Raw genomic sequence first — 288358 nt, 5'->3', positions numbered from 1 at the left:
ATACTGAGAATGAACTTCAGGTCAATGACTCACATGAGCGTTGTGGTTTACCTGCTGTGAAATTTTGGGCAGCCATTGTACAGCTAATTCCTGGATAGCTTAGTCAGTTGAGCATCGGACTTTTAATCTGAGGGTCCAGGATTCAAATCCCTGTTTGGGCAGTAGCCAATCAGTTTGTTGAGGCACCTTGCTCACTGTTGAGCTGCTGTCAGCCTGTCCTTTTTTTTTTGGCAGGTGTGTTGCAAGGCACAGGAAAAAAATGTATATTGTGCCTGACTTATGTAGTCATGGCCGAGTGGTTAAGGCAATGGACAAGACATCCATTAGGGAGTCCTTGTAGAGGTTTGAATTCAGTCAACTTTGTAAACCATAAACCATGTGCTTCTACCTTGGGTCATTGGCTTTCCTTGTTAAAGAGTAGAGATCACTGAAAGGCATGTATTTTTCCTTTCAAAGCCTTCTGACATCTCTTTGTGCAAGCTAACTTTTACTTCAACTCAAGTTGCCACACGAGTGTTGCTTCCATGGCATACATGAGAAAACAAGACACCCCAATTTAATTTCTTCTGTTTTATTATGCTGTGCAGTCAAACTTCCTTATCAAAGACTTAAAATGCTACCTCTCTGCTGCCATTTTAAAGGAAGACTGCTTTATTTTTCTCAAGGAAAAAGAGTCTCATGCTGAAGCAAGGTTCCTCCATTTGAAGAGCAGTCCGTCTTTCTGTCCTTGTTGTTTGTAGACTTAATCCTGTTGGAGGTGTGGTCAACGGAAGGCTTGTGTCAACGGATTACATGATCGTTGTGGTTTTATCGGCTATGAATTTTCATGTGGCCGCCCCAAAACTAGGGCCCAGACAGCTCAGTCGGTAGAGCATCAGACTTTTAATCAGAGGCTCAAAGATTCAATTCCCTGTACAGGTGGCAGCCATTCAGTTTGTTGAGACCCCTCACTTACTGTTCAGTTGCTGTTGGTCTGTCTGTCCTTTGGGCAGGAGTTTTGCAAGGCACCGGAAAAAAAGGATATTCTGCCTGACTCTTAAACTGATGGACTAAAAATCCTTAAGGGTCTCCCAGGAGTCGTGACAAGCTCATTTCTCCAATGACGCATCGTACTATAGTGGTTAAGCAGTGAGTTAAATCATTGTATGGGAAACACACCCCAGGTCAGGTGTCCTGGAGCAAGGACTAGGGAAATGCATGCTTCTACCTTGGGTATTCTGGCAACCCACCAGTGCTTAGGTTCAGGGAAAATGCAAGTCTGGTCAAAGGGTCCAGGTTGACCACTTCTGAGTGTGCTTCACAGGGGAAGATCAAGTGGGTCACTGCAATCATATAGTGTTTAGTACTCTGCATTGTAGCTACAGAAACCCTGGTTTGCATCCAGGTCATGGCAGCCTTTTCTGGGTGGCAAAGCAACTGAGCACTTTGTTGCCACCTCCGCTCAGTACTTGTGCGGCATACAATGCAAGCTTGGTGTAGTCGTCACTGAGTTTTTAAGGCAATGGACTAAAAATCCATTGGGGTTTTAAAAATTCCCAGCAGGTTATAATCCTGTTGACTACATAAACTGTGTGCTTCTACCTAAGATCTTCTGGCAACTCACCAGTGCTTGGGGTTTGGAAAGACATAAGTCTTGTGGGGGGCATCCTGGCCTATATGAAATGTCACGATGATGAAATGCCTTTGAAAAGAATTGTATACCATGTACTGTATGCCTCTGACCAACCTTTCAATTTAAGCTCTGTGCTAAAAAATCTAAGGTCCTTATGTATTCAGGCAGGCCTGAATGTGCTTCACTGGGGGAGCTCAAGTGGGTCGCTGTGATTGTAAAGTGGTTAGTAATCTTCCTTGTGGCCACAGCAACCCTGGTTGGAATCCGTGTCATAGCAGCCTTTTCTGGGTGGCAAAGAAACTGAGTTAATTGTTGCCACCTCTGCGCAGTCCTTGAGCTGATTTTTTGTGCCAAGTTTTGCTCTGTATTGTATATTGCCTACTACATAGGCCAATTACTTTTACTTTGGGTCTTTATGTAACATCCATGTGCTTGGGGAGATAGGGTAATATAATAATTACCAGAGCTTCTCTATGATTTTAATCCCATTTTAATCAGATATACCAGTAATTTTTATGGACTTTGTATTCATGTGTTGGTAAAGATTACACAGCAGCAGAATACGGTTCTCAGTCCTGTTTTTGAGTGCTTAATAATGTTATGTTCACACACAAGTCGGTTATTTATGAGATTGACAACCACTTTCTATAACTGAACTGACACTTGTACATTTTAAAGGACTCAAAACTGCATTTTCTGCAAACCCGTGCTATGTGAATGGAACAGCACTGGACAGCTAGTTGTCTGTCAAGTCATGTAATGTAAGAGGCATGGTGCTCTGTAAATTTTCGAGTCTCTTGTGTTTCATGTGGGGTTTCATTAATTCACAAAGACAGAGATATGAGCTGTGTGTCATCCGAAGATCCAAACATTGTCTTCCACTGGAGCTGCTCCTGTGTGCTAGCCACGCAACACAAATGCTGTACTCTGCACTTAGTTAAAATGCATTCAACGCAGCTCTCGATTAATTATGATCTGATGGGTGAACTTGCACCTCGATTGCCCTTATTTATTTACTGATGTGCCATTAATTGTGAGAAAACTTTCTGGAGTTATGTACGTCACCATCTTTACTGTAATATTTTCTTCAGTCTGTCACTTTGGTTACAGGTGTTACTCAAGGCCATCAGGCGAATAAGATGCAGTTGTGACTTCAGTTATTCATTCATACAGACCAGGGTGTCTTTAGGATTTGAAAACATGAGGGGCTGAGGCCAAAACATAAGGGGTTAAGAATATCCAACCAATACATACTATATTTTACAATATACAGTGCATCCGGAAAGTATTCACAGCGCTTCACTTTTTCCACATTTTGTTATGTTACAGCCTTATTCCAAAATGGATTAAATTCATTATTTTCCTCAAAATTCTACAAACAATTCCCCATAATGACAATGTGAAAGAAGTTTGTTTGAAATCTTTGCAAATTAATTAAAAATAAAAAACGAGAAAAAAAAAAATCACATGTACATAAGTATTCACAGCCTTTGCTCAATATTTTGTTGAAGCACCTTTGGCACCAATTACAGCCTCAAGTCTTTTTGAGTATGATGCTACAAGCTTGGCACACCTATTTTTGGGCAGTTTCTCCCATTCTTCTTTGCAGGACCTCTCAAGTTCCATCAGGTTGGATGGGGAGTGTCGGTGCACAGCCATTTTCAGATCTCTCCAGAGATGTTCAATCGGGTTCAAGTCTGGGCTCTGGCTGGGCCACTCAAGGACATTCACAGAGTTGTCCTGTAGCCACTCCTTTGTTATCTTGGCTGTGTGCTTAGGGTCGTTGTCCTGTTGGAAGATGAACCTTTGCCCCAGTCTGAGGTCCAGAGTGCTCTGGAGCAGGTTTTCATCAAGGATGTCTCTGTACACTGCTGCATTCATCTTTCCCTCGATCCTGACTAGTCTACCAGTTCCTGCCGCTGAAAAACATCCCCACAGCATGATGCTGCCACCACCATGCCTCACTGTAGGGATGGTAATGGCCAGGTGATGAGCGGTGCCTGGTTTCCTCCAGACATGACGCTTGCCATTCAGGCCAAAGAGTTCAATCTTAGTTTCTCATGGTCTGAGAGTCCTTCAGGTGCCTTTTGGCAAACTCCAGGCGGGCTGTCATGTGCCTTTTACTGAGGAGTGGCTTCCGTCTGGCCACTCTACCATACAGGCCTGATTGGTGGAGTGCTGCAGAGATGGTTGTTCTTCTGGAAGGTTCTCCTCTCTCCACAGAGAAACACTGGAGCTCTGTCAGAGTGACCATCGGGTTCTTGGTCACCTCCCTGACTAAAGCCCTTCTCCCACAATTGCTCAGTTTGGCCGGACGGCCAGCTCTAGGAAGAGTCCTGGTGGTTCCAAACTACTTCCATTTACAGATGATGGAGGCCACTGTGCTCATTGGGACCTTCAATGCTCAGAAATGTTTCTGTACCCTTCCCCAGATCTGTGCCTCGATACAATCCTGTCTCGGCGGTCTACATACAATTCCTTGGACTTCATGGCTTGGTTTGTGCTCTGACATGCACTGTTAACTGTGGGACCTTATATAGACAGGTGTGTGCCTTTCCAAATCATGTCCAATCAACTGAATTTACCACAGGTGAACTCCAATCAAGTTGTAGAAACATCTCAAGGCTGATCAGTGGAAACAGGATGCACCTGAGCTCAATTTTGAGTGTCATGGTAAAGGCTGTGAATACTTATGTACATGTGATTTTATTTTTTTCATTTTTTTTAATTTTTTTTTTATAAATTTGCAAAGATTTTAATCAAACTTCTTTCACGTTGACATTATGGGGTATTGTTTGTAGAATTCTGAGGAAAATAATGAATTTAATCCATTTTGGAATAAGGTTGTAACATAACAAAATGTGGAAAAAGTGAAGTGCTGTGAATACATTCCGGATGCACTGTATATATATATATAGAGAGAGAGAGAGAGAGCCATCACTGTCTGGACAAAAATGGACATAGTGACGCCCCTGATATAGACAATATTTAAGCTGCTACTGTAAGCTGTATGAACATGACAATTTTAGACTCGCACCTTTTAATAAATATGGTTGTCAATTCCAAATATTGACTGTGTGAATGTGACCACTATATTTTACCTTATATACCTATATAATTCCCAGAAAAATAACCCCAGGACCTGTCCAGCCTGTAAGCCCTTTAATTTAAGGTATTTCTTAAAGCTGCCCTATGTAAGATTTTTTGGTTAAAAATGAACAAATTGCCATTATTGATTGAGTACATCAACAAACAGTGTTCAAAACAATGTCCTTACCTTTCCCCGATTCACTACTGTAAGCCTATAAAAATTATTTGTATTTTGACCTGTCGCTGGTTTATGACGTTCATCCTTGCATCATTACGTCATGTCCGCACACACAGGAAGTGCCAGCTGTCTCATGTTCCAGTTGGAGAAACTAACTACGCTGTTCAGCTCAGTTCAATAACACTCACACAGTTCAAGACAGTATCGTTGCAGTCTAGATGGATGTTTATCTGTTATCCATTTGGCGAAGTTGTTTACCTGCTATAATGCTTGGATATGTTTTCTGGTAGGGTTGTTGAAGCATATATTGCTGGTCATGCTTTTATGAATCGAACATTACTTGTGTGTTAACAGATCGTGATGTATCTACGTCGTCCAGTTAAGTTACTGTGACGTTTTATTTGTATGACTTCTGAAATTTATTTCTTTTAATTGTTATATTGTAATAATGTATATTTAAGCATATTTAAATTTAACGAAGTATATTTTATCCCCATCATTACTGAATCCTCATTTTATGTTCGTGTTATTGTGTGCATTGCATAGACATGCTTTTGTAGTAACTGAGGCTGGACAATAAAGTATAAAAATAATAAAGTCTTCTATTGAACACGTATCAGTCATATCACGAGTTTAAACTCTAAAATTGAAAATTGCAATACAATTCAAACATTAATAGTAGATAAAACACTTGAATAATCACAATAAGATATACTGGTGGTGGCTGAGGAGAGTCCCCTGTTCCCTTTTTAAAAGTGCTTTGAGTGTAGTTTCAGAAAAGCGATTTAAGTGTAAAATTAATTAAAATATGTAAATTAGAGTGTTGTTTATCTTCATCAAAGCAAGTAATATTCAAATGTTTAATCGTATAACATAATATCAACATGAAAATAGCACGTTATGACTCCGGTTTCAGTCATGATCACACACGAGCGATGTCAAGGTAAGCTCAAACTGGGAGATTCATCCAACAGAAGAGCAGTGCCAGAACACAACTTGAGGTAATGTATTCTTTCGCAAATTGCTTGCAAGTTTAAGTTTCAACCACAGATGTCACTAGAGAGCACAAAGTAACATAGTGCAGCTTTAAGTTCCTCAAGTGAGAAATGGACATTTGTCAGTGACATTAGCAGCCATATCACCCTGTAGCTCTAGACAGGTTGCACACTGAAGTTAAGCAGGGTTGAACCTGGTCAGTACCTGGATGGGTGACCTCCTGGGGAAAACTAAGGTTGCTGCTGGAAGCGGTATTTGTGAGGCCAGCATGGGGTGCTCACCATGTGGGTCCTAAGCCCCAGTATAGTGATGGGGACACTTCAGATGAGATGTTAAACCAAGGTCCTGGCTCTTTTAATCTGCAAGAGAGTAGGGGTGTAACCCTGGTGTCCTGGCCATATTTCTCCCATTGTCCCTTATCAGTCATGGCCTCCTATTAATCCCCATCCATTAATTGGCTGCATCTCTCTACTCTCCATCAACAGCTCGTGTGTGGTAAGCGTAATGGTGCACTACGGCTGCGTCGCATCTTTCAGGTGGATGCTGCACACTGGTGGTGGTTGAGGAGATTCCCCTGTTCACTACGTAAAGTGCTTTGAATGTAGCGTCAGAAAAGCGCTATATAAATGTAATGTTTGTCCATTCATAATATTCATAAGACAACAGAAAATGAAAAGATGCACTTCACAACTTATTTAGAGAAATAACACTAGCTGTTGTATTTATTATTTTTTTTAAGTAATTGTTACAAACATTGCTAACAGTAGACTAAAACAGGTAAACAATTCTATTCAGCCAACCTGCCTTTCGTTGGTCTAGGGGTCCATAGACTACCGCTAATCCTATTTGTAAGTGAGTGTGTGCTTTTTAACATGGTTGTCAATATGTTATTTGTGTGTGACACAGAGGGATAGTGAGCTTACCTCGCTGCGGGACACCTGACCTGGGGTGTGTTTCCCGTACAATGAAGAAACTCACTGCTTAACCACCATAGTATGATGCGTCATTGGAGAAATGAGCTTGTCACGACTGTTTCTTGAAACCATAGTGACCTAGTTTCCATCTTCTTTTTGCGCTGTTTTGTTATCGACAAAGTGAAAATGCATAAAAAAAATGTTTGCGAAATTTGCCGTCTTCTGCCTTTTTCCATTCAAATGGCCTTCTATCGATAAAAATGGTGTGCGTGATGACTTCGTGCTTAAAAAAACACTTTGTTGCATAAGTTTTGGTTTATCATACAAATTAAACATATTATTATATTATTATTATTATTATTATTTAATTCAAATTAGCCAGCTTACTGTCATTTTAATTTCACAAATAAATGCAATCAGAAGACGAGGAATTGCAATCAAAAGGGAACAGTTGCCCTTCTGATAGGACTGTAATATTGGTCCTCCTGATGTTGCGCCTATCGCAGGTTGCCACCGGTTCCGACCTGAAAGCAAATTGTCATGACCCTGTTCAAGCTGGCAACCTGCACCAAGTAGTGGGGGAAACTTTCGGTCTTAGTATAAGGATCATCCATCGATGTGTATATGCTGTGTGAACCGCTATTAAAGAAAAATTGATGCGGTGTAATATCAGGGTTACATATGATACATTCCCGATATTCAATAGGCTATTTTGAACAATCATCTAATCTAAAGCATTGCCATCACAACTGTATTATGTCCTGCATATTTGTCCAGCAACTTTTAATGACCAACTGAACTTGATTGTCATCTAAAATTACTTTTAACATCATAATGCAATTTCAGTTTTCTGAAGAAGCTCAGCAAATGCGATCCGATGTAAAGAGGGTTAAAATATATAAAAGTTTTAAAATGTTCAAAAGCTTGTTTTCTGAAAGTGAACACAGCGCTGGACAAATAGTTCAGATAGTTTATAGTCTTGAAAAAAGTGTAGAACATTCTGAGAAAGTCATTCAGCCGACTTTTTTCATTTACAGAATAGGGTGAAGCTAATTTAAGTTTGTGTAAAGAAAAGGCAAGTATATAGGCCTAACAACAGAATTTTTTCGTATGGTAATTAATTGTTTTAATTTAATGCTTTATTTGTTTGGTAATATATTTAATTTAACACACGGAATTTTGCCGACATTTTTTCAAAATTAAGCTAAACAATAATTTTATAGAATTGGGCTATGTTAGTGTTTCAAAAAGCATTTAAAACATCTTTGTGCACAGAAATTATATGTTTGTTTTTTTTTTTTTTGTCTTTTTTTTTTTTGTATTGTGGGCCAATTCCATGACTGCCGTCTATTATTTTGAATGGTGTGGAAAAGCAACTTTAATAAATAAACGGATGGCTACCACAATTAAATTAATAGCAAAGAGTGGCCATTAATTTGTTCTCTGTGCACTTGTCAATGACAGGTGCATGATACAAGATACATTTACATTTATGCATTTGGCAGACACTTTTACACAAAACAACTTACAGTGCCCTGATTACAGAGACAGTCCTCCTGGAGCAACCTGGAGTTAAGTGCCTTGCTCAAGGACACAATGGTGGTGGCTGTGGGGATTGAACCAACAACCTTCTGCTTACCAGTTCAGTGCTTTAGTCCACTGCACCACCATATTTGTGTTGGCAATCATGGAAGTGTCATGATGCAGATATGTTTGCAGCATCGGATCTGTGCAGGTATGCCATTAAGACCAATCCATAACAGTACGAGTAATGCTTCACATATAATAAATTAGCTTTCAAGGATGTATACCTTGTCGTCATGATTAACACAGGCTAACAATTGGGTAAACTCTGTCATATGACACTACATATTTGCGTTAATGGCAATTTTCTCATCAAAAAGAGTTTCCAAACCAGTTTTTCGCGACATTTGAAATATCGGCATAGAGTTTATGCGCTAGAGTTAAACGGAAATATACTATGTCAACACTTGTGAAATTTTAGTGCTAATTTGCATTTCCATCAGCTATAGTGGTAAACTTTTTGATGCGCTACATCTTTTGTCGAACCCCGCCAATCCCTGGATGGCAACGTCGCATATCCATCATTCAAACCATGTTGGTTCAACAACACAGAACTGTTGTTAATGATGTTAAGCAGGGGGTGGAGTAATAACTTCCACAAATATTAAATTATAAAAGCTAATTTACACATTCACCAGAAACCCGTTTAATGTTAGAAAGCTGCTGAAGACAGGACAGCAGCATGCACTGATTAATGCAACAGATCCATATGCTGCAATAGATGGGTTTCCTTCTACATCAGACATCGGCGTTCCCAAGATGCACTTGAGCACATACGCAGTCTTCAAAAACATATAAACACCACTTACGCATTAACATAAACTCCATGTTCTCCATGTTCTCAGACAGAAGCCATATGTGATAAAGCACTTTCTCTGAACAGCCTTTAATCCCTTAAATGGCTGCATTCGTGTTTACATGTTTCAGAAAGCTGCTTTCTGCAAAACCCTGGAATAAGCAATTTTCTTAAATGTACATAAACGTGGTCAAAGTGTTGACAGATGAAAAGATAGATATATATATATGGAATTAAATATATAGAAGCCTCAGCAAAGTCAAATGAACTAACAAGAAACTATGCTTATAGAGCTGTAGTTCCAACCACACAACTGTGCGATGCTGTCTGTGAATGTTCGTTGCAACTACAGTTTCGTGATACACAAAATCTTTTTGTTTAAAAAGTCATACACAGTCCAGACACAATCCAAAAAAAAAACCCCCAAAACAATCACTTGATGCGCAGTTAGAGCTCCATCTGGTGTGTTCCACCGACAAACATGTCTGAACTTTCCTGTGTCTCTTCACAAGGTTGGCTTCTTTCTACACTGGCATGCTCTCTTGGTTGGGCCTCGATCAATGGCATGATGGGGAGAGAAAGCCTCTGACACCACTCCTTTTACCTGTGTCCGGGCAGGTAAACTACACACTGCCCCCCAGTGTATGGGATGTGTAATATGGAAGTGTGGTGTCTAAACTAAAGTGTGCCCTGTCCATAACATTATTATAGTTCTTTAGTTATTACAGATGTCTGCAGTAACAATTACAGACATATGTCCTGAAAACTAATCCTGTCTGGTAAGGGCTTAACTCTTTAAACCCCTCCATTCTGTATTATAATTTTTCTAGGGCTATTACATGAAGAGAGAATATTATCTGCTTCTGGAATAGGCCTTATATTCTCTATTTTGGCATTTGGTTTTTATAATGCCTAAATTATAGGTATTTTAGGTAAGTTATTGTAAGGTAATTCGAATGAGTAACAGCAATTCATACAGTTTAGGAAATGTAATGTTATTTATTAACAATTTAAACTCAAATTGAATCTATCTATCTATCTATCTATCTATCTGTCTGTCTGTCTGTCTGTCTGACTGACTGTCTAGCCACCATGTATCACCACTTGTATGGAAATCCACATGTGTCATTTTGCTGTCAAGCACAGCGAGTTCTGGTAACTCATACCGCTGTTCAGAAGCTCACAGATGTAAAATCAAGTTACAGTAAGAGCATCTCACATCCTCTCACTGTCCTTGTCACTGTGGTGTCCTTATGTTCCAGAAAGACAGAGACCCCAGCAAATCAATATCAGAACGCTGTATAAACCCATTTTCGATTCAAACATCTCTCCTGCAGAGCTGCTATTGAGCGAGTTGGTGTAATTCAAGGTGTTGAACATGAAAATCCACTTAGATAGTGAATCCAGACACAATCTAATCATTCCATATAGGCGTCACTCTCTCCCTCTTTACTCTTTTTCTCTCTAAAAAAATTTTTTTTTTAAAAAAACCTGTGGGCCGCAGGAGTATTACAGGGGGGCCTTATTAATATTTAGTTAATACACATTTAAATATATAAGTAAAAATTAAATATCATAACTAAGTACATAAATAAATATCACAAAATAAATATTAGTTAATAGCTATTATAGTGCATTCACTTCACGGGTTCACAGATTGGTTTCAAGTACAAGTTTCCTTACAAGTAAGGAACTATAAGTGTTTAATCTATGTATACTTTTCATTTGCAGTATTTCATAATGCTATTGCCCTCTAACTTTTAGTTTGAATCTGTTCTCATCCAGTTTAATACATGGTTTAATAACTGATCTTAATGGTTAATCAAATAATCATTTGGCTTATCTATAGAGTTTCAACTGGTCTGGTTATTGTGTGTTGGTAATTTATCAACTACAGTATATGATGTAAGAGCTTTCAATCAGGATAAATCAAACATAAATCACAATTATTACTCATTTCTTTCATCTGTTATTGTTATTAACTGGTTACCATATACAGTACACAGTACGTAAGTAGAACTGTGTGAGCATTTGCAATGAGCAAACATGGATCATGATAGATTGCAAGAGAGAGGAAACCTGCAGAGGAGTCAAAACAGGTTGACGTGGACCCTTCAAAGTGGTGGGCATGGTTCTCGACAAAGAGGTGGGTATGGACCTCCTCAAAGAGGTGGACATCAGAGGGATGGAGGCAGAAGGCAACGTACTGTCATTTCTAATATGTTCCGAGCCATCATTGTTGACCATGTGGTTACAATGACAGAGGCCTTACAATGGCAGAGGCTGACAGATTACTGTAATGTATTGTGTTTTTGAGATTATTACCATTTAGAGTAAGTTTACTGTAAATTTATTTCTTTTGTTTCACAATGCAATCACAGTATTCCCTTACAAAAAATCTAGAGTTGCCGCAAACATGCCGCTAATTCAGCACTCATTAATTTTCACATGTAAATGAGCTTTGCTGTAGGTCCACCAATACAGATGAAGAGCTGGAAACTTCTGGAAAACATTTGCGCTGAATGACAAGCTAATTTTTATGTCAAAATAATGAGTGGTGAATTTGCAGCAAGTTTATTTTACGGCAACTCTAGATTGTTATACAAATACAATGATCATATATTTAACTTGTTGAATAAATATGTTAGGCATTATGGATTTTGTCAGTTTGGTTAGATAATGTAAGTGTAATGTCCATTGTGATGACTGTGTATATTACAGCCATGTAACTTCTTTTATTATTGATATAATTTATTGTTAAAAGTACTAAATTGAAAGAACAATTGAAAGGTATTGAGCATGGAGAACTGAGGAAGGCCTCCCGCCAGTGCAAGCTTTGCAGGCTCCCTGCTCTCCATCTACTGTGTTTTCGCTGGTGGAATATGCCAGTGAAGTTCTCATCCCTATGTTAGGAAGGATGGGCTGATGTCACTTGGCATATCCCCAGACGATATGTGGTGTCTATTGTAGTGTGGAAGGCGCTCCAAAATATGGTATGTGAGTCGAGCAGGGCGTTTCAGGAGTGAACGCCTCTACCGCGCCCCGGAGTATTGTCCCAGTTTCACCGAGAATGTAGGCCAACTCTCCAAAACGTGCCATGTGCCCTACTCGGCCCGCACTCACGTTTTAGGAGTGAATGCCTCAACTGCACTGAAACACATGGAGCAGAAGGGCTTTACCACCCTCCCGAAGGTGGGAGAAGTGTTTGCGGCACACTTATGCCCGCTTCTACACCTTGCTGAAGGTAACGCCCTTCACTCCAGTCCAAACCGTGCAGACTTATGTCCGAGTTGTGCGCCACTGAGTTAACTGCACTGGCCATCGGAATATCGCTGGTAAACCTTTCAGAGATGCACGAGGCAAACAAGGTAAGGCTTCTTGACACTCTGGAGTGTCTTTTTCGGAGACATGAATACGTATTCTCCGAAAAACTCTTAGCTGCAAAGATGCACTCGCAGGCTATGAAACATTTCCTGCCTATTTGTGCTGTAGCCACTGAAAAGCTGCTTCACTCACAATATTCGTCAGGGTCACACCCTGCCAAAACTAATGCTCCTCCAGCTTCAGCCTTGTCAAGCGGCACCGAGCTGGTAAGTAAGAATACAGCACCCATGACCGAGATGCAAACCCTCGGGCCAGCAGAAGCACTACTGACTGTGTCAGATCGGCAAAAGAGGAAGCCAGAGTCCTAAACCATTGTTTGACTGGCCCAGAAAAAGGCTTGGTTCATGTCTCTTCTTCCCACAAAATTGGGAAGTGCAGGACACGTTTACACTGTGTTCAGAGGTGAAGGACCACTTCATGGGCTTTTGCAGTCATTACTTATTCCAAAGAAAGATGTCAGCTGTTTGCCAATTGCAGGCTTTAGTTGACTGAAGACATTACAGAGAGCACTTGGGATGATGGCCGCCTCAGCTGCTGCCACAAAGCTGGGCTCACTGCATATGAGACACTGCAAGAGTGCTATGAATGTGGGTCACTGCAAGAGTGCTATGGAATGCATGATGTCACAAAATGATGTCAGCATCTTCTAATGACATGCCGCAATTCAGCCACACTGTCTACTTGAAAAGAAGCATTCGTTTGAGCAATATGATTGCTATGAACATGTCCAATAGGGCTAAAATGGCATATAAAGTGCCTAAATAATTGGCAGTATTTCTGGCTATGAAATCATTCTGACCAGAACTCCATTATAAAGAAGTGTGATTCAAACAAACAACATGTCAGTGGTGACATATATAAGTTACACAAGAAATGAGGTTGGTGGCTTCCAATGTTGAATTTGACGCATCATCTTCCCTTGCGGTGTCAAAACACCTTAAATCAGTCCAGGTAGTTCCCAGCCGAGGAATTTGCTGATACACTCTCAATGGTCCTGTCATAAAACTAAACAGGTAGCGAGACGCTCTGGCTTTCTCATCCTATCAATGTGGGATCTGTCCTTCGTGCTGAAAGCCTCCTCAGGCCTCAATACCCCATGGGAACTGTCCATGGTGCTGGAAGCACTATGACTAATTTCAGCTGAACGCCACCCTGCTACTGATTACTTGTAGCATGAATCTTTTTGTATACTACCCCATATGGGCTAGTTACATGAAGAAGTCACTCAGGGAGGTTAACCCCTTCCTTACCTGCACAAAAGAGTGTTCCCTCTTGGCAAATACCTCTTGTTATGCAGTTGACGCAGATGGCTAATAAACATGAAAATCTACTTCATGACACAAATTTTGTATACTCCCCCGTCGGGCTAGGTACAATATGAATGTCTCTTAAGGCTCTACTCTTAAACCACATCAAAGGTTGTTTCCCAATTTGTAAAACAACTCTTCCTGGGTTCCTGAGCACAGTTAAACCCTTCCCTACCTGCAAGAAAAAGTGTTCCCTCCCTTTTCAGACTGGTGTTCATTACAGTATGAAAACCCAAAATTGCTTGGTAAAAGTGATGCTTCACTTTCTGCAAGAGCACTTGAATGCAGGTTTCTTTCCTCCATCCACACTGAAAGTATATGCTGCAGCTATTCCGGCATACCATGCCCCTGTCAGCGGCATTTCGATAAACAAGCACGATCTTGTTATGAAATGTTTACATGGTACAAGACGTCTCAGACCTTCTTGCCCCATAACAGTCCCAGTGTGGGGCTGGTACTTAGTGCTGAAAGCACTACACAGCTCTCTATTCGAGCTGCTGGAAACAGTAGAATTGCACACTCTCTTGTTGAAAGACCACATTACTACTGGCCCTCGCTTTGATGAAGCATTTAAAGCCTAAAATAGGCTACATTCCTAAGCTTTTATCCACCTCCTTCAGAGTGCAGGTGATAACCTTACAGGTTTTCTCTCCCCCTCCTTAAAAAAAATTTAGGTCAGAGGAAGAAAGTTTATTGCACACACTCTGCCCAGTGTGAGCATTGCGCATTTGCATTGAGCATACATGCCAGTTTAGGGTGTCAAGTCAGCTCTTTGTATGCAGTCAAATGGCAGAGCAGTCTCTAAACAGAGGCTGCCTCACTGGATCGTAGGTGTTATTACATTAGCATACACAAATGCCTTGTGACACAAATGTTGTTTACACCCTATTGCGATTAGTTGCAACTTGAATGTCTGTTAAGGCTTTGCTCTTAAATCACATAGAAGGTTGTTTCCCGATTGGTAAATCACCTCTCCCTGGGTTGTTAAGCACAATAGCAGTGCTAATACTGCTTGATGGGCATCAGTCTTTTTGTATAGTACCCACATGGCTAGTTAAAATAAGAAGTCATTTCTGAAGGTTAACCTCTTCTTTGCCTGCATAAAAGAGTGTTTCTGCTTGGCTAACACCTCTTGTTATGCAATTAGCTTAAATTCGGGTTGGCTGGGAGAAATCATCTCAAATCACGCAGCACTCTTGTGTCTGCAGGACGGTTGGTCCCTAAAAATATGTTTTAACTGCCTCCCAGAAAGGTAAGGCAGTTATCTCATTGGTTTTTATCCTTTATCACTTTAACAGCTTCCCCACATGGCAAAGCAAGTTACTGGGATCATTTAATCTAGCGATTTTATTCCTAGATTCCATATGGGAATATTTAACTCTTCCTTCAGTCGGTTTAAGTTGCCCCCTCTGGCAGCCCCTTTTATAACCATGATCAAAGGACTATGAATTCAATCCTCCCTCCAGTCCTGTGGAGAAAATTAGCTACCCTTGGACTATGGCAGTGTCACTGTGGAGTCACTATTTCCTGGACTCATCCTCACTCATGTATGGAAGTGGTCTTTCTGCTAAATTTCTACCACATTTTTTGATAGCAAGCACAGCTAAATCAGTATTGCAGCACTGTGGTATATGGACCCCTACCGTCAATCATCGACATAACGTTAAGTGAATGACTTGAAAGGGTACATCTACAGTGGGTTACTATTGTAACCCCGGTTCCCTGAAAGGAGGGGACGAGATGTTACGTAGATTTGCCACAATATTGATTGCGCTGAAAAGGTTTTAGAGATCCTCTAACCTCTTCAGTTAAATGTCCTAAGGAGGCTGTCTTCTGATCCCCTTTAATATGCTCTTCGGAAGACATCTGCCAATGAAATTGGCATGATGGAAAACCATTCAGAGAGATTGGGGCTCTCAGGAGCAAAACCTATCGTCAATCATCGACATAACGTCTCGTTCCCTTCTTTCAGGGAACTGGGGTTACAGTAGTAATCTGGATGTTTTGGTGATTAAACCAAATATTCTCATTACATGTTACAATAATACTGTGTTTTGAAACAATGATAATGTGGAAAGAAAACACGTCTAACCGTAATGAAAGCATGAGAGCAGGTTTTGAAAGAATGCCGAGCTGTGTTACATGTGTGATCAGTTCAGAGCTTTGTACTAAGAGTTTTTTAAATTTACATCTAACTTGTGAAAAAAAAAACTGTAACAACATGAGGCACACCAATATCAATTTGGACACCTTTGTTGAAGAACCAAATCATAATTTAGTACCTTTTGTATGGATTTAATCTATGTTCACAAATGCTGGATGACTAGCTTTCAGACCAGTTTGTTATCTTCTTTGTCATAGTTTTAAACACTACAAATGCATCTAAGGCCACATCCACAGTAATACATCTTTGTTTGAAAACACATCTTTTTCTCTACTTTTTGGCCTTCCGTCCACACTGAGATGTGTTTTTGTCCAGCGAAAACTGAGCTTTTCTAAAACACTCTCCCAAATGAATTAATTTGAAAACGCCGTCTTCGCATTGTAGTATAAACTGGGAAAATGGAGATAACTGAAACAGTGATGTATTTGTTGTCATGTGATCCATTCAAACAATCAAGATGGTGGTCCATTTTGTAGCGGCGTTGTTGTGCCTGATATCCACTTTGATAGCATTGTTAAAGATAAATGTTACTTTGTACACCTTCCCGTTGTGTTCCTTCAAAAGCGACGGGAAGTTTACTCGGAATTGTTGTCCGGGGGCAGAACACAAGGACAATTGCGACTCTGTACGTACATGGAACTGCTATTTTTCATATGTACAGTAAGGAGATTTAAGCGTTTTCATACATTTCAGTGTGGACCAGCAACTTTTGGAAAAAAATTTAAAACAGCAGTGTGGACAGAGCATTTCGAAAACGAAAGCGCATTTTTTAATTTATCTGGATTAGTGTGGACGTAACCTAAATTTATTTAAAACTAACTATGCTTGACTATTTCCTTTGGCTCATGGCAGTCTGGAATCTCCTGTATTTTACTTTGTACTCTTTTTGATGATATTATATGCATGTTGACTTGAGACTGGTTTATCATTACATGATGAATTTTTGAAGTCAGCAAAGCCCTCCAGCTTCATTACAGTCCTTCTGTCCCCATCATCGACTCCCTCTCTTCTTCTCTTTCTCTGAGCCTGCTGCCATGAATCCAACATTCTAAAGGTAGACACACACACAGACCTCCTGTGTCTATATTTTCTCTTAACCCGAGTGTGACTGCAGTGTACATTTTCCATTTGTTTTGTTTTTTATTTGTAACAATTTTTTTAGAGCAATTTTCCTAAAAATGTATGCCTTCATATTGGGACAGCAGAACTTAGTTGTGAAAGCTTGAATAATACCAAGCTATAGAAAGTCCGATTTTTTTTTCATCAAATTGTTTAATGTTTCCAGAAGTATTGGTTATTCATATTTTTAAGATGTTACAGACATTACAGCTGATTTTCTCTAAAGCTACTTTGGAACATTGTGTATTGGGAAAAGCAATAGGGAGGGAGAGAAATCAAACAGGTTAACTAAAATAGGGAGAGAAATCAAACAGGTTAACAGACAGGGCAGGTGTGACTTATTCATTCTTTCTTTCCTTTTTTAATGCCATGCCAGCTTCTGTGGCTATATTCATGGCAAGAGCCAGTTTAGTTATTCAAGAGTAAAACTAAAAAAGGTGTTTAAGATTCATTTTTTCTAAAAACCTTAATACTAATTTGGATTTACTTGATTAAAAACCTTTTCAAAAGTTTCAACAGAATAATACAGGTTCCTCAAGTGTGTAGAAGCATTACAGTCCAGTAAGACGTGTTTAATGAATAGTGGGCTCTGACAGGATAGGCACTTTGGTGAATTTTCTCCAGATAGTACAAATTGGTGTTTGAGCCTTGCGTGTCCTATCTGGCATCGAGTGTAAGTGACTTAATCCCAACGATTATTAAAAGGGAATACGTGTCTTGTCCCAACAACAGGATTTATTTCCCGTAATTTGTTGGTTAAACATTGATCCCATTCTGACTGCCATTTGTTTTTAGTGAATACGTTTAAAGTTGGTTTTAGGTCTGTGAATGGAATAGAGCATTTTACTGGTTCTGAGGATAATGCTTCTTTGGCAGCTCTTTCTGCTTGTTCATTTCCAGAGATTCCTGAGTGGCCAGGTACCCAGCAGAAAATAATACTAAAATTCTTTGATTCCAGAGATGACACTTTGTTTAAAATATTCACGATTGTTGGGTGATTGGTTCTTATAGACTCCAATGCTTCCAGACATGATTTAGAATCAGTTATCATTAAAAAGGGTTTCTGTGGAACAGTCTCAATGAACTTCAGTGCTAGTAATAAAGCATTTGCCTCTGCAGTAAAAACTGAACTTTGGTCAGGGATGCGGATGCCTTGACACAGCTGACTTGTTGTAAAGGCTGCTGCCACTTGATTTCCAGATTTGGATCCATCTGTGTATACTGGGAATTGTTGGTAAAATTCATTCGGATGAGTTTTTGATTTTTGTTTTCTTGTTAAATCCAGATGGATTTTGGGCTTTTTGAGATCCCATGGGGGGATTTCACAAAAAGTGCCTGCTCCAGAATGTTTAGATCCACTTTCAGATTCTCCAGATGGGTTTTTACACGTAGGCCAAATGGACGAATGTGACTTGGTTTTCTTTCATATAGTATTGAATTTTGAATTGAAAAAACTGCTGGATAGGCTGGATTTTCTTTATTTGTTTTCTGTTTGATTGCATATTGTAGGGTCAGCTTTAGGCATCTGATTTCCAAGGAAGGTTCATTGGCTTCCACATATAAACTTTGAATTGGTGATGTTCTGTATGCTCCTAAGGCCAGTCGAATACCTTGGTGATGAACAGTGTCTAGAAGTCATATACATGATCTCCTAACTGATACATAAATGATACTTCCATAGTCCAGCTTTGAGCAAATCAAGGTTCTGTACAGATTCATAAGAGTTGAACTGTCTGCTCCCCATTTGGTTTTGGATAAAACCTTTAAAACGATCATAACTTTAAAACATTTCTTTTTTAAAAATGTAATATGAGGGATAAAAGACAGCTTGCTATCAAAGTTGATACCAAGGAACCTGTACTCTTTAACGACTTTGATGGGGACTCCGTCCATAAACAGCTCTGGTTCATTGTGCAACGAACAGAGCTGACAGAAATGCATACAGACAGTTTTTGTTTGTGAGAACCTGAAACCATTCTAAGTTGACAGGAGTGCATTTTGTTTATCTTCAGTTGGATTTTTCACTCGATAGTATGCATGTACTTGCTTCTGTAGCAAATGCAGATGTCATCTACATATAAACTACAATGAACATCAGAAACAATGACTTTCGCAATGCTGTCTATTTTAATACTAAAGAGAGTTACTGATAGAATACTACCTTGAGGTACTCCAAGTTCTTGTTTATGTAGATTGGACAAGGTGTTTGCTATCTTTACTCTAAAAAGTCTGTTCAATAAAAAATTTTCTATGAAGGTTGACAAGTGACCTCTAAAATTCATTCAATACAGATCCTTTAAAATGCCATGTTGGTGTGACTAATAAACTAATAATAGGCAAACAAAGAGGCGGGGTATGACGCAAGACTGAGAGACACACGGCAACACAGAAACAAAACAAAGCCAGGTGCTCTCACAAGACACAAACCCCCGAATGACATGAGTGCACATTGCTAAGACAATAAGGCAATATACGCTCATGTCAACCAACAGACAAGACAAGAGAATGCGTAGCAACGCCAAACAAAGCGATGCCACGCATTCCCACACTAGACAAAGCCTGAGCATACATCGTCTTGATGTACGAAACAGGCAACAAAACGAGACAGGACACCTGTGTGAGAGTTTGGCCACATACAAGTCCGACACCTCAGATGAAGTGACCGAACATCAGCACAATGTGACCCAGGCGTGCAGCACAATGCGAGGTGCACCTGTGTTCATGAGAGACAGACATAAACTATTGACGTGAGTGCATGCCGCCAAGATGACATAAGCGCAATGCATTCACGTCAATAACAGACAGAACATGGAGCATGAGTGTCCAGATCCCGACACCAAACGAACCAGACAGGGAAGTCAGGATCCAGACACCTTGCTCCGAACATGAATCATGAGACCAACAGAGGAGCGCACAGCAGGGAAATAACAACCAAAACCGTGCGCTCACACAGAGACAGAAAACAAAACACAAGACAGACATAGGATGATGATGTCATGGTCCTGTCACACAAAAACCCAGACTGACAGAGTGACAGGACCGTGACATTAGCTGCATAGGAAAGCTATAAGATGCTTCCTTCCTCCCTATTTAGTGAATGACTTAACTTCCAGTGTTTGCACAGGTCTCAGAACAGTTCAAAATGCACCTTATTTTCATCCTCTAAAAGCAGCAATTTTCGGCTTTTTGATGAACCCACTGATTCTCACTGTGATAATGCACAGTAAATATAGGATTTCTCAGGAAAAAATAGCCATGTATTCCATGTCAGTGGTCATTGTGTTTAACAGCGTGCCGTTTCATGATAAATCGCTCATTTTTAAAATGGCATATCAGATAAAACTACAGACTCTAATCTATCAACTCAAACAGGTTTCAATGTAAAAACGTAATTAGATTTCTTACCAGATGTAGTTTTGTTGGCATTTCTCCCAAAGACAAACTCCACTACGATTGGCGCCATATTGTTTTGTCACATGACTCCGTGCATGTAATGGACTCGACATGGAGGCGAAGGTAGAATCCATATGCAAGAAGTTTATTACAATCAGCAGACAAATCCAGGACACAAGACAGAGATGTAATTGTTGAAGCAGGCAAAGTAATCGTTACACAGGTAATCAGTCCAACCAGGCAAACAGAGCAAAACAGTAATCCAAAATCGGTAATCCAGTAAAGCAGGCACATTGGTCATAATAAGTAGGCAATAAACAAGCAATGAGAATAATGCTTGGTAAGGCAGTGAAACTGGCAATACTTCGCAAAGTAACAATGGAAAAGCATGGCTATTTATATGACGCAAACAGGAAGTCACCATAGAAGAAACGGTACAGTGTCAGTATTCAGGAGAGGGCTCCCTCTGGTGCTCGGCTGAAGGGATACCAGCCTCATTCGTTACAGACCCCCCCCCCAACGAACAACTCCTGGTGTTCTTCTTTTGGGTTGTCCCCTTGGTCGTGGTGCAGGACGATTCGGGTGCACTCGGTGGAAGTCATGGATCAACGATGGGTCCAGAATGTCCTTGGCAGCTACCCAAGATCTCTCCTCTGGTCCATAACCTTCCCAGTCCACCAGGTACTGCATCTGGCCCCCTCGACGACGTGAGTCTATGATCTCTCTGACCATGTAAGCAGGTGATCTGTCGATCTCCAATGGAGGAGGAGGCTCAGGATCCGTGGTTCCGGGGCCAGATGTCGGGTGGACAGGTTTCAACAATGACATGAAAGGAAGGAGAGATGCAGTAGTTAGCAGGAAGCTCCAGTCGATAAGTTACAGGATTGATCTGTCTGATAATTCTGAACGGACCAACATACCTGGGGCTGAGCTTCTAGCAGGGTAGCTGCAACTTGAGGTCATGTGTAGATAGCCAGACTCTCTGACCAGGCTGGTAGTCGGGGTGGGGACGCCTCCATCGATCAGCTTGGATCCATTGGATGGCCTGCTGCAATCTGACGTGCACACTGTCCCACACCTGCTCGCTCCGTCTGATCCAATCATCCACCGCTGGCACCGTAGAGGGTTCACCTGACCAAGGGAACATTGGAGGTTGGTAGCCCAGCACACATTGGAAAGGAGTGAGTCCAGTAGAGGAGTGAGTGTGGGAGTTCTGGGCATATACCGCCCATGGGAGGAAGTCGCTCCACGTCTGTTGTTCATGACTGCACCAAGACCTGAGGTATCTGCCTATCTCCTGGTTTAGCATCGCCACCTGTCCGTTTGCCTGAGGATGAGAACCAGACGTGAGGCTGACGTTGATGTCTAGTTGTTTGCAGAAAGCCTGCCAGACTCTGGAGGTAAACTGTGGTCCCCAGTCAGATTCTATGGTCTGCCAGAAGACATAGATCCTGAAAACTTGGTGGAAAAAAGCGGTAGCGGTCTCCATGGCAGTGGGTAGACCTTTCATGGGGATTAGTCTGCATGACTTAGAGAAATGATCAATGATAACAAAAATGGTGGTATACCCATTGGAGTTTGGCAGATCTGTGATGAAGTCAATGGACAGGTGGGACCAGAGTCTCTGAGGGATAGGCAGTGGTTGTAGAAGGCCGGCTGGCAGTTGTCTGGGGATCTTTGACTGTGCACAAACTTGACATGACTTAATATATGTAGTGACATCATTAATGATTGAAGGCCACCAAAATGAGTTACGAACCAGGCTTATAGTTTTCTGGATGCCAGGGTGTCCAGTGCTGATGGGGGTCTGGATCCACTGGATTGTTCTTTGGCGTAGTGTGCGTGGTACATACTGTTTGTTGGAGGGCATTCAGGTGGTGCAGGGTCTGCTTGTTGGTCTCTTTGGATCTTTTCCATGATGTCCCAGCTTATGGGTGCGATGATGACAGAAGGTGGGTGTATCGTTTTGAGGTGTGTTGTGAAGGGGATCATGACGACGGGAGAGAGCATCAGCTTTGCAGTTCTTCCAGGGCGGTAGGTGAATGTGAATTGGAACCTTGTGAAGAAGAGTGACCATCGGGCTTGTCGTGGATTAAGACGTTTTGCTCCCTTGATGTATTTGAGGTTCTTATGGTCGGTGATTACTTGGAATGGATGGACAGAACCTTCAAGCCAGAGGCGCCACTCTTCTAGTGCGGCCTTCATGGAGAGTAGTTCTTTGTTTCCAACATCATAGTTCCTTTCAACTGAGATCAGTTTACGGGAAAAGAAAGCACAAGGATAAAGTTTTCCAGGGTTACCGTGGCATTGAGAGAGAACCGCCCATATGCCGCAGTCTGAAGCATCCACTTCCACAATAAACGGTTGGTTAGGATCTGGGTGCTTGTGAATGGGGGCGGTCATGAAACTTGTCTTGAGGGTGTCGAAGGCTTTTTGAGCAGAGTCACTCCATGGTAGTTTGGATGGTTTTCCTTTAAGCAAAGACATTACACACCGTAAACCAGACTTCAAATTCCTCAATGCCGACCCGCTGTTTACAAACACGCCGGAGCCCTTTGTCTGGGCAGCCCGGCCATGGAAACGCAAAAGGAAAAGGGGAAACAGAGCTGGCGTTCTCAGAGTAAGACGTCGCGCAAATCGACCCCCGCTACCCAGTATTCTACTGGCAAATGTTCAGCCTCTGGACAACAAGCTCTGTGAGCGGATCTCTTTGGATGACTGTGGAGATTCCAGACTCAGCCATTGAACCCGAGGGGTTCTCCATGCACCGAGCGGACAGAGCGAAAGACCTCTCAGGTAAAAGCAGAGGTGGTGGTGTATGTTTTATGATCAACAAATCCTGGTGTGATCAGAGGAACGTACATTCTATCAAGTCTTTCTGCTCTCCTGATCTGGAATTTCTCATGCTTCTGTGTCGACCATTCTGGCTACCGAGGGAATTCACAGCGGTCATTATCACTGCTGTGTACATCCCCCCACAAGCCGACACAGACCGGGCACTCAAGGGACTGTATGGGATTATAAGCAAGCAGGAAACCGCACACCCTGAGGCCGCTTTCATTGTGACCGGGGACTTTAACAAAGCCAATCTCAAATCAATGACATCAAAATACCACCAACACATTAGTTATAACACACGAGGGGACCGGGTTTTGGACCATTGCTACTCTCCCTTCCGGGATGGCTACAAATCCCTCCCCCGCCCACCATTTGGCAAATCGGACCACTCTTCCATTCTGCTTCTGCCCGCTTACAGGCAGAAACTGAAACAGGAAGCACCCACCCTCAGAATGATCCAGTGCTGGTCGGACCAGTCAGACTCTATGCTATAAGACTGTTTTGATCACGTGGACTGGGAGATGTTCCGGTCTGCCTCTGATGATGACATCAAGCTTTACACTGATAGCGTACCGTGTTTCATTAGAAAGTGCGTAGAGGACGTTGTTCTGACCAGAATAATACGGATCTACCCGAACCAGAAACCTTGGATTAATAGCGATGTTCACGCGGCACTAGATGCGCGGACCTCCGCTTTTAATTCCGGGAACGCGGAGAAGCATAAACAAGCCAGTTATGCCCTCTGAAAAACTATCAGAACAGCAAAACCTCAGTACAGGAACAAGATTGAAGGACAGTTCAACACCACCAACTCTAGAAGCATGTGGCAGGGAATTAACATCATCATGGACTTTAAAGGTAATAAAAACTCTCTCCCGGATGAGCTAAATACTTCTTATGCTCATTTCGATGGAAATAACACCGCCCTCGCAGAGAGAGCTCTCGTGCCCGAAGCTACAGAGGTTAGTTCACTCTCCGTCTCTGTAGCGGATGTAACCCGATCCTTCTGACGGGTGAATATCCGCAAAGCCGCGGGTCCAGACGGCATTCCGGGCCGCATCAGAGCGTGTGCAAACCAACTGGCTGGTGTTTTTACAGACATTTTCAACCTTTCCCTCTCATTGTCTGTGGTCCCCACATGCTTTAAAACGTACACCATTGTGCCTGTTCCAAAGCAATCCAAAATCTCTTGCTTAAATAATTGCCGTCCTGTTGCTCTGACCCCCGTCATCAGCAAATGCTATGAAAGACTAATCAGAGATTACATCTGCTCTGTGCTGTCTCTCTCTCTTGACCCATTGCAGTTTGCTTACCGCAACAACTGCTCCACTGATGATGCCATTGCATCCACAATACACACTGCTCTCTCCCACCTGGAAAAAAGAACACTTATGTGAGAATGTTGTTTGTAGACTACAGCTCAGCAATCAACACCATAGTGCCCTCCAAGCTTTATGTGAAACTCCGGGCTCTGGGCTTAAACAGCTCGCTGTGCAGCTGGATCCTGGACTTCCTGTCAAGCAGATGCCAGGTGATTAGAATGGGCAGCAACATCTCCTCATCACTGACCCTCAACACTGGAGCCCCGCAGGGCTGTGTTCTCAGCCCACTCCTGTATTCTCTGTACACACATGACTGTGTGGCAACACACAGCTCTTATGCCATCAAGTTTGCTGATGATACGACGGTGGTAGGTATGATCACTGACAATGATGAAACAGCCTACAGCGAGGAGGTGCACACTCTGACACGCTGGTGTCAGGAGCACAACCTCTCCATCAATGTCAGTAAGACAAAGGAGCTTGTGGTGGACTTCAGGAGAAGAGAAAGAGAACACAGCCCCATTACCATCAATGGAGCACCGGTGGAGAGAGTCAGCAGCTTCAAGTTCCTGGGTGTCCACATCACTGAGGAACTCACATGGTCCGTCCACACTGAGGCCGTTGTGAAGAAGGCTCATCAGCGCCTGTTCTTCCTGAGACGGCTGAGGAAGTTTGGAATGAACCACCACATCCTCACATGGTTCTACACCTGCACTGTAGAGAGCATCCTGACTGGCTGCATCTCCGCCTGGTACGGGAATAGCACCGCCCACAACTGCAAAGCCCTGCAAAGGGTGGTGCGAACTGCCAGACACATCATCGGAGTTGAGCTTCCCTCCCTCCAGGACATATATACCAGGCGGTGTGTGAAAAAAGCTTGGAGGATCATCAGAGACTCCAGCCACCCGAGCCATGGGCTGTTCTCAATGCTACCATCAGGCAGGCGGTATCGCAGCATCAGGACCCGCACCAGCCGACTTCATGAAAGCTTCTTCCCCCAAGCAATAAGACTTTTGAACTCTTGATCTCTCACGATCAAATTCATCAGCACTGCACTTTATTACTCTTATTATCTCACACTGGACTGTCATAAATTATATTCTCTCTTAACAACATACTGGCAACTTACTATCAACCAACAGCCTGAATGTCAATACAGTACAATACAACCTACTGTATATTTTATATTTTATATATACTATATATACATTTTTTATTGTATAATGTGTATTCTATATTGTGTGTATTGTATACTGTACATTGTATGTTATTATTTGTATATTGTGTTGTGTGTAATATGTGTATATTAAATTTTAAATTGTGTTGTGTAAATCTGATGTTTATTGTAAATTGGTATATGTCTCATCACTGTCATGACTACCATGTTGCTCGGAACTTTTTATTGTGTGACAATAAAAGTGATTTGATTTGATTTAAGGGGGCAGAGATGAGACTGTAGTTGTGGATAAACCTCCTGTAGAAGTTCGCAAAACCCAGGAAACGTAGCTCCTTAACAGTGTTGGGTCTTGGCCACTCCGTGAAGGCCTTGATCTTGGAGTCATCCATCTCGACACCTCTGTGGCTAATGATATACCCTAAGAACGTCGTATGGGTTACTTGGAACTCACATTTCTCTGCTTTCACGTAGAGTTGGTGTTTCAGCAGAAGGGAGAGGACCATTTTAATGTCTTTGATGTGTTGTGCTTTATCTTGAGAGTAAATGAGTATGTCGTCAATGTAGGTGATGACACATCTGTTGAGGAGGTCTCTGAAGATCTCATTGATGAATGACTGGAACACAGCTGGTGCATTGGCCAGGCCATAAGGCATCACCTGGTATTCTTAGTGCCCCCTAGTGGTGATAAATGCGGTTTTCCACTCGTCTCCCTCTCTGATACGAATCAGGTTGTATGCACTTCTCAAAATCAGTTTTGTGTAAATGCGTGCTTCACATAGTTGTTCCAGGGCAGATGGAAAAAATAGGGAGTGGGTACCTGTACTTGATTGTAACTGTGTTCAATCCACGGTCATCAATGCATGGATGGAGCCCTCCATCTTTCTTCTCAACGAAGAAGCCTGCTGCAGCTGGTGAGGTGGAAGGAAGAATGAACCCCGAAGCTAAAGCCTCTTTGACATAAGTCTCCATGACCAAGGTTTCAGGTCTTGACAATGGATAGGCTTTGCTTCTAGAAGGTACCATGTTGGGTAGTTACTCAACAGCGCAGTCCCATGGACGATGAGGGGGTAATTGTGTAGCCTTGATTTTGCTGAATACCTCGGAGAATTCAGAATATTCCCTCAGGACCTGGACTTGAGCTTGGTTCTCAGGACTTTCGACGCTGGTAAGGTACATGGCATGGTAACTGTGACATGAAGACAATTAGACTGACAATAATCTGACCATTGTTTTAACTCACCCTGGTTCCAGGAGATGATGGGATCATGGATAGCCAGCCATGGATGACGCAGGATGAGAGGATACTTGGGTGAGTTGATGATATGAAGAGATGTGAAGTCTGTATGAAACAATCCAATCCGTAGTGTCACTGGAACTGTTGAGTGAGTGAGTTATGCCTGTGCCTATAGGTGCATTATTCACAGCAGTAATATTAATGGTGGGTATACAAGGTACTATAGGGATATGGAGTTCCCGTACTAGACCTTGGTGAATTAAATTCACAGCAGCCCCTGAGTCGACAAGTGCAGAAACACATTTCAGTGTATCACCAAAGGAGAGCTCAATGGGAAGAGTGAAACTGTGTTGTGTGGGAGATTAAATATTCATGGTACTCACAATAATCCTGGACTCTTGATATTTCTTGCCTTTGTGAGGGCATGTGGAGTTTCAATGATTCCTTTTACCACAGTAATAACACAGTCGCTCCTTATTATGACGATCGCATTCTTCATCAGAAACTCTGGTATAGGTGATCTTCGTCAGTTCAGGAGCTTTGGGGCATGCCTGGACTTGACTTTGGACTGATGGTTGTGATGGAGCTAATCCTTGAGCGTGGTAAATTACGCAGTAAGTTATCAATCCTTACTGCCAATGAAATGAATTCAGTGAGTGTTGAATCCTCACCCTTACATGAGATTTCGGCCTGCAGATTGTAGTTCAGTCCCTCTCTGAACACAGTCTTGAGTGCAATCTCATTCCATCCACTTTGGGCTGCTAATGTCCTGAAGTGTATGGCAAAGTCAGCTGCAGAACGTGAACCCTGGCATACATGAAGCAGCTGAACAGAGACATCTTTACCTCCATCTGAGTATTCAAACACTTCATGGATCTGGAAAACGAAGTAAGCAAATGACGTTTGAAGCCGATTATCACTCTCCCAAAGAGCTGAGGCCCAGTCTAGTGCTTTACCGGTAAGTAATGTCATCATAAATGCACATTTCTTGGACTCCTGACTGAATGACTCTTGTTGATTGGAGAAATATATTTTACATTGACGTAAAAATCCCTTACATTTCTCTGGCGAGCCATCAAACTTATCAGGAAGAGCGAATCTTACCGGTGTAGCTTGTGGAGATGGAAGAGAACAGATATAGCGGGTGAGGTTCTCATTTTCAGCTCTTAGGTGGTTCAGTTGTTCCTGGAAACTTTTGAGCAGTTCCCTCTGGTGAGCGAATGCAGCCTGGAGCTGAGAAATTTCCGCTGGATTCATTGGTGGCGAAGTATTCCGTAATGGACTCGACATGGAGGCGAAGGTAGAATCCATATTCAAGAAGTTTATTACAATCAGCAGACAAATCCAAGACACAAGACAAAGACGTAATCATTGAAGCAGGCAAAGTAGTCGTTACACAGGTAATCAGTCCAACCAGGCAAATAGAGCAAAACAGTAATCCAAAATCGGTAATCCAGTAAAACAGGAACAATGGTCATAACAAGTGGGCAATAAACAGGCAATGAGAATAACGCTTGGTAAGACAGTGAATCTGGCAATATTTCACAAAGTTACAATGGAAAAGCATGGTTATTTATATGATGCAAACAGGAAGTCACCATAGAAGAAACGGTACAGTGTCAGTATTCAGGAGAGGGCTCCCTCTGGTGGTCGGCTGAATGGATACCAGCCTCATTCATTACAGTGCATCTAAAGTTTAACTTTTTACTGACAGCCCAGAGTGTCCTGAACTGAGATCAATTGGTTTAAATTAAATTAAATTATGCATAGCGTACAATGAAGACAAAATACACAGTCCACGCAGAAGGACACGGGGTCGCACTAGGTTATGGAATAAACTAACATTGTATTTATCTCTTAAATACTTCTCTAGAGAGATGGCAAAAGAAAGAGAGAGAGAGAGGCCATTCATGCATTGTCAACAGACTGAAACATTTTTAAAGCTGCTGCGCCTCTTATTTATTCAGTAGCATTGTGGTTGTGTCTATTTCTTTCTTTTCTGCTTTCTCTGTGTTTGAAAATTATTCATTTAATAGAGGACATAAACATGCAGAACACAACCTGCCATTAATCATAGAGGGCTAAACTAGACCTAAATTAAACTTACACAATGCAGCAAAGGTCAGCGTAAACACACATACACAGGCAGATGATCCTCATTGTTTAGCTGAGTATAGTAAATCTTACAGATGGACTTAATTTAGTGACTAACTAAACTAAACTAGAACAAAGGATTTACTCTTGATTTATTATTTTTGTAATAATTATGAAGACTAAATACAGTATTGCATCATGAGAATGTACTTTATATCGGTCTCCTTTTTTTCTGTTGTAGTCCCTCTGTTGAAAAGGACTGCACTGTGTTCACATTTCATCAAAGGGGTAAACCATCTATCAGTGTAATCTTTGGAAATGCCTCTCAATGTTTAATTATCATAGCCACAGGAAATAGCATCACAACTCCCTCTGCAGATGTTTTGTGTGAGTATGGGTGTACGTCACTCGCCATATGTCTATAAAATATTTTCTCTCAGATGTCAAAAAGACATTAAGCTGCTGTCTTTAGACATTTACAAATTACGGAACCTTTCAAAAGAAGGCCTACAGTAAAACAGGGATGTATCACCAGCCCAATAGAGCACTTTTTCAGCTGCCTGGGTTCATTTCTTCCATAGACTTTTCATGAAATCCTTCATAAAAGAGTTCTAAGCCATGAATTAAACCAGCCAGCTCTGAATTGAATTACAACATTTCAAACTTTGTCTTTTTGTCCAATTTTCAAATGTTCTTTTGCTTCAAAACAAAGGTTCAACACTGTGTACTTACTATCTTTCATGAGGACATATTTATTAAATAGCGTTGTTTGGTTGTGTCTGTTTCTTTCTTTTCTGCCTTCTCTGTGTTTGAATATAATATAATCCCATGAAGCATTGTGAATGAAGTAATCGAATATAAAACTATGGAAATATATAAAACTATGATTTTAGATTGTTGATTATAAGTATAGAAACAATATAGTTAACATTTATTGCTAAATATTCTGATATAGACAAATATATAAGTAGTTTGAGGGAAAAAGGAGACAGACTCATTTGCATCATTCACAGTATGTCATGAGGGTGGGTGGTCACTTCTGGGCTTGTTTGGCAGGGTTTCTAGGCCGAGGTTTTCTGATTGGTGGATCTTTCTCTGCTGGATCATGGGTGGAGTAGTTGTTCACCAGGAACTCCGCTATTAAACACAATTTTTAAACAATAAAGTTGAAATAACGGCGACTGATGGCTTCAACGGAAGCATATACCATCGAGGACCAACCTCAGAGCTCATGGTAGGTCTGTCATGAAAGGTTTGTAAGTTATCTGTAAAAATAATTTTTTGACTTCCGGAAGCAGACTGTTGCGCTCTAAAATTGTCCTGGTCTTCATTGCTGGAATGCTTTATCTGACACAGAGCCCACTAGTGCTGCAGACAGCCTACCAGTGTCACACACGTTCAACAGAGACTTCACCTTTCCATTCGGGAATGAGATCGCACTTTCAGATACAACTTAAAATGCAGAATCTGGTAGGTAAAACAGATTGGAAAAGTAAACTGATATTGTGAAAACAATTATTCTCCCCATAGCTGACAGTTTATCACCTCTTTTTCAAATACTACTAATACTACTAATATTAATAATAAATAAAATACCTTGTTTGTACTTTGACATCTACATCTCCTGGATTGGCCTGAAGTCATGGTGGGCAGCAAACTCCAGTCCAGCAGTTTGGGGCTAGTAGAAGTGTAAATCAAAGAACAACTATGAAGAAACAAGGTAAATCTGTCCTTCATCCATAATCTGCCTTGCTTTGGAAGGTCTTTGTTGTGTCTGCAGAGGTTTTATTCTGCCTCTAGATGGCAGAAGTATGTTGGTTGTATGGTGTTAAAGAAAAAGGGAGGAAGATGAAGAGATGTGAAAGGAATAACACGCCTGTGTCTGTGTCTGCTTATTTTATTTTACACGAGGTACAAACACCACATTTGGTGACAAGGATGTCGATTATGGTTCCTTTACCTGCTCTGTTCCTGCCATGCCCAGGTGTGCCTTTACTTACTTTTACAGTCTGGCTCAAAATGTTTGAAAATTACCTTCTAGTAATCGATGCTACTGGTGATGCATGGCCAGAGGAAAGAAAACATGCTGTTTTGCTACATGCCTTGGGCACGGAAGGACAAAGACTGTTTTTATACCTTATCAGACACAGGCAATACTTACACTATGGCTGTTGCTGCTCCTAAAAAAACACTTAATTCCTGCAGTTAATGTTGTTGCAGAGCAGCACATTTTTAGACAAAAGACACAGCGGGCTGATGAAACTATTAATCAGTACCTAGCTGCTTTACGAGAACTTTCGGCTGCTTGCGAGTTCGGTGACATGGATTCTTTCAGATACTTCACATGGCCATACAGTCATCAGAGTGTAAAACACCCATAACGGGACAAAAAGACACCTGCACGTACCTCTCATTCTATGTCAGATCAGGCTGTTGCAAACTTAGGACATCGGCGATCATGTTCCCATTGCGGATCCAACAGCCACCTGGCCAGTGAGCCTTATGTCCAGCGACTAAAGCTGTATGCAATTCCTGTGGGAAAACAGGACATATTGCTAAAGTTTGCTCTTCATTATCACAGAAACAGGTACATGAGATTGTCATACCAGAGCTCACTGTATTATACATGAATGAGCCAAAAGCGTGAAAGACAAAATTCTCTGCTGTGTGCGAATTAAATCAGATGATGGACGTTGTCATACATTGGAATTAATTGTGGACATGGGCTCATCAGTGTCCACACTGCCTGAAAGTACTTACCGTACACATTTTGCTTCATGCACCCTACATGCTGCAAAAGTAAATCTAGTTTCTTATTCAAAAGAGACTATTCCGGTGCTTGGCTGTTTCTCCACAGACGTTTCTCATGACTGTAAAACAGCAGTGGGTACATTTTACGTGGTGAAGTCAGGCTCACCTTTGCTAGGAATGGATCTGATTAAAGCACTCCACTGCCATATTGAAGGTGATACGGTGATCAAAAATAAGAACCCTGTAATAATACCAGTGCGAACTGTAGGCTGTGCAAACGGATCCATGCACAAAGTTAAATTGAGAGTGGATGTTGTACCTGTCCAGCAAAAATTACGGAGACTGAATTTGTTAGTTAGACAGGCTGTTTCAGATGAACTTAAAACCCTGTTGGAAAATGAAATCATTGAACGTGTGGATGCATCTCCATGGGTATCACCAATTGTAGTGACACAGAAAAAAGGAGGTGGAATTCGCATGCTCCTAAGGGAGCCTAACAAAGCTATAGTTGTAGAAAGCTGCCCCTTGCCCCATATAGAGAAAATGTTGGCAGAACTGCATGGGGCGACAGTGTTTTCAACTATAGACCTAGCCTCAGCATACCACCAGGTTCCACTACACCCTGAAAGTCGGGATTTAACAGCATTTATCACCTAAGGGGTATTGTTCCATTAAAAACATGTCACATATGGACTGGCTTCAGCCATGCCAGCTTTTCAGAAGATGATGGTGACCATACTGCATGGGTTGCCAGGTGTTCAAGCCTAATGGATGACTTAATTATTTATGGAGACACAGAGAACACCCATGCCACTCATTTAAGATAGGCACTTCACCATCTGAATGAGGCTGGTCTCAGACAAAACATGCAGAAATGTAATTTCAACCAGCGTACCCTGAAATTTTAGAGCACACAATTTCTAAAGACGGACTGCAACCTGATCCTGATAACTTAGCTGCTATCATACATGCACCTGCTCCCCATGACACAGCCTCAGTGCGCTCATTTCTGGGTCTTACCTCCAGGTATAGTAAATTCCTGCCAGATTACACAACTGTGGTTGAACCACTGCATAAAGTTCTCAGAAAGCCTTGCCAAGCCTACTCCTGCACCTCTCATGCCTGTGGAATTACCTAGTGGTCCATGGGAAAAGATAGCCATCGACATTGTAGGATCATTTGAGTCAGCCACTTGGGATTGCTGCTATGCCATAACCCTGGTAGACTACTAAAGTAATTGGCCGGAGTTAGCTTTTGCGTCGCAGGTGACATCAGATACCATCATAAACTTTCTCAACACGATCTTCAGTAGAGAATGCAATCCACACAGATAATGGTTCACAATTGACTTCCACTGCATTTGCCGACTTCCTGAAGGAGCGTGACTTCCAACATGTGCACTCCAGTGTATACTACCCACAACCAAAGAGACAATAAAACGTTTTAATAGAGTGTTGAAACGGTGCATCCAGTCTGCAATTCAAGAAAAGAAACCCTGGAAATCGACCGTTACAAAGTTCCAGCATAATTTTCATGCAACACAACATGCTACCACTGGGGCCTCACCATTTGAACTCTTGCATGGTCGTAAAATGCGTAATAAATTGAACATACTGCCGGTCAGCACAGAGATAAAGAACTATATTGAGGTTAAAGACACGTTAACATGTTAACAGCAGAAAAGTAAAGAGTATATTGACAAAAAGAGAGGAGCAAAAATATCCAAATTCAAGGAGAAGGACATGGTGCATATCAAGAAACCAGAGCATGTTCATTAAGGCTCACCCAAGTACACGGATCCAGTGTTGGTGAAGAGGAGAGTTGGTCCAAATAATTTCCTGTTAGATGACGGGAAGAAATGGAATGCATTCCGCCTCACTGGGATTCCAAATGAGGTGTCGGTCAATCTAGGTAAAAGGCTACAAGCTGGACCAAACTCACAGCTTCAGGCCCAAAAGCATGAACAGCAAACAAGTCTTAGAAGGAGTGTAAGGGATCCTAAACAACCTACTTGGTTAAAGGATTTTGTTTTGAGGAAATAGAAGCGAGGGTGCTGGGTCAGTTCATAATTTGAAACAAGCTAGTTATTGTTGTTTTGGTTTGTTCCCTGATATTAGTTTAAATACACTAAAGCCACTATCTAATGAAATATTCCTTAGTGCAAGGAACGAAATAGGAGAATGGTTCCACCATTTATTTTGTTAATGTTATCTGTAATTTCTTATTACACATGGTGTTCAGAAGGTTGTAAGGTCTGAATTGTGTTTCTGTGTTTCTATGATTGCATACTAATGATTATGCTTCAAAGAAAAGGGGAAATGTTGTGTCTGCAGAGGTATTATTCTGCCTCTAGATGGCAGAAGTATGTTGGTTGTATGGTGTTAAGGAAAAAGGGAGGAAGACAAAGAAAGGGGAAAGGAACCACACGTCTCTGTCTGTGTCTACTGCTTTATTTTATTTTGCAAAAACATGGATGTGGATGGATCATCCTTCAATTCAAGGAATCCAGAGGAAATGTGTGTGCAGAAAATATGATTAGCTCAGTATAAAACTATAGAAGTCAATGTAAAGTCCCCACCATGACAGACAAACCTCCATGCTCTATGATCCCTTTAACACGTGATTGTCAGGTTTCAGGGTGTGAGCCTTGTTTTTTAATTTCAATTTAGCATGAATTACAGAACTCCTGCCCTTCTGACAATGATATATCAGGTCTTTATAATGTAATAATAAAAACAGCAAATGGTTTTCATGTGGGTGGAGGTGTATATGGTAAGTGAATGGCTAGCATGGTAGGGTTGACCTTGCTTTACTTTAGAGGTGCTTCTCTCTCTCTCTCTCTCTCTCTCTCTCTCTCTCTCTCTCTCTCTCTATCTCCTTCAATTTGCCCAATGCATCTATTACAGTGATGTGATGGCAAATAGCCAGCCAATCAACCTAAATCACTAAACATGTCATTAATGTCTTGCATTATCACAGCACTGATTCTGATTCAAGGAAGAATTTATGAAGTTATGATTAGTCATACTCATTTAAGAAATAAATGATAATATATTATTGTATATATATTAAAATGATGTCCTATATTGCCAAAAACATTGTTATTTAACTGAGTGGTATTTTATTATAAATCCTGTATATGTTCAGTCTTAAAAAAAAAGAAAAAAAAAAAAGAAAGAAAACTACAATTTCACGGGTCTGGCTATTTCAGCTACACCCATTATTACAGTAATAGGTGCATCAAAATCAAGCATACAGCCATGCAATCACATTTAAAAAGAACTGAGCATACCTTTCCTATTCCAGCATGATAATGCCCCTGTATGTGCACAAAGTGAGGTCCATAAAGAGATAGTTTACTGAGTCTGGTGTGAAACAACTTGACTGGCCTGAACAAAGCCCAGACCTGAACCACATTAAACACCTTTGGAATAAATGTTAATGATGAGTGCGAGCCAGACCTCACTGGCCAACTTACCTCACTGATGGTCTTGTGTTTGAATGAGAGCAAATCACTAAAAAATCATATTCCAACCTCTACTGGAAAACAGTGGGGCAGAGGATGAATCCCAGTTGCCTCCACGTCTGAGACCATCAACCTGCGCATCTTATCATGTGGATTGTTGAGCGCGTTGCCACGGAGGCATAGCGTGTGTGGAGGTGCTCACCACTCACCACGTGCCCCACTGAGAATGAACCACATTATAGCGACCATGAGGAGGTTACCCCATGTGACTCTACCCTCCCTAGCAACCAGGCCAATTTGGTTGCTTAGGAGACCTGGCTGGAGTCACTCAGCATGCCCTGGGATTCAAACTAGCGAACTAGTGAACTCCAGGGGTGGTAGCCAGCATATTTTACCACTGAGCTACCCAGGCCCCCCTATTATTTTAATGTTAATAGTTTTGCAATAAAATGCTAAACAAGCACACATGGGTGTGGTGTTCAGGTTTCCACACACATTTGGCCATAGTTTAGCTCTGAAGGCACTGATGAAACATCCATGTCATGTGTGTTGTATACAATTTATCACATCCATGACACCAGTTTTACAGTGGAGTGGTTAGAATTGAATGAATAGTTTAATGCAATTTTCAGTCAAGTCAGTGTATGTTGAGTAAGCGGTTGTGTAATGAATAAACGAAATGAGCATACTGTATGTCAGTGGCGTGTGGAGCACTTTTAAGAATTTTTATTGATTCCATACACAAATTTAACAAACAGCACATGAATACACAGAAACAACTTTTAACAGTTATATGTAGGTGTGTCTTTAAGGCCAAGCCTATACAATCTAGAGGGAGTCCAATAAAAACGATGCAGAATCTTAAATTAAATGAGGTGCACCCTTGCATCCCTAGACATAGACTTGACAATTTTTTAAATCCTACCCCATTCTCCATCTTCCAGTACTAAATTCAAGTCTCTCTCCCATAACTTCTTAAGAGATGTTAAAACCTCGTCATGACCTTTCCTAAAAGCAGCAAGCACCATCTCAAGAGCGTCTGCCACTGTAGGGGGCTGTGTACTACATCCAAAGGTGGTACAGAGTAGATGGCACAGCTGTAAGTACCTGAAGAATTGAGATTTGGGAATCCCAAACTGCTGTATTATGTTTTCAAAGGATCTCAACGTTCCATTTTCATGCAGGTCACCCAGCATAGTGACACCCTTCTCAATCCATTCTGTCCAGCAGAAAGGGGACTTGTTAATGCACAATTTAGGGTTCAACCAAATACTTGCGGCAATGTTCAGATAAATGTCCGAATTGAACATGCTGGAAACTTTTGTCCACACTAAATGCATGTGCGAGATAACGGGATGTGTCTTTACGTCTCCAGGCAGCTTGGTAGAAAGACTTTGCAATGGCAAGATAGGGGCAAGGACCTCCTGTTCAATAAAGAGCCAGGGAGGGGCTCTCTCAGGTGGAAGTGACCAATGCGCCAAATGTCTTAGACCAAAAGCATAATAGTAAAACAAAATCTTGGGGAGACCTAACCCACCTTTGTCAATTGGCCTATGCAACTTACTGGAATGCAACCGAGGGCGTTTACCATTCCAAATAAAGGATTTAGTTATACTATCAAATTGTTTAAAATAAAAGAGGGGAACTTCAATGGGGGTAGTTGAATTTTTGAATTCAATTAAATTTAATAACATTAACCTTCCCAATCATCCATAAATGTTATGAAGCCCACCTGCCCGCATCACTCGAAAACCTTTTTATTAAGGGGTCAAAATTAACTCACACAAATTTTCTGGGAATAAAATGCCCAAATACTTAATGCCCTGTTGGGGCCACTGGAAGGCACCTGGCTGAAAAGCCGTTACTGGGCAGTACACTGTCAAAGCCAAAGCTTCAGATTTAGATCAATTGACTCTGTATCCTAAGAACTTAGAAAAGGAATGAATAATTCTGTGGAGTCAAGGCATAGATCTAGAAGGTTTGGAGACGAATAATAAAATATCATCTGCGTAAAGCAAAAGCTTATGCGCCACACCTCCCGCCACCACCCCTGGAAAATCATCCTCCTTTCTTATCACAGCTACTAATGGTTCCAGGGCAAGACAGAACAATAATGGGGAAAGAGGGCAACCCTGCCGGGTGACCCTATCCAGAGTGAAATAATCTGAAATTAATCCATTTGTTTGTACCGCCGCTAACAGGTGTCTATAAAGTAAATTAATCCATCCAATAAAAGTATTCCTGAACACATACATTTCCAAAATCTTAAAAACATAATCCCATTCTACCATATCAAATGCCTTTTTGGCATCAAGTGAGATGGCAGTGACCAGAGTCTGATCGTTCGCCACTGATCACACGATATTGATGAAATGCCTAATGTTATCAGAAGAGCTGTAGCCCTGAATAAACCCCACCTGATCTATATGTATAAGAGATGTCATAACTTTACTTAATCGATTAGCCAACATTTTTTACAATATTTTAATGTCTAGCTGGATCAGGGAAATTGGATGGTAACTCTTACACTTGCTTGATTCTTTGTCCTTTTTAAGAATCAGACTGATCCGGCTCGTGTCATGGTTGGCAGAAGCTTTCCGTTCTTTAATGATTCCCTATAAACTTCTAGCAAAAGTGGAGCCAGTTCTGTAGCATAAGATCTAAAAAAACTCAGCGGCAAAGCCATCTGGCCCTGGAGCCTTGCCTGTAGGCAAGGCCTTAATTACCTCACCAAGCTCCTCCAAGGTTATCTCAGAATCAAGAGAATTCTTTTGCTCAGTCATCAGTTTAGGGAGTTCTAAAAGTTCCACAAAACGTCTAATATCTTCATCAGTAGACGAAGATGTGGAATTATAGAGATCAAGACAGAATTTTTTAAAAGTATTATTAACATCAATGGCCGAGGTAAAAATTTCACCACCAGCAGATTTCACTGAGGGAATGGTATAAAAAGACTCTCTCTGCTTTATATATCTAGCCAAAAGCTTCCCTGCTTTGTCCCATGACTCAAAGTATGACTGTCTTGCCCTGAATAGCCAAAACTCCACCTTCCGTGACAAAATAGTATTATATCTGTATTTCAATCGGGTCAATTCTCTGAGGCCATCAGACAACATTCGGTGCTTCAGCTCTGTTAATATTCCGTTCCAACTCCACGAGTTCTCGTGCTTTGGATTTTTTGATGAATGAGGCATATTGTATGATCCGGCCCCTGAGAATCGCCTTAAATGCTTCCCAAGCCATGCCCACAGAGGATACTGAGGACCAGTTGGTCTCCATATAGACACTGATTTCAGCCTTGAACATTTGTTGGAATTCAGGATTTTGCAAAAGGGATACATTAAAGCGGCAATTATATGATTTCCTTTTCTCCATATATGGCAACACCTCTAAACACACCAGGGCATGATCTAAGACTAAAATGTTCCCAATTGAGCAATCAGCAACAGATGATATGAGGGACTTTGATATATAAAAAAAAAAAATCTATTCTAGAGTAAATCTTATGGACTGATGAAAAAAATGTATAGTCCCTCCCAGATGGGTTCAAAAGTCTCCAAATATCTGTAAGAGCAAGATTTTTACACATCTTGTGAAGCATCAATGTTGCTATTAGGGGCTTGAACACTTTTGCTTCACTATGATCAAGGACTGAGTCCATCAAAGATTAAAGTCTCCTCCCAATATTATATCTTGAGGGGTGCCAGTGGCTTGCAACATCCCTTCAAGATCTATAATAATGCCCTGATCATCAACGTTAGGTGTATAAATATTAGCCAAAATAAGACTTTGCCCCCGAATTTCAGCTAAAACTATAATGACTCTTCCTAATTTATCTTTAATCTGTTTGAGACATTTGAATTGTAGTTATTTACTTATCAGTGTAATGACTCCCTTGCTCTTACTTGAGCCAGCACTATAGAAAACATGCCCACCCCATATCTTCCCAAATTTTTCAGCTTCCTGCGGAGAAAGATGCGTTTCTTAAAGAAACACTATATCATATTTCTTACGCTTAAGAAGAGAAATAACCTTCCTTCTTTTTATAGGGTGCCCCAACCCATTCACATTCCACTTGGTGAGAGACAATCCACTCATATTAACATCTGACATTTTGACATATAAGAAAAAATAAATCGTGTGTCAAAAACAAGATTATAAAGACCACATTCCAACATTAGTGCAACAATCAAAACCCGAGCATCCCCCAGAAAACCCCCGTGACAAACTTGCCATCGGATTGCTCAAGTCTGCTGTTTCTATACAAATTTTTTTGTGACAAAATTACACAGCAAAAGATAATCTATAAAACAAACTCCAGCCAATAGGTTGAATAAGCACAAAAAGCATGCAAATACATCCATAGAACTGTGTGTTACTAGAAGGTGTGTTAATCTACAAAATAAACTCCAGCCGATAGGCGAACCAGCACAAAAAGAGTGCGCAGATTCCTCAAACAGTCAAACGAATGTTCAGTGAACCGGTACACTTGGCTGCAACATGAGTACAAACAAATGATTTACTCCAATGACTTTGCAAGAAATACTCCATGAAACAAACTCCAGCCAATAGATCGGAATAAGCACAAAGAGCGTGTAGATTCATCCATAAAACTGTCCTGAAGGTGTGATACTCTACAAAATAAACTCCAGCTGCTAGGCGGAACCAGCACAAAAAGAGCGCGCAGATTCCTCAAACAGTCAAGTTCAGTGAGCCGACCCACTTGGCAGCACATGAGTACAACAAGATGACTAACTCACTCCATTGACTTTATGAAGGACATCGCTTGCTGTGGGCATGTGAATGTTTTACGGCCATCCTTAGCATCTATTCTCAATTTGGTTGGGAATATCAATGCAAAAGTGACCTTCTATTGATGTAAAAGTTTCTTGCATTCCTTGAATCGATCACGTTTCACTCTTGTCGAATTCGCAAAGTCTGGGATCAAGAAAATGCAGTGGTTCTTCCAAGAAAACCTTCCTTTACTCCTCGCCTCACGAAACACAAGATCTTTATCGGATGATCTCAGAAATTTGGCCAGAATCGGGGGCTGTCTCCCTCCATTGGTCACCGAGCAGGAACCCTATGAGCTCGCTCGATTTCCAACTTATGACCTGCTATGTCAAGCAGATTCGGAAAGAGCCAAGAACTTCACCGTATCCTGCCCCTCCTCTGCCTCAGGAACTCCAATGCTACGGACGTTATTCTGCTGGCTACGGTTCTGCATGATCTCCAACTTCTCCCATACACGCTCCAAATCCACCTTGGTCGCTAGCAGATTAGCAGATAAATCCCTCTCCAATGACTCCTGGTAATCGATGTGTTTCTCGACATCCCCCACTCTTGTAACCACATCAGAGAAGTTTGCCTCCATGGCAGAGATCGATCGACATATCACAACAAAATCCTCCAAGTCAGCAACGACCTTGCATTGCCGACATGTTCAGCATCTCTCGCCACATTTCCCACACCTCCCCAACTAAGTCGACTCCCAGGCTTGCGGCCTGCTTGGGAGCATCAGCTTGAGCATGTAAGTGTCCTTTAATGTCTCCAGAGCCCAAGGATTTTGAATTCTTTGACATTGTCCTCCTAGAACAGTTATGGAATAGAGTGTATCGAATCTCACAGGTTTATGTCATTAAAAGTATTAAACAAGCAAAGTGCGCAGAGCTTGCCGTTCACACGTCCAATCCTCGCATGGCGTCATGTGATCCCCCCCGCCCCATGTGGTGCACTTTTGAAATAAGGAGGCAGAGTACCATCTCAGCGTTCATTTATTTATTTTTTTTTACAAGTCCAATATGAAATCCTATTTCAGTTCAAGTTGACATTTAAATAGCTTTCAGGGTAAACCCATACAAATCTGAAATCTGATTTATCACAACATATGACAAAAAAGTAGGCCTGCATAAAAATATATAATATAAAAAGTCACATATTTTGCTTATAAATGCAATAACATAACAAAATACTAAAAAAGGCTGTTGGTCTATATGTAACATATACAGTTTTTTCCTTAAATTAGTTTATTATCATCAAATTTGTATAGGGTGTTAATTTCCATATATCAGATTTGTGTATGGGAAGGCATATGAAATACCTTTTAACTTACACTGTAAATAAGCATGAAATACTTATTTTTGTAAGCTGACTTTAACATTATTTATTAAATCAAGTCAAAGGGCATTTTCACACCTGGTTCATTTGGAGCGTTTGTTTCGGAACCTGGCACATTTTCTCCCTTGGTTCAGTTTGTTTAGGCATATATGAACATGGCAATCACACTCAGATCTGCACCAAAACAATCTCAGACCAACTGCAAATGAACTCTATTTTCTCACCCAATTTGGAATGCCCAATTCCCAATGCGCTTTTAAGTCCTCATGGTTGTGTAGTGATTTGCCTCAATCTGGGTGGTGGAGGACAAATCCCAGCTGCCTCTGCATCTGAGACCAGCAACCCACACATCTTATCACATGGCTTGTTGAGTGCGTTGCCACGGAGACATAGCACGTGTGGAGGCTTCATGTGGCTTCACGTGGCTTGTTGAGTGTGTTGCCATGGAGACATAGCGCGTGTGGAGGCTTCAAACCGCCCACCGCGGCATCCATGCTCAACTCACCACGCAGCCCACTGAGAATGAACCACATTATAGCGAGGTTATAGTTTACCCCATGTGACTCTACCCTCCCTAGCAACCAGGCCAATTTGTTTGCTTTGGAGACCTGGCTGGAGTTACTCACTCAGCACACCCTGGGATTCGAACTAGCGAACTCCATGGGTTGTAGCCAGCGTCTTTTACCACTGAGCTACCCAGGGCCCCTATGTAAACTAACTCTTGAGCGGTTCACTTGTGGTGAGAATGCAAACCGACCCAACAGACCAACGAACCAAACAATATCCCTATAAAAACCATGAACATAACTTAGGGATCTTTGTAGAAGACATCTGTAGATCAGCACTTCTCTGTAATTCATCATCATAAAAATTATTTCTATATTCATCTTATTTTTGGATCATCGGTCATCTCGTCCTTGGTAAACAACACAGGGTTTGTGATGGCACGTATCTGTACCTTTAAGAGCGAATACTAACTAAAAAGCGTGTCATTCAAATACCATTTCAGATTTCAAGTAATATAATTTTGATTTAGATGTGACCAAAAAAGCGGTTGTCTGTGACGGTTAGTTGTTTTCTGTGCAAATAGTTTCTACACTTCCATCAGTTTGTCCCATTCATAGTGATCTGCAGAGACAAGCTGTGAAGACGAGGCATGAGAGGTGGGCATTGATTAATTGACAGCATATTGAAAATCAGCACTAATCAGGGCCAATGTCTCCCCTCACGTGACTTTTCGCTGTATTCGGCAAAATAGGTTCTGAATGAAATTGCAGTGAGCTGAAGGGAGGCTTGAGAGATGCTGCCTCCCTCTGAAACTTCATCCACTGGGTGTCGCTGTTTGACAGAATGACTGCAGAAAGTTGACTGCTACACATTATGTTTAAGTTCACATTTTGTAATAGTTTATCTGTTTTATTTATGTACAGTCGTTTATTTTGCTCACTTGAATTTTTTAGGAAACATTGCCTCCCTTGCCTGTTCTGGGAAATTTCCACTGCTGTATGTGTGAATAAAATAATTAGTGAATGAGTGCATCACTTTTTACCCTACGATCTTAAGCTAAACATGTGGCAAATGGAAAAAAAGATACAGTAAATGTGTTAACATTGTATACCCCACACCCCTTCACTCCCCCAAATGCATGCTGGGACTGAAGAGACCCACACATTAGTCTGTGTCAACACCAAATTTCGCTCCCAAACATTCTGCCCTGCACATCACTTCCTGTCTGTCGCCATATGAAGCAGAATCAATAAAACTCACCACACAGGGGAGAGTGAAAAAGCAGAGTGAACACAGGCTCTGTGTGTGAGGGCGTGCATGCATGCATGTGCGCGCGTGTGTGTGAGAAAGAGTGAAAGGGTTGGAGGTGAGGGTTGTCATGGTGGCAGTAGAAAATAGGACAGTGGGGTTGTATAAAGATGGAGGTTTGGCAAAAAAAAGATATCAGTTAGACAGATGGACATTTTAAGATTTTGGGACACTATATGAAGAATTTCACATTTTGAATTTATTGTTATGTCACCTAAGCAATATCACAAAAGCAAGAGTGCTGTTGTTCTGAATATCAGCATGGCTGTGATTCGGCCATGAAACAGCAGAACATCCCAGTGCTGTTATACTTCATATCACCACTCAGCCAACTGAATTTGCAAACAAGAATTAACTGTTGTATAAAGAGGTATAAAAATGACTTGTGTATCTGTGTCTGTGCTTTTCAGATTGAATAGTTGCTTTTACTATACAATTAAGAAACAATTTCCAATATACAGTATAGCTATGGTATGCCATTGCAAGTAAGCATTTTTTACTGCCTTTCGAGTTTATACTGTCTTTCAAAGGGTGACAGAATATGCATTCAGTGTGGTATCTGACATATGGATGGTGTGGTGAGGGCAATTTTCTGGGCATTTTTTGGATATATTTTCAACTTATGAGATGTTTGTTGCTTTATGACTTGTTATATTTTATGAAATACACAGACTGTTATTTCAAGGTTAACAACATTCCTGTGTAACGATGTAGGCAGGCTGAAGACAGGAGCAGGCACAGGAACAGACGAAGATGATGATGATGTGAACCCAAGTGCAGTTTATTTACATGACTCTCTCTGCTTTATATATCTAGCCAAAAGCTTCCCTGCTTTGTCCCATGACTTAAAGTATGACTGTCTTGCCCTGAATAGCCAAAACTCCACCTTCCGCGACACAATAGTATTATATCTGTATTTCAATCGGGTCAATTCTCTGAGGCCATCAGACAACATTCGGTGCTTCAGCTCTGTTAATATTCCGTTCCAACTCCACGAGTTCTCGTGCTTTGGATTTTTTGATGAATGAGGCATATTGTATGATCCGGCCCCTGAGAACCGCCTTAAATGCTTCCCAAGCCATGCCCACAGAGGATACTGAGGACCAGTTGGTCTCCATATAGACACTGATTTCAGCCTTGAACATTTGTTGGAATTCAGGATTTTGCAAAAGGGATACATTAAAGCGGCAATTATATGATTTCCTTTTCTCCATATATGGCAACACCTCTAAACACACCAGGGCATGATCTAAGACTAAAATGTTCCCAATTGAGCAATCAGCAACAGATGAAATGAGGGACTTTGATATATATAAAAAAAAATCTATTCTAGAGTAAATCTTATGGACTGATGAAAAAAATGTATAGTCCCTCCCAGATGGGTTCAAAAGTCTCCAATTATCTGTAAGAGCAAGATTTTTACACATCTTTTGAAGCATCAATGTTGCTATTAGGGGCTTGAACACTTTTGCTTCACTATGATCAAGGATTGAGTCCATCAAAGATTAAAGTCTCCTCCCAATATTATATCTTGAGGGGTGCCAGTGGCTTGCAACATCCCTTCAAGATCTATAATAATGCCCTGATCATCAACGTTAGGTGCATAAATATTAGCCAAAATAAGACTTTGCCCCCGAATTTCAGCTAAAACTATAATGACTCTTCCTAATTTATCTTTAATCTGTTTGAGACATTTGAATTGTAGTTATTTACTTATCAGTGTAATGACTCCCTTGCTCTTACTCGAGCCAGCACTATAGAAAACATGCCCACCCCATATCTTCCCAAATTTTTCAGCTTCCTGCGGAGAAAGATGCGTTTCTTAAAGAAACACTATATCATATTTCTTATGCTTAAGAAGAGAAATTACCTTCCTTCTTTTTATAGAGTGCCCCAACCCATTCACATTCCACTTGGTGAGAGACAATCCACTCATATTAACATCTGACATTTTGACATATAAGAAAAAATAAATCGTGTGTCAAAAACAAGATTATAAAGACCACATTCCAACATTAGTGCAACAATCAAAACCCAAGCATCCCCCAGAAAACCCCCCGTGACAAACTTGCCATCGGATTGCTCAAGTCTGCTGTTTCTATACAAATTTTTTTGTGACAAAATTACACAGCAAAAGATAATCTATAAAACAAACTCCAGCCAATAGGTGGAATAAGCACAAAAAGCATGCAGATACATCCATAGAACTGTGTGTTACTAGAAGGTGTGTTAATTTACAAAATAAACTCCAGCCGATAGGCGAACCAGCACAAAAAGTGTGCGCAGATTCCTCAAACAGTCAAACGAATGTTCAGTGAGCCGGTACACTTGGCTTCAACATGAGTACAAACAAATGACTTACTCCAATGACTTTGCAAGAAACACTCCATGAAACAAACTCCAGCCAATAGGCGGAATATGCACAAAGAGCGTGTAGATTCATCCATAAAACTGTCCTGAAGGTGTGATACTCTACAAAATAAATTCCAGCTGCTAGGCGGAACCAGCACAAAAAGAGCGTGCAGATTCCTCAAACAGTCAAGTTCACGAAGATGATGATGTGAACCCAAGTGCAGTTTATTTACATGACGTGCGATCCAAGACGTGAAACTATCCAAAACATGAAATATACAAAACGTGAAATGCAATCATAAACAAGAACTAGACTGGAATTGAAACTTGACTAGACTATGACAATGAACTAGACTAGAAAACAAAGACCATGAACACAATGTTACCACAAAACAATACCTGACAAAGGACAATGGCAAATATAAGGGCTTCAATACACAGACATGGGTAAACAAGTTAACAAGACAACCAATGAAAATACGAGACTAACAAGATAACAGGACAATGAAACATGAACCAATAACAAGACAAGACTTTTCAGAGTTTTCAAAGAGTTTTCACTGAAATCTAGTTTAAAAGGCATACAATTTTTTTTAGAAAACAGACATTATAAGGATGTTCCATTATATAACGTCTCGGTTACGGACGTAACCGTGGTTCCCTGAAGGCAACGAGATACTGCGTATGAACGCTATGGGACACCGTCTGAGTGTCATGTGGTCTGAAGCCCTTATACAATCATGCCAATTTATTGGCTGATGGCCTTAAGTGAAGCTCCTTAGGCAGCTACGTCACGTGCTCCATAAAGGCACTCACTTTCATGCTACTGATTCAGATTTTCTGCAAAAAAGGCACAAGCCTATGCAGCTGCTATAGAGTATGGCCAGCTATGTGGCGTCTCGTTCCCCTCAGTGAAACAAGGTTACGTACGTAACCGAGATGTTCCCTTTCCTGGAACTCGAGATGCGTATGAATGCTATGGGAAGGATATACATTCATTCCATGCGAACAGTAGCTGCAAACTGTCTAAGCCCATGTGGCAAGCATACAGCGGCACACAAGCGAGCTAAAGCATCTGAATAAAATAAATTATGGATTCACTCCTGTTCCAACAGAGAAGAAGCAGGAGTCAAACCCTCGTCCAGATTATAAAATCTAACAAATGTATGCAGAGAGGACCACCTTGCCACCATACAAATGTCCTCCAAGGATGCACCTCTAGCCAAAGCCCATGAGAATGCCATGCTCCTCGAGAGTGGGCTCGATTACCTGAAGACAAAGGTAAACCGCGCGCTTCATAAACACTCGAAATTGAATCAATAGCCAATGAGACAGTCTTTGCTTTGACACTGAAACATCTCTGTTGTGGCCATCAAAGCACACAAACAACTGCTCTGACTTATGCCTTTGGCTAGTACGGTCAACATAAACTTGCAGCACCCGAACTGGGCATAGCATATGTAACCTTTCATGCTCCTCCGACTCAAAAGGGGAGGAGAGAAGAACTGTGAATTAATGGTCTTCGAATGAAATGAGGTAGAAATAACTTTGGGCAAATAGCCCAAACAAGGTCTTAACACAACCTTTGAACACTCTGGTGCAAAATCCATCCACAAGGGATTGATCGACAGGGCATGCAAACCATCGACTCTCTTAAACTATGCCAATGTCACTAGCAGGGCCATTTTAAGGGTCAAAAACGTAACAATGACTGTTGTCAAGGGCTCGAACAGGACACCCGAGAGCACCTCTAATACAACAGATTAATCCCATGAAGGGATGCAGATGGGATGAAAGGCCTAAGCCTGCATACCCCGCGCATAAAACGAGAGACAAGAGAATGTCTACCAACAGAGACTCCATTGATAAGTGCATGTTCAGCCGCTATTGCGCCAACATCGATTTTAAGCATTGCCGGGGTAACCCAGGCCCGGAAACGCTCCTGCAAAAATTCTAGCACTGTACCGATAGGGCGGTGAACTAAATTTTCAATTTGCACTGTATACCAAGAAGCGAAAATACGGCACTTAAATGTCTATAGCCTCCTTGTTGATGGAGCTCTAGCATTTAAAATGGTACCAACCACAGGTGGAGGTGAGGGCGTGGTTGAGCGCCCGTCTGGGGAGAACTAAAGCGGTAAGTACATCTACCTGAGATGAGTTGTTACTAATTATTGTTTCTATGTGCACAGTGAGATTTGGGGGAGATAAAAGATGGCCCAGTCTGCAGAGAGAGAGACAATCCAGAGACTACGTGTCTGCTACTAGAGAGTTTCATATAAAGTGTTGTGCAGAAAAGTGGACCTGTCTTATCCTTTATGCTGCAAAGCAGACTTTTGATTTCTGAGTGTGAAGCTGCAATGCATTTTTCTATTATTTTGTTTATAAAACTCTGACTCACATTGACTGTGAAAACCGGCTCCCACTTCCTCCGTTGATTCAAATATGAACCTTTATTACACTGGTGCCAAAACACGGTATAAGGAGGAAGGTACGCTGCTATGGAGTCATCTTCACGCTGGAGGAAGTCTTCCAAACCATTGCCAGCATCCACCAGGCTCAACACCAGGCCCTCATGGATCTGCGGGGGGAGCAGCAACAGCATTGCGAGGTGCTTCTTCGAGGCCAGGAGGGGGACAGATGGGTGTTGCGGAGCTTGATGCCTCGGGAGGGGGCGCACGGTGCGACCCCGGCAGCAGCGAACACCCATGTGTTGCTCGTGAAGATGGGGGTGCAAGAAGATCCAGAGGCCTTTCTGGAGTTCTTCGAGCACATGGCCCAAGCTCTGGAATGGCCACGGGCGCAATGGGCAGTCCACCTCTTTCCGCTGCTGACCGGGGCAGCCCAACTCGCGGCCCAACAGCTCCCAGTCGACAACTTCCTGAGGTACCCTGAACTGAAGAAAGCCATCCTGCAGCGGGTCAGCCACAGTCCAGAGAGCACCACCAGTGGTTCCGTTCCCTGACGCTGAGCGAAGTCGGCCGCCCGTTTGCCTTCGCTTAACAGCTCCGTGACACCTTCCAGCAGTGGGTGCTGGCTGAGGAGCCCAGTGGTGTCGGGCATGTCAACGAGCTTGTGGTGCTGGAGCAATTCATCTCCCGACTACCGAAAGGATCGGCGGAGTGGGTCCAGTGCCACCGTCCGGCGTCGCTGGGTGAAGCAGTACAGTTGGCAGAGGACCATTTAGCAGTGTACCCGGGGGCCGGCGTGCCCCGGTCTTTCTCTCTCTGTGATCCCCCCTCTCATTTACCCCTTCCCCTCCTTCGGGATCAGTTTCCAGTGCCCTGGCCTCAGGGGTGTATTAACCCTCCTCTTTCTCTCTCTCCTGGCTCTACTCATTCTTCCTCTTAGGTGGGGGAAGCTGCCACCACTAGTGTCGGTGTGAGGTCCGGACTGGTCCGTTGGAGTTGCGGGGAGCGGGTCACGTCCACGAACAATGCCCGGTAATTGAGGTGGGGACATTGATCCGGGTCCCTGACACTCCACAGGCCGCCCCTGATTGAGCTGGGACATACCAAATACCCGTGAGTATTGGGGGGGTACATACCAAGCCTTGGTGGATTCAGCTTTTAACCAAACCTCTATTCATCAATGCTTGGCTCAAAATGGGGCATTGAATACAAATAATCGGGTGAAGGTAAGGTGTGTGCATGGGGATATTTACGATTATCCTGCAGTGACCATTACTATTCTCTTTCAGGATCAAAAGCATAACATTGAGGCTGTGGTTAGTTCCCGCCTCACCCATCCACTAATTTTGGGTACTAATTGGCCAGCTTTTCCCTAATTGTTAAAAGGGTTGTGTGTGGATGGGTCCTGTAATACAGTGGGATGGTGTGGGGTTTGCAATGCGCTGACGGGGGAGGCAGAGCCGGGGCTATCTATGTCAGCTCCATGTCAGGATGACGTAAGGGAGGGGGAAGCCTTGGTTTCCCCAGCCCTTAGGGGAATTCCCATTGGGGATTTTCCTCTGGAGCAAACGCGAGACAAGACTCTGAAGCACACGTTTGACCAAGTGAAATTAATTGATGGTCAGCACCTCCAGCTGTGCATTGCTCTCACATATCAGTATTTCCAATTTATAAACGATCGGGTGTATCGAGTGACAAAGGATGCTCAGACAAAAGAAGATACAACCCAGTTGTTAGTACCAAGGAGCCGTTGGGAAATGTTGTTCCAGGCAGCTCATCATAGTTCAATAGCAGGTCACTTGGGACAGCGGAAAACACTAAGCCATCTCATGGCCCATTTCTATTGGCCGGGCATTCACAGGGATGTTAGCCAAAATAAAGCCTCACTGATCAGGGCACTACCTTCATGTCACGTACACTACGTGAGCTGAACAAATTATTAGGTATTAAATCGATTCGGACAAGCGTGTACCATCCACAAACGGATGGCTTGGTTGAGCGATTTAACCTTAAAAAAATATGATTCATAAGTTTGTGCACGAAGATGCTCCAAACTGGGATAGGTGGCTCAAACCCCTGTTATTTGCAGTATGAGAGGTCCCTCAAGCCTCCACAGGGTTTTCCCCATTTGAATTATTATATGGGCATAAGCCCCATGGCATGTTAGACGTCATGAAGGAAAATTGGGAGGAGGGACCTTCACAAAGCAAAAATGAAATTCAATTCTTTCTTGACCTGAGAGCAAATCTCCACACACTGGGGGCATCTATCACAGGAGAATTTGTTACAGGCTCAAGAACGTCAGTCCTGGCTGTATAACGGGGAGCTCGGCTACAGGAGTTTGCACAGGGAGATAAAGTACTTGTGTTACTTCCCACATCGAGTTCTAAATTACTTGCGAAGTGGCAAGGGCCCTTTGAGGTCACACGGCAAGTTGGGGAAGTCAACTATGAGGTAGTGTGCACAGATAGTGGGGGGGGCTCGTCAAATTTACCACCTCAACCTACTGAAACCATGGAGAGAGGCAGTCCCTGTATCTTTGGCAACAATAGTTCCAGAGAGGGAGGAGCTTGGTCTGGAGGGGAGTCTAAAAGCCAATCAGTTCACTCCGGTCCCGTGCGGAGACCACTTCTCGCCGTCACAACGTACAGAGTATGCCAGATTGCAAAAAAGTTTCTCTGACGTGTTCTCACCTCTCCCCAGCCACACTAACCTCATAGAACACCACATCGAGACAACCCCCAGGGTAGTGGTATGTAGTCGTACCTACTGCTTACCCGAACACAAGAAACAGGTGGTATGGAAAGAATTAAAGGCCATGCTCGATATGGGGGTAAAAGAAGAATCCCACAGTGATTGGGCCAGCCCGGTGGTTCTGGTACCTAAGAGCAATGGCTCGGTCCGGTTCTGTGTGGATTATAGAAAAGTCAGCGTGGTGTCGAAATTTGATGCATATCCAATGCCTCGTATTGATGAACTGCTCGATTGGTTGGGCATGGCTCGGTTTTACTCGACACTGGACTTAACAAAGGGTTACTGGCAGATCCCCTTAATGTTCCGTGAGAAAACACCCTTCTCCACACCATTTGGATTACACCAATTTGTGACTTTTCCGTTTGGTTTGTTTGGGGCCCCGGCTATGTTTCAGCATCTTATGGACCGAGTCCTCAGACCGCATGCTGCGTATGCCGCTGCTTATTTGGATGATATCATTATTTACAGTAATGATTGGCAGCGACACATGCAGCATCTGGGGGCCGTTCTGAGGTCGCTGTGACGAGTGGGGCTCACAGAAAACCCGAAGAAGTGTGCAACTGGACGGGTGGAGGTACGGTTGCGACCAAAAAGGAGATGAGACAGTTCTTGGGGCTGGCTGACTTTTATCGAAGGTTTGTGCTTAATTATTCGGACATCACCAGCCCACTGACTGATCTAACTAAAAAGGGAGCTCCAGACCCTGTCCAGTGGACAGAGCTGTGCCAACAGGCTTTCACACAAGTAAAAGCTGCACTTTGTGGTGGGCCGCTTCTGCATTCCCCTGATTTATCTCTCCCTTTTGTTTTACAGACGGATGCACTGGACAGGGAGCTGGGGGAGGATTGCCTAGTGTTACACATTAGTCGAAAGCTCACTATGAGAGAGATAAAGTACAGCACCATAGAGAAGAAGTGTTTGGCCATCAAGTGGATGGTCCTCACTCTCCGCTACTATTTGTTGGGATGAGCATTCACCCTCTGTTCAGACCACGCCCCGCTCCAATGGCTCCACCGCATGAAGGATGCCAATGCCCGGATCACCCGTTGGTATCTGGCACTCCAGCCATTTAAGTTCGAGGTGGTCCACAGACCAGGGACACAGATGGCTGTCACAGACTTCCTCTCCAGAAAAGGGGGGGGTAGGCAGTGCGGACGGTTCTCCCGGCCTGAGTCAAGTGGTGGGTGCATGTGGAGGTGATCATTCAAAAGAGCGCCCCGTTGAGGGGCCACAACCATAACTTCCATAAAAGCACATCGATGCCCAGCGATGCCAGGGGCAAGAGAGAAATCAAGAGGGGCCAGTGCGATGTCTCGCTCAAAGCGAACAGGTCCACTTCTGCTCTGTTGAACCTCCTCCAGATTTCTCCTACAATCTGAGGATGTGATGTCCATTCTCTGGGTATCAGGCCCTGTCTGGACAGGAGATTTGCACCTAAATTCAGCTGGCCCAGAACATGTATGGCTCGTAGAGAAAGTCCATTATTCTGTGCCCACAGAATGATGTGATGTGTCAGTTTCAGCATGGCATGAGCAGCACCGTGAACATCTCCAGACAGTATATGTATCAATCACGCCGCTGGCGTATACAGCGTCCCAATCCACGGAGGAGGCGTCTGTCGTTACCACTTAGCAGTGACACACCTGTCCCTACAGAATGCCTGATATCATAAAGCGGGTCCATGGCAACAAAGCTTGGTAGCACCCACGTATCACTCTGAAGGGACAAAGCGCATGCCTCAGCGCATGCCTAACCCTAACCATACACCACAGGTAAAACTCAAATTGAAAATATTCAACACCCGTTAGCCAGTGCAAATTATGGGGGAAACTGAGCTAAATTGGTGTACTGAAAAACAGGTTAGACACTAAACCGGTCCCAGCATATACAATGGGGGAACAACATGCAGTGCTCAAGACAAAGTGCTTTTACACACTGGATAAAGAAATTAGTTGAGAATGCTCAACATTAATTCACAACGTTATTCATGGTAGGAGACAGACACATTTTTCACGTGAACTCTGCTTTATCAATAAATACTTTAATGGACTTTGGCTGCTCAGAAGACTGCGGTCCTCTGAACGGTGCCGATCTGGCCCCAAGCACTCATCTGTGCGCGATACATGTGGGGCGGAGCATTTGCTAACCTCGATTCATAGAAGGAGGCACAAAATCCATTGTCTACACTCTCGCAAACAAAAGCATCACCCTGACCAGCTCATTCCCCAGTGTGAGCCGCTTGGCGAAACCGAGTGCCTCAAAAGGGCACTCCTTAACATGATGCGCTTGGTTGGACTGCAAAACCATCGTGTGTAGATCCAACATCTCTCTGAAAAGAGCGACATCCATGCAAGCACCAAATAATTGAGCAGCGATAGTAATAAATTGCTGTGATTGTGTAAGGGCTTCAGACCACGTGACACTCAGACGGTGTCCCATAGCGTTCATACGCAGCTCTGGTTCCACGAAAGGGAACATTATTTTAACAATGTTTGTTCCTAACCTTTACAAAACAACCTTTAAAAAAATTTGTATATCTGTGAATTTGTAGATTCTGTAGATCCTGCCATGACAAGAACTTCAAACGACTTTTCAGTGCTTATGTTTTGCAGCATGCAGAGTCCATTCAAACAAATGAAAAATGAGGGGTGGCCAACTGGAAGGACATCATTCTTGTATTTTAGGAGATGAGTGTGACATGTGGAAGTGTTTTCTTGGCTGGCTGATGATGGTCTCTGCTGTCTGTGAGCAATGTTTGATAGACTTGGACCTCTGCGACAATGTCAATGAGCTCTTGGCATGCGGACTGAGGGTGTGGTATATCACAGCAAGTCATTGGGGACTCACTTTGGCGTTTGTTCAGGTACTTTATTTTAAGTAATACTTACTGTTGAACAACATCTGGCCCAAAATTCATTCTGCTGGAGTGCCACAGACCATCAATGCAACGTAGAGCCATGCAGTACACTCTCACACAGCATGAATATGAGGTTTTCACTGAATAAAGCTCCCAACCTTTTAACCTTCCTGGGCTGTTAGGTCATGTTTTTTTACTGATTTCAATTTTGATTTGTTTTTAATAAAAATGGTTTCTTCAGCCTAAGTGGTACAAGACTTTGTGACTTTTCCTAGACTTGCAATCTGAATATATATAAAAAATTAGACTGGATTCGATGAGTCTAAGTGGTCATAAAAAAGCGACACCCTTGCTGTTCGTGGTCAAAATTGTCCGACCATAGGAAATGAATGGGAGAGACCCTGACGCAGAGCTTTTTTTTTTAAATTGTCGAATACAATCAATAAATCAGCCACAATGCAAAACACACACAAATGAATGGGTGAGACCATCACAGCCAGAAGACAGAACGCAGAACACACACAGATACACAAACACAGGTTTGTTTCACTATATAAATGATTTCATAGCAGGCTTATGATATTTTCTATTCCTAATCCTAACCCTACCTCTAAACCTAACAGAAACCTCTGCACAAAAGTAGATTTAAAGCTAAACAATATTTGGCCGATTTATGGGCCTTCTTTTACTAGTGAGGACCACCTAAAATGTCCTCACTAATGGGTTTTTCAACAAGTTTCTCTATGTTAGTGCAGACATTTTCAAAAATGTGGCACTCACAAACATAGTGAAACCTGTACACACACAGAGAGAGAGAGAGAGAGAGAGAGAGAGAGAGAGAGAGATCAAAGAACAAAAATAAGTAAGTCTATAAGTAAATAAGTCTGAATCTAAATAAATAAGTCTGAATCTGAATCCAGTGTATATAGGTATGGGAGACGCACCTTCCAGACAAAACACTGCATCTTTCTGTTATGGAAACAAAGAAACAAATTAACTTTATTCAGTTATTGAATTTATATATTTGAAATAAATTATTGGTAACAAAATGCTTATTTTTGTGTTCTCTTTGTAACACCATGGTCAGGTTTGATTGTAAACATAATGTGACATTATTGCCATCCACTGGTTATTATTGTTATAACATTATTTTCAAGTCATGAAATTGTTCTTTGTTTTCCCATCAGATATCAGCAATCTGCCCCCAAGACATGGCACATTCTCATATTTTCTTCATGTTTGAACTTTTAGAAGTGTAGGTTTTTACTGAAGTAAAGTTTATTTACTTCAATAAGTTTGCTTATTTGCATTTGCAAATTAATGGTGCAAATGAGAAATTTACTGGTCAATAAGAATCTAAATAGCATAAAATGACAAAAGAAGTGCATAATTTTATTATTATTACTTCAGAGAAGAGGACACGTTATCATTTCTTTAAAAAAGTTACACCTATACTCTTTCCAGTTAAAAATGACCATGAATAGCCAAGGTGTTGACCATTATTAAACAGCCTATGAGGGTTAATTAAATAGGATTGTAACAGAACTGCCATTTTACAGTAAAATGTCATTTATACACCCTTGAAGGGCACAATGCGACAGAATGCTCTTTGTACAACTGTTCCAAACAAAAGTGAGTGAAATCGTTCCATAAAGGTCCTTTCTACAAGGCAGTTGGGGAAGTTTACAGATGAATGTCACTTTAATTTTGTCATTTATTATCATGTGATCCTGAGGTTTGATTCCTTGCCTTAGGCCTTTCCTGAGATTTCAAAACCCACAATTGCTGTTGTGTATCAACAAGGCTCTATTTGGCACAAAAAAGCAATTGAACCTATACAAGCATTTGAAGTCTCCAAATTAAATGAACTTTTGAGTCATTACTCTTTTATGACATTAACAGACTGGCGAATAAAGACTGGTTTTCGAAAACAGCCAAAGCCAATGAACTCACTCCATTGAAAATTGTCCAACACCATTTAAATGTGCTTGTTTCTACTGCTGTTTATGGAGTAAATGCTGTTCCACCTATGTTTCAGTCCTGTTTGGAGAAGCAGTAAATCTAGAAAGAAATTTGCATACTTCTACAACTACTAATAATAACAATGATAACTTGTTATCACTTTACAATTAGGTTCCATTAGTTAACAGTATTTAATGCATTAGTTATCATGAATAAACAATGAACAACATACAACCCCAATTCCAAAAAAGTTGAGACAGTATAACAAATGCTATAAAAACAAAAAGGAGTGATTTGTAAATTATATTCTCCTTTTGCTACATTGAAAGCACTACAACTACACATTATAAGATGATTTAGCTTGCAAATTTCATATATATATTTTTTAAAATGTACAGTAATTTCAAATTAGATGATTGCAACATGCTCCAAAAAAGTTGAGACAGGGGCAATTTAAGACTAATAAAAATTTGACTGTGGCAAGGGCGTGGTTGAGTGTCCGTCCAGGGGGAGGGGAAGCGGTAAGGATTCATCCCAGGGTGAAAATTAGGTCTAACAGCAGTTTCTTGTTGCATTAATTCGGAAAGAGCGATAAGAGGAGCCCACACCAGAGCCCAGGGGAGAGATAGAGTGCCACACAGCAGTGCAAATGCGTTAGTGTTAAACCCATACCATTGAGTGTTTATTGCGAATAAAGAGTGTGAAAATACCTGAACCATGCTTCCTCATTCCCTCAACGACCAGTCCTGTTACAGTGGTGCCGAAACCCAAGAACATTGAGGAAGGTAATACGCCATCATGGAGTTCTCACCACTGGCCAAAATCATCAAGACCCTCGCCAGCAAAACCAGGCGCAACACCAGACCCTGCTTGAGCTGCATGGAGATGAAGACCAGAGCTTCCAGGCGATTCTCTGGGCTCAAGCAGAGGACTGGCAGGCCCTCTGGAGCTTCATACACCAGGAGCAAAGCTCGGTCGCAACCCCGAACCAACACCTTCCATGCCCCTGCTCACCCTGATGAAAATTGGCCCACACGATGAACCAGAGGCTTTCCTCGACTTATTTGAGTGAATGGTGGAGCTCTGGAAATGGCCAAAATCACAGTGGGTGGCCCGCCTCCTGCCGCTGTTGTCCAGGGAAGTCCAGCTTGCAGCCCAACACCTGCCTACAGCCAACTTCCTGGTGTATGAGGACTTGAAGAAAGCCATCTTGCAATGGGAAGGCCACAGCCCTGAGCAACAACAACAGCACTTCTGCTCATTGATGCTGGCTGCTGGCGTAGGAGCGTGACGCCGAGGGAGTTGTCAATCTGGTGGTGCTGGAGCAGTTCATCCATCATCTGGCGACCGGAACAGCAGAATGGGTCCAGTGCCACCGCCCGGCGTCACTGGAAGAGGCCATCCAGCTGGCTGAGGACCATATGGCAGCGTACCCGGGGCAGAGCAGCCCTCGGTTTCTCTCTCTCCTCACTCTCTCTTCACTCTCCCTCTCTCTCTTGCTTCCTCTCTACCCCCCCCCCCAACCCCCCGTGTCTGGTCTCTGCCCCACCCCATTTCCCAGTCACGGGGGTTTGTCCAACCGGTGGTTCCCCCTGTCTCTTCTCACTCTTCCACCCAGGTTGGTGAATCTGCTGCTGCGAGTGCGGGCACAATGTCTGGGCCGGCTTGTTTGAGTTGCGGGGAGCCAGGGCACTACCAGTGCCCCATGATGGAACTGGGAGTATTGGTCCGGGTCCCCGATACCCCATGGGCTGCCCCCAATCGAGCTGGAACATACCGCATACCTATGAGTATCAGGGGAAGTACATATCAAGCCTTGGTGGATACCAGTTGTAATCAAACCACTATCCACCAATATTTGGGATGAGGCTTTGGGCACAGAGTGGAAGGTGAGGTGTGTGCACAGAGATATTCAAAGTTACCCTATAGTGATATTCACTATTCAATTTTGGGGACAAAATCATAGTGTCGAGGCTGCGGTTAATTCCCACCTCACCCATCCACTAATTTTGGGAATTAATTGGCCGGCATTTACTTCTTTATTGAGGGGAATGTGTGTGGATGGGTCCTGTGACAAAGTATATCGGTGTGTGGTGTGTGACTCGTTGGCCTGGGAGGTGGAGCCAGGGCCATCTACGTCAGCTCCATGTCAGGATGACGTAAGGGAAGGGGAAGTCTCGGCTTCTCCAGCCTTTGGAGGTTTCCCTGCTGGGGATTTCCCTCTGGAGCAGTCGCGAGACGAGACCTTAGGCACGCCTTTGATTAAGTGGAAGTGATTGATGGTCAATGTCTCCAGCCAGATGTTGCACTCACTTATCCGTACATTTCAATTATTAAAGATAGGTTGTATCGAGTGATGCAGGATGCTCAGACAAAAGAATATACAACCCAATTGTTGATACCGAAGAGCCGTCAGGAAATGCTGTTCCAGGCGGCTAATCATAATCCAATGGTTGGTCACTTAGGGCGAGAAAAAACACTAAACTGTCTAATGGCCCGTTTCTATTGGCCAGGCATTCACAAGGATGTTCGCTGGTGGTGTGCGGCATGCCATGCATGTCAGGTGGTGAATCCACTGGCCACCTCAAGAGCACCATTGCACCCTCTGCCATTAATCGACGTCCCCTTTGAGAGAATTGGCATGGACCTCGTCGGGCCTTTAGAAAGGATGGCACACGGACATCGCTTTGTGTTAGCCTTTGCGCAACATCTCAGCACGCAGTGTTGCGGAGGCACTCTTCAGAATTATTTCTGAAAATTATCTCTGGAAAAAATCCTCACTGATTAAGGCACTACTTTCATGTCACGTACACAACTCAAGCTATACGAATTGTTGGGTATTAACCCTCAGGGGTCGAAGGACGCACCGACGCGTCCTGCTGGATTTTTTCCTCATAACAGCGGAAACAACTTCAAATACTCCATCATTTTTGGGCATACAGATAAGTGTAAGACATCATTAGAGACTATAAAGGGTCTACTTTTATTTGTGTACACTCACAATAACAACAAAACCTTGTGCTTTTGTAAAATAAAGAAAATAAACAGGGTGCGCTTTCAGCCGTCTCTGTCTCCACAAGCATCTTTCTGAAACACATCACAAAAATGAACTGAAACTCAGCGAATACTTATCAGACAAACATGAAACATATGTCTAAAGAAAGCTTAAAATGTCTACTTTTAAATAAAACAATTTAAAACAAACATTCTCCTGCAATGTAATCTGTATGAAACTAAAGAGATGTACAGTTCTCCTGGCTCAGCTAATTATCGCTAATGTGATCCCACCCACGCGCAGAGGGCGCTATTCATACAGTAATGTGCTGAGACGATCAATGCAAATGGTAAACGCCCCCAACAATGCCTTAAAAAGCATCAAGTTCATCATCAGATTCATTTACGTTCTTGTGCGTTTGGAAGATGGTACATTACACAGGTGAGGAAGCTCTACAGATGGTCCTGGATAGTGATGAAGAGTTCACATTTTTCTCAGAAGAAGAGCGGGACTCCGACGATGAACGTTTGCATTTTGAAGAGCCCCAGCTCGCTGACTGATCTTACTAAAAAGGCAGCACCAGATCCAGTCCCCTGGACGGAGCAGTGTCAGCAGGTGTTTATGCAGGTGAAAGCTGTACTTTGTGGCGGGCCACTTTTACATACACCTGACTTTCATTTTTACAGACGGATGCTTCAGACGGTGCTCTCGCAGGTGGTGAAGGGGTAGGAACGGCCAGTGCTGTATATTATTCGGAAGCTCTCTTTGAGAGAGACTAAGTACAGCACTGTGGAGAAGGAATGCTTGGCCATTAAGTGGGCTGTCCTCAGTCTCTGTTACTACCTGCTGGGGTGGGCCTTCACATTCTGTTCAGATCACACCCCGCTCCAGTGGCTCCACCGCATGATGGATACTAACGCATCTGATCACCTATTGGTATCTGGCATTACAGCCTTTTAAGTTCGAGGTGGTGGGCAGGGCGGATGGCTCCCTAGCCTAAGTCAGCCAGTGGGGGTGCGTGGCAAGGGCGTGGTTGAGTGTCTGTCCAGGGGGAGGGGAAGTGGTAAGGATTCATCCCTGGGTGAAAATTAGGTCTAACAGCTGCTTCTTGTTGCAGTAATTCAGGAAGAGTGATAAGAGGAGCCCACACCAGAGCCCAAGGGAGAGAGAGAGTGCCACACAGCAGTGAAAACGCGTTAGAGTGTTAAACCCATACCATTGAGTGTTTATTGTGAATAAACAGTGTGAAAATACCTGAACCATGCTTCCTCATTCCCTCAACGACCAGTCCTGTTACACTAACTAATTGAAACAACAAGGTGATGTGAAACAGGAGATGTTAAATAGGTTATGCAATCATGTCATAGTATATAAGGAGCCTCTGACAACAGCCTAGACCTTCAAGAGCAAGGATCGGTTGAGACTTTTCAATTTGCCAACAGATTCTTCAGCAAATAATCCAGCACTTTGAGAACAATGTTTTCCAAAGACAAATTGGAAGGATTTTGGCCATTTCACCCTCTACAGTGCACAATATAGTTAAAAGATTCAAGGAATCTGGTCAAATCTCAGTGCGTAAAGGGCAAGACGAAAACCACTTCTGAATGCGCGTGATCTCCTATCCCTCAGACATCACTGTCTTAAAAACCATCATTCATTTGTAATGGATATCATGAACATGGGCTTGGGATTACTTTAGTAAACATTTGTTAGTCAACACCAACACTGTCCAGAAGTGCTGCTGACTTCTCTGGGTTTGGTCATATTAGATGGAGAGTAGAACAGTGGAACCGTGTTTTTTGTCCGACGAGTCCACATTTCAAATAGTTTTTGAAAAACACAGTTGTCATGTTCTCGGGCCAAAGAGGAAATGGACCATCCAAGCTGTTATCAGCGTCAGGTCCAAAAGCCAATGCCTGTATGGGCCAGGGGTGTGTCATGGCATGGGTAACTCGCACATCTGTGAGGGCACCATTAATGCAGACAGATATGTAAAAATTTTGGAGCAACATATACTGTCATCCAACACCGTCTTTTCCAGGGACGTCCCTGCATTTTCCAGCAAGACAACTTCAAACCACATACTGGCAGGATTACAAGTGCATGGCTGTGTAAGCAGAGAGTGTGGGTGCTAGATTGGCCTGCCTGCAGTCCTGACCTGTAGAAGTATTCATTGCTAGTTCATGTTAACTAATGTTGTTCACTAATGGTAACAAATGGAACCTTATTTTAAAGTGTTACCAGTAACTTATGATAACTGTCTTCATTCACTTCCCTTGTCACACTAACTGGACAATCTAGAGTGTAGTTTAATCCATTATGTATGTCATATAATACACATAAAATATGCAAATGCATAATATATTTAAATTATTTATCCTTCAGTTACGTTGGGATAATGCCACTTGCAGCTTGATTAGCTTACAAAGTACTGATTATTTATGTATTATACATTACACTTACAGTACGTATTTTTGTCAAATTAATTTTGGTCTGTAGACTTTGCTATATTTCTGAAATAAACATTCTCTTATTTACACAGTCAGTAAATTAATCTCTAAGAAAATCTCTATTCAGATCTAAAATTAATTTAAAGAAAATTAACAATTGTGACTATGCAGCTAATAGTCACATTCTTTATTCTGGCTCAAAGTAGTCTTATGTCACTGTTGCAATGTTGCACTGTTTGTTCCTATCTTGTGAAATTGAGCAGGTTGGTCTAACATCTAGAGTGACTCATTCACTATTTAAACTGGTCATACAGGCTGCAATGGCACCTGTTTCCATACCTGTCAGTCACTCATGCTCAGTTTATTTATTCCTTAATAGCAGCTGCACTTAAATGTCCAGTGCATACATTTTCAACATAAAACTGTGAAAATCCTGTCACAGTCCACAGTTTCACAGTGCCAGCATGAGCTGTGCATGCACAAAGTCACTATAAACCCACATGTTGTTGCTGACATAAATACAAGCCAACAAACAAATGCAGATATGCCTTCACAGACTTTGACAGAGTTTGTATGAGGTCATAAAACAAGGTATTAGTCAGATGGTTCAGAATATAAATTTGATTTAGCTAATGTAGTTTGTATAGAGAAAACACTCAGTGATAACTGTATGTTTCTTTCTCTTGGGAAAAATGTTAAGCTGGCTCATTTCATCCTAAAAAAGCATCTCAAGTTTGCTTGCCAGAACTTCTGCTTAGCTCATCTGCAGTTAAGTTGAGTTTGTAAGCAGTAGTATTTTTTTTTTTTTTTTTTTTTTTTTTTTTTTTTTTTAGAAGTAGTTTGCATCATCTTAAGAGGTGACATCAGCCTCAAAGAAGTCCTCCAGTTTCCACTGCAGAGTTTCAAAAGTGGGTCTGTCTGCAGGGAACTCCCTCCAGCAATCACACATGATCTCATACACATATTTCGGGCAGGTAAGGGGGCATGGCATCCTGTAGCCGGTGGGCAACTTTTGTACCACTTGATTGTTTGTCATAGCTGGAGAAAGAAAAATGAAAATCAGTATCAAAACTCTTTAATGCTGTGATGAGGTTGAAAATCTTTAAATTACCAGTGCTTGAAGTGGGGGAAAAAAATAAGAGGCAGAACTTGCTAGTGTGTATATATGCAGCTCCAAATATGCAGGGCAGACTGTTATGTGAAGAAGGAACAGAAGAGAGTGCCGCCAGTTTATGCAAGCTGTTGGTACGCAAGAATAATTCTTATGCAAGAAAAAGTCTTTCATACTTTACTTGCGTGGTTGTTTTGTTTTTTTTTGGGGGGGGGGGGTTGTTTCCCAATTTGGAATGCCCAATTCCCAATGCGCTCTAAGTTCTCATGGTGGCATAGTGACTCACCTCAATCTGGGTGGTGGAGGACGAATCTCAGTTGCCTCCGCATCTGAGACCGTCAATCCGCACATCTTATCACGTGGCTTGTTGAGCGCATTACCGTGGAGACATAGCACGTGTGGAGGCCCACGCTATTCTCCGTGGCATCCACGCACAATTCACCACGCACCCCACCGAGAGCGAGAACCACACATTATAGCAAGTACTAGGAGGTTACCACATGTGACTCTACCCACCCTAGCAACTGGGCCAATTTGGTTGCTTAGGAGACCTGGCTGGAGTCACTCAGCACGCCCTGGATTCGAACTCGTGACTCCAGGGGTAGTAGTCAGCGTCTTTACTTGCTGAGCTACCCAGGCCCCGCATGGTTGTTTTTTACGGTTGTCACATAGTCCGGATGACTGGTGAAGGTTGTCAAGCTTGGACTCTGTTTTATGTTTGTGTTATATTTTGTTACTCTGTTCTGTATTTGTTCTGCGTATCTGTGTAATGATCTGGACGACCGCTAGAGGTCATCATCCCTGTTTTCTGTTCCTTGTTCCCCTTTCCTGTTTGTATTCTGTTATCAGAACTGAAAACAGGTCACTTAAATACAAAACAGGATAACACGCAAACAATAAACACAAGGAACAGATAATCAAACAGACCAATGACAAAACAGAACTACAACGGACTACAAACCCTATAAAAGAATACAAACAGGAACAAGGAAAAGAATCCAAGCTTGACGACATAAAACAGAATCCAAGCTTGACGACCTTCTCCTGTCATCCGGAATATGTGACAATGGTACTGTAAAAAGCAGAGCGCATCATTGAAGGTGCAGCAAAAAAGTATTAAGTCGTATGAAATGTTACTATTTTGGGATTATGTGAAAGCCACTTATCTTTACACTAATTACGTGCTACCTCTAATATCGACAGTTATCTCATCTATCAAAAACAAACTGACAGATTTGCAGTTACTGAAGATTATGCAAATATTAATTAATTTAATTGTAGAAATTCTGCACCACTTGAGAGATTTGGCTTAAAGGTAAACTATAATTTGGGTTCAATACAAGTTAAGCTCAATCGACAGCATGTTGATTACCACAAAATAAATAAATAAATAAACTTGTGCCTCTTTTGCTTTAAAAAATAAATTAAAAATCAAGGTTACAGTGAGTCACTTACAATGGAAGTGAATGGGGACAATTTTTGGAGGGTTTAAAGGCAGAAATTTGAAGCTTATAATATTATAAAATAAAAAAACAATTCTTCTGTTAAAACTGGTGTATTATTTGAGCTGTAAAGTTGTTTAAATCATCATTTTAGGGTAAAGTGTTATGTCGTCATGGCAACGAAGTTGTCAAATTTTATATAACTTTAGACAGAAAATGTTAGAAAGTGATTTTTGTTTTCCACACTAAAATCATGTTTATAAAATTACATTTTTTACATCTTGTGGCTATACTTTTGAAACGGTGAGTATTTTAACATTTAGGGATTGGCCCCATTTACTTCCATTGTAAGTGCCTCAATATAACCCAGATTTGTACTATTTGTATTTTTAAAGAAAAAGAAGTCCATGTCAAACTTGTGGTAATCAATATTATGCCACAAATGCAGTCGATTGAGCTTAACTTGTATTGAACCTGGTATTTTCATTTAAATGGGGCCTTAAGCCGAAACTACTAACATAAAATTATAGTGTAAAAGGGCATAGCATATACAGCATATTTACTTTTGTTCAGTTTTTCTTCCCTGAATTGTGTTTACATTTCTGTAGTCAGAAACTCAAAGATTTCAGAACAAGTGTTTTTTTCTCTCTCTCTCTCTCTTTTCTTTTGAGATAAAAAAAGAGTTCCAAAAAGATCATTGATTAAAGCTAAACAGAGTTTCTGACTAGCTTAGATTGATCTCTCTAAACTTTATGCAAATGAGAGTCAAATGAAGCCATCACATTTAAGAGATGAATCAGAGACATCAAAGTAAGTGACTCATCAGTGTCGTTTTGTCTGCTTTTTTCTAGACTATAGTACTCAAACTAAAACTCCACCCCAACATTCCCAATAAGTGCAGTGATACATCAGAATGACATACTTGGGTAAGGCATCGTTCCAAAAGTCATAATTTCATACAGCAGGATGCCGAAAGACCAGACGTCAGATTTTATGGTAAATTTGTTCTCATGGATGGCCTCGGGTGCAGTCCATTTTACTGGAAATTTGCTTCCTTCTTTGGCCTCATAAACATTCTCACCACTGTTGTCGTTGTCCATCTGAAGAGCAAAAAAAGAAAGAAAAGGGAATTTAATAGTTTTTTTTGTATTCTTTTATAAGCATCTGTGCATAACCTATACCAGTGGTTCTCAACTGGATTTAGGACACAGGTTTCATCGTGTGCGACCAAACACAGTACCAAAACTGTTTATTGTACAAAAGTAAACAAAAATGAACTGCATTGGCCAAACAAGATGCAAAATTAATATTGACAATTTTATCACTGGGTCAAGTATTGTATTAGTATTAGCTATATTACCAACTGACAGGTACGTCAATAACGTTAGAGCGACAGCAGTAGAAACTCCCACTAATGACTTCACAGTACAGACACTAAAGTCGTTGTATGTGTGTACGGTACTTAAAAGTTGATGAGCCTATTGATTTATTTATTTTTATGATTGGTTGCATTTTATTATTTTGTGTTTAGCATTGTTTTTTTCCCCCTTTTTGACAGACCTGCGACCCACCAGTTGATAAGCACTCTCCTAAAGGCTATCTGAGGGGTTGTGGTTAAACTTTTCATAAAACTAGAGGATATTTCTCACCAGAAATACTCGTGCTAGACCAAAGTCGGCCACTTTACACACATTGTGATCTCCCACCAGAACATTTCGGGCTGCAAGGTCTCTGTGGATGTAGTTCTGCAACTCGAGATATGCCATGCCAGCTGCCACCTGTGCTCCCATTTCTACCTGATCAGACAGACACAGATGAGCACCTCTATCTTCTGTATAAAAGAGAGAGATTGTGGGACAGAGAGGAGAGAGAGACATATAGACAGGGAATAAATAACATTTATGCACCATTGTGGCGTACAATTAACACAAGGCAGACTTTAATCAACACTGAGTGGGCTGCTAACCCTCCCTCTGCTTCAGGTTTGGCTTGAATATGTGTGAACCAGTTTGGGGAAAGGTCTCCATGACATTGGCTCTGAACCTTAGCCCCAATGTCAGATAGAATAGAGACACCATGAAAAAGCACAGTCTGATTGAAGAATTGGGTGGACTGTAGTACATGTGAAAACACATTTTAAAGATTAATAGAATTACAAAAAGGATAAGAAGCACGTTAACAGAAAACTTGCAGGTCACACTGTCAGTACTAAATCATCCTTCACACACTGTGAAAACCAATTACGGCTGATATGGAACTGTATCATGCTAACCCCTCACTACAAGCCTGTGTACAAGACTCCCAAAGATAAATATTAAGAGCTGACACTTATAGCTAAGGTTGTTCATACAATGAACAAGAGGTTTTTTAGATATACATTAAAACATTATTAAGTATATCTGAAGAATATGTTTAAGATGCTACTTGCTGAAAGGTCCTCGTTCTGTAGTAAAGATAAAATCTCAAAAGATGCTCTTTGGTAGGGTGTCGTCATTGCATTTGTAGAAATAGTCCAAGGCATTTCTTCTGGTACAAAAATTAAGAAGCCTTTATTTTAGTTTGAATTCATACCCTGACACTCTGGAGAACACTGTGCGTGCCGAAATGCATCCATGCACAGTTATTGTTTTTTTCATTCCCATGTGCGACTAGCCAAAGAAAACATTTGTTTCTCTTTTTTTAACTAAAAGGGTCAAATGGGCAGATAAAATTAATATCAAACTTTATTGGCAAGTGAAACTTAAGTGTACATTTCCAATTCATTATAAGACACTATACATACAGATATACAAAATGCTGAATGCTGATATTGAAGTTTAATTTACGTAAGTTTAAAATCTCAAAACTAATATTTTCTTTGGCTGCCGTTCAGTCTCTACAAGTAAGTATACCTGGCTTGCTAAACGCCCAGGTCCTTATCAGTTTCTCCTAAACACACACTGGGTTTCTCGCACATGGTTTTCGTTTTTGACAGCGGTTCAGACGAAAGTGAATGAGCGTTTTCAGGCAATGCGAAGAGATAAGGCAGCTTGCCCGTATCTCTCCCACGCCTGGTTCACCGCTTGTGGGTGAAGTCTCCATTCTCCACTCAGTAAATCCGCTCTCATGTTTTTTTTTTTAATGTCCGGGACATGCGTTGCACTTTCTGAATAAGTGTGCACTGCTCCACACAAGTTTCTGGGCTAGGATATGCAGTCGAGCCGAGGGTATACCTCTTGGAAATTTATATATGCCAATTTTACCCACAGAAAGTGGGGAAAAACATTAGTGAAGTTTCGCCAATTGTACAAAGTTGCCTGGGTTTGTTCCTGGCATGCAGTTTTGGTGACTCTAGATAACCTCGGGCTGATCACGCACCTCCTGTGCCGACAATTACTCATTTTCTTTTTGATGGTACTTTAGGCACCTGCCATGGTGAACACAAATAATGGAGAATCAGGGTTTGATTCGGTGAGGGAGCCTGAATAACGGCTACCATATCCAAGGAAGGCAGCAGGTGCCCAAATGATTTCTTTCCACTTCGAGCACTGGACCACACGCACAGCTTGAACCTGTAGACGATGAGACAGATAAATGCTCCTACACAAGCAGCGCTCCAACACGCCTTCAGTTCATCCAATGTCTACAGTAGTACTCTACATATTATAAAATCATTCAAAATTGTTTTGCTGAACTGCGCTGTTTTATGTTTTTTAGGGGGCATCTTTTCCTACACATATGCAACTGAACAGGTGCGGTGGTGATGAAAGCCCTTATATGTAGATTGTTTAAGGTGTGTTTTATGCAAATTACCTACTGTGTGCACATGCTCCTTAATTGAGAATAAAGTGGCGGTCACACTAGGCTTTCAGCATGCTAATTTTTTTTCAGACCAAAGGACCAGTATGTGATGCGGGCCATTTCTGAGCATATGAGGGCCCTAAGTGAAATCCTACTCGGAGGACCCCCATCCCCACGAAGATAGCATTGAGTCTGTGAGCTAATCTTGGCAAGCTACTGTACACTACACCGATCAGCCACAACATTAAAGCCACCTGCCTAAAATTGTGTAGGTCCCCCTCATGCCGCCAAAATAGCACCAACCCGCATCTCAGAATAGCATTCTAAGATGAAATTCTTCTCACCACAATTGTACAGAGCTGTTATCTGAGTTACCGTTGACTTTGTCAGTTCAAACCAGTCTGGCCATTCTCTGCTGACCTCTCTCATCACAAGGCGTTTCCATCCACAGAACTGCCACTCACTGGATGTTTTTTGTTTTTGGCACCATTCTGAGAAAACCCTAGTGACTGTTGTGTGTGAAAATCCCAGGAGATCTGCAGTTACAGAAATACTCAAACCAGCCCATCTAGCACCAACAACCATGCCATGGTCTAAATCACTGATCACATTCTGATGGTTGATGTGAACATTAACTGAAGCTCATGACCCGTATCTGAATGATTTTATGCACTGCACTGCTGCCACATGATTGGCTGATTAGATAATCACATGGATGATTGTTGGTGCCAGACGGGCTGGTTTGAGTATTTCTGTAACTGCTGATGTCCTGGGATTTTCACACACAACAGTCTCTAGAATGTACTCAGAATGTTGCCAAAAACAAAAAACATCCAGTTGATGAGAGAGGTCAACAGAGAATGGCCAGACTAGTTCGAACTGACAAAGTGTACGGTATCTCCGATAACTCATACAATTGTGGTGAGAAGAATAGCATCTCAGAATGCGGGTTGGTGCTGTTTTGGTGGCACGAGGGGGACCGACACAATATTAGGCAGGTGGTTTTAATGTTGTGGCTGATCGGTATATGTCTATTGTGACAACAGTATTGTCTACACCTGTAGTTATTACATGGTTCTCTGGAATAATCGAGTCTGATTGGTCAATGGCGCCATCCAGAGGTCAGATATTGCTCTGTTACTACCGCACATCTGGGGATTTAGACATCTCACCTGCTTCTCAGCTCACTGTGCGATTCTACAAGTAAGCTAATAAAATAATTTAAACTCAAATCAATGTTTCATGTGCATTTATTTATTTATTTGGCAAGTGATCTTGTAATAGGCTGAATATTGAGGAGTCAGACGGTCATTTTTACAAAGTAAACACCAACAGAACTCCGACGCAAACTGGAGGTTGATTTCAGCTGTTCAGCTATTTATTTCTTCTCACATAATTACATAATTTCAGCAAAAATCAGTGTTTCATGTCTATTTATTTATTTATTTGGCAAGTAGTCTTGTAATAGGCTGATTGAGGAGTCAGACAGTCATTTTCACAAACTAAACATCAACAGAACTCCGATGCAATCCGGAAGATGATTCCAGCTCTTCAGCGATTTCTTTCTTCTCAAATTCCATATATATAAATATATATGTGTGTGTGTGTGTGTGTGTGTGTGTGTGTGTGTGTTCCCCCCCCAAAAAAATGACCATGCTTTGTGGGGGCCCCTGGTGGCTCAGGGGCCTTAAGCAGCTGCTTATACAGTTTATAGCTTGATAGGATGTCAGGCAGGAGAGCTTTGGTTTAAGTAAAAAACACTTCACAAAAAATCAAAACATACTATATTAAAACTGCTAAAATATACTGTCTACTCACTTTCCAGCAACAATAAAAACACACAGCTTTGAAATGTGTATCCTTTGTATTGAGCCAAGAGGTCAGTGTGTGTCATTCCCATCTTCTATTGGTCACGCGTCGTCTCGTCATGCAGATTCGCAGTTCAGAGTTCACCAAACTTGAACTTTGATACGCAGCATCGTACAAAATGTCTTCACATGAACATGCATTTTCGGTCTTCCACGTTCAGGTGCATTTGTATAGGAGTGAATGGAGAACGAAGTGTAGTGTGACCACCCCATAATCCAGATTCATTAACATTAGAACGAGGTTAAGAACAAATTAATGTGCATACGCATCTGTTGTGAATCTGGCGGGAATTTTCTCTGAGAAGTTTTCCTGTGCATAGAAGTATGCAAAGTCCACACAATTATTAGTGAATTAGGCCCAATGGTTTGGAGAACTTGTTCTCATTTTACTCGTATCATTAGTTCTCTGTTGTTTAGGATGGTCATGTATTGATTCATTCATCTGTGGCGTGACAAATTCAGAATGCATCACTGTTTATGCAGTTATGTTTCAAAAATGGTCTTTTGGACTGGGGAGGAAATTTGTAGTTCTGTAGGTTGCAGTGCATTTTCATAGTACATCAAGGACAATTTGATTTCTCATGATATGACCCCTTCAAGGCAATGTTTTCCATTTCATTTCAATTCCATACCCCCTATACAAACTGTGGAACATTTAAGTCTATTAAAAATCTTATAATAAGTTATTAAACTCACAATAATATTGCTAAACATAGTGCTTCTTCCCCTGCCCCAATGCTTAAACAGACTTATTATACCAATTGCTGACTTACTGTAAGCCATTCACAATGGAAGCTTCACAGCATGGGTAAACAAGGCTACGATTGCCTCTCTCTCTTTTCTTTGCTTTCATCTCTGTTTTTCCTTGTGCCTAAATTACTACCTTGTTTCAAATCAATCTTCAGTTAGTTCTCAACTCTTTGCAACAAACTCCAACAAAAACATGATTACCACCCTATAAAACAATAAGCCCTGAAAGGCAGTACTCTATAATATTTTACCACAGTCAAAGGTAAAATGTCTAATCTTTCGATTTTAAAATGCAATATTCTGTCCCAGTTTAATATACAGAAACCACTATAAGTAAGCCATCCATAGTTTGATTTCCCCAAAATCAGAGACACTGTGGCACAATCAAAACATTGTTATGTTTGTTTGAGTGCCCGACCACCGTGACTTAGTAACTCAAATAATGGCATGAGTTTAGGGCAGGACTACAGTATATATTTGCTCAACCAAAGGCGTGAGTGTTCGGAAAGTCAGTTCTATCAGGAAGACTCGCAGACTTGAGTGAAATTTAAGATGACATTTATTTGATGAATATAAAACAGAAATGTAATGTTTCTCTTTGGCGTAAGCCCCGTCTGGCGGTCCGAAGAAGTTGTACTCGGAACCGTCATATCCTGCCGGAGATAGGAGGCAGGGGCGAGGAGCCTACCCCCGTGCAGGACGGGACTCAACTGGTGGTGGTGGGGTGGCGGAGGTTGCCGTGTTAGCACACTGAAACGCAATGTGATAGATTGTGAGCAGACTTATAAAGCACTGGCTTACATGTGATTGGCTAGGAGCAACCTAGCTAATGGTGCAATGATGTACAGCTGCTAGTCTTCCCACTAGAACTACGCTCCGCTTACATTTCCATTTGGAGACACTAGTGATGCAGGTGTTAACCATATTAAAATCAGTTTAACGCAAGGCCTTGATTTGCTTGTTGGTTTTATAAAATGGCGGCAACAACAATATGATAAAAGACACCAATGATAAATAAAAAATGAAATGTATTAATAATAACAATCACAACAAACAATTCTAATGCCATAAAATACAGTTTAGACAACCAATCAGCTTTGTGCATTTACTGTAATTCACATGTGTATATCAGCTATTTTGCAATGGCTTCGCACGTGGCATATAATAATTTAGATCTCTGAACTCTGAAATCTGTAATAAATCCTTAAATTATGTGCATACCATTGAGACCTGTAGCATGTGTGTGTATGCCATATACAGTATTTGTGCATGTGTCTTACTCTGCAGGTATTCAAGAAGGCTTCCGTTGCTCATGAGCTCTGTGATGATATAGATTGGTTCCTCCATAGTGCAGACAGCATACAGCTGGATCAGTCTGGAGTGACGGAGTCTCTTCATGATCTGAGCTTCTCGCAGGAAGTCATTCACATCCATAGTTCCTGTCACACACAGAAGTACAGCTTTTGAACCAAAGCATGAGATCTCAGATGTGCATGTACACTATGTTTGTGTCTAGGAGACATTTGGAGTTTATGTCTTTCAGTGTGTACCCGTATTGTCCATTTTGTCTATGTGTATTGGTGTTTGTACCTGGTTTGAGTGTTTTGACAGCGACAGGTGTTGTGCCATTCCATATGCCTTCAAACACCTCCCCAAACTGCCCAGCTCCCAGCTTCTTCAGGAGTTTCACAGAGGTACGTGGAATCTCCCATTGATCCACTGTGTTATAAGATAGACCATAGGTCTCTGGAGCTATCGTCTAATACACACACAAACAATAATAAACAAAAATTTTTGACAATTCAGTAGATGGGTCCCTAATCCTTCAGTTCACTTTTCTTTACTCTCCTTTGCAAAACCCATCTATTCACAATAGCAACCTTTGTTCTATGACAATTAATATTAAATACAATCGTAAATGTTTCACACTTTTTTGCAGGGTTCTCTGAGACGGATACAGAGGCCATCATCGTTTTTGGAGTAGTGCTCCACTAGTTCTCTCAGTGTCGTAAAAGTCAGACTCCTTGACATGAAGTAGCCACCATTATCCAACTTCCTGATTATATAATGCTTCACCTGTGTGTTGTCCAGCACTGCAAGATAGAAAGTAAATGGAAGCATTCAATGCAAGCAGTCACAATGAAAGATGGACTAATACTATAAGAATAATTATAACACGCCCCTCTGGAATATTAGATTCTGATTCAGACCATTAAAGGAGTATGCATCGTCTTCAATATTCAGATTAGTATACAAACAGTTAGGGTGTTTTAATGGTTGATTCTTAACCCAACTCTAATTATGTGGTAACAGCCTTGCACAGCACAAATGGTAATTTATTGTTAACCTTAAGCCTACCACTGATAGAGCTACATTATTTTAACCCTGACACAGTAAGTTTGGAATTTATTTATTTAAACAGCTAACAGTAAATTCAATTCAACAGAAAGTCAATATTGCTCACTTTCTTTGAGCCTTGTAATAAATCACACAATAAAAAGTCTAATAAGAGAAAGTGAGAGAATATTATATTAATTTAAATAAAAGTAATAGAAAGACTTACATACATTTTTTTTATTTTTTTTATATTTAAACCATTAAAATGTAATGGTTATAAATGGGCACTTAAAAATATATACAAAAAAAATATAAAATATAATTTTATATAGAAAAATATAATACAAAAAATACAGTGAATGTGTTATTTTTAAAGTTTATTTTATTATTTATTTATTTATTTGCATTACACAATAAATAGAGTTAAATTTATCAAATAAAGGGATTTCAGTATCCTGTTAAATATCAGAAGTCATGGGGACACACAAAGCAGACAAATGGCACCATATCAGTAGAATGACCCACAACATAACATTGAATTACACTTTTATTACACTGCTACTCTAAAGAATGAGCGCTTGCTCAGCCCTTGATGCATGACAGAGTGGCCTTTGGAGGGTGAGTTGTTGGCAATTCTAAGCACACGAATTTAAACTTTCAGACATGCTGTAATTCAAATGAATATGCCAGTTTGTTTTTAAAAATGTGTAAGAATTACATGTGTATGAATATTAAGCTGCCCATTTTCATTACGGTAGTAATTCTGACTCGCTGCATAGTGAGCAGGAAGAGGATATAGAGGTTGCTAACGGGTATAAAAACGAATTTAACAACAAATAAACATGCAAATACATGATACATGACGTGAGTTGTGACAACCAGACGTGTTGAGCTATAGAGACTGTTTGAGCAATCATGATCGCTTCTAGCTTCACTCCCTTCAACAGTAAACAATCATAGATATTAATGATTTCTCACTGGAGCAGTTTTAGAGCTTGAAAGTATCTCTGCTGTGTGTGATGCTCTCATGGTTTTTACTGGTTGCCAGTATGTCACAATGACCTTTTGATATTGACAACAGAACTATTAATAACTGTTTTCAATACAAATAAATGTTAGCAATTCACAATTAATGTAATTTTAATGTAATTTTGGTAAACTTAATAAAAAAGGTTTCCTTTCTTTAACATTAGTTAATGCAATAGGTATCATGAACAAACAATGAACAACATATTTTTAAAGCATTTATTAATCAATGTTAGTTAATAAAAATACAATTGTTCATTGTTAGTTCATGTTAGTTCATAGTGCATTAATGTTACTAGTACAACTTTTAATTTTAAATATGTATTAGTATATGTTGTAACTAACATTAAGTTCTTAGTTCATGTTAACTACAGTAATGTTGTTAAATAATATTGATAAATTGAACCTTTTTGTAAAGTGTTACTGTAATTTTACTGTGTGGGGCATAAACATAACTGCAGCATATAACTTGCAAAAGTGTGGCAAAGGGCACTTTAAAAAAAAATCGGTATCGGACGATCTTAGTGTTAAAAAAATAGGAAATCGTACTGGCCTCAAATTTCCTGATCGGTGCACCACTAGTGCTTAATATACAGTTGTTGCCTCTAGTTTCACATAGCTACAGATATTTTTTCATTAAGGTCAGTTTGGCCTGTAAAAGAGCAAATAAACATCTTTTTGATTAACTCTTTCATTCTTTCTTGTCTGTTGCTTAAACAAAGAAAAAAATCGGCAATCGGTATCGGAATCGGCCCATTTGCTTGTAAAAAATCAGCAATCGGAATCAGCCATGAAAAATCATGATCGGTGCATCCCTAATATTCTAGATAGCATGATACCTCAGCTTGAGCTTCGCTCTTGCTTGTGAAATGGATGGGGTGTGTGACGGCACCAGGGAGGCGTATTAAGGATGGGTTTTAGCTGCGGGGCTTTTGGCTTGATGGTGAGAACACAGATTGATTTTGGTCTCACGACTCGAGGTCCGAGGCTACTGGCCCCGGCTGGCCTGTTGATAGCCCTGGCTCACACTAGCCTGATAGTGGAAAAGCGGCTATTTTGTGCTTATGCCTTTTTAAAATCTACACTTGATATCCTTCTTTTTCATGTATTGTTTTAAAGCTTTTCTCCTCTACATCCTCAACTAAAATATCTTGTTTTATCATATGTAGCTATTTAACACTATTAATAAAGTTATTATTCCAGTCACCACCTACTGGTTGGGGCTGGTCAAAGGTGGAGATTTATAGTCAGAAAAAGGACTTAAAATTTGATCTGTTTCTCACCCACACCTATCATTTCACTTCTGAAGACATGGATTAAACTACTGGAGTTGTATGGATTTCTTTTATTCTGCCTTAATATGCTGAATAAAGTGTTTGTTCACATTGTAAACAGTGTTTTGTGAAATTGTTTCAACACATATTTTAACACACATACAGAAAATAAAATCACATAAACATTATATTGAAAAACAAGGAGAAAAAAACAACAAAACAAAAAAACATTAAGCACACACACACACACACACACAAAAACTGCAAACAAGAAACATGTTCTTAATGATGACTTACAAAATAAATACTATTAGCACTACCAATTGATACTGAATAATCAAAGGAGCCAAATTAAACAGAAAGAGCAATAAAGATAAAAAAAAAAATAATAATAATAACCAGCAGCCAGCATCACTGAGGTACACTCTGGAACTATAACGTATTTATATGATGAAAGTGGGGTTGCCATGTTTTAAAAAATGTAACCGTACACTGTAAAAAATGTCTGTAATTTTAACAGTAAAAGAGATTGTAAAAATGCTACAGAAATAAAACGTTAACTGATTAACGAGTATTAACTGTAAAATATGCAATAAAAATGTTTAATATATTTTAAAAGACATTACAGTAGTTTTTACAATAAAATGTTGTAAAAATATTTTTTTTTAGATTGAAAAAGTATGATTTTCCTGTATAATTAATGGTAAAAAAAATTACATGTTTAGCAAGAGAGTACATTTACTTTTTATAGCAAATTATTGTTAAAATTACAGTATAAAGCAGTAATCGGGCGTTCCCACAATTCCCTGCATGACCCATTACATTTCATTATATTTTATGGGAATAGTTAAGTTTCTTCTTATTTTTAATATCAGTTACATACATCGGGATGTACTGTTTTATATTTGATGTAGTTTAGTTAATGTTTATTACATTATTTTAATTTCACATGTGTTACCCTGATGGTGTTTAGTGTTTGTGTGAGTGACATGTTTATTGGTCATTGCTCCTGGAAAAGCCACTATTGGTGAACTTCATGTCATCATGTGCTCTTCTGTAGTTACAACAAATACCTTATAAAGTAAAAAGCAGATTTTTACAGTTTCAGAAGGCTAATATAAAGTTTATGACTTTTTTTTTTTACTGTAAATTTAACAGATTTTTTTTTTTTTTTTTTTACAGTGCCATCGTGGTCATGTAAATTACAACAGTTTTAAACTGTAAAATTTACAGGTTGTTCTGTAAAGTTGTTTACATTTTTACTGTATTTTTTACATAATTATTCTGGCAACTACAGCTGCGAAATTATTTTTGTAAAAACAACAGGATTTTTTTTACAGTGTAGATCCACTGTGCTTAATCTTTTCTAATTTACTGAAATAAAGAACATCTCTAATCCAGGCCTCATGGAATGGAGGAGAAGATGATTTCCAACTAAGTAATATCAGTCGTCTAGCCAATAGGGTCAAGAAAGCCACAAGGTCTGCATTAAATTTAGGCAGGACAACTGTATCCAGTAACACCCCAAAGAGTGCTGTGAATGCAACTGAATCTAAGGGCACCTGAAGTACCCTTGATAATGTTTTAAAGATACTGGACCAATATTTATGGAGAGATGGGCAAGACCACAACATATGTATTAGAGCGGCAGGAGCTAGTCGACACCTGTCACAAGTGGGATTAATATCAGGATAGATTTGAGAAAGCCTGAGTTTTGTCCAGTGAGTACAGTGTACAATATTGCATTGGATTAGATCCTGTTTGGCACATATAGATGAAGGGTGGATCTGGAGGAGAATATCATCCCATAGGTCGTCGTTAATTTCTTCGCCTATATCCTGCTTCCATAATGTTTTGACCGCTAACAATGATAAGGAACTCTGAAGAGAGAAAATTCTCTCATATCCACAGGAGATGATGCCTTTTGCCATAGGGGGTGGTAATAAAAAGGCATCAATACGGGGGTTTACAGGCTGGGAAGGAAATTGGGAGCTTGTACCCTGGACAAAGCTACGAACTTATAAAAAAATTTAGATATACTTTTTGGGATGTTAAATTTAGCTGAAATCTGTTGGAAGGATGCAAAGGTGTCCTCCATATACAAATCATTGAATGATTTTATGTCCAGGTTCGACCATATAGAAAAAGCCCCATCTGCAAGAGAGGGATAGAAGGCATGATTTTTAGATTCAGGAGCCTGTAGTGAGAAAGTTTGCAGTCTAAAGTGGCGACTAAATTGGTTCCAGATTTTGAAAGTCGTCTTAACTAAAATGTTTTTGAGGTATTCTGAGCAGTTCGGGCCATCGGGGGTATAAACCAAAGCAGCCAACGAAAATGGCCTTCAGGAAGACGCTTCCAGCCTCAACCAAACTGAGTCATTATGCGGACTATCTGCACGTAACCAATATTGAAGGGTACGGAAATTAGCCGCCCAGTAATAGAAGATAAAATTTGGTAGGGCCATGCCCCCCAACCTCTTTGGTCCCTGCAGGTACACTTTGCAGATTCTTGGATTCTTTTTACTCCAGATAAATCCTGAAATAATCCCGTCAAGTTTTTGAAAGAATGATTTTAGGATAAAAATCGGAAGGCATTGAAATTAAAAGGAAAATTTGGGCAGGATATTCATTTTAACTGAATTAATTTGACCAGCTAGAGATAAAGGGAGTAATGACCACCTCTTAAAGTCCTGCTGTACTCAAATGAGGAGAGGGGTAAAATTATACTTGAAAAGATTCTTGAAGTTGGCAGTGACTTGAACCCCCAAGTACGTGAAATTGTCCCGAACAATTCTGAAGGGTATTATGTGAAGTGGATATTTGCGAGCTGCAGCATTTAGAGGGAAGAGTTCACTCTTATAAAAATTCAGCCTGTAGCCTGAGTTGAGACTGAAATAGTTAAGAACAGAAAGCATGCTAGGTATTGATGTTTCAGGCCCAGAGACATAGAGAAGAAGGTCATCCGTGCAAAGCGATACTCTCTGCTCCTCGCCGTACCTGGTCACACCAGTGAAATGAGGGTTAGATCGGAGCACAATAGCATGGGGCTCAATGGCAATGGCAAAGAGGACATCAGGCAAACCTATCTTGTGCCCCTAAAAAGAGGGAAATAATTTGAGTGGTTGTTATTCGTTCTGACAGACGCAAGTGGGGAAATGCTCGACATAACAGGCCATGCTTGACCCAAGCAATTAATCTCTTGCTAAAGCCAAATTTCTCCAACGTACAGAAGAGATATCCCCACTCCACTCTGTCAAAAGCCTTCTAGGCGTCCAATGAGATTACCAATTCGGGGTTCTTTGAGCTTGAGGGGTTATACATAACATTAAATAAGCATCTAATATTCGAAAAAATGTGTCTGTTCTTAATAAAGGCTGACTGGTCAGGGGAAGTTATAGATGGCAGGACCGTTTCAAGACACATAGCTAATAACTTAGCTAATATTTTGTAGTCCATGTTAAGAAATGAAATTGGGCGGTAGGAGCAGCAGGAAAGGGGGTCCTTGTTCTTTTTTTAAATTAATGAAATAGAGGCCTGTGTTAAGGATTGAGATAGAGAGGTGGTGTCCAATGAATAGGTAAACATGTTGATCAGGAGGGGGCTATCTTAACCATGAACTTCTTGTAAAACTCGACAGGAAACCCATCTGGTCCGGGACACTTGGAACGCTGCATTGTCTCTGCTGCTCATGAAATCTCCTCAATTGTTATGGGCTCTTCTAATCGGAGCTTGAAAGGTGTTTCAATGGCGGGGACCGCAAGCGCGCTGAAAAGTCGAGGATTGCAGGGTCAGCTGACTGTTCGGAAGTGTAGAGATTGGCATAGAAGTCCCTAGATTGATTATTAATTAGCTGAGGATCAGTCGTTACACCCGTGGGAGTCAGGATTTGAGGAATTTGATGGGTCAGGGATGTCTGACGAAGTTGGTGGGAGAGTAATTTATTTGCCTTATCCCCATACTTATGATGAGTATATTGTAATTTGAGTAGCATGTCTTCAACTTGAGCTGTTGACAAAATATCAAATTCCGCTTGTAGTGAGAGGCGATCCTTGTATACCATCGGGGAAGGTGAAACTGCATATATATTGTCTAGCTGTGATATCTGAATCATCAGCTTGGACAGTCTCTTTTCCTCTGTTTCCTATAAAAACTAGTATATGACATAACTTGTCCCCTAATTTAGGCCTTAAAATCTCCCAGAGAAGAGATGGTGAGACACCAGGTGTCTCATTTGTGGCACTAAAGAGATCAATCTGAACAGTCAGGAATGAGACAAATTTGTCATCAGACAGGAAGCGCGGGTTGAAACACCAAAGTATGCAGGACTCAGGTCTTCCATTTACTGCTAAATCTAAGGTCAGAGGTGCTTGACAATGGAGTTGTGTGAACAAGAGCGAACAGAGGATATGAGTAAAAAAAGTAATCAGTGCAGGTGTAAGTATGATGCACAGGGGAGAAATATGAATGCTCTCTACCTGTGGGGTTGAAAAAACTCCAGGAGTCCGTAACAGTGAATCTTTGGGAGCCTAGAGAAAAAAGTGCGAAAAAAGGTATCATCGTCCCAGTTTGGTGTATATATATTAGCAAGAATCAACTTAGTGTTATAGATACTTCCAGTGACGATAATATATCTACCATTGGTGTCTGAGATGACGTTGGAGGGGAAAAGGTACAGATTTGTGAATTAGAATAGCAGCGCCTCTAGCCTTACTTTGGTAAGCTGAATGGTATAGTTGGCCAACCCAGCTCTTCCACAACCTAGAGTGATCTGAGACCTTCAAGTGAGTCTTCTGCAAGAATACAATCTGAGCTCCCAAATGCCGGAGATGCTGAAGCACTCTACTATGCTTAATTGGTTCGTTTAATCCTTTACAGTTCCAGCTACAAAACTTTAGACCTTCTGAGTTCTGGCCACCATTCACTTGTTTTGGATGGACCAACAGAGCTAAGATATTCTTCTAAAAATCTTCATTTGTGTTTTGCAGAAGAAAGAAAGTCATATATGATGAAAGAATTTTCATTTTTGGGTGAACTATACCTTTAAGATTGGAAAGTGAAAGAAAAGGGGCTGTGGGGTTGCTGGGAACATAGAGAAATGAACAGCACAATGTAAGTGTGGCCCTTTATGATTCCTACATGTGTTTATGCTACAGGCACAGCATATATCATACAAATACCATACAAGCTAACACTAGGCACATAAATGCACTAATATTCGTCATGTTAAACAAGCAATATTCATCTAATAATTGGTATACAAAGATGTGATAGGCAGTAATAAGTGGTTTTAAATGTAATCTTTAAACAAATTAAAATGAGTCCTTGGCCAAGTAGCAGCATGACATCAACTGGCAAATGAATACTTGTGCTGAAGAGCTCTCTTTTCTGGTAAGACTTTAAGACATACTATGGTTTCTGTTTTAACCCTTGTACTCTCTTCCTTTATGCTTTACCTTAAAGTAATTGTGGGTCAATTTTGACTTGGTTGTGGTATTTATTTACAATATATAACCAGCAGGTGGCAGCAGAGGTCCATTCATATGTCTGGTTGTGGCAAACTGGTTTATTTTTCATTCTTTTTTTTTTAATCCCATTTTCTCCCAATTTGGAATTTCCAATTCCCATTACTTAGTAGGTCCTCGTGGTGGCACGGTTACTCACCTCAATCCGAGTGGCAGAGGACAAGTCTCAGTTGCCTCCGCTTCTTAGACCGTCAATCCACCCATCTTATCACGTGGCTCATTGTTCATGACACCGCGGAGACTCTGCATGTGGAGACCCATGCTACTCTCCGTGATCCACGCACAATTTACCACGTGCCCCACTGAGAGCGAGAACCACTAATCGCAACCATGAAGAGGTTACCCCATGTGACTCTACCCTCCCTTGCAACTGGTTGCTTAGGAGACCTGGCTGGAGTCACTCAGCACACCCTGGATTTGAACTCGCGACTCCAGGGGTGGTAGTCAGTGTCAGTACTCGCTGAGCTACCCAGGTCCCTACTGTTTTCAGTTCTTAAACAAGTTATGCATTTGGATATACACATAGACATTATCAAAGACATTAAAGATAGTATTTTTGTCAAATTTTAGCTTTTTTTTTTCATTTTTATTTTTGTAGGTGTTTTGAAGTGTCAGTTTTTGCAATGATGCCCCTTAAATGATTACATGCCATGGCACTACAAAGACAAGACTAAGAGTAAGATTTTAGTCACCTATTATTTATTTCAAACATCCCAATTTAATAATGCATTAAGTTAATAAGAAGAAATAAAACATGTCAATAAAACCAACAGCAATAAACAGAAATGAACAGGAGTGCGAGTCACATGACACCATGCGAGGAGCGGAAATGTAAACAACGAGCTCTGCGCACTTTGCTAGTTTTTAATTATTTTTATGTTATAATCCAGTGAGATTCGATACACCCTGCTACATATCTGTTCTTTGAAGTCAACATGGCAAAGAATTCAAAATCCTCGGGCTCTAGAGATATTAAAAGACTTACATGCTCAAGCTGAAACCTCTGACAGGCCCGCATACCAGGGACTCGGTTTGGACGGTGCAGCGGGAGAAATCCAGCATCAACTGGCGAGCATATCTGTGATGCTGATGAAGGTTGTTGCTGACTTGGAGGATCTTGCTGTAATACGTCGATCAATTACAGCGATGGAATCTAAATTCTCTGAGTTGGTTACAAGATTGTCGGAGGGCGACAGATGGATCGATTATCTGGAGTCATCAGAGAGCGTGTTAGCTGCTAATCCGCTAGCGACCAAGATAGACGTGGAATGCATTTTGGAAAAACTGGAAGACTTTGAGAATTGGAGCCTGCGAAATAACGTCCTGATTGTTGGAATTCCTGAGCATGAAGAAGGCCGAGATATGGTGAAATTCCTAGATGAGCTCTTTCCGAGTCTGCTCGACATAACAGGCCATAAGTTGGAAATCGAGTGAGCTCACAGAATCCCAGCACAGAGATCCACTGAGGGAGACATGCCCCGATCAATTCTGGCCAAATTTCTGAGATCATCCGATAAAGATCTCGTGTTGCGCGAGGCGAGGAGCAAAGGAAAGCTTTCTTGGAAGAGTCACAGCATTTTCGTTCCCAGATTTTGTGAATTCGACAAGAGAGATGCCCATTGTTTCAAGGAATGCAAGAAACTCTTACATCAACGGAAGATAGCTTTTGCTCTGATGTTTCCAGCCAAAGTGAGATTAGATACTAAGGATGGCCACAAAATATTTACATGCCCACAACAAGCATTGTCTTTCATAGAGTCAATGGGTGAGTAAACCATTTGGTGACTTTCATATGGCCCCCGAGTGGGCTGTCTCGCTGTACATACTCTTGGCTGTCTGAGGAAGCTGGGCACCATTTTTGTTTCTTTTTGTTTTGGTTCCACCTAGCGGCTGGATTTAGTTTTGTGGAATAACACTCCAAGAAACGCTTTACACTGAAGTTCCCGGCCAAATTGAGAATAGATACTAATGATGGCTGCAAAATATTTACATGCCCACAACAAGCAATGTCTTTCATAAAACCAATGGACTGAGGAAGTCATGGTGTGTTTCTCACATGCCTCCAAATGGGCTGTCTTGCTGAATATACTCTTGACCGTCCGAGGAGGCTGGGCGCCTTTTTTGTTTCTTTTTGTGCTGGTTCCGCCTAGCGGCTGGAGTTTGTTTTGTGGAATAATACACCTTCGGGATAGTGTGCGGAGATGGGGAGGGTGGCAGCTTTTGAAGAAGGGGTATTTAGAGGATTGGGTAATTTGGATTTATTTGTTTAATATATGAATCAATAAAAAAATTTAATTACAAAAAAGAAATGAACAGGAGTGAGCGATGAACATAGTTCTAGAACAACATCTGCAACAGCAAACTTGGCATTTTTTCAGGCATCAAAATCCTGAACATTCAGAAACTGAATAGCAATAAAGAGCAACCACAAATAAATAATTTATAAAAAAATAAAAAAACAACCATGGTAAAAATGTTAAAAAAAAAAACAACAAAAAAAAAACAAACAAAAACAAGAACAGTACAGAACAGTGAGAATGATACTAAGTATCAGAAACTATAGTCTTTTTTCATGAATCCATGCACATCTGGCAGAAGGTCACGAAAAAGGTGTGAGCCTTGCAAATGTTTTTTTTTTTTTTTTTTTTGCAGTTTGTGCATATCATGCTGCCTCTCACATCCTTTTTACTGGGAAACACCTGACACCTTTTCCTTTTGTGAGGCGGTGCTACTGTGGAGGGGACTGCAGCTTCATCATCTTCTGAAGAAGATATATATAAATAAGTCTTTGATCTGTGTGTGTGTGTGTGTTCATTGTGGGTGTGTAATGGTCTTATCCTTTCATCTCTCTCTCTCTCTGTGTTTCAGTGTGTGTGTGTGTGTGTGTGTGTGTGTGTGTGTGTTCATTGTGGATGTGTAATGTTCTATAAAAAATTCTATAAAAAATGCTGTTGCAGTCTCACCTATTCATTCCTGTGTGTTTATGTGTGTGTGAGCACGTGTTCCGCAATGTGGATGTGTTATAGTAAAACCCCTTTATTTCTGTGTGTTCTGCATTGTGGTGGATTTATTGATTTTATTTGACAAATAAAAAAATTTTAAAAAAAACTCTTTCCCATTCATTTCCAATGTGGGGACAAATTTGACCCCAAACTTTTTTTTTCACACCACCACACCAACAGATCCCAGTTTTGTGTGTGCATAGATATGTAATGTCAGCAAAGTCACAAAATCTCATGCCACTGAGATGCATGTTTATTAAAGAAGCAAAGTTCATTTTTTTACCCCAATACCACACAAGGGTTAAATGTGCTATTATTTAAAGCTGAAGTGTGTAATTTCTGCACCACCAGCCCCTATGAACGGAATTACAAAAATAAATATTGTTTTTAAAAAGCCTTCCGAATATGCCCCTCCATCTTACGTTGATCAAACAAACAAGTAATCCCACCCACAATTTACGCCATTGGTTGAATCAATGTTGTTGTGTCAGGCTGGATGGGTTGCTCAAAACAGACAGAAGATTTTTATTGCAACAAAGAGACACCATGTTTCCAGTTTTTGAGAAAATTAACCCACGATGGGCTTACTTATAGATGTCTGCATATTATGCCGGGACAGAAGAAATTATTTTAACTTTTTTATTTTAAAAAGTTACACACTTCAGCTTTAAAAATGCTGTTCTGGCTATTGTTGGATGTACTTGCCCAAATAAGATAAATTCGGATCTTTATGTTTTTCATATCTACTCAGCGCGGGGGGGGGGTTATACCTTTGACAAAAGATGATCACTATAGTATTACCAAAGACATGGTGATTCATGCAAACCTGTGGGACATAACAGATCATGTGGCCATAACCAACCAGTTCTCTAAGTTTTTGAGCAACCCAAAACTGTGCTGTATACACTTGCCTTTCATGGTGTTTGCAAAGACACCATTCTGCAAAGTCACTACTAGTGATGTAAGTCAAACTATGCCTGAATCTTTCCTAACTTCCCAACTACTTCTGATTTGAGAGCCATACATGCCTTTAGAGTTTCACAGCTGAACAGGTAGCAATTGTTATTGAGAAAATAACCGATTGCCAGAATTTAAGGGATAGTTCACCCAAAAATGATGTAATTTACTCATTATTTGCTCTAAACCAGTATGACTTTCTTTCTTCCATGGAACACTACAGAAACCTTTTGAAAAATATTTACCTTAAGGTAAATATTAAGGTAAATTCCTGTTCCTGTTCCTGTTGACTTCCTGTTCCTGTTGCTGATGGCACGCTGCATGAGTGTTTGTAGCTTGCTAGCCTGCTTAGCATTGCTTATTCTTATACGTTCATCATTTTATCCTTTGCCATTTTACCGCATGCTTCAGGTTTTTCCACTTTTCTAGTGTTTCAACTGTGTGTATTTTACCGTGCGCACCAGTTTCTCTCATTTTTTTCTTTCTTTTTTCGCTTTTTTCTGCTTGTCTACATCTCGTGTCTCGACTGCGTGCATTCGTTTTCTCCACTGTGTTTTACACAGATTATTGCATCAATCTCAAACATCTGCCGATTAGGAACCACATCGATCTCAAACCCTCGGCACTCAAGAACAACCACAACAACAACAAAAACAAACAACTGCGATAAGTCATGGCATCCGCTCATGTTATTTCTTCCTGCATTGCATGCCACATGTTTACTATAGCTTCTTTCGTCAGCAGTGAGGGATTCACCTGTGATAAATATAAGGAATTAGTCAGATTAACGGAGAAGGTTAATGAGTTAGAGACACGCATTCGAATGCTAGTGGAGGTCAATAAGAAAGAGAAGCCAGTAGATACTGTTTCAGATGTGGGTAGTACAGCAAGCAACACACACACTTTGGTTCCGGCTGTAGAGCCCCTGCAGCAGGGCATTTGGGTACTTGCTCAGCAAAGCGACACCACTCTCCCATTCCTGTTAGAGTTTCCAATCAGTTCTCCCCACTCAGTGATGCACCCACTGAGAATCATGTTGAAAGAGCCCTAATAATTGGTTATTCTATTGTAAGGAACGTGGAAATAGAGACTCCAGCCAACATTGTTAAATGCATTTCGGGGGCTAGGGCATCTGACATCAGATCAAATTTACAAGTGCTGGCTAATGCTAAATGTAGATTTTCTAAAATTGTTAATCATGTCAGTACTAATGATGTCCGGCTTCGGCAGTCGGAGATCACTAGAGATAATGTTAAAGAGGTGTGTGAACTTGCAAAAATGATGTCAGACACTGTAATATGCTCTGGCCCCCTTCCTCCTTGTCGTGGTGATGAGGTTTATAGTAGATTAGTGTCACTGAATGGCTGGATGTCTGAGTGGTGTCTGGAGAATAGCATAGGATTCATAGATAATTGGAAGAGTTTTGGGGATAGACATGACCTGTTAAAGAGAGACGGACTCCATCCCTCCAGCCACTCTCATCTCTAGTAATTTGGCTCATAGTCTTAATAATGATAGTATTTGACTAACTGGGGCCAAGGTCAGGAAGCAGAAAAACTGGTTCATCCGAACTTCTGCTAGCTGCCTTGAGACATCACACAGGTCACATAAACTACAACACATAGAGACTGTATCACCTAGATATCACATGTTCCCCGAACTACCAAACACAAAACTCTCACTAAATCATTTAGAAAAAAATGTTTTAAGGTCAAACTTGAAAAAACAAAACAAAAAATCAGATAAACATCATATAAAGGTAGGGCTATTAGATCTCTTTCTACCAAAACACTAATTGTAAATGAAATTATTACAGATCATAGTTTGGATGCGCTCTGTTTGACTGAAACCTGGCTTAAACCAGATGAATATATTAGTTTAAATGAATCAACTCCCCCAGGTTATTGTTATAAACATGAGCTCCGTCTGAAGGGTTGAGGAGGATGTGTTGCTACACTTTACAGTGAAGTTTTTGGTGTTACTCAGAGGACAGGATATAAGTTTAAGTCTTTTGAACTAATAATGCTTAATATGACACTGTCGGATATAAATAATAAATCTCTGTTGTCTTTTGCTCTTGCTACATTATATAGATCACCTGGGCCTTACACAGGTTTCCTTGGTGAATTTGCACATTTTCTATCAGATCTAGTAGTTAATGCAGATAGAGCTTTAATTGTTGGTGATTTCAACATTCACATAGATCATGAAAATGACACATTGGGATTAGCATTTATCGATATTCTCAACTCTCTTGGAGTCAGACAAAATTTGACAGGACCCACTCATTACCATAATCATACGCTACATTTAATTCTGTCATATGGAGCTGATGTTGATACTATAGCAATTCTACCACAGAGCGATGACATCTCAGATCATTACCTCATCTCTTGTTTGTTGCGATCAACTAATGTCACTCAATCTGCACCACGCTATCGTTCAGGTAGAACTATTCTTTCAACCACTAAAGATAGCTTCACTATTAATATTCCAGAATTGTCTCACATAGTCAGTAAGCCAAAAAGTCTAGAAGAACTTGATGTAATAACAAAGTATAAATACAGTCTTCTCTAGCACTCTTGATAGTATCGACCCCCATCGATTAAAGAAAATTAAAGAACAAAGCCTCGCACCATGGTACAATGATCACACTCATGCTCTCAAGAGAGCAGCTCGGAAAATGGAGCGCAAGTGGAAGAATACGAAATTAGAGGTATTTTGCTGTGCCTGGAAGGATAGTGTCTGTAGATTCAGACAGGCACTAAAAGCTGCCAGGTCAGCATATTTTAGCAAACTCATAGAAAACAAGCACAACAATCCTAGGTGTTTATTCAGTATTGTGGCTAAATTGGTCAGGAATAAAGCATCAACTGAACCAGATATTCCGTTGCAGCACAATAGTAATGACTTCATTAATTTCTTTACTGATAAAACTGAAATAATCAGAAATAAAATTGGAACTATGCAATCAACTGTCACAGCACCTCAGAAAACAGTGTCTCATAATTTTGCTCACGAGCAGCTTCAATCCTTCACTATCATAGGTCATGAAGAGCTAACAAAATTTATCAAAACATCAAAAGCCACAATATGTATGTTAGATCCAATACCAACTAAGCTCTTAAAAGAGGTATTCCCAGTAATCTCAGATCCTCTTCTTAATAGTATTAACTCTATGCTATCATTAGGACATGTCCCAAGAAACTTTAAAATGGCAGTTATCAAACCACTTATTAAGAAGCTACAGCTTGATCCTAGAGAATTGGCTAATTACAGACTGATTTCAAATCTACCATTTATGTCGAAAATACTAGAAAGGTAGTGTCCTCCCAACTATGTTCATTTCTACATTGAAATAGAATATATGAAGAATTTCAGTCAGGATTTAGGCCCCATCACAGTACAGAGACTGCACTTATCAGAGTTACAAATGACTTGCTCTTATCATCTGATCGCGGCTGCATTTCTGTTCTAGTGCTTTTAAATCTTAGTGTTGCCTTTGACACGATAGATCACGACATTCTCTTGAACAGGCTGGAGAATTCTGTTGGCATTAGTGGACTTGCATTAGCGTGGTTTAGGTCCTATTTAGCAGACCGCTACCACTTTGTATGTGTAAACGAGGAATTGTCAAATCAAACAAAAATTAAGTATGGAGTGCCACAGGGATCAGTTTTAGGACCTCTGCTTTTCTCCTTATACATGCTTCCCCTGGGAGATATTATCAGGAATCATGGAATAAGTTTCCACTGTTATGCCGACGATACCCAACTTTAAATTTCTTCTCAACCCATAGAAAATTCACAATTCTCCAAATTAGCAAAGTGTATCAATGAAATCAAAGATTGGAAGCCAGAAATTTCCTTCTACTCAATTCTGACAAAATAGAGGTACTAATGATTGGACCAAAAACCTCTAAAAATAAGCAGCTAATATATAATTTGACACTCGATGGATGTACTTTTACGTCGTCTTCAACAGCAAAGAACTTAGGTGTTATATTTGATACCAATCCGTCCTTTGAAAATCAAATTTCCAATGTTTGTAGAACAGCATTCTTCCACCAGAGAAATATTGCTAAATTATGACACATGCTCTCTGTTGCTGATGCCCAAAAACTAATTCATTTGTTAATGACCTCAAGACTAGATTATTGTAATGCATTACTGGGAGGATGTCCAGCAAGTTCAATAGATAAACTTCAATTGGTTAAAAATGCAGTTGCCAGAGTATAGACTAGAACCAAGAAATATGATCATATTAGCCCCATTTTATTGTCGTTACATTGGCTACCTGTTAAATTTCATATTAATTTTAAAATTCTGCTAACTACATACAAAGCTTTTAATGGTCTAGCTCCACAGTACTTAAGTGACCTTCTGACACGCTATATTCTGTCACGTTCATGACGATCACAAAATTCTGGCTTGTTAATAATTCCAAGAACATCTAAATCCACAAATACTTGGCTCCTAAACTATGTAATAGTCTCCCTAACACTGTTCGGGACGCAGACACACTCACTCATTTTAAGTCTAGACTAAAGACTCAAAAATTTATCCTGGCAAACACCTAATTTATCCTTCAACTCACAATTAGGCTGCTTTAGATAGGTCTGCCAGAACTAGAAACATCCATCATGAATTCTGCATAAAATTGAATGGCATCTTCACTACTATTATTCTATTTGTTTCCATGTTTCAACCTCTGGATTCATATCCCGAGGTTACCAGAGCCGGCCATATCCAGCTCAGTTCCTGCTTGGTGTCGGACTTCACTGCTATGTGTCGCTGAGAGATGACGACAAACTACGGCCGGTGCCAGCCAGACATCACTTCAGTCTTTTGACTTCAGAGGATGAACTGATGCCAACTCCAACTGTAAGACATAGGATACTTCATATGCCACTGCCTGAACCTTGGACCTAGGATGGACCCCACCGAACCTCACCGAAATTACCTGCAGGTTGAACTGCGATGCACCTCGTTAATATCTGCCTGCATCAACTTTGTCTATTGATGGATTACACTCTTGAAATGGAATACATATACTATAATTTAATTGCCAACAAAAGCCTTCATCAGCCAACTAACAAAGGCAATGCATCTATGTGAACTTCTGCAGTTAATCCAGGATGGACTTCAAAGACATTAGTCATTAATCTTAAAGTTAAAAAAAAAACTTTTCTTTTTTCTTTTTTAAAAACACTGGACCTTAACGCTTACTTAATTTACAAATTTAAAACCATAACTTGCACTGCACACAAATAACTAATACTGGCATTATATTCATGTTGTTTAACCAGAAGGGAACTGGCCCCCATAGTGAGCCTGGTTTCTCCCAAGGTTATTTTTCTCCATTAATCAACATCTTATGGAGTTTTGTGTTCCTTGCCACAGTCGCCTTCAGCTTGCTCACAGGGGTTCTAAATACAATTATTGTTTAATTATTTAATTTCTATACACAATTTATAATAATTTTAATCTAACTACACAATGATCACTCTAAGACTTTATAGATATTACAGTTTCATTTTTTGTTTTTGTTAATGCATGATTTCCTGTAAAGCTGCTTTGAAATGATGTGTGTTGTGAAATAAAAATGACTTGACTTAAATTAATCGAATCGAATATTTGGCCACTGCAAACTGGAGCAGGTCAATTATTTGATTTGAGAATGAATAACAAGTTATATTTCAATCTCTTCATCATACAAGGTGATCATATAGCTTCAGAAGACTTGGAATATAGGCCATGATTCTTTACATTTCATGAGATTTTCTTTAATGTGTTTTTTGTGGTGGTTTTGTTTGTTGTTTTTGGAGCATGAGAGCATTAAGGTGAGTAAATAATGACAGTGACCTGTTTCTTGAAGGGGCACAGGTTAAGGTACCTGAAAGTGAGAGCTCCCCTGTCTGGCTTTCACAGTTTCTAATGAGAAAAGCTCCATTCTGGTTCTCATCAGACAGCAGCATCTTCTCAGCATCCAAGCGCTTTGTTTCTGGAAAATACCATCTGCAGTGGAAGAGCAACAACAAAAAAAAAAAAAATGATGCTGACACATTATTTGAATAATTCTTGATCTAGAAATCAGTCAACATTTGAGATAACATATTGAATGTCACTCTTTCTTTTGAAGATTTTTATTGATCAAAGTGTGGTTAGGATGGAAGAAAAGCAAAATAATTAGGCTTCTCAACTTTTAAAAGGGAGAAAATATTTCCAACAATCTTTTGTTATGACATCAAAGGCCATGTGTCCAATCAAACTCTACGGTGTTGTGGCTTAAATTCACCTGTCACATGGTAATATGGCTAATACCAATAAAAAAAAAAAATTTGCACAGCTTTTATTCCATGTGTTGGCCTAGTAAATCCCATTTCCGCTGCTGTTTATGTATTTACACAATTTATAAATTTTCCAATTCAGCCTATGTGTTGTTAATAATTTAGCATAATATTGGGCCTATGCAGTTTATTATTGAAATGTATGATTTTAAGGAATTGTATTACATTTGTGTGCTTTATAGTGTTTCCTGACATAAAGTAAAATATTTCTTCCACTGACCATGATATCAAACATTAGTAGCACAATAAACTGTGTAAGGCCTTAAAAGCATGCACCAGTCAAATGGAAACATGAAAATCCACACTCAGACACCTAATGAAGTGACTGAGCTGGAAAAACTGGAAAGTTGTTGCCTCCATCCATCAGAAACTATTCAGAGCACCAAAATGACATACAAAACACGCAGCTCTCAAGTGTGTCATGACATCAGTGACATTGCTGATCTAATCTGTTTTGTTCTAATCAAGTGAGTGACTGGGCCTGCCATAGGCTCAGACCCTCTCACATTCCTTCTAAATTCTCCATAACACATTTAGCTAGTCTTTTTTTTTTTTTTTTTTTTAGAATTTATTTGTATTACCATCATTAATTAGCAGTGTGCTGGTTGTAAGCACTATGAATCTGATTTTATTGACACCCATAGTGCCCAATCATTAACAGACTCTGAATTCCTCCTGGTCAGCCACTGAACATTAACCAGTTTCCCTTTAAGAAACAACAGACAGTGCAGGGACACTGTGTTACCAGCTTCCTCCAGCAATCCCCATGCTATCCCTCTTGCTGAATATCTCATTACAACATCTCCTTTAACCTTGAAGGCCAGCCCACTGTTTCTGTCTGTGCACGTAATAAAACATTCCAGAGCAACTTTGTCAACAACATCTAAAACATAAACACATTCAGCCCCGAAGCCAATGACTTTGTTTAATAATGTAATTCTCTCACACGTTTTTGAAAATATTCAGTATAGACTCTGATGAACGAAATTTAGAGCCACTGCGTACCTGCTTATCATCTGTTTGGAAATCAGGTATACATATGGAGTTCATTCAGCAACTGTAAAGACACTGACACATGCTGTACCTGTTCTGCTGAAGTCACCTCTGTAGTCTTAGAGAAACTCAAAATCTGAATCAAGTTTTTATCAAGAATCAAATTTATAGGGTACAATGGATCTAAAGGCTCCACGGGGTAAAAGGCTTTATTGATTTTATTTTCTCCCAAAACACTAAATGGCAACAAAAACTACCAGAACACTTTCCTAAACACCTGTTTGTCACTACACTGCAACATTTTCCTGATCCATGAGATCTTTGCGTGTGATGTTTATAGGTTGATTTTGAGGCAATTTGATCTATTTTTATTTTATTTTATTTTTTTAAATGTTGCAAATTTATGTAGCTAATGTAATTTTCTGTTTTGTTTAAGGTCATTAAATCAAACATTTTTCAACAACTGTCCTATAAGTGAACGGATAGTATTTGGGGTAAAAGACCCCTATTAAACACATTGTTTTTCTTAAAGCTACACTATGTAACTTTTTTTTTGTAAAAAAAAAAATATTATTAATGAGAGAGTGCAACAAAAATCCATCTTCCAAACTAAGTCTTTACTTTACCCAAATACACTTTGATAAACCTATAATAATGATTTATATTTTAGAGCTGTCAGGATGGATTTCGCGGGAAATTGCATACATACGTCATTCGCCCGTGCGTGTTGACATCATATCCATACACAGAGAAAATAAGCTCTGGTTACTGTAGCGTGTGTATGGTGTGGGAGTAGCGCAAACCTGAAAGTTTGTTGTCAAAACGAACGAGAAAATGTTTTCATTCAAAACGGCAAAACTTCGGGGAATCACCAGTCGTAAAAACAAAGAAACCCCAAACAGAGCAGAGTCTACAAGCAAAAAGGGAAAGCGGCAGAGTTTGTAATAAAACCCGAATCAACATCGGCTTGGCTTTCCAGAGGTGGCGACAACTCAGAGATCTGAAAGGATTTAAAAGCGACCCAGAGATGGCTTTTTTATTACTCAACAGGTAAGATATTTTATTGATATGGTTTATGTATAGTTTACATCTGTGTGTGTGTAGTGAAATACAATAATTATACTGTAATCAGTGCAGAACTTTTCACTTGCTAGCACACGTGTGTATTTTTCTTTATAACGACAATCATATATAAAAATAAATCCTTTAGTCCTAGGCTTGCCAAGGACATGTGAGTCTTGAAATTATGTTGACCACTGGTTGGTAACAACGACAATCTATAAATTAGTTACTAATATGGAACTTATCTGCTCAGATGACGTTTTTGGATATCCATCTTTTCCTTTCTTTCGTTATTTATTTGTCCATTCGCTCTGATAAGATGCCCTGTATTCAGCATACACCAGTGCCTTGAACCAAACTCATCCACGCAGAGGAGCAGAGCTAAAGCACAACTTATGCTATTACCAAAACAATGTTCTTCCGCAAGACACATGCAGTTTAATTTTTTAACCGCTAGAGGGCCAAAAGTTACATAATGCAGCTTTAAGTGGGGCGAATAGATTTATTATGAAAAACATTCAAAGTGGGCTCACATTGACTCATCCAAACATAATAGATATTAGTTTGTTTATAGAATACTTGAGATGTAATAAAATGCCAAATGTGTTTGTGACGAGGAGGAGGGCGGGGCCGGGCTGTGACTACGCACACCCAGCCCCCAATCGGGCTAACCAGCCGAGGAGAGGGATAAAAGCAGCTGGATGCAGCAGTTCGAGAGAGAGAGCCACACGCAGCTGCCTTGTGTGCATTTGTGTTTTGTGTCTTTATGTTTTAATTTTACATTAAATATTACTTTAAATGTTCAGCCAGTTCCCGCCTCCTTTTACATTTTAACCCCCGTTACATTATTTATTTGCATTAGTTGACATATTTTGCCTTATAACTATTGACCCGGTATCTATACAATATCACTTTAAACCCCCTAGGAGCCTTTTACCCCAAGCGAGGGAGCCTTTTACCCCAAGTGTGGGGTAAAAGGCTCCCTCGCCACCTTTTTTTAAAAACTGAATTTTAACTGAAACAGCCTTCCATTATTATTAGTTTTCACAAAAATTATGTTGCTCCATCTATTTTCAATAAAAATAAATATTTTTTTGTGACCTTGATACATTTTGTGACCAGAAAAAAGCCAAATTTCTTTAAGAGGTGCCTTTAATCCCGATGTACCCTGATAATAGTTTTAACAGGTGTGCAATGCAAGATATGATATAAAGAGGTTCATGAATTATTTTAATCTCTGTCTGATGTGATGTTCCATGGACTCTGGTATAGGCAGACTACAGTATGATTAGAAAAAAATAGGATGTTGGAAGACAGGAGATGGGGGTTGGGGTGTTGTCTGTTACTATAGATTGTAATTTACTGTTACTGTAGACTGTGTAATCTATGTATAGGAAGCGGCAGAACTGCAACTCTGTACATATGGTAAATGGGTCATTCCTACAATTTGGTGACATTCCGGCTTTGAAACTTAAAAAAAAAAAAAAAACATACTTTTACAAGTTTCTTCATGTTTCATCATTAAAGGGACATATTAAAGATTGTATTAGTCATACTGGTCAAGCTAAATGACTTAAAAATTCAGATGTCCATGCAGTTAAATAGGCAGAATCAGGGTGGACAATAACAGGGTGGACATTCAGTGGATAAATAAGCCACTACATGGTCTGTGATTGATATCTAGGAAACATATTTGTAAACTAATATTTATGATTTTATTTCTGTTAGCATAAATACTGTATATATAAAATTATATGAATATCCCATATATCTTCCCATAATAGAATGGACATTTTGTACTTGACCACATATCACTAAAACCGCAAAATAAAGGAAAACATAAATAAAACAATAGAGCTATAAACTTCAAATAACTCAAAGTAATTTTACAGAGTGGGTGATGTACACCTCCAGTGTGTGTGATGTCATTTCCTAACATATATCTTCAACTAAATGTCATGGTATCATGACATAACAGGGTGCGCAATAAATCAAGGGACACACAAAAAACCTCCACTATCAGTGTTAAAATTACTAATTTACCACAAATTAATACTTGTTAGTGAGAGAATGAACACTAAACTCTGTATGTGTGGGGAAAATAGATATCCAATGATTTAGCATGTATTTTTGTCAAAGATGTTTGATGTGCAGTTTTTGGGACATGAGAAAATGAAAAGGATTTCAATTATTTAAAATGTAACTTTTAAGCCCACAGAAGTGTGTAACATTATAAAAAGTCTTTATTCTTTTTAACAAGCCTATCAAAATTGTAATCTGGTGAAATTAAACAATATAAATACCACACACACATGTAATGGGAACTTAAATGTCAAAGAATTGTAGGAATGACCCATATTTACAGCAGTGGTGGTTCTAGAGTGAGGGCCCGGGAAGGCCCCCTCTGACAGAAGCCTGGCCCCCCCATGTGCCCCCCCGGTCGGACGATGTAACACTCACAGTTCTCATTTGATTAGTGTTGTTGTTTTGGCAGTAAATAGTGTTGAACATAAGGGAAATGTAAGAAAATCATGTTAAGTGTTTTAACTAAACCTGTACTACTGTACTGTTCTTTTGAATTAATGCAGTAATGCAGTTTGAGGCAGCGGGGGGGCGTGATCAAGCATCCGTCCGGAGAGAGAGAGAAAGAGGTAAGGGCGCTTGCATCCGAGCTAGATTATGTTTAACACCTGTTTCTAATTCCAGTGAGCATGGGGAGAGCGGCATATAAGCAGCCACGCCACCAGCAGAGAGGGGGAGAGAGTCTGGCACAAGGAAGGCCACGGTGCTCCTGAAGCTGTTGCGTTCATTCTGTTGTATTTGTGAAGCTGATGTGTTTAAGTGACTATGTGCCTGTGAAGCTGATGAAGTTGAAAAGCACAGAAGTGGCCGATTAAAAGTCTTACCTGAGCCTGGAAGACCCACTTCCCTGTGTTCTCCTTCCCTTCTGCTGTGAAGTTTGTTACACAGTTTTTCTTACCTCTCTCTCTCTCTTCCAGAACAAGCTATGACATATGCAATAAAATGTAATGGCATGTCATGAATAGGTGCGTTTACATCTCTGTTGTCCTCTCTCATCAACAAGGCGTTTCCATCCGCAGAACTGCCGCACACTGTTCGTTTTTTTGTTTTTGGCACCATTCGGAGTAAATTCTAGAGACTGTTTTGTGTGAAAATACCAGGAGATCAGCAGTTACAGAAATACTCAAACCAGCCCATCTGGCGCCAAAAATAATGCCATGCTCCAAATCACTGAGATCACATTTTCTCCCCATTCTGATGGTTGATGTGAACATTAACTGAACCTCCTGACCTGTATCTGCACGATTTTATGCACTGCTGCCACATGATTGGCTAATTAGATAATAGCATGAATGATTGTTGGTCTAGAGAGAAAGAGAGAGAGAGAGAGAGAGAGAGAGAGAGAGAGAGAGAGAGAGAGAGAGAGAGAGAGAGAGAGCTTGTACTCACAAAGAGCAATTTCTAGCAAATTTAATAATTACAATAAAATAAAATAAATAATAATAAAATGTAGCCTATTGACTATATTCACATGACATTTCTAGGCCTGGAAATCCTAATTTTTAAATTCCCTGACATTCCCAGGTTTTCCATGACCATGGAAACCCGGCTTGTGTGCCACAGAAACTCACGGTTCAGCATCTAGGCTTTCGACGGGCACAACATAATTCGCAGGAATGTAGCCCTTCTTGTTCGCTGAAATCCCGGTGATTCCTCTCGCGTACCACCAATCTTCGCCTTTATTGAGTGGCTCCAGTGTATCCCCTGCGTGAAAACTCAAATCTTTCTCCGTGCGCGCCGCGTAGTCGAACAGAGCAATGTAAACGGAGACCGGTTTCTCCCCAGGTATCGGCGGCAAGACCCTGGTGGCTGGGGGCTCCGTGTCGTAATTTTTAATCACTACAATCTCCCCTTTCTTGGTGGTAGGTGGTGTGTCAGTCTCCGACTCTCTGAAACACGAGATAGTATTCTGACAGCACAGTAGAAACCTCTCTCTGAGATCTTCCATCGTGAAGTTATTGATGTGTACATAAATTCAACTGAAACAATAAATCGCACTTCACTCATCCAATCCACATAAAGACGTTTCATTTAATTCCAACAAGTTTTGGTCTAACTGTGACAGAGAGCGTTAAGTCCATTGTGTGAGCTTGGGGAAACCCTTGGTCCAGTGTAACGAGACAGCACAGTCCTGCCGACAGTAGAGCTTACGATTTACTTTTTGCGGTCAAATTTCCTTTCTCATTTCCTGGTCACAATATTCCTCAACACCTGTCAGCACCGTGCGCTCCAAAGACTTCAGTGTTATAATTCATAAAGCTCACTCACAGAGGGTAAACAACATGAAAGCGGGACTTATTGCAATGACAATATATCAAAAGTGAATCAGAAATGCTCTTTTAAAAATTTTAATTTGAGTTGTCTAGTGATTTGCATTGTGGTAGGCTATAAGTTCTCTTTCAGTTGCCCCATAAAAACCTACCAGCAACGTTCTGGGAACGTTAGTTTATGATTTTAAAAATAGAACCTACAAATAATCAGAACGTTCTGTATTTTCAGGTTTGCCCACTGATGTGTGGGTTTGCCAAGAAACTGTTTAGCAGAGACGGGCCACTTCTATAATAATGAATGGGAGAAATTGGAACGCCTAACCAAGAACCTCTAGCGCCCAACGGTCAACGGGTGTAGAAAGGAAGTCCCGCCTTAAACGTAATAGAGCCAATCACCTTTAAGATACAGACATCTCCTGTCAATCAAACTCGAGAAAGCGCATGCGCATTAGCAAAGCAAGCCGTTAAACAGCGTTTTTCAGTGTAATCTGAGGTAAATATGCACACTTTATGATACCAATGTTGTCTGACTTTACTGCTGATTTGAAATATGTCGTTTAAACGTAAGCTTAGCAAACAGTTTTTGAGATTTCGGTGTTCCCCCATTCAAGTAGGTAGGAGATGCACTGTCATGACTGGAAATAGCCTCCCGGGAGCGTTCCAAAGATGGCCGCCAGCGGATTGGTTTGCTAGAGACACTTTAGTTTGCTACAGAAAAAAACCTACCTGCAACGTTCTGGGAACGTTAGTGTATGGTTTTAAAAATCTAACCTAAAGAGAACATTCCTAGAACGTTTGGAATTGGTTCCCATAAAAATGACCAAACAGGAACCATATGCTAACTTTAGGTGAATGTTCTGTGTTTGCTGGGTATTCCAAAGACAAATGCACGTTAATCACATATAGTTTCTGCTCAATTTGCGATTGTTCTAGATTTTCTTTTTTTTTTTTTTTTCATCATTTTGATGATATTCCTTTTTGATATTGATAATATTACATTTTTGTCAAAGACTGGAAAATCACCTGAAAGAAAGATATAATTTATTCTTTTATGATAGACCTACTCGGTTCATTTTACAGTTGTTAATTATAAGATAAAACGTTAAACAAACAACTTTACTCAGACAGATGTAAATGAATGGCTGTCCAGTCATTTAGAAGTGGTGTCATACATGGATGCGTATTTATGGTAATACAATGAATATGAGACCTGTTCTTATTCGCGATACGATTATGCGTTGAATGTGTTATTCGTTGATAACAAAGCATAACAAATAAATAAATTAATGGATGCGCATTTTGCGTTATTACGGTAACAGCACCCGGAAATGCGCGAATGTTCAGATATTCTTCAAGTTCACACAAGCAAGCATAATAATAAGATTCGTGTAGTTCATATGAATGAATCTGAAACCACTACTGTAGTATTGCCGCATTAAGTGCAGATAATCTGCTTCCCGTCTAGTGGTTTCCCTAGAAACACGATTTGTAGTCTTTTGTGACAGCGTTGCCGCTGCTACCCTACGTGCTGCAGTACCGACAAACACATTGGAGGCTCCCGCTACCGAGCGAGCTGCATCGACAGCTTTGAGTCATCGCTGTCATCGCAAGCCATTTCCGAGTCTGGAATCACCACTGTTCACATATTCCTTTTCCTATCGAGGCGATACCATGAGTGAGTACTTCTCGCTGTCAGAGTGTGATGTCATTGGCTTTGATCTGGACCATACTCTCTGTCGGTACCATTTGAAGGAGACCTCCAGGGTGAGTCGGACCGGCATCGTGCATATCTCACAAACGACCTTAAACACATCAGTAGGGCTTTCGAACATTGTCACCTCCACAACAAAACAAACATGTAACATTTGGCACTGATGTTAAAGTCTCTGGTTGCGGAGGTTTTAATAAATCAGAAATGCACGCGCACGCAAATGCGTATTGACCTGTTCCATCTCCTTTCCATTACTGGACCTGATCGGAACAGTCGCGTGAATGTGTGCTTGCATGATGCACTAATATAAAAGCTAGGACTGTTTGACAGGCCGTGTCAGAGAGGTGTCTCCTTTATCTGTAAATCTAGCAGCCTTTGCGTTAAATTCATCTGTCGATTAGTTTGTGGAGAGCAAGGAAAAGTCTACCTATAGTAGCGCGAGAGGAAGCTTCAGTGTGGTTAAAGGCCATCCGCATTTGAATGTACCTCTTGCCAGTGCTTGCATTTATTTCTCCATCTCTCTGTGTGCAGCTGATCTATGAGAGTTTTGCACGGTATTTGGTGGAACATAAAGGTTATGACAAAGAGCTGCTTCATTTGACACCTGCTACTTGGGATTTCTGGTGAGTTATTGCAGCAAAACACACATGCACGGTTATTAAAAATATTGAAAGAACCTGCATGAAACTAGGCTCTTCATGACTGGTTAGTTTTAATTTCACACCCTTGGCAATCAGTAATTGACTTTGACACTAGTAATCATTGAAAGTGTATTGCAATCATAAATTGCATTTAATGTGAGAATTAAAAGCCCATACAAAGCAGGTGATCCGAGACATCACGAATAGCATAGATCTCAATGGCAGTAAAGGGTTTCCAGGGACCCCTAAAGCAAAGACTCCAAAGAAAAGGTGGTGTTTGCTCTTAATTTTCAATTAAATCCATGGCTTGCTCAACCTTGATAACTATAAGGCATAACTCAGAGGTATGGCATTCTATCAAGATTCTGGATAAATGAGAAGTCCTTAATGCTTAAGCAGGATAAGGATTCGTAGCACATCTCAAACATATCACAGACTATCTGTCAAAGATCTGAAATGTCATGATTTTTCTTTCCCAGTTTTTAGATTGCAATTAAAATGAAAATCTCAAAAACATGGCTTTTGATAAATTGAGTCTTGTTTCAAGCAGGTGTACTTGTCACTTATACAAATATAAAGTAAACATAAATATTGGGTAAAAATATACCCATATCATTATGTCATCTATTTAGGCTGCTTATTTCCGAAGTGATATGTTTTTATTTACCTGAGTATGAGCCTGTTTGTCTCTATAGTACACAAACACAGTTGCATGTTGTCATGTGACTAGTTTTAAAGGTCTTGTGGTGGACCTTGAGGAGGGGAACCTGATCAAGTTGGCAGATGATGGTACTGTCTTGCGGTAAGGCAATTATTTTTTAATTTTAAATTTTTTTATTTTTTATTTTATTTTTGGAAATATCTGTACACATTGCGTGTTTGTGAAACAATGTAAAAAAATAGTTTTAATAGTTTCTTTTTCTAGAAAAAGACAATTGGATGTAAGGAAATGCTCTAAGCTGCTTTTAACCTGTCATACTAAGATGTTATTCTGTTTATAAACAAACTTACTTGTAGGGCAACTCATGGCACTAAAACCCTAAGCCCTGACGACATAACAAAGCATTATGGTCCTAAAAGAGAATGGAAACATTTTCATTGCCTTAATACCTCATACACTCGATCTGGTAAGTTTTTAAGATTTTATAATCTTTTCAGATGACAGGATAATTTTAACAATTAATAGAATCAGAGAATTAATATTTATGATGTATTACATATTACTATATAATTATACTTAAAGCTGATGTGTGTCATTTTTTGTGTGTGTTGAAGTTCTGTCTTGTACCCTAGCTTAATATCCAGAATCAACTATAAGTAAGCCATTTGTAGGCAGATTTTACCTAAAAGTGTAACACCGTGGCTCTGTAGCACTATCAAACAGTTTGTTTTAATGGCCCGTCAAGTCTGACACAGCAACTTTGGCTCAACCAATGGTTTGAATTTTGGGGCAGGAATATCTCTGTATGACAAATGAGAGCCAGGGGGTGTTTTTTGTAATCTGTTTAAAAACAGTGATTATTTTTGCAGTTCCATTTGGTGACGCTAGTGTCACATAAATTACACATTTCAGATTCAAGTTCTGCATTTGAAATAGAGCATTATTTTCAAATAGCTGTTCTTACTTTGCAGCAAAATACTATTTTTATGACAACTATTTTGACCTCCCTGGTGCTCTTCTCTGTGCGAGAGTGGTGGACATGTTGCATAAGGTAAAAATAATTAAAACCTTTTCTGAAAGGCTATATTTCTATTTCACTGTATTAGCCAGAAGGGTTTACCTAGTAAACATATGTTTATTTGTTTGTTTGTATGTTTTTTACCATAGCGAGGAGCTGAAATCACATCTGAATTTTGGAAAGACATTGTTGCTGCCATTGACCATAATTACAACACATCTGCATTTCGGGGTATGTAGAGAAAACCCTTGTTTATAATCAGTATGTTGTACAATGTAATTAAATTCTAATACGGTGTAATCCGAGGTCTCATCCATAGAGTTTGGCAGAACATAGTCTGATTTATAATAATGAAAATAATTTAATTTTTATCTTTTTTTTTATTATAAATTAGCCTGTCAGCCCAAATGTTTGCTTTTTGTTGTAGAAAGAATTTAAGGTCAGGGATTGAAGGTAAGGGGCACTTACCTTTGCGATAAAGCAGCACTTGACCTCGGATAGCATTAGCTCTGAACTACAGTGAAACACAAGCAGCAACACTGGCACAAAAACTTTATTTGTGTTGGGTAATAAAATGCACATATTATTAAACACCTTGTGAAATATTACAGAGTTTACTGGGAAAAAAACAACAACAATTATTATTCACTTTTAATCCATTTATACATACATTTTTAAATATCCTGGCTGGCTTAATGTTTCTAAAAAAGGCCATTGTGTGCTGAGAGACTGAATTTTCCAAACATAAAAACACAGGAAATTTCTGCTAAAACAAGGCAAGCACAGAGCACCATTTCAGTACATTAATATCAGTTCAGTTTTTTAGGCAGATGCGATAGGTCCATTGTCTAATTTCTTGGATAATTTTATGTTGTTTTTATTTCCATAACATTTGAGATTTCCTAAATATTTCCATACAAATCAGCCTTAAGTTGATGTACAAGAAGGTAATTCAAGCTACAGACAATAGATTTCTAAATTAGTCATCCTTTTATATTCTCTTTGACTAATGACAACAGGAACATTTATGTATAAAAGCAGACAGTTGAATTCGAAAGTTTGAGGTTTTCTTGAGCATGTTTATCACGTTGAGGCAATCAAAAACCCAGAGAAAGAACAGTGTACATTTTCATCAGCATAAATGCCATTGGACTGGTCATCTGGAACCTGGATGTACACCGTGTCATGTGCATGCAGCATAAGGACAGTACTGCCAGACATCTGATCAAGAAAACCCTTGTTGTATTCATCATAAGAGAACATGACTGGCTCTCTATTTTTGTAAAGTGCTACCAAAGCATTTGCCCCATTGACATGCATATGGAAAGAGAAGTAGTAAAGTCCTGGAACCTGACAGGTGAACACACCAGTATTAGGATCATAGTGGTTCTCTCCATTGTACACAATCTGGTTAAACACAATTGGTGTTCCAGCATTTGGATAAGCTGTGGTAAGAAGAGCTGTGAATGCTGACATGGGTGCCTTCATCACCTCATGACTTAAAGGCATTGCCATTTCATGGGATTTAATTGGCATGCTTTTCTCATGGTGGTAAACAATCTCGCCTGCGGGGCCGGGGGGCCCAGGAGGTCCTGGTGGACCTGGGAGACCATCATGACCTCTGGAACCAGGGATCCCAGGAGGACCTTGAGGTCCAGCGATTCCTTTAGCCGTGAACCCTGCTGGGCCAGGGGGCCCTGGGAGTCCTGGATGGCCCTTAAGCCCAGGTGGACCCTCTGGTCCTACGGGGCCTACCGGACCTCTCGCTCCAGGGATGCCATTTTCACCCCTGCCACCTGGTTGCCCTTGAAGCCCTGGATGTCCCTTATCTCCTGGTGGTCCCTTGCTACCTGGGATACCTGGAGCACCGGTAAATCCTGGTTCTCCCTTGGGACCCTGATGTCCCATGTGACCCATTGGGCCTGGGGGACCTGCTGCACCTGGAATACCGGGTTTTCCTGTGAAGCCTTGTGCACCCTGATCACCTTTAGCACCTCTTGACCCTGGTGCCCCAACCATACCAATATCACCTTTAGCCCCCTGTGGACCTGTCTCTCCTTGGAATCCCCTAGAACCCTGAGGACCAGATAGACCTGTTGGCCCAATAGCACCTGGCTGACCTGTGTGTCCTATTGGCCCTGGCTCTCCCTTTTGGCCTGTTGTTCCTGGAGTTCCTGAAACTCCCCGTTCTCCTGGAAGTCCAGGTGATCCAGGTTCGCCAGTTCCTGGCAGACCAGGAGCTCCTGGTTGTCCTGCTGGTCCTTGAGGACCTTTTTGTCCCATTGGCCCAGGCATACCTGGAGCGCCATTCTGGCCTGGTTTTCCAGGTGCTCCTATTCCAGGTGCCCCTGTGTGACCCTTTGGGCCTGGGATGCCCATAGGACCTGGTGACCCATCCCTACCTGGCATTCCTGTCTTTCCTGGTTCTCCAGGAAATCCAGCTGGTCCAGACTTTCCAATTCCAGGCTGACCAGGCTGACCAGAAGGCCCCTGAGGGCCCATTGGACCTGGGCCACCAGGTCCTCCTGGAATACCGTGGCCGGGATCTCCTTTGTGACCTGGTAGCCCAGGAATTCCAGGCTGCCCCTTTAAGCCAGGTTCTCCACGAGGGCCCATGGCCCCGGGAAGACCATGTGGTCCAGGCTTTCCAGGAGAAGATATGCCAGCAGGTCCTGGTATTCCAGGTGATCCTGGTGCTCCTCGTGCACCTTGGGGTCCTGCAGGCCCAGGATTTCCCTTCTCACCTGGAAATCCAGGTGCACCTGGTTTTCCAGATGAACCTGGACTGCCAGGTTTACCAGGTGAGGAGTAGCCTGCTGGACCTGGTGGTCCAGGTGGGCCCATAGGTCCGGTGTATCCAACACCATTTTTTCCAGGAAAACCTGGTGGGCCAGGTGGGCCGGGGGGCCCAGGTTCACCTGGGGAACCAGGGGTACCAGGTGTCCCAGCAACAGCTAAAAAATAAAATAAAAGTTATGAGAATTGTGATTAGATCACATCACATTAATTTATCTCTTATATAATCAGTATATTAAAAACTCTCTTTTTAAAATTGCTTTAAGACATTCTTAACACACACTATTGGCCATGTGATATGCCGTGACTAATCTAAGACTATTTATTATGATAAGATGAATTGCCATGCTTATTGTCACTAGTTATTTTAATTATTTAAACATAATTTTATTATTAATTGATTACATTACCATTTACAGTATATGAAGTTAGAAATAAGTTAAATCCTTGCAGGGTCCTTTGTGAGGACTATCTGATTATGTCAGCTTTTATTGATAATGAGAGCTGTCATGGTCTACTGGCTTTAGGGATTGATCAGATGGCCAATTTTCTTTGCCACTTGCATGTTGTATCTCACTAGTCATTTAGCAAACATGTTTAGGGGCAAAAAAATGTTTTCATGTTGAAATAATAAGTTAGGGTATTCATTTGAATACAGAACTGAATGAATCTATTTCTGTTGTTTGATTTATGATGAGGTATTTGGATACAAAAGAGGTTGTGATGGAGCAGTGTTTATGGACAGAAAGAGACTTCACATGTAGTAATTAAAAAACTGGGTAAAATCATCTGATTATATATTTCTTGACCTAATTCTTTTTAAGAGCAATAGCAGCTCCTTGTGAGTACCTGTTCTACAGTATTTGTTTAACTCTAGCTGTCCAGCAGGCAGACTTTTTATTATAAGTGAAAGAGTGGCTGTGGCTCAGAGGTAAACCTATGCTATGTGTTTGCACCCAGGAGATTTCAAGCGCTGTGGCTATAGGCAAGTGTTTATTATTATTTATTTATTTATTTATTTATTTTTACAAAATTTAGTACATTATGACATTAAACTGTACAAAGAGTGAAGAGTGTCTGAGGCTCAGCAGATTCATCTGGCATAGCTGATGCCAAGACTATATGTTAACATTATGCAAGAATTGTGGAAGTTTACCTTGGAAACTTTTCTTTTTTTTTTTTTTTTTTTTTTGCTGGCAGACATAAAAGTGTTGTTTTGAAGTTTGTAATTTGCAGCTTTTATAAAACCACATAAGCACTTTGAGCCAAAGCTGAATGACCAGGCATTTCCCAAACTGCAAGTGACTCCACATGCTGTGGTCAACAGCTGTGTGGACTTAAACGGAACCATGATTTTTACATCTGAGTGTGTATTATGAAATATAACAACAGGTTTAACTTCCTGCACCCACAGTGTTTGTGAAAAATACTAATTTTAGCCATTAGGTATTTCTGACAGAGGTGATGCTCAATAGAATTGTGATTCCTTGACCATCTAGAAAGCACTGGGCATAGCCTTTTTGTTCTGTTTGAAATGCTAAAGATTGCTTGTCGAAAAATAATTGTGTAATTAAACACCACCATTTGAGTTATTTTGGGTGTGCCTGTTGTAATGTGGTAGCATCTGTTTTGGAGATTTTCCAATACCCAGATGTAGAAGATTGTATGAGAACCTATTTAAATGTTGTAGTTTTTCAACTGAAAAGCATTAAACAGTGTTTGTAGTCATGCACGTTGCACAGTATCGAGAGGATTAATTACTCATTCTGGTAGTTAACACGTTCTGGGGAGAGCATGCACTTTGGCAATTACAAAAGGGGTGGAGACCTAAAGTATTGTTTGTTGTGTTTTGTGAATTTCGATAATGATTGAGTTTTAGGCATGCACAGGATCATAACTGGTAGGAATAAATGGCTATTATGTCTAAAAGCAAAGCAAGCTTTATCAAAGCAGCACAAAATTATTGGAAAGACTGAGGTAGCCTGCATGGCCGCAACAAGAATGACTAATTTTATTTGTGTAAATGTATATATTTTTGGCACCCTATGTGTGCTAAGCTCTATTAGTGTAGTGTCTTCTAACATTGGACCTGTAAACTGTAACTATACTACGAATTAAACAGTTGTAAACTCACCATGAGATTTTGTATGATAAGGCTGTTTTTTCACATGATAGTATCTCTCAGGGGTTGCCTCAGCCAATACCACAAGGAGAAGAAGAATGCTTGTTACTCTGAGGTCCATTTTCTGAAGCTACGCCTGCAAAGAAATGATGAAATGAATGAAATAATTAATACAAAATAAATGACACACATGTCCCTTTCATAGCAAACAAAACTTGAAGCTTAAGAAGCACGTTATTGCAGAATACCTAAAGATACTGCATGCAATGTACATGAAGACCAAATTGCTTTTATAGCATCAAGTACACACTCATGAAAGCCTCATTCAGACTGCAGAGACAGTGAATGCGGCCCTGGACCTCTACATAGACATCATACATAGATAGGCACAGTAGCATCGAAATAAAAATTTCCCACCCGACCCAGCAATACCAGATGTTCTCACAATGGTATTCTGCCAGAGCAGTGGGCCATAGAGTGGCTGTACCCACCAGCAGGCTGGCGCTCCAAAAGTCAAAGGTGTCGGGCTTTGGTCCCGGACAATCTGTAGATCCTTACGTTTCCAGTCTGTCCTTGGAACTCGTGTTGTTCACAGGAGTGGATTCCAACTATTTATACCAAATTTGCGTCTCCAGCAGCACCCAGAATCTCCCTCCTCCTCCTCCTGTGATGTCAGTCTTAATGAAGGGTATAGTGTCTCTTGTGAAGCATGGCAGTTCAGCATAATTTGGTACTTCCCATCATTTTAAAGTCCATGCTTTCTTTGATCCTTTCTGTTTTTTTATTTTATTTTTATTTTTTATATGCATCAGGTGTGTTGTATATGTATTATGGATTCATTTGCTAATTAAGTTGATAATTCACCCAAAAATGATAATTCTGTCATCATTTACTCACTTTATGTTGTTCCAAGCCCAGATGACTATATTTCTTCAGTGAAACACATATGGACATGTTAGGCGGAATATTATCCTCAGTAACTATTCATTCACCTTTCTAAGAAAAAAGATTCAGTAATAGTGAATGTAGTGAACTTATGCATTTAAGGGTTTTAAATGGTCTTTAATTGTTTTTAATTATTTTTAATTTATCTCCTTTTGGGTCCATGGAAGAAAGAAATTCATGTGGGTTTGATACAGTATGAGGGTGAGTAAATGATGACCGAATTTTCTTTTTTGAGTTAACTTTCCCTTTAAGTATCAATAGAGCCTTATAGACATAATAGATAACTGGTTGGAAGAAGCATAGGGTTATAGATTCAATGCTTTCCAAACTTTTTACCTCTGTGGTGATTTATGTCAGCATCAGTGTCAAACCTCAGCTCAGAATATGTGGATTGTGTGGTTATTTCTACCTTGGAACAGCAGAGGGCAGAATTGATGTCTAATGGGGCCTTTTGTGGGAACTTTTTACACTAGCCACAGGGGTCATGATTTGATTTATTTTTAGGATCTTGATGACAGGCAAGTGTCAGAGGAATAACAGTGGTGAAGTTGAGTTTTACTTCTGTAATTAAGGTTAATACACAGCATCTGTCAGTTATATGTTCCAATCATTTTCCCATGCTGTTTGGGCTTCTTGAAGTTTCACAGTTTTGGATTTAAGCATTCATTTTCTTAATTCTGCTTTAACCCGTAATGTGGAATGAATTTGAGAAGACTGTCTTTACTGCAGGGGCTCTGATGCTCTGGCCTGTTTAATTAATGTGGGAGGACTGATGCTGTGAGTGGCTTCAGGCTTTTTTTCTAGAGCAGGTGTACTGTTAAAAAATAGCAAAACCGCACTTCACTTTCCATCTTCTTTACTTGGATGCAGTCTGACTTCATCTTAGAAATATCTTGATTTCTGACTGCTTAAACAGAGGGACTAATTCACTTTACTCAGCAGCAAGGACATCGCTAGACTACGTTTACTGGGGCATAAGTTCTACCCCAGTAAAATTTGACTGATAAATCCTTGTCTGACAAGGAAGATTACCGTATACTGACCTGAGAAATTGTTTCCCTAGCAATTTCAGCAATCATATTGTAAGTCCTGTATTTATATATTTTCAACTTTAGGATCAGAATTAGTGATGCATGATTCGTGTACTATATGAATAACTCTTAGGAGTCTGTTCTTTTCAATGAATTGGTCAGTTGAATTTGGAGTCGGTTTATGGTTCAGTTTGAATAAATGGGCCATCTCACTGACACACTGAATTGTCTGAAGTGGTTCCTTGAATAAATAAAAATAAATAGCTAAATAAACATCAGTAGTACGGGGTAGGTTGCCGAGTCAAGAAATAAACAGCGGCAGCGGTGTTACACCGTTTTCTGCTATAAAAGTTCAGGGGAAACTTTCAACGGTGGAAAACCAGACTTTTAAATATTACATTTTATAAATGCAACGACTGGAATTGTTCAGTTGAAGGGGGTACCAAACTGCGAATCCTGAACAAAACAGTTTGGTGAATAAATGTTTACACATTAGCTTCCACTCAGCTGACAAGGTATGAAAGTAGCTACGTAGTTAGCTATAAGCTCGTTGTCACGGAGAGTAAAAGATGGACATTGTTTATTTACTTTCCAGCATTGTGTCTCACCAACTAGGTAACGTAGTGTGAAATCAACACTCAACAGACACAATCCATCACTGCACCGTTGTCTGCTGAGCTGCAAAAAGATGCTCTGACAAAATATAGCTGGCTAACATGGCAAACAGATGTGATAAACATGAGTGACATGGTTGTCAGGGACAGGGTTAACGTTATATTAGTTATACTGAAAAGGGAAAATGATGGGGTCATTGTTTATTAACTTTTCCAGTATGTATTTCACCAGAACCACCTGGTGCATTATATGTTCTGAAAAAACGTTTTCATATCTACTGGAACTCTCTGAAACAACATGCTGAATTACCCTGTTTTCATGTTGTGGTAAAACAACACATGCAATAAAAACAATGCTATTAGTGGGCACAATTCATTCTTAGCACATTTACCTCAAACAAAGAAACTGTTTGCAGATACACGCATTTTTTAGATAGTTATTTGCACATTTGCTCTTATTTTGACTAGATCGTTTTCAATTGTTTTTTTTTTTGTTTTTCTTTTCCCTACAGTATATTCTTCTTTCAGTAAGCTTTAGTGATACCAAAATTGAAGTCTCTCTTTTCTGCTCTGTCAGTCAGTTCCTGACTGCTGTCTGAGTGCTCTCCCTGGAACCAAAAGATAAGACTGCACCATAGCAACGTTTACTTGTTTTCCTCCAGGTTTTGTTTGGCTTATTAATGCATTCAGTTCTTAAAACACTGTTTATTTGATTCAATTAAAAGCACTTGGCCAACTTGTGCAGCTTAAAGGAGTGTGTTTTCTTTTGTGTGTTTATGTTCCACGTTTCAGGTTTTAGTGCAACATTGAGACCGAATTCACTCCATTTCTCTTCAATATCAACTCTTTAAGGGTTAAATATTTATACCATAACTTTGACAGCCTAATTCTATAGTCCTTTGTGACAGATTCACAAAGAGTTAGAAGCTCACTAGACAGGGTGCCCATAATGAGTTCTGGTGTGGTTCACCCAAGAGTTTGGGTTTTGCTGTCTGGTTAGATCATCTACCTCCTTTGTGATGTGGTCTTCCACTGAGCTTCTGTGTAGTCTTGAGTGGAGTGGTGGTGCTGGAAAACCTCTTATTTTATGCTCATTTTAGTGAGCTCATATATGTAGTAAAATTCACCACCGTCACTTTCCATATATGATACAGTGCATATGCTTTTACTGTGTTGAATCCCAACACTGGCATGGAAACATTTGTTTAAGCTTTTTGTGTTAATTATGCCTGTGAAATATGGATCCAAAATGCCTCAAACCTGTAGACTACATGTACAAAACTAAGCTAAGTTTTACTGCTTGCTTTTAAAAAAATAAATAATAATAATTGTATCCCCTTTTCTCCAATTTGGAATGCCCAATTCCCACTACCTCAATCCGGGTGGCGGAGGACAAGTCTCAGTTGCCTCCGCTTCTGAGACCGTCAGTCCACGCATCTTATCACGTGCCTTGTCACGCATGACACTGCAGAGACTCCGCATGTGGTGGCTCATGCTACTCTCTGCGATCCACGCACAACTTGCCACATGCTCCATTGAGAGTGTGAACCACTAATCGCGACCACGAGGAGGTTACCGTATGTGACTCTACCCTCCCTAGCAACCAGGCCAATTTGTTTGCTTAGGAGACCTGGCTGGAGTCACTCAGCACACTCTAGATTCGAACTCGCGACTCCAGGGGTGGTAGTCAGCACCAATAGTGGAGTTTTGTTGTCTGTGCCACGGTATTGAGAAAAGCCCAGTTTAATGAAACAGTCATGTGATCCGCTCTAGGCTATCCTGCCACCGGAACTCACATCGAGGGAATACTGGTTGACGCGTGTTGCACCTGCGTGCCGCCTAAATATTTCAATGCAGGAAAAACCCTGAACTAAAATGTTCTCATTCAGTTGGTTCTTTGTGTAAGATGCAGTTGTTCAGACAGGAGCTTCGTAGCTAGAATTAATTTTCATGACTACAAATGTATCTGAAATTGGATATTATCTTTAAGATTATAGTTCACTACATGGCCATGGCCATACACCCACATCTAATTTGCAGTTTCGTATATTTCAGCCACACCCTACCAACAGATGCACAAAATCAAGCATAAAGGCATGAAAACTTCATACATTTTCCAAATGTTTAGAGCAACATGGAGGGGTTCCATTTCTGTTCCAGCATGACAGTGCCCCTGTGCACAAAGTGAGGTCCATAAAAAAGGAGTCTGGTGTGAAACATAGCTGGCCTGGACAAAGCCCAGTCCTGATTGCCACTAAACATGATGAATTAGAAATGCTAACTGCGAGCCAGGGTCCATCACCCAATGGTAATGCTGGACCTCACTGAAGCTCTTATGTCTGAATGGGAGAAAATCCCTGCAGCCATGTTCTAACATCTATTGGAAAGCCTTCCCAGAAGAGTGGAAGTAGCCAATAAAGCAGCCACTGGAGGGCCAACTCCTTGTTGATGTCCATGGTTTTGAAATTAAATGTTCAACAAGCATATATTGGTGTGGTGTTTTGATAGTCCACATACATTTGTCCATGTATTGTACAGTAACTTAAACTGTTAAGAATGCAGGGTTAGATCTATAGGGCGTTTTGATGATGGACTCCATTAATAAAACTTTTAAACCTTTGTATTGTCACACCAACCATGTGCATCATGATTCAAAATAGTAGCACATGATAACATTGGAGGAAATGCAACTTTCCATGCTTCTACTTGTAGACATATGTCTAGACTTGTGTACTTGTTTGTTGATTTGAAGAGAGCTGGCTTGCTGTTTTTAGAGTGCTGGGAAGCAGATGATGCTACACAGCCTAGAGGAAGGAGAGAGTAATAGAAGGCTGATGATTCTACTGCACTTAGCAGAGTGGAAAGGCTAAAGATAAATAAATACAAATTTAGTGTTTTAATAAACCCACTGTGCCACTAAGAGACATTTGTATTTTTTTGAATGGAGGGATTGATGGAAGAGCTCCAGGCAGAGAGTTGGTGCAGTTACAGGGACCAAAAGACAAACTGTGCCAAATTGCAGCCGGAAGCTTAACCAGGCATTACAGACACTCAGAATAGGAGCTGGAGGCCAAATGTGCAGCCCACTCATCGCTTTTATGGATCACAAGCGTTCAGATATTAAGACGTTTTTGAAAAGTAGCTCTGTGATTTATCAGAATATATAATTTTAATCAGATGTGCATTCAAGTTGAGGTGAGATGTCTCTGTTTTATCTTTTTTTCCATCTGCAATATTCCACATTAATGGGGACTTAAAATGGATCGTTTTATGTTAGGCATGAACATTGCAGCACTATAGAGCATCATCCCTCTCTCTGCTGAGTTAAAGAAGTAGTTCACCATGAAATGAAAATTATATAATCATTTACTCACCCACATGTTGTTCCAAACCCATATGACTTTCTTTCTTCTGTAGAACACCAAAAGAGATGTTTGGCAGAATGGTAAACTCAGTTACCATTTACTTTCATTGAATGGAAAAAAGATGCAATGAAAGTTGGCTAACTTACTGCCTTTAATATATTATAATACTATCTCATTTTGTGTTACACGGAAATAAGAATGTTATCAACATGAGGGTGAGTTAATGATGATGGGATTTTCATTTTTTGGTGAACTAGGCCTATTCCTTAAAGGGATAGTTCACTCAAAAATGAAAATTCTCTCATCATTTATTTACTCTAATGCCATCCCAAATGTGTATGACTTTTTTCTGCTGAACACAAATGAAGATTTTTGGAAGAATATCTCTGTAGGTCCATACAATGCAAGTGAATGGTGACCAAAACTATGAAACACAAAACTCACATAAAGCCAGTTGAAAAGTAATCCGTACTACTATATATATATATATGTAAGTTGTGTGTGTGTGAGAAACAGATCAATATTTAAGTCCATTTTTTACTAGAAGTCTCCACCTTTGACCAGCCCCGTCTTGTAGGTGGCTGAATGTGAAAGTGGAGATTGAAAGTAAAACACGACTTAAATATTGATCTGTTTCTCACACACGCCTATCATATTACTTCAGAAGATATGGATTAAACCACTGGAGTCTTATGGATTACTTTTATGCTGCTTTTTATGTGCTTTTTGGACCTTCTGAATTCTGGTCACTATTCACTTGCGTTGTATGGACCTATAGAGCTGAGATTTTCTTCAAAAAATCTGCATTTGTGTTCTGCAGAAGAAAGAAAGTCATACACATCTGGGATGGCATGAGGGTGAGTAATTGATGAGAGAATTTTAATTTTGGGGTGAACTATTCCTTTAAAGGATACAGTAGGTGCGATACAGTAGGTGCCAAGCTTTGCTGTATTGGATTGTCTAATGCACATATGTGATGGTTAATAAAACAAACAAAATTAACAAAATGGAATTTATTTCTGCATAAAAAGCAACCCCAATTCTGATTCACTAATCAGATGATTGCAACACACTCCAAAACTTGGGTCAGTCGAGAGCTTAACACTGTGTAACATCACCATTTCTTCAAATAATACTTAATATGTGTTTAGGCACTGAAGACACAAGTTTTTTTAGTTTAGCAAGTGGAATTTTCCCCCATTTATCCATTATTCAGGTCTTCAGCTGCGCAATTGTACGAGGCCTTCGTTGCTATGATTTGCGCTTCATAACATAACATAAGCACCACACATTCTCAATTGGAGACATGTCAGGACTGCAGTCTAGCACCCGCACTCTCTTCTTACGCAGTCATGCACTGGATTACCAGGTAGTATGTGGTTTATTATTCATTATGTGGCATTATTCAGGCATAATTATTTAGATCTCAGCCTAAATAAATGATTGGTGGGCAGGTTCAAAGAAATATTATAGTGCTCAGCGAGAATGATGTCCTCTTACATTGTTGTTTTTGACCACATAAAAGCTAGATGCAGTTTGATTCGATGTGAATAAAATCACCTTTCATTTAGGGCTGGGTGGTATGAGGGTATATGTAGAGCCGAGGAGGGTGGGGCTGGGCTGGAATGACGCACGCCCAGTCCCCAATCAGCCTGATGGGGCGTGCGAGGGATAAAGGCGGCTGGGGACATCAGTTCGAGAGAGAGAGAATTACAGGCAGCTGTACTGTGTGTGTTTATGGTTGTGTGTTTTTGTTTAAGTTGTTCATTAAATTATTATTTAAGTTGTCAAGCCGGTTCTCGCCTCCTTTCCCTCGAACCCCCCTTACACTGGTGCCGAAACCCGGGAGGGAGAAGGGATTCCCGTCGCAGAGTCCTCGACACTGCCGTCCACTCAGGGGAGCGCCGCTGCCATCCGACGGGGGACGGAGTAGCCCGACCACCCGGACGTTGGGAACGGCCGCCGTCCGCGAGCCGAGTGGGGACTGGACTCCCCGACCGCCTGGAGCGAGGGAGCCACTGTCGGGGGCGGAGGAGTGCCCTGCCGTCCCCTGGGAACGCGGAGGGGTCAAGAGAAGACCGCCGTCCGCGGGGGGAGGAGGAAAGCGACTCCCCGACCGCCTGGAGTGGTAGGGCCGCTGCCAGGGGCGGTGGAGTGTCCCCACGGGACGCCGGGAACGCGGAGGGGCGTTATGTCCGCTGGGGGTGGAAGGTCTGACTTCGGTCCACCTGGGGAGGAGCGGCTGCCGTCCGCCTGAGAGGGTGGAGGAGTGATCGAGGACCACGCGACGGCGCATCAGAGAACTGGTGAGTTTCTTTTTCTCTCTCTCCTCTCTCTCTCTCTGTTGCTCCATGTTGGCCTTTCCCTCGCCTATTTTGTTTTTGTTGTTGTTTTTCCCCTCCTGTCTCCTCCCAGGTCGAGGAAGGCGGGGATGACCCGCCGGCAGTCGGGGCGCAAGGCACGCCCCCCCCGGAGGGGAAGGGGGGAGGCAACGCTGGGAGGAGTGTAGAGCCGAGGAGGGCGGGGCCGGGCTGGAATGACGCACGCACGGTCCCCAATCAGCCTGATGGGGGCGCGCGAGGGAAAGGAGGAGGCGAGAACCGGTTTGACAGCTTAAATAATAATTTAATGAACAACTTAAACAAAAACACACAAACATAAACACACACAGTACAGCTGCCTGTAATTCTCTTTCTCTCGAACTGTCGTCCCCGGTCACCTTTACCCTCGCGCGCCCCATCAGGCTGATTGGGGACCAGGCGTGCGTCATTCCAGCCCGGCCCCGCCCTCCTCGGCTCTACAGTATATTTTTTCGATTGTAGAAATGTATCAATCAGTAGACATTTTGCTGTACCATGTATACTGTTTATGCGGCGTGATTTTAAAAACATCATACTCCAAGCAGAAAAGCCTGCTCTCCAAACTATGCCACGGACGGTTTCCAGTGTAGACCACTTTCATTTTAATGCATGCGAGCGATTTCATTTTGAATGTCAAGCCAATCTACTAACTTTTCTCTGACATTCCCCTGCCAAGCAACATCACAACTTTCACATCAATATACCGTAGAATTCACTGGCTGCTGGTGCATATCGAAAATAAGCAGAGAATATTGTTTTTGGTATCTGCAATGTTGCTCCCAAAAGCTGCTTAAACTGTTGAAGTTCTAAACAAAAATAATTAACTAAGCTCACAACTGTATTTGCGACAAAGTAGACAAAATATCTGATTATGAAATCTGAAATAAAAGTGTTAAGTCGGATTGAAAACATCTGCAATTGTATCTCCAAGCAAACCGAACACTGTGCTTGACAGCAGTGCTTTTACATTTCATACGCTGTCAATTATGTGCATCACAGTTTCAGTTACAGTGGTGTGAAAAATTGTTTGCCCCCTTCCTGAGTTCTTATTTTTTTGCATGTTTGTCACACTTAAATGTTTCAGATCATCAAACAAGTTTAAATATTAGTCAAAGATAACACAAGTAAACACAAAATGCAGTTTTTAAATGAAGGTTGTTATTAAGGGAAAACAAAATCCAAACCTACATGGCCCTGTGTGAAAAAGTGTTTGCCCCACCTGTTAAAACATAACTTAACTGTGGTTTATCACACCTGAGTTCAATTTCTCTAGCCACACCCAGGCCTGATTACTGCCACACCTGTTCTCAATCAAGAAATCACTTAAATAGGACTTGCCTGACAAAGTGAAGTAGACCAAAAGATCTTCAAAAGCTAGACATCATGCTGAGATCCAAAGAAATTCAGGAACAAATGAGAAAGAAAGTAATTGAGATCTATCAGTCTGGAAAAGGTTATAAAGCCATTTCTAAAGCTTTGGGACTCCAGAGAACCACAGTGAGAGCCGTTATCCACAAATGGCGAAAACATGGAACAGTGGTGAACCTTCCCAGGAGTGGCCGGCCGACCAAAATTACCCCAAGAGCGCAGCGACGACTCATCCAAGAGGTCACAAAAGACCCCACAACAACATCCAAAGAACTGCAGGCCTCACTTGCCTCAGTTAAGGTCAGTGTTCATGACTCCACCATAAGAAAGAGACTGGGCAAAAATGGCCTGCATGGCAGAGTTCCAAGACGAAAACCACTGCTGAGCAAAAAGAACATTAAGGCTCGTCTCATTTTTGCCAGAAAACATCTTGATGATCCCCAAGACTTTTGGGAAAATACTCTGTGGACTGACGAGACAAAAGTTGAACTTTTTGGAAGGTGTGTGTCCCATTACATCTGGCGTAAAAGTAACACCGCATTTCAGAAAAAGAACATCATACCAACAGTAAAATATGGTGGTGGTAGTGTGATGGTCTGGGGCTGTTTTGCTGCTTCAGGACCTGGAAGACTTGCTGTGATAATATGGAACCATGAATTCTGCTGTCTACCAAAAAATCCTGAAGGAGAATGTCCGGCCATCTGTTCGTGACCTGAAGCTGAAGCGAACTTGGGTTCTGTAGCAGGACAATGATCCAAAACACACCAGCAAGTCCACCTCTGAATGGCTGAAGAAAAACAAAATGAAGACTTTGGAGTGGCCTAGTCAAACTCCTGACCTGAATCCTATTGAGATGCTGTGGCATGACCTTAAAAAGGCAGTTCATGCTCGAAAACCCTCCAATGTGGCTGAATTACAACAATTCTGCAAAGATGAGTGGGCCAAAATTCCTCCACAGCGCTGTAAAAGACTCACTGCAAGTTATCGCAAACGCTTGATTGCAGTTGTTGCTGCTAAGGGTGGCCCAACCAGTTATTAGGTTTAGGGGGCAATCACTTTTTCACACAGGGCCATGTAGGTTTGGATTTTGTTTTCCCTTAATAATAACAACCTTCATTTAAAAACTGCATTTTGTGTTTACTTGTGTTATCTTTGACTAATATTTAAACTTGTTTGATGATCTGAAACATTTAAGTGTGACAAACATGCAAAAAAATAAGAACTCAGGAAGGGGGCAAACACTTTTTCACACCACTGTATTGGCTGTTTGGCACATTTATTTTTTAGGAGTAGCCGTGCTTCCTGTGTAGTCTTAAAGCAATCGGTACTGGTAGAATTAAACTGATGTGCGGTTAGATAATCACAGGTGTGCAAATGCATTTATTAGCTGTTACAGGCGTCCCCAAACTACGGCCCGAGGAACCATGCCTGTCACACGTTTTGACCGGCCCTCACTAGAAGCACGAGACTGCTTTGGTGGCTTTTCATGCCTGTAAGACTGACTATAGCGTGAGCCAATAGCATTTGAGTGCAGGCTGTTAAGGAGCATATCATTGGTTTCACCTGCTGAACGAATACGTCACTTCATTTAAGTTCGAGTCTGTCATTTGAGTCTTAATGAGATGAGACGTCTCATTCATGAAAGAACTGAATGTACTGGTACACTTCTTCGTGAACAAAATGCATGAGTCAGTCATCATTAATAAGGATCTGCTGAGCAACTAAATGAGAGGATGAGGCAAGTTGTTTGTTCAATTCGGCAATCCCGTTCTATAAGAAAATGGGCTGGATGAATTATGAATAAAATGGAGTGATAAACAACTTATTACAATGGCATACGGACTTTATTGAAACTCATTCGTTTTTATTAGGCAAGTATTATCTTTTTTTTGTGTAGCTTGATAAAATGTCATGCTCAGCAGTTCACAGTATGATAGATATGCTTTGTTAACATTTGTGGGAAAATGCTAATGATGCTTGAACGCTCTGCAGTGCTGAAGTCTCTCTTAGTACAATTGTTGAGAACTTGACTATTTCGGATCGTGAATAACTCTGCCTAGTCCTCGTTCAAAGCATAAAAGATGGTAATTTGTCACCATCTACTGGCGCAAAAGCATAATTTGCAGAAATAGTCGATGAATTAATCAATTAACTAATCTGAACAAATCTTTTTGGAGTACTGATTAAAAAGGCCCATCACTGAGATTAATCAAAATCATCACCACTACTGGATAGAGTACTTATTACAAGTTCTTTGAGCCAATGGATGGATCCACTGATGTAAGATGAAGTAACATTTCACACAGATTTTCTTGTTAGCCTACAATAGAAAAATGTAATGAAAGTTCTGTTGAAATGACTGGACCTTCCCCCCTCTTCATGACCAAGAGTCAGTATTGTCGAAAAAGACCTTGGAAAGCGTGCTGCTTTCATTACCGCTTCCGTTCTGCCACCTGCAGTCTCCTACCTATATTGAAAATGACTACAATGTAAAGCGGCCTTTAAACCATGTTTTATCTTAAACAGTTCATTTTGTCTTTACTCTTCAACCAGTTTCTAAACACAGGGCTACCACACATGTGCGACCATGCCCACCCAAGTTAAAGAGGACCCACTTGTCCTCAAAACATAAATTTTCGTTCATTCTAAGAACTGTTTGGCAGCAGCCCAGACTGGGATGTCTGCCTGCAGAGGAAGTACAGGAAGTGTACAAGCCTCTTAAAGTAAATGCTACACAAACGTACAGGTTTATGTTTTCACAGACACTGTGCATTGTATTAAGATAATTTGACTTGTTTTCTTATAATCTGTTGCTAGCTTTATGAATCTGTTTAGTATTTTTATAGACATGTTATTTATGGCCAAGAGTCTCTGGCATGCTTGAAAAATGTTGGCCAGATTGTTTATTTTTTGTTCTTGATTTTGTAGTTTTTGTGCACTTCAAAAGGGCAATTATCTCCATTGAAGTAGTAAAACAATTAAAGATTTTCCATCTGTTAGCCAAGTCATAAAGCTAAATTATGTGTATCAGTTATTTACTTTTCCTGGGACTTTTGAGGGCGTTTTATTTCCGTAAACTTATAATTTCAGGAGAACTTAGCCTTCAGTGAATCTTTAGGAAAGATCAGCAATGCACAAGTCGATTAAAAATACTACTATTTTCCTCTTGAAGGTAAATTCTGCTTTTTTTCCCCCTACATTTTGTTTAAACTCTTCAGCTCCTAGTGCTGAAGTCCAGTGACTGCACAATTGAAAACTTGTAGGTAGAGACAACATTGACTGATGGGGTTGGCTTAGAGTCCAGAACACTTAAAGGTAGTGTTGACACATCTTGCTTCCCAAAATGGAAACTTCACACGTACAGTTTCAAATGCCAAGGTTGTTGCTGGCTGATGTTAGGTAGCTGTGTTTGAAATACATGTGGATGTTCTCATAAACCTTCAGAGGCATCAACAAGATGGTTACTACCACTTTAGCTTCTATGTTATTGGTTAGCATGTTTTGGTCTCAGTAAACAATTTATTTTGTTATTTAGTGTTCAGTCAGAGGGCTGGTGTCTGGGATTGGCCATTTTCTCCAGGAGAGATAGTGACACTGTTTACACCTGGTATTAAGATGCATCTCGGGTGCTCTGATAACATGTGGTCCCTCAAATGCATCTTCTGTGACTATTTGTGTTCGTATTTTGTGGGGAGGGCCTCTGATTTCTTGATGACAGACATCAGTCTCTATCTCTGCATGTTACTGCATGATATTAAACCCCCAAAAGTCACAAAAGACAAAGAATAAAACCGTGTGAAATAAAACTGATGCACTGTTTCACCCAGATGCAGTTGAAATTCAATCTAGGGACAGATGCAACATTTCGAGCACATTTCTCAGGTACTTTAGGGGAGTAGGGGAAGATGGGAGAAACCACCTTAACTTTTTCTGTTGACCATAGATGGCACTAAATCCCATCTCAACACCTTTATTGAATGGCTGTGCTCCTCTTAATCTTGATATTTCATCTGAATCTCAACATTTTTGAGATTTATTCCATCTGAACAGTTTTGAAGTTAATTGATCTAATTGTGTGTCATTGGAAAACAGTGATCTGTGACATTCTGTTATGTTGGACAGTAAACTTCTTGCCCCAGGTGAGGGATCATCTTGTCCCAGTAGTGGGGTAAGATGGACCCTTTTCATAATTTTTAATTTTGTGTTATGACAACTAAATTAACAAATGTTTCTATTTATTTCCCTTGATAATATATTGGATGATGCACCATCATCCTGTACATGCTAAACGTACCGTATATCTAGATACGTTACAATTTAAAATGCACGGTGTTCTTAAGTGGGGGCATCTTACCCAATCTTCCCCTACCTGTATTAACTGAGCTTCGGGTGTGAGTGCTTGTCATTTGTGTCACTGCATGTTGATATCAGACACACTGAAGAAGATCCGTGAAGTTCTTGTGCTTGTGTATGTATTTTATTTTATTTTATTTATTTATGTATTTATTTATTTTTAAAGCTCCTCGTAACCGGCAAAGTTTAAACCCTCGTTTTAGCACAGCATTTGTTTGACAGGTGAGGGGTGGTGCATCGCTGGTGTCCCAGATGCACCAGGACGGATTATCAAATGCAGTGTGGTCACATGCGTTTTTGACTACCTCCGTATGTGGTTTTTGTGATCCGATCACAAATTGTTTTGTACCCCGATTACACCTGTAATTAGCACCTATGATTTGAGTCCCTGCAGTGACTGTAACAGGGAGTTGGAAAAGCAGACAATGACCCTTAATGGGAGGCTGTTCAGATGAGTAAATTCACCATGAAAAGACCCAGCTGACCCATGTGAAGGGTAACTTTAAAGGCATAAATTATTCTTCCTCAAAAAAAAACAAAAAAAAAACAGTCACTGGCTAGCCAGAGAAAATGGTGTTATTGCCATAGACTCTAAAATGGTCCTGTAATAACCACTGGTAAAGGCATTGGTTACCATGGTGGATTCATTTTCCCAACATCAAATTTATGACTTAACTCCAGAGGGCAAGCAGCAGAATTTAAGAAAAGAATTCTGCGTAATTCTCTGAAATATCTCACTGCTGCTCTGATTGAGTGACTCTTTTTAGGACTGGCTTGAGTTTTTGACCATTATTATAATTAAGTTTTTCTTTAGTCCTGGCTGGCACAGTAGAACTTTGTTACTGTTTGTCTCTATAGTCAACCATACCTGTTTTTAGGCATCATTTCCGGTGCCATTGCAATGCGTAATTAACTGCTGTGCCCAGCCGGACACATCAACCTTGGCTCGACCAATGGCTTGAGTTTGGGTCGGGTCTATCTGTTTGTATAACCAATGGAATAAGTTAATATTTATTAGAGTTTCACTGATAGTGAATTTTGCCAATACCAATAACTAAAGTGGAAACAACAGGTCAGTAGCAGATTAAACGGCTGATAGTTTTTAAAATCAATAATATGAATGAAAACATTCCACTCATTATAAAATAGTGCTGAACTTTATTGCAAAATTAACAATATTGCTTCAGCCATGAAAATGTTTTTTATTATTATTATTATTATTATTATTAAAAAAATCATTTATATAATTAAAAACAGAGGTATAAATATATAATAACATAAATAAAATAACATAAATAAAAACATTTACATACAAAATGAATCAAAGAAAATAATACAAAATTTTCTGAACATGTAAAAATTTAAACTGGTGAAACTTAAACAGTCCTGTATAAAACTACAACTTAACAAAACCTCTTCAAAGCGCTCATTTTTATAACCTTAAAGGGATAGTTCACCCAAAAATGAAAATCCTCTTATCATTTACTCACCCTCATGCCATCCCAGATGTGTATGACTTTCTTTCTTCAGCAGAACACAAATGAAGATTTTTAGAAAAATATCTCAGCTCTGTAGGTCCATACAATGCAAATGAATGGTGATCAGAACTTTGTAGCTCCAAAAATCACAAAAAGGAAACATAAAAGTAATCCACAAGACTGCAGTGATTACATCCTTCAGGAGCAATATAATAGGAGTGGGTGAGAAAGAGAACAATATTTAAGTCCTTTTTTACTCTAAAGCTCCACTTTCAGATGTGAAAGTGAAATTAAACAGGCACCACATGTGACTTTCAGATGTAATATGAAAGTGGAGATTTAAAAAGGACTTACATTTAAATCTGTTTCTCACACACCTATTATATCACTTCTGAAGACATGGATTTAACCACTGGAGTCTTATGGATTACTATTGTTTTTCCTTTTTGTGATTTTTGGAGCTACAAATGTCTGATCACTATTCACTTGCATTGTCTGGACCTACAGAGCTGAGATATTCTTCTAAAAGTCTTTGTTTGTGTTCTCCTGAAGAAAGAAAGTCATACACATTTGGGATGGTATGAGAGTGAGTAAATGATGAGATAATTTTCATTTTTGGGTGAACTATCCCTTTAATATAACAAACAGGAACCCCCCCAAAAAATAAAAATATATAGGTATAATAAGTGACATTTGTTTTAAATCAAAACAGTTATTATTTGTTTGCTTTTTTTATCTATTTGCAATTACCTGTGTTGATCCAAAAGCAACTATTGGTGCGATTATCCAGTAAAACCAATATGTCTTTTGACATCTAATATTTATAGTAGTATGCAGAGTAAAGTAATATTTTGTTTGTGCAAATTTTGTAGAATCTGTTTTGTAAAATGGATCTTGTAAATCTGTTTTTAATGAGCTAATTGCTCGTCTTTTTGCTTGTTGCCCACCTTATATTAGCACCAAAGTTATTTTAACAGATGGTAGTTGTTCAAAGGCACATAGTTTAACATGTCATTTGTATCATTTCATTGAGGCCCATTATTACACAAGGCACTTTATTGCTATTTTACAGTCAATAGGAGGAACAGCAGTGTGTGATTACACTTGTTAAGGAAGGGGAGTATTTCAACCTCAGTCAAATCTTTTACTGGGCCTGGTGTCCTAGCCCCCCTGAAAATATAAATTATAAGAAGTTTTATGACCATTTCTGGCCCTCAAATGTTTTATTTGGAAAAAACCTTTTTTTCAGGAAAATACATTTCTTCTAAGGTTGTGGCAGTCTGACTGTCCCCAACATAAATACTTTGAACAAGAAAAGAACAGTCATACAGGTTTAGATTAAAGCTACACTATGAAACGTTTGGCCTTCTAGCGGTTGAAGCATAAAACTGCAAGTTACTTGCGGAGGAACACAACTTGCAGTTTTATGCTTCAACCGCTAGAAGGCTAAAAGTTACATAGTGTAGCTTTAATCTAAACCTGTATTGATTTGCCACTGATTCACCACTGCTGATGGATCTCATGGTTTGAGCGAGGACCCAGAAATTACCTACAGAGTGGAGTCATGGACTGCATTCCAAACAGCATAAATCACCCTCCAAAGGGCACTTTGAAGGGAGAACAACCATTATTGTCATGCTGTAAGATCGCTTTAAGATTTCCAGTAAAAAATACTTAAAAAGTGAGTTCCGAATGACCCTTATTTTTGAGCCCCACACCTTTTTAGCCTTTCAAAGCTCTTAGTGTGGATAGTAAAGTCTTCGAAAGAAATAGGGCATAGAGATTATCACTTCTGAACGGAACGCACCCTTGACGAGCTATTTTCATGTTGATATGTTATTTGCTTAAACATTTATAACCAATATTTCTTACTTTGTGGAAGATAAACAACACTCTTAATTATATTTTAATATGATAATTAAAGTGGTTTATCCACTACACAGTACACATTCATGTTTGTATTGTACTACACATATTAATTTAAGAGGTTAAACTTGAATTGAAGACACTATATTTGTATACAAACAATTTACAGCCTCAGTGGAGAATGCGAGTGAACCGTAATACTACAATAGTAGGTCTATACACTGCAAACAATAACACTGTAATATAAAAATGCAAAATGAGGATTTAATAATGCTGAAATACTTTATTGAACATGAAAATAATTCACAGAAATATGCAATATCACAATCACAATAAAAGAAAAATGTTTAATCATTTATTTGGAAGTAAAGTTACAACATAGAGTTGGTTTCACACTTAACAAATGAATATACAGTACATTACTGTGCTTTGAAATCAGTACATTATAAACAACTTGAGAGAGGCGTACATTCTTAGGGATCTGTTTAAAGGAAAAAAAATGGCAAGTGTCCTTAAACTGATTTATTGCTCTAAAAATACTTTATTGGTTTACACTTACTTGCAACGTTTAGACCATTAGGTCTTCATCAGGCAAAAATAAATAAATAATCTTTCAACTTGTGCATTTCTGTGACTGAGGTAAATAAAAAATAAAAAAAGCCTAAGAATACAGCGGCACACACATACTTAGAGACACACACTTTGGGAATCTCGAAACTGCGGCAATGTTATAAAATACTCAGAAGTCATGAAAATTAGCAAACATGTAACCGAAACTTCACCGGAAAAAAATGAAACTTATAAACACATCGCGATCGGTACACATTAGTTTCATTAAAACATAAAAACCCTACCAGAAAACATCTGAAAGCATTACATCAGGCAAACAACTTCACCAAACAGTTAAAAACCGTTAAAAATCCATGAGGAGAGTGATTTCACGCCGCTGCTGAACAGCTGTTGCGATCGCTTCCCGTTTCTCCAACACTTGTGCGAGTCGCACCACAGCCAGACCTTCTTTCTGAGCTTACAGACATTACGTAAACATACAAGGACGAATGACGTATGCCTGCGATTCCGCACCAAATCCGTCCCGACAGTTCTAAATAAAAATTTCTAGACTTACCGTAGTGAATCATAGTGAACGAAAAACATGGTTTGGAAGACGGGTCGTTGGTTTACTCGCTCATTAATGAAATTTTGTTCATTTCTAACAAAAAAAATCTTACAAAGTGTAGCTTCAATATATTATAGTCATAAACTTTTTTTTTTTCACACATCAGAGCTGAGTAAGCTAAAATAACTGAACTGTTGATTCAGTCGCAGTCCTGTTCTAGAGCTCTGTGCAGTTGACACCTTGTTTTCCTCTCTATTTAAAGCCAAATGTTCCACTCATAACCATATGTGGAGAGGACACATGTAATTATGGCATTCTTTGTTTACATCTTTATTTTCTACTTCTGTTTACCTTGAAAAAATTTCTGTGAGAGGATGATGACTCATGATCATGTGTCAATTGCGTTCTCAGCATGGCATCTCTTTTTTTTTGTGTGTGTGTGTGTGTGTATTCTCAACTCTTTCAGACAACCATTATCCACAATACTTTTTCTACTTCATTTGGCAGCACCTTGTCATGAATTTTACATACACTGTATAACATCCACACTTATTTTAATATTACACCTTCCTCATGCACATAAGTTACATAGTGGTACACTATGTATTCAGTGTATGTACACTCATACACACACAAAGGTTCTTTATTAGCATGCATGGTTTCATGGTTCCACAAAAGAAAGTTCTTTGAAGTGGAAAAGGGTTCATTAGACTAGAAAAATGTTCTTCAAAATGGCTCTTTTAAAAACCTTTCACTGAAAGGTTCTTTGGGGAACCAAAAATGGTTCTTCTTTGGGGAACCAAAAATGGTTCTTCTATGGCATCGCCGTGAAACCTGGAACTTTTATTTATAAAAGTGTATTTTTAAAAGTTATAGACTTGACAGTGTCAATAATCTTCATAATGTTCTAAGGTTATCTGTCAACCCCACCTAAATATTTTGAAAATCAACATTGCTTTTGTTTTTAATGTCAGATAATGTTAATATTATAAAGGGTCAGGAATTAATTGCAAAAACATCGGTAGATGCTTTCGAGTATGATCTCCTCAAAAAAAAAGTCTGGTTCCATTCTGATATGAAACACCCACCTTTCACAACCCAATCAATTCCTAAAGAAACAATTCAAGTCTCATCTTACTTTTTTCAATATCGTGTTTAACTCGTAAATACGGCATGTTACGGAAGTAAAATTTGTTGTGGATGTTTCATTTTGACTTTTTGACAGCTTGCATAGCATGCACAGGTTTCCCACGCATCCTAGAAATCCTGGAAAATCTGGAATATTGCAATACAGTTTTCCAGTCATGCAAAAGTAATGGAAAATGAGGAAAATACCTAAATGTCCTGGAAAATAATTATTTGTCCTGGAAAATATATTAGTTTGATTGTGTTGCTGACAAGGTTTTTGTTACATGTACAAGTATTGATATAGTGCAAATTTTTTTAGTTCTGACACTTCTGCTGTGTTAACTACAAAAACATTTGATTTGTAATCGTTATGCAACAACGATGGTCGGACCGCAGATTTTACACTTCAGTATGTAAATTAATAGCCAATAATTCAATGATCGGAGTCTGCTTATACTGCCGTTACCACATGTAGCGCCCTTTGATTTCCGCGATGCGGAAAACACGAATGGAATCACTGAATCCAGTCATAAAAATCTCTGTCCAAGTGTGATTATTTAAACCGCAAAATTATGTGATTTATTAAAATAAATATATGATCTGCATGTGCTGCGTGCTTCAATATGAATGTGTGAAGCTGGCCGCTCATACACTGAAAACACCCCATAATGAGTATCACACTTGCTCTGGGTGTGAATGTGTGTGGTAGATGACAGTGAGCAGCGTGCTCTAAAGCATGCAGCACATTCAGACTATATATTTAATTTAATTTAATGGAGTTTAATAATCACACAGGGACATGTAGCAAACTGCTTATCCAGAGGTGAGAAACTACCGTCAAAAACACACAGAAATGCAAAAGTAAAAGCTTGATTAAAATGGACACGTGAAATGGGAAAAAAGATCATGTTTAATGCAATTTAATAATAATAATAATGTATTAAAGCAATAACTCACATCTGTGATGTTCTGTTGTGCAGCACTTTATTTGACAAAAATATCTCCAGTGTTGTTTCGGATTGTGCTGTGAGGATTTTGTAGAAAAGCACTTCATTTGATAAAAATAATGCAGTATTATGTTGAAAAATTGAATGAATTAAAATGATTGTATTTCATTTTACTAAAGTTTTAACAAATTAATTTGATTAGACACCATTTTGATGATGATGAAATTGAATTAACCTGTTATTTTTGAAAAAATAACTACAATTTTAACAAACTTGCATGTGTTTTTGCTTAAATATTACAACCGTGTGGCACAATAAATGTCCTGGAAAATTGTGCCTTGAAAAGAGTGGGAACCCTGGTGCAAAATGCATACTGTATTCATTTTGTCCCCCAACATTCACACTGTGCTGTGTAGCTCCAAGTACAGTTTGGTGCTGTGATCAGTTTGAGTTTAAAATTGCCTTTTTTAAATCCCTTAATTGTTCATGTTTCATGCTATAAGCACATTATACATATTTGTATCTATCTTCAGCTGTAGATGTTAAAACTGATCAGGTGAACACAACACATGTTGACATGGCGACTTACTCCCTGTTTGTTTATATGTTAAACATGTCTGATGAAGTCATGGAACCATGATGAAATCTTTTATGACCGGAGTAATTTTACAGTGGAAAGATCAGCATGTTAGCCTCTGCTTTGTCTGGATTTATTAGAGACAGAAAGAGACTTAGAAACCCAAACCACTCCCACATAAACAGCCAAGCTATAGCACCAATAAATGAATTGTGCAGGAACATGCATCATTCAGAAAACAATTTTAAGCAATCTGAAAATATATTATAAGGCATAACTAAATGCTTATTTTTTTTATTTTTTTTTATCCTCTTTTCTCCCAATTTGGAATGCCCAATTCTCACTACTTAGTAGGTCCTCATGGTGGTGCGGTTACTCACCTCAATCCGGGTGATGGAGGACAAGTCTCAGTTGCCTCCGCTTCTGAGACCGTCAATCTGCAAATTTTATCACGTGGCTCGTTGTGCATGACACCGCGGAGACTCACAGCATGTGGAGACTCATGCTACACTCCGCGATCCACACACAACTTACCACGCGCCCCATTGAGAGCGAGAACCACTAATCGTGACCACGAGGAGGTTATCCCATGTGACTCTACCCTCCCTAGCAACCAGGCCACTGTGGTTGCTTAGGAGACCTGGCTGGAGTCACTCAGCACACCCTGGATTCAAACTCGCGACTCCAGGGGTGGTAGTCAGCGTCAATACTCACTGAGCTACCCAGGCCCACTAAACCCTATTTTTAACAAATCCCATTTCTATCTAGTTAGGCAACTTAGATGTGAAGTCTGCTCTACCTTTTTTTAAGTAAATGGTCCATTTTGATTTGATTGATTTCTCATAAATTAAGTCAACAACATTAGCAGCGTCTGCCATTTTGCCCCTTAAAAGCAGCACTGTTGCCAACTTACAAAAAAACAATAAGAAATATGAACTGTTGAACTTACTAAATGGAAGTAAAATACCAAAACTACAGAACCTTATATTTACAATTTTATTTACAAAAGTGAAGATTTGTAATCACTAAATGAACACATCCGCAGATCACTCTGCAACCACTGAATGACAGTGATTGTGTTTTAATCCGAAATGCTGTCACTCACGTACATCACGGTTTCAATGATTGGCCGTTTGTTACATGGTTCATTCCCATTTGAGAGCTTGACCAATCATCAGATAGAGAAGCCAGGCTTCCAGGTGGGATAGAAATACATTTATTGAAAGCCCACTGTCCAATAAACAATCAGATCATTTTCCTCATGCAAATTGCGCTCATGAAGCTCCCATAGATCCCCAGTGACACATAGCGTCCGGACGGGACCCAAAATGATGCATTAAGAGCCTCTTGTACAATGAACATTGATCTATTGCTCCTCTAAACTTAATGGGACATGCCTCTGCCTTAGACTCCTGTTGAAGAACAACTTCAATGCTGGTCAATGGGCCATGCGTCCGCGAACACAGACGGACATAATCATGCAGATTACATCATCGGAACGAACATTGCGAAAGTGTTGTATGCTGTTGCACACTTTTGTTGCCTTAAATATTGACCTGGGACAATAATTATCTGAATTATAGAGAGGTTATATGTAGTTTGATAAACATGTCATTGTGCAATTTTAATACAATTTTAAGGGAAGCCGTGCTTCCTTTGTTGTCTTAAAGCAATCGTCACTGGTGTCCTGCCATGAGCATTGAGTTTTTAAGATGACACATCAGATTAAAAATAACCCAACTTTGAAAAACATGTCTTGAGATCCCTGCGTTCTTTTACATTGCATTCCACTTAGCTGTTTTTGAACACACAAGCCTGTCTTATGTAAACAAGAACCAGAAACCAGCCTAATAATACAGAGCTTCCAATTAGTCAACTAGTCATTCAGGTAACTCACTGACTAGTGGATTTTGAAAATGTGTTGTTTTGCACATCCCTAGTTTCAGGACAGTTTTCTGACCAGTTGGAGAAGTAGACTTATGTAGAGGTCCCACAGTTCAACATGGCAGTAATTGGTTCTGGGTGGGAACATACACAGCATTGCAGTTAATGTAAATACTGGTTGATGTTGTTTGGGCTGTATAGTCTATTCAGTTCTGTCTATGAGATAAGTATGCCAGCTTTGTTATCCTTCGAACAAACACTGGCCAACGACACTGTGTTTAAAGTCAAACTAAAGCAGGAACCCAGTTCTTGACTTCAGAGATTTTTGTTGACATATTTGGCAATATTTGTTTTTTGAGGATGAAGTGATTGTTTATCAAATTATTCCACGTTTGAATATGTTTATATATTGATGAAAGCTCAACCTTTCTCTGTCATGCAATAACTGGGCCTTGACACTGGGCACAGATTTCAAAGCAAGTCATTTTGTGAGCTCAATCATATCTACTTATTATTATTGCCTCTTGACTGCTCGAATCCTGACTGAAACCTAAACAAAACAATGCCTCTGAACACAATATTAACCTCACAAGGGCCAGACCCAAATTCTTGGCCAACACATTGCAAACGGCCGGGTTGCAAATACTTATGTTCGAAGAATTGTGTGTCATGGTCGGACCTTTCGTTTGGGCCAGTCACATCAAGCTATCACACTGGGGGTGTAACGATTAACTCATTTTCTCGATGTATTGATTACTAATCCTGCCAATTCATATCCATCGATCTTAAAATATGATTTTTGAATCGTGAATCATTAGTGTTGGTCAATGATCGATTTAAACTGTTAAAAATCGAATGAATCTCGATTCAGTAAATTAGTATATAATATTTTAGAGTATATAAATATTAAATTAATTACATGTGGGATTTAAATGAGACATGCGTGACTTCATTATCTAGCACATCCCGGAGCACACCCTCAGAGTTATCTCCTCACAGATGCGGGCTGCACTCTTCCATCACCCTTCACGGGACATTTGTCTGACATTTCCTCCGGATGGCCACTATCTCATGAGCAAATGACGCCTTGCAATAACGCCCTTGTCACGAGTCAAATGCGCTCAAACCTTTTGATACAGCTGCCAACTCGCTTCGTGTTCACTACATGGTCAGAAATTAAGGAGAGCTTTGGGCAAAAATGGCATTAAAAATAAAACAAATTATTCCAAAATTAAAAATGTGAAGGCCAAAAATGGCCTTCTGATATAGTTGATGTTGATGTAAATTTTAGGGTAAGACATAATACATTCTCAGACTTTGTATTAATGAATTGATTAAAATGACAATTTGACAAACAGATAAGACACAGATTATGTTTTAAATTGTTAGAAAAAAAAATTGTGCCCTCATAAAGGTAAAAACTCCCCCTGAAAATCAAATAAAGGGGGCAAATATTGACCATAAATGTAAAAGGCCAAAATAGTGCCATTTATCATTGTTTAATTGGGGACTTTGTATGCAGAAAACATCACATATGTCACATATGATTGCTTATATCTTTTCCTTGAAACTGAATGTAGTCAGATGATGTTACTTTAATGTTGTAATATTTTAATTAGTTTACTGATTCCGGGTCCCCACTATCATGGAAAACCTGGAAATATCAGGGAATTTTTAAATTGTGATTTCAAGGCCATGCAAATTATTTAAAAAAAATCAAAGACTTTTTATAGTGAAATACTGTATGGAATACTGTTCTAGCTACTGTATGTTCAGCTCTGAAATGTTTTATTGGCACATTGTACTCTTGTTAGGGCCCGAGCACGAATTCCCAAATGAATCGCACTTTTGAGGGCCTAAACATACTCGAAAACTCATGAAACTTTGCACACGCATCAGAAGTGGCGAACATTTACATCTGATGTGTGTTTCAGAATTAGGTGTGGCAAAATGGCTCAATAGCACAACCTACAAACTTTCAACGATGTGCGCTTTACACTACGTTTCACGTGTACGAAAATAGCACTTGTGTAACATGCCAATACCTACAAAAAAGTCTCTTGGACCTGTGCCCTAAACTCAACAGGAAGTCAGCCATTTAGATTTTTCTCTTCAATTTTTGCTCAGTTTTTGCCATTTCCAGGCCTCGTACTTTAACGAACTCCTCCTAGAGATTTCATCAGATCTACTTCATATTTGGTTATTCTAATCTAAAGGCCTTGGTGATTCTAAATTGCGAAGTTTTTGAGTTTTCACTGCACAGCATGGCCGTGACGGTCTGACAAAATTTGATGTTTCGCAATGAAAAAGGAAGTTGTTATAACTCATACATACAATGTCCAATCTGCCCCAAACTTCACATGTTTGATAATAGTCCCAGCCTGAATACATCTACATGCCAATATCCAGTTATAGTCATAGTGCCACCTACTGGCAACAGGAAATGACATGTTTTACACTGTGATACACTCTTAACATTTAAGTGCTAAAAAATGCTAAAAAGAAATTGGAGTGACAGTCCCCTGGCACAGCAGCCCCAACGTGCACCAGGGTGCGAGGGCCCATTCATTGCTGCTTGCAGCTTTAATACTGTTATTTTATTCCAAGTAGCCTGTATGTACAGTACATGTATTTTATGTACTTTTGGTGGAATAAACAATCTTAAGTAGTTTGCCTTTCTTTTCACATTAGCGGAAGTATTTAAAAACACTATAAAGGCATTTAAAAAAATACAGAATTTAATTGGTAATCGAATTGAATTTCATTGTGAAACGAATTTAATAATTTTGGACTTGCAAAAGTATTTTTTGGGGGGGCCTGGGTAGCTCAGCGATTTAAAGACGCTGACTACGACCCCTGGAGTCATGAGTTCGAATCCAGGGCGTGCTGAGTGACTCCAGCCAGGTCTCCTAAGCAACCAAAATGGCCCGGTTGCCAGGGAGGGTAGAGTCACAAGGGGTAACCTCCTCGTGGTCACTATAATGTGGTTCACTCTCGGTGGGGCACAAGGTGAGTTATGCATGGATGCGTGTGGAGGCTTCACGCTATTCTCCGCTGTAACGCACTCAACAAGCCACGTGATAAGACGCGCGGATTGACGGTCTCAGACGCGGAGGCAACTGAGATTCATCCTCCGCCACCCGGATTGAGGTGAGTCACTACGCCACCACGAGGAATTGGGAATTGGGCATTCCAAATTGGGGAGAAAAAGGGGAAAAAAAGAAATTTTTTAATCAAATCGAAAACCTTTGAATCATTAATCGAATCAGTTTGCTTTCAACCCAAAGATTTATACCCCTTTTTCACACACTCATAACACGTGCACGAATGGTCAAAACACATCATCATTTTGCAAATAAACTGTTTCCTTCACATTAATGTGCATTTTAACTAATACGAAACTCTAGAAAATCCACGTCCTCTTAGCGCATACAATTTTTTGCCAATTTTGTGAGTTTATTTGCATTTCTAGGGTTTCAATACAATTTCAAAATGTGCATAAAAATAGTTGGATGGAAACCCAGCTATTGACTCAACCAATGCCGTGAGTTTGGGCCAGAACCACTTGTTTGACCAATGGCAGACAGGCATAATGTTTGGGAAACCTTTTGGAATTATTTTGGAAAATTTTAATATTATTTTTGCAATTATCTTGGCTCAGAAATGACACACTTCACCTTTAAATACTATACAAGCATCAAAATAAACAATATTCTCAATGCTGACCCTGTTGACTCAACATTCATTGGAAACCATGGTTCCAAGGTTGATGTTTTGGTTTAAAAAAAGAGGGCTTGAAGATCTAATAAAACTGTTCATTTGCCCATGTTACCCTTTACACAACAGTTACTGTTGAGTGTGAAGGAGGGGAAGAGTTTGGCGTAGCTACGCTCTTAATGTTTTCGCCAACTGGGTTGTATGTTGAACTTGCTGGTTGTTTTGGATGTGTATAAATGTTTAAATGCCCCCCATTCAATCACAGAAGCCCACAACACCCTGCTGTTGTGGCTTTAGACCTCACCATGAAGGCAAGGTTTACTGGAACTGCATTACAATTACTTGAGTTACTTGGTTTATATATCTAAATATTTGTACTGCATTATTCCAGTCCTGTGTTAAACCCAGATCTTTCTTGAAGTGTCTAGAAGTTTATCCTTCCATTTGGGATGGATTGTATGATTTTGTGTTACCTGTCATTAACATAAGTACTGTCTTTTCCATTCTATTTTAATGACTGACTGTGAGAGAGTGAAAGTGTTTAATTTAAGAAGGAATTACCATCTTAGTGACTCATACAGCTGTTACGGTCATCACTGGCTGGGTTTGAGGGAGGCTTGCCTAGTTCAGCTTCAACAGCGAATTGTTTATGGAGATTGTATCATTTAATTGCAGAGTCATTCATCAGAAGGATTTCCAAGATCCATGTTGATTACATGGTGAAGGTGGGTCAGGTCTGCATGGACTTCTCTTGTGGACCAGTTGATTTCTCCTGAATCTATTTCTGTTGAGTCAGCATTTTCTCTATGGCTGTTGGTCAGGGTTTACAGGTTTTAGGCATGGCGCTGTGTCCATGGGCTTTTGGTTGCAACTCCAGCTTGTTGCTAGAGCAGTGTTAGGGCTCAATGGTAAGAATTGTTTTCTGCTGCCGTTCAGATTTGTTCTTTCCCTAACAATATTTTCACTGGCATTACCACAAAAATTATAATTGTTATAACTTTTATGTGACAGAAATAATATGCATATTTTTATTAATCATTTTATTGGCAAAAAAATGAATAAAAAATTGCCACAACAATGTTCAATACATGACAGAAATTATGACATTGTGTATGAGTATTTAGTGGGATAAGATAACGTTAATCTCCATCTCCACTTCTGAGAGTTTTTGAACTGAGCATGTATACTGAAGAACTTTCCCTTCATTCTCAAAGATTGAAAGGCTTGGTTTCTGTAATGACAGATTGCTACGTCCACACTTTTCCACAGCCTCAGGGAAAGAGTTAGGGGAAGAGTTACTTTGGAACTGGCGTCTGAGACTCTGAAGTCTTATCCAACTCCCACCCAAAGCTCAATGTCCTCTTTACGTCTTTTGCCATCCATTGTTCTCCCATATCACTTCCCATCCATTCAGTTTCTGACTGCACAATTCTTGTGCAATGTATAGTCCTTCTTGGCATGGGGTCTTTATTCTAAGCTTTTATTTGAGCAAGAATAACAAATACACACAAAGGAAATGGTACACCTACAGATTTCCAAAGACAGAGCTTATGGTGGAGCACTTAAACCAAGTTTAACCTTTATTTCATCTCACTATTTCTGTGGACAATGGATCCCCAACCCATCTCCCTAGATTGTTTCATGCTCAATGAAAAATCTGGGAATCAAGGAATGTATTTCACTGTTATTGAGCTGTATTTGTTCAAATGTGTCATTTAGAGCTGGGCGATACATTGGATATTCGCAATGATTTTGCTGGCAATATAGTATTAAGCGAAGTCGTGAATATTGCAATGCGCTTTTTTATTTGGCCATTAAGTTTCCTAAGTGCTACTGCACACAACATGTGATTTGTCACCTTTGATGTTTTGAGTCAGCGACTAGTTTGTGACAAGAAGTAGATTTTCACGATAGATTTAAATCCTGTATGAAATCTGGCTGACAATTTGTCAGGTGTGCGCACTGTCCCAGCGAGCGCTTAAAAAGCTTGATTTTTTTTTTTATTTATTTATTTTTTTTAAATGGTCTAGTAATTGATACAACCGGTCTGCGATTAGTTATGTATTGTGTGTACTAACTCAACCGAAAGCAAAAGACTGCGAGTCAGCGCATTTGGCAGGCTGAATTGTAGCCTGGTCTCATGAACATTACATGACCGTGGCAATATGTTTGCAAAACGAAATTATGTGCCTTATTACTAGAGGTCTGCACGGGCCTTAAAATGAAACCCAACCGTGCCTGAGACTGTGTGGCCCGAACGTTTTAAGCCCGAACCCAATATCACTCACGATCTAATTTCTTCTCCTAGCAAGTATTGTTGCAATTGGCTGTATTTTATGTAAGCATATAGGCAACATTCGTAACAGTACTGAAACAGTAAACATACACAGTTTTAACAAGGTATGGCAGCCCCTCAGTACACTTGAGCAGAAAGAAAAAAAAGCATTGCCTTACCGTTTATTTGCTGAAACTTCACTTGGTGCAGAACAATCTGGTATAATATGAAACACTGCAACAGTCCCCTCTATGCAGCATGAACTTGTTCAGAACATTGAATCTTTGTGACAACTGCGCTAAAAACAATCTAGATGCAGAACAAAGAATGAAACAGAATGTAGGTGTCTCAACATGCGTTTTTTGAAAATTTGAAGTTCTTTTTAACTTGACACGGTGTTTAAACAGTGCCAGTCCTGCGCGAGACGCTGAAGAAAAACAGACGCACGTAAAAACACGTTGGTGTGAATTGCCCAAGGCAGCAGGTGTAACTTGTCAATTCACGCGTCTGTGAGTGAGAGCATGTGCGCAAATCAAATTCGGTAAGCTTGTTTATTATTAATTACAAACCCGAAGTCATAGTTGAAAAACTGACTGAACCCGGCTCGAAACCTGTCTGGTTCTCGGGTCCTGTCGGGCCCAGGTTGGGTTGCAAACCTCTACTTATTACACATTTGGCTGCTGTTTTCCAGTGAAATGTCCAGCAGGGAGAGCCAAAAGTGAGTGAAATGGTGTCGTAATTAGACAAGGTTTTAAAGGTGAATATTAGATGGAGGTTTTAATAAGTAAAACATACCTCCCCAAACTAAAACTTTAACCTAAACCTGACCAGTAGTGATCTAAAATCAAATGAGAGGTTAACAAAACATCCTTACCCTTAACCAACACTTAAACCTAACCGATAGTGTCCAAAAACAAAATGAGAAATGAGAAGCACATTTTCTGAAGCAACCACGCCATCTCGTGTTGCTTCTACAACCCCAATTCCGAAAAAGTTGGGACAGTATGAAAAACGCTAATAAAAACAAAAAGGAGTGATTTGTAAATTATATTCACCCTTTGCTATATTGAAAGCACTACAACTAAACATTATATGATGTTTTACCTTGTGAATTTCATTGTTTTGTTTTTTTTTAATGTACAATAATTTCAAATCAGACGATTGCAACACACTCCAAAAAAGTTGAGACGGGCAATTTAAGACTAATAAAAATGTGACGAGTTAAAATAACAAGGCAATGTGAAACAGATGTTAAACAGGTGAAGCAATCTTGGCATAGTACAGTGGCTCTCAACCAGGGGGTCGGGACCCACTAGGAGGCCTCAGCACACTTCCAGGGGGGCCTCAAGATCTCTTTAAATTATTTAAAATATGATAGATTATTATAATTGTTATATAATTATTATAATTCAACTTACTGAAAATGCTAAAAATGTTATAACTCCCTTCAACAGCTTGCTTTTTATGAAGAATATATAGTTCTAGACATTTCTGGAATCACAAGTTTTAAGGAAATATCTTACAATAGATATATCTTATAATATAAATATCTAATAGCCTACATAGGATGCCTTCGAATATTTTCTCCGACAATTGGGGGCCTTGGAGTCAAAAAGGTTGAGAACCACTGTCATAGTATATATCATTCGAGACTTGTCAATTTGCCAACAGATGCTTCAGCAAATAATCCAATCACTTTGAGAACAATGTTCCCCAAAGCCAAACTGGAAGGATTTTGGGCATTTCACCCTCTACAGTGCACAATATAGTTAAAAGATTCAAGAAATCTGGTCAAATGTCGGTGTGTAAAGGGAAAGACGAAAACCACTTCTGAATGCGTGTGATCTCTGATCCCTCAGACGTCACTGTCTTAAAAAACATCATTCATCTGTAATGGATATCATGAAAATGGGCTTGGGATAACTTTAGTAAACCTTTGTTAGTCAACACCACTCGCTGCTGCATCCACAGATGCAAGTTAAGTCTTTACTATGCAAAGCAGAAGCCCTACATCAACACTGACCAGAAGCACTGCTGAACTCTCTTGGTTCGGTCTCATCTTAGATGGGAAATAGCACAGTGGAACCGTGTTTTTTGGTCCAATGAGTCCACATTTCAAATAGTTTTTGAAAAACACAGCTGCCGTGTTCTCCTGGCCAAAGAGGAAAATAATTATAATTGTATTTATTTTTATCACACATTTGCACATATACAGTGAAATTATTTTTTTTTTTCACATATCCCAGCTAAGCTGGGGTCAGGGTGCAGGGTCAGCCATGTTACAGCGCCCCTGGAGCAGATAGGGTCAAGGGCCTTGCTCAAGGGCCCAACAGTGGCATCTTGGCAGTGCTGGGGCTTGAACCCCTGACCTTCTGATCAGTAACCCAGAGCCTTAACCGCTGAGCCACCACTACCCCTCCAAGGACCATCCAAGCTGTTATCAGTGTCAGTTCCAAAAGCCAGTGTCTGTATGGGCCAGGGGTGTGTCAGTGCCCATGGCATGGGTAACTCGCACATCTGTGAGGGCACCATTAATGCAGACAGATATGTGCAAATTTTGGAGCAGCATATACTGCCATCCAGCGCCGTCTTTTCCGGGGACATCCCTGAATTTTTTAGCAGGACAACTTCAAACCACATACTGGCCAAATAAGCAGAGATTGCGGGTGCTAGATTGGCCTGCCTGCAGTCCTGACCATCTCCAATCGAGAATGTGTGGTGCATTATGAAGCGCACAATACGGCAACGAATACCCAATACAATTGTGCAGCTGAAGACCTGCATAATGGATGAATGGGGGAAAATTCCAGTTTTTAAACTTAACAAACCTTTGTCTTCAGTGCCTAAATGCTTAATAAGTGTTATTAGAAGAAATGGTGATGTTTCACAGTGGTAAACACTCGACTGTCCCAACTTTTTTGGAGTGTTTTGCAATCATCTGATTTGAAATTACTGTACATTAAAAAAACAAAACAAACAAACAATGAAATTCACAAGGTAAAACATCATATAATGTTTAGTTGTAGTGCTTTCAATATAGCAAAGGGTGAATATAATTTACAAATCACTCCTTTTTGTTTTTATTAGCATTTTTCATACTGTACAAAAAAAATTGGAATTGGGGTTGAATGACACTATCGTCTCATGTGTAAGCTTGCTTGACTGGCCTCGAACTGCATACTTCAGTGTCCAGAATCCAACACTCTTCAGGTGAGCTACCGCAGAAGGTAATCACATTTTTACGGCACGTAAAAGTCCGTTTGCAAAAATGCTGTTATAGTAACGTTAATTCTATGAGACTAGGTTGCTGAATTAACTTTTAATCAAATGGAGGATTGAATTCTGATATTTATAATTACATTTTCACTAGTTAAAATGATAGATATCCACTAAGAAAGCTTTTTAACCACCTGAGACCCGAGTGTGACTGCTGTGTGCATTTTTTATTTCGCTTTTTGATTTATAACTAGTTCCCCCTAATAAACATGCAAAAAAAAAAAAAAAAAAATTTTTGTAAAAACAAAATAGCAAATAATTTTCCTAAAAAATTATGTCCTTACATGGAGACAGCTGGACTAAGTTGTGAAATTTTAAATAATACCTGTCACCGCTGGACCCGTGCCCAACACAGCACGAACACGAAACACAAGACAGACAGGGGACGATGATGTCATGTTCCTCGTCAGACAAAACCCAACCTGACCGTTTGACAGGACCATGACATCACTGGAGAGTGCACGAAAGGGGGAACACAAAACACAGAGGCAGGCCGATACTGCCATGGTCCCGTCAGGCAGAACCTTAACCTGACAAAGTGACTGGACCGTGACAATAACAAGCTATTTTTTTTTTTTTTTTTTCTTTAAATTGTTTATGTTTCCTGGAGCTTTGGTTATTCATGTTTTTAAGACGTTACAGACATTACAGCTGATTTTCTCTAAAGCTGCTTTGGAACAATGTGTATTGGGAAAATCACAAATAAAAAGCTACAAATAAAAATGATTTGACTTGATTTGACTTATGTTAGAATATTTTTTGCTACTTTGGTAGCAAAATCTCAATGTTCTCAATGTACAAGTGAAAGCCAATGGTGAAGCATTTTACCAATCAGAAATTAGCATTATTAATTCTGATACAAGTAATGGACAACATCATCCAATCACTGCCAACCATGTTAAAATAAAATTATGCATTATAAATTATGATTCTAAGTACTGATTTTCATTGTTCCTTGTCTGCCAACCATGTTGAGTGGTCCAAACATCACCTGCAGCCTGAAACTGAACTTTTGGTCGGATATTACGAGTGAATGCACTTGGCTGCACAGGAAAGCTATAGGATGCTCCTTTGCTCCCTATTTAGTTAGTGACCTCCAATGTGCTGTCTGTCTGCATTGGTCTCAGAACAGTTCGGAATGTACCATAGTTTCCTCCTAACTCCATATAAGCCTCTGAAAGCAAAAATGTTCTGTTTTTGGATAAATCCATTGATTCTCAATGTGATAATGCACAGTGAATGTTGGATTTCTTAGATAAAAGGGCCTGTAGACCTCTTAAGTAATTATTGTGTTTAACAGTGTGTCGTTTCGTGATAAATCGCTCAAATTTTCAAAATGGCATATCGAATTAAACTAGAGACTCCAGTCTTTTGACTCTAACAGGTTTCAATATAAAAACGTAATGAGGTTTCTTACCAGATTTGTTGCCATTTCTCTTAAAGACGAACTCCACTGTGATCGGTGCCATATTGTTTTGCTCTGAAATACCAAATTGATCAGAAGTACATTTACAGAAGTACATTAAAAGATATCATGATGCGTTTTTACTAATTGTAATTCAATTGTTTATATCTGAAATGGATATTTGTTCTAGTAACAATGTAATTATTTATATCAAAATGTATCATTTTTACTTGTTAGTAGTACATTGCTGATGTGAAATTGCAATTTCAACTAGTAAGAAATTAATTGTAAATATCTGTAATGGTGTTGGGAACAGGAGTGAATGACAGAACATTGTGAAATTCTACTAGTAAAAGACATCAGTAATTGACCCTTCACTAAGCTCCGCCCCCCTTGGTTATGGTTGCTCGCTCAGACAAGCTCTACAGAACTCCCCATTGGAATTAATGGGAGATTGCCGTGAACGATGCGTTTCTTTGCTAAATATTCTCATAAATGGAATGGATAATAATTTTACATGGGCTGGTATGAAGAGTGCCATTGTAATGCATATTTATCTGACTTTTTTTGTAAAAGAAATGGTTAAATTACACAGTAATTTGATTAAAAACTGTGGAGAATGTGAATCAGAATCAAGACGATTATTACAGTCACTTGAAAAGAGAAAAACTTCATTTAATAGCAATTACACATCAAATAACATTAGCGTAAGTGAACAGAGTGAACCTCTCATAAAACACAAATTTTGATGCTGTGAACTGTTTATTTACTGTCGTTTATACTATGACTTGAATCAATACATAAATGAATTAATGTTCAGTTATTAGCTTTAATTTACCTTGGAGCAAATGTAGGTGTTGTTGCAGATGTTACATGTTCATTTGGGAATGAGGGCTAACACAGTTTATTCCATAACATGCTCTTCACCAGATTTATTTAAAGATTATTTAAAAAAAGAAAGAAAAACACTGCGTGTATTCTCTCTGGGTAACTCATGTCAATATTACAAATGACCCCGCAACAACGTGTTTTACATTTTTTGGATGATTTTGATAAAATCCCACTTAAAAGTACTCAAACACACACTATTCCCGCAGACTCTCATTGGAAAATAGCAAATGCGTGTCAGAGTAATGGCGGCAGGGCAACAGCTGCTAAGACAGGATTGGTCAGAAGCTCTTTTAAGGCGAGGCTTAGCGAAGGGTCAGTTATGTTTTTTACTAGTTGAAATTCCATTTTTGATATCTAGAATGTTTTCACTAGTGAAAATGTAATTACTGATATCAAAAATCAGCATTTTCACTAGTAATTCCATTGCTGAAATCAAGAATTAGCATTTTAACTAGGAACATTTTTAACTGTTGATTGCTATAATTCATATACTGCATGTGCTTAAATGCTGAAAGAGATTGAGATGGTGCACAGGGCGCAGACTGTGAGGGCGCAAAACTGACTCAACAATTTGTTTGCAGTCCCCATGTAGCTAAAGGTGCTGTTTATTACTTTGCGATGTTGGCGCATATAAATGAAAATGATTAAATAAGCATTCTTCCTTGTTCATTTAGTGAACAACTGTGTTCAAACATGAATTGCTTATTGTTAACTAATTTTTTACTGTATTTGAGTTCTTGCATGTAACATTTTGAATTTATTTGTTTGGTTGAATTGATGGTTCATCACTCCTTTAAGCCATGACAGAGCATACATACATAAATGTCCAGATATGTATCAAATATCATCAAAAGGCTAAAAAATATAATGGAATCTTTTTTTTTTTAGCTAGATCGCCCAGTCCTAGTGGCATGTGATGGTCTCTCAGAGTTTGAGTTTTCAAAAGTGTTTTGGTTCAGCTGGGTTTTATGATGGCCCTGAGGGATTGCACTTTAACTTCCCCTCGTCTTTTAGCAACCACAGAAAAATGCCACATGGGACACATGCACTCATTAGTGGCCTCGCTGCTAAAAACGGTGAGGGGTGGTTTCTTCAAACTATTTTGCCAGAGTTCAAACAGGTGTACAGAGGAAAGGGATGCAAAGTCAAATAAGGTCACTGCATCCACATACAAACATTACACAATCGATCTTGCAGCAGGTAACACTGTCTGTACAGGATGTAAAGATTTTGGCTGATGGCCTTTTTCCAGTTGGCGTAAATACAGTTTGGTTGCTGTAAAATACAAATAGCTTTATTTTGTCCAAGATGAATAGCATGTCTCCCTGGGCGTGTGTACTTTTTAAAGTTCGCTGGTCAGTATCTCTTTGATTCGTGTCTTTATGAGGAGGTAACTGTACTCTCTTCCCATAAACTGTGGTGTGAGTGTCTCTGAATAGAGTGGCAAAGATTTCTTCATCTTGCATTTAGTTTTTTAAGTGTTTGGGGATCTAATTCAAGCCTCTCACAGATGCTTGGCACAGATCAGGTCATCTCAGGCCAGCCTTACACAGCACTAAAATGCAGTAAAGTGAGTTACCACCAGTGTTGGGTAAGTTACTCCAAAAATTACATCTTCTACATTGTAATTAGATTACTGTACTAATTACTGAAAATTAAATTACTCATTACTAATTACTTTTCTAAAACCCAGATCAACTTTGACCAGATGGACAATAAAATGACAGACATTAAATGCATTTCTTTTAATTCTTTCAAATAAATCCTACAACATCAAATAAATTATTCTTGAACTGTTCTTAAACTGTTCTTAAATGGAGAGTAAAATCTGTAACTCAAAATCGATCACTCTCTGTATAATTTCTTCTCCAAGCAAGTACATTTGTTGCAAAAGGTTGTATTTGATGTAAGCATCGTAGGCAACATTCGTAACAGTAATATTGGCTTACCGTTTGTCGCATGCTGAAACTTTATTTGGACTGAAACTTTACAATCTGGAACCATGTGTAATGGTGCAACAGGCACATGAAGTTTTCTTTGACAATTAACTTTTTCAGAACTTCGAATCTTAGTGACACCTGTGCTAAAAACAAGCTAGATGCAGTGCAACAAATGAAACCGAATGCAGGTGTCTCAATATATTGAAGCTCTTTTTAACTTGACGCTAAAATCCGTCGGTCCTGCGCGAGACTCGAAAGAAACAGTAAGATGCACTGAAGCAGTCAAAGACGTCCGTCTAGCGCGATTACATCAGAAATCAATTGCGACACAGTGCAGACATGCGCAAAAACATGTTTGGTGTGAACAGCCCTGCGATTTCTTAAATGTAGACTACGTTTAAGAAACATGTCTACATATTGCCGTGCCAAATGCTTTACTAGGTACTTGTGCTTCGGATCTGCATTTGTCTTGTCATAAACTCGTAGTAATGGTGATATTTCCATTTAGAAAAGTAGCCACTCGTATCTTCCGACATCTGTCTATTGAGTGATTTCTCAACATAGTGGCGCTAGCTCACGCACGCAGGAATATTGCCAATGCATTTAAAGGGGCCACATTGAATTATAAAACAAATGTTATCATTGGATGGTAAATTTCGATTTTTAATTTAATATTATTTTATATAGAATTTTTGAAAGTTTATACAGTATATAACGCAAGTACATCATAAGTAACTGTAATTAAATTACTAAAAAATGAAGAGTAATCCCTTCACATTTTCAAGGAAAAATAGAAATATTTTGGCATACTGGCATACTTTGTAATGCGTTACACCCAACATTGGTTACCACCTTATAAAGCAGTTTAAGAATGACACAAAATACTAATGTTTTGTCGTTGAGAGTTTAGACATTGTGCATTCAGGCAACTTGCATGACACATTACACTTTTTAAAACAGTAGTGGGTGGAATGCACCTCCACTTTGTTGCAGTTTTCTATTTTAACAAATATAGACAAAAGTGTTAAGCAAAGTTTAAAAGCTATGCTTTATATTCATTTAGGTTTCTATTCTAGGGATTTTCCTGGTGAGGCCAATGGTTATTGGCAGGGTTTGAAATGAACTTTTTGGCCCACCGGCCACTGTGGCTAGTAGTGTTACAAGGTCACTAACCGGTCAGCTTTTTCACTAGCCAAAATCCCCCGCCCCACAAAAACTGATAAAGGGGACTGAAAACTGTAACTGCATGAATTTATTTGGACATTTTATTTGAAACTGAATGATATTAGCTTAACAGGACAAGCCTAATGACTTAAAGGGATAGTTCACCCAAAAATGAAAATTGTCTCATCATTTACTCACCCTCGTACCATCCCAGATGAGTATGACTTTCTTTCTTCTGCATTTCTTCTTGAAATCTGGCAATCTTATTTCTGCAGCATGCTGATGTGCCACGGTTCGCACGAAAGCACGCTTCATTCGCACAGATGCATGTATAAGTTATGAGAGGCATATTTAGTGCTTAATAAGCGCTTATAAAACACAAGATGAATGCAATAAAATTTGCCAGCGGCCAGAGTTGCCTGACATTCACAAAGTTTTCAATGCAGGAAAAACCCTGAAAACATCACCTGCCAAAGTGGCTAGTAAGACTGACGGAGTTACCCGCCACTGCTGATTTTTACACTCATTTGGCGGGTTGACCGGTGTTCATTTCAAAACCTGGTTATAGGCCTGATCAAGTGAACATTTTTACATTTTAAATTAAACAGGGCATCCCTTCACAATGAGTCCAAAAATATGGCTGTGTGATAATTCAGTTTTGGTTGTTTTTAATTCTCTCTTCAACTGATCAACTGAAAAATATAAGAGTTTGGTTCTTTTAACTCAAGTGTGAACATCTTTAAAGAGAAACTCTTTCACTGTAAACCCTAATATACTAGCAGAACTAAAAAAAATTAAGGCAATCAGTTCCATCAATATTTTTAAGTTAAACTCCAAGTTAAAGTTAGTAGAACTTTCAGATTTTGATTTTGTACTACACATGCATGTTAATTGCTCTTAACTTGAAATATTGAGTAAGCTGACACTCAACTTTAAATGGCACTTAACTTTAAATTAAACTAAAGTAGTCTACTAAAGTAGACATGTTAAACTAACATACAGTAAATTAATCTCTTTCTGTTACTTGCTAGTAAACTGGCTAGTACAGAGGATGCTAGCATGCTGAATGCATGATTATTGGAAACACTATGCATTGATTAGCATAGCAATTGCTCAATGAGTAAAGCAATATAAAACATTCTTAACTTGTACCTGTCCTCAACCTAAACTAAAGCTCCACTATTCAATATTATGGCAACCCTCCAAAACTCCAATGTAACAGAAACTCTTCTAAATAAATCAACAAAACATTAAACACTAGTAAGTCTCCCCATTTACATTTATCTTGCACAAACACACATTATATAACACTTAATTGTAATTTAGAATTCATATTCAGGAAAATAGATGTGCATCAAAAAAAAGTCTTGTGATTTTGCCTCAAGTCATGTGAATACATAATTCGCTCAGAGAATATCATCGCATAGCGTCTGAAATGATGCTCTGGTTATTCAGAAATACCAAAGCATGTCATTAAGCCTGGCTTTCTAAAAATTCTCTCATCATTTACTCACCCTCATGCCATCCCAGGTGTGTATGACTTTCTTTAGCAGAACACATTTGAAGAAAATAGAAAAATATCTCAGCTCAGTAGGTCCATAAAATGCAAGTGGATGGGGATCAGATCTTTAAAGCTCCAAAAAGAACAGACAGTCAGCATAAATGTCATCCATATGACTCCAGTGGTTAAATTAATGTCTTCTAAAGCGATACGATCACTTTGGTGCAAAAAAGATCAATATTTAAGTACTTTTTAACTATAAAGCATCGCTTCCAGTCATTAGCAGTATGCACCTGTGATGTAATCGTGTTGGCATGTTCACGCGAGAACTGACGCAGGTGCGACACTACCGGAAGAGCAGCACTGTTTACAAGTGAGTAGGAGGAACACTGTACAGAAGCTTTGTTGGTTTTGGTTTAGATCTGTATTTGTATCTGAATGTTTTTCACAATGGTGCGTTTGTGTGCTTATCCTGGATGTCTCAACCGAGCGAAAAACGTAAGATTACGTCCGTAACATGCCAACGCGAATATATCACACTAGAGACCACGTGAACTCAGTCCTCTCATGAACGCGCATACTGCTGCTGATCAGACGCGATGATTTATAGTTAAGAAGTACTTGAATATTGATCTTTTTCGCACCAAAAGCGATAGTTTTGCATTAGGATACATTCATTTAATCGCTGGAGTCGTATGGATGACGTTTATGCTGACTGTCTGTGATTTGGAGCTTCAAAGGCCTAATCACCATCCACTTGCATTGTAAGGACCTACTGAGCCAAGATATTTTTCTTCAAATGTGTTCTGCTGAAGAACTAAATTCATACACATCTGGTATGGCATGAGCCTGAGTAAATGATGAGAGAATTTTCATTTTTGGGTGAACTAACTGACTTAAGACTGACGTGAAGATATCCCTGTAGTTTCATACAACCCCTACTACAGAAATAGTGAAACGGGTCTTGAAAAGAAGGTCCTGAACAGATTGAAATAAGAATTAATCCTTTACCAAGGCAGTTGTCATGCAGTAAAACAAAACATTTATGCATTCGTTATTATTTATTGACCATAAGAATCAGTGATGGGCAGTAGTTTCACTACAAATAGCAAAGCTATTAGCTTAACTACATTTCTGAGTAGCGAGGTGGTAGCTTCGCTAGTTTTAAATCAAGTAGCTTTTCAGTAGTGAAGCTATATTTTTGATTAGGTAGCGGCATAGCTTCGAAAAAAGCTACACCGCTACATCATGCTGCACCTGGTGTTTACTATCATGAGTTTTGAATCAGAACTAAAGATGTCAGACTCACAAATGAATCACTCATCTGAGTCAGTTCTTTACAATGAATTGGTCACACGTGACAGCAAAGCAGTCTGAATTGGTTCGCAATTCAGTCTGAATGACTCAGAAAGCTCACGCGCTCATTGCTGAATCATATGGTGCGCACTCTCACTTGCCAAAATGCTCTAGGAATATTATAAAATACTGAAAATAAAGATAACGCTGGTTGCAGTGGATCTACAGTCAATGGAAACGAAACCTGAAAATGTGTCCTATCATTTGCCAGTGATTGTAGATCTAACTAAAGAAACTAAAAGGTCTTTATTAAGTTCAACACGTGTGCAGCTTGTGAACAGCACTACAGGTAAAAACACCACCAAAAGAGTATCAAAACATTTAGTAGCCTACTCGAAAACACATCAAAAAAGTACCGTGACATTACCATGTTTTTTGGACATGTACCATTACCTGGGGGCGCCATGTTAAGACAATGGTATATGAATAAGTTAATCATATATGCTAGTAATGTACCATAGTGGTACCATGGTATTCTTTGAATTTCCTTGAAACACCATTTAAACTCAGTTGTACAGTATGTGAATATGGTAATCATATATCAAATTACCATGATAGTACCATGGTATTCTTTGAAGTACTTTGAAGCACCATGTAAATACAGAATAGTACATAAATATGGTAATTGTATCTCAAAGTACCACAGTATTACCATCTGATACCATCAGATATCACATTGTTATTGCCCAGATGTGCTCACACACACGCACAGAATTTGGCCTCTGATCAGAAGCATCTAGTACATAAATAATTACAACAGCTAGACACAGAATTACAGGATAAGATGAATAGTATATCTATGAGGTTTTTATACAGGAATGTACAAAGGAAATTATGTTCAAGTTAACATGGGCTTGTAGAGGTAGTAGTATTAATATGAAAAATAAAATTTAAAAACAGTGATTTTTCATTTTGACCACATGGATCTGCATAGGTGGCATGTATAAATATCAATTTACATGTTTTTGTACATGCACATACATTTCAAATTGCACCATAGTGTATTGGACTATACTGTACCATGGCTTAGATAAACATCATATGATTAGTCTTTTAGATGCTTTGTCTATGACAGTACGCCCTGTGTATCTGGTTGGGGGAAAAAAATGAAGTTGCTTAAATCTAGCAAGCTACTTTTGGCATGTAGCTTGTAGTGTGTCTTTATACTCTCTCTGAGGTGTAGCTTTTAGCTTGGCTTAACTTATTTGGTCACACTTTATATTAGATGGCCTTAACTACTATGTACTAACATTAAATACATACAAGACTATGTATTTACTGTGTAACTACATGTTGTTCTGCAAAATTCCCACATTTGCTACTACTGAGGTTAAGGTATGTGTAGGTTTAAGTGTAAGGGTAGGGTTAGGGTTAGAATTAGGGGTTAGAGTTAGGTTTTGGGGTAAGGGTGGGGTTAGGGTTAGGGGTAAAGTTAACAGTGTAACTACAAATGTAATTAAATGCAAGTACTTTAAATGTAATAACAATGCAGGAACATGTATGTACATAATAAGTACATTGTATCAAATGGTTAAGTACATAGTAGTTAAGGCCACTTAATATAAAGTGGGTCCACTTATGTTGTTTTTGTTGAGTAGTTGATAGCTTAGCTAGCTAAATTTTTTGAGAAGCTTGCCCAACGCTGATAAGAATGTAGTCCAACAACAAAAAAAACTTGTGGAAACTTTATTTGAATATCACTTAAGTGCCTTTATGTCAGCATAAGTACAGAAAATACAAATACTTTACTGAATTCTATGTAAGAGCACCATGTTCGCCCTTTAAAGCCCAGTGCACTACATTACTACTTGTGTAATTTCTCGAAGTGAACATTAAAATTTTAGAGCTGTTAGCAGCAGAAACTGTTTTACAGCTAAAAACATGCAAGATTGTGTATGCGGGTAGTCACAGACTTTGCTCAGTCCTAAAAGGACTACAAGTGATTGTTGTTTTTGTTTGTTTGACATTCAAAGTTTCTGAGTGCTGGATAAAATCATGGTCCACCCAGAAGGCGTCACGCCAGCTGTCCCACTGGGGCTTTGTGTTTGTTTGTTTGTTTGTTTGTTTGTTTGTTTGTGTGTATGGAGTGTATGTGTGCAGTTAAAAAACAGAAGTAAACAAATAAACACATTTCCTCACACATTTTGCTCATATTTCGCCTCTTTCTCACCCCTGTCTGTGTGGAATATTTAATACTTTTAAAGTGTTCCACTTTCCCTTTTACACAACAAACAAAATAGTTTTGGCCCAGATATGATCTTTGTCAAATTGTGTGGAACAGTTTGCAGCAGTTTAATGGCAATAAGACTCTGTGTATGTTGTATTTTGTTGCTTTAGATCAAATATCGGTTGTAAGTGTTGTGTGTGTATTTGTGCACATGTTTGTGTGCAACTTCCTATGTGACTTTAGGTAAATTCAGTAGTTGTGCATGTGTGTGTTTTATATGGTCTGTCTTGTAGGTGGATGCAGTAGCGTGTATCAGTTGGTAGAGTGCAGGAGTGAGTGTGCTTCTACTCATACAAGAGCGCTCTCTGCTGTTGCTTAAAAGTGACTGTGTGTGACTCTGGAAGACATAACGCTCAGGGGGAAACACACAATGCTCCGGTCGGATGGCTAAATGCTCTGGGGGGCCACAACCCCCAACCCCCAATTTGAGAAGAATACAGAATCTAGTATGCTTTGAGCACTGAGCATAACGATATGAAATTATCTACAGTAGGGGTTTTCAAATGTTGTTGCCAAGGAAACAGGGTTGTGCACCATTTAGAATTGAATGAAGAATACCAATTCAATTCCAGTTCAGTTCCTGAATTTGGATTGCATTTGAGTTGACAAAGGATGTAGAATTGCAATTTCAGTGACATTTTTTTTTTTTTAAGTACAATTAAAATTTAATGAAATTCAAAGAAATTCATATGCATGTTTTCAAGTTTATTTTTTAATAATACATTTGATTTTTCAGTTTAACATGAAATATGTTATCATATTATCACATGCATACTGTAACAAATAGGGTTATTTCCAGAAACTTCTTATTGGTTTAAAAGCACATCGCTCTCCATGAAATATACTGTATGTTTATAGGAATGTACAGAAGATGCTCAGAATATTAAACTGTTTAATAATCCTGTATATAAAGGTAGCAGTTGTCATAGGACTAAGTTGACAGAGTTTAAGAAATCTTTTTAAAGTTGCTTAATTTAAATATGTATTTGTTAAATATGTAAAATTTATATGTAATATGTACAGCTAATATGTAAAAGTCATGGCAAGTTGGCATTTTAAATTGATTTATTTAAAATTCTCCAGATTAATTCAATTTAAAGCAATGCAAACTTAATTTCTTTATGTTCTAAAAACACATCACTTTTTACAGTATTAATAATCAATAATAAATATAATAAAATGTAATAATGTTTAAAAAGCCACCTATTGAATTGTGTATATTCATTTATTTCACTATATTTAAATGTTTTCACTTTATGTAAAAATTCCAGGAATGCTGTAGTTTGCTCAATCTATTAAACAATCAATAGATTCCAATTTTGAATCTATTTTTATGAAGTTATCTGAAAACAACATGGTGGACAATTTCTGGTGTTGTTCAGCAAAAACAAAATCTTTTGATGGCTATGTTCATTTTAGTTTTGTTTTTGTGAGAAATGTTATGTCTAGAAGTAAAAACAAAAAGAGTAATTGTACCAATTAGGGACTAAATAGTCATACTTGGTTTAAAAAAATTATAATAATGTAATTATTTGTCACAAAATGTGGACTAATTAAATTGTGTAGTGTGACTGTAGAATTTTTTTTTAATTGCAGTTCAGTATATTACAATTCCTATCATTCCAATTCAAATTCCAATTCAGCTTTCTTTGGGGCGTGGCCAATTGAAAATTGAAAGAGAATTAATTCTGAAATTCAGAATTTGGCACAACCCTGCAAGGAACTCCAAATATGATCTCCTCGCGAGGGACACCTTCCTGATATACAGGTGCATCTCAATAAATTAGAATGTCGTGGAAAAGTTCATTTATTTCAGTAATTCAACTCAAATTGTGAAACTCGTGTATTAAATAAATTCAGTGCACACAGACTGAAGTAGTTTAAGTCTTTGGTTCTTTTAATTGTGATGATTTTGGCTCACATTTAACAAAAACCCACCAATTCACTATCTCAAAAAATTAGAATACATCATAAGACCAATAAAAAAACATTTTTAGTGAATTGTTGGCCTTCTGGAAAGTATGTTCATTTACTGTATATGTACTCAATACTTGGTAGGGGCTCCTTTTGCTTTAATTACTGCCTCAATTCGGCGTGGCATGGAGGTGATCAGTTTGTGGCACTGCTGAGGTGGTATGGAAGCCCAGGTTTCTTTGACAGTGGCCTTCAGCTCATCTACATTTTTTGGTCTCTTGTTTCTCATTTTCCTCTTGACAATACCCCATAGATTCTCTATGGGGTTCAGGTCTGGTGATTTTACTGGCCAGTCAAGCACACCAACACCATGGTCATTTAACCAACTTTTGGTGCTTTTGGCAGTGTGGGCAGGTGCCAAATCCTGCTGGAAAATGAAATCAGCATCTTTAAAAAGCTGGTCAGCAGAAGGAAGCATGAAGTGCTCCAAAATTTCTTGGTAAACGGGTGCAGTGACTTTGCTTTTCAAAAAACACAATGGACCAACACCAGCAGATGACATTGCACCCCAAATCATCACAGACTGTGGAAACTTAACACTGGACTTCAAGCAACTTGGGCTATGAGCTTCTCCACCCTTCCTCCAGACTCTAGGACCTTGGTTTCTAAATGAAATACAAAACTTGCTCTCATCTGAAAAGAGGACTTTGGAACACTGGGCAACAGTCCAGTTCTTCTTCTCCTTAGCCCAGGTAAGACGCCTCTGACGTTGTCTGTGGTTCAGGAGTGGCTTAACAAGAGGAATACGACAACTGTAGCCAAATTCCTTGACATGTCTGTGTGTGGTGGCTCTTGATGCCTTGACCCCAGCCTCAGTCCATTTCTTGTGAAGTTCACCCAAATTCTTGAATCGATTTTGCTTGACAATCATAAGGCTGCGGTTCTCTCGGTTGGTTGTGCATCTTTTTCTTCCACACTTTTTCCTTCCACTCAACTTTCTGTTAACATGCTTGGATACAGCACTCTGTGAACAGCCAGCTTCTTTGGCAATGAATGTTTGTGGCTTACCCTCCTTGTGAAGGGTGTCAATGATTGTCTTCTGGACAACTGTCAGATCAGCAGTCTTCCCCATGATTGTGTAGCCTAGTGAACCAAACTGAGAGACCATTTTGAAGGCTCAGGAAACCTTTGCAGGTGTTTTGAGTTGATTAGCTGATTGGCATGTCACCATATTCTAATTTTTTGAGATAGTGAATTGGTGGGTTTTTGTTAAATGTGAGCCAAAATCATCACAATTAAAAGAACCAAAGACTTAAACTACTTCAGTCTGTGTGCATTGAATTTATTTAATACACGAGTTTCACAATTTGAGTTGAATTACTGAAATAAATGAACTTTTTCACGACATTCTAATTTATTGAGATGCACCTGTATATAGGCAGTTATAGAGACTATTTATGAGTATAATTTATAATGTGTGATAAAAATAGTGAGCATGATTTTATAAAGACAACATGTTACTAAATTAAATTATTTGCAAAACGCAAAATTAATATTTGTCATTTTTTATTACTATTGCACATAAGCCAAAAGAAATTATAAAAATATTATCTGGAAAATATTTACTTTGTATTTAGTTGACAACATGTGTTTTCGGCACTATTCTTTTTTTTTTTTTTTTTTTTTTTTAATCCCCTTTTCTCCCCAATTTGGAATGCCCAATTCCCACTAATTGCTTGGTCCTCGTGGTGGCGCGGTTACTCACCTCAATCCGGGTGGCGGAGGACAAGTCTCAGTTGCCTCCGCTTCTGAGAGAGTCAATCCGCGCATCTTATCAAGTGGCTCTCTGTGCATGACACCGCGGAGACTCGCAGCATGTGGAGGCTCATGCTATTCTCCGTGACCACGCACAATTTACCACGTGCCCCACTGAGAGCGAGAACCACTCATCACGACCACGAGGAGGTTACCCCATGTGACTCTACCCTCCTTAGCAACCGGGCCAATTTGGTTGCTTAGGAGACCTGGCTGGAGTCATTCAGCACACCCTGGATTCGAACTCACGACTCCAGGGGTGGTAGTCAGCGTCAGTACTCGCTGAGCTACCCAGGCCCCCTATTTTCAGCGCTATTAATGTAAGATCTATTTTTCACAAACTATATGCAGATACAGTATGTTTTTATTTCTTACAGTTAGGGCTGTTAATAGAATAATCACAATTAATGTAATGATTTCCGACCTGTCTTCAGAAAGCAGAATGACACTGTATGTCAAATTAGGTAAATGTTAACTATTTTAGTATTTAATTATTTTTTTATTTTTTTATATTGTATTATATTGTTATTTATTTATTTATTTTAATTTTTGCACTTTTTTTCACTGATATTTTTCATGAACCCTCTATCCCCTTGTGGCCCCCTGTAGGTCCCAGTTTTCCCCAGTTTGAAAATCCCACATGTAAAAATACATGTGCAGATTAGCCAACTGACTCCACACATGAGTGCAGAAATATTGGCACAGATATCCCAAAAAAAAAGGCACAAATGTTGTTTATTGCTAGACCCTGTTTACACCTGAAAACATCCATTTTGGGTGATTAAAAATGGACAGAACAAAATTTAGGTGTAAACTGGATTGTGATTATGATTACTCAAAGTTGCTTCCAAACTCCAGTTGTGATGAATGGAAAAAGTTTTGGAGGGGGCCAGGATTTTTTATTTTTATTTTTTACATGTTTTGCAGTGGTGAAGGGCTGAGTGAAATGAATTTAGAACGTTTGGAGTATCAAAATTAACTTTTGAAATATGCAAGCAGCTGAGAATTCATAAAAATACAACAATGTTCAGTCAGTGTCAAGACTTTTTCACATTTATTTCATTACGTTACTTTTAACTAAATTAAAATAGACCGATGCAACAATAGAAGCTTGTCTTGTTTTGCTATTTAATAGCCAAGCTTTGGTGATAAGACATATAAATAATCTCAGTGGGGGTCCCCATTTATAGATAGTGATGAAAAGGTGTGAAATTTTGTCATGAAATAAAAAAAAAGACTCTGAAGACTTCTTTTTCAAAAACAAATGAAATGTTTAAGCTTTTAAGCAAGTATTGGACTGAAATGGGATGTTCACCTCATGGGGGCAGTACTGTAATATAAATCTTGTTAGATGACTCCACTCTCAAACTTTTGTTTGTTTTGGATGTTGATGCTCGAATCTCTCCTTTTTATTTGGTGCAAATTTGCAGTCTGAATGGGTGTAAATTTGAAGAATGATGTAAATGAAAACAAACAAAACCTTTATTTCTTGAGGTAAATCATTGAAAATCTATTGTGGAACTGTATTTTAAACACACTAATGTAATTGAATTAACTTAACTATTTAATGGGTTATAGCAGTACAAAAGCTTGTGCTTTGGATAAAAGTGTCTGTTAAATAAAATATTTTTTTGAATGTAAAATGTGTTTTATTGAAATGTATTAAAGTGCGTCCTCAACAAACTCCAGAATGCACAAGATATCCACACATGCATTTACCGACCCCCACAAACACATGCCTACATCCATGCGCATTTACAGAGAACTCCAATAAATAAAAATCTAAATGCAATTTTTATGATTCCTCTTACTTCTTGAAAATTATAAACAAAAAGTTGTCTATAAGGCCCCAAATTCTTGCAGGTGGTATAGCTGCCTATTCGTCTTGGCAAAATGCCTCCAGGTCATGCAAAGTCTGTGGTCATCTTGCATGAACCGCACGTTTGAGATCTCCCCAGAGTGGCTCGATGATATTAAGGTCAGGAGACTGTGATGGCCACTCCAGAACCTTCACCTTTTTCTGCTGTAACCACTGGAGGGTCAACTTGGCCTTGTGCTTAGGGTCATTGTCGTGCTGGAAAGTCCAAGAGCGTCCCATGCGCAGCTTTCGTGCAGAAGAATGCAAATTGTCTGCCAGTATTTTCTGATAACATGCTGCATTCATCTTGTCATCAATTTTCACAAGGCTCCCCGTGCCTTTAGAGCTCACCCACCCCCAAAACATCAGTGAGCCACCACCATGCTTCACAGTGGGGATGGTATTCTTTTCACTATAGGCCTTGTTGACCCCTCTCCAAACATAGCGCTTATGGTTGTGACCATAAAGCTCTATTTTTGTCTCGTCACTCCAAATTACAGTGTGCCAGAAGCTGTGAGGCTTGTCAAGGTGTTGTCGGGCATATTGTAACCGGGCTTTTTTGTGGCATTAGCACAGTAAAGGCTTCATTCTGGCAACTCGACCATGCAGCTCATTTTTGTTCAAGTATCGTCGTATTGTGCTCTTTGAAACAACCACACCGTCTTTTTCCAGAGCAGCCTGTATTTCTCCTGAGGTTACCTGTGGGTTTTTCTTTGTATCCCGAACAATTCCTCTGGCAGTTGTGGCTGAAATCTTTCTTGGTCTACCTGATCTTGGCTTGGTATCAAGAGATCCCTGAATGTTCCAGTTCTTAATAAGTGATTGAACAGTACTGACTGGCATTTTCAAGGCTTTGGATATCTTTTTATATCCTTTTCCATCTTTATAAAGTTCCATTACCTTGTTACGCAGGTCTTTTGACAGTTCTTTTCTGCTCCTCATGGCTCAGTATCTAGCCTGCTCAGTGCATCCACGTGAGAGCTAACAAACTGATTGACTATTTATACACAGACACTAATTGCAATTTAAAAAGCCACAGGTGTGGGAAATTAACCTTTAATTGCCATTTAAACCTGTGTGTGTCACCTTGTGTGTCTGTAACAAGGCCAAACATTCAAGGGTATGTAAACTTTTGATCAGGGCCATTTGGGTGATTTCTGTTATCATTATGATTTATAAAGGAGCTAAACAACTATGTGATAATAAATGGCTTCATATGATCACTATCCTTAAATAAAAACTGCATGATCAGTCATATTTTCAAAATCAATCCCAAAATTTCGCAATTTCTGCCAGGGTATGCAAACTTTTGTGCACAACTGTATATATAACTTATAAATATATATACACACACATACACAAACTCACACTTTAAAACTCTTCTCAGAAGAGGCCTATGTTTACCTACAGTATGTTGAAGTCTAAATGAGGTAAGCTCCAAAACGTTGCCGCATATGAATGTGTGAGATGAGTTGAGGCTCTGAGATGAGTGTGTGTGTGCGCGCGCGGCAGTATTTGCCAGTATAAACTGAAGGCTGGTGAATATGCTTGTTTTCATAAGTCTTCTTTTCTCCTGTACATAAAATAAAGGCACGGTACTTCTCACACATGGAGCACATTCCTTCACTCCAGGCAAACACTTCATGTTTTAGTATGCTCGACACCCTGTATATACTGATACTTTTACTAATGACTCAGCCACTTATACACTCCAGTGACTGTCTCCTTTCACTGCTCTTTGGTTTGTATAAATGGAATGAATAAATGGGTTTATTTTGTTTGTAAATTCTAATTGGAGCTGACTGTCTCATGCAGCAGCTTTCAGAGAATTTTTCAGCCTCCAAGTAAAACATTGGACATTTTCTTGGACAGATTTGTTTAGATCTGAATGTTTAGTAAGATAGTTTATAAGTTCAATGTGTTTGCGTAATGTTAAATGCTGAACATGGTCCAGTGTGATGCTCAAGATCAGATAAAACTGTATGTGAGTATGTTTGTTCTAGAGTTGTGAGCTGTGGAAAACTCTTTGAGCATGAGGTACATGTGTGTGATTGATGTAATCCATATGAGCTGGGTTAGGTCAGACTGAAAGGCACGTTAAAGCTGAAGTGTGTCGTTCTTTATTGTTAAAATATTTAACCTATCCAAGCTTAATTCTTAGGTACTGTAGGTTGACGTCCCTAAAAGTGTAAAAACTGCAATTAAAACATGCTCTTTTTGTTTAAGCTCCAAACAGGCACTGGTAAAACATCTGCTATAATATTTTTCAAATATTGGCCTTTCATATGTTGCTATGTTATGTTACTGTAGGTTATGTGTTTTATTTTATTTTTTTCATGAGAATACTCTGCTACTTTTGAATGGCCATCAAAGGAGAATTTGTTGAATGATTTTTGATGCATTTGTGTATGTGTGTTTGTGTTGTATTTTTAGAGGATGCAGGGACGTATTTCCCAAGTGTGAAGCGTAATCCCGGCTGTTACCTTCAGCCCTGCTCAGATGCAGTGAAGAGATGGTTGAGGAGCATGAAAACCAGCGGTAAAATCTTGCTGCTCGTTACCAGCTCACACTCCGATTACTGCAGACTAGTGTGTGAGCACATACTTGGGTGAGTTTTACATACATGCACAGATATACACACAGTCATGTTTATAATGAGAATAGAAAGATATCATCTAAGAACAGATTTATCAAAGTGATTAATAGTTTTTTTTGCCCACTTTAAGGAACTAGTTGAAGTCTTATTTTGCAGCATACTGTAAGTCAGATTTGGGGCCCTATTTTAAGAGCTCTAAACACAGTGCTTTGAGATGCATCATACGTGCCATCTCAGTGGGCTAGGCCGTGAAGTTTGGATATTTTCATTCAAGCGTGCGCTAAGTCTAGGCACAAGTGGGTTTGGAAAAAGTTTGTGCGCAAAGCGCTTATGGGCTGGGTCAAGTGCAATTTAATTAGGAGGTTCTTCTACGGTTATTGCACCGTCTGTGTCCTATTATATATTGCATGTTAAGCATCAGTGATAGAACCACAGCACATTCATAAGAAGTTGTTAGTCTAAATGGGCTATATGCAATGAATTGGAAGAAAAGAAATATGGACTTACATTCTTTTGTGCAGTAACTTTTTTCTGGTTGAATGTTAGGCTTATTTCTATGTACTATTTTGGATTTGGAGAGGTAATAACATACGATTTTTTGACCACTTCATTATTTTGAGTATATTTTCATTTAGTTTGAAGTGTAATTTGAATTTAGAAATATTTTTGGTTAAATTTTTTTGTGTTTCTATAAGTAATTGTAATTTTTAAAGCAACATCGACTTGTGGAAGTGAAATGTGTGCAAAAATCCACAGCCTATCCTGGAAGGCCGATACAATCACTGTTAATACTAGCCATGATTTGTGTATCAGTTGATCAATATGATTAATAATACTTACATTCTCTCCAATTTTAATGGAGCCTATATACAAGTCCTAAAAGAACCACATTTCCCATGTATATAATATTTATTCAGGCATAAGTTAAATTATTTAGACAAATAATTTAAGTAAAAATAATATAATGCAGGGACACTGCTCTAGCATGCTCAGTGTACACAGGTGCATATTAATATATAATATTAATATCTCCTATCTACATAACATCAATGCGGGCTAACAAAGCATACTTAGAACATATCCTTGTATTTACAATTAGGCATGCATCTGCACACATACAGCACAAACACACTCCTTGGAGCTATTGAAAGAGTTTGCACATCCATAAGGAGATTGCACATCCACATGCTAAATTAATCAATTAAATTAATTAATAAATTAAAGTGAGTTTTATCCACGCTGCATCAGTTGTCGCATTTCTGACAGTGATGGTATTTTAAATTTTAGCTATGTTCTCTTCTCTAGAGTTACTGTAATTTTTTCAAGCAAACTAACTATGGACATGAGGTTTATGACGAGTGCTGATCGGAGGAGAGATGCTATATGCAACACTCGGGTTTATTGACAGCAGCTGAAGCGATTTGACATGCTTTAAAAAATAAATAATAGTTTGAATTTCACGACAACGGTGACATAATTTGAAAGCTGGGACTTTGTTTTATGAAAAGCAATAAAAAAAAAAAAACAGTCAAAAATTGTTTTTGACCAGATTTCACAGTTTTATCAAAATTATCTATTGCGACTTGCAACTCATTTCGATGGAGCTTATCACAAATGTATTCAATCTGATTTTTGCAGGATGGACTTTGAGGAGTTGTTTGACATCATTATCACTAATGCTCTGAAGCCTGGATTCTTCTCTCTTGTTCCACAGCAAAGACCTTTCAGAACACTAGGTGAGTAGCACACATGCGCGCGCACACACACACACACAGAGAGTAACTGTTGCAAGGTGCAGTCTTACTCTAACATGTTATATTTAATATTCTGTATAATAATACTAATATGCTATAACAACTGTGCTGACAAACCTTACTTTTACACAGATATGTTTTCATACAGTGGATGCTTGTAAATTATTAATTATTATTATAAGTGTTGTATTTGTTCATATTGCTAATATACAGCTCTGGAAAATTAAGAGACCACTCCAAATGTTTCTTAAATCAGCATCTCTACATGTATGGCAGCCATTCCATTCCAGTGTCTGTTGAATTCCTGCTTGAATTTTTGAGCCTGGAGTGGCGTAAAGCCACCCAACAGCATTATTTCTGAACTCTTCCGAAGTTTAAAACATTAGTATTGTGTTTATTAAAAATGAATATGAACTTGTTTTCTTTGCATTATTTGAGGTCTGAAAACGTGGCATCTTTTTTGTTATTTTGACCAGTTGTCATTTTCTGCAAATAAATCCTCTAAATGACAATATTTTTATTTGGAATTTGGTAGAAATGTTGTCAGTAGTTTATAGAATAAAACAAAAAATTCATTTTACTCAAATACACAGAGAAACTGAACATTAGGAGTGGTCTCTTAATTTTTTCCAGAGCTGTATATATTATATATTATACAGTGTATACACTGATCAGCCACATCAGTAAAACCACCTGCCTAATATTGTGTAGGTCCCCTCGTGCCACCAAAACAGTGCCAACCCGCATCTCAGAATAGCATTCTGAGATTATATTCTTCTCACCACAATTGTACAGAGTGGTTATCTGAGTTACTGTAGACTTTGTCAGTTCGAACCAGTCTGGCCATTCTCTGTTGACCTCTCTCATCAACAAGGCATTTCCGTCAACAGAACTGATCCTCACTAGATGCTTTTTTTGTTTTTGGCACCATTCGGAGTAAATTCTAGAGACTGTTGTGTGTGAAAATCCCAGGAGATCAGCAGTTACAGAAATACTCAAACCAGCCCATCTGGCACCAACAATCATGCCATGCTCCAAATCACTGAGATAAAAAAATGTCCCCATTCTGATGGTTGATGTGAACTTTAAATGAAGCTCCTGACCCGTATCTGAATGATTTTATGCACTGCTGGCACACGATTGGCTGATTAGATAATCGCGTGAATGATTTTTGGTGCCAGACAGGCTGGTTTGAGTATTTCTGTCTATTTATTGTTTTTGAATCATTTACCAGTCTTTCTATATGTTCACACTGAATTCAGAGTAGAGGCTAAATTTAAATGTGCCGTATATTCAAGTAAGAATGCAGCTGGATGTGAATTTTTTTGTCCACTTTTCATGAGTAGCACTGTATTGCTGTTATTAAAACATTGACCTAATACTTCAGTAAACTACAGTTTAACACATTTCATGACATTTAAGAGTTGTTTGAAATTTAATTTGATCCTTGTGTTGTTGCTGGACAAGTTATGCTTTAAATGGAGACATTGTATGTCCGAAACATAAACCAACCAAAAGAATGATGGTTACAGACTTTTAATTGCTTTCAAAGAAAGAAACTGAACAAATTAACAAGTTATATATGGAAAGAACATTCTATTTCCTCCAGTGGCATGCCAAAATTCACAAAAAAGTATAGCATATGATTCCTTTTTTTTTTTTTTTTTAGACAATCTGAGGCTGGGTAACCATTTTTGCAGCTGGTATTGCTGCATGTGCAAAGAAGAATATGTTGTTGTTTTTCCGGAAAGGAGTGCTGCAGGAATCAAGACAACCATTGCTTCTAGACTCATTCATAGAACATTATGAACATTTCATTCCAAAAGTTTACATATGCGTAAATGGCAGATTTTGCGTATACACAAGTTTTCAAATTTAAAACCATAAGTACACAAACTCCTGCACAAAAATCCCATTCAGCGTAACATTCCCCACCCTGTCTCCTCCTCAAAACAACTATAAATGCTGTTGTTCAATTCATTTCTTGGCCACTGAATTTGTTGCGCCTATTAGTGTTCATAGTAGGGTACAACGGGACTAAAGGCCCACCTTAAGGGAAATTCGATTTTTTTCTGGTCACAAAATATATGAAGATTGAAAAAAAAAAAATCTTTTTATTGAATAATGATAAAGCAACATAATTTGTGTGAAAATAAATAATAACAGAAGGTTGTTTTGATTAAAATTCAGTTTTTTTTTTAAAAAAGGTGGTGAGGGGTAAAAGGCCCCCAGGGGGTTCCAAGTGATATCGTGTAGATATAGGGGCAATAGTTATAATGCAAAATTTGTCAACTAATGCAAATAATTTTGAGACAGCAAGATGCATTTTTGAGCAACAAATTAAGATAATGCTTACTCAAAATAACCACTTCAGAAAAGGGTTAACCATGTCCTTTTCATTTCAAACACATTTGGCATTGCAGAACATCTCAAGTATTCTATAAACAAATGAATTTCCATTGAGATTGGATCAGTCAATGTGAGCCCACTTTTAACATTTTTCATAAGAAATCAATTCGCCCCACTTAATAAAAACAATGTGTTTTTTAGGGGCCTTTAGCCCCTGCAACAGGGGGGCTTTTTACCCCAAATAATATCCTTTCACTTATTGGATAGTTATTGAAAAACTTTGTATTTAATCACCTTGAAAAAACTGAAAATGAAAAATAAGTATTTTGTCTCAAAAATAAATGTGATCATTTCTGGGATTTTCATTAGCTACATAAATTTGCGACATTTTAAAGATTATTGAATATTAGATCAAATTACCTCAAAATCAGACTTTAGAAATTACATGCAATGATCTCATGGATCAGGAGAATTTTGCAGTTCATAGTGTCAAACAGGTGTTAAGGTATGTGCTGTGGTAGTTTTTGTTACTATTTAGTGTTTTGGGAGAAAATAAAATCTAATGTGCCTTTTAGCCTGAGAGCCTTTAGCCCCGTTGTACTGTACTGAATGGACAGAGCCTTACTGTATGTTTTGCATACAAAATGATGATAAATTCAAGTAAAAACTAAAAATAAATGAATACAATTTATTCATGGATTCAAAGAGAACTGTGACATAATACATGGCTTAAATCAAATTGTAAGAAATCATTATAATAAAACTTGAAATGGCCAGAGTGCAGTGTTCTGCTGTATTTTAGTGAAATGTTTTTTTATTTTTTTATTTTTTTTACATTCAGTATATCCCAGTTATTATTACTTAATTAATCTGTAATAAAATTGGCAAGTGGGGGATCTTGTAAGTTTTGTCAGAGGGGAGGCGCTCTGTCTTATACTTCGAAAACCCCTGGTATAGAGTAATGCATAGATATGCATAGATTCGGTTTATTTAATCAAACTTAAAATGTTACCCTCTCTCTCATTTCTTTCTCTGTAGTGGATGATGTTGAGGATAGTGAGGGTTTGCCATCACTGGAAAAACCTGGTTGGTATTCTCAGGGCAACTGGCCTCATCTACATGAACTACTGAAGAACTTGACCAACAAATCAGAGCCCAAGGTAAGGCTGAACTGTTTTATTGCGTCTAAATTCTAAGCAACAATCCTGTTGTGTGCCCTGTACTGTAGTTTTAAGGTGTAATGCAGCGTTTCAAAGGTATAGCAGTAACAGTCTTGTGTGTTTGTATGGGAAGGGGCCTCGGGCTTTATGGTTGTTGCATTGTGAATTCTATCTGCAATGCTCCAGGGCGTTCAGATCTTACCCAGCCACAGATGTGTTAGAGAGGGTTAAAACATGTTCACAGTGTGTGTCAGAACACAAACTCAGGACACAACATCTCTCCTACAGATAAAGGATACAGACATGCCTAAACAGCATGAGAACACACACAAGAGCTAATTTGATTGGTCCCAAGTGTATCTTGATAATTAGTCTTGTTATCTTTGTGTATGGGTGCTTCTCAATCGGAAGGCTGCAGCCTAGTTTGGCTGTGTCCTTCTTAGACCAGTCCTTCTTAGGCTGTAGACTAGGCTCCTTAGCATTCAGCGCTAGAATGAGACTTTCTAGGAAGTGTGCATGACAAACCATATGCTTATGCTGTGTTCCATTCAACTCGGAAAGTTGGATTTTCCAACTTCCTAGTTGGAAAAGTGCAATGGAACGTCACTTGATGAAGGAACTCCAACTGGGAAACTCGTGCAGAATTTTTTAACTTCGATTTCTCCAAGATGCAGGTGCGTGACGTCACACAAATATGTCAGCCCCAGGGAGATACACAAAGTAAGTGATAAACATTAACTTGTATTAGGTAATATCGATAAATGAGTCAAAGCTCCTACATTACATGATATTAAAACTTTTTTAACAAACATTTGCAAAGATGGGTGTTTAAAACAGTAAATTAAACTTTCTTTTGATAATCGTATACCTGTAGCTCAAGTGCTAGCGCTGCAGCATTGTTTATCATTTGCTAGGAGACATCTCTGTTTACAGTCAAACAACTGCTTATCAAATCAAATCACTTTTATTGTCACACAACCAGATACACAAGTGCAGTAGTGTGTGAAATTCTTGGGCGCTTAGCTAACAGGAGCATTGCAGTTTTGTTTCCTTACACGTCATCTTCTGAGCATCTGGCAATGGAATGCCTTTATGCTCGGAGATCGGAGATATCAAGTAGGAATATCCCACATCCGAGTTGAATGGAACGCAGCATTAGAACCATGTTATATTATACTTTGTTTAGAAAACCCATATAATGCAAAAATGAGAAATATGTCCTTAACCTCTAAATTATTTTAGCTAAATATTTTATTCACAAAGCTAGTCACTCAAAAAAAGCCTTTATATACAATATTTAGCAAAAACTGATCTTAGAATTTTATACTGAAACCCTTTCAAATATGAAAATACAGAACCCTAGACTTGTAAAAGATGTAAAACTATTAAAGCTTTTCAAATACATGTAATTGCCTTTTTATTTTTTTATTTTTTTGTGCTTTTATCTTTTAATTTGTTGTATTGTCTGAGCTACTTGCCTTTTTTTTAAATATATGTATATATAAATTGGGACATGTGCAATGAATTGTGGGTGACTAAAGACCTCGAAGGATGCATGTGGCAGCGGGGGTGTGGTCGAGCGTCCGTCCGGAGAGAAAGCAGTAAGGGCGCTTACACCTGAGCTAGATTATGTCTAACACCTGTCTCTAATTCCAGTGAGCATGGGGAGAGCGGCATATAAGCGGCCACGCCACCAGCAGAGGGAGAGAGAACTGGCACAAGGAAGCCTGCTGTGTTCATGAAAATAGGATGCTTATGTGATTATTGTGGACGTGAAGCTAAAGAGACTGAGAGACTACATGCCTGTAAAACTGCTGAGTTGTGTGAAACTATAAGCGTTGACGTTGTCAATTAAACATTACCTGTGGCTGGAGAAACCCGCTTCCCTGTGTCTCCCTCCCCTCCTACTGTGAAGTCCGTTACACTGGTGCCGAAACCCGGGACAAAGTTGGAGGAAGTACGCCCTATGGAGTCCTCCATGTTGGCAGAGATCCTCAAGTCCCTCACCGACCTACACCAGTCCCAGCAACAATCCCTGCTTGAGCTCCGGCAAGATCAAGATCGCCGGTTCTTCGAGATCCTTCAGGCTCAAGCAGAGGAAACCCCGGCTGCGGCCCCAGACAAACACAGCCCCATGCCCCCGCCCATGCTCTTGAAGATGGGGGAGGGGGAAGAACACCCAGAAGCTTTCCTCAAGCTCTTTGAGCTCACTGCTGAGATCTGGGGCTGGCCGCGTGACCAATGGGCGGCCAGGCTCCTCCCGTCCAGGGAAGCCCAGCTCGCAGCGCAACAACTGCCAGCGGCTAACCTCCTGGCCTACAATGATCTGAACAAGACCATCTTGCAGCGGGTTGGCCGCAGTCCAGAGCAACATCGCCAGCTCTTCCGTTCTATGAAGTTGGATAGGACCGGCCACCCGTTTGGCATCACCCAACGGCTCTGAGACACCTGCCGGAGATGGCTGCTGTCGAGGGAGTGATCAACCAGGTGGTACTGGAGCAGCTCATCCATCGACTACCGCGAGGAACGGTGGAGTGGGTCCAATGCCACCGGCCAGCGTCACTGGAGGAGGCTGTCCGATTGGCAGAGGACCATATGGCTGTGTACCCGAGGGCGGAAGAGCCCTCCCCCTCTCTCCCCCCCCCATGTTTTCCCTGTTCTCTTCTCCCTCCCCTCTTCTCTCTCACTCTGCTCTCTCCCTAGAGCCCGTTCCTGCCCCACGGAGGCAAGGAGTCCCGCCACCAAAGCCAGTACCCTGTGTGCGGGGGTTTGCACCCCCCCCCAGCATATACAATGCCCCGCCACTCTCCCCCTCAGCCGACGCAGGTGCAGGCGTGGCGCCTGGGTCGGTCTGCTGGAGTTGCAGGGTCCGGGACACTTCCGGGATCATTGCTCTGTGATGGAGCTGGGGATGACGGTCTGGATCCCCGACACTCCGCAGGCTGCCCCCGATCGGGCCGGAGCATACCGGATACCAGCAAGAGTCAAGGGGGGTACTCACCAGCCATTGGTAGACACGGGTTGTAATCAAACCACTGTCCACAAATGATTGGTTCAACATGAGGCTTTGGGCACAACCAAAAGGGTGAGGGTGAAGTGTGTGCATGGGGATATTCACAATTACCCCGTGGTGACCCTTGTGATCAAATTTTGGGGAACAAAACATAGAGTGGAGGCCGCGGTTAGTTCCCGTCTCACCCATTCAGAATTCAGAAATGTATTAAAGGGAATATGCATGGATGGGTCCTGCACAAAAGCGAGATGTGAAATGTGCGATGCTCTGGCAGGGGAGGCGGAGCCGGGGCCGTCTTCGTCAGCTCCACGTCAGGATGACGTGAGGGTGGGAGAGGCTGCAGCCCCTTTGGAGCAGTCACGAGATGAAACCCTCAAGCACGCCTTCGACCAAGTGAGAATGATCGATGGTCAACTCCAGCCGAATGTCGCACTTTCATATCCCTATTTTGCAATTATAAACAAGTGGTTGTATAGTGATGCATGATGCTCAAACAAAGGAAGATACAACCCAGTTCTTAATACCGTGGAGCCATTGGGAATGTTCCAGGCGGCTCATTATAATCCCTTGGCGGGTCATCTAGGGGAAAGAAAAACACTAAACCGGCTAATAGCCCGTTTTTATTGGCTGGGCATTGGCGGCGATGTTCACAGGTGGTGTGCGGCTTGACATGAATGTCAGCTGGTGAACCCACCGGCCACCCCAAAAGCACCATTGCGCCCCCTTCCGCTGATCGAGGTCCCCTTCGAGAGAATTGGCATGGAACTCGTCAGGCCATTAGAGCGGTCAACACGCGGACATTGCTTTGTATTAGTCCTAGTGGACTACGCAATGCTATATCCGGAAGCAGTGCCTCTGCGCAGCATCTAAGCACGTAGTGTTGTGGAGGCACTCTTCAAAATAATCTCCCACCCTTACTTCCCCTTGAGGGAAACAAAGTACAGCACCGTGGAAAAGGAGTGTCTGGCCATCAAGTGGGCAGTCCTCACTCTCCGTTACTACCTGCTGGGGCAGGCCTTCACCCTCTGCTCAGATCACACCCCACTCCAATGGCTCCACCACATGAAGGATACCAACACGTGGATCACCTAGTGGGGTGCCGACTTCCTTTCCAGAAATGGAAACTCACACCCCGGCCTGAGTTGGGCGGTGGGGATATGTGGCAGCAGGGGTGTGGTCGAGCGTCCGTCCGGAGAGAGAGAAAGGAGTAAGGGCGCTTACACTTGAGCTAGATTATGTCTAACACCTGTCTCTGATTCCAGTGGGCATGGGGAGAGTGGCATATAAGCAGCCACACCACCAGCAGAGGGAGAGAGAACTGGCACAAGGAAGCCTGCTGTGTTCATGAAACTAGGATGCTTATGTGATTATTGTGTACATGAAGCTAAAGAGACTGAGAGACTACATGCCTGTAAAACTGCTGAGATGTGTGAAGCTATAAGCATTGAAGTTGTCAATTAAACATATCCTGTGGCTGGAGAAACCCACTTCCCTGTGTTCTCCTTCACTCCTACTGTGAAGTCCATTACAATGCATTTGATGCATCCTCCAAAATATTGCAAACGAGGCTGCCTTTCAAGGGTCCTCACAGTTGAGACGGCCTTTGACGGTGCTTGATGACATGGCAGCCGAGATATCCTAACAAGGCTGCTGCCTTCCAATTGAAAAGCACCGAGTATAAGCCCTATTGTTCTCCCTGCATTGTTTGATGTGTTTGGTTTTTGTGATTAGTCTGGACTTTTTTTTTTTTTTTTTGTCTTTGCTCTTATTTATTTAATATAATCTGCATTTTGGTTCTCAACTACCACTTGCCCAAGAATCATTAGTCTCTTTTCCACCATCGAGCCAAACGGTTTTGAGCAGGGTAAGGAATGGTTACAGTAGCTTTTCCACCTGGGCACGATTCGGCATGACACGATTAGAAACCGTTCTCGGCCCGGAATTCTCAGCATGGTTAGACAACTGTGCTCAACTGTGCTGGTGGAATGCCTGTAGTGACGTCGCGACTCACGATTGGTCACTTGTCAGTTGCCAAGATAACTCGTTTTTTTTCTCTGTAGCTGGCCATGCGCACTATATGGGCAAAGTAAACACACTTCTCACTTGGTCCTTAAACTCTTGGGTTACTAAGGTAACGGCTGACGTATTTCTTGTGTACATTCAAAGTCTGTTTTCAGCACCACAGTGCAAAAAAATCCGTAACCATGCCAGCTGGCCCGGATCGGCACAGAACAAAATGGTTTCGCAACAAGAACAGTTTGGCCTGATGGTGGAAAAGAGGCTATTGTTACAGCTATTAAAATTGTAGTATTTTACCAAATATTTGGGTGTACTATGTATTTGAATGCTTAAGAGTACATCGCATTGTTGGCGTAAAGGTGCTGTAAGCGATTTTAGCCATTCTGGAACTTCCACCAGACTAGCCATTGAATTAGCCATGCCACCCTTTCCAAACCCCCTTTCAAAGGCACGTGTGCACACACAAACGCACAAGAGATTGTTGTGTTGGAGCAGATGAAGGGGGGAGGGTCCCCCTGAGAATTGTACAGTCCGACCCTGAGCATTTCGTGTGAGCAGGACATCATACCTGCACTTATACGAGCATATGTGGGCTGTCCTGTGAATGTGCACATTGATTGACAAGCAGAAAGTCTTCTGATTGGCTGAACAACAATCTGACCTTGGCTTGAAGACATCCATAACACTAAATTGAACTCCTTTTCAGTCAGAACGCTGTCTTGAAGTAGAAGGCAGCTTCTTATGTTGGCAGAAGACAGTGAGGCAGCTCACTAGGTTTTGGAACAGAGCCATTGTTATTATAAAGTGCTATGCTAATAAATATGTTGACAACTTAATAAATTAATTGTGTTTTTCTTCATTTGTAAATTAATTTGGAGAAAAACATCTGCTAAATAAATAAATGTTGCTTAAGTTGTTAACATTATGTAGGCTAATGCTTAAAGGATCAGTTTTTATGTACATTCAAGTATAAATATATATGAAAATTAGTGCTGTGAATTAATAATAAAAAAATATTTGCATGATATGCCAATTAATTTATTGAAGTAATCAAAATTATTTATATAAATCAATATTTGCTGGAAAAGGCCCCCAAGTAAAGATATTTCAATACATAATAATCCAAATAATTATACATAGGCCTATAATAAAATAAATATAGTAATTTCAGATAATTCAAAGACATTATATTGTTGCAGATAAATAAAGCATTGATTAGGCAATACAAAAAGTGGCTTTAGAAGTCAATATATTGTTTGGTTTATTTCCAAATTATTGAACACAAGCCTATCACTGGCCAACCTGTCCACACATTTTGCAATTTTTCACCATCTCTAGCTCTATAAACGCCAAATTTGATGACTCTGTGTCAATCTCGAGACCTGTTTCTGCTCTGTCCAGCTGTCGGTTTGTTTCTGTACAGCTCTGCATTGACTCTACAGCTGGAGTTACGCGTACTGCCCCCTGCTGACTCAGACTCACGAAAACATGACGATGGATAACACAAAAACACTTCAAGCTTGAATTGCTCCGTTGGTTGAAAAATTGCTTATTATGGAATTTACGTGCATTCACAGGAGATGATTTATTGCAGAATTGTTTTTTACTCATTATTTTTTCATGTAATTAATCACGCTGAATTAACGTGTTAAATCAGTAGTCTTAATGGAAATATAGAAATCAAAGTTTCATGAAATTCCTAACTATTGGAATGTTCAAAATGTATGCATTGCATAATGTAATAAAAAAACAATGTAATAATGTTTCTTAATGTTATTAATCTAAGTTATTATAAAGTGTTCTTGTAGTTAGTTATTGACTGATATGGTATATTTACCTTCAGTATTGAATGTACGTGTGTGTGTGTGTGTGTGTGTGTGTGTGTGTGTGTGTGTGTGTGCATGGGTTTGTATTCGTGTGGGTGTATGTGTGTGTTTTCTGATGCAGGTGGTGTATTTCGGAGACAGTATGCGCTCGGACATGTTCCCCGCCTGCAGCTTTGCAAAGTGGGAGACGGTGATGATTGTGGAGGAGATGGAGGGGGAGGGCGTTCCACGTGCTAACCCAACCCCCAGTAACAGCCCCGCCCCAAGTGAAAGTCCTGTAGAGAAGAAGGGCAAATTTGAGGTGAGAGTTAAAAGCTGTTTCTGTTTAGTCAAGCTCAGGATCTTTTCCACACTCCATTTCAGGAATGCTATGAATAGGATTTCTATGTATGTGCCTAAAAGTGATTAATGTTTTGTTTTTTTCTGAAACGCTGTGTGTTGCTCTGAAGCTCTATCCAAAAATCCTTTAGGAATTTGAGTTTATCCAGTAGGATCATTTTTGATGCTTGGAATAATTTTTTATATTTAACAAAATATTACTTGTATTTCATTGGAATTATGTCTTGGCACTGGACAATTTAGGGAATCATGGGGAGAAATTGCAATTTTAAAGTCCTTTTAATATCTTTTAAATTCCTTTTTATATCCTACAGTGGGTTTTATCCTGTTGGTAGTTATAAAAGTATTGGGAACTATGTATTCTTAAATATGTACAGTACAATGCAAAAAAAAAAAAAAAAAAAAGGAGTCATGATGTGCTATTTTCATGTTGATATTATGTTATTTGTTTAAACATTTATAACCAAGATATTACTTATTTAAAGAAAGATTAATATATTTTAATATGATTATTCAAGTCTTTTATACACTTTACATAAATGTTTGTGTACACATATCAATTTAAGAGGTGAAACTCGTGATATGGCTGATATGAACCCAATTTAAGACACTACATTTTTATATTACAATCTACAGCCTAAGTGGACAATGCAAGTGAACCGTAATACTACAAAAGTAGGTCTATGCCAGGGGTGTTCAAACTACGGCCCGCAGGCCATCTGCGGCCTGCCGACTGCTCTTATGTGGCCCGCGAGAGCTTTTGGAAATAGAACAGAATTTGACCCGCTATTGAGAAATTATATGAAATTCATATTCTGAACACTGGGTGTCGCTATCACGTACAGCCACATTTCACAACGCATCATCTCTCTTGCGTTCAGGAGTTTGGAATTCTCCAGATATTCACGGATAAAGCACCAGACACACACACAAAAAAAAAATATGCATTTGTTATATGACTTGTATCGGGTTAGATACTCATGTACTCATTCTCGATATAATGTCCCGATACCACGCATCATGATTCGTACAGCTGAGTAGAGCTGCCATGCCGTTGTGCAGTGCGAGTGGCCGCACCAAGTTTGAGTGCGCATAGACCCGCACAAGCCATGCACACTCTCCTAGAAAGTACCCTGTAGCGTTGGGAAGTTTAGTTAACTGTTGTGAATTGGTTGGTTTTGATGTTTCAGTGAAATATGAAAAGTATTCACAGACTTCTCAGTGCCATTTGAGAGTGAGGACATAAGAGGGCGCTCAAAACACTAGCGCATCTCTGCCTAGACTGTGCGCGCTCAGCCCGCACTTTCGTATCAGTCAAATAAAAAGGAGCTCAATCATTATGATCAAATAAAAATCTTATTTGTAACACAAGTAACAAAAAAAACAGAAACTTTGACTTACTAAAAAATAAAGTGTAATTTCTTGTATCACATCATAGCAGGAAAATGTAACTTATTCTTATTATTGTTATGCGTCACAACCAAAACTGCTTGTGCTTTGCTGTCACAATGAATAGACATCTAAAAATAAAAATGCAAAATCAGGGCATTGAAATTAACCTGTTATTACCCAGTATAATATATTACATTACTACATTGACAGAAATGAACTTTTCTATAAAGGGCCAATAACTGACCTCTGGATTTAACTTTCAGGGGCATTTTTTATGTTTATGAGGGATTTTTATGGTTTTTTTTCTAAAATGTACTGTCATTCTTTTATTCAAAACATATTTTATGGGATAGTGTGTAATGCCACTCTTAAAGTATTGCACTATATCATTTAAGAACTATAACAGATGATGGAGAAAAAACCAGAAACCAGGGCATTTTTTGCACCCACATTTTGAACTTTAGGGTATTTTTTTGTCACCTTGGGGTCATTTTTGCCCAGAGCACCCCTTAATTTCTGACCCTGCATCACTGTTCTATTACAAGCATTCTTGGTGAGAGAAATATTACCTTTATGAACATAAAGTGCATAATATTAAGCATACAATATAAAGATGATGCAATAGTGTCTTCATTATTACGATGATGTGGCCCGCAACACCTTATTTCTTTTTGCACCTGGCCCCGGTAGAAAAAGTATGGACACCCCTGGTCTATGCACTGCAAACAATACAACTGTAATATAAAAAGGCAAAATGAAGATTCAATAACGATGGGGATGAAATATACTTTATTGACCATGAAAATAATATGCAGTATAACAATTACAATAATAAACATTTAAACGTTTCTTTAGAAGTTATAATAAAGAGATGGTTTATTAAAACGGATATATCTGAAAACAGTGTATTTGTTGTCATGTGACGCAGTCATGTGATCTATTCTACCCAAAACAATCAAGATGGCGGCCCATGTTGTAGCAGCTTTGTTTTGCCTGCTGTCCACTTTGATAGCGTTATTATAGAAAAACGTTACTTTGTACAACCTTCACATTGCATTCCTTCAAAGGCAACGGGAAGTGTACTCAGAATTGCTGTCCGGGGGTGGAACACGAGGACAGCTGCATCCCAGACCGGACACGGACAAGCTATTTTTTGCATAAGCAGTAATGGAATTTAAGTGTTTTCATATGTTTCAGTGTGGACGAGCAACTTTTGGAAAACATTTGAAAACGGCAGTGTGGACGGAGAGCGTTTCAAAAACAAAAACACGTTTTTAAATGTATCCGGATTAGTGTGGACGTAGCCTCGGAAGTTATGAATATTAGTAAACATGTTACAGTAACTTGCCTTAAAAAAAACTAAATGCATCATGATTAGGGCTGGGTGATATATTGAATATTAACGATATAATCAAGATAATTTTGGTGACGATGTAAAATTGACCAATATTGTGAATATTGCAGTAATTTTAATATGCTTTCATTTGGCCATTAAGTTTAGTAAAGAGTGCATCAGTAGACGATCCTTCAGGGCTGCACAGTTAAACAAAATAACATCAAAATGGCGAGTTGGTCATATGTGATTATTAATCCACAAAAGGCTGTGCTTTAAAGACAGATAAACATGGTCTGTTTGTGATTCAGAACAGACCAGTGAACTGTGTGCACGCGCATGGCGGCGCTCTCAGATCAGTTCACGTGCATTGTGAAATCAAAGTAATGCAGGTTCAAGCATTCGCGCAATTCCAAACATTAGTAATAGTTACAAGTTATTATACAAATCTACAAACGCAGCACCGTGTAACAGAAGAGGAGATTACAGCGTTTCAGGAAATGTGGAATATTGTAAACTGTCAAATACACATTGCCTTTTCTATGTCGAAATAAAAGCTCCTTGTGAAGTTGAAGTAAATACAACAGCAATTTCGGTGTCAAAATAAAAGCCCCAGGTGAAGATGAAGTAAACAGGACAGAAATATATTACTTCTGTATAACGCAAATCTAATAAGCAGAATAAAAATTATAATTCAGCATTATATTATAATAATCAACCTGTCGTGACCCACAGTAATAATTTAGTATTATGCATGTTTAACTGGGGTTTCAAAAATAAGTCAGTGATGTAGCTTTGCACAGTAAAAACATTTGAAGGTAAATAATGCTTTTTATTAAGCTACTATGTATCATTGTGTATGAAATATAAATATAAAGTGCATATCAATGAATATAATTGAATTCTCCCTTGTGTTTATTTAATGAAAAACTAATTATTAGATTTTTATTTAATGTCTTTAAAATATTTTATCTACTTGACTACAGTGGCTGTTTGGATGAAATGATGGTTCCTCTAATAAAAAAAACAACAACTTTTGAGCCATTTTAGAGCAAATACATAATTATCGAGATATATATTGAATATCGTCAATAGGCTGAAAAATACCGAGATATATATATTTTTTAAGACATATCGCCCAGCCCTAATCGTGATTGGTAAATACATGAGTAATGTTCAATTCATTAAAGCATGACAACCAATTTGACAACCGACTTCGCCAAACAGTTAAAAACCGTTAAAAGTCCATCAGGAGATTGATTTCACGCCGCTGCTTAACAGCTGTTGCACTGACTTCCTACTTCCCCGACACTCACAGTCGGTCCAAGTTGGGCCACAGCCAGACCTTATTTTTGAGCTTACAGATATTACATAAACATGCAAGAACGAATTATGTATACCTGCGACTTTACGGCAAATCCGACCCGACAGCTCAAAATACAAATCATTATACCCTAGTGAATCTCAGGGTAAGACAAGGATAGGGTTTTCAGTTATACCTACAGTACCTTGGTCCTACACAGCAAAATACTAGCATAGAACAATTTAAAGAGGTATTAAAACAGGTATCAGTGCAAAACCTTTGGAGTTGTCTGACAGTGATTATTGTATTAAATGCAGATATCTTATTCAATGTTTGACTGAAAGTTGTGTGGTAGTTTGCACCAATATAACTTTGTATCTGTGGCACATTAGTGGAAACTTCCATTAAATTTCGTATTTTAGTTAAGTAATGGTTTGGAAAGGCCAAATGTGAAAGACATATTTTTTGAATCAAATGTTTTGATATTTCTTAAGAAAAAGTCACATACAGTAGAGCCAGTGTTATGCAGCAGTGTGTTGTTTTCTTAAACTGTAGGGATTCTGATCAAACATTTCCTTTTTTCCCCAGATCAGAGAGTTGTGTTTGATCTTTATTAATGTCATTCTATTGAAGTCCTTGTTTCTCTTTAAGAGCTTTTGCTTGGTGTCTAAATGATGCCTTGTCAAAGCAGTTATGAGAATTTAGAGCCCAGAGAAAAATATTAAGATAGATGTGAAACTATGAGTAAAAACAGAACAAATTTACATCCACCACATCCTTCTCTGTGATAAAACCATAAGAAACATCCTCTAAAATATGCTTAGAAATCAGCGTCTAATGCAGTGGGTCTCATCTGGTTTTGCTTTAATGGTGACATAACACAGTTCCAAAATTGCTTATTGTATAAAAGTAAACAAAATTTCCTTAGAAATCAAATATTACATTTATTATTATTTATTTATTAAACTGATAATTAACTGTCAGGTTTTGAACTGAGAACCCAAATGCAGACAGTGGAATGTTCCAAAATATTTATTGAAAAGAAATGACAAAACACAAAACTTAGTGCAAAACATTTAAGCAAAAAACATAACACATAAGGCCCAGACAAAAACCATCAGGGCATGAAAACAAAATAACCCAAAAGAATGTTAGAACCAAAGAGCTAATAGACTTAGTAAAGCTTTGTTTACAAAGTAAACAGAATAGAAAGCTCAGGTACTACAACTGAAAATACAGAAAACAAAGTTACCAACTAGACAGACAGAAAGTCAAAAATCAACATAGAACAGGGGTGTCAGGATCCCGCCACTAATGTGTAAGAAAAGACCAGACAGAGTTGGAAGGATCCTGACACTTACAGTTGAAGTCAGATGTTTACATACACTTAGGTTGAAGTCATTAAAACTAATTTTTTAACCACTCCACAGATTTCAAATTAGCAAACTATAGTTTTGGCAAGTCGTTTAGGACATCTAATTTGGGCATGACACAAGTGCAGTTTTTACAGACAGATTGTTTCACTTTTAATTGACTATATCACAATTCTAGTGGGTCAGAAGTTTACATACACTAAGTTAACTGTGCCTTTAAGCAGCTTGAAAAATTCCAGAAAATGATGTCAAGCCTTTAGACAGTTAGCCAATTAGCTTCTGATAGGAGGTGTACTGAATTGGAGGTGTACCTGTGGATGTATTTTAAGGCCTACCTTCAACTCAGTGCCTCTTTGCCTGACATCATGGGAAAATAAAAATAAATCAGCGAAAAATTTGGTTCATCCTTTCGAGCAACATCCAAATGCCTGAAGGTACAACATTCATCTGTACAAACAATAATACGCAAGTATAAACACCATGGGACCACACAGCCATCATACCGCTCAGGGAGGAGACGCATTCTGTCTCCTAGAGATTAATGTATTTTGGTGCGAAAAGTGCAAATCAATCCCAGAACAACAGCAAATGACCTTGTGAAGATGCTGGAGGAAACAGGTAGACAAGTATCTATATCAACAGTTAAACAAGTCCTATATAGACATAACCTGAAAGGCTGCTCAGCCAGGAAGAAACCACTGCTCCAAAACCGCCATAAAAATGCCAGACTACAGTTTGCAAGTGCACATGGTGATGAAGATCTTACTCTTTGGAGATATGTCCTCTAGTCTGATGAAACAAAAATGTAACTGTTTGGCCATAATTACCATCGTTATGTTTGGAGAAAAAAGGGTGAGGCTTGCGAGCCGAAGAATACTATCCCAACCGTGAAGCATGAGGGTGGCAGCATCATGTTGTGGGAGTGCTTTGCTGCAGGAGGGACTGGTGCATTTCACAAAATAGACGGCATCATGAGGAAGGAAAAGTATGTGGATATATTGAAGCAACATCTCAAGACATCAGCCAGGAAGTTAAAGCTTGGTCGCAAATGGGTCTTCCAAATGGACAATGACCCCAAGCATACCTCCAAAGTTGTGGCAAAATAAGGACAACAAAATCAAGGTATTGGAGTGGCCATCACAAAGCCCTGACCTCAATCCGATAGAAAATTTATGGGCAGAACTGAATGAATGTGCGTGCAAGGAGGCCTACAAACCTGACTCAGTTACACCAGTTCTGTCTGGAGGAATGGGCCAAAATTCCAGCAACTTATTGTGAGAAGCTTGTGGAAGGCAACCCAAAAACCTTTGACCCAAGTTAAACAATTTAAAGACAATGCTACCAAATACTATCAAAGTGTATGTAGACTTCTGATCCACTGGGAATGTGATGAAATAAAAGCTGAAATAAATCATTCTCTCCACTATTATTCTGACATTTCACATTCTTAAAATAAAGTAGTGATCCTAACTGACCTAAGACAGGGAATGTTTTCTACGATTAAATGTCAGGGATTGTGAAAAACTGAGTTTAAATGTATTTGGCTACGGTGTATGTAAACTTCTGACTTCAACTGTATAAAAAGAGAGACGCTTATCTGCAACCCAGGCACAGAATAATTTGCTTCAATGTAACTGGAGTGCTTGGAGTCGCTTCAGAACTGCATAACTGTAATATTATTGTGGGTGCGCAACACAGTTCACGGCATCCAACAGTTTTTTTCTTCTGCAACAGTTTATTAAAACAATCTGTTGTCTGTCAGACACCCACTATAAAGAATCAGCAACAGATTCCATAAAAATACTGTTCTTTAATCTGTCCACAACACCTCACACATAAACCTGTGGACTATGCATAATAAAAATGGAACATAAATTTACTGTTCAGTGCAGTAAATTTGTACACAAGCTGTAACACACTTTTGTACACACTTTAAATTATGAGGATAATTTAAGATGCAACTTCTCGAAGTTTACATGCTAATAGTAACTACATGCAAATGCACAGCGCGCTGTCAGTAAACTTGAACATTACAAAAAGTTGCATCTCTCAATTCATCACTTTAAAGGACCACAGCAAAAATATTAAACTCACTAGTTTGTTGTTGGACGACTTGTGGAACATCCTGTCCCATGTGTAGAATGTGTATCTTCAAATGACTTCCGTCCTCTCACTTCTTTACATCTGTCATTTTCAGAAGCCCAAACAGATGATTAAAGTCACTTTTTTTGGTGGATATGAGACTGGTATATCGAATTCCTCTGTTATATTTTGGAGTTCATGTGAATTGAAAGTTCACATCAAGCTCCACGTGGCCTCCGTTCGTAACCATAGTAACAAGCAGTAACCAGCCAGGCACAAGTGACGGGAGTTCCTCACATTTAGACTTAAACCGAAAAACATTTTTATATTGTGCAGTATATTAATTAAAACATTATATATATATATATAATATTTTTGCCACGTGTAAATAAAACATTCTCTACACAGCGACAGTGCAAGTCCCCGGTGCAGCTGCCTTCAAGGCAATTGACTGCACCACTCAGAGAGGCTACTCAGAGATTCTCCCAGTCAAAGAGACCGTGATGGCCCACTTCTGCCCCTCCTCTGCTGGATAGCCCGGGACAAGCCTTCGCTGCCATCCAATCCATCTTCCTTAAGGACATGGTCTAGACACCTTGTACTTTAAAAGAGATACGTCGCACCACAGATTTGGCACTCTGGGCCACTAAAACCACTGCCCAGGCCATCTGCAGATCTACTGGTACCCTGATGTCCATTGAGCGTCATCTCTGACTCAATTTGTCAGAAATGCATGACAAGGACAAGGCCTTTATGCTCAACTCTCCGGTTACAGCAGGGACTTTTCAGTGACGGCATGAGTTTCGTCACTGAAAAGTTCTAAACAGCCAAGAAGCAGATGGCTGCCTATGAGCACATCTTGCAGAGCCAGGGTAGTCAGTTCGCTCACAGTCCTCCACAACACAAAGGAGAATGTCTTGTATGTGTCAGCTCTCCCCAGGAAGACAGCGACTGAGTCGCCAGTGCTACGGTTCCTACAAGGGTATTTGGATCTAAAACTCACTTCATCCATGCTCAAAGTCTACTTCACTGCCATAGCATCTGGACACGACCCTTTAGGTGGGTTGTCGTTAGGCAGACACCCCCTGGTCAGTAATTATTTTTTCAGGGAGCTACATTGCTAAGGCCCTCTCGCCCTGCTACTGTCCCAGTGTGGGACTTAGCGCTGGTGTTGCAAGCCCTTACAGGTCCCCCATTTGAGCCATTGTGTGTGGTAAGCCTACACATACTTTCGCTGAAGACTTTGCTGCTGCGCACATAGGCATCAGTGAACGTATAGGGGACCTTCAGGCTCTGTTGGTCAAAGACCCAGTGAGTTTGGACTGGGCTTGTCTAAGTTTGTCCTAAAGCCTAGAGAAAGCTATGTGCCCAAAGTTTTGGCCTCTCCCTTCAGGTCACCCTGCAGACTATCTCTCCTCCTCCATTTGAGTCAGACGAGACTAAGGGAGTGAGTAGCTCTTTGTCTGCTTCGAAAGCTGTGAAAAAGTTTGGGCATCTCCAAGTACAGACTTTCCCACTGGGTTGTTGATGTCATTGCACTTGCTTTTGACTTGCAAGTAAAACAGTGTCCAGTTGGTTTTAAGGCTTATTCTACCATTAGCATGGCTTCCTCCTGGACATGGGAGGACATTGTCTGGTGGCAGGGGCGTCTCCTAACACCAATGTTTCGTCTTTCTCTTCCCAAATTCTAATTGCAAAGAAGGACTGATTTCCAATGTTTTATTGTTTTATTACGCTGTATTGCTTCGCCACAATACAGATTTTTCACTGTTTAGGGACCAAGATGGCTCCTCCCTTCAGTATAACAATCCTGTATACAATGCATGCATGAGGGGTGGAGCCGCGTCTCGTGCCATCGGCCAATAGATTGGCGTGATTCTATACAGGCTTCAGCATCTCGTTCCATCCTATCAGGGAACCAAGGTTACAATCCCGAGATGTTATTTTCATTAGGGATGGATAAAGATATTGCAATGGAACCCAAAATAATTGCAAGACAACATACAGTAAAACGTATTGTGAGGAAACGCAAAACTTAATTGTGAGGAAACGCAAAGCCTATTGTGAGGGAACATAAAACTTATTGTAAAGGAATACAAACTAATGCAAGGGAATGCAAAACTATTTCATAAAATTAATTCCCTCCCTGTCCTCTAGGCTCCGTAATAAGACTTCCAGTGGTTGACGATTTCTTTCTTTTAAACATCCTCTTTCACTGACCATTTTTTGAAAGAAAATTTTTAAAAAAAATTTTTGAGTTTCAGGCCCTTTTTGTAACCTATTTGTGGAAAGGACAGTACCATAAATATCCCACAAATTATAAGAATTATGTCTCAAACTTCAAATGTGGGTTTTTTAAGAATTATTGAGCTCTCTCTCTCTCTTTCTCTCTGTGTCTCTCTTTCTCTTTGTCTGCCTGTTTTCATGATCTTTCTGAAAGGATCAGGGAATGAAGTCTCCTTCAGCTGTGTCAAATCAGTGGGGCTCATATTTTATTGATGTGCAAAAAAATGAAGGAGAGGAGACACAGAGGCTCACCTGGTGTTGCCACAGTATCCACACATACAGTACCATGGCTGTACCCAGCATTGAGGCTATAGCAGGTATGTGTATTATATATAAAGTTGGCTCCAAAGGTCTGAGATGGCAAATAAACATGCATCTATTTTGTTTTAATTTCTAATTTAATAAAAAAAAACACAAATTATATTATCAGCAAAAAAAAAGAAAAAAAAATTGGTGAAAAGTTGAAAACATGTGTTAATAATTTCTGTTCCTTAAAGCTACTATTCCTTTAAGCATTTCAGTGCCCTGCAAACCCAGTGTAAGCTGGGAAACTGATAAATAAAACAACTTGAACTGGCTTGATTTCACTTTCCTGCATCTATCTTTCAGATCTTCCTCTAGACTTTAAGTTCCAGAGATTCTCTCTAGATAAGCCCAGCACAACAGGTTATTACCCAAGACCTCCAGACTCACTGCTCAAATGGGAACAGAACCAGTCCTGAATCCTTGCGCCTCTCAAGCACAAACCAGGAGATTGTTCCGCCTTTGAGTTTTTCAGCTTTACTTTAGAGCTAGACCATCCATTCTTCCAACCAGTTATTAAAGCTGTGTGAATGTAAAACCCAGGACAGTGTCTGTGTATTATCTTCTTACCCCTACCTAAACCAGTAAACACAGAATGAAGATGTGTTTGTCTATATGTAAATATCCATACATTGATAATAGGATGTACAAGAAAGTTTCCGTCTATTGTGTCTTACTGTACTTCGTTCTTTCACAACAACTTATTTGTGATCAGCACAGTGTTCTCACTACTATTGAACTACTGAAGGAATAGTTCACCAAAAAATGAAAATCCTGCCATCATTTGCTCATCCTCGTGTTGTTCCCATGATTAGGATTTCCTTCTTCCTTGGAAAACATAGAATTTTCTGAAGAATATCCTTGCTGCCTTTAACCATATAATGAAAGTCAAAGGACTGGGTCTGTCAAGATCCAAAATGACAAAACTGCACCATAAAAGTATTGTAGTCCATATGGGTTTGGAATGACATGAGGGTGAGTATATGATGACAAAATTTTCCTTTTTGGGTTAACTATACATTGTACCTATAATGAAGTACAAAGAACAGTTTTCCCATGAGCTGTTTTTTAGTTTTTTTTTATGGAAGAAATGTTACATGACCTTCTTGAAATACAATGTGCTTACTGCGATAAAGCCAGGCACAAATTATGTTGAATATTCATGAAATCAAGAGACAGCCATGAGTTCTACTGGATGCTCTTCTTGTGATTGTTACAGTAATTAAGTGTTGCAAGCAAACTGAAGGTGCTGAAACTGGTTCAGATTTGGGACGGCATATTTTGTACATTGTAGATAGTTTACTTCCCTGGATTTGGTTGTGATTTTATGTCGTTCTCTTTACTGTAATAATTTAATGGGAGAGATGGTGTGTACATCATTTTTTTTATTTTTTTTTATTTTCAGGTCTTTGTGGTTATTTAATGAGGAAGGGTGAATACATAAGACTTTCTCTTTATATGTAATGTTGTAGTAACAGTGTAAAAATTGTGTAATAGTCAGTGTAAACAGTGATTTTTCTGTCATGCACAGTGGCAGTGTTGAATGGTGCCATGCTTTACCCAGCCATTTAGTGGTTTCATGTGTCGGAGCACATGTCTCACCTAAAACCATTATTTGTTTCGTGTGTGCTGGTGCTGAACATTGATAATGATTTGTTTAAAGCAATGTAAGTGGATTTAATGTTTTATATATGTTGATGGGGTTTCCATAGTGTTAAGCTTTAATGGTTTTTACATACAAATTTTTAAAAAAAAATGGTACAGTGTTAAAAGACACTGCATGTCAGAAGTGTTTGATTTCATTGTTTAACAAAGCTGAGTTTTAAGTGACATGGTGTTCCATAACTGGGCAGCTTCACCAGGTAAAGAAGTGTGGAAATCCTCATCAGAGCAGTGATCTACTTTTCTCTGTTGATTAAAAAATGTCTCTTCTGCTGTATGTGGTGAACAGCTCTAGTGTTTGTTTATTGAGTGCAGGGAAAGTGTTCAAATGGCAGAAATAAAAAAGAACAATTTAACAGGGTTTTATGTGTTTTCTCCACACCCGATTACTGTTGAATGTATGCAAATTATGTTGTTATACAGTATTTGCTATTATATTGAATTTATTTTGAACTCTTAAACTTAGTATTAGTTCTAGTGTAGTATTGTAAGAAGTTGAAGAGCATGTTAAATGTAGTATTCTATAGGGAGGAGATTGCTATAATGACAATAGATGCACACAGGTTACATGCACACAAGCAAATTAAAAATTTAGAAGTGTATAAATGCATAGTGATGTGAATGCTTAATTTTAATAGTCATTTTAATATATGTTTAAATATATTAATTAGGGTGGCCAATTGTTTACAATTTTTAATCGACTTAAATAAGAGATGACGATTTATCAAATTAACCAATTAATCGCATGTTGAATATTGAACATTGCATAAAATTAGTTCAATATTTAATTATTAAATAATTATAAACAATGAATTTTCAATAATTAGATATATAATGAAAATAATTCAGATAATTAATATAGGTTATTGTGGAAGATGAGTAAAGCCTTGATTAGACAATACAAAAAGAGGCTTTAGAAGGCAATATATTGTTTATTTCCATATCACTGAACATACAGTAAGTAAGTCTCACTTTCTGCCGTCACTTCATAAACAGTGTTTTTCAAATGTATGAAACTTACAAAAACACATCCTGAGAACCCTGCATTCGGAGCTGCGCACTGGAACACAAGAACGCATCCTTTTGTGCTGTCTGCTGTCAGTCAGAGAGTGGTTGTTGCTTGACAGCTGGAGTCGCGCTTACTGCCCTCTGCTGTAAACACAAAAGTGGTACTTCAAGCTTGAGGTGCTGGTGTAACGGGCCAGCTGGTAAGTGATAGCTGTGTGGCATGTGTAAATCTCACTCCCCTGGCATCAAGAGGCACGCTAGAGACTGTAGCCTTTAGCCTTGTTAGCGCACCCGCCTCCATGCTGGCTGACACCGGTTCAGATCCCATTGAGTAGGCCAGCATGGGAGGCGGGTGTGCTAAGGAGGAGGCTAAAGGCTACAGCCCCTAGTGTCAGTTGCTAGTGCGCCTCTTGATGCCAGGGGAGTGAGGTTTATACATGCCGCACAGCTATCACTTATCAGCCGGCTCCCGTTACATGAGCTCAAGCTTCTGGTTAACCCCGGTTTGAAGCGGGTCGAGCAGGACCGGTTACAGTAGCGCTGTAACCGGTCCTACTTGACCAGCTCCGAGCGGGATTCGAACCGGCATCAGCGGCATGGGAGGCCTGCATGCTAACAAGGAGGCTAAAGACTACAGCCCCTAGCAACTTTAAAGGGTATAATGCATTATAGCATGGAAACCAAATTTGATGTGTAATATCATGTGTTACAATGCATTGTAGCCTACTCTTTAAAAGGTGGAAGCATGGATATTTAAGCATTATGTTATGTAATATAACTGTGGTTACAAATACAACATACAACTGATAATACAGCTTTTTTCTTTCTTTCTTTTAAAAGCATACAAGCATTATTATGTATTTAGAACACATTATGAACTAGCTTTATTGAAAGTGTTTCTGGAAAGAGAGAGACAATAAAGAACCACGAAAAAAACGTATATATCCCCCTCCCTCCCTTCACACCGCACCTCTTTCAGCAGATGTGACGCTGTCGGTCTATCGACGTGCTTCTTGCGCAGCTGATTTCGGTTCAAAACATTTATTGACGAAAACACTTTAAAGCCCACGGATGCCCTCCATCAGGCATGCGACCGACAACTTCGGGGTATTTTGTGAAGGTGAAGATAAGGCAAGTGGACGAAGAGGTAACTGAAATGTTTATAACTTCATTTACGATTTAATAGCACTGAGAGTGTTGGTGTGTATTGGGAAAATCCTCCCCTCACCAAGTGTGCAGAGGATGAGGAAAAGGTTAGTTGTATTTATTTATTTAGCTAGATTATCATGTATTATAAGGTATAAACATGCAATACGTTGTTTTATTTAAACTTAGTTGAATATTATGTTTTAATACATTTCCCCTCTTTCAGTTATGACTATATGCTTGTGTGCTCACAACAAGACTTTTGAAGAACTTTTGACTGGAACTTTGAATTTTCTGCTTATTCATTCTTAATGGCACATTATAATAACATGAAGACTGGAATTCATAAAGGCTGTTCACAATATTGTTATACAATGTTGGTTTTAATATATTTAATATAGAAGAGGAATTATTTTAATCAAAGATTGGAGCTGAATTAGACTCCTGCCTCTGTTAGTTTACTTTTTCTATATTTGACATATAGAGAACTTGACAAATCTTCATATAGCTACCTTATCAATTTCTAATATACAAACTAGATAGAAAGGAGCCAGTTACCCACATCTCTGAGAGAGAGAGAGAGAGAGAGAGAGAGAGTGTGTGTGTGTGTGTGTGTTCAGATCCCTCACACAGCTCATGCAAGCATTAGCTGTTTGACCATGTGTTTCCCAGCAGGAATGCAGAGGTTGAGAGGTCAAGGGCCACTGCTGTGACTTGTCCTATTTAGTTTCACCTTTCGCAAAGGGGAATCTGGATTCCAATAAGCACAGCGCAAACTGGAAGGAAATGATGTGTCCATGATTCCACTGAAGTTGCTGCATTATTGTGCAACAGAATGGAAAGATTACATTTGGAGTGAAGGCTGAGTTTGTTTGGACTATATGTGTTTTAAGACTGTTAAGGAGACAGAGGTAATAGATACCGGCTGCACTAGACTGGAGTGTCTAGACACCCCATAAAACTGGACCACCTAATTTTCCATTTGGCCGATGGAGTGTTAGTCAGTCTGGAGGAGGAGCTGAGGGCTCACATTCCTGTTGTTGGAAAGATACAGTTGTGGTTCGCTGAATAGTAGTGAGACAAGCTTAAATGCATCTAATCATAACACGTGAGTATTAAATGAAAGGTCTGTTGATTGGCAGTCTTGATTACTTACTACTTCATTAAAAGTGAACATTTATTTATTTATTTTAGAATTTAAAAAAAATGCGTTCTTCTATCTCAGCCCTGAAATTGTGTCACACTGTGGCTCTGTGGTGCTATCAAAATAATGCTCAGTTTGCTTTTTTTTTTTTTTTTTTTTTTTTTGAGCTTCTCGACCAGTCCAACATAACAACATTCACTCAAACATTGGCGGGAGTTTAGGGTGGGATTATCTTTTTGTCTGACCAGTGGCAGATGGTGTATCACAAGCCCTTTCAACATTTAACCATGCAGGACATAATTTACAGATATCTATAATTACATTTTCACTAGATAAAATGGTAATTCTTGTTATTAAAGGTGCACATAGTAATTTTTTCCCTATTAAAAAGTTTTACTCTGAAAGAAATAAACTAATGTATGTATAAAATCATAACCACCCACATGAGATGAAGACTCTAGTCATATCAGTAACCTTATAAAAGCTGTTTTATTCTACATGGAGAGGGTCCCCTCATGGGGGCTGCCATGTTACAGTCACATGACCAGCCAAATACTACTCGCTTAATCTCAGTAACCACTTGTTATTGGACACTTTTACTCTTGGATTAAATTAATCACGGCTGATTGTGAATAGTGAATTTCTACAATGGCATCTGTAACTAAAAACTTTTGATTTTGAATGATGCTGCATCCACACCACTAAGTCCAAGATGACACGAGCAACAAGTTACACTTTTAACCAAATTTCTACTAGTGAAAATAAAAAAAATGTATATCAGTAATAAATCTATTTGCATTGTCATTACTTGTAGAAATATCCATTCGTGATGTAAAAAATGTACTAGTAAAAGCTGAAATTTCTTAATATCTGTAGCTGCATATCAGCTATATACTTCTTACTAGTAAAAGCAATTATTTTCAATATCAATAATTACATTGTAACTTGTTTAAATGGCCATTCCTAATATCAACGTTTGAATTGCAACAAGTAAAAAATGCCAATTTTATATCTGTAATTTGGTTTTCAATTGTAGCCATATTAATTTATCTAAGATGTTATGGTAACAAGCAAGAAAGCCTTTTAAGATATATTTAATAAATCTTCCATTTAATGATATTTAAAATCAATTTCCACATATATGAAACTACTATTACCATGGTGAAAAACAAATTTCAGATATCAACTATTGCCATTTTTACTAGTTGTAACTCAATTCTTGATATCAGGAATAGATATTTGTATTAGTAACAATTTAATTATTGTTATCAAACAATAACATTTTTACTAGTAAAAGGTATGTGAGCTGATATCGTATTTGGAAGTTCGACTACTAAGAAATTAATTGGTAACACTTCGCAATAAGATTCCAAGGGCGTAGCAGCCACAGGGGACATGGGGGACACGTCCCCACACTCTTTAAAAAGGTGATTTTTGTCCTCTGCACTTTTCCAAGCTAAACCCATACTGAGTCCAAATGGTGGATTTGTATACAGTATTCTTTGCGTTTTGTTACTTTGGGCTGATTGAGCGACCATCCAGCCAATCATAGGTGAGTTTCATTAGCGAAACAACCCTTACGTAATAGGCCATCAGAGATTCTAATTAACATGGCTCTGTTCATTTCTACAAAGTTTCTTTCAACAATGCTCATTTATCCATGTTTTTTTGTCACCATTGATGTTGATCTAAATTAATAATTTAGAAATGAGGAACACACAAACGAGAGTTATTTATTGGCATATTCTTGATTGGCAGCATTATGTGAAATGCAATGCAGAAAAAAACAAAACAAAGGAAAATCCTTTGTAACACATTGTAAGTGGAGTTTATTAGTGATTGACTGAGGTTGGTTTATTACATCTGTTTAAACGAGATATGTGCATATTTGCAGAAGGTATATGATATCAGTTTTATCGATATTTGCCTTTTTATCCTTAGACAAGACAGTTAAATGTTACAGGGAACTGATGAGAAGAGAGAGGGAGAATGAAACAGGTGAGCACTTTAACATAATGAGCTCAAACGCGTCTGCTGCGGCTCTGATATGCGGACCGTTTACATGAGATTGTCTTGCACTACTATTATTGTAATAACACGGTGGCACGTAACAACAAAACAAACCATGACTGGTCATTAATATGTCTCAGTCGCTTCACATGCAAGCAGGCGATTCTCAGAGCGCTCAAGAAACTAATCAGCCAAACAGGAAAATGTATCGTTCGATGCCAATTATTAAAAAAATGTGTGAGGTAATAGTTTGATCAGTTGTTTTTGACAATTTAAGCAGATTACTTGATCTGTGTTAAATATGTAAAGCTATTTTTAATATCAGCTCCTGTTTTTTACCTCTATGTTGGTGTGCAGTCGACAAACTGTAGGGAAAAAGATAGATCTGTGTTCTTAGAACACTTAGGCATTTTACTGGTGTGAATAGACATGTAGACACTTTTTTATACATGAAAACGTATGGACGTTATTGAAACTCATAGACTCAAGACTATTATTGTTGTCTTTTAATAAAAGTAATGCTCAGCAGATCACAAACTCTAGGGAAATTATAGATTTGCTTTGTTCTTATAATGCTTAAAACCTCTACTAAAGTCTCTTTGTAGGTCAGTAGACATACAAATTTTAAAGGATTAAAATGTTCTTTTGATCGTTGATTCAGTGACTAACTAATTTCACACAAGACACTCATTTGTCACCACCTTCTGGCATCACCAAAATGGTCACTGAATCATTAAATGGATCTGAACGAATTTTGATGAATGTAATCAAAACACTCAAGCCACTTGGATACATTTAAATCCCACAATGCACAAGCACAGAGTAAAAAAAAAATAAAAATGATATTGTGCACATGCACAATTGTCATTATTGTAATTGATTAAATAATTTATTCAGGACCAGCTTGTGTTCAGTCTTTTATTGTCATGTGTGAAACAGAAGCAAATGCTCCAAAATTATGCAATTATTTTGCCATACTTGAATCTTTAAAATACTACGTATATTAAAAGTAAATAATGCGTATATATTAATATAATACTTATATAGTAATATATATTGTAATATATTAATACTGCACTGTAAGTGTTGGGTCTGTGCGAGCCACCTACTGACAGCTGTGTCCCTCCCACTTTTAAAATAACTGCTACGCCCCTGTAAGGTTCCATTTGCAAACATTAGTTAACAACATTAGTTAACATGAACTAACAATGAACAATACATTTATAGCATTTATTAATCTTAGTTAATGTTAATTTCAACATATACTAATGCATTTTCAAAATCAAAAGTTGTATTTGTTAATATTAGTTAAAGCACATTGAACATGAGCTAAAAATGAACAATTGTATTTTTATTAACTAACATGAACAAAGTGTAATGCTATAAAAATTATATTATTCATTGTTTGTTCATAATACCAAATGCATTGACTAATGTTAATTAATGGAATCTTATTGTAAATTGTTACTGATTAATTACAGATGTCTGTAATTGTGTTTTGAACAAACCACTTTGAAATTCTAGTATCGAAAATGCAGTTAGAGTATTTAATAATTATTAAAATTATGGAGTTCAGTAGTTGTAATTCCATTTTTTATATCAAGAATGATAATTTATGCAAGCAATGACGTCGATTTGGTATCAAGATTTAACACTTTTACTAGTAGTAGTTTCATTGCTGATATCAAAAATAAGCATTTTAACTAGTGAAAAATTATATCCTGTAGGTGATTAAAAGTAAATTCGGCATGCCATAGATGGTGGAATTGTTCAGGAAACCTGTTTGAAAGTTTATAGAGCAGAAACTAAACACTTTAGCTTTAAATCCAGAACAATGGAGCTTCTTAGAGGAGCAGCGTTAGCTTCAACTGCTCAAACTCCAAACACTGCTCTATATAATTGTTATACAGAAATATTGAAATTAAAATGTGTGGAATAATGTGCAGCTAGTCTCATCTCGCTCATTAGAGTGTCTTTTTGAGTGCTGTATGCAGGGAGCGTTCAGGCATGAGGCATTTCCTGTGAGCCTGATGAAGCAAAGTGCCATGTTGAACTTTCTTCTCCCCCTGCTAAAATGCGTAGAAACCAAGAAAGATCAGCCCTACATCTGGGTCTAATTACCACAGGCATTCAGAGCCTTCAGTGTATTGCAAGAAAAATAACATCTCTCTCTCTCTCCTCAGCTGAGAGAGAGCAAGGCGATGTGGTCTCTCACTCTCTGATGCCAGAATGAGAACCTACACCCGTGGGGCACCAACAGTGTTCTTCATAAGTGCACTGTGGGTGCTGGTATCCCCAGCTCTGGGTGAAGTGGATCCCAGTGGAGGCATTGCATTCCTTGGAGGGAACTACGATGGAACTCACCCCATGCTCTACTTTGCCCAGGCAGAGGTTGAGGAGCTACAGCGTGCAGCCATAGAGACGCACAAAGCTCTGGCCCAACAGATCCGTGAGGCCGGGGAGGCCATGCTAGAGCGACCGGAGGAGTATCTGCCCCCCTGGAACTCTGCCGAGTTCAGCGCCCGCTGGAACGAAGTCTATGGGAACAATTTAGGCCTGCTGTCTATGTTCTGTCTGCTGTATCCACACCGTGCCGGTGCACTGGACATGGCCAAGGAATACATGGAGCGGATGGCCGCACAGCCCAACTGGTGTGTATTTTGTGCTCTACTCAGCCTTGAAAGAAGCTTCGCCTGCACTGAGTTCTGTTAGAAATTTGTCCTGTTCTTGAGCTAATAGTTAATTGCCCTGCTGAAAAGAAAAAGTAAAAACTGCTTAAACGAGCCTAAGGTGGTTAGATGATCTTCCAGCCTGCCCGGTTTTTCACTATTTTTGGTATTTTTGTTGAACAATAAACTGCATCTGAGATTTTATTCATTTAGTACTCTTTGCCTATGCCCATCATAGTAAGGAAAGAATACGATTTTTTTTTTACATTCTAAAAATCAATTTTAAAAACTATCGGCCAGTTAATCAGTTATCACCTTTCCCACCACCTTAGTTATCATATCGGCAAAATCCACTATCGGTCGAACTCTAGTCTAAATGCTTTGCTCGTCTGTTGCCACAAGATGTTTTAATGTATTTTAATTTGATCAATTATACTATTTATAATATTCATAATTATTTTAATTATTATATTCTAAATCAGCTTTATTTGAGCACCCTTTTCAGTAAATATTAATATATGATTAATTGCGATTAATCTGATTAAGTAATTAACCAACATGTTATGTAATTAATTGGATTTAAAAAAAAATAATCGATTGACAGCCCTAGAAATAACACAAATTAAAGTATTGTGAACATATTAGGTATGTTGTGAACAAAAAATGCTAAGATTTAAATCAATTATTTTAACTTCTTTAAAGTAGCCACCCTTTGTCTAGATTACAGCTTTGCAAACTATGGGCATTCTCTCAAGGCTTTCACACTGAACGCGATGCGAAAAAGTGAGACAAATTGCAGACAAATGGCCGCTTCACACCAAAAGCGATGCCAGTAATCGCAGATAGCACATTCACGCCTTTACAGTAGGTGGCGCAGATCGACCATCAATTTCACTCCGGTATAGTAAGTGGCAATGCACCTTTCAACTGGTCCACTCTCCGCCTATCACGAATGAGGAGGACTACTTGACAAGTTTGCAAAACAACCATGGAATCACAGTATGAAAGACAAGCAAGCAAGTTCTCTTATGAGCCATTCGAAAAAGAAAGCAGATTTTTCTACAAGCTGCAGCAGAAATGACGAGTTTACTATTGATTTGCTCAGGGCTGCAGTTAGAAATTCTTGGGCCCAATACAAAACAAATTCAGCGGGCACCCCTCCAATTAGTTGTCTGACTCTTGTTCTTTTATCAGTGTGCGCGCTGCCCTGGCAGCTTTCACTTTTGCGCGCTGTCTCCGTATTTATATCCGCCTCTCCCGCTGAATGCGCTTAGATGCGATATACAATGTGGAACAACATTCTGTGTGCCATAAAAAGATTTTTTTTTAAAAACCATTGTAACTCCTTTTTCTTAGAAAGAAATGAAGAACAGTTGTGTCTGAAATGACAATTATTTTCACTCTTTAAAATATAGTTTGCAGGTAAAAGGTAGGCATGTGGTAAAATTTATGATGTGCAAAACTACCAATTTAAAAATACCAATGGACTAGTCAGTGCATTGTCTGAGCTAGGCGACTAGTTAGTGCCAAGGAACCCATGTATAAGGCTGCATTATGTCCATTTGTATTCAACAAATAAATATAGGTTATACATATAATTGTAACTAATCAAACTAATTTTTTTATTTTAGAATATAAAATATAACATAGGCTATTACTATTGCCATTATGATAATTTTACAACATACAAATGAAGACTAAAGAGTAAACTTGTTCAAGAACCATTTCTGGCCCAGATAGCACACATATGTCCCCGAGATGTCTGTTTTAGATCTTTTGATCTGGAAAGCATCATATTCTAATAAACATCTTAAAAAGATCAGATTTATGAACATTCCAAATCATAAACGTTTCAAAGACATCTGTTGAATGTCTAATAGACATATGGGAGCAGATGTCTTATAGACGTATTGTAGATGAGCAAACAACATAAAATAGACGTCTTCCAGATCTAAACACACACACATCTAATAGACGTCTGTGAGATGTACGTGTGCTATCGGGGGGCTGTACTGAATTATGACACATGACAATTCACCTGTAGTCCCAGTGTTGTTGCATGTTATTTACATATGCATCCTGAGATAGTCTGAGAATATATGCAGCGTTCTCATAGACAACACTATTCTTACAAAGTGCTCCCAGATGACTGAAAAAAAAAAAAGAAAAATGCGATCTCCAGCATTTCTTTCGTCTGTTCTTCAAAATATAATCAGGTTTGTTTCCTCTAGTACGCGTCTTTGTGTATAGCGGCATTTCTTGTCGACAGTGGCAGGTAAATGTGCAAAATTACCCACCACTGCACATGAATACCCTAGGCTGTTAGATTATAAATCTCTCCACAACACCTCTCAAATTAATTTTTGGATTATGCATAATAACAGGAACATTGATCACAGCAGAGGATTTGACGTCCGACAGTGAACAAACGGCACTTTGATGGCTGTAGCAGCGGTGCATTAAAGGATTAAACGTAAAGAATTAAAGAGACAAGTGTGGAACTCTGCACAAATACAGCTTCCTATATTTATCTATTAATCATTGTAGCATTAAGATAATGCTAATTTTAAATTTTTTTTTTTTTTTTTTTTTTATTAAATAAAAAAAAACATTGATTTTTCATCAGGGAGACGATTTTAAAATCATTTGGCTCAAGAATCGATTTTTTTCCCCAGCCCTAGTGATTACCTAGCTCCCACTAAGCAGTGTCATGGAGTTGAGATGTGCCTAAACACACACGTGGTAACTATCTAAAAGTAGGTTATAAGCTTTTTTGCTGACATGTTCATTCTGCGAACTCCACTCTACACATCACCAACATCATCTCACATCTTGAGGTTTAACAGACCTCAAGATGTGAGATGGTGTTGGTGATGTGTAGAAGCAGACATGGATTTTGTAGCAGTTTGATTTTGTTGCACATTGAAGCAGTTTGTGAGGGCAATTTTTTATTTTTATTTTTTCAACTGAAAGCAAGAAAATATAAGGGATTTTAGCGATTGGAAATAGGTCATTTTGCCTATAAAAAACAAAGATCTGGGGGGAAACACTTTAAAATGAGTGTTATTTCTTAAATGGCATACGCTTTTCCTATATTTATAGTTGCTTTCTTAAGCCTGAACTTCTTATAATAAATACATTTATTTATTTATTTCAATGGCTAACATGAAGTGACTTACACACTTTACTATTGGAATATCATTGTGCTTTTATGTCATTTTATTTCTACAAGACACCTTCAATTACTAGATGGAGTGTGCAATTTTTTAATAATAATAATGATAATAATAATTCTGTTTAAAATATACTTGTTTGAGTGCAGTATCTCAACATTGAGCGTTGGAATCATGTTGATCATATTCCTTGGAGAATTTCTTATTCAGCCATACTGCCTCTGTACAGATACCTCCAAAAATGTTCCTGACACAGCCAGACGTGCCTCTAATATTTATACCACAAAGCAGCCTTTAATGCATCAGACAGTTAGACTTGTCTCTGATCTGAACATGTGTCCTGTGCATCTCATATATGCTTATCATGCCTCTAATATTGCTACATTTTTCTATGACTGCTAAATTATATTCGAAATTCTGGTTTCCTCTGTGTGCTTGGGCTCTGAAAAGCTTTTAAGTTGTTCTTGATTTGTGTTTTCAAGGCCTACAAATTTGTAATGCAAGTCCTTTCCTCACCTACTCCAGTGTGTTCAGATGTGTGGCCTCCTGTGGTACCTCAGATTGGGTGCTGATGTTTCTGTTCAGGCTGCTGTAGAGGGTTGTGGATGGTTGGGGTTAACTGCTGTGGTTCTCCTGCACTTTCATTTGCACAGCTGCCAGCATGTAGCGGCCAACCAGGACCAGCCTAACACAAACCTCCAACTTCTGGCACTCGTAACATTGTAATTATTGCGCACACTCCAGATTCTCTCAGTAAAGCTGTAGCAGATTCAAATCTAAACCATTGACTGCTCTTTAGAAATTGGACCAATTTCCTCTCTATATGAAAAATGTACATTATATTACATTTAGGCTATTAGACATGAAACTTGGCACTAAGCTTGCATGGAATCTGCATTCTCGAAGTTCTAAACATCTCGCAACTCTTGCATGTTTGTTTATTATATATTTAGCTAATTTGATTATACATTTAACCAGCAATAACAGTGTCGTATTCTCAGCTCCATTTAACACATTTTACCATTTCTGAATCCATTTCGCAGCATTCTGCAGATGTTTCTGCCAAATCAGCGCAGAAAATGTGAAAAAAATGTACATGTATGCCTACTTATCGCTAATGAACTTTGAGGTAGCCTATCCTTTTATGGTAGTTGACTGTTGATATATTCTTTTAAAGATAAATATTTATACTGCATTTAAATATTTATATTTAATGTAATATATATATAATTATTTTCACATACCATTTTCATTTAATCGATTAATTTAATCATTTTCATATTTTATTCATTTTGTCTATAATACTGTGTCCATTTGTTCATTGCTAGAAATTGCTATTGATCCTCATTCTTTTTGGAACATACACACCATTTCAAATTAGTCTTATAATAGATTATGTCTCATTCACAGAAGTCTATAAATTAACATTGCACTATTACTGCCTGCATGTGGAAGGTAGATGTTTCAGTAAATTTTCTGGCAATCATGGCAGTAGGGTTGCTCGATTATGGCAAAAATCATAATCACGATTATGTAACATGATTACTCATTAACTTTGGAAACATCATGCATTTATTGAACTTAAAAAAAAAAAATACAAATAAAAAAATAATTCCCCATACCCAGTGTAAATTGCACTGGGTAGGGGATTGTCATATGGTAATTATTTTATGTTACGTTGGCCTCCATCGCCAACTTTAACAGCAGTGGTGCTCGCACTTCTATGGAATAAGGTCTACTTTTTCATCATGTTATTGCAGCAAAATCTACCATGTAGGATAAAGGCTATATATTATCACAATACCAAAATTTCAGTAGTGAAATTTGACAATTCTCAATACCAGCTTCAATACCACAACAAATAATAACACTTAATTAATATGTCAATTATGGAAGAATGGTTTCAAGAATACTTTTTTTTTTACTTTAGTAATAATTCAAGACTAGTAAACAGTCAGTAATAAAATAACAATAAAATACAGCAATGAATAGAAATAGATTAAAAATAATAGAAAAAAAACATATTAAGAAAATTCCGCGCTTTTTTAACAGCATTAGGCTATCAAGTATTCAAGGAAACATTCAGAATGAAATGCAACATAAAACTACTACTGGTCTTCACTGTATGATTATAATACATACTTTTTAAAACTACTAAAGTTACCCAGTCAAGAGCAGTGAGTGTTTTCTAGTTTTTTTGTTATGGTTGTTTGATTATTATAATGACACACTACACTAGACGGCAGCAGGTCTATTAGCTTACATTTACACTTATAAGTCCGACATTTTAAAGGTGCATTCAGTAGTTTGGATTAAAAAAGTTTTATACATTAACGAATGAATTGTGTTTTTGTGAAGTTTGATCTGAATGATGTACACTCACATGAGATGAAGATTGTACTCATCATTTTCTATAAAAAGTGTTTTATTCTACATGGTGCGGGTCACCCCCTTCAATGTGTTTCACCATGTTGAAATCACATGACCTGCGGTGTTTCACTAAACATCTAAGAAGAGAATCCTCACACTCATTTGCTGCCACCTGTGTAGATACGCTTGACTATGCTTAGAACAGTGTTGTTTGGTGACGTGAAGAGCAAAAAGAATCAGAATGAACTTTATTGCCAAGAATGCTTACACAAGGAATTTGTCTTGGTGACAGAACACAATGGAACATACTTATTTATCATGCTTTAGCTGCGAAGAAGCAAAAAAAGGTCTGAAGCAACTTGCTTCAAGCAAGAAAGACCGGCAAAGGCAAAAAAACGGTAATGGTAAGGCACCTACGTCTTCATTAGTTTAGTGCAAAGTAGCTTGGCACAGCGATTGTTGTGGATTTTGTGTAAACCATGACATAGGTTGCTTGGAAATAAAACGAGTTCTTCAAATACAGTATTCACGGACATGCTAATCTTTCCTTTACCATAGCATTTTGTATCGCTAGATAATTGAGGTTTTTTTTACGCTAAGCAGTTCTCTAATAAAGGTAATAACTGTCTTTAGAAATAACGTAAAACGTAGACCGTCTCCAAAGATTATTGATATGAGGGACAATAATAATCTATCCTAAACAGTAGAAGCATGTTCACTTGATTTCTGACGTTTGTTTTTAGGCAAAGCAATTATATTATAGGAGTAATAAATAACTTTAGAAATGACCTCAAACGCCGACATTTTCCAGATACAAATGATATTCCAAAGCTGACGGGGGCAGCAGAGATGATTGTGCTGATCCACATCGAAAGATGACAGTATAGCATGTAATGCCACTGTAACAATGGTACTTAAAGTACACGAAGAAGAGCAATGCTAACGCTAGCTATAGAACTACTGAATGCCCCTTTAATACAAATCCATCTTTTTCTCCGCTGTTTACGTTCACTTTAGGCATCACTCTCTGTGTTTATATGAATACCTCACCAAGACGGGCATTTTGGCGGAATTTTGAAGTGTATTTCACGGTTGAGATCGTTCAGGTGTGCATTAGCGCAAGCACGAGCATATTCACACATACACCGCCTGTCAATCAAACAGCGCGCAGCTGTTACTAGATTGCTTGTGAATTGTAAAATGACTTTCAACAGCAGAATAAGAATACGAACTTTCTAATAAGTTACACAGGCCTAGGCTATCACAAATATAGCCGGTTATTTTTTCGTTATTGATGTTTTAATCAGTCTGTTTGTCCGGTCAGGCAAGGAAAATTCTCTTTCACTTGCCCCTTCAAAAATCCACTTGTCGCAGACAAGCGGTAATGTCGAGCCCTGATTAAATATGGTATTCAACATTCTCCAATAACAATTTTTTTCTTCTGCAGTATAGCTCCTAAAGTAAATGTACGTTGTTTTAAAGGAGTTTTAGATATTATCTTGGAAAACAAGCCAAAAAAGACTAATCAAAAACGTATTTTGTTCCAGTATATAATGGGCTAAAACTACACTCTCTCACCTTTATGTTCACTTCGATCCATCTTCAACTCACAAAAAACAAACTTGCTCTTCTTAATAGAGCTACGTATCACCGATTTTCTTCATGATAAGATAAACATGTGACACATATATTATGATTCACTACATCGTGAGCCATCACGTTATAATCTAGCTGCAGCAAACGCGCACGAGTGACGAGGAGAAGATTCAATCTCTTCCCCGGTCACTTCACGCAACTCATAGACGCGGCGCTGACCGCAGAGAGAAATGTCAGTTTCTGAGTTTATTTTCATAACCTGCTTCCTTATTATTTGAACTTTAATAAAAGATGCTTTAAAGATATAATGCCGGGGTGTTTCATTGCGAAACAGAATGCGGCACAATAATTGTTTTATCTCGATTATCTTGTTTCCATAATCATTGGAAGCCAAAATCGTAATTGAAAATATAATTCGATTAATCGCCCAGCCCTACATGGCAGCAGTAATTCTTCAAATGATGGAGAAGAACAATATACCTCTTGTCTAGATGTATGCAATATAGTCGAGCATACGTTCAGCATTTTAAAGAGCCAAAGCCGATTCAGGTGCCAGGATCACAGTAGTGGAGTGATGCTGTACAGTCCTAGTAAAGTAATACAGATCATGCTAGTATGCTTTATCCTTCACAACCTAGCACTCAGAACAGGCTACATGACCTACAGTCATCTTGGACGATAACTGTTCTGCTGCCATGATCGCTAGAAAATGAACAGAATCATCTGTTTTCCACAGGCAGGAATAGTGCAGTGTTAATTAATAGACTTTTGTGAATGAGACGTAATTTAATTTGAAGGCTAATTTGAAAGGCGTGTTTGTGCCGAAAAGAGTGACAATGATTTCATTTTGTAGTCCTTTGTATTTGATAATTGATCTAGAATTAGTTCACAAACTTTTATCATTTATATCAGTCATAACTCTGTAAAAAAAAAAAACATTATAATCCTAAACTTTTTGAGGATTAATTCAGATTTTGAGTCCCAGATTTTCAATGTGGACTCAGACATTTGGACCCCACTCTATTTTAAAGATTACTGTGTGTGTGTTTCAGGTTGGTGAAAGATGCTCCATGGGATGAAGTTCCAGTGGCTCACTCTCTGGTTGGCTTTGCCACAGCATATGACTTCCTGTATGAGTACCTTAGCAAAGTTCAACAGGAGCGTTTCTTGCAGGTGATTGGGAATGCTTCACGCTACATGTACGAGAAATCTTACCACCGTGGCTGGGGATTTCAGTACCTCCACAACCACCAACCAACTAACTGCGTTGCGCTTTTAACCGGCAGTCTTGTGCTCATGAACCAAGGTGAGCCTAACATTTCTTCAGAGTATGTTGTATGTCCAAAAAGTGCGAATACATTTGTGTATATTTATGTGTAGTTTTAAGCTTTATAATCAGTGAGAGCATCACTGGCATGGTGTCGGTTACTTCAGAAAATAATTTAGACTCTGCTCATAATTTTAAAAAATAAGAAAATAACAAATGTTTAAATGCACACTGCTTAAACGTTGCATATGTTAACATGAGTGTGAAAGAAGCACTTATAAACCTTGTCTGGGCAAAGTTGTTATCCAGTCTTTCAACTTATATCATACAACAACCCTAACACTAATCTTAATTTAGTGGTAGCAAAACTGGTAATTTTCACACATTTCTTGCAAGGATGCCAGAAAGTGATGTGACATACCTGTAACTATCTGTGAAGTACTGAAGCAAAGTCCCCCAACAAGAATTATGTTGATGTTGCTTAATCAGAAGTTCATCCACCTAAAAAAGTAGTCCCACCACTGAAATAACACATTTTATTCCAGACTGAAATCTGAAACAGTAGGTTGACTTTTCTTTAGCTAAAATCGGTCTGTGCTTCAATCACACGTTTTGTTGGGCATGTGGGCATGTATGAGCTTCTATTTCTTGGTGAAATAACCACGGAGGGGCGCCAAAAGAGAGCTGTGAAGAGAGATGTTTTCAACTGTACAGGCTGTATATATTTTATAAAGTAAAATGTCCAACCCAACCCCAAACCTAAACCTAACCATCAGTGGAGTAAAAATGTAATGTTAGAGGGAAAAACACAACCTCTGAATTGCACTCATCACTGATTATGCAAACACGATTACTTCCTGGTTTCATAGCGGGATTCGAACCCCGGTCCCCCATGCTGTCGACGCAACGTGCTTCCAGTAGCATCAAGGGGGAAGATAAACTAGCCTATGCAAAAATGTCTGATGGGAGATGGCACTTGTTAGTGAGTCAGCATAATGTGTATGATCCTAGGGTACTGGAACTCTTGGAAACAACATACAGACTTACTGTCTGATCATGTTGTTTATGTGGAAGAATTAATCTAAGTGCTTTAACAAAAATATTAATTTTAAAATTCTGCTTTCAAACTCTCCAGAATGCCTTGCCCAATAGACTTCCATTGAAAGCTGGACATTTACATTACTGTAAATGTGATTTTTGCTTGTTTTTACAAACTGAGGGACAAGTCGAAAAAAATTCCGTGGTAAAAGAAAGCATGCCACAGAGTTTAACTTGTATTGAACCCGGAATCTTGAATCAGAGCTGTTCATTTTAATACCAAGTGAAATTGGAATTATCAGCTTCAGAACTCCTCTCCTCCCACTTTTGAAGGGATAGTTCACCCATAGATGAAAATGCTCTCATTATTTACTCACCCTCATGATATCCCAGGTGTGTATGACTTTCTTTCTTCACCAGAACACATCTGAAGAAAAATATCTTAGCTCAGTAGGTCCTTAAAATGCAAGTGAAGGGAGATTTCTCTTTTGAAGCTCCAAAAATCACAGACAGTCTGCATAAACTTCATTGTTATGACCCCAGTGGTTAAATTAATGTCTTATTGCAATACAGTCGCTTTTGGTGTGAAAAAGATAAATATTTAAGTACTTTTTAACTCTAAATCATCGCTTCCGGTAAGCTTCAGGAGAGGGTGGAGATCACGCAGTCTCTCGTTTGACGTATTCGCGTTGCCATGATACAGAGGTAATCTCACTCCGTTGAGACATCCAGGACAAGCACACAAACGCACCATTGTGAGTAAAGAAACAGATAAATACAGATCTAAACCAAAACCAATGAAGCTTCTGTACAGCGTTCCTCCTTCTCACTTGTAAACAGCGCTGCTCTTCTGGCTGTGATTCACGTGCCTCAGTTCTCGCATGTTTCAAATGCCAATGCGATTACGTCATACACGCATACAGCTGCAGAACGGAAGCATGATGTAGAGTTTAAAAAGTACGTAAATATTTATCTTTTTTGCACCAGAAGTGATCGTGTCACTTTAGAAGACATTAATTTAACAGCTGGTGTTGTATGGATGACATTTATGTCACGGTCCTGTCTCTCTATCTGGGTTTTGGTTTGACAGGACCATGGCATTTTCCACCCATGTCTGTCTTTGTGTGAGCACGCAGTCTCTGTTTTATTCCCTGTTGCGTGCTCCTCTGTCTGTTGTGTTTCATGTCTGGAGTATGGTGTCTGGGTCCTGACTTCCTGTCTAGTTAGGTTCCGGTATATGTCGGGACCCGAACATTCATACTCCTTGTCTGTCTGTTATTGACGTGGGTGCATCGTGATTGTGCCATCTTGGCTGCATGCACTTGCATCAATAATCTTGGCGATGTGCGCTCATGCCAGTCGGATGTTTTGCCTTCTTGTGAGAACACGTGGCTTTGTTATTATTTCTGTATCGCCGCGTGCTTCTCTGTCTTACATTGTTTGCTCATTATTGTTTCATTAGTAACACCTGCCCTTTATTAACCCGCTTGATTTCTCTCCCTATTTTAGTCTCCTCGTGTGTGCTGTCCAGTGCCAGTTCGTCTTGTTCTCCAGTCAGTCCTGTATGTTTTTCCTTGTGCTCCTGTCATTCCTGATCCCTGTTCCTGGTCTCGGTCCTGATTCCTTGTTCCCTTCTGCCCCAGCAGAAGGGAACAAGGTTTTCCCTCTTGTTTGGTAAATAAAGTGTTTTGGTTTTTTATCTCTGCGTTTTGGTCCTCATCTCTGCAACACACGTGACAGTTTATGCTGACTGTCTGTGATTTTTGGAGCTTCAAAAGATAAATCTCCATTCACTTGCACTTTAAGGACCTACTGAGCTAAGATATTTTTCAGTTTTTCTTCAAATGTGTTCTGGTGAAGAAAGAAAGTCATACACACTTGGGATATCATGAGGGTGAGTACATAATGAGATAATTTTCATTTTTGGGTGAACTATGCTTTTAAGAGCACGGGTTTTTGTGACTCCCACCTAAAATGACATATGGCTTTTGGAGAAAGTTCATTCTCCTGCCACACACACTTTTTGAAGGAGGAACCCCCCTCACTCAGCATTCCTGCCTGGGATCTAAGGCTGCTCGGGTCATTCTGTAGAGCTGAACTTGAGCCTCAGTAATTATTTCTCCAGTGGTGCAATTCTCCACATGACTCCATTACTTTTAGAACAGATATTTTCCCCTCTCTCTCTCTGGCTTTCTTTTTGTCTTTCTCTGTCTTTATTCCTCCCCTGCAGCTATTCTTAACATAATCTGTAGTTTTTGGCCTTGAAAGTATGTCCTGCCGTTCTTTTGCCTGTCTTTTTAAAATGGCTTCTCTCATTTCTTTCCAAATATCTGGAGGTTCTTCTGCCCAACTCTTCCCAGCATTCGCAGCTCATGCTGCTCAGTTTCATAAATTAGTTTCTGTATAAAATAACAGCACTGATATACAAAAAATGGTTTACGTTTGTGGAGATTACTGTGTGATGCAGGATTTCCTCTGGCCACTTTATGAATATCATGAAGGAGTTGGAAGTGTCAGAGAAACACTAATCACTCTTCCATGAGCAGAAACTCACAATCAAGCTTTATCCAGCCCTCTTAACACACAATGAATGTTTGGAGTAGGCCTATCTCCAAAGTGGTTACTTTGACTTTCCCTCTTGCAATATGATGAAAGACACCAAATTTTAATAAGCAATTCAATGGAAGCTTATTATTAATAGGGCTGTCAATCGATTCAAAATTTGAATCGAATTAATCACAATTAATTACATCTATCAATTTGCTGAAAATGTCTCTCAAATAATGATAATTCAAAATATCAAAATAATTATATATATATATATATATATATATATATATATATATATATATATACTGTATAAGTATATACACACTAGATAGATAGATAGATAGATATATAGTTGGATAATATAAAGACAATATAAAAATTAGCCTTAGAAGGCAATATATTGTTTATTTCCATATTATTGAAAATAAGTCTATCATTGGCCTACAGTTCACAGCAATCCATTTTGCCACTGAATTTGTCAAGCAGTCCAAGTTGTATTTTAAGGGCTTTTCTAAGGACACGTCAATGTACAGATGTGTCAGACGGACACTTTTGGAGTGTCTCACTTTGATTGCGTCACGTCATAAACATACCGTTTTTTAGTCGCTGTGTCAAGTTAAATGTAGGTTGAAGTTTAGAAAAACACATCTTGAGATCCAGTGTTCGGATTAGCTGCAGGGATCTATAGATTCTCCTCCCTGCCCAGTAGGTGGTGATATGCACAAGAATGTGAATCACTAAAAACAAAAGAAGAAGAATGTGAAAGTGGAGACTGACAGTTAAAAAGGACTTAAATATTGATCTGTTTCTCACCCACACCTCTCATATCAGTTCTGAAGACATAGATTTAACCACTGGAGTCTTATGGATTACTTTTATGCTGCCTTTATGGACTTTTGGAGCTTCAGAATTTTGGTATCCATTCACTTGCATTGTGCGGACCAACAGAGCTGAAATATTCTTCTTCTTATATATTCTTCATTTGTGTTCAGCTGAAGAAAGAAAGTCATACACATCTGGGATGGCATGAGGGTGAGTAAATTGAGAGAATTTTCATTTTTGGGTGAACTATTCCTTTAAGGAGTGCTATGTGGGAGGATCTAGTGTGTGTTCCAGAAAGACTTTGGTGTGTCTGGATTACTCAATACATTGATGAGCTGTGGTCTAAATGTTTATGTGGTTTGTCTTATACTCACACAGGCATGCAGGCAGAGGAGGTGGGATAGTGAATTTGAAACATTTTCCTGAAATTAAGCCCAGCTGTGCATGTGAAAGGTTGTGTTTTACTAAGAGTTTAGCTCAAATTAGTTGAGGAATTTTCGAGGTTTACAAAGAGTCTCAGTGTCTGTGTGTCTCCTACTTCATACAGTCATAATTATAACTGCACAATTCATCTTTTAAACTATCAGACATCACTTGAGGTTAAAGTGCTGTGGTTTCTGTTTGATCTCTCTATGCTGAATTGCCTACTGTAACATCTAAGAACGTTTTTCTGCTGACATGCTTAAAGACATTTTTGTCTTTAAAGTGTCCTTCTTTTCTTCCATTACAACATATGCAAACCTTGAAAGGAAAAACATTGGGTCTCATTCACTAATAAATGTGCACAAATTGGGAAATTATTCATGCAAAAAAAATTCTTACACAAAATGTCCAGGTGCATACACACATACATTTGTTTTTACTCTCTTTCTAATGTTAATGAATCAGGATTATTCTTAATAAGGGAGAGCATGCCCGCAGTTTGTAATTTGCATAATTCATGGCCAAATGATCAGGGCTGTCAATTGACCCTTCGCTAAGCTCCGCCCCCTTGGCTACAGTTGCCTGCTCTGACAAGCTTTGCAAAACTTTCCATAGGTATGAATGGGAGATTCATTCTGACAAAGTATTCTCATAAATGGAATTGACAATATTCTTACTTGCTCTGGAATAAAGAGTGACAATGTAAACATATTTATCTGACGTTTTTAGTAAAATAAATTGTTAAATTACACGGTAATTTGATTTAAAAACTAAGCAAACGATTGTTACTTGTAAAGAGAAAAGTGTCATTTGATAGTGATTACACATGTGATATTATTCGTGTAAGTGAACAGAACTGCTCTTAACGTCTCATAAAACATTCACTATGATGCAGAGAACTCTTTCTTTACTATCGCCTTTACTAAGACTTGAATCAGTATGTAAATGAATTAACATTAAGTTATTAGCTTTAATTTACCTTGGAGCAAATGTAGATGTCCGTGGAGGAAAACGGCATTCTAGTGTTGATGAGAGGCATTAACGTAGCAAAATTAATGCGTTTTTTAACAAAAATGTTTTAGTGCAGACTTGGCCTAAATTTGGACTTAATACATTCCATGGTTTAAGGGCCTAGGGAGTTTGTGATTTTTGTGTACGTGTGGTTTCATTTGGTTCTAAATGTTATTGTAAATTTATAATAAATTTATCAGTAAGTGCAAACTTATTAATGAATCAGATGTAAGCGTGAAAATGTTCGCCTAAAGTTTTTACGCACAAATATGTACACACAGTAAGTGAATGAGACAGAGTTTCAAATCACCACACACAAGTCATTATTGTTTGGTCTTTGCATTTTAGGATACCTCCAGGAAGCATACCTCTGGACAAAACAGGCTCTTGCAATAATGGAAAAGTCCATGGTGCTTCTCCAAGACGTGACTGATGGTTCTCTGTATGAGGGTGTGGCCTATGGAACTTACACAACTCGTTCACTCTTTCAATACATGTATTTGGTACAGAGGCACTTTGCTATTGGTCACTTCAATCATCCCTGGCTGCACAAACACTTTGCATTTCTCTACAGGACAGTGTTACCTGGTAAGGTTATAATATGCCTGGTCCTGTATGGGATAGTACTGTATTTGCATAGTTTTTAAAGGGAAAGGTCACACAAAAATTATGATTCTCTCATCATTTACTCACCCTCATGTCATCTCAAACACGTATGACTTTCTTTTTCCTGCAGAACACAATGAAAGATATTTTAAAGAATGTATTGGGTGTTTTTTTTATTTCCATAGAAGTCAGTGGGGTCCAAAACTTTCAGGCTTCATATAGAACATAAAGGCAGCATAAAAGTAATCCATCCGATTTGAGTGGTATGGTACACATCTTATAAAGGGATAAAATAGCTTTAGGTAAGAAACAGACCAAAATGTAAGTCTTTATTCACTATAAATCTTGACATCCATCCCAATAGGAACACTTAAACTTGGTATCATAATACATCAGTGCTCTGCGGATGCATCAGGCACGAGGAAGTGGGTGAAATGATCGTGCATAGCAGAGCTCGGTGGAAGTGTAGATTTATATTGAAAAAGGATTGAATTTGTGGTGTGTTTCTCACCCAAAGCATATCATATTGCTTCGGAGGACACTTTTTTGAGTCGTATGGATTACTTTTATGCTGCCTTTATGTCCTTTTTGGAGCTTGAAAACGTTGGACCCCATTGACTTAAACTGTGTGGACAAAAACAGCTGAGACATTCTTCTTTTGTGTGTGTGTGTGTGTGTGCGTGTGTGTTCTGCAAAAGAAAGAAGTCATATGAGTTTGAGACAGCTTAAAGGTGAGTAAATTTTAAACTTTAAATTTCAAACTTTTTTTCCCCTGAGGTCTACTTAAAATGTTAATGTAAAATGAGTTACAATTCTTACTAAAGGACTTTGCAATACCTGCTTTACATTGTGACAGGATCAGAAAAAATCCAAGCTGACATGTGCCGCTCATCAGACTCATGTGATCAGGGACCATATTGAAAATAAATTTCAACCACTCATTTCTAATTGTACCTCAAAGCCAGGAACAGTAGATCGAATTTGACTCACAAGGAAAAAGATGGAAACAATTTGATAAAAATAAAATAAAATAAAAACCTGGAAAATTTGCTTTTATCGTGGTAAAATGGGCCAAATAGACCTGAAGTCAGATTTGATAATAAAGTGCTTTGTGCATACCAGTCATAGTAACAAATCTCTTTTGCGTAGGATACTTGTGTCATCTTAAATCTGTGTACCCGTAACCTGATGTAAACCAAACCAAACCAAAGCCCAGACCGTGAAATGTTACAAAAGCGACAACAGCTCTCTGTGTACATCAAAGACTGATGTAGAAGTCAGGGTAGAGAACGGTCAAGCTGTTTTTATGTGTCAGGTTTGGACAGTTAGCAACCTTTTGCCAACAGCCTGATTATTGTAGCAAAAGCAGGATTGCTTAAACAGTTCAGGACAGGGAAAAGGTTTGCAGTCACAATTCTCTCTCTCTCTCTCTCTCTCTCTCTCTCTCTCTGTCTGTCTGTCTGTTTCTACCCCCCATGAAACTGTAAACAGATTCAGTGCTGTGAGGTCTGTAGATAATGCCCTCCTCTTTGCCTTTTTTGTATTTGTCTGAACTTAGCAGGGGTTGTGATTCTCTGTTGGAAAACTGGTGTAAATACAAACTTCACTCTCATTAGTTCCATGCAGTGCTTACCGCTGTCATTCTTTGCACATAAGTGATTCATTATGGCTAAATATTTTCTACTGGTTGCTAGGTTTAACATCCCTTTTAACAGCAAATTGCTTTTCTTCCTCCAATCTTCCTCCAGCCTCATTAATTAGAACCGTGTGTTCATTTCTACAGCAGTCACACTGGCTTCTGTTCAAAGTATTGCCTTTTATTTCGCACACACTAGAAATAAATATCAATGTTTAATGTGAGGTTTGTTTGAAAAAATATGAATACAAATACATATGATTTTAATTGGCTTTTTTGCAAGAACTGACTTTGAAGATTTAAAGGTGAAATGTGCAATTTATGTGCCACTGCAATACCAAATGGAATTGCAATTTGTTTGTTTGAGCAGCTCAGTTGGGTGCAACATAACAACATTGGCAATAGCATGAGTTTGGGGTGGGACAACCTGTTTGTCTAAAAATAAGCAGAAGGGAGGTGTGTTTGAAACCTTTTATAAATAATAACTTAATAAGCATTTCCTTTTTTTTTTTTTTTTTGGTGCCGCTAGTGGCTCAGAAATATCACACTTTACCTAAATATGTTTCAGTACAATATTGAAATAATATTGAACAAACAAATTGAACAACACTATCACTGTTTGTGACTTAGTGAGTGACCTGAAAAGGCAATGTATGTTAAGCAATGCTGAAAGATCATTTAAAAAGGCTGTTTGTTGGTTTGCTTCTGTGCTCCTGCAGGTTTTCAAAGGACCGTGGCAATCGCAGATTCCAACTATAACTGGTTCTATGGGCCAGAGAGTCAGCTAGTGTTTTTGGATCGGTATGTCATGCGAAACGGCAGCGGGAATTGGCTGGCTGATATAATCAGGCAGAACCGTGTTCTGGAGGGTCCAGGACAGGCAGGGAAGGGTCAGCGCTGGTGCACACTGCACACAGAGTTCCTCTGGTAAGAAATAGTCAAAGTTCTTCACTATTTCCACAGTTACCCTGGTGCAAGTTGTTACTCATTTGTTGCGTTCCTAAGTATGGTACTCATCTATTATATTTATGCGTTTTGGAGACACATATGCATGCAAGGTTGGATGGATGGATGGATGGATGGAGAAAGATGAATGGATGGATGGACAGATGGATGGGGATGGATGATGGATGAATGGAAGGATGGATGGATGATGGGTGAATGGATGTACAGAAAAGGATGGATGAATGGATGGACAATAAAAGCTGGATTATGGATGGATGGACATACAGAGATAGATAGATGATGGATGGATGGATGGATGGACAGAGATGAATGTATGGATGCATAGATTGATGGATGGATGGATGGATGCACAGAGAAGGATGGATGGATGGATGGATGGATGGATGGATGGATGGATAAAAAAGATGAATGGGAGGATGGTTGGATGAATGGATGATGGGTGAATGGATGTACAGAAAAGGATGATGGATGGATGGATAGATGGATGGACAAAGAAAGTTGGATGATGGAAGGATGGATGGATGTATATACAGAAAAGAATGGATGAATGGAAGGATGGATGGATAGATGGAAAGATGGATATATGGATAGATTCAAGGATGGAAAGATGGATGGATGGAAATAATAATCAAGCACCAGATATTTGTGTATTGTGGCTTCACCAATAAATTCCCTTGTGTTTCTCTTACTCTGTGCAGGTATGATGCCAGCCTGCAGCCCACCCCACCTCCTGATTATGGTACATCGCACCTGCATTATTTCGAAGACTGGGGAGTAGTGACCTACGGAAGTGCCCTACCTGCAGGGAGAAACCACACATTTCTGTCCTTTAAGTCGGGTAAGCTTGGCGGACGTGCAATTTTTGACATTGTACACCAAAACAAATACAAAGACTGGATCAAAGGGTGGCGTAACTTTAATGCCGGCCATGAGCACCCGGACCAGAACTCTTTCACATTCGCCCCAAATAGCATTCCGTTCATCACAGAGGCATTGTATGGACCCAAATACACCTCCTTCAACAATGCAGTCATGTTCGGGCCTGCAGTGTCTGAGAGCTGCTTCGCACCATGGGAAGGCCAAGTTACGGAGGCATGTAACTCTAAATGGCTAAAGTATAAGCATGGGCAAGCAGCAGATTGCCAAGGTCAGGTGGAGGCCACTCTGGAGCGGCAGGGCATGGTGTTTATTCGTGGTGAGGGCCAAGCAGCGTACAACCCTGAGCTGAAGATCAAGAATTTTCAGAGGAACCTCCTGCTGCTTCATCCTCAGCTGCTGCTGATGGTAGACCACATTCAGCTCCATTCAGGCAGCCTAACACGCAGCATGAGCAGCTTCTTCCATAACACAGACCTGCCCTTCCAGAACACCCAGGTTGATGGTGTGCATGGTGCTCTGATCAGACACGGAGATGAATCTTACAAGATGTTCTGGCTGGATGAAACGGGTGGCAGTGAAAGGGCAACAGTAGGCTATAGGAGCTACCCCCGTGGATACCCCTACAATGGGTCAAACTATGTAAATGTGACTATGCCAGTGAGGTACCCTACCAGCAGAGTGGCTTACATCTTCTTTGGGCCAGGAGTGGATGTGCAGAGTTTCAGTGTACATGGCGACTCAGAAAGACTAGACATTTATCTGGTCACCAGAGAACACACCTACACCATCTATCTGCTTACAGGTGAGGTTCCCCCCAAACCTTTGTATGCGATGGTGTTGATAAATCAAAAGAAAGTGGTGTTTGAAAGAGCATCAGGGATAGAGGAGCACCCCTTGGAAGAAGTAGAGGAATATGTTCATGTTGTGGAGGACAATCTTCAGCATGTCAAACCAGTCTTCCAGCAGTTAGAAAAACACATCCTGTCACAGGTTCTTAACACAGATAGCTTTCACAAAACTGCTGAGCGCCTCCTTAAGTCTTCAGACAAGAGGAAGGCACCAGGGACAGTTGAGAAGATGTTTGCCCTCTCTAAAAAGCAAGGAAAGGGAAAGGGTGGCAAGAAGGCAAGCCTCTCTGACAGCCTACCAGACATCTTTGCCCAGATTGAGGCGAATGAGAAAAAAGAGAGGCAGCGGACAATGAAACACATCTATGAGGAGGTTCCAGAGGAGGCAGATGGTGACTCGAGGGCATTCATTGAGTACAGTGATGTACGAAAGGGTAGAAAAGTGGGATTTGTAAAGGGGCGGAAATTCAAAGAAGTGCGCTTAGTGGGTACTACAGGGAGTGACGATATGTCCGGCTCCACCTCATACATCCGCCTCTTCCTCATTTTGAATATAGCCACTTTCTTCCTCCTGTTGGCAGTGCTGTTGACGCGCTTCCAGAGGGCTCAGAGTTTGCACACACAGCGTTGCCTCTACTGTGTCCTCCTTATAGATAGCTTCATCCTGCTCTGTCTGTACTCCTCCTGCTCGCAGACACAGTGCTGACATCATCACTGTGGGACATTCAGCCGGTATTTCGGCACAAGTGTTGTCATCAACACTGTGGAAGATTAGGCTATTCCTGTTTGCAGGCATGGTGCATCCTCAGTATGAGGCATCATTAAAGGAATAGTTAACCCCAAAAATATAATTATATACTCACCTTCATGTTTTCCACACCTTTATACTGTTATTTTTTTCAGTGCAATACAAAAGAAGAATTTTTAAAGAATCTTAACACAGCTCTCTTCCATATACTTACAGATCATAATGACCATATCTGTCAAGCTCTAAAAATGACAATCATATCATAACTGTAGTCCATACAACTTCCCCTCCACCACAGCCCTCAAATCAAATATGGCACCTTTGGCACGGTTAGACATGAATGACATCAAACATAATACAGGACAATAGATGCCTACTGTCCCGTATTTTAGCCGTGAAAATGGCGGAAAGTCCTGCATTGAATGCCTTGTGTCCCGTATAGAAATGTCAAAATGTTCCAGCATCCCGTGTTCACATGGCAAAAAGTTTGCAACCTAAAATGTAGTGTATGATTCATGGTGTCATGAAATGCTTTCATGGTGGGTTTGTTTTTCCCCCTCTTTTTTGAGCACAGATGTGGACCCTATTGTCACTATATGGAAAAGAGCTGCTTAACAATTTAGAATGACATGTAGTGTAGGTAAATAATGACAGAATTAAAATTTTTAGGTGAACTATCCCTTTAATGTCAGACATTTTTCCTGCTCACAGGCAAAGTGCTTACATCATCACTGTGAGACAGTTAGATGGAATGATATGCCTTCTCCACAATGCAGTGTTGCTGCAGTTTATCCAGTACACCTCATACTGAGCCAGTGTTAGCAAACAGTTGTCTGAGAAAAGCTGATTCCAAATAGGAATTGCAAGATTTTTTATTTTATTTTTATTTTTATTTTAATGCAAAATTAGCCAATCCACCTCCAATCAAAAGCTTCTGTGGAGCTTTATTATAAAGTTTACATTTGTAAAATGTCTTGTGGGACTCTCCATGGCTAGCCACTATTATCCAGATACACTGCAAGCTATGCACATTTGGTAACAACATGGACTTACTTTCATCACAAAATATGTGTAAAATGTATATATGTTCAATCAAAGTATATTTTTGGGTGTTGTTTTATACTCTTGCTAATTAAAAGACAACCACAAAAATGTCCTGTTGCATTGTTTAGCATTTTTCTGTCATGAAAATGTATCAGTACAAGAGTAATACAAAATTTCAGCTCCAGACACAGACATTTTAGAATGACATGTAGTGACAGACACAGAACTTACCACAATACGTGTAACATTTTCCATGATCATGGAAACCCTTGAAATGTCTGGGAAATTTAAAATTTAAGATTTTGATTCCCAAGCCTGGAAATGTGCAAAATCTTAAAAATTCATGGAAAAGCCATATGTTCAGCTCTAAAATATTTAGCTGTAAAATTATAACAAATGTATTATCAGTAATCACAAACGACTGGAAAAGTCTTGGAAATTCATTGGTCAAAATGTGTGGGAACCCAGGTGTGCCACCACTATGAATGTTCTTAGAAGCATGAAAGGTCAGTATGAAAATTTAAAGGGCTTACAGTGACACCTACTGGCCTGGATGCTGCATCATTCAAACACAGTTGTTTTCAGTTACAGATGCCGTTGTAGAAATTCAATATGCACGGTAACATAGGATTAATTTAATCCATGAGCGAAAGTGTTCAATAACATGGCAGTTTCTGAGATTAAGCGAGTGGTATTCAGCTGGTCATGTGATTCTAACATGGCTGCCCCCATGAGGTGCCCCTCCCCATGTAGAATAAAAGAGCTTTTATAAGGTTACTGATATGACTGAACTCTTCATCTCACATGAGTGGTCATGTTTTTATACATATGTTTCAAAATTACTATTCAAATAAATTACTGAATGCACATATAACAGATTCAAGAGTATTCCTGCCATTTAAAATAACTTCCGTTAAAACAATCAAATCTCTTCAGAATTAAATGCCAAATCAAATGGTTCTGAAGATGTAAAATATCGATTTGGGTGTCATTTTGTTTGTCTGACTCTGCAGTGAGTCTTACATGAGAGTTAGTAAGCATACAGTTACAGTACATACAGTTAGTAAAAATATATTAAATGAAACATAAACTGGTTACATCCTTGCTATTTTGTTATTCACTTCAATTGTGTCCCATGATATCACACGACACAATGTATTTCAATGTGGCGTAATTGGTGGTTAAAATAGTATTTTGTAAGATGATGATTTTCCTTCCCAACTACAGTAGTGGTCATCTCATTTTAAAAATATAAACACAGCACACAATTGAAGGGGTAAGAAAACAGGAAACTTGTTACAATTTCAAGGATACAAACTCTTGAGAGGTGAAAAGGTGAGGCCATAGCAGATGTTCCAGAGGTGGGCTACATTTTCAGTTGATTTGTTCATTGTATTCCAAACTGTTTTAAGTGTTTAAGCTTAAAGTACCAATTTCAAGTGATTTTAATAAATAAAATGTAATAAATACATAAAGAAATACCAAACAAAATGGGCACATTAGCTTCAAATTAGGTGAGTAGTTTGCATTACTAATGCTTTACTGCCTCCCTCTGGCGAAACTTGTTAATGCAGTTACATATTCATTTTCAGTGGATCACAAATATTGGAGGTTGAGTTGGGGGAAAATTGTTGAAACCTCATTTTTAAGAAACAGTCTAATCATCTCATCCTGATATATTTGACAATATTACTAGACAGCAAGCAATATGGGTTATTCCTCTTATGCAGTATCTTTGAACTCATGTAAGTTTTGAAGATATGCTCTGATCAAGCTCAGCCACTCAAACTTTTTTATTATTACTTACTTGGTTATTTATATAGTTGCAAGATATAGTTGCCTATTTTAAGGTGTGTTTTGTTCGTGCCGTTTTGGACTCATACTGTGGCTGCAGCATCATTCAAACACAACAACTTTTCTATAACCAATGCCATTGTAGAAATTCATTATTTACAGTCAGACTTTATTTATTTAATCCATGAGTGAAAGCGTCCAATAACAGGGCGGTTACTGAGATTAAGCGAGTATTATTCTGCAGCAACCCCACAAGCAGCAAGCTGCGATGCACTGTGTGTTCTGACACCTTTCTATCATGGCCAGCAATACATTTTTCAGCACTTTGTGCTACAGTAGCTCTTTTGTGGGTTCGGACCAGACAGGCTAGCCTTCGCTCCCCACACACATCAGTGAGCCTTGGGCGCCCATGACCCTGTTGCCGGTTCACCGGTTGTCCTTCCTTGGACCACTTTTGGTAGGTACTAACCACTGCATACCGGGAACACCCCACAATACCTGCCGTTTTGGAGATGTTCTGACCCAGTCGTCAAGGCTTTATGTACAAAAGGGGTAAATTTTGACCCCTTTTGAACTTTGCTGCTTTAAAAAAGAAATCTTGTTACATTTCCTATATTTGCTATCTGTACACACACACAAATAATTGGGCTGGAATCTGGTGTTGTGGTGGTGTGACAAAAATACTCACACTCTTACTGTTTGGGGTCAGATTTGACCCCACATAGGAGATGAATGGGGGAGACGATAAAACAGACGATACAATCAATAAATCAGCCACAATGCAGAACACATAATGAAGGGGTGATACTATAACACATCCACAATGCGGAACGCACATGCTCTCTCTCTCTCTCTCACACACACACACACACACACACACAATCATACACAGGTATGAATAGGTGACACTATAACAGAGAGCATTTTTTATAGAATTTGTTGAATAATATCAGCCACAATGCAGAACACACAGAGAAATGAAGTGGTGAGGCCACAACACATCCACAATGGAGAACACACACACACACACACAGAGAGAGAGAGAGAGACACATCTGTAAGGCTCAAACCGTATTCACAACCTTCTGCCATGTGTGAATAATTTATTTGTCACTGCTCATTATTGCTGTTCAGTTCACTGAATTTTCAGAATTGTTTGCCATTGCAAAAAGTACTGTGTGTACACTAAATAAATTATCACTGATCACTCCTGTTCATTTCTGTTTATTGCTGTTGGTTTTGTTGACTTTTTTTTTTTTGAGTTATTGAGTTGAATTGGGATGTTTGAAATAAATGATAGGTAACAAAAATCTTACTCTAAGGGGCCGTTTACACGACAACGTTTTCAACTAAAAACGGAAAACTTTTTATGCGTTTTGGCTGTTCGTTTACATGGCAACGGCATTTTGGGGCCTGATAACGCAAACTTTTGAAAACGGGTTTCAAATTGCAAGTTTTTGAAAACGATGCCTTTATCGTCTCCGTGTAATCATACAAAAACGCGAATTTGTGAAAACGATGACATCATGCGCGCATATTACGTGTCCAGTCTATAGGCATGAACTCTGAGAACTTCGCCCTTACCTCCAGGGCGAACAGACCAACATGAGATCACCAGTTGGAGTCCTTAAAAAGGTGGCGTGCTTTATAGTCCAGGGTCACTTGTAGTAATAAAGCAACCTCATCGTCCGTCCAGACAAAATTGCTCGATGCTTTCGCCATCTTCATTGTTTGTATTCACCGCTCTGTGGAAGAATGCTTACGTGTGCAGGCGCGTAGTGTTTCTTTATAAAGTGACATCGCCAACTACTGGCCTGGCATGCATAATACAGCGTTTTTAGTCGTTTTCGCAGATACGTGTGAACGGGGATCATTTTGACAACGTTGTCGTCTGTACGTGAAACTTTTCATAAACGCAAAGGAAAAACTTTTCCATTTTTAGTACATCGTTGTCGTGTAAACTTACCCTAAGTTTTCTCTTTGTAACACCATGGTCAGTAATCATAATGTGGCATCACTGCAAATATTGACACTTAAAAAAAAAAAAAAAGCTAAACTTTGACAAAAATAGTGATTTTTGAATGTCCAAATATATATCCAAATGCATAACTTGTGATAAGTTGTGAACTTGAGAAAATAAAAATAAAAATCAATTTGCTACCAGGCAAATGAGTGGACCTCTGCAGCCATCTACTGGTTATAGTTGTAATTTCATGTAATGTTTATAAAAAATAAAATAAAAAAAATTAAAAAAATGTTTTCCAGCAGATGGCAGAAATCTGCCCCTAAAGCATGACAAATATTTTATTTTTTTCTCTATGAATAAAACTGAATAACCTAGATCTTCACTGAAGTGAATGTAACATAAAAATGTTCTTTTATATGAAAATTAATGGTGTAGTTTAGTAATTCTGAGGCAAATAAGGTAAAAAAAACAACAACAAAAATAAAAAAATAACCCCCATCCCCCCCGTACAACTTCATAATTAATAAATTAGTAAAGTGAGTGAAACTGCATTTGTTTGAAAAAATTACATGAGTTGGGTACAAAATTACACATTATTGTCTGGGGTCAAATTTGACCCCAAACAGTATGAGAATGCACCCGAATGAACAGAACACCAGGGTTAGCCATCACAATTTGGCCCTTGTCAAAGTCACTCAGATCCTTACACTTGCCCATTGTTCCTGCTTCCAACACACGAAATTCAAGAACTGACTGTTCACTTGCTGCCTAATATATCCCACCCTTAACAGGTGCCATTGTAACGAGATAATATATGTTATTCACTTCACCTGTCAGTGGTTTTAATGTTGTGGCTGATCAGTGTATGTTTCAGAATCGCAAGTTATACTGAGGGAAAAAATATTGGGTTCCCCTTTAACAGGATCCCTATTACCATGTAAAATGAAGACCTAAATTAAGCCATTGCTCCCGAAAACATGTTTTGTTTAAACATTTCGATTAGAGAAGATTAAAAAAGCACCTGTTGCCTTGCTGGAAAACAAATCTTTTCCCAAGTCTCAGTTCTCTTGCAGACTGCATCAGGTTTTCCTCCAGGATTTCTCTGTATTTTGCAGCATTCTTTTTACTCTCTACCTTTACAAGCCTTCCAGGGCCTGATGCAGAGATGCATCTCCACAGCATGATGCTACCACCACCATGCTTCAGGGTGGAGATGGTGTATTTGTGATAATGTGCAGTGTTTGGTTCGCGCCAAACATAGCGTCTGGTTTGATGGCCTAAAAGCTCCATTTCGGTCTCATTAGACCATAGAACCTTCTTCCAGCTGACTTCAGAGTCTCCCACATGCCTTCTTTTTTTCGATAGTGGATTTCTCTTTGCCACTCTCCTATAAAGCTGTGACTGATGAAGAACCCAGGCAACAGTTGTTGTATGCACAGTCTCTCCCATCTCAGCCACTGAAGCTTGTATGTCCTTCAGAGGAGTTATAGGTATCTTGGTGGCCTCCCTCATTAGTCCTCTTCTTGCACAGTCACTCAGCATTTGAGGACGGCCTGCTCTAGGCAGATTTACTGCTGTGCCTACTTTTTCCATTTCTTAATTAATTATTGACTTCACATTACTCTGATGGATATTCAGGGACTTGGAAATTTCCTTGTATCCATCCACTGATTTATGTTTATCAATAACCTTTTCGTGGATTTGCTTGGAGTGTTCTTTTGTCTTCATGGTGTTGTTTTTCTCAAGAACTCACCAGTAAGTGGACCTTCCAGAGACAGGTGTATTTATACTCAACTTTTTATAGGCACTGTGCAGAAATTGACTTTCAAAAATAAACCTACCCTGAGAAATATTCACTTAAGTAGACAGTGTGAGAGAATGTGTCCAGCTCTCCCCAATTTCTAAATAAATCACCAGTTTTTCATGTTAGAAAAAAAGGGATAGTTCACCCAAAAATGAAAATTCTCTCATCATTTACTCACCCTCATGCCATCCCAGATGTGTGACTTTCTTTCTTCTGCTGAACACAAAGATTTTTAGAAGAATATCTCAGCTCTGTAGGTCCATACAATGCAAGTGAATGGTGACCAAAACTTTGAAGCTCCAAAAAGCACATAAAGGAAACATAAAAGTACTCCATATGACTCCAGTGGTTAAATCCATGACTTCAGAAGTGATGTGAAAGGTGTGGGTGAGAAACATCAGTAAGTCTATAAATCACTTTCAGACAGCACTCTTCTCTCTTAAGCATTCTTATTCTTTTGTTTTTGGTGATTCGCATTCTTCGTGCATATCGCTAACTACTGGGCAGGGATGAGTATTTATAGTAAAAAAGGACTTAAAGGAATATTCTGGGTTCAATACAAGTTAAGCTCAATCGACAGCATTGATGGCATAATGTTGATTACCACAAAAAATAATTTCGACTCGTTGCTCGTTTTCTTTAAAAAAGCAAAAATCTGGTTTACAGTGACGCACTTACAATGGAAGTGAATAGGGCCAGATAATAAACCTTAATGCACTCACTGTTTTAAAAGTTTAGCCACAAGACGTAAACAATATGCGTGTTAACATGATTTTAGTGTGATATAATTGCTTGCTAACCTTTTCTGTGTAAAGTTATATCCAATTTTACAATTTCGTTGCCATGGTGATGTATCACCATAAACCCTCAATCCTTAAAACGGCCACAAATATGAGGATTTTAACAAATTTACAGCTCAAAATACTCACGTTTTAACAGAATAATTATTGTATGTGCTTTCAAAAATTTTAAGCTTCACATTTCTGCTTTTAAACCCTCCAAATATTGGCCCCATTCACTTCCATTGTAACGCCTAAACTCAGTTTTTGCGTTATTTAAAGAAAATGGAGGGACGAGTTGAAAATTGTTCTTGTGGTAATTAACATTCTACCATAAATGCTGTCATATTAAGCTTAACTTGTATTGAACCCGGAATATTCCTTTAAATATTGATCTGTTTCCCACCCACACCTGCCATATGGACTCTAAAGACATGGATTTAACCACTGGAATCGTTTGGATTACTTTATTGGTGCATTTATGTGCTTTTTGAAGCTTCAAAGTTCCGGCCACCATCCACGCTTGTATGGACCTACAGAGCTGAGATATACTTCTAAAAATCGTTGTTTGTGTTCTGCAGATGAAAACATCTGGGATGGCATGAGGGTGAGTAAATGATGAGAGAATTTTCATTTTTGGGTGAAATATCCCTTTAAGGCATACAGTGTGTAAGCCAACTGCATAATTATAATGAATGACTCATATGTGATTCGAAAACAAAACTTACTCCAATGTCATGTATATGTCAAACTTATAATGTATGTATAATATATATTTTTTAATTCCCTATAAAAAAAAAAAAAAAAAAAAAATAAAAAAAAATGGTAGGCATTTGCTTAGTATGCAGTATTTAATATTTAGTGTTAGGTTCCATGCGTTGATTAGACGAATCAGCCAGTGGTGGGCAGTAGTGAGCAGACTGTACCTGGTAAAGACAGAAGAATAAGAGCTAGAAGCGTGTACTCGGTGTAGAGATGCCAGACATGGGCGCAAGAGTAGCACGCATATTTAGGAACTTTAATTTAGAGAATCGCGCTTATCGAGAAATAAGCAAATCAAAACCATTAGCAGCACCGCGACATCCAACAGCAGTGTTCCTCGACCAAATAAAGCGGGTGAGACAGCATTTCAGAGCATGAACTGTATCAAATAGAGATTGTGCTAAACTGATGTCTTTAGAAAAGAAGCATTTGATTTATATGCATAAACACAACCGAGACGGTGTAAGCTGTTAAGAATGCTTATTGACTAATAACAAATTATTGACTTATTATTATTAATAATTATATTATATTATTATTATTACTTATTGACCCCTCAAAAAGTGACTGAACAGTTGTGAAGTGTAGTAGCCAATGTTTAAATTAATTGAGGTGTCATCTGCCTAATTTCCATTGCATGTACGTGGTACAAAAATCTTAATTAGCCATGCTAATTAGCCTGCTGACTGCTTTAAATGAGATGGCTAGTTATACAAGCTTCTGCATATTGTAACCCATAAAGATGTGTTTCTGTGCCAGACACAAACATCACAAAAGACATTCACCAGAGGAATGATCCACTTCTGTCCATGCTGAAGGATGTGTATGTGGAGTCTAAAGATCCTGTGATGCAGGTTTGAAGTTCAGATCACTTGACATGACTTTTAAAATTGTATTATAAAGCACTGCAATACCCTACATGCTTACAGTTTATTTTTATTTTATTGTAATTAGTTTCTATTTTATTTTCAACTTGTCCTTTGAATTTAGTTCTAGTTTTTGTTAGTTTTTACTCTGTTTGTTTTAGTTTTTTCCCCAGTGTTTTATTATACTGTATGTAGTTTTATTTTAGTATTATTATTTCAGGGCTGCCAAAGTTATTGCGTTAACTGATATCATTTAAATATAATTAACGTTACATTTCTCAGGGCCGTCTAGTATTATCACTCTAGTGGCATTTTCACATTAACCCACCTATTGTTTTAAGGTCATTTTTGAACTGGCACAGGTAAAGAATACGTTAGAAATACAGCATAGTGTTTGGTACCGGAACCAGTTATATACCAGTCCGGTTGGGACTTTGTCAAGACCATCAAAACAAATAAAATAATTTGTATATAATTGATTCAGAGAAAAAAAAAGTATTTAAAACAATTTTTACCCGTATGGGAAGAACCAGTTGTGGTCTTTCACCTTCAGACTTTATACAGCTTTAAATATATATATATTTTTTTGTACATTTATGAATCAAATTTGACCTAAAACTATTTAATATTTTCTCAGATTTAGCCCCTAGCCCCATACTGTTCTCTAGCTTCCCCACCTGTTCAACTGGCTACTGCATCTTTCCCAATAATTGCATACTTTCCTCTCAAACGGGGTTTGTGCAAACACACTTTTTTTTTTTTTTTTTACAGTTTTGAACAGGTAATATGTCAGTAAATAAGTTTACTAACATGAGTTATTTTTGGTCAAAGTGCTGCATAACAGAGCATCACAGATGTGAGATATTGCTTAAATATATTACAATTACTATTGATTTATTACTATTAGTAGTAGTTACAGTTATGATATATTTCTGTCTTTTTCCATTGAAATTGAGGTTTTATTTTGGCAGAGCTTTTATTTTGAAGCCCTTTCAATTTCTGTTTGTTTTTGATGGTAGCTTCTCACTACCAGAAAAGCAGGTTGCTACATGACCGAAAGTGATTATAGAGTGCAACAGTGTCTGCCAACTTTTTCAGCTGCCTGGTATTTTTTCCCATTACATTTTTCCATAGGCTTTTCGTAAAATCCTTCTTAAAAGAGGTTTAAGCCATGAACCAAACTAACCAGCTCCAAGGTAAATCACAACATTACAAAATGTAATACAAAAGGTACAAGATTGTGGACTTGCTATCTTTCACAAGGACACAAACTACAATCCTATGAAGCATTGCGAATGACGTAATTGAATTAAAAATAGTGGAAATATATAAAACTATTGATTTTAGGCTGTTGATTATAAGTATAGAAACAATACATGTAAGGTTTTTTGCAACGTATTCCAATACAAATGCATAAGCAGTCTGAGGGTGAAGGGAGACCAACTCGGTGTTGGTCGCGATTCTCTTCTTTGACTGGTGAAGCTTTCTCTGCTGCACCATGGGTAGTGTAGTTGTTCACCAAAAATTCCACTATTAAACACGATTTAAAAAAAATCGTGGACCAATGGCCTCATCAGAAGAATATACCATCAATGAACAAGCTCTGAGCTCACAGTAGGTCTGTCTTTAAGGTTCATAAGTTATCGTAATTAATAAATTGGCCAATGGAAGAAATTAATGGGATTTTTACTTCCGGAACCTGACTGTTGCGCTCTTATGTTTCAAAAGACTGCTATTTAATTAAATAAATATGTAGTCTGTATGTGCCTTGCACTACAAAGTGAATTACCTCTGTGCTCGCTGTCATCTGCTGCAAACAGAGCACGCAATGCTCATAATAGTGATTTCTGTATATGAGCCAAGGAAATTAAAAGCAGCCGGTGTCGGCACAACACTGGCTTAACACATTCACAAGTGCTCACAGTTAAAACACGCAACAAATGAAGACTATATATTTATCTCATTAAATGCAGCCTCACTATGACATGACTTTAATTTGTGCGCTGAATGTTTACGTAATGACATTTGTACATCAGAGGGTAACAGTTTTTGGCGTCTGAGCATTTTTCGAACATGATTACACATGAGTATATTATTGGACCAGATTCTGATACCATACCAGTATCGGGACATCCTTAGTTTAGATATTTAAAACTGCCGAAAGTTATTGAAATAATAGTAAATTGAGACATCCTTGGCTGATGTTATAATATTATTATTATTATAATTATTCTTTACAAATTATTTTACTCCATTAATATTTAGTATATTTAATTTTTTCCCTATCATTATACACTGGAACCACAATAAAAAAGATTATTGTAAGGGGGTCTTTAGTTTTCTATATGGGTCAAAAATGACCGAAGAACAAAAGGAGGGTGCAGTTTCTTAAGACAATAGGAAGGTTAATGAAGGAGGGTTGTTAAAGTTTAAAATGTTATAATATACTCTGTATCAAAACCTAAAAATAATTTTAGGTCATCTTTTATTTTTGGTTTGTTTTAGAGACTTAAAATAATTCCAATTATATTATGTTTTTTGTAAACAATAAAACCACTGCTTCCCTCTTCATTTGCAATCATCTCCGCACGATAGTCAGGCTGTTCTAGGACACTGCCCTCTGCTGGTGTGACTGAATCTGTGCTATAATGCTTTGCTTGTAGGGTGAAGCAGTTGATGCGGTTAAGAAGGTCGAGCAGGAGACCGAGCGCAAGCTGCTGAAGTTCAGTCTACCGGGTGACCCCTATGGTATCTGTGATATTACTGATGTTCCAAAAGGCAAACTGTCCCTCGTAGAAGTTTTAACTGCCCTGAACAATCACAAAAGCATGCCTAAAACATGGACTCTGGAGAAGCTGGCACAGGAATATTCTCTTGACCCAAAAGATGCCAAAGCACTGGCAGATTTCTTTATTCCCTTTGATGTCAAAATTATTCCACCCAAGTCGGATGAGACTAAACGGATCAAGGATTCTTAGCACTCATATGAACTTCGTCCTATAGACTCAAGCAATCTTGGAAACACGCACAATGTGTAGTTGCCTAAAAACTTGTGTTTTGACATTCTGATAGGACTGTGGTTTTATTATGTTTTATAGGGCATGCTATAACTATTTAATAATTTGGTGTCTCATTTAAGCATGGCTTATCCATTACGTTCATCTTCTAATTTAACATAAATTAAATTAATAATTCACCCAAAAAGAAAACTATTTCCTTTGATCAAAAAAATTTCTTTTAAATCCTGTTAAAAAAAAAATAAAAAATCTATATTAACTTATCTTGTCTAGGTATCTTGGTCAGTTGCCACATATTTTAAATGCCCTATTATCATCCCAAACACTGGTCAAGGAAAACTTTTAAAGCGTGTGAAGAAATTTACATGAATTGAACAAAATCATTCATAATGTGCAACACTGACCTTGTTCGTTTTGTCACCATTTGATGTCTGAATCTAAAAGGTGATCGGCCAGAGTGGCTTTCAAGGCAAGTCAGTACACTCAGTAACCATCTTTGGAACCCTCCCTGGTAGCTATTTTCTGTAGATACAAGCAGCATAAAAGTGCAGCTCCTATCTACTTGAATGGAGAAAGACAGAAATCTCCAAAACTGTTGGTCAAGATTACGATCAAAGAACATATTTCAAATCAGCAGTAAAACATGACAACAATGGTATCATAAATTGTGTTTCTTTAGTTCATATGCTAAAAACGCAATTTTTCAGGCTAGTCCAACTATTGTGCATGCACGTTCTCAAGTGTACTGACGATGTATCTAAAAGGTTATTGGGTCTTTTATTTGTAAGGCAGGACTTCATTTTCTCCATCCGCCATATTGGGCGTTCCAAATTCTCCCATTAATTTTAATAACAGTGCACCGTCTCCGGCTAAATAGTCTCTGGCGATAGTTTTAAGCATCACCCATTCTTTTTAACTTTTGACCGACAACCTAGAGATATTGCAGACATGGAAGTAAAAACTCAATCTACTATATGCATTTTGTTTCCCAGTGTCTCATACCTATCTCTGTACTAGCTCGTACTTTTCTGGGCAATTTATGAGTATTAGATAATTCTATTAATTATGGACATTATATTAATATACTATTTACAAATAATAACTATATCAAGTATACTTTACATTTCTTTGAATCTCAAAAATGCAACAGCGGAAAATTATTTCCCTGTTCATTCATACCCGCAACCAAACGCAGCTGAACCGACAACAATGATTGGCCACGTAGGAAACACAAAACTACAATTCCTGCACTTTCATTGGCCAACGCTGTGTCAATCAAATCCGACACTGAACTTTCATTGGTTTACTCTCAGTGACGATCACACTCGGTGAATGCTGAGTGCACGAGCAATGCGAAGTGTTTTGGGTTGAACAGACGCACGCGAGGAGACGCGGGTAAATAATGTATTATGCATTTTTCTCCATCCATCTAAAAATGAGCGTTTGCACTCGACAAAACGGCTTGTTTTAGAGCGGTATTTACGCTTGTTTTGCTCAGTTGTTTCCCCCAAAGAAGTAAGAGATGAGACATCTGGTTTACGCCAGTGGTTTTCAGATTGATTTATGAACCGAAGAAGCTGAAGTAAATTTACTGTTTATTTATTTTTTAAATGATTTTATACCATCACTCATCTAAATGAATCGTCTGCTGGTTGCATGCATATTTTAGATGGACATGTTGGGTTGTCTGAGCTTCAAACATCTGGCAAGAGGAGGATGTGAATCTGAACATATGATGTTACTGATATTGCATCATTAATCTCAACTGAACTTCAGATGAACATGAAGGTAAAGCAAATTGTGTAACAATTCTGTTTTAGATAGGAAGAAATAACATGAAGATGCTGTGATTGTCTCTACTCTTTCCTCCATCTTAACTGAGTTGATTCACTTTCAGGCGTGCAGCCTAGGTGATCTGTTTTGCTTTTGGGGGGTATTTATGTAATTATGAAGGACATTTGCGATGTCAGATTTTGAGTACAAGAAAAATATGCCATTTATAAGATCTGTAAGGTGGTTCGCCATACAGTTGAAGTCATTAAAACAATTTTTTTTAACCACTCCACAGATTTCATATTAGCAAACTATAGTTTTGGCAGGTCGTCTAGGACATCTACTTTGTGCATGACACGAGTATTTTTTTTCCAACAATTGTTTACAGACCGATTGTTTCACTTTTAATTGACTATATCACAATTCTAGTGGGTCAGAAGTTTACATAAACTAAGTTAACTGTGCCTTTAAGCAGCTTGGAAAATTCCAGAAAATTATGACAAGCCATTAGGCAATTTGCCAGTTAGCTTCTTATAGGTTAATTAGAATCAATTGGAGGTGTACTTGTGGATGTCCATTTGGAAGACCCATTTGCAAACGAGCTTCAACTTCCTGGCTGATGTCTTTAGATGTTGCTTCAATATATCCACATAATCTTCTTTCCTCATGATGCCATCTATTTTGTGAAGTGCACCAGTCCCTCCTGCAGCAAAGCACCCCCACAACATGATGCTGCTACCACCATAGTTCACAGTTAGGATGGTGTTCTTTGACTTGCAAGCCTTACACTTTTTCCTACAAGCATAACAGTGGTCATTATGGCCGAACAGTTAAAGTTTTGTTTAATTAGGCCAGAGGACATTTCTGATTTTTCCTCATGTGCACTTGCAAACTGTAGTCTGGCTTTTTATGGTGGTTTTGGAGCAGTGGCTTCTTCCTTGCTGAGCAGCCTTTCAGGTTATGTTGATATAGGACTCGTTTTACTGTGAATATAGATACTTGTCTACCTGTTTCCTCCAGCATCTTCACAAAGTCCTTTGCTGTTGTTCTGGGATTGATTTGAACTTTTCGCACTAAACTATGTTCATCTCTAGGGGACAGAATGCGTCTCCTTCCTAAGCAGCATGATGACTGCGTGGTCCCATGGTGTTTATATTTGCGTACTATTGTTTGTACAGATAAACGTGGTACCTTCAGGCATTTGGAAATTGCTCCCAAGGATGAACCAGACTTGTCGAGGTCCACACGTTTGTTTCTGTTTGACTGATTTCTTTTGATTTTTCCATAATGTCAAGCAAAGAGGCACTGAGTTTGACGGTAAGCCTTAAAATACATCCTCAGTAAACCTCCAATTCAGTACACCTCCTATCAGAAGCTAATTGTCTGAAGGCTTGACATCATTTTCTGGAATTTTCCAAGCTGCTTAAAGGCACAGTTAACTTGGTGTATGTAAACGTCTGACCTACTGGAATTGTGATATAGTCAATTAAAAGTGAAACAATCAGTCTGTAAACAATTGTTGGAAAAATTACTCGTCATGCACAAAGTAGATGTCCTAGATGACTTGTCAAAACTATAGTTTGCTAATGTGAAATGTGGAGTGGTTAAAAAATTAGGTTTAATGACTTCAACCTAAGTGTATGTAAACTTCTGACATCAACTGTATATAGTAAAACCATGGTTACTGTATGGAAAACTACAGTATTACTGTTATAAAACCATGGTTAACCAGAGCACCAGAACAGTTTTTCCCTCAGGCTATGCATCTCATGAACAGTTATAACTGCCCCATTGAGCAATAATTATGTGCAATACACAGCTTAGTCTATTTATATTTATCCAACATATCCTACCTCTTCTGCTATTACATTCCCTTGCACTATATGTATATAACAGATTTGTATTTGTACATGCATTATATATATACAGTTGTGCTCATAAGTTTGCATACCCTTGGAGAATTGGTAATATATGTACCATTTTTAAAGAAAACATGAGTGAGCAGGCAAAACACATTTATTTCTTATGGGATTCATATTCAACTGTAGGTTATAACAGAATGGCACAATCATAAAAAATAAAAAAAACATGTCAACAAAGAAAAAAATGAAATGACCCCTGTACAAAAGTCTGCATACCCTTAGTTCTTAATACTGTGTATTGCGCCCTTTAGCATCAATGACAGCATGCAGTCTTTTGTAATAGTTGTATATGAGGCCCCAAATTCGTGCAGGTGGTATAGCTGCCCATTTGTCTTGGCAAAATGCCTCCAGGTCATGCAAAGTCTTTGGTTGTCTTGCATGAACCGCACGTTTGAGATCTCCCCAGAGTGGCTTGATGATATTAAGGTAAGGAGACTGTGATGGCCACTCCAGAACCTTAAACTTTTTCTGCTGTAACCACTGGAGGGTCAACTTGGCCTTGTGCTTAGGGTCATTGTCATGCTGGAAAGTCCAAGAGTGTCCCATGTGCAGCTTTTGTGCAGAAGGATGCAAATTGTCTGCCAGTATTTTCTGATAACATGCTGCATTCATTTTGCCATCAGTTTTCACAAGATTCCCCGTGCCTTTAGAGCTCACACACCCCCAAAACATCAGTGAGCCACCACCATGCTTCACAGTGGGGATGGTATTCTTTTCACTATAGGCCTTGTTGACCCCTCTCCAAACATAGCGCTTATGGTTGTGACCATAAAGCTCTATTTTGGTCTCACTCCAAATTACAGTGTGCCAGAAGCTGTGAGGCATGTCAAGGTGTTGTCAGGCATATTGTAACCGGGCTTTTTTGTGGCATTGGCACAGTAAAGGCTTCTGTCTGGCAACTCGACCATGCAGCTCATTTTTGTTCAAGTATCATCGAGGTTACATGTGGGTTTTTCTTTGTATCCCGAACAATTCTTCTGGCAGTTGTGGCTGAAATCTTTCTTGGTCTACCTGACCTTGGCTTGGTATTGAGAGATCCCCAAATTTTCCACTTCTTAATAAGTGATTGAACAGTACTGACTGGCATTTTCAAGGCTTTGGATATCTTTTTATATCCTTTTCCATCTTTATAAAGTTCCATTACCTTGTTACGCAGGTCTTTTGACAGTTCTTTTCTGCTCCCCATGGCTCAGTATCTAGCCTGCTCAGTGCATCCACATGAGAGCTAACAAACTCATTGACTATTTATACACAGACGCTAATTGCAATTTAAAAAGCCACAGGTGTGGGAAATGTAACCTTTAATTGACATTTAAACCTGTGTGTGTCACCTTGTGTGTCTGGAACAAGGCCAAACATTCAAGGGTATGTAAAGTTTTGATCAGGGCCATTTGGGTGATTTCTGTTATTATGATTTAAAAAGGAGCCAAACAACTATGTGATAATAAATGGCTTCATATGATCACTATCCTTAAATAAAAGACAGTTTTTTTTTTTTTTTTTTTGTTGTTGTTGTTTTTTGCATGATCAGTCACATTTTCAAAATCAATGCCACAATTTCTGCCAGGGTATGCAAACTTTTGAGCACAACTGTGTGTATATATATACACACTGTGTGTGTGTGTGTATTGGAATACACACATGACAAACTGACAAAGTCTACGGTAACTCAGATAACCGCTCTGTACAATTGTGGTGAGAATAATATAATCTCAGAAAGCTATTCTGAGATGTGGGTTGGCGCTGTTTTGGTGGCACGTGGGGGACCTACACAATATTTGGCAGGTGGTTTTAATGTTGTGGTTAATCGGTGTGAATGTGCTATTCCTCATTGCTTTGGTAGGAAAGCGTCAGCCAAGAACTGTAACTAAATCAAAGCGTTAAGACCTGAATTAATAATAAATAGAAAAATGTATGAGTTTAACAATGATTTTTTTTATCTTTAATAGCTGCAACAGGAGGGGAGAGAGAGCGTTATTAGGCTGATGCATTGTCATTGGCTGAAACTGATTGTTGAAATCAAGTATTGAGATTTATTACATGATTTTAAATAATTAAATGGTGTATACTCAAAATCTGTTTAAATTACAAAGCTTTAATAGTAGTACAAATATAGTATTTTTAATAGTTAACCAAGATGACTACAGTTTTTCAAGACAGAAGAGCTGAACAGCACGCATGCTCGTGTGATTTTGTCTAAATATTTACATACACTATATTGCCAAAAGTATTCGCTCATCTGCCTTTAGACGCATATGAACTTAAGTGACATCCCATTCTTAATCCATAGGGTTTAATATGACGTCGGCCCACCCTTTGCAGCTATAACAGCTTCAACTCTTCTGGGAAGGCTTTCCACAAGGTTTAGGAGTGTGTTTATGGGAATTTTTGACCATTCTTCCAGAAGCGCATTTGTGAGGTCAGACACTGATGTTGGACGAGAAGGCCCGGCTCGCAGTCTTCGCTCTAATTCATCCCAAAGGTGCTCTATCGGGTTGAGGTCAGGACTCTGTGCAGGCCAGTCAAGTTCTTCCACACCAAACTCGCTCATCCATGTCTTTATGGACCTTGCTTTGTGCACTGGTGCGCAGTCATGTTGGAACAGGAAGGGGCCATCCCCAAACTGTTCCCACAAAGTTGGGAGCATGGAATTGTCCAAAATCTCTTGGTATGCTGAAGCATTCAGAGTTCCTTTCACTGGAACTAAGGGGCCAAGCCCAGCTCCTGAAAAACAACCGCACACCATAATCCCCCCTCCACCAAACTTCACAGTTGGCACAATGCAGTCAGACAGGTACCGTTCTCCTGGCAACTGCCAAACCCAGACTCGTCCATCAGATTGCCAGATGGAGAAGCGTGATTCGTCACTCCAGAGAACGCGTCTCCACTGCTCTAGAGTCCAGTGGCGGCGTGCTTTACACCACTGCATCCGACGCTTTGCATTGCACTTGGTGATGTATGGCTTGGATGCAGCTGCTCGGCCATGGAAACCCATTCCATGAAGCTCTCTACACACTGTTCTTGAGCTAATCTGAAGGCCACATGAACTTTGGAGGTCTGTAGCGATTGACTCGGTTTCACCTCTGCGCACTATGCGCCTCAGCATCCGCTGACCCCGCTCTGTCATTTTACGTGGCCTACCACTTCGTGGCTGAGTTGCTGTCATTCCCAATCGCTTCCACTTTGTTATAATACCACTGACAGTTGACTGTGGAATATTTAGTAGCGAGGAAATTTCACGACTGGACTTGTTGCACAGGTGGCATCCTATCACAGTACCACGCTGGAATTCACTGAGCTCCTGAGAGCGGCCCGTTCTTTCACAAATGTTTGTAGAAGCAGTCTGCATGCCTAGGTGCTTCATTTTATACACTTGTGGCCATGGAAGTGATTGGAACACCTGAATTCAGTTATTTGGATGGGTGAGCGAATACTTTTGGCAATATAGTGTATCATAAGGCGTTACAGAGCATAAAAATATGGATGTCACTGCTCCATAATACAGATGAGTAGAGACATTTTTCCTGCTGTCTCAAATATCTCAAATATTTGTTGTAAAATATGGCTTCTATGTGAGAAAAATGTAAAAGAAAAAAGTTAATTACATTTATTTAACAATTCACATAAGATGTTGTTAATTTTAATGTCAGTGGTGTTATCACAATGTAAAAACACCAAAATGACATTTATTACACTGAAGTTCTTCCATGATAAATATCAGACATTTTGATTTGATTTCAAATTGTCAGTGGTGTTACACTGTTATGCCATTTATAATAGATTATTATCATGTCTTTGAAAATATTGATAATTAACCGAGAAGATTGATGGTAGCATTTTTGATTTTGTAATACCTTCCTCTTTGTAGAAAATCAACTGAAACAGGAAATTTGTCAGTGGTGTTACTGGTTCCCTTTACTTTTGGTAGGAGTAACACTACTAACAAAAGAGCATACCAGCCAATGGGAGATACATCTTTTTTTATTTTTACAATTAATTATTTAATTGTAATGTGACCTTAAATGGAATGAGAATGAAGATAAGATAATTAGGTTACTTCAGCATGGTAGAATTACTGTTAGATTTCAGGTGGAAATATCACCAGAATTGTAGAATGACCCATTTGCATCTTAACAATATGGATTGAAAAATTAATAAGAATAATATTCATAAATAATAGTAATGTTTCTGATATACTAGTCTATCATTACTTTTCAACATGTTGGCTGAACCAATATTTGGCCATGCAGTCCAGGATGAAGATAAAAATTAAAAAGCATCATATTTCTAATGCAGTATCTGACTGCTGTAATTCAGAGCAGTTGAATCAGTTAATTATGGAACTGCTTATTGCAAATTGAACATGGGGCAAAATAATTATCTGCTTTCAGCACCTGATATTGCAGCATGTGCTTTTAATGGCTCGTTTACTTGTGAGTTTCTGTCTAATCATAATTGTGTGATGCATGTGGGTGGGTGAGTATCTTTAGCATGTAAGTGTTTGTACATAATTGCCTCATTCGCTTATTGTTTAGCCCAGTAGTGATGTTACTTGATTCTCTTAGTCTCAGAAGAATAGGCACAGCCAACCCACTTGAGACACAAACACCTCCATTGAACCAAACTGTTGCTGTGCTCTTCCCTTCAATGGAACCACATAGGTGCTGACATTTATACCTCATGACACACAATTGGTTCATTTGGTACTCTCATGGCCATTAGAAGCTCCTCAACTGTTGTTCAGAGATGCATTTGGACAAAGAGGCCCCTTGAAAAAAATGAAATCTGGTCCTTTTTTGAGCAACCTTTAGACACATTGACAAAATGTGGACAAGACAGTACGTTCCATGTCCTAGCTGTAAATGTATGGTTTAAGCCATTTTATATATATATAATATAAACAAACAAACACATTTATGCAAGGAACTGCTTTCTTACACCACGGATCAGGATCTTGCTAGTTCAAAGATGTGCACAAGCCTCCATAACTAATTAGAAAATGTCACTTTTGGATTAGAACCAATGGCTTGAGCTGTTTCTGATAAGTTATTGGAGAAAAAAGGATGTGTGTGTGTTAGAGAGAGAGAGAGAGAGAGCACTTGTTCTGGGACTGCAGTCAGGTGCACAGTAGTGTAGTGTTAAAGCTTGCTGAAGATAATGGGAATTCTGGTCAAAAACATCCTGTTTTCTCTTGTGTAACAAATAACCTGGTCTCATAGAATGAATGTTACTCTGTATACATTTTTGCAAACTGGCTTTCTACGTTTTGCTGCAGTTTCCTGGTGAAATTAACACTAGCGGCACTACAACAACTAGGGCTGGGTGATATGTAAAAAATATTTTATCGATAATCTGCTTAAATATCACGATTATCCGATTATATATCGTCATCTCCCTTGCTGAGGGTCGGTGAATATTTTTGCTTATTTATTTTGCTTAAATTTAATTCATTTATTGAAACACGAACAACTTCGAAGTGATCAAAAAATCTTATTTAACCACCTCCCCAAATCCAAACATTTATTGTCTCCAACGGCCCCATTTGCCATCACGCAACAGGTGAAAAATAACAAATAGCCTAAAATTAAGAACTAAAGATAATTATACATTTAAAGGCAATAATAATAATCATAATAAATAAGCCTAATTAATTCCCTTGTGTTCCCCCAAAAAATGCTGCCAAATTGTGCTTATCGAATTTGTATTTGTATTGCGTTTTGGTAATGCAGTTAATGTTGCCTAAAGAAAAGAAAATGGAACTCAATTTTAGGTTAAAGGTGAACATGTTTTGTATTATTTTATAATTGAATCACTTTCATCTTTGTTTCTTTAATACAAAGATATATATTACTGAACCTGCAGAGTTGCGTTCACAATGCATGTTAACTGTGAATTGGTCCATGGAAATAAAGTTAACTAAACTCACAGCAACTTCAGAGATGATTGGAGATCATTTGCAGCATTCCCGTAGACGACTTTATTCTTGCAAACAGTTTTTAGTTGAATGAGACACATGAAAAGTGTGAGGACTCTTTACATGTTCCTATTTCATGAGACCGACCTGTTCCAGCTCGTTCTGCACACCTCTGAACAAATAGCGACTCCGACACGAGCATTGACGGCTTTTCTTTTGTCTGTTCTTAAGAATATAATAAAGTGTGTTTCTTCAAGTGCACGTCTTTGTGTCTAACAGCATTTCTTGTCATGTGTAACTCAGACATCTTGCAGGTCACCCGCCTGTTGTGGGTAGATGAGCAAAATTACCCGTGGATGAAATATCTGCATTTGGACGAGAAGCTTATAAACTGGATTCAGCCTCGTCGCATTTGACGGGTGGCTGATGCTAGTTTCACACTGGGCTACTGTTTAATATATTTGGTGACTTCCCAGATCCATGGTTTTGCCATTTCCCAATATTGTCGATCGTCGTCTGTCAATGAGTGTGGCAAAGATATCATCGATATCCGATAATATCGTCCTATCGCCCAGCATCTGTGCGTTTTATTCATTGTCACACAAATCACGAGTACAGTTGCTGATTATGACTTTATAAAAACGTATTTTTCACTCTGTTACTCATCCCCCACTATTTTATGATATCAAAACACTTTAACAAATGATTTGGAAAATGGTACATTTTAACACTTGTGTTACAGACCCACCTACATACACACTTATTCCTAATTCATTAGCTTGCTTGATTACAACCTAATTTTGCTCTGTTTTGGCGCCACCCACTGGTCATTTCACTTAGAAACTGCAGCCAAACGTGTAACGAAGCACGTAATTTCAGTTTTGCAAAAACTTTACAATGCTCACGTAAATTTCATGAGACCAGTTTGGTAAAAATAGCCATCTGAGGGGGGTTCCACGAGTATTCCGTGTAGCCGGCTCAAGAGTCATTCACTATAGAAACCGTTCTCTCCTCCACCATGTTGAATATCAGTTTCTTCTCAGAATACAGAAACTTCAGTAAAAGGTAAGTGCCTTAAGTATGATTTTGATTACTCCATCTGTTGAGTCTCTCAGCTGTGATAAGTCTTAATGCTGAAGCTGTTAGTTTAACTGTATTTCCCAACTGTAGAAGTGTTGTAGTAGTCAGATTGTTCATGGAGTGAGAGACAATGACAATGATCTCAAAGAAACCGCTCGCTGACTGACGTGCGCTGACTCGATGCACGTCAAAATTTGGCTCATAACAGACAAAAATTGTCTTGTCACCACCTGCTGGCTCAAATTTTAATGTCGCAGGGAGAAATGAAAAGACACACATACTGTAGCTCTTTTATACATCTGCACTGCTCTTACACTTTAGTTTAGCACAGCACGAACACAAGCAGAGTGACAAAAACAGTGAAGTGTCAGAGTGCTGATGTTCTGAGACATCAGTAATCATGGAATGTCTCTCGTTCAATCAGATTCGAGGACCGGAACTAACTGTTGCGTGTGTATATATATTTATTATACATATATACATACACACACACACACAGTTGAAGTTTACATACACCGTAGCCAAATACATTTAAACTCAGCTTTTCACAATTCCAGACATTTAATCGTAGAAAACATTCCCTGTCTTAGGTCAGTTTGGATCACTACTTAATTTTAAGAATGTGAAATGTCAGAATAATAGTATAGAGAATGATTTATTTCAGCTTTTATTTATTTAATCACATTCCCAGTGGGTCAGACGTTTACATACACTTTGTTAGTATTTGGTAGCATTGCCTTGAAATTGTTTAAATTGGGTCAAACGTTTTGGGTAGCTTATGTAGCACCTGTTAAAGGTATAATCATTAAGTCTTCATTTATATAACGTATGCCATTTATATACAAGCCAACAATACTTGGTTTAGGGATTTTTCTAAATCCCTAAATCAAGACTAAAATGATCCACCAATCTTGGCACAGATCATCAGACTGTTCTGACTCGCCTTGCTGTATTTTTTCTAACTAATTATACTAATGGTTTTCCTGTAGCAGAAGATATGCAAAGAAAACTGTGACTATTGAAACATGCCTCATCAGCATATTGTGTCTTCAACTTTATATGTTGTGAATAATAATAATAATAATAAACCTTATTCCTCAAAGCTCATCTGGTGAAAAATACTGTATATATATACAAAACCCTTCATATGGTGAATATATAGGCTACAGAAAGCTTAATTTGGTAAATAGCCTACTTAAATATAGAGCACTGTAATGGCCAAGTCTCCGTCATTTCAAAATAAGAGTCCCCTGTGTGTTTCAGGCTTGTTTATAGTCCCATGTTATGCACCAAGTCTCAATTTTTTTCTGGTTATTGTTTGGATTTTGATTGAACAATAAACTGCATGTGGGATTCTATTAATTTTAGACTCTTCTAGACCCCGTTTAGACCTGGTGTTAAGATACGTCTTGGGTGATCCAGTCACATGTGGTCAGTCGAGACGCATCGCTTTTTACATCTGGTCGCTTAAATGCATCTCATGTGTCCACTAGTGTTCTGATTTCGAGAGGAGGGTCTCTGATTTCATGATCACTATGTCTCTGTGTTACTGCATGACAATTAACCACAAAAAAAAAAAAAAAAAAAAGCATGATTGAAACTGGTGTGCTGTTTTCCCCAGATGCAGCTGAAATTGAATCTGAGCACAAACACAACATTTCAAGCAGAATTATCCATCATTTTAGTGAAGTACCTGTATTGAAGAAGCTTCAGATGTTTGTGCTTCTCATTTGTGTTGATATCAGACACACTGAAGATAATCTGTGAAGTTCTTGTGCTTATGTATCCGTTTTTGTTTTTCAATTTTTCAGATCGGATGGTTATTTCCTTTTAAAGTCACTTGTAACCAGCAAAATTTAAACTCTTGTTTTACCACGGTGGTTGATTGACAGGTGAGGGGTGATGCTTCGCTGCTGTCCGGGACGCATCAGGACAGATTACCTTTTACACCTCATGCGATGTGGCCACATGCATTTTTGACTACCTTCGTATGTGTTATTTGTCATCATATCACAAAATTTTTAGACCCCATTTAGACCTGTATTTAGCGCTGACCACATGTGATCAGATCACCACAAACGTATCTTAATACCAGGTGTAAACAGGGTCGTAGTGTCTATGTCTGTGCTTGACAGAGTAGGAATAGACTAACTTTCTATAAATTGATTTTTAACTATCGGCCGATTAATCAGTTATTGGCCTTTTCCACTATCGTAGTTATCGGCAAAATCCACTATCAGTCGACCCCAGTCGTGACTTCGCGTAAAAAGAACCATTATGGCAGTGGTCTCAATAGGAATAGTGACCACATTTCTGTTTTGTATGCCATTTTATAATGCCATTGTTTAGGGATGGGACGATATGGTTATTTCACAATTTGGTTCGATATATGATATCAGGTTCACGATTCGATATAATCTCGATTCGATATTAGTAACTTTGTTAATAGTAATAGTGACCACATTTCTGTTTTATATGCCATTTTATAATGCCATTGTTTAGGGATGGGACGATATGGTCTTGATTCGATATTAACACTTAAATTACAAAATATTACATTTTGTTTTCTAAAAAAAAGTTTGAGCAAAATACACATTATGATAAATGCTTAATAGTTATTTTAACTTTGTAAAAATGCAAAAATTCTACATTCTATTAATTAATATTATATCATGAAATGGTTTATATAATAATGATATGTGCTATCACTGTTTGAAATACTGTGTACAATTTACAAGTAAAAACATTGAGTTTACATTCATTTGTATAAGAAACACTAAAAAGGCACTGTCAGAGTTTCAACGTGCTTTTCTCAGTGTTCTGGTTCAGCGAACATCAACAAGAAGAAACTCTTGGTTTCTTTAGCAAATCCATTCTGTGTGAGATTAAAATTAATATTTCTTTTTACTTTTCTGTCTGACTGTAAAGAACACATTATTCAATGAAAGTGGAGTCGACTCATCTTTAATGGACACACACTACTCTGAGAAAACGATCCGTTTTAATCTCAAGCACTTTTCATCAAAACAAGGCGATTTTCCAGGTATTCCAGTACTTACATTTCTAAAAGCTAAATTCAAGCACTTTAAGCACTTCAAGGACCTTGTGTGAACCCTGTAAACCATGTAGAAAAAAGATCAGTAGTGGTGAAATCAAGTGATGGAGAGATTATGTTGGACTGGTCATTTCATTTATAATCACATGGACGGAAAACAATGTTGCAAATTTCAAAATATCGAGTTATGCAACAATATAGTTCATAAATGTTTTGGTTCAAGATATATTGAAATTCGATATCGTCCCATCCCTACCATTGTTACCTGGAGTGCTTTCTTTGTTCATAAATATTTAGCAAGAACATATAGAGGTGAAGTAATAAGTTAATGTAGTTATAAATATTTTGCTGTTTTAAGAGGTCTGAGAATGTGCACAGCTGCAGTTTCATTATGCTAGTGGCACAGAAATGAATACATCAGCTTTCATGATAGATTGACCAGATGTTTGTGGCATTCTTGCATTACATGTTACTCATTTTTCTCTTTTGCTTCCACAGGGTCAACCTTCATACTGACATGTGTGCTAGCGACCTGGCATATTGGTTGAGCATGCCCACTTTACTGTGTAACTGCAAGAAGAAGAATGCTTTATTCCTCCCCTAATCCACCCGTGGCTTCAGGGCAGCCTAGCACCACCCTGCACACCCTGCCCAGGCCATTGACCCAGTCATTGGGTACAAGAGCCATGGAGAATTCCTCCTCAAAAGACAACAGCTCACTGGACTTCAGGACTCTATCAGAATACGGAATACCTACATCTGTGTGGCAGGACCCTGTTCAGGGCTTAAATCTGCCCCTTCAGGTCTTCTTCTGTTTGGTCATCGTCTGCGTGCTGCTACTAGCCTTCCTCGGCAACATGGTGGTCTGTGTGATGGTTTACCAGCGAGCCGCTATGCGCTCGGCCATTAACATCTTGCTGGCCAGTCTTGCCTTTGCCGATATGATGTTAGCGGTCCTTAACATGCCCTTTGCTCTTGTCACCATGGTGACCACGCACTGGATCTTTGGCGAAGCATTTTGCCGTGTGTCGGCTATGTTCTTCTGGATGTTCGTGATGGAGGGTGTGGCTATTTTGCTGATCATTAGCGTGGATCGCTTCCTAATCATTGTGCAAAAGCAAGATAAACTCAGTCCACGCAGGGCCAAAGTGTTAATCGCTGTCTCGTGGTCTCTCTCTTTCTGCCTCTCCTTCCCTCTTTCCGTTGACCATCCTGCCCTGTACATCCCCCCCAGAGCGCCACAGTGTGTTTTTGGATACACGGCTGAGCGTGGCTACCATGCCTACGTGATGCTAATCATGCTTGTTTTCTTCTTTGTACCCTTCCTGGTGATGCTGTACACATTCATGGGCATCCTAAGTACGCTCCGCCACAACGCACTGCGCATTCACTCTTACCCCAACTCGGTCTGCCTCAGCCAGGCCAGCAAGCTGGGTCTCATGAGTCTGCAAAGGCCCTTTCAGATGAATGTTGACATGAGCTTCAAAACACGTGCCTTCACCACAATCCTCATTCTTTTCTCGGTGTTCACCGCATGCTGGGCTCCTTTTGCCACCTACAGCCTGCTGTCCACCTTTAGTCGTACGTTCTACTACAAGCAGAACTTCTTTGAGATCAGCACGTGGCTTCTGTGGGTCTGCTACCTCAAATCAGCCCTGAATCCCCTTATCTACTACTGGCGTATCAAGAAGTTTCGTGACGCCTGCCTTGATCTAATGCCCAAGTACTTCAAGTTCCTCCCGCAGTTGCCTGGCCACACTAAGAGACGTATCTGCCCCAGTGCAGTTTATGTGTGTGGGGAGCATCGCTCTGTGGTGTAACAGGGGACTTGTGTCTTTTTGTAATTCTTTCGGTACAATCTTGACAAGCTGTGAATGATATGTTTGATCTTTTTTAAAAGGTAGGATGTTTTAGCTATGAGATTTTACAGATGGTTTCCAGAGCCTGTACATTAAACTATTTTAATTGAATGATGTTTTTTCATCTTAAATGAATAGTTCAACCAAAAACAACAGTTCTCCCATAATTTTCTCACCCTTAAACTCGCATGATTAACTTTCTTCTGTGGAACACAAAGATATTTTCATATATATACTGTTTGATGTGTTTATATCCAGACAATGCAAGTCAATGGGTTCCAAAACTGTCAAGCTTCAAAAAGGACATAAAGGCAGCATAAAAGTAATCCATATGGCTCGAGTGGTTTAATCCATATCTTCTGAAGAGATACGAATGGTTTTGGGTGAGAAATAGACCAAAATGTTGAATTGATGGGATGTAAACACACCATGGGTCCTATTTAAAGAGTGGTAAGCGCAGCGCTATGCAATATATCATATGCGGAAAGTCTGTGGCATAGCCATTACTTTTCTGTACAAGCATGCGCTAAGTCTAGGCGCAAGTGGGTTATGTATAATTGTGCATTCAAAGCTCAAATGGGTTGGGTCAAGAGCAATTTAATTCTAAGGGTCTTCTGCAGTTATTGCACCATCTACGTCTTATTTTATAGTCACACTCAGAGCTATCTTTGTTTGTGCCCCGCACAAGATAGAAAGTCATGAGTTTAAGGCTGCATAAGGGAAAGTAAATGATAGGAGAATGGTATTTTTGGTTGAACTACTCCTTTAATAGAATTTAGAACTCACTAGAAGTTTGTTCCGTACATGCCAGTCAGGTGCTGCTATGTTTTGTGAAAATGTGCAATTTTCAGTTTTTAATGCCATGAATGTAATAAGATTTTGTGTGCTGTATTTGTCTTTCTTTCTGGGCTTTATGTGATCTTATTTTAAAATCTGAAGTTTCTATTTAATTTGATTGTTGAACATTCATTTAAATGGTTATTAATTATGTTTAGTGTAAAAAAAAGGAAAACTAAGGCTGAAGCATGTTATTTTAAACATGTAGATAACTGAGACAAAACTTGATTTTTTTTTTTCCATGTCCAATGCATATTCTGAGTTCCAAGATTCTTATGGACATGGGAAACCTGGATATGTCAGGGAATTGTGATTTCCATGCCTGGAAAAGTACTGGAAATTAATAAAACTTCAAACAGTCGTTGAACTTTCTTTAGTGAATATGATTTTTAGTTATGCTAAGCTTTAAAACATCTGGTAGAAATTGCTCTTTGTGATTGCAATCTCTATGAAATTATTATTTTTTAATCCTTATCCAGTAATTACAAACAACTTAAAGTCATGGAAATTCACTAGTCAGAGGTGTGGGAACCCTGTCAGTCATAATATATGTGTACAGAACAGGTGAGGTTGTTGCATTTGTCATATAAACAACAACCAACCTAGACATTTACAGTCTGAGACCACTAGGGAAAATGCATCTATTTTGCATTATTCTACTTTATTACCTTTATTCTATTTTTTGCATTACAAATGCTACTATCAGCATAATGAAAGTTGAATTGAAAAATTAACATTTCCTAATATTTGGTGTATCACCCTTTTGCTTAATTGACAGCACGCACTGGGGCTTTCATGAATGCCACAAGTTTGAGCAAAGCCTAATCTATGTTGTCCCAGCATGATTTGAGAATATACCAAAAAGCATCTTCAATGGAAGCAAGGAAATCTGACCTTTTGGACAAATGAGTATCTTATTTAATTAGTGACCTAGAAGTAGTGCCGCATCCTAAATATTTCTTATTTTCAGATTTTGAATCCCAGATTTTCAATGTGCTCACAGACTTTTGGATCCCACCATATTTCTGGTCTTCTTTAATAAGTTTTCCAATCTTAAATAGCATGCATTTGAGGATGGAAAAAAAGGGGGAAGTCTAATAGTCCGTTTGACATGGGAAAAAAAATTCCTTAAGCTTCTGTTCCACCCAGCTGTCAGCTGGATGCTTCTGATTGGGTTGTTTTTCTTCAAAGCTCCTGCCGTGTCTGTGTGTGTCCTTTGTAGTGCGGCGGGCTCATTAAGATGATGATTATTCTGAGGCTGGAGGTAAAGCCTCTTCGCTTTGTGAATCTGAAAGGTGATTTTTCCTTGTCAGTTTCCCTTGTGGGGTTCATTATTGCTCCAGCCTGCTAATGAGTGGGCTTTTGAATGTGTGGAACTGTATTACTTAGCAACAGTACATATTACTTGGCAACTAAAAGTTGGTACACTTTCTGGTAGGTCTCAGTTCTGGAGATGCCACTCTGTGTCATCCTTAAATAAGTTTCGCCTTATATGTAGGTTTTTTTCCATTATATGTAGGTGTGTGGTTTTAATCTCAGTAACATCTTTGGATAATTACATACCTCAACCTATATCACATTGATTTTACATGTATGCACATATAGTTAAATGCTGAAGTAAATACTAATTTATTTGAGCTACATGTTTACATGATACGAAAGCCGTGCAAATCCAGCCTCTTAGTGGTTGGGATGATATACTCAGAGAGAGAGAGAGAGAGAGAGAGATAGGTAACACCATAATAGTAATGTTCCATTTATTAACATTAGAACAATTGTATTTTTATAAACAAACAGTAACCAAAATTAATAAATGCTGTAAAATATATATTTTTGTTAGTTCTTGATACCCAGTGCATTAACTAATGTTAACAAATGGAACCTTATTTTAAATTGTTCTCTTGTGTGTAACAAGAATTCTTGTGTGTTAATTTGTTTTAAATATATGTTATTTTAGAAGCCCTGCTGGGTTCAACTCTCTTATTTCACAAACAGATTTGTGTTTGATTACTATTAGGAACAATACCCACAGATCTTAGCATTCAGAATTTTATATTAAAGGAATAGTTCACCCAAAAATTATCATCATTTACTCGCCCTCATGCCATCCAAGTTGTGTATGACTGTCTTTCTTCTGCTGAACATAAATTAAGATTTTTAGAAGAATAATTCAGCTCTGTAGGTCCATTCAATGCAAGTGAATGGTGGCTAAACTTTGAAGCTCCAAAAAGCATATAAAGGCAGCATAAAAGTAATCCATACCACTTCTGTGGTTAAATCAATGTCTTCAGGAGCTATAATAGGTGTGGGTGAGAAACAGATCAATATTTAAGTCCTTTTTTACTAGCAGTCTCCACTTTTCCTTTCACAGTCTTCTTTTGTTTTTGGTGATTCACATTCATCGTTTATATATCGCCAACTACTGGGCAGGGAGGAGAATTTATGATATTAAATGACTTAAATATTGATCTGTTTCTCACCCACACCTATCATATCACTTATGAAGACATGGATTTAACCACTGGAGTCTAATGGATCACTGTTATGCTGCCTTTATTTGCTTTATGGAGCTTCAAAGATCTGGCCACCATTCACTTGCATTGTATGGACCAACTGAGTTGACATATTTGTCTAAAATCTTCATTTGTGTTCTGCTGAAGAAAGAAAGTCATACACATCTGGGATGGCATGAGGGTGAGTAAATGATGAGAATTTAAATTTTTGGGAGAACTTTAATTCTGTGAATATGTTTTCATAAATGCAATTTAATAGATTTAAGAATATAAATGGACAAAATAAAATGGTGGGACTGGAGGTGGACATCTTTTCTGCGCATAACTGACTTCACACAGAACAAAAAGCTGTTTAAATTAAAATAAATAGGCTACTCCCACGCAACCACACCGCTGTAATTATCATTTTAGACCTTCACAAACGACAGGGGCTGTTTCAATCTGCTTTAGTTATTTTCTTTTCAAATTCACATTTATGGATTCATAATGTAATTTTTATTTCATGATGTCATTATGTTTTTCAGATGTGATGCACTTTGATATGAGCTGGTATGTGCAGTGTTTTTGATTTTTACTGTGTGTGTGCAGGTGTTAGTAGAAAGCGAGCATTTGTGTTATTCAGTTGTGTTTGTGTGTACGTGCATTACTAGAGAGTGTTTGCTGCACGTTTTCTTTCTCTTTGAGGTATTTCAGTGTTTTCACATTCTTAGTTTTGACTTCTAATTGTTGGACTCGAAAGGAGAATTTACTTATCACCTCTCTGCTGTTCCCATGGCAACAAGAAGTAAAAGTATCTAAGAAACCTGTCCCTGAATATTACAAAGAAAACTAGGAAAATAACACTTAAAATTTAAAGGAGTACCAAATCTGTGTATACAGTTTCCATCTTTAACAAACATGCAAAACCGCCCCTGCACACTGACACAACGTGTATCTCAGTGTTCTGCTATGACCATAACCTGTTGAACACAAACTCCATTACACATATCAGATCCATAATTGTCACACCCCAAAGTAAACACCTTAATAGCATAATGCACAAAAGCCATTATATAAGAAACCTTTTATCCATGACATTTTCAGTTATTTAGTCCCATCCCTGAAAGCACATGTAGGCTACATCACTCAGACGTCTATTTTATGTGTGTGTTTACATCTGGAAGGTGTATTTTTTAGGTTGTTTGCCCATTTGCAATACGTTTATAAGACATTTCCTCACGGATGTCAAAAACACATTCAGCGGATGTCTTTTGAGACGTTGTTAAACTGTCATCAAGGAAATGTGCGTGTGCTATCTGGGATGCTTGTGGCATAACTAAATGTAAAACATTTGCAGCATAGCTGTGTAAGCCATTGTTATTCTAAGGATCCTAAAACAAGGGGCTTTAAAACTTTCAAATGTTAGGTGGAAATATTGTGAGCATAAGCTTATATGATTGAACTGACAGATTTGCAGCTTCTGTGTCTTGAGAGGGGACATTTGTTTTGTACTTCATATTTAAAGGGCACAGGATAAAAGTAATCCAGAGAACTGTGTTCTTTAGTTTCAATATTATGTAGACAACTAAAAATAGATTTTTTTTTTAATAATAATGTTAAATTGCACAAAATTCTTCAATTTCTTGTCTCCTGCAAAAACTCACCAAATCCTTGTAGCTGTTGCACAAAATGTATCCAGTTCTCTTACAAAGTCAAAAATGGATCTAAAGAAATCCTTTTTGTTTTTGGCACCATTCGGAGTAAATTCTAGTGACTGTTGTGCGTGAAAATCCCAGGAGATCAGCAGTTACAGAAATACTCAAACCAGCCCATCTGGCACCAACAATCATGCCACGCTCCAAATCACTGAGATCACATTTTTACCCCTTTCTGATGGTTGATGTGAATATTAACTGAAGCTCCTGACCAATATCTGCATGATTTTATCCATTACACTGCTGCCACATGATTGGCTGATTAGATAATCACATGAATAAGTAGATTTACAAGTGTACCTTATAAAGTGGCCGGTGAGTGTATAGTATCAAATAATTACATTCATTAATTGTTCAAATACTTTGTGTTTTGAGAATTATCACGGGGTATTTATAATTGATAACCATTACATGTAGTGCAGTGTTTTAATCTCTTCAGTGAGAACATATCGATTTAGACAACAGTTCATTTTTATCAGGTTGCAGGCATGTGGGCGGGTGTGAAATGATAATTATGTGGCTCACTGTTTGTTGTTGTATTAATAGAATCAGAAATGATGAATCTTTTTGTGTTTATTAGCCTCACAGGCACATCAAACCGCCTGTGCGTCAAATGCTTTTGTAGACATTTATTTGAAGTGCAAAAGTCAAATGAAAGCGGTAATTTCCTTTCTTATTTTTCTCTGGACCATGCAATTGTATGTGCCATTTGGATTCTGTTGTTTTTATACTAATATTCTTGAATCTGTTTTTATTTATGTTTTACAAACCTTTTTTTTTTTTAAATCCTGCTTGCATGTGTGTGATGCTACCACAGAATAGCATTATGTTGAGTTACAGATTCAGTTCCCCTGGAGCAACCTGGGGTTAAGAGCCTTGCTTAAGAGCACCCCCTCTTCTTCTAAAATCTTTTGGTGTGTTCAGCAGAAGAACGAAAGTCATACACATCTGGGATGGTATGAGGGTGAGTAAATGAGGAGAGAATTTTCATTTTTGGGTGAACTATCCCTTTAATTCCTTTTTAAATATAAATTCTCCCTCGTGCCTAATAGGTGGCGATATGCAAGAAGAATGTGAATTGCCAAAAACAAAAGAAGAATGTGAAAGTGAAAGTGGAGATTTATAGTTAAAAAATGACTTAAACATTGATCTGTTTCTCACCCACACTTATCATATCTCTTCTGAAGATATAGATTAAACCACTGATTACTTTTATGCTGCCTTTGTGATTTTTGAGCTTCATATTTTGGACCCTATTGACTTGCATTGTATGGACCTACAGAGCTGAAATATTCTTAAAAGCTTTGTGTTCTGCCGAAGAAAGAAAGTCATACACATCTGGGACTGCATGAGGGTGAGTAAATAATGAGAGAATTTTCATTTTTGGGTGAACAATCCCTTTGACAATGCAATGGAGATTATTGGAGACTAGTCTGCTACAAATGGTCTACTTAGGACTGAGCATCAGTGATTAAACTGAGCATGCTCAAAAGCCTGTAAGTTCTACCAAGTATGTAATCACTGTTTAAAAATGTAAGTTGCTCTGATTTAAATGGCATAAAAGTTGACTATTGATTGTATCAAGTAATCTCAAAATTGTCTACATAAAATAGTTCAGTTAACTTTTTAAAATGAGTTTATCTGGCATTGGATCAGGACATGACACAGCCTGGACTCAAACCAGGGTCCCTGAGCCAGTGTCTCTGTCATGAGCACTACCTAGTGCACCGCAAAATACATGTAAATGTATACATTTTATCCCACAGCATAATAAAAATATATATAATTTTTTTTTTTTTTTCAGTTATTAAAAAATTACATCAGAGTGAACAACCACTTTTAGAATAGGACCCCTTTATTCCCAGAATTGAACCAGACATCCAATCTGAACACATGAAAGGACAGCGTGATAGGCAGTGGTGTAGGAACCATCCAAAAAGTGGGTGGGAGTTGGACAAATTATAAATCTGATCTGCCCGTCTTCACGAACACTGGCTAAAATGAGATATCATATGAGATATCATATGAGGTACCATTTGAAAGCTTCAAAACGAAACTTTTCAGAAACAACAGTCATTCTAATATTTATGGCTTAAAACAGTGTGTGGGACAACTATGAATACAGTTCCTTCATTCTTCAGGAAGTTTACTTTATGTTAGCGGCTCAGCGCACAGAGTTTGGTCATTGATAATAAGAGCGTTATGTGACGTTCACTCTGATTTGCTGAAGGACGGATGCTGGTAAGTGATCTTGGTTTAAAAGTCGTTTCCCAAAAAAGTGGGTGGGGGACAAATTTAGTAAATTAGATAGAATGGTTGCTACACCCCTGTTGATAGGACAGAGTCAGCAAAGCACTCTGATTGTCAGATCAACACAGAATTTCTGGCTTTTTCCTAATCTGGTGAAACTGGTAACAACACTTCAAATGTAACTGCGGCTTGAGATTAAAAATGTGTTGAAACGTTCAAGTCAGTAATTTTATTTCACACATTTAAAATCTAATACAGCTCTAATACATCATGTGTCAGGACCAGTGTTGGGGGTAACGCGATAAAAGTAACGTGTTACGTAATCAGATTACTTTTTGAGTTACGAGTAAAGTAACGCAATATTTTTTATTTTAGTCCATAATATCGGAGTTAGTTTTTAAATAAAGTAATGCGTTGCTTTTGTACACCTCTACTGTCCCTGTATTGCGAGAAATCAGAAGTAAAAGTGTGCAAACTTCAGGGAGGAGACGTAGTGCATGATGGGCATTGTATTTCTATAGAGCGTGAGGCCAGAGACTATTTAGCAGATAGAGACGAGTCACTTCTATTTAAATGAATGGGAGGAATTGGAACGCCCAACCAAGAAGCTCTGGCACCCAACAGTCAATGATGTAGAAAGGAAGTCCCGCCTTGCAGGTAAAAGAGCCAATCACCTTTTAGATACAGACATCGCCTGTCAATCAACTCGCTAACGCGCATTTCGTGTTTTTAGCGTGATATGAGGTCAACAACATTCAGTTGAGCGAAACGTGGGTGATTCATGTGTTAATACACACTGCATTATAAAAAAATCAGTAAACGCGTTTAGGCAGAGGGGTTATAAGACTAGTCTTCCACTGGCCATGACATGATACACAGGGTGAAATATTCGCTCAGTTCACTGACTTATGCAGCCGAAGTGCTCCGTGTTACAGCTCCCTGTAACTGGGAGAATGGGATGAGAAAAGTTGACTCTGGATCAGTGACTCCGAGCAATGTTCTACATGGTTTGTGTACACAGAGAAAATGTCTTAGTTTCTAAAATGATTCTACATTTTTGTTTTATAATAAACAAGTAGTTTGATTCATGAAGCAAACCGTTTTTATGACATTTTGGTAGCAGTAAAAACGATTCCATTCAAGTTGTATCAACATGCGGCATTGAAGTTGTGGCATCTGAACGCGCCGTGGATCAACTCAAAACAAGTATGCACTGAGATGACTTAAGCGAAAAATATTCATTTATTTAGGTGGGAAATGTTAGGCCGGCATTCCCCACTGAATTTTATCCTGACTTTTGAAAAACATCTCAAGTTGACTGACATCACACGATGACAGATATTATGCGGGTTCAAGTGTTGGACTTTGCTGCTTTAGGTAAGACAGTGATTATTCTTCATTATTCATACTGGCTGCCATGCTGATGGAAAAACAAATCATGCATATTCATGTTATTGACTCTTTATTATAAATATGACATGCAGACCTACTTTCTAAATATCTGTTTGTTTACTATGTTGTTTGGACACGAGTGTTGTACAGTAGCTAGCATGACCTGTAATGTCTCTTGTATGCGATGCATATCATAGCAGAAGAGAAAGTGGCTGAGAGAAAAAGTAATGCAAAAGTAACACAAAAGTAAAGTAATGCTTTACTTTCCATTAAAAAATTACTTTTTAATTAAGTTACTTTTTTTAAAGAGTAATGCAATACTCTAACGAGTTACTTTTAAAAGTAATGTTACCAAAAACTGGTCAGGACACATAAACTGTGTTACTCTGTGATGGATGGTTTTCTCTGAGTAAGGACAAGGTCTTTAATGTCCCTGGTGAGGCAGTGCAGCTCTTTCTGAAGGCCCTCCATGTCATCTGTAAGGGCAGCGCTGTCTCCGGCTGCCTCCCCCAGATCACTCTTCTTCTCCTGGCCATGACCCTGTCCGACCAGCTGCTTCACCACCAGACCCTGGTACTGAGACAGCAGCCTGTGCTGGTCCTAAGGAATACAGGCAAGCACACACACACACAGGGACGAATAAACGAATCATGTAAGTTTCTGTAGTTGCACTATGTTGAGAAACGGTCTTGTCTAAGGGTCTATTCTGAATTAAAATGGATCGATGATGGCAGTATTTTTCTGTAATTTGGAATACTTTCATTGTTTTTAAATAATAGTAATAAACTAAACATAAAAAAAGTAATTTTGCAAAGACAAAATAGGGAAAAGGTGCTAGATCATTAAAACCAGTCTGAGTTTTGATTTATACAATGTGAGCATCAATTTGAGACTGAATGAGGATCAACCTTTTGCATGCTAGATGGTAGGCTGCATTATCAAATTTACAACATTTCACACAGCTGTGCTTCACTGTGTTTAGAGATGCGACTCATTGTTACCTCTGGTATCTTGCTCTGTAGACTGCCTATGATGTGTGGCACACAGCGCCCAGGTGCATGCAGCATGCAGTGAGTGGCACTCTGGAAAAGCAAGACGCTGGTCAGGTGCAACACAAGCGCTGGGTCCTCTGCATCTCTCAGCTGCTCCAACAGGGCCTGACGGTGCACAAAGAGAGCCTGCCTGCACACACAATCATACATCAACCATGAGTTTACTTTGCAAAATGAAACCTGAATTTACAAACTTCTGAATTTTTTCCTTTCAAATGAAGTGCAATCAGTTTTGATGCAGTGTCATTGATCAACTATACACATTTTCTACACTTTGTGCAATCATTAAAGCACAGGTTAACATGTCTAGACTACAAAGATCCTGCAGTAATTTGATGTACAGAGAAAAATACAGATGAATAGACACTTGTGATCAATACAGAAGCAGTGTTGTGCAAGAGAATGGAAGTTTGTTACCTTTCTCTTTTTTTATCACCTTTCTTCAGAAGGAGCCCACACTCTTCTGCACTCGTCTCCAAACATGACAAAAAGTCTTCAATGCTCTGTGAAAGTCAGAAAGGGAGAATTTATATTCTTTGTGTTAACTGACAGCTGAGCGATGAGCATGTCATAAGAGAAAAGAGATATTGTAGGACAGATATTCTGTCATCAAACACACTTTTCCATTGAGACTGCTGTGTAACTTCATGAGAGGAGATTTAACCTCATCCGAGAGCTTTGCCAAAATCTTCAGCCTCACCTGCAAATCAGTGATAAACACAAAACATGGACATGAAAACAAGAACAAAAACAAAAGTGCAGGCATTTACACGCACCCTCACAGGAGGTCTTTCCTGTTAGTTCTGTTAACTGTTGTAGAGCATGTCATTTTGCTTTAAACAATTTAAAGGGATAGTTCACCCCAAAATGAAAATTCTCTCACCCTCATGCCATCCCAGATGTGTATTACTTTCTTCTGCAGAACACACACAAAAAAAAACCGCTCTGTAGGTCCATACAATGCAAGTGAATGGTTACCAGACCTTTGTAGCTTCAAAAATCATATAACGGAAACATTAAAAGTAATCCATAAGACTCTAGTTGTTTAAGCGATATAATAGGTTTAGGTTAGAAACAGAACAATATTAAAGTCCTTTTTTTACTCTAAATCTCCACTTTCACTTTTACATCTGAAAGTCACATGTGGTGCCTGTTTGGTTTCACTTTCACATCTGAAAGTGAAAGTTAAAGTGGAGATTGAGAGTAAAAAAGGACTTAAATATTGTTCTGTTTCTCACCTAAACCTTTTATATTGCTTCTGAAGATATGGATTACTTTTATGTTGACCGTATATGTGACGTGTATGTGATTTTTGGAGATTCAAAGTTTTGGTCACCATTCACTTGCATTGAATGGACCTACAGAGTGGAGATATTCTTCTAAAAATCTTCATTTGTGTTCTGCTGAAGAAAGTAAGTCTTACACATATGGGATGGCATGATGGGGAGTAAATGATGAGAATTTTCATTTTGGGTGAACTATCCCTTTAAAATGTTTCTACTATTAAATGTTCTACTATAAGTTAGATGTTTCTACTATCATTTAAATCATTATCTGATGTCTTTACATTTGTAAAGACATCAGTTAATGATTTAAATGATTTATCAGTGCATCTTTTTTGTTTACTATTGTTTATATTGGTATTCTATTCTTATATTGTGTTATTTGTTATATGTCTGTCATGTCTCTGTCTGTTTCTGTTGTACAAATATCCATCAACCAAGTAACAATTTTACAGTTTATTGTACTATTTTATTGCATTGTATGACAATAAATCATTGGCTTAGACATTATTTGCAAAAATACATATTTTTTTGTTCTTATTCTTTCATCAAATTGTAATAACTAGAACTCTCAATGGATTAAAATTTTTTATTTAATTACATATGCCAATTAACTACGCAAATTAATCGCAATTTATCATATATATAATTATTATCAGAGAAAGCCCCTCAAATAACAATAATTCAAAATATAATGACTGAATAATTATAAATAGTTATATTTAAATTATTATAAATGTAATAATTCTGATAATCAAAAAGCATTACATTATTGTGGCAGACAAGTAAAGCATTGATGAGACAACACAAAAAAAAAACGCTTTAGAAATTTAGAAAATTACATCTCGAGATCCCTGCATTTGGAATTGTGCTCCACCCAGCTATATTTTTGAAAGCTACATTTTTTTATATAATTAATCACATTGAAACGCATTAAATCGTCAGCTATAGTAATAACCTCTCTCCTTTTAAAACATTTTTTTTTCTGATGGGGCTAAATTAGTACTTGGTATATTTGCTAGAAGAAAAACAATAAAATCAACGAACAATCAAAAATGACACGTATATACAGATAAATGAACAAATATCACTTTAACCTCTGTATGTGCTGGTTCAGCGCCATGATTCCTACTTATGACGTGAGCCGTCCTCGGTTGAAATTAAATCTGCCTGCATTTACAACTTTTAATGAATCATGCAAAATTGATCAAACAAAAACTGGGTTTGGATACATGGATAGATTGAATTGACAACAAACTTTTTTGAGTTAAAGGGCAAACAAAATGTAATTCACTTTAACCCCTAGATGTAACCAAATCTGTGCAGGTGGGGGAGAATAATATTAAGCAATAATACCAAACCCTGATGGCTAAAATCAAGTCCCGCCCATCTTAATTTCCCACTGAATATTCTGTTTTCCTCAAAAAATACATTACATTACAGAAGTTTAATGCACCCTAAGTGTACGGTGTTTAAAAACACTACAGAATAACAGTTGAACGGACCTCACTAGTGATGGCAGCTGTGTTGTCTGTGGACATGTGCTCAGCCGCCACAAAGCTCAGCAGAACATTGGTCACATCTGTACACACAGTCTTCAAAATGTGCCTGGCAATGTTAGCCTGGGTCTCATCTAGGACGTACAGAAAAAAACCCCAGAAGGGTTAGATGCTAGAGTAACAGAGAGACAAAGTTCTGTACTGTCCTTCGCTGTAAAGCCTTGTCTGTGCTTGATGCATTCACACCACTGCAGTTGGCATGAGCTCCTTAGAGGCGCTTATGTTCTGCACTATTCTCCGAAACAACAGATGACAGTGCGGAGAAAATATCAGCTCAACCAACGCAAAGTGGCAGAGAAGTAGCAGTTTGCCAAACTTTACATTTACTCTATGCAGTATAATATTTATTATTCATTGGTAGTTGGTCTTATGCATGAGGTGGACAGAACAACAAGAAGTATCTAATCTGGTTGTGTCGCTAGCTCTCTATAACTATGCACAAGAACTTACGTTTCTTTTACAGTTTGCATTTTGGATAGATTCTGACATTTAAAATCGATTTACAAAAAACTAATTGCATGTAAACACACATTACTCACCGATTAAGTCCCACCAGTTACAATTGTGAAATTTGAAAGATCTAAAAAGAGTTGTTGATGAATTTTACACAGAGTTGTTATAAATGAAAGTGCAAACTGTCTTGATTTCATGTGAACATTTTTACACGAGTGGTGAAAATAGTCACATGGCCAGAGCCTTTTAATGCCATTGTTCTCCTCTGAAAGATGATGTATGCATCAAAGCTCCTTTAATGGAAGCAAGTAAATCCTGTCATAATTCACATACAACTACCATATTTTGTACATACTGTATAATGTTTAAAGGGTCCATTATTGATTTATAAATAAGACTGCTTTGGCTGGTGTAAATCATGCTTATAGGATGAGTAAACATGTAAGCTGTCACAACTGTGACCAATGGGAACAGAGCCTCATTTTTGATTAGGTAATTCATTGAAGTTAATAAAAAAAAAATACACATTTATTCTTGGTTTATCAAGCCCCTATCCCCACAACTGCTATTTAGTGTATATATATATATATATATATATATATATATATATACAGGTGCATCTCAATAAATTAGAATGTCGTGGAAAAGTTCATTTATTTCAGTAATTCAACTCAAATTGTGAAACTCGTGTATTAAATAAATTCAGTGCACACAGACTGAAGTAGTTTAAGTCTTTGGTTCTTTTAATTGTGATGATTTTGGCTCACATTTAACAAAAACCCACCAATTCACTATCTCAAATAATTAGAATATGGTGACATGCCAATCAGCTAATCAACTCAAAACACCTTCAAAGGTTTCCTGAGCCTTCAAAATGGTCTCTCAGTTTGGTTCACTAGGCTACACAATCATGGGGAAGACTGCTGATCTGACAGTTGTCCAGAAGACAATCATTGACACCCTTCACAAGGAGGGTAAGCCACAAACATTCATTGCCAAAGAAGCTGGCTGTTCACAGAGTGCTGTATCCAAGCATGTTAACAGAAAGTTGAGTGGAAGGAAAAAGTGTGGAAGAAAAAGATGCACAACCAACCGAGAGAACCGCAGCCTTATGATTGTCTTCACAAGGACTTCACAAGGAATGGACTGAGGCTGGGGTCAAGGCATCAAGACACAGACATGTCAAGGAATTTGGCTACAGTTGTCATATTCCTCTTGTTAAGCCACTCCTGAACCACAGACAACGTCAGAGGCGTCTTACCTGGGCTAAGGAGAAGAAGAACTGGACTGTTGCCCAGTGGTCCAAAGTCCTCTTTTCAGATGAGAGCAAGTTTTGTATTTCATTTGGAAACCAAGGTCCTAGAGTCTGGAGGAAGGGTGGAGAAGCTCATAGCCCAAGTTGCTTGAAGTCCAGTGTTACGTTTCCACAGTCTGTGATGATTTGGGGTGCAATGTCATCTGCTGGTGTTGGTCCATTGTGTTTTTTGAAAACCAAAGTCACTGCATCCGTTTACCAAGAAATTTTGGAGCACTTCATGCTTCCTTCTGCTGACCAGCTTTTTAAAGATGCTGATTTCATTTTCCAGCAGGATTTGGCACCTGCCCACACTGCCAAAAGCACCAAAAGTTGGTTAAATGACCATGGTGTTGGTGTGCTTGACTGGCCAGCAAACTCACCAGACCTGAACCCCATAGAGAATCTATGGGGTATTGTCAAGAGGAAAATGAGAAACAAGAGACCAAAAAATGCAGATGAGCTGAAGGCCACTGTCAAAGAAACCTGGGCTTCCATACCACCTCAGCAGTGCCACAAACTGATCACCTCCATGCCATGCCGAATTGAGGCAGTAATTAAAGCAAAAAGAGCCCCTACCAAGTATTGAGTACATATACAGTAAATGAACATACTTTCCAGAAGGCCAACAATTCACTAAAAATGTTTTTTTTATTGGTCTTATGATGTATTCTAATTTTTTGAGATAGTGAATTGGTGGGTTTTTGTTAAATGTGAGCCAAAATCATCACAATTAAAAGAACCAGACTTGAACTACTTTAGTCTGTGTGCACTGAATTTATTTAATACACGAGTTTCACAATTTGAGTTGAATTACTGAAATAAATGAACTTTTCCACGACATTCTAATTTATTGAGATGCACCTGTATATATATATATATATATATATACACACACACATATACACACACACACAGAGTATATATACAGTATATACACTGATCAGCCACAGCATTAAAACCACCTGCCTGATATTGTGTAGGTCCCCCTCGTGCCGCCAAAACAGTGGCAACCCCTATTCTTCTCACCACAATTGTACGGAGCTGTTTTCTGAGTTACCGTAGACTTTGTCAGTTCGAACCAGTCTGATCATTCTCTGTTGACCTCTCTCATCTACAAGGCATTTCCATCCACAGAACTGCTGCTCACTGGATGTTTTTTGTTTTTGGAACCATTCTGATTAAATTCTAGATACTGTTGTGTGTGAAAATCCCAGGAGATCAGCAGTTACAGAAATACTCAAACCAGCCCATCTGGGACCAACAATCATGCCACGCTCCAAATCACTGAGATCACATTTTTGATGTGGTTGATGTGAACATTAACTGAAGCTCCTGACCCATATCTGCATGATTTTATGCACTGCTGCCACACGATAGGCTGATTAAATAATCACATGGATGATTGCTGGTGCCAGATGGGCTGGTTTGAGAATTTCTGTAACTGCTGATCTCCTGGGATTTTCACACACAACAGTCTCCAGAATTTACTCCGAATGGTGCCAACAACAAAAAACATCCAGTATATATATTAAATTAAGTTACTTTATTGTTTGAACATTTCTATTGGGACCTATCGAACAACAGAGCAAAATTTGACTCTGAAGGTCCCACCGTTTACTACATTCTTGTACTAACTTTAAAAAAAAAAGTAATCCATACAACTCCAGTGGTTTAATCCATGTCTTCAGAAGCGATATGATAGGTGTGGGTGAGAAACATATCAATATTTAAGTGCTTTCTAACTAAAAATTCTCCTCCCTGCCCAGTAGGTGGTGATATGCACGAAGAATGAGAATCGCCAAAAACAAAAGTAGAAGAATGTAAAAGTGAAAGTGGAGATTGATAGTAAAAAAGGACTTAAATATTGACCTGTTTCTCACCCACACTTATATCGCTTCTGAAGACAAGGATTAAACCTCTGTTGTCTTAGGGATTCTTTTATGCTGCCTTCATGTGAATTTTGAGCTTCAAAGTTTTGGAACCTATTGACTTGCATTGTATGAACCTACAGAGCTGAAATATTCTTCTAAAAATCTTCATTTGTGTTCTGCAGAAGAAAGAAAGTCATACACATCTGGGATGGCATGAGGCAGAGTAAATTATGAGGACATTTTGATTTTTGGGTGAACAATCCCTTTAACACATTTAAACATTTCAAGTTACAGAGAGAGAGAGAACAGACTAACCTGAGAAGTGTTTGGTTCCTTTCTCAAAGAGGCGGATGTTGTTGTACAAGTTGGTTATTTCCTCTTGAAGGTCCTTCATGTTTTTCTTTCGACTCCCCCCTGCTACGGTCGAACTAGAGGACATGAAAGTTGTTCGAACCACTTCCTGGTATGTCTTACTCAATGGTCTGGGGGGGGAATATTTTTCCATGAGATTCTAAAACTTGACATATGTTGACATTCTCTGAAGCATAGCCTGGAAAAACAACAACTTCTGGCGTGTCTTCCAAATTATTAACATACTGAGGCAGTGTTGTACATCTAGTGTCAATTTGCTTGAATGTAAATACAAAATGTTTTTAACCTTATTATCTGCTCTGCAAGTTCCTGTAGCATCTCTTCAGAGCTGTCACACACCTTCTCCTCCAGCACCTCCATGATCTCCTCCACTGACAGGAAGGGCACCTCTGCTGGCTTATTTCGACCTGTGACACATGCATTCCAAGACCAACCAACATGTGAGAAGCTGACAGATGGAGATGGTTAAAATGTAAACATTTGTTAATATATCTTTAAGAAAAGTATTTATTTTTAGATGCAGCAACTAGATTTGTGCTTTTATCCTTTCAATTATTTATTTATAATGGGTGGAAATAAAAGGGTTAGTTCACCCAAAAATGAAAATTCTCTCATCATTTACTCCCCTTCATGCCATTACAGATATGTATGACTTTAGTACTTCAGCAGAACACAAACAAAGATTTTAGAAGAATGTCTCAGCTCTGTTGGTTAAATCCATGTGTTCATAAGTGATATGATAGGTGTGGATGAGAAACAAATCAATATTTAAGTCATTTTTATCATAAATTCTCCTCCCTGCCCAGTAGGGGGCGATATGCATGAAGAATGTGAATCACCAAAAACAGAGGAAGAAGAATGAGAAAGTTAAAGTTAAAGTGGAGATTGACTGAGCAGGGAGGAGAATTTATAGTAAAAAAAGGACATAACTATTGATCTGTTTCTCACCCACACCTATCATATAGTTTCAGAAGACATGGATTTCACCACTGGAGTCATCTGGAGTACTTTTATGTTGACCGTATGTGGATTTTGGAGCCCATTCACTTGCACTGAATGGACCAACAGAGCTGAGATATTCTTTAAAAAAACTTCATTTGTGTTCTGCAGAAGAAAGAAAGTCTTACACATCTGAGATGGCATGAGGGTCAGTAAATGATGAGAAAATTTTCATTTTTGGGTGAACTATCCCTTTAATTTCTCTGATAAATAGTATTAAAAAAAAAAAATGTATGCAACTAATGCAGTATCCATTTTTTAATTTTTTTAAAATTCCTAAAACTTGATTAATGTTTTTCCCTCCACTTCCTGTGGCTAAAATTGGCATATATACATTTTCAGGAGGTACACGCTCGACTTGACTTCACATCCTAGCACAGAAACTGATTGCACGGAGCAGTGCACGCTTATTCATTCCACGCAACGCATGTCCCGGCCATAATTAACACGGGAGCAGATTTACTGTACAAGGACTGAAGACCTTACCAGCAAGCAATGAGCCAGGTGTGGGAGAGATAGGGGCAAGCTGCCTTTTCGCATCGCCCGAAAACGCTCACTCACTGTCATCTGAACCACTGCCAAAAGTGAAACTGGCAGCCAGAGAAAATAATCGTTTTGAGATTTTGAACTTTCAATTCAATCTGTATTAAAAAGCATTCCATTTGTTTTATATCTGTATGTTTATTGTCTAATAATGCATTGGCAATGTTCACTTTCTCTTGCAAATAAAGCTTGAATCTGCCCATTTAATCCTGTTTTTATTTTTTTATAAAGTCCACTGGAAAACACCAGGAACTTTGAATACCAACATGTCCACTGATTTTATGACATGTATACACATAATTGTATCAAATATTAATACCAGTAAAAATGTGTCTAAAAAACTGAATATTTTAAAATGTACATGTACAAAATAAATAATGAATAACCAATTTCTTAAAAGTTTTTTGAGACAGTGTATAAAGTTAATATATTTTAATGTTTGTTTTAATATACCATGTACAATGATTAATCACAATGAATCAATTAATCAGAACACTGTGCTATAATTTAGTAGTAAAAAAACTACTTTTAATCGATTCACAGCCCGAGTAATTACGTAAACTTGGAATTTTCTGAAAGCTCTGACTTGACAGTCATTACTTCATGTAAAAAGAACCAATTTGTCAGCGGCCTCAACAGATAAAAGCAGTTTTGGTGTTGTGAGCATTACCATAGAAAGAATAATATCTCATAATTACAGTAATTCCGACACGATGTGAACATATAGCTTCAAACTCATCAAAGGGCAGATCAGTCCTGGTTTTCTTTCTGTCTGTGTTTGAACGAGCACACAGGAATCTCTGTATCCGTGTTCATACCCTGAGAGGCATGCGTTGTCTCATCATCGCTGTCTTCATCCTTCCTGCCCTTCTTCTTTGTTTTGCGGATTCGGATCTCTCTGGCATTTCCACCTCCGCCTCCTTTCACACTCCCGCTGCCCTCTGAGTGACAGTGAGCACATAGAGCCAACAACACACTTCTAATGAACGCTATTATAAAACATTACTGTAACAGTTTGTCCAAAAGGAACAGTTTGCCCAAAGATGACAATTTTGTTGTCATTTAGCCTCCCTCCTGTGGTTCCAAACCTAGATGACTTTCTTCTGTATGAACACAAAATGAGAAAAACTGCAAAATGTTCTGGTTGCTGTTTTCTATGTAATGACAGAATGGGGACTCGAGCTTTCAACCTTACAAAAAGGATATACAAGTAACATAAAACTAAAAGTATTATACAATAAATGCGGTCCATAAAATGCGCTAATGATGACTTAAATTTCAGTCTATCTTACTCAAAGCTATTGTTTGGTTTCAAAGAATAAGAATACAGTGGAATGTAGTCCTATAAAATACTTATGATATTTTTACGGTACTTTTGTGCCCTTTTTGAAGCTTGAAAGCTCAAGACCCCATAGACGGTCAGTATGTTGAAACCAGCATCCGGGATTTTTAAACATATCCTTCTGTGTTTCACAGAACAAACAACGTCAAACAGGTTTGGAACAACATGAACGGATGTTGAAGGGATACTCCAAGGATGAATAGTCTTGAGTGAAGTGTATATACTGTATGTATGTGTATACAGATATATATGTACAAATATGTATAAATTATAATGTTATTATTATATAATATATTATATAATATAATTTAAATAACATTGTGTGTGTGTATATATTGTGTGTACTTTAACTCACCAAAGTGGCATTCAGCTGATCACAAAGTATAGTCAGGACATTACTGATGTAAAAAAAAAACAGCACCATCACTATTTGAAAGTCATTTTTGATCAAATCTAGACAGGCCCCATTTCCAGCAGCCATCACTCCAACACCTTATCCTTGAGTAATCATGCTAAATTGATAATTTGTTACTAGAAAATCACTTGCCATTATATCAAACACAGTTGGAAGCTATTTGGTTTGTTAAATGAAGCTTAACATTGTCTTTGTGTTTGTTTTTGAGTTGCCACAGTATGCAATAGACTGGCATGTCTTAAGGTCAATATTAGGTCAAAAATGACAAAAAAGGAACAGCTTTCTCTAGAAACTCGTCAGTCAATCATTGTTCTGAGGAATGAAGGCTATACAATGCTTGAAATTGCCAAAAAACTGAAGATTTCATACAAAGGTGTACACTAAAATCAACTGGCTCTAACAAGGACAGAAAGAGATGTGGAAGACCAGATGTACAACTAAAAAAGAGGATAAGTACATCAGAGTCTCTAGTTTGAGAAATAGACGCCTCACATGTCCTCAGCTGACAGCTTCATTGAATTCTACCCGCTCAACACCAGTTTCATGTACAACAATAAAGAGAAGACTCAGGGGTGCAGGCCTTATGGGAAGAATTGCAAAGAAAAAGCCACTTTTGAAACAGAAAAACAAAAAGAAAAGGTTAGAGTGGGCAAAGAAACACAGACGTTGGACAACAGATAATTGGAAAAGTGTGTTATGGATCTTAACCACATTGAGCTTTTGTGGGATCCGCTAGACTGTAAGGTGCATGAGAAGTGCCCGACGAGACAGCCACATCTATGGCAAGTGCTACAGGAAGCGTGGGGTGAAATGTCACCTGAGTATCTGGACAAACTGACAGCTGGAATGCCAAGGATCTGCACAGCTGTCATTGCTGCATGTGGAGGATTTTTTCTGATGAGAACTCTTTGAAGTAGTTTAAGAAGTTCTGAACATTTTTTTCAAATTGTAATAGTAATTTTTCACATTATTAATGTCCTGACTATACATTGTGATCAGTTGAATGCCACTTTGGTGAATAAAAGTTCCAATTTCTTTCCATAAGAGCATAATTTGTACATTATTCCAAACTTTTGGAAAAATAAATATATATTTATTTTTGGGGGATGACTTAAACCTACACTAGCAGGTGACACTAGCGCCACCGAGCGAAATTGCAAAAATTAACATTTTCAAAACAGCTTTCAAATAGTCCCTGAGTAACGTTGTTGGGGCGGGTCTAAGCGGGTCGCTCTAAACAAACACAGGGATTTTATAGCGCCACAGAGACAAAACGTTTACAGTTTTCTGCCTATTATGCTGGGAAGTATCTTAACACTAAAAAAGTTACATCCGCTTTAAAAAAAACAAAAAACATTTGAAATGCAGGTAAATCAGCACACCTAGGTAGACTTTTCTCATTATTATAATTTTTTTCCATAAGTTATACTAATGGTATTCTCAACCATCTGCCATTTTCAAACCAACAGTTCATGATTTAATCAAGCCACTGCATAATTAAAGGCAAATATCCAGAATAAAATCTCTTTACCTGCAGCCTTCTTCCGGCGCTCGTCTCTTCTGTCTTTCTTTGAAAAGGAAGAGGTCTCCAGCAACAAAGATGTCTGTTTAATATCCTCCTCCGTTATGAGGAAAACAGGATTATTCTTTAATTCCTACAAAGATAGCAGAGAACATAGATAACACATTCAATGACAGACCCATACAAACTTTTACAAAGTCTAGACTTTGTCCCAATGCCCAAAATGCCCTTTCAAACCAGTGCGTACACCAAATGTGTTGTTTGCATGTTAATGTGTTTTAATATGTTTTTTTTGGTCATCTTATTAGATCTGAGTGACAGGCTTGCATTGCAATATCAGTCATGTGCATATGCAATCTGCTCAGATTTGTTATAATATTTGTAACTTTCTCAAATTCAACACTGACCAAACTGAGGTTGTGCTATTTGGACCATCAGTCCTTGTAAAAAATCATGATGGTTTTCTCAATCACCCCCATCCTCTGTAAACTGCATTGGCTTCCTGTTCTTAAATGCCTCAATGTTGTTTTCTGAACCTCTTTTCTTTTTATACCACTGTATATGCATGAATTTTTTTTATTTATTTTTTTTGGTCTGTGTGTGGGGTTTTTAATATTGTTCTTTTCGTTGTTTTGCCTTGTTTTTTGCATTCGTGTTTTCTTTTCTTCCTTTTTTATCTCTTTCAATAATCATTTGACAATGAGGATTATTATTATCACTGCTATTATTACAATTGCCATTTAATGTTATTATTATTGTTAGGAGGGAATGAAGAAAGGGGGAAAGAGGGACAAAAACAAAAAGTGTATGTATTTATGCATTTCATACATTTAAAAACAGTTTTGCTCAAAAGTTTGCATACCCTGGCAGAAATTGTGAAATTTTGGCATTGATTTTGACAATATGACTGATCATGCAAAAAAAACTGTCTTTTATTTAAGGATAGTGATCATTTGAAGCCATTTATTATCACATAGTTGTTTGGCTCCTTTTTTAAATCATAATGATTACAGAAATCACCCAAATGGCCCTGATCAAAAGTGTACATACCCTTGAATGTTTGGCCTTGTTACAGACACACAAGGTGACACACACAGGTTTAAATGGCAATTAAAGGTTAATTTCCCACACCTGTGGCTTTTTAAATTGCAATTAGTATCTGTGTATAAATAGTCAATATGTTTGTTAGCTCTCATGTGGATGCACTGAGCAGGCTAGATACTGAGCCATGGGGAGCAGAAAAGAACTGTCAAAAGACCTGCGTAACAAGGTAATGGAACTTAATAAAGATGGAAAAGGATATAAAAAGATATCCAAAGCCTTGAAAATGCCAAACAGTACTGTTCAATCACTTATTAAGAAGTGGAAAATTTGGGGATCTCTTGATACCAAGCCAAGGTCAGGTAGACCAAGAAAGATTTCAGCCACAACTGCCAGAAGAATTGTTCAGGATACAAAGAAAAACCCACAGGTAACCTCAGGAGAAATACAGGCTGCTCTGGAAAAAGACGGTGTGGTTGTTTCAAGGAGCACAATACGACGATACTTGAACAAAAATGAGCTGCATGGTCGAGTTGCCAGAATGAAGCCTTTACTGTGCTAATGCCACAAAAAAGCCCGGTTACAATATGCCTGACAACACCTTGACATGCCTCACAGCTTCTGGCACACTCTAATTTGGAGTGACGAGACAAAAATAGAGCTTTATGGTCACAACCATAAGTGCTATGTTTGGAGAGGGGTCAACAAGGCCTATAGTGAAAAGAATACCATCCCCATTGTGAAGCATGGTGGTGGCTCACTGATGTTTGGGGGGGGGGGTGTGAGCACTAAAGGCACGGGAAATCATGTGAAAATTGATGGCAAGATGAAAGCAGCATGTTATCAGAAAATACAGGCAGACAATTTGCATTCTTCTACATGAAAGCTGCGTATGGGACGCTCTCGGACTTTCCAGCACGACAATGACCCTAAGCACAAGGCCGAGTTGACCCTCCAGTGGTTACAGCAGAAAAAGGTGGAGGTTCTGGACTGGCCATCACAGTCTCCTGACCTTAATACCAACGAGCCACTCTGGGGAGATCTCAAACATGCGGTTCATTCAAGACAACCAAAGACTTTGCATGACCTGGAGGCATTTTGTCAAGACGAATGGGCAGCTATACCACCTGCAAGAATTTGGGGCCTCATAGACAACTATTACAAAAGACTGCACGCTGTCATTGATGCTAAAGGGGGAAATACACAGTATTAAGAACTAAGGGTATTCAGACTTTTGAACGGGGTCATTTCATTTTTTTCTTTGTTGCCATGTTTTGTTTTATGATTGTGCCATTCTGTTATAACCTACAGTTGAATATGAATCCCATAAGAAATAAAAGAAATGTGTTTTGCCTGCTCACTCAGGTTTTCTTTAAAAATGGTACATATATTACCAATTCTCCAAGGGTATACAAACTTTTGAGCACAACTGTACACCCATATCTTATACATTCACATGCATACCACACATTCACATCCACCCAACACAAATAACAACAGACTGAATGAAAGAAGGGGGGAGGAAGAGGGAGGGAGCAAAGCTATGAAATGGATAATCGCCTCTAGAGCTCTGTCTGCTTCACTATAGCCTCCACTCACTTAATGCGGACAATTGCCTTGCTTCATCTCATGCCAATCCATAGCTACTTCCCCGATCCAAGAGCTTCAAGACTAAGTGACATATGCACAATTATATATAGTGTACTCCCCCTGGTAGCAGCGGTACTGGCCACACCATCTGCAGTGACCGACGGTGAAGGAGACAATTTGCACATATACATAGAGCATCCTTGGAGCACCACTGCATCGAAGGACAACAAATCAGTTCTTTGAGGACATGGCCACCACCCTAGATAGGATTGCGGAGGTGCCGGCCACACTGACCGTGGATAACGGGAAGCCTCAAAGAAGAGGCTCATAACACATCTCACAAGAGGCTCACCTTTAACGGTTAGTTCACTCAAATTCTCTCATCATTTACTCACCCTCATGAAATCCCAGATGTGTATGACTTTCTTTAATCTGCTGAACTCAAATGAAGATTTTTAGAAGAATATTTCAGCTCTGTAGGTCCATAAAATGCAAGTGAATGGGTGCCAAAATTTGCACTAAAGGAATCACTAAAATCCACATAAGGTCAACATAAATGTACTCCAGACGACTGGTTAAATCCATATCTTCTGAAGCGATATGTGTGGGTGAGAAACAGAACAACATTGAAAGGGATAGTTCACCCAAAAATGAAAATTCTCTCATTATTTACTCACCCTCATGATATCCCAGGTGTGTATTACTTTCTTTCTTTACCAGAACACATTTAAAGAAAATTAGAAAAATATCTTAGCTCAGTAGGTCCTTAAAATGCAAGTGAATGGAGATTTCTCATTTGAAGCTCCAAAAATCACAGCCAGTCAGCATAAACGTCATTGATACGACTCCAGTGGTTAAATTCTTCTAAAGCAATACGATCACTTTTGGTGCGAAAAATAACAATATTGAAGTACTTTTTAACTCTAAATCAATGCTTCCGGTAAGCTTCATGAGAGGGTGGAGATCACACGGTCTCTCGTATGATGTATTCCGTTGCCATAATACAGAGGTAATCTCACATTCTCCACTCGGTTGAGACATCCAGGATAAGCACACAAACACACAGTTGTGAGTAAAGAAACAGATAAATACAGATCTAAACAAAAACACAAAACAAGCTACTGTACAGCGTTCCTCCTACTCACTTGCAAACAGCACTGCTCTTCCGGCTGTGACTCACGTGCCACAGTTCTCGCTTGTTTCAAATGCCAACACGATTACGTCACACATTCATACCGCTGCAGAACGGAAGCATGATTTAGAGTTTAAAAAGTATGTAAATATTTATCTTTTTCACACCAAAAGCAATCGTGTCGCTTTTAAAGACTGTTAATTTAACAGCTGGAGGCGTATGGATGACGTTTATGCTGACTGTCTGTGATTTTTAGAGATTCAAAAATCAGATCACCATTCACTTGCATTAAGGACCTTCTGAGCATAGATATTTTTCTATTTTTCTTCAGATGTGTTCTGGTGAAGAAAGAAAGTCATATTTCACAACTATCCCCTTATGCACTTACTCAAGTTATGTATATTTACTGTCACTTTCTCGTACCTTGTGCTTGACCACCACCGTGTTCATAATATATGTAGTATTCTTGTTAAATGCAAAATAAAAAAATAAAAAAAAATTAAAAAAAATAAAGTGCCCATTCACTCTGTTTGTTTGATATGCTGCTTCACTCATGTGTCATCTGCATTCGAAAGCCATTTACATATATGCCCAAAGTGAGATATACCTCTTTTGTCTGTATTCTACCCATTAACCTTCTTTTATACGTCCATCTGTGCAGTTGTTTAATTTATCATAAATTACAATAACAGAGTATAATCAAGGCACATTATGGCCGCATATAGCATGTTAGGGCATTTGCTCCATGAATGCAAAAGGTGAACACGACAAATAACACATTATCTCCTGCTTATATCTTACTTTTAATCATCATCGAGTGGTTAAAACAGCCTTTTTTACAGATCTCATGTGAATTCTACTCAAAGAATGAGGCATGAGGTCACTGATAGCACATTTTAATGTCACACCAGTTAAGGTTTTACATGTCATCTTGAGCGTCCTCATATTTAAATACTCCTCTAAATGCCTCCCATGGCGGCATGGCCAGTGTCTAAATGTTCGCAAACAGTGTCTTGTTGCTTAGCAGTTTATAACTTCTTTTTAGATCTAAGCTAAAGATAAGAACTTATCTATGAGTATGCCGAGGGCCAGGCTCCTATTTAATCAAGGTAAAGTTCTTCGTTCATCGTTCAGAGCTAAAAAGAAGGTTGAAACCGTTGAGCGGCGGTTCACTATTTGTGAACATTTGGACATCGCCCACACCTCTGGGGCCAACATTCAGAAGAGCATTTAAATATGAGATGCACGCTGGCCTGACAACAGACTACATTTAAATATCAACTATTATGACATTAAAATGTGTTATCAATGACAAGGTGCATGCCTCATTTAATAAATATAATCCACATGATGTCTGTAAAAGAAGCTGTTTTAACAACTCAGTGATGACTTATGCTGTGGAGAATGTGTAATTTGTCATGTTTACATTCTGCATTAATGCGGTAATGCTATGTGGCCATAATATGCACCAGTTACCATCTGTTATTGTACTTTATGATGAATTTTGTCATGGCCACATGACTAATCTTGACTGAGTGAAGAAATTATCCAGAAAAAGATGTTGCCGTCAAAGTAGGAGGAGCACCAGGTCACATCCCCGATTATGTAGGCCAATGGCAGTAAGAAGGTGTTTAACAGCCAGTGCAAAACTTTTCCTGAATGTATTCCTAATGTATTAATGAAAAAAAATTTTTTTATAAAGAATTGGATTTTCATGAAGGCAAGATAAAAATAAAATAAAAATGATCAGAAATACATTTTCATTTTTAATAGAAAATTAACATTTGATTCCGGCATACATTAAACATGAAAATACCAATAGATGGAAATAACACTATACAGTCCTGTGAAATTTAACAACATTAAACATTTCAATGATTTCACTAAATGCATAAACTCTGGCAATCTAAAACTACTAAAATAAAAACTAACAAACTAAACTAAAACTAACAATAATAGAGTTAAAGTTCCATGATTAAAATGAACAAATGAAAAATAATTAATTAAAACAAAATTAAAATTACAAAACTATAATAACCCTGCAAAATACTTTTGGTCTCTTCATACATACTGTATTTCTCAACATAACTTTGGTAAAAAAGTGAGCAGCAGAGTAACTTAAAGGCAGTCGTATACTGGACGAGTCTGGATGACATGGCTCGTTTTTTATGAAGGTACGCACACTGCCGCCAGCTTGAATGAAACCTATTCAAGGCTACATCCAGATAAATTGCATAATAAACATTGACATTTCTAATGGTTCAGTTTCCAAGTTACACCAGTCTCATGCACTAACCTGCAAACTCATCAATGCCACTTTGTTCATTCTTGAAGAAGTACAAAAACCTTTGTAACTTTTGTGTATATGGTGACTCCATTCACAACTCTGGACTGCCTCCTGCATCGCATCGACACACCTATTGTGTGAAACCTGTGCCTTGTCCTAACCGCAATGAGGTGTGCGACCGCCTTCAGTATTAAGTACAGTAAATGTTATATCACCCCCCTGTGGTCTCCCAAAGCTAGTACACCAGATTACATTAAACGGAAGGGCAACTGACAGTGAATTGGAAAGCACACATATTAGGCTTCTGATTTAAATGTTAATATATAGATGCCTCAAAAACATATCAAGAAAATAACGTGCCGATCAATAATCGATGTATTGATATTTTATGACATACCTAACTATTACTCATGTACAGACCTGTTATACTGTATATGGGGAGATTTTACAATAAACTGACTCTTAATTTTTGTCTTGTAAGATACCTTCTGTGCTTTTTTCTGCATGATGTCATCAAATAAAGCGAGGCATCCGCTGATGAACTTTTCGCTGACTACGACAGTGGAGAGAAGCCTTGCGCTGGACTGCATGTTCATCGACCTCATCACCTCGTTCAACAGAATTCCTATATCCTCCTCAGACAGACTGCTAGGCAGCATCGGCTATAGAATAATTAGAGAGAAATTAGATTCTTAGAATTAAAACAGAAAGAAATTAGCCTACAGTTTTGATCACATTTTTGTGAAATGATTCATTATATATTCACTGCACCAAAATGTTGCATGAATCTACCTGTAGGTCGACCCAAGCGGCTGAGTTGATGGCCTCCTCCACTGAAGCCTCCAACTGATCTAAAATGGCTTTGCCAACACACACGGATTTGAGAAAAAGCAACTTGTGGGATTTAAAGCGCTTCTTTATGTAACTGACTGGATCAGGTATCCCCAAACGTGTCAGCGCCTCAAACTCTGCAGGAGAAAAGACACAACTGGACTGAGAAGAGCTTACAATCATCAATGTCTGATCTACTTTTTCCTACAGCCTCTTGGGCCCATTTACACTTGGTGCATCTGTCTTAGCCGAGACAGATTGGCCTCTTGACCTGATATAAACACATTTCAAATGTGTCTCCTGTGACCTATTGACCATATCATTCTTTTTTCGGGGAGATTCTCCAGTGTTAATTTTTTATTTTAAAGGAATATTCCGGGTTCAATTGACAGTATTTTTGGCATGTTGATTATCAGAAAAATTCATTTCAACTCATCCCTCCTTTTCTTTAAAAAAAAAAAAAAAAGCAAAAATGGAGGTTCCAATGAGGCGCTTACAACGGAAGTAAATGTGGCCAATTTTTGGAGGGTTTAAAAGCAGAAGTGTGAAGCTTATAATTTTATGGAAGCACTCACATTTATTCTTCTGTTAAAACTCATGTATTATTTGAGCTGTAAAGTTGTTTGAATTGTCATTTTTACAATCACTTTAGAGTTTTAGGGTTTGTTGACATTGTCATGGCAAAGAAGTTCTCATGGCACAGAAAAGTTTAGTAAGTGATTTTATCACACTACAATCCCGTTAACATGCACATATTGTTTACATCTTGTGGCTAAACTTATAAAAAATTAGTATTTTAACAACAACAAAAATTGGCCCCATTTACTTCCACTCACTGTAACCCAGATTTTTGCTTTTTTTTTTAAGAAAAGGAGGGACGAGTCTAAATTAATTTTTGTGGTAATCAATATTATGCTACAAATGCTGTCAATTGAGCTTAACTTGTATTGAACCCGAAACATTCTTTTAACTTGTCACTCAAATTGCTAAGTAGATAATACAATTTATAATGAAAGAAGTGTATTCAATTAGAAAAATGTTTTACTAGTGATCTCAGACTTTTGGACTGTATGTTTGGGCTTTTCCAAATGTTTCAGTCAGACGGGTGTTTTCTTTAGCATTTACACTACAAATGCAATGTGGACATAGTGCAGTGCGGAAGGTCTAGTTGTTTTAACTTTCTGTTTACATTTTGTTATCCGCAAGCTTTAACTTCAAATTATTTTCAATTTACTGCGACATTCAAGAAGTCAAAAATAAAACAATCATTAACTCAAGCATACAAAGGAGTACACAAAGAATTGTTTAAAAATTAAAGCTGTTGATTTAATATGTTAATTTAGTGCGATTAATAATATCAGAAATAACACATTAAAAAAAATTAACACAATTAATCATGTCCCCGCACCTTAATATGGAATGCTTCTCCCATCGGAGCAATTCAAGTTTGAATTCCCTCCTGTTTTCAGCAGGGGGCAGTAAGTGAAACTCCAACTGTACAGGCAACACGCAGCTGTACAGATAACAAACCACACTCGTCTTGCTTGACTCTGGCGATAACACAAGATGAGAACGCGTTCTTGTTCAAACACAGCTGACGGAGAGCAATTCTGATTGCAGGGATCTCGAGATGTGTTTTTCTAAGTTTCGAACTAAGTTTGTCTTAACACAGCAACCTAAAAAAGCAGTTTGACTAAAATTAGACACTCCAAAAGCATCTGTCTGACGCATATGTACATGCTTTCTGTCATAAGAAAAGCCCTTATAATAAATCTATCTCGGACAGATTGACGAATTGAAATGCAAAATGGATTACTGTGGACTGCAGGCCAATGATAGGCTTATGTTCAGTAATATGGAAATAAACAACATATTGCCTTATCAATGCTTTACTCGTCTGCTTCAATAATGTAATGCATTTTAATTATCTGAATTATTTTATACAGTATAATATATATTTTATTTATAATAATTTTAATATACCAGTAACTATTTATATGTATTTAATCATTATATATAGAATTATTCTTATTTGGGAGTCTCTCTCAACAAATAATTATATAAAATTAATTGCAATTAATTTTTATTATTCAGGATATCATGTAATTAATTCAACTACAAATTTTACAATGCAAAAGCAGCAAGTGCTCCTGCAGCCCCAAGAATTTTAAAAATAATGAATTACAGTAATTCCGACATGACATGAACTCACTATTACAGTCTTCAAAGAAAAAGGCTATTCAAGATTATCATTTGAACAAATACAGAACACAGAATTTGTCCATAAACATAAAATCATCAATTCATATTGTTTTATTTTTAGCTATTTCAAGTCAAATGTGGAAACTGTCTTTGAAATTAGTGCCTGTTTTAAAAAACAGACTGGCCATGAACTACTTAAAGGGGTCATGAAATGAAAAATCCTTTGATTTCTCTTGATATTTAGACGAATAAGAGACAACTGTACTATAAAAACATACTGTAAATTTCAGAACTTCCTCCCCAGTCTAAAAAGAGCATTTATAGTTCTCACACTTTTGAAATGTCTCATTTTGAAAACTGTGTGTTTGTGACATCATTGCTCAGATGTATTTACATGCCCCACAACATGTCATCGCACCCTTGGCCCCGCCCACTGGCGCACAGTTCAAATCATAAACAGAAAGGGAGAGAGACAGTCCTAGTGTTACCAAGTATTCCTGAACACCAAAGGGGACCCATCTGGACAATTTGGAATTTTATTTATTTTATTTTATTTTATTTTTTTGCATATAACATGCACTAGACAGACGTCTTTGACCATAGTCATGTTTATCGCACCACTTTTAAAAGACACGGTGTCAAGTTACAACCACTGATATATCCTGCTCTGCGTCTCGCTGTTCTTGCGCCCATCTGCACTATTTTTAATTGTTGGTCTATGTAAACAAGCACTTACTGGACATCTTTGACCATTTGGATGCGTTTCTGGTGATCTGCGCTTCAGTGCACCTATGTGTTTGCGTCATGTTTCACTGTGCTATGGACTGTGTGTGTGCGAGTATCAGCGTGGACTGCTTATGAATGTCATAATACAACTCAAGCTTTGCAAAGGAACCGTTACTGAAAGATGGGGCAGTTAAAAACACTTGGACTTGACTGCAAAATCATGAGTAAATAGTTACATTCATGAATATTTCAAATGTCATGACTCTTTGATAGTTTATGGTGCTGATGTGCTTGAGTGAACAGTTTAATATATTCGGATGCAATGTGCTGGATGTGCATTATGTGTAAACCCTGAAATTTAGTTTTATAATTTTGTGGAGAGCTTGTTTATTCTCTTCCGATTGAGTTTCAAATATGGCTGTTTTTGAGGGGCTGCGCGATATTAGCAAATCAGAACTGTGGGTGTTTACAATTAAGTTATAAGGAGACGCCAAGGCCAAAACGGAGCGTTTCAGAAAGAGGGCCAGAAACAGGGTCGAAAATTATCATTTATTATTAAACTATGACAGTTTTGGTTCAAACAAACTTTTCTGACATTATCAGTGGACCTCAAGGAAGATAATAAAATTATTAAAAATAGCATTTCATGACCCCTTTAAACTACGTAAAGTTGCTGCTGTAAATCCAGGTGTAGAGCACATAAAAAGATGAACACACCTAAATATCCATTCTGTTTGAGGAAGGACTCAACCCAAGAGCTCTGGGTATTGGAGTAGATGTCAGGAATGTAAATGGCTTTATCCTGCCTGCCTCCAACCACTGAGCACTTCAAACGGCCGCAGTTCACCAGTTCCTCAAGCACCGCTGATAAACGAGTAAGAACACACATAATAAGCAGTCTATACACATAATAGATGAATAAGAAATTTCTATGTAAGAAGGTAAACTGCAATACTTACAGTACAACAGATTCTCCTGAAAACCGTACAGATGTATCAAGTTGCTGATCTGCGTAGGCCTACAGAAATCACAACCATTAACAAATCACAACGAAATCAAGCATTATAGACAAAAGAGAAAGAAAGACAAATTAAAATGTACGATATGTATTACATTTAGCATTTTTATAACTGGAATATAGTTTATATAATATTGATGGCCAACATGTACTGCAAGAGTGAGTCAAATGTTAGAATGGCGTTTAAATGTCTTCCAAGTTGAACTAAATTCATGAAGACAAAACAAAGTGCAGAACGCTACTTAATTTCTTAAATTCCAACTCATGAAACATATATTCCTAAACAATAATTCTAAAGATTCAAAAAGGCGTTAAAAGCATTAGTTCAGATATGTTATTCTCAGGCCGATAACATTGTCATTAATAGGAAACAGTGGCTGCTAATTGGAGAATTGTGGCTACCATGCTTAAATACACCCTAGCCATGAGTTCAAACAATTTAAAAATGCTTTATATTGGTTATTTGTTATTTTGCAGATGTGTTTATATTCATAGCATCTTACAGTAAACACCGTATTAAATGTTTCTAATAATCTGGCTCATTGTGAAGAGGGCGAGCAATGCTCTGGGGTTGCTAACCTTGTGATGGCACTGAACAAGCCACATATGCGAGCTTTGTGTCTGGAGAGGAAAGCTTGTGTAAAGATTACTCCTCTGTTGTGCTGATCAATCTGTCCTTGGATCACTCTCCCTAGCCTCCTATTCAGCTCCTAGTAGAGAACAAACTAAAATGTTAGAGTAGGCAGTAAACACATTGTCAGTCAACCTTCTTGGGTGGAAATACTGTGTAGTATCATTTCACTAGTGATATTTTAAAGATATATTTTAGAAGTACAGTAATTGATCTAATATTTTAACCGCTGAGGGTTAAACAGTATTGAAGGAGTTCCCATCTATGTTGGGCACTTATTGGTTGCTTTTCTTTATTATTTGGTCCAAGTCATCAATTTCAAAAACGTATTTTTTTTTTATTAAATGTTTGTTTTATAATGAAATAAATTAATATGGTGGCACAATTATATTTTTGTCTACAAAACTAATTTAAAACATTTAAGCATACGCCTTCAGATCAAAAGATTTTTAAGATCATGAGAAACATTTCAGTCAAGTGTTTCAAAACTTTTGACCGGTAATGTACATAACACCAATACTCCATGCAGACTGGACTCACCTCAGTAAGAAAATCCCCAGGTAGATCATATATTTTGCAAAGCTCTGAAATGTTCACCTGTCCGGCCTCCTGTAGTTTATCATTCACCTCCTCAGCAAGGCGATCCAAGTATTGTCTTGATAGGAAAAGACCAGACAGAGAAAGGCGCAATGGTTCAATCTTTGACAAACTTTAAGGACCAGTTTATAACATGTAATTATATGGTAATTAGCCACCTACAAACTCTATAAACATATTGACCTAATTTCTACTAAGAAACACCCTAAAAACATGTATCAGTCCACTCACTGGTCTATCAGTTGACCCAGTATTAGCTGCGTGCCTTTGTATGATTTGGCGATTTCACTTGCTCGGCTCTCCACGTGGACCAAATCAACATTGATGATCTATAAAGAATATTAAAAAAAAACTTTTGCAAACGCTTCAAAAGGCTACTCATGTAAAAATCCCCCCCCCCCACCCCCTTTGTAAAAAGGCATTTGAATCTACAAAATGTTATGTAATATGTCAAACCAACCTTTTGAAGATCCACAACATTAATCCTCCCTGGCAAGATAAAGCGAAATGTTAGATCCTTTTTAAGTCAGATTCTTTAAATGTCTTTTAAATATCTTTAAAGGTACGCAGGGTAACAAGCTTCAATCTTGTAGTGTACCCATGGCTTTACACTTACTGCACTGTACTTATTAAAGCTGTTAGCTGTTCACATCTGCATACACATGTCTGAACAGCTCAATAAGTGCCCAATGTTTGTGGTGATCACCAACCTCCATGCGTGTAGAGTTCATCTCGCATTTCTCGGCTGATCTGCGCTGGGGTCACATATTCCTTCCCATCCAGAGTGTGGACCACATCTAGCTTCTTATCCTCCACCAGCTTGGCCACTATCTCAATGCAGTTCCTTTCAGACAACCTGAATTAAACACATAGACAATTAAAGTGACTCAACGGCTGCATCCAAAATCGCATACTGAGATAGACTGATATATTGGTTTTACTGATTAATCGTGCCGATATATGCTTTTTGGAACTATCGGTTATCTGTAAAAATCTATGCCGTTCCCCCCCTTTAATTCCTCCATGTTTCTTTGCGGCTGGTGCTGAAGGATTGTAGTTAAAGCGGCTTGGTTCAACAGTATAACAGCGGCCTCTAGAGGTGAAATAAAAACTCTACAAATCTCTCATTGTGGGGATTTGCTCTAAATCTTTCAATATTGATCCACATTTTTATTCTCACTTCAATGCATATCTTGTTACTTCGATTAGATAATCAAGTGTTCTGAATTATAAAATTAAAGGCATGCAAAGAAAAATGCGACTATATGGAAACGTGCCCACTCAGTGCATAAATTGTGTGTATGCACATACATAAATGTATAGCTCGTGAATAATAATAAAAACCTTATTCCTGGTGAAATATATACACCGATCAGCCACAACATTAAAACCACCTGCCTAATATTGTGTAGGTCCCCCTCATGCTGCCAAAACAGCACCAATCAGCACCTCAGAATAGCATTCCAATAGTGCCAACCCATATTCTTCTCAGCACAATTGTACAGAGCGGTTATCTGAGTTACCGTGGACTTTGTTAGTTCGAACCAGTCTGGCCATTCTCTGTTGACCTCTCTCATCAACAAGGCATTTCTGTCCACAGAACTGCCCTCACTGGATGTTTTTTGTTTTTGGCACCATTCGGAGTAAATTCTAGAGACTGTTGTGTGTGAAAATCCCAGGAGATCAGCAGTTACAGAAATACTCAAACCAGCCCATCTGGCACCAACCATCATCCATGTGATTATCTAATCAGCCAATCGTGTGGCTGCAGTGCATAAAATCATTCAGATACGGGTCATGAGCTTCAGTCAAAGTTCATATTAACCATCAGAATCGGAAAACATTTGATCCCAGTGATTTGGAGCGTGGCATGATCGTTGGTGTTAGATGGGCTGGTTTGAGTATTTCTGTAACTGCTGATCTCCTGGGATTTTCACACACAACAGTCTCTAGAATTTACTCCGAATGGTGCCAAAAAAAAAAAACATCCAATGAGGGGCAGTTCTGCGGATGGAAACGCCTTGTTGATGAGAGAGGTCAATGGAGAATGGCCAGACTGGTTCGAACTGACAAAGTCTACGGTAACTCAGATAACCGCTTTGTACAACTGTGGTGAGAAGAATATGGGTTGGCACTGCTTTTGCGGCACGAGGGGGACCTACACAATATTAGGCAGGTAGTTTTAATGTTGTAGCTAATTGCTGTATATTTACAAAACCCTCATCTGGTGAATATAGAGGCTATAAAAAGCTTAATTTAGTAAAAACATATAGTGCACTGTAACGGAGCCAAGTCTACGGCATTTCAAAATAAAAGTCCCTGGTGTATTTTGGGCTTGTTTACAGTTGGCAATGCACCAAATATTTTTTTCCCCTTCTGTTTATTATTGGGATTTTGGTTACACCATAAACTGTATCTGGGATTTAATTAATTTTGGACTCTTATAGCCTCTGTGTCTGTGCCTAAGAATCTTTTTTAACATTCTTTAAATCAATTTTAAAACTATTGGTCGATTAATTGGTTATCTGCCTTTTCCACCACCTTAGTTATCGGGCTAAGTCCACTATCAGGCTACCTCTACTACATAGTAGGGAAGTATGCATATTCGGATGCAGCCAATTCTGCCATTATTTGCTCACCTTAATCTCCTTCCAAACTCATAAGACTATCTTTCTTCCTTGAAACACTAAATAAATATATATTTAAGTCAAAATTTTAAGTCTTTTCTTTTTGCCATATAATGAAAGTGAATGGTGTTCATGGGGTGTCAAGCTCCAAAAGGGAGTGAATCTACTCTTATTTTCTATTTTTTTCTAACCTAACTCAATTTAATAGGAAATGCACATCTAAGCTACCTGATCATAGCAGGTGTTGCACTGCAGCCTTTACAAAAATACTGTGGTGGTACCATGGTATCAGATGGTAATATCATAGTGCTTATATAATTGGTAGTTGACATGAAATACTTTTGGGAAGATGATATTGACTGCAGTTTGACATGCTTATTACACATTATGCAAAACGTACGCATTCATATAAATGTTTAGCTAAAATCTTGCACAGGTGCTACTTTTATATTATATGTTACATTTAAAAAATCCCATTACATATTTGTTATATTATGTAATTTGTTGGGAATTTCATTGTACTTGGTCCACTGAACTCTGTACATATGAAAACCTAAAACTATTATAAATAACATTTTGCTAATAATTTCATAAATATTATGCATGCAACTTTTATTACCTCATTATTTGAGAGACTACATGGAACTTGTACTTAAAAATAAATAAATACAAATTTGTCACATCGCATGACTGTTTTAAACGGACTAGTGAAGGTGTGAAGTATCCAGCTATTGCTTGCTCTACAACACTAAAAATAATACCGTGGTGTTACCATGGTAAACAATGATATTAGACTGTAATACTGAGGTACTTTTTTGTAAGGGAATTTACATGATTTTGCTTAGTTTTTGAACAAAATGATTTATAATAATAACAGTAATAATAACAGTAATAATAATAATATATCTACCTTTGCACAGTGTCTGCAAACTGAGCTCTCTGAAAGTCCGCAGCTAGACGCCTGATTTCCTCCCAATCGGCTGCCATGACTTCTCCTATTTATTGAATTTAATATTCATGTATAAATTAGAGTGAAATAATCCCACACTGAAACAGCAGCTGTGCTGTCAGGCCAAACGCACGACAACCTTCCGTAAACGTCAGACGAAAACCCGAAAGGGACAAACGGTGTCGTGTGTTGAAACGCGTTTCCCTTAACACTTGTGCGACCTTAGGGACATTTTTGTCTTTTTCATTTTTGTTTTTTCGACCATTTTGGCTGGGTGAAATTTTGCCAAAGGTGTGTATTTTTGGGGAAATTTTTATATTTCAACCTCAGTTCCTGTAATACATCTATAATACACTGTGTACACAAAATAGTTACACTCAGGACCTTCAGGACAAAAATGTCTCCACTGAAACCCATTAAAACTGCAATATTTGATCCCAGTGAATTCATGAATTCTATGATATTATGCTTTCATTCCAGAGCCATGGATTCAAAATATAAATTATTTTCACCAGATGGCGCCATTTTTCTCATGTTTAGCCTATGGAGCATGTACATGCTTTTTTCCTATTTTCTGTTTGCTGAATTATAGAGCACTGCAGGCCATACAGCTAAAATTGTGTGGGTGTGTTGGTATGGATGTCAGAGCGTGTTTTGTATGTGTGTATTGAGAAATTTGTGTTTGTGTGTGTGTGTGTGTAAAAAACAACAGTGGCATTATGTAAACAAACTGACATTTATAGGATTAAAATCCTCAAAATTAATGAATATTTGGTAGTTATGATCAGGACTGATGTTGGTTAAAAAAGTAACTAAATGTGGAAAATAATATTACTATATAATATTATTATGGCAGTTTTTTGATGCAGACATTTTTGTCCTCTAAGAACACCTAAGTAACTTTTTTGAGCTGATGCACAAGGGTTAAGACAAGACTAAATAAAACTGGTTTCAGGAGATGCATTTTTCTTAAGGTCGAACCATTATTTCACATCACTAGGTTAAAGTAATTTCTAAGAATAATTTTCGCATGTTAGGCATCTAAAAATCACAATGATCCCGATTGTATTTTCAGCGTTGAATATAGCACAATGATGGAAAATGTCCTTTTACAGTCAGCAATAATCTGTCATAAAACACCAGTAAAAGTACCAGTATACACTTTGATTTCAGTTAGAAATTTATTTACTTTTTATTTTTATTAAAAATTTAAGAACATGTCAGGTTATGCAAATGATACAATCAAGAAAAAGGATTCATATAAAATAATAATCTCTTTTTTTACTTGTGCATTGCATAAAACTTGTGATATTACAGCTATTCATCCACATCTGTACAGTGTGCCCACCTTTTTATTCAATATTGGCTGTAAACAAACAATGACCTCTGATACAGCATCAGAAATGAACTTATAAAGGGGAAATAATTCCCAGCCTGGATTTGGATTTTTTAGGAGCATTTTTATATTTATGGGGGCTTTGTTCTAAACACATCAAAATTATTCCTAAAAAGTCATTCTTTTATTCAGATAATTCGGTTTAATCAATTCATTAACATACATGTAAATTCTCAATCTAAATAATAAGAGAATATATTTCCTCCTCATGAAATTAAATCAACATGATAAATGATAAATAAGTGATAAATTTAATTACTAGGATTTGAATAGAATTTTAAGAACTATGTTAATAACTATATATATATATATATATATATATATATATATATATATATATATATATATATATAGTTATTATTACAATATAGTTTTTATATATATATATATATATATATATATATATATATATATATATATATATATATATAAACTATATTGTTCCAGCTGCACATTTTGTTCCAGCTGGTTGATACTGCAATATATTTATCAAAACAACCTGCTGACAACATTTGCATCTAAACAGCAACAATATCTTAAAAAATACTTTCTTTGAAAATACATTAATACAATACATAGTTAAAATGCACTTAATGTTTTATGAATTAACCCTTATGTTGTGTTCTGATCATTTTGACCCGGACTTTTTTCTTTTTTACTTAATCCAATTGGAATAAAATTCCTTGACTTTGTTCACATATTGTCTCTGAAAACATTAAAAAACAATTTTCTTTAAATTGGTTTTTATTTCCCTTTGTTACACTTGTGTTCCCATTCAAAAATTACCAGCCATTGGAAATGAATGGATTAGACTACAAAATACAGAAATATTAAGTGTTCAGAAGCATCCCAATCTTTTAGATGAGCACATATGTGGATGTGTTTTCACACACAAAGTCCTGGGACATGTGCACACACAAACACACACAAACAAACAAACACACACACACACACATACACACACACACACACACACACACACACACACCGCGTGTTGAGTGCCCTCTTGTGCACGTCTTTCCGTGTACACTCTTTGAGGAATTTTTCAAGATCTACTTATGATATTATGTTGCATTTGGGCTCGTTTGAATCGGGATCATCTGCTAAAAGTTACGATACATCATTGTCTGCATTACATGTACATTTCAGGAAGTAATAAGGAAAAACGTGACAAAAAGACACTTCTGTTTATTATATTTATGCATGTCTTTGGGAATTTCATACACTAATACTCAGTACTAATACTATAAGTAATACAAATTTGCTCATTCTACTAATTGAGACCTTTCCAACGATATATAACACATGGCTATCTCATCTTTTTTATAGTTTATATAATTGGTGTAATAACAAATTTGCAAATAATGAGAATGAGACAGATCTTATTCGTCAGCAAATTAAAAAGCATTATTTAAGAATTGGTAGGATCAGCTACATGCATTGTAAAGTCCAGATTCTAGGCTTTAAAATGACACCTATTATGTTCAGATCAAGAAAGTGGTTATTCATTTATTACGTAATTATTATGTTTTTTGGTTTGTTTGTTTTTTTTCGCAGGGAGTGCCTCCTACTGGCCCAGTATCAGCTCAGTTGAATTAATCCTTCTATCAATAAAAATATATATTTAAATATATGTTTAAAAAAGGATTTCAACACCTGTCATCTTTTTCTTCTTTCGGCTGCTCCTGTTAGGGGTTGCCACAGTGGACCATCTGTGATCTGCATATTTGACTTGGCACAGGATTTACACTGGATGCCCTTCCTGGGGACTCTCACTCACACCTATGGGCCCATTTAGAGTCTCCAGTTCACTTAACATGCATGTTTTTGGACTTGTGGGGGAAACTGAAGTACCTGGAGGAAACCCACGCAAACATGGGGAGAACATGCAAACTCCACACAGAAAGGCCCAGTTAAGCTGAGGCTTGAACCTGGGACCTTCTTGCTGTGAGGTGACAGTGCTAACCACTGAGCCACCGTGCAATAAAAGAAACTTATAAACAATCTTAGTGAGTCTGTCATTTTGACCGGGGAACACAAGGCGTGGTATTCAATGAGGAACACAGCACAAGGGTTAAAGTATGCATTCTTTTGTTGATATTGAAGCTATTCGCAAATATAAAGGACTGTTAAAATGTGTGCTTTGTGTGTGTTTCTGTTGTCATAGAAGTATGCATGCTTTTGTTGATATTTACGTTAAGTAAAATGAAATTAGAAACTTTTTGGTGAAAGACACAGCTCTGTAATCACCATAAAACATTTATGACTAAAACCAAACAAATTTCATCAACACTTAATTTAAAACAGAGTAACATTGGTTCACCATGGAGTGCCAAAGTGGATCAGGAATTTTTATGTCATTTAACACCACAGAACAGATATTATCAGGAACAGAGAGAAGAGAACCCTCTCCCTTTCTTTCTTCGTCACAAATTCAGAACCCTAAATTCAATTTAACTTCAAATTGAAACTTGTTCATTTCTTCCATAATTGACAACAACGATGATGAAATGTAATCAATCCCAAAACCAAGAATCCAGGTTATTACAAGCTTTGTATTCCTTATGCCTTTGTAAGTAATCACAGGCACGACATGTATGCTCAGCCCAAAAGTAGGAGAGCTTTACTTTGAAATGCTTCCTCCACTCAAAATACTGCAGATAGAGCTCTTCATTTTTATCCAGCAACAAAAGGTAATCTGCCAACTCTTTCGGGGACAAAAAGTCATCCACGTGTATAAATGCATTTCCGGGCACAAAGTTCTCATAATTTTGTCGGGCCGGGCCGAGAGTAATCGGAACGCACCCAACTGATAAAGGATTGTACAATTTCTCTGTAATATAGTCTTTGTGGATCGAGTTTTCAAAGGACAGGTAGAATTTACAGGTAGCAATAGTGGAGAAAAAATCTTTATCTACAATGTAGTCCGCAAAAGCCTGGCCATATGTGTGTATTTCTATGTGCTTACTCAGTTCGTTATAGTATTTCACCCTGGCATGGTCTGGATTCCAGTTGCTTACAATCCAGCAAACCAGTTTGGTTTTAGCGGGCAAAACAAAATCCTCCCCCTCTCCGACAGATACAATTGAGCCATAAGGCACCTGAATATCGGCATCCTGACGGTAATTCAGGGTCAAATTAAAAAGCTTCTCTATTCCTGGAATTTTTGGGGAATGAGAAGGAGACTCTAGGTTCATCCAGATCCATTTCTGGAAGGCTGGTCGGTTGGCAGGAGGCAGGCTGGATAAATCTCGACTGATATCCCTGTGGTGGATCACTACTCCGCTGGATTTGTTATAAAGAGAACGATCTGCAGTCAGGGAGCAGCCCTCAATGTTGAATAGGGTGCTGCAAGTGTTCAGGTCGTATGTTTGACCAAACGGCCAAAGCCAGATTAGAACCACCGTCTGATTGTCTTGTTTTTTTGCTGCCGTTTGAATTTTCCCTTTAATGGTAGTTGTTGCGGGCTCAGTAGGCCAAGACAAGCCAATATTATTGGGTTTTATGTACATGAAAAATATGGTCGCAAAGCACCCCAGCAACAGGATGGCAATGACAACAGGCCGCAGGATCCCGTTAAATACAGAGGTCATTCTTTGAGCTGTGCTAGGACACAAATGAAAGAAAAGCAAAAAGCATTTCATAAACTCAAACAAACTTTTTTGATAAAACTATTAAACTTATAGCAAAATGTGTGCATTAAGGTGGTTTTTATAGGGCACTTACACAAAGGTTTCTAACAGCCCTGGTCAGAAACACCCAACAGCTGATCTTCTGCATTGAACATGCTCAGGACAGCAGCGTTTACTTTGTCCATTTGCTCCAATAGTGATTTCATCTGAAAGGTAGGTAATACTTTAAAGGAATTGTTCACCCAAAAATTTAAATGTTTTCATCGTTCTGTCATGCTGTCCCAAACTTGTATGACTTTCTTTTTTTCTGCAGAACACAAATGATGATATTTTGAAGGATGAATGATGTGTTTCCGTTCATACAATGTAAGTCAATAGTATCCAAAACCTTCAAGATCCACACTGTACAGTGCTGTAATTACTGGAAAAATCAAGTTGTCTTAATTAAACATTACTTGAAATTTCAAGTTTTGGGCTCATAACTCAAATATCTAAGTTCCTCAAACTAATATTTCTTTAAAAATCCATAAACGTAAGATTTTAAGTGTTAATAACTCAATTTATTGAGTAAAAAAATGTAGCCTGTGGGGAATACCCAGAATGCCTTGCGCTTGAATCATTTAATTATGGCCCTGTCCCAAATGGCACATTTGATGTGGATTTGCGTTCTCACGAAGTCCACAAGACCTTAGGGTGTCCCATTTGACATTTTACGTTCAGAGGGGTGCTCACCAGCGCCCCCTTTGCGCCCTCAATGCTCCCTTCGGCTGAGCCTGCATCAGTGCACGCTCCACAGCGGACTACTACCCATCAGTCCCCTCTGCTGATCCTCTTGACCAATCAAAGCAGACTGGAGTTTCCGTGCTGGAGGAAAAAACATGGTGGACGAGGAGGCGATGTCAATCGCGGATAAAATATTGATTTAAATTATCGTTTTTTACTGATTTTTTTTATGACGAATCACTTGCTTTCCTTGTGTATATAGTATCACTTTTAAGTCTGAAGTGTATAACTGGTTCAAAACTTTATTTTATTCAGTTTTCCTGAGATTCTTGTTTAGTTTTTATTAAGTAGTTTTTCTTGAGGAAGTTTTACATTCATAAAAGTAACCTAACAGTAAACCTTTGATATTGTTGTTTTAAAGAGGATTTTAGAATTATTGTGAGTTTCTAAAAGATTAAGAAATGAAGGTGTGCATTCCCATACATAGCTGCAGCTTGCAAGAATGCTTATATTTGTTGATATAGCAACATTCGGTCTACGTTTTTTACGAGGTGATATTTACACCTGCAGAAGTGTGGCTGTGTGTATTTTATAATGTTTTTGTGATATATGGTGGTGTGTGAGACGTGCTGTATTTTCTTTCTATACATTTGGCTGTATTCTAAGCACCTGCCTGTAACCATCCATGTGTCTGAATCATGTTTATTTGTTCTTTAAATATTTAAAGGTGCCCTCAGTAACTTTTGCTCGTGTCATCTTGGACTTATAGTGACACCTAGTGGTGTGGATGCAGCATCATACAAAATCAATAGTTTTCAGTTACAGATGCCATTGTAGAAATTCTCTACTAAAAATCAGCCATGATTAATTTAATCCAAATGTCCAATAACAAAACGGTTACTCAGATTAAGCAAGTAGTATTTGGCTGGTCATGTGATTCTATAATGGCAGCCTCCACGAGGGCGCCTCTGCCACATAAAACGACTTTTATAAGGTTAATGATATGACTAGTGTCCTCATCTCATGTGAGTGGTCATGATTTTAGACATATGTTTCAAAATTACAATTAATTTCTTTAGAAGTAAAACTTTTTTAATGGGAAAAAAATCACTGAGGGCACCTCTTTTCAGAGGTTCTTGATTACATTATCTAACGCTTTATTGTCAGTGTGTTGCTTGGAATTATTCAATAAAAAACTAATATCCAAGAGTTAATGTGCATTCCTTTACCCTATCTATCAATGTCATGATTTTTTAAGTAATCATTTGTAAAACTGCATGTATATGAAAAACGTAAAGTATGAAAATTACGTTATCTGAATGAAATCTTGAAGTCTGTCCCAAATGCAAACTTTTATAACTCATGCACCCTCAAGGACTTGCTGATAAGTGCCCCATCAGTCTGCATTCAGAGGAAGACTGCAAAGGATTAGGGTGCCATTAGGGACAGGGCCTATGTTCCCTTGGTCAAAGGAAACATATGGGGACATTTAAATAGTTGTTAATAAGAATTAATAGAGGTTTTAGCTGTTTAGTAGCATTATTTATGTTATTTTGTTACAAACTGTTGTTTCGTGTGATGTCCCCACATTGTAAAAAAAATCCAAAACATAAATTTTGTCAAATAAACTCAATTTTAAAAGTTGATTGTACTATTATATGTACAAAAAGTTGAGATGATTTAAAACAATCAATAAAGTAAACTTTTATGGCATTTAAGTCTTAAGTTTGGTGGTGAATGTAGTCCCAAGCAGGCCATTTGTGGCAGAATTATCCCCCCCCCCCCCCCCCACACACAATATATTCTAATTTAATATATATTGACTATGAACTTCATATTGTTGCATCTGCTACTGAGCATGTCCACTGAAGAAGCATTGTGGCTGAAGGCAGTACCCACAATCCCTTGCACTTGAATTTAAGTGTGTTAAATAAAGCGTGCCGAGTTACGAGGACATGTAAATGATTTGTAAATAATCTGTTTTGAATTGACAGATGTTGAAGCTCTGTGTTTCAAATGATGTTTTGCTGTAAATAGTTTTTTTTAAGTCACCATCAGGATGATTAGTGTTCGCTTTGATGAACATTCTTCAGTTATTACAGTGAATTAACTTTTAGATTTTTGAAGTACAAAAGTACTTATTAAATTTATGAAGCAAACCTATCAAATTGACCCAGCTATTTGGTATCTTGGGACTGACATATAATCTTATGTAAAAATGTAGATCTGCTTTATAATGAATTATTATTTATGAATTTAATATATTTGTATATCATTTTAAAGAATACTGGAAATTATGGACAGCTGTACTTAAAAATGCAAGTTTACTGAACTTAATAAACATTAATATTTTTTGAGCTTGCTGAACTTGTTTTGAGTTCACGGAACTTACAAACCAACTTTAAATTGTTAAGTTGGTACAACTAATTTGCCTGAAGTTGAGTAAACTCAAAAATGGTTGCCTAGTTGGTTGCTTTACTTTTTAAGTTTACTCAACTTTATTTTTTACAGTGCATTAGAGTGATTGGTGTCCTCTTTGGTCAAGTTGGACCCCATTAATGCTATCTCAGTTCTTCTTGAGCAATGTAACTTAAGTACAGGCATTTATGTATTTCTGTGGAGAAATAAGTTTATTTGCTGATTGACCCAGTAGTAGTTATAATCTTCATTAAGCTGTGTTATTGTATGACCTAAATTTGAGTCCATTCAATTAAAATTAAGTTGAAACAACAACACTTAGATAGCAAATCTGAGTTAAGTTTACTTGTATCTAGTTACTCTAATTAAATGGTTACGTTTTTGTTTTGTTTTTACATGAACACCAAGTTAAGTTAATTCCACACGTTTTGGAGACACTATTACTCAATAAAATTGAGGGAACGAGTTTACTCATTCAATTGAGTAGTCAATTTATTAGGGCTTTCAATGCAAAAAGGACATAAAGTCAGCATAAAAGTAATCCATCTGACTCGAGTGGTTTAATCCATGTCTTCTGAAGTGATAAGATAGGCTTAGGTGAGAAACAGATATAACTCAAGTCCACATTCACTATAAATCTTGACATTCGGCCTGAACAAAGTGCAGGCTTCAAGAGGGAAATGCTTTAACGCTGCACGCGGTTGTAACATCGTTAATCCCCGCATCATTGTATATGAGACATTCCATTTTCATTTTGTAGTGTTTACAATCACATTTTTTGGCGTCCCAGGTACATTTTGAAAGTATCTTTAAAAAATAAATAATTGGAACTCGTGACTTTATCATTTTACCTTGCTTCTGCATTTTTAAAATAGCCCAACTGGGCATGAAAACTGCAAACCTGGCAACACTGTGAGCATCCTTCAAAAAATCTTCATTTGTGTTCCACAGAAGAGAGAATGTTGTACAAGTTTGAGACAGTATAAGGTTGAGTAAATGATGAGAGTAATCATTTTTGGGTGAACTTTTTCTTTAATATTAGTTAGTGCATTAAGCAACATGAACTCACAATGGAAAACAGCCCAATTTGTTTTTTAAAGCACTCATTGATCTTGGTGAATTTTTTGTTAGTTTACACAACCAACCAGTGTCTATCAATATGGGGCACCAAGTGTCAAATTCCTGATCTTGTGGGCTAATAATGTGACATGAAATGCAGTCGTCCACAAAAGGATTTTTGTACAGTACATTCCATTTCTGTATTGCAGCCCTTCTCGTGGACTAAATGCATTTTGTGACATGGTGAATTACGAAATGGAATGTACTGTACAAAAATCCTTTTGTGGACGACATGCATTTTATTGATACAGACAATCTCTTTCATGGACAATTAATATATTTTTCAGAGAATGAGCATCTTGTGGACTAAATGCATTTTGTGACACGCTGGGTCACCATAAAATGGAAGGAATGTTTTTTGTTTTTTTTTAAATGGGGGTTTCAGTGTGAAGAATTGACATGTTTCCATTGATCATGGGGGGGGGGGTGTTCTTGTTTTGATTAATGGAATCTATGCCCCTGTATAGGTCATTTTTATAAACCATTATATGTGTTTTGGCTGCAGTCAATGTGAATTTGGTCTTGATTATTAGCCTATAGGTTATCAAATGGTCTCACCTTTTGAAAATAAATAAAAATAGCTCCAACATGGAGCATACGTTTCCTGGTATTAAAAATGCTTTTAAGCCCACATTAAATTAACATACAAGAAATAAAAATGAATAGGCTACAATAAATAAAACGTCAATCGGAATGAAGATTTAACAAACATCAAATTTAAAGGCTGTATCTTATATAACATTACGTTATATACCAGTGGAACACTGCCGATAAATCAGAATCAGGCAACCTTCGGATTTACTACGGTCATAATGAGTGATAAAACAAATCTGCTTGGTTTTAAAATGTGTTTTCTGTGTAAGAGACGTGCAAATGTTAGGATTGCAAGGAGCATCACCCCCTCGAAAGACGAGGTAATATGTTAATATACGAAAAAGACTGAATTCACTCACTCCCACCCCGAGTGCACAATTTTTCTCTGCGGCTGCACACAATTCTTGCCTCATGTGGGTCGTCTCGCCGCTTTCCACCTGCTTCATTAAACATTTCAATACAAATCAGGTTATTTCAATGCTGTACTGTCACCATCCGCGCCACCATCTCTTCCCGTGGTAACTTAAAAAAAAAAAAAAAAAATTATTTAAAATAAAACTTACCGAGTGTGTTATAAGGTGCGATGGCTTTCTCAGCTCGAGTCCCGTCGCTGTTGCTCGACACTGAGAACGTGAGCATCACCATTGCAAAGAGCCCCAACATACCGTAGCATCTCTTGTGCACGTTTGTGGCTTATTAAATGCAACCTTCATCTGTCAGGTTAACCCCTGTGTGTTCGGCTTTGCTGCTGTTGCCTGTGGCTCTGGCAGACAAACGTCCTCAAAAGCCATAAAGGGGGCTCTTCAGCAGAAGCGTATGCCGATTTTAAGAAAAAAGCAGAATTGAGTTAAATATGATGGTATGTTGCGAGGCTCAAAATGTATAAATTAATCTAAAAGGAGTTTAAATGTTACTACACATAACCAAAGTTTTCCGCACCCTACCAGCAATGCTGATCTGAGGCTACAAATGCTCAGGGGAGAAAAAAAAGCAAATTAGCAAGTCTAAAACATAAAAAAACAAAAAACAAAAAAACAAAAACAAAAACAAAATACATTTAAATAGACTGGAGAAAAATGCACCACAATGGTTGCAAAATAATCCTACATTAAGCTCAGAAGGAGCTCATTTGGGACTAAGTGAGGGTTTGTAGTTTATTGTAAAATTATATATCCCATAAATGAAAGAAATAATATGCATTTGATCATTTTTTCTGTTCTTACAATAACTTGGGTAACATGTTTGAATGGCTGAGTTTGACAAATGCAGTGTAAAACATGAGAAAATTAAATAAATAATATAATTTATTTGACTATCCCATCATGTTGTAAAGAGGATCCAAATTATGTTATTTCTTGTGTGTCACAAGTTTAAGGAATGCAACTTTTTTGTCATGTGGTAAAATCATGCAGTAACAGTGTTGTAGATAAAATGTGGGTCACAGCTAAATATGATTTTGTTAATTAAAATTATATAAGGACTCAAATGTTTGTCTGTTTCTTACCCCAAGTTATCTTATCACAGTAGAAGACAAGGATTAAACCAATTTGAGTCGTATTTACTTTTATGCTACCTTTATGTCTTTTTTGGAGCCTGAAAGTTTAGGACCCCATTGACTCAAACAAAAACACATCATATATCCTTCAAAATATCTTCGTTGTGTTCTGCAAGAAGAAAAAGTCATTAAAGTTTGAGACGGCATAAGGGTTAGTTAGTGATGAGAAAATAATCATCTATGGGTGAACAATGCCTTTGAGATTGGTTAGCAGAGCAAAAGAACACGTTTTTAGAATAAGCAAGAAAACTGTCACAGAAGTATTAAAAATCATAATAATTCTGTGGGTAATAGCTAAGCCTCCAAAGCTGATGTGGAAAATAACTTCTTGCTGTAGATAAGACTGCACGTGCAGTGGCTGCAGGTTACCCTGAAAACACAGAAAGCATTATAATTTGAATAGTTTCACTGTATTGTATGCAATTTCATATGTTGTAAACAGGCTGAACGAGATAATTCTCAACATAACAGACAAAATATTAAAAATGCAACCTTGGTTCACTTGGAGACAGACTCATCATCCTCTCCAGTTCCTCATCCTCCTCCATTACTATGAAATGAAACAAAAACATCAGTGGGCTGTATTGATCAATACTGTATAAATAATTAGAAATGTTATTCACTTACCTGGATGATCAGATCTGCCTTAAAAGATACTGCTGCAAGCTGTGCATTTTATTTCCTGGAACACAGTTTCTCCCCACTTTAAAGGCAGCATACCACTCAGCACTGGTATTCCAAACCTTCCTCCAAATGTCTTGTGCTAATTCTCCAAATCTAACAATATTGTCATCCATGGCACTGGAGCTAAACCTTCAGACAGATATCGCAGAAGATCCTCAATTTCCTTAAAGATTCTTTAAAGGAAAGGAGGCTGTCCTTGCAAGGACCACTTAAGTTGTGACCATCTCCAACTTAAATGGACAGGTGCAAAGTGTAGCCAACATCATTTTCCAATAAACACCAGGAAAAGGACTTGCCTTTGTACCTGCCAAACTGAAGAATGTATTCTGCTAACTGTAAAAAACGCAACTTGACAGTGGTTCAGATTACTAGTTTTGTTATAAATAAGACAAAGATTTTAATACATTTCTTCAACCTAACCAAACATTTTCTTACATAAATAGAAAAAAAAAAGAAAAAAAAAGAAAAAAAAAAGAATTTTGTGAACAACACCTCACGAGTTAATTTTTGCTGTCAAAAACATCAGCAAACTTATTGCTATGCGTAAAGTCAATCCCAACTTTTATGATATATTATCTGGAATGTTCTAGGAAAGCTCAAAAAAGGAAACAATCTTAAAATAATACATATAGCAAGGGTAGAACAAATCCCATTTCCTTTCCAAGTCTGTCACTTCGACGCTGCATCAGTTGCTGACGCTATAGGAACCCCGCCTAGGAGTGACGATCTCTGAAGCCCTTTAGAATCACACCGATTTCATTGGCAGAGTGTGCTTAAGGCTCCACCCCTGATAGGCGCATCATCGCAAGCATATAAGGTGGAGCACAGCTCTAATCTGATCAGAATTTTTTCCTTCAGGGATCCGATATCATCTCTCGTACTCTGGACGCCTGATCTTCGCTCCGTCATCTGATTCTGCACACCTTAACAGCGAATGGATTGTTTCTGCTTCCCTATGGTGCTCCAACGAGCAACCTACACTGCACTTCGCCGTTGATACACATCTCAGCGAGTTCATTATTTTTTGCTTCCTGTCTGTCAGCGGACGGAGAGCTTTCGCTTCACCGTTCATACTGCACTTCAGCAGCAAGTGGATTATTTCCAGCTTCCTGTTGTGCTTAAAAAAAGCATATCCTTTGATTTAATGTGTTTCATAATGCCATTGCATATTGCGATTTGCATGTGTTCTACTGTACACAAGCATCTAAAAGAGCTGTTTACTTAATGACATCTTTTTAAAGATGGCATTTTGCAAATGTTTCCCACCATGTGAAAAATACATTATATTCCCCTGCCTAATGGGCACTGGTTGCACGCCTGTGAGCGCATGAAACTCAAGACGCTTATTTCTGAAGGACGATGCCGGTCCCCTCCCCTTCCACCATTCTCCTTCTGTGGCTCCTGAGGGAGCACACGAGGGAGGCATCCGAGGGCAGGATATAGAGCGTGGAAAGTTTGAGGATTTGTCGCCGACGCAAGTCTTGCGTGCCTCTCCGTCTCATTTCAAGCATCTTCACCCATGGAATATGCCTGTGATAGCCTGCGCCCCACTATCTGCGTGCAGGGTGCGATCACATTTGGTGGTTACGACGAAGACGGGGACGTTATGTCGACTGAAGCGTCTGAAGTTGATGAGTTCGCTGGTATCTCTCCCTGAAGGGATGAAAACCAGATGAAAATCTCTGATGCTGAGCCGACCCAGGTTCTCTCGGGCAGTCGAAAGTTAGTCAAATTAGAGTGTCCCACCCCGATGATGATGCCCTTGATGATCGTTTTTACCAGAGGAGAAGCGACTCTGCATCACTCCGGCTAGTGTCGTTCTTCCCTGAACTGCATGAACCGTTCACCAAAATGTGCCGTTCGCCCTACTCTGTGCGAACGCTCATTTCAGGAGCCGCAGCCTTCACAACGCTTTACCACGACAAGCAGCGGGGTTACACTAAGATTCCCACTTTGGAAGAGGCCCTCCTCCGCATCGGTGTAGAGGACCAGACCCGCGCATCCATCTAGGCCTTGCAGACTAACATCTGCACTCTTAGGCAAGGCCTATAGAGTGGCAAGTCAGGCTGGTTCGGCCCTGCACACAATGGTGGTCCTGCAGGCCTACCAGGCTGACCTGCTTAAGGATATGGATGCGAATGTCCCAGATCCCTAGTTGTTCAACGACTTGAGTCATGCCACTGACATGGTGCTCCGGGCTACTAAAGTCACTCTCCAAGCCATCAAAAATCGATGGGTAACCTGGTGTCTGCAGAGCATCATCTCTGGCTTAATTTGACAGATAATTAGACAGCAGACATATCAACCTGTAGATCTAGCCTGGCTGCCCACTAAAGCTAAGCAGGGTTGAGCCTGGCCAGTACCTAGATGAGAGACCTAGAGAAAATTAATATAAGAGGTGTTATGTGAGGCCAGCAGAGGGTGCTAACCCTGTGGTCTATGTGAGTCCTTATGCCCCAGTATAGTGATGGGGACACCACGTTAAACTGAGGTCCAGACTCTTGGTGGTCATTAAAAATTTCAGGGCACTTCTCGTAAAATAGTAAGGGTGTAACTAATGTTCCCTCTGACTTTTGTTGTTGCTATTTATATATATATACAT

General features: G+C 38.8%; 8 protein-coding genes across 22 annotated transcripts; 4 read left to right on the top strand and 4 right to left on the bottom strand.

The window, feature by feature from the left end:
- Window positions 1-59882: 59882 nt before the first annotated feature.
- Window positions 59883-96813, bottom strand: LOC127415827 (tyrosine-protein kinase SRK2-like). Of its 2 annotated transcripts, XM_051654806.1 has the most exons (9): window positions 96257-96813; window positions 90095-90216; window positions 79194-79244; window positions 72012-72175; window positions 71673-71841; window positions 71363-71521; window positions 65334-65515; window positions 64607-64784; window positions 59883-62169 (listed from the first exon to the last, which is right to left on the bottom strand). In XM_051654806.1, exons 1-9 carry the CDS (start codon window positions 96631-96633, stop codon window positions 61982-61984), a joined length of 1590 nt encoding a protein of 529 aa, XP_051510766.1. In that variant the 5' UTR covers window positions 96634-96813; the 3' UTR covers window positions 59883-61981. The 2 variants fall into 2 exon arrangements, with proteins under 2 accessions (XP_051510766.1, XP_051510767.1); XM_051654807.1 differs by lacking the exon at window positions 79194-79244.
- Window positions 96814-98299: 1486 nt separating this feature from the next.
- Window positions 98300-181421, top strand: LOC127415840 (5'-nucleotidase domain-containing protein 1-like). 2 transcript variants are annotated; one of them, XM_051654830.1, is made up of 12 exons: window positions 98300-98719; window positions 99198-99289; window positions 100038-100109; window positions 100325-100434; window positions 100940-101019; window positions 101136-101217; window positions 156710-156884; window positions 158511-158608; window positions 162014-162135; window positions 169115-169294; window positions 179262-179418; window positions 179711-181421. In XM_051654830.1, the coding sequence occupies exons 1-12, from the start codon at window positions 98627-98629 to the stop codon at window positions 179821-179823; spliced, it is 1374 nt and encodes a 457-aa protein (XP_051510790.1). In that variant the 5' UTR covers window positions 98300-98626; the 3' UTR covers window positions 179824-181421. The 2 variants fall into 2 exon arrangements, with proteins under 2 accessions (XP_051510790.1, XP_051510789.1); XM_051654829.1 differs by having other exon boundaries at window positions 179256-179418.
- Window positions 101522-106507, bottom strand: LOC127415808 (collagen alpha-1(X) chain-like). Its single transcript, XM_051654766.1, has 3 exons — window positions 106396-106507; window positions 105917-106040; window positions 101522-103940 (listed from the first exon to the last, which is right to left on the bottom strand). The coding sequence occupies exons 2-3, from the start codon at window positions 106023-106025 to the stop codon at window positions 102070-102072; spliced, it is 1980 nt and encodes a 659-aa protein (XP_051510726.1). The 5' UTR covers window positions 106026-106040; window positions 106396-106507; the 3' UTR covers window positions 101522-102069.
- Window positions 181422-183059: 1638 nt separating the features above from the next.
- LOC127415786 (dermatan-sulfate epimerase-like) lies at window positions 183060-210130 on the top strand. 9 transcript variants are annotated; one of them, XM_051654716.1, is made up of 7 exons: window positions 183084-183221; window positions 183896-184328; window positions 188558-189025; window positions 197235-197488; window positions 203642-203881; window positions 206255-206462; window positions 207200-210130. In XM_051654716.1, the coding sequence occupies exons 3-7, from the start codon at window positions 188604-188606 to the stop codon at window positions 208932-208934; spliced, it is 2859 nt and encodes a 952-aa protein (XP_051510676.1). In that variant the 5' UTR covers window positions 183084-183221; window positions 183896-184328; window positions 188558-188603; the 3' UTR covers window positions 208935-210130. The 9 variants fall into 9 exon arrangements, with proteins under 9 accessions (XP_051510682.1, XP_051510683.1, XP_051510678.1 ...); XM_051654715.1 differs by having other exon boundaries at window positions 183893-184328; XM_051654718.1 differs by lacking the exon at window positions 183896-184328 and having other exon boundaries at window positions 183064-183205.
- A 7216-nt stretch (window positions 210131-217346) lies between these two features.
- LOC127415884 (NADH dehydrogenase [ubiquinone] 1 alpha subcomplex assembly factor 4-like) lies at window positions 217347-221268 on the top strand. Its single transcript, XM_051654899.1, has 3 exons — window positions 217347-217456; window positions 217867-217978; window positions 220654-221268. The coding sequence occupies exons 1-3, from the start codon at window positions 217347-217349 to the stop codon at window positions 220966-220968; spliced, it is 537 nt and encodes a 178-aa protein (XP_051510859.1). The 3' UTR covers window positions 220969-221268.
- A 139-nt stretch (window positions 221269-221407) lies between these two features.
- Window positions 221408-237808, top strand: LOC127415848 (probable G-protein coupled receptor 63). 4 transcript variants are annotated; one of them, XM_051654843.1, is made up of 3 exons: window positions 221408-222402; window positions 222677-222795; window positions 235250-237808. In XM_051654843.1, exon 3 carries the CDS (start codon window positions 235336-235338, stop codon window positions 236569-236571), a length of 1236 nt encoding a protein of 411 aa, XP_051510803.1. In that variant the 5' UTR covers window positions 221408-222402; window positions 222677-222795; window positions 235250-235335; the 3' UTR covers window positions 236572-237808. The 4 variants fall into 4 exon arrangements, with proteins under 4 accessions (XP_051510803.1, XP_051510802.1, XP_051510801.1 ...); XM_051654842.1 differs by having other exon boundaries at window positions 221408-222589; window positions 233589-237808; XM_051654841.1 differs by having other exon boundaries at window positions 221408-222795; window positions 234625-237808.
- A 7319-nt stretch (window positions 237809-245127) lies between these two features.
- LOC127415794 (E3 UFM1-protein ligase 1-like) lies at window positions 245128-273790 on the bottom strand. Of its 2 annotated transcripts, XM_051654740.1 has the most exons (19): window positions 273597-273790; window positions 270770-270915; window positions 270520-270548; window positions 270291-270388; window positions 270003-270117; window positions 269411-269541; window positions 268773-268831; window positions 268531-268677; window positions 264847-265022; window positions 264540-264716; window positions 258014-258137; window positions 255544-255666; window positions 253470-253590; window positions 253127-253293; window positions 249137-249264; window positions 246968-247048; window positions 246766-246851; window positions 246298-246478; window positions 245128-245896 (listed from the first exon to the last, which is right to left on the bottom strand). In XM_051654740.1, the coding sequence occupies exons 1-19, from the start codon at window positions 273671-273673 to the stop codon at window positions 245678-245680; spliced, it is 2385 nt and encodes a 794-aa protein (XP_051510700.1). In that variant the 5' UTR covers window positions 273674-273790; the 3' UTR covers window positions 245128-245677. The 2 variants fall into 2 exon arrangements, with proteins under 2 accessions (XP_051510700.1, XP_051510701.1); XM_051654741.1 differs by lacking the exon at window positions 255544-255666.
- A 1697-nt stretch (window positions 273791-275487) lies between these two features.
- On the bottom strand, window positions 275488-284208 carry LOC127415856 (4-galactosyl-N-acetylglucosaminide 3-alpha-L-fucosyltransferase 9-like). Its single transcript, XM_051654858.1, has 4 exons — window positions 284081-284208; window positions 283877-283957; window positions 278758-278869; window positions 275488-278637 (listed from the first exon to the last, which is right to left on the bottom strand). The coding sequence occupies exon 4, from the start codon at window positions 278622-278624 to the stop codon at window positions 277548-277550; it is 1077 nt and encodes a 358-aa protein (XP_051510818.1). The 5' UTR covers window positions 278625-278637; window positions 278758-278869; window positions 283877-283957; window positions 284081-284208; the 3' UTR covers window positions 275488-277547.
- Window positions 284209-288358: the final 4150 nt, after the last annotated feature.

This window comes from Myxocyprinus asiaticus, chromosome 25 (assembly GCF_019703515.2).
Source record: "Myxocyprinus asiaticus isolate MX2 ecotype Aquarium Trade chromosome 25, UBuf_Myxa_2, whole genome shotgun sequence".
Taxonomy (NCBI): Eukaryota; Metazoa; Chordata; class Actinopteri; order Cypriniformes; family Catostomidae; genus Myxocyprinus; species Myxocyprinus asiaticus.
The sequence above is the reverse complement of the archived record's forward strand: the minus strand, read 5'-3'. Positions and strand labels throughout refer to the sequence as shown.

Excerpts from the sequence above, each read along its gene's own strand:
- LOC127415786 (XM_051654718.1), top strand. The coding sequence starts at position 188,604 with ATGAGAACCTACACCCGTGGGGCACCAACAGTGTTCTTCATAAGTGCA. Across the intron at positions 203,882-206,254 it reads CTACAGGACAGTGTTACCTG|GTTTTCAAAGGACCGTGGCA; the intron begins GTAAGGTTATAA and ends GTGCTCCTGCAG. Across the intron at positions 206,463-207,199 it reads CTGCACACAGAGTTCCTCTG|GTATGATGCCAGCCTGCAGC; the intron begins GTAAGAAATAGT and ends TACTCTGTGCAG.
- LOC127415794 (XM_051654740.1), bottom strand. The coding sequence starts at position 273,673 with ATGGCAGCCGATTGGGAGGAAATCAGGCGTCTAGCTGCGGACTTTCAG. Across the intron at positions 270,549-270,769 it reads TGAACTCTACACGCATGGAG|GGAGGATTAATGTTGTGGAT; the intron begins GTTGGTGATCAC and ends TTATCTTGCCAG. Across the intron at positions 258,138-264,539 it reads TGCAGAAAAAAGCACAGAAG|GAATTAAAGAATAATCCTGT; the intron begins GTATCTTACAAG and ends CTATCTTTGTAG.
- LOC127415848 (XM_051654843.1), top strand. The coding sequence starts at position 235,336 with ATGCTTTATTCCTCCCCTAATCCACCCGTGGCTTCAGGGCAGCCTAGC.
- LOC127415827 (XM_051654806.1), bottom strand. The coding sequence starts at position 96,633 with ATGGAAGATCTCAGAGAGAGGTTTCTACTGTGCTGTCAGAATACTATC. Across the intron at positions 71,522-71,672 it reads TGTCAAAACACTCAAACCAG|GAACTATGGATGTGAATGAC; the intron begins GTACAAACACCA and ends TGTGTGTGACAG. Across the intron at positions 64,785-65,333 it reads GTCTAGCACGAGTATTTCTG|ATGGACAACGACAACAGTGG; the intron begins GTGAGAAATATC and ends TTTGCTCTTCAG.
- LOC127415808 (XM_051654766.1), bottom strand. The coding sequence starts at position 106,025 with ATGGACCTCAGAGTAACAAGCATTCTTCTTCTCCTTGTGGTATTGGCT. Across the intron at positions 103,941-105,916 it reads TTATCATACAAAATCTCATG|CTGTTGCTGGGACACCTGGT; the intron begins GTGAGTTTACAA and ends TTTATTTTTTAG.
- LOC127415884 (XM_051654899.1), top strand. The coding sequence starts at position 217,347 with ATGGGCGCAAGAGTAGCACGCATATTTAGGAACTTTAATTTAGAGAAT. Across the intron at positions 217,457-217,866 it reads CCGCGACATCCAACAGCAGT|ATGTGTTTCTGTGCCAGACA; the intron begins GTTCCTCGACCA and ends TAACCCATAAAG. Across the intron at positions 217,979-220,653 it reads CTAAAGATCCTGTGATGCAG|GGTGAAGCAGTTGATGCGGT; the intron begins GTTTGAAGTTCA and ends CTTTGCTTGTAG.
- LOC127415840 (XM_051654829.1), top strand. The coding sequence starts at position 98,627 with ATGAGTGAGTACTTCTCGCTGTCAGAGTGTGATGTCATTGGCTTTGAT. Across the intron at positions 98,720-99,197 it reads ATTTGAAGGAGACCTCCAGG|CTGATCTATGAGAGTTTTGC; the intron begins GTGAGTCGGACC and ends CTCTGTGTGCAG. Across the intron at positions 99,290-100,037 it reads CCTGCTACTTGGGATTTCTG|TTTTAAAGGTCTTGTGGTGG; the intron begins GTGAGTTATTGC and ends TCATGTGACTAG.
- LOC127415856 (XM_051654858.1), bottom strand. The coding sequence starts at position 278,624 with ATGACCTCTGTATTTAACGGGATCCTGCGGCCTGTTGTCATTGCCATC.